At 38.0% G+C, this 288,358-nt stretch overlaps 1 protein-coding gene and 1 long non-coding RNA gene across 3 annotated transcripts; one reads left to right on the top strand and one right to left on the bottom strand.

The window, feature by feature from the left end:
* Positions 1-38,971: 38,971 nt before the first annotated feature.
* Positions 38,972-51,812, bottom strand: LOC127394387 (uncharacterized). Of its 2 annotated transcripts, XR_007891622.1 has the most exons (5): positions 51,309-51,812; positions 50,246-50,503; positions 49,183-49,324; positions 47,794-47,945; positions 38,972-39,460 (listed from the first exon to the last, which is right to left on the bottom strand). It is a non-coding gene; the product is annotated as an uncharacterized LOC127394387 (long non-coding RNA). The 2 variants fall into 2 exon arrangements; XR_007891623.1 differs by lacking the exon at positions 50,246-50,503.
* GBE1 (1,4-alpha-glucan branching enzyme 1) lies at positions 51,007-211,190 on the top strand. Its single transcript, XM_051640281.1, has 16 exons — positions 51,007-51,340; positions 85,292-85,461; positions 97,399-97,514; positions 115,190-115,315; positions 117,243-117,378; positions 120,264-120,354; positions 121,594-121,803; positions 150,995-151,110; positions 151,344-151,471; positions 154,749-154,847; positions 157,473-157,583; positions 161,130-161,301; positions 185,901-186,085; positions 186,972-187,100; positions 199,213-199,332; positions 209,168-211,190. The coding sequence occupies exons 1-16, from the start codon at positions 51,237-51,239 to the stop codon at positions 209,222-209,224; spliced, it is 2,070 nt and encodes a 689-aa protein (XP_051496241.1). The 5' UTR covers positions 51,007-51,236; the 3' UTR covers positions 209,225-211,190.
* Positions 211,191-288,358: the final 77,168 nt, after the last annotated feature.

Below are 288,358 nucleotides of genomic sequence, written 5' to 3' on the forward strand. Positions count from 1 at the left end.
TTGAAATTATTGGAAAAAAAATATTAAAGCAAGTGAAAATATTTTTCACCATTGTGGTGAATGTTGTCACATGTTTCTGTGGATGTTTGCACTCAAATGAGTTCAAAAAGGACAGGTGTGATAAGTGTTAAACTTTGGCATCCAAATGTACCTATTGTCTTAGAAAATTCTATGTGATAGCCTTCCAGATCTGAATAAATGTATCAGCATAGGGATCACACAGATCAATTTAAAATTATCTTGTCTAAACACTTCTTCCTAATCTGTCATTTTACAGTCCCTATCATGATGGATAAGTTTCCAGGGTCTCACTACTCTAACACTAAAGAATTTCTAATCTAAATCTACCCTCTTCCATTTTAAAGCCATTACCCCTTTGTCCTAGCACTACAAGTCCTTGTAAAAAGTCCCTCCCCATCTTTCCAGTAGACCCCTTCAGGTACTAAAAGGTCACTATAAGGCTGCCCCAGAGCCTTCTCTTCTGCAGACTCAACAACCCCAACTCTCTCAGCTTGTCTTCATAGGAGAGGTGCTTGAGCTACTGATCATCTTTTTGGCCCACCTCAGAACTTCTGTCTACTTTGCTGTGGTGCCAGACACCTGTAAGAAATCATGTTGAGAGTCTTGTTGCTCAGCCATCTTCAAAGCAAACAAGTGCCTAAATGTGCCCTTTGGGAACCCAACTTGAGTCACCTATATTTCAGATTCTTGTTCAAAAATGCAACACCCTTTGTAAAAAGTTTCTAGCAACATTTGTTCCTGCTGGCATCTAGCTTGATTTTGACTGGAAAAATGTCAGATTTTGAAAATTCTGAAAATTGAAAGTTTACTTTTTCTGAAAAATCTCACTACTAAAGCTGCCATGTCCTCTTCCCCTCTCTCTTTCTAACTTAGAAACACATTTCCACCTTTAAAGGACAAGTGTGACTACTTTGTGAAAGTGTACTTTCAGTGTTGCATTTCAAAGTTTACATCAAATCATACTGCCAAGATATATCTTTCTGCACCAAATCATTCACATATTCCAACTCATTGCAGAATGCAAAAGCTTTGTCTTATGTCAGTGTAACTTCAGCAGTATTTTCCTGGACTGAGGATTAAGTTAGCTGAAGCAAAAAAATGCCTATCTGTCTGATATATTTCAACAGTATTGCCAGACGTAAAGATGATTCATCAGTGTTCCTTCTCTAATAGTACCTATCTCAAGTGGGCAATAAAGAGTGACCAAACTGACTATCAGATAGGAAAGAGCAGAAGCTGGAAATGGTATTTGCCTTGCTCACTTTGTACTTGACTGTGTGTCCATGCCTTCTTGTCTAGAGTTGCAGGGGTTGCTCAAGCATTTAATTACTTGAATCCCAATGAGCTGAAACTGCTTGGTTCAGGAGACAGTATAATAAAGGTATTCTCCTGAGGTGGCTATATAATTTTTTTAAGCTTTACTGATTAGCTAGATAAAGTTACAGATTTTAAGTGTTGCCAATGATTATATTCAACAGCGTGGAAAACGTGAGCCTACATTTTCTGCTACACCCATGTTCCACTGGGAACAGCAACAGAAGGGAATGTGGGCTTCCCAGGGAGCTGCTTAATTATCTGGCTGACTGCACACCAGCTTTGGCCTTGTCACAGCCACTGTTATAAACTGCACCAGCTGATAAGGTCCCGAAAGCAGACAGTCTGGGACTAATCCCTCCCATCCCTGTATCACTGCATAACTAGGTCAAGAAATGGAAGGACTGGCCTCACATTAACTTGCATATTTCAATGCCTGAAGTACACAGACTGTAGGTGTTTTGCCACTATCAAGGCGGCAAGAAGGATCAGAGTAACCAAGAGACGCAGGAAAGAGGGAAATGTAAAAGAGTTAGGGTTTTAAGCTACAAAAGGGTAGATTTAGGTTGGATATTAGGAAAAAGTTCTTTAATTTGAGGGTGGTGGATCACTGGAACAGGTTGCCTGGAGAGGTGGTGGGGGCCCCATCCCTGGAGTCATTCAAGGTCAGGCTTGATGGGGCTCTGAACAATCAGTTCTATTTGGAGATGTCCCTTAGGGGTCCCTTCCAACCCAAGACATTCTATGGTTCTGTGATTCTATGGTTCTATGATTCTATGATTCTATGATTCTATGAATTCAGATGCTATTGATGTTGCAGATTGCAGAATTCCTAGACAGTTCTTACAACTTATCATGTTATAGGGATTGTTGTGATTGAAATGGCCATTTATAGGTTAAAACATTTTGCAAAGAGTAAAAAGAGTTTTTTGGAATGAATGAATGAATCCCAAAGTATATTTTAGCATGAAGAAAAATGGAAGTACCCATCTGCCAGGATATTAGCTTTATTAGCTCACTTATCTTTTTCAAAGAGGAGTCACTAAAAGAAAGTCTTAAAGTTTTCCAATAAAATTTTGAATACTGCCTGTCTGTGTGTGTATCTATATGCGCAAAATCCACATACTCTGCTGTTTATTCTTAAAAATGTGAGAACTATTCTCTTAAGAGCTTTCTGCAACTTAGAGTTGCACAATGAGTTGCACTGTAAATATTAGTAACTCAACAGCAAATCAGTCCATTAATTAGAGAATCCACATGCTGTTTGCTTCTTATTTCAAAATCAATTATAATCACAAATGTTTTGGTATAGTTATTGGCAATAACTAATGTGTAGGAGGACTAGTTTAAACTTTGAATTCATGTTTTGTAGGCAACCCTGTCTCACAAAACATTTTGCCCCTAATAAGAACATGCATTAATCACAGGCTGGTTGTGTGTTGCTAATGGGATTTTATGAAATAAAACCACAAATAATACCAGCATGTATCAGAAAAAGCCTTCTAGAAGAAACTGTATTACAAAATTACATCACTAAGTATAGCCAAGTTTTATTTTCAACTCTGCCCCAAAATAGATTTGAATAATTATCTGTAGTTTTAAAAGACATTCTCATTTCATTATTTTCTTAATTATCTTCTACTAATTTATTTTTACTCTTGAACAGAACAACATGTTTTCAAAGTACTTGATTTGTAATGATCCCCATCAGTTCTGAACAAAACATTGAATCATAACTTTGATTCTGGAAGGTTATGACTGCTTTGTACTTACTCTTGGCTTACAGCATACAGAGCTGGAGTACCACTAGCAGAGCCTATTCTCTCTTGAATCTACTTTGGCAAAAGAGAGGTTATCACAAAGCATCTTATTCTCACTTGGTATATTCTGTCCAGAGCTGCATTTTCATGTTTAAGTAATTCTTGCTCTCATCTTAAGACATAATGCCAAATTTATCCTGAGTAAAACGCCTATTAGATTTGTTTTACTGTGGATAAACTTATTTGCTTGTATCTCTGTTTCTCATTTCAACATAAAGCAATTGCTTCTGAGAGCCTGATACATGTTTGCAGAAATGTTTCCCTCTTAAAATAATGTCAAACAGGTGTTGTACAACACATACAGTACAATACCTTTAAAGTGTAGTGTCTGTGACTTTTAAATATCAATGGACAGTGGAAGTGATTAATTTAGCTCAAATAATGTAATGCTGTTCTTCATGTCTCTCAGACTCAAAGTACTGAATAACATTTTTTCCATTATTAGCACTATAAACTTTATACTGATGTCTGCAGAAAATGTTCTTATATAATGTTCATCAACCACAGATGATGTAATCTGAGAAATAATAGCATTAACTTGTTTTGGAGAAAAAGGCTACTATTTGGTAAGCTGTGTTCTTTAATATTATTTAAGATCTTGGCATGTTTTTACCCTTTAGGTTTTGTTGTTAAGTTGTTAACACGAGGGGGAAGAAATTAAGAGGACAGGAGGAAGAAAAGATAGAACTTTCTGCACTCATCAAATGGTAGGCTAAGAAAATCTCTCAGATAATTGTTTATGAGATGGACTGGCTGCAGGGTTGTAAACTATTTCGGATATAAATCACACCATGTGACAGGATACTACAAAAATTGTATCTAACCCTTATTACCTGATGCATTCTGCACTACAGATCAAAATTAACATTTAAATTTGGCTTGTTGACTGCCCTACCAAAAGCCCAATTCTGTTTTCAGAATGTTGAAGACTCTTATTAAAACTGGAGGGTTTACCATTATAGTTTTCCTCTTTTGCTTTCTTACCTTTTCATACTTCTCAGAACTTTTTCATTAGGTGCCAATTACAGTTCTTCTGGTTTAGATGGGATGCAGATAGAACCCTAGTATTAAGCATCTATTGATTCTTCATGAATGGCTTTTAACCAGCATATTATCCTATAATTTTTTCAAGTTGTGCATTCCTCTTATAGATCATATATAAGGCAATGAAAGTTGTCCATCATGCACCAAAGTCCATCAGCAGTTAAGTTTGTATACAGACATGACACTGGGATGATCCCTGTCTGAGAAGCTTACCCTTATTTACTAGAAGCTGATACTTGAATCAAGCAGGTGGCATATATGCACATAGCCTGATGCTGCTCTAGCAGGTGACATCCACTGGACAGTTGTGACACAGAAAGAAAGAAGCCAAGTCAGGAAACCCTTATGGAAGATGATATTGAAGTAGGAACAATTAAGTGATAGTGGTCAAAATTATGCTTGGTCATTTCTTCTAAATTACTGGTTGTTAAAACTTGAATACTCAGTGGCAACCGAGATGCCACAGGTATTTTGCCTGGCCTCCACCTGTAGGTTGTAGAGAGTCAGCTTGGAGGGAGTGACGTAGATGAAAATATGAACCATGTTATTACATGTAGGCTGAGAGATGGAGGCGACCCAATCAAAGATGTTTTCCTGGTTGTAAATCTGGTAACAAGGATGGTGGTGTTCCAGTGTTTGACACAAAGGAACCACTCATATTGAAGAGGAGATGGGTCCACCTTCAAAAGACCCAGACTGGCCTTCAGTCTGAGTGATGCCATGTGAGTAACAGTCTGTGTACCTTTAAAATCCCTTAGAAGAGAAGAGTGTACCAAAGGACTATCCTGAGCTTAGGTTTTGTAACACATTAGGGTGGCTAAACTTTTTGAGTTTTTGAACACTTCTGTTTTTCTGAACATTGGAAAAAAGTACTGTGGGACTATTGCCATGTTTTGCTCAGTTCTGACTCTTCAACCCAAATAATCAGGTAATCATTAGAATTTAGATTTGCAGAAATACACCCTAGCAAGGTGTCTGCCTTACCTGTATATATATTAAAAAAAAAAAAAATAGAATTGACATTTTTACTACTTCTTTTAAAGTTTTTTTGAGAGAGGACGAAGTAGTGAAGACACCTTTAAATCAGGTGTGTTTTCAAAAAGTCAATTTAACTCAAAAGTTATACAAGGTACTGCACCTGTAATATGATAATTATGGTAACTTTTTGGTTTGTTACTGATTACTTGAGTAAATAGCCTCCAAAGCCTTGTTGACAATTTCAGATTGCAAAATAAACCATTTTAGTCTGCAGTTATCATTACATGAATTCATTTATACTGTTCCGTAATTAAAAAACTATCATCCTTTATTTGTGGTGTTAGACGTCGGGTTATTTTTAACCTCTGTTCTTGTTCACAATATGAAGGGAGATCAACATTCAGAAGTAAAAATATAATCCACAATACAGTGATCTCTTTTTATCCTCTTTAAATCAGAAATGCATAGAATGCCTTCAGGATGTCTGTCTTTACCTTCTGCTCCCTCAAAATTATCCATCACATGTCACTGTGCATTCTGGGCTTGGATTAATTAAACTTGTGATCCTCCTGGTGATGATGAAGGCTTTTTCCTTACTAGCCTGCCTGTGATTTCAGCAGGCCTCCCTGTTATCTTCTTTTTAAGCTGATGCTGTTGTGGAAATTGCCATCTAATTGTGTTCATGTTTCACATCTGATCTGTTCAGTTTGTTTGCACTCCTTAAACTTCCAGAAGATAGAGTACATACATTCTTTCAAATTTATTTTAAGGATCATCCTGATAAGAACAATGAATTCTAGAAAAGTTCCTCATTGTGCTGTTCCAGCAATATCTCTGAAGAAGAAGAGGAGGTATTGGTTTTGTTGTTATGATGTCAGAGCTGGTTATGCTTCTGTGGTCAAAAATACTTTAAGTTTCTGAAGGATGTTTGTTGTTAAAGGCCATGTTATGCCTGATGTCACTATTACAGCACCTATCACTCTCTAGATAAGTAAAAAGACGATGTTTCTAACAAGATTCGTGGAATATTGAAAGGCATGTTTATTTTGCTTTCTTTAATAAAACCATGTATTTCTGTTGCAGTTTACTATCAGCAAAATGAAGGGCATTCAAATGGGTCTTGCCAGTGAAATATCTAGTTGCCATTTTTTATTATCTTCTTCTTGATTCTGTCAATAAGTAATGCAAACAGTAGCAGGGCATAAAAAAACCTTGTGCTACTCTCTGTCTTCCTCTGTTAATTCTTGGATGCTGATCGTCACCACTGTGTGATCAATATGATCATAAAGAACTTGGAGCATCTTGATTATGTAGTCCTAGAACTTCCTCATATTATTTTTTTCAAAATGTATTTTGGATGGAAAAACCTTCTGTCTTAAGTTTTTTAACACACTACTATAAAGAAATGTAATATGTATCTTTTGGAGGGTTATTCATTCAATCTGCAAAACTCAAATTATTTTGATCTACTGAACAACAATATGCAAATGAATAATCCGCATTTATGTAATTGGAAGGAATATTATATGGATACACAAATACTAGATATTTGTAAAATGAAGAAAAGAGACCTCTACAGTAAGTTGAATTATCACCTTATTAAGTATTAGAGAATACAATTTTCCCTGAAACATCTGCATGTAGACATCTATAATTTCTGTTCTCCAGTCAGTTATGACTGCAGTTGTCAGAGTCACAAAATGCATACAATATCCCCATCAATGTCATACCTCTGGCCTACATGTGCTGCAGTGTTTGACTTGTTATTTTCAGGATACCTGTCATCTACAAAGCAGACAGCCCACAGCTTTCACAATCTGGCCATTTTTGGATCTTGGCAGAACACTGTGAGAGCAACTTATTCACAGGATCTACTTGTCATCGTCACCAATGCTTAAATTTTTGAATTTTAAAGCATTGCAGGTAAGTACAGAATGCATTGCTTGATATTTTGAAATAGATATTAAGATACATTTTTTCTGGAGATGTTTCACACATCTCCTTCTATATCTGGATGCACTGGGAAAAAAAAAGATTCAGCTGACTTCTAGCTCTACTTTCCTCTACATCTTTCCTAGTGTTTCCTAGAGTTTTGCTCTTTAAACCTTAGCTCATGGCTATTCTTCAGAGACAGCTCTTCAAGCTCTATCTATTTATTCTTGTAGAGGGCAAGCCTGTCACCATTAATAGCCACACTCATATCCAGTAACAGTAACAGCACTATAAAATATCTAAAGGTTCTGTGTGTAGCTCTGGCTTCATATAACCATTTCTTTGAGCATGTGAAACCCAAAGTATGTAAAGTATGTGTCAGTTGAAGACAAGTTTTCAGCCTTATCTCAGAGCTGAAATTCTGATTTACATACCTGAAACTCTGTGAACCCAAAATTAGAGTTAGTTAATCACAGGTGGAATTAATGCTGCTTACCACTAACGTATGAAGAGTTTTAACCTCAAAGGTTTTGTACAGAAGATTGTTATGTGTTTTTTAAACCACTAGGTTGTGGATATCCCATTTGTGGGTAAAGTTGTATCATTATTAATACATCTAATACCAGTATAGTTATTTCCCTGTTAGTGTGGCAATAAACTTTACTAATACAGGCTTCTTCATAACAATTCCACAGCAAGAAGAAAGCTAAGAACAATACAGGAGATTTGAAAGGCGTAGCTGTTCCCAAGCATGCTTATGAAAAGAATAACTGTATACAGAAACTGCACTTAGACTTCTATACATCAAATCAGCCATGTACAGATGTCTGAAGAAAGAGTTACTCAGATTTCCAAAGGAATTTAAGCATCTAATGATTCAGATGAACACCAGCTGAGATTTTCAAGGATTTTTAACAAGTTAGGTACTTACATACTATTGGCTTTAACTAAAAAGTCATTTTGTGGAAAAAAAGCACAATACCCAAAACCTAGAAAATTGTTCTGTGCAGATTTAGCTGCTTAGACACTCACTGAAGTATTAGTCTTATTTACAGTTTGTGATTATTATTTGTTTTAAAGACTTCACAAACATATCTATAAAACTGCTGTTAATGACTACACTAATGCAGGATTTTTTTCTAGAAAATTATCTTTCCAAAATAGTAGTAGTAATATAAACTGCAGCTCATAAAAGATTGATTTATATGGTTTAAGGGCCATATTGTAATTATGCGATCATATATGAATTTATTAATTTAACTAATTAAAATATGCTATTAAAAATCCTGTAGAAGGGGTCATAAAAGGTAGGAGCTAGTCTCTGCAACTTGGAGTAAAGTTTTCTACACTATTGAACAAAATACACCAGAATGAATATGATACTTTTATCTGTAGCATATTGACTTTGAAAGTAAAAATGGTTTAGTTCAAACAGCAGTTTAGCTCAGTTAAAAGACCCACAAATTTGTTTCTTGCAGAGTTCTCCTGCAAGCAAAGACTGACAGATGAAACTAGTATTTTCATTTATCTTTCATTACCTGTCATAGTAGTCACTTATACCTGATCATATAAAAACATATCATAATTTTTTATTAAAGCCTATAATTTAATGTCAAGATGTTAACCTTTGCCCATATTATTATTTCCTTCTTTTAGTTTTCTGAGCATATGGTTCTTAACTTTTCCAGCTAAAACTCTCATGTTTCGACTGCAGTTGCCCAAAATAAAATTGACATTTCTCAAAAAGATTACATTCATTTTACCTTTTTGAAAAGCTTCTTGAACTTTAGAACTGCCCTCAGCTTTCTGCAACAGATGATTGGTTTCACCTGTTTTTACACTTTTCATTTCTATGTTTCAAGGTTACAATTAAAAGTCAGTTTGTTTTAGCTTTTTACCAGTCAGAAGCAAACAGGTAACTCATAAAACAGGTGGAGTTGGTCTAGTATATTTATAAACTGTGCAAAAACCTGGTATTTTCATTCTGCAGAGGAAGCTAAAGATTTTGATAGGCAGAAAGAATTATTGATACCCTTTCCTGTTGTTAAGCTTCACTAGAGAGCTATAAATGTTAAAAATAAAGGGAAGGCAAAAATTTGAGACTGTTTTTCAGCATGTTTTGTTTAAATCTGACAAAAATAATTCATGCATACTATATTTGGCTTTCATTTAAAACAGTGAGAATCCAGTCACTACTTTCACATGAAGGCAATGAAGATGAAAAATCTAGGCAAAAGTATGTACTATCTTAAGACCCAATTTGTAAACATCAGACTATCCATTTAGACTCCTTTCTTGTCATTCCTTTTATTTGTAATGTAGTCCTCATTCATACTTTTGGACTATGCTGTATTTTCCACTTTCAATTAACAGAGCTTTCCAATTTAAAAACTTAAACATTCAATTTAACAATTTATTGCAATATATTTTGTTAGATGTAAGAAAAGCTGTGTGCTTGACCAAAAGGCTCCAACTGTCAGGAAAAAAGAACTTGCCAATATTTTATGATACTGGCTACAATTCAAGATCTACTTATATAGAATACAGGCAAGCTTGTTAAATTATACTTTCAGTATTCTTCTTATAATCATGAATGCTATCAGTACATAAGCCTCACCAGGTAGTGGTAGTGATAATCTACTCTAAATAAGGCGAGACAATATCTTAAAATCCACAAAGGTTTGTATTTAACGTTTTTATCCTCCCAAGGCTATACTGAGAACAGAATTAGTGCATGCTCTCAGACAAATTGCATCAAACCAAATGGGATCTTGAATAAAAATAATATTATTTAAGTAATAAAATGTTCTACTTGAAAATGTTTCATCCAAATGACTTATTTTTAGTACTGCCAAGAGCGATATGCAGTATATCTACAACTACATTACTGAATTTCTGTTTAAAGCTGAATAAAAGGCATCTGCGTTACTGTTTGTTCTAGAGATTACATGTATATATGTGAAAAATATGTATGCATATGTATATCTCTATGGTATTCTCATTCCGATGCACAGGATTTAATATGCATAAGAGGCATGAACAAGTAGGACTTGCATTAGCATTTAAGAAGATGAGAATATGCCAGTTATTTACAGCAGAAAGTATCAGACTGGCATGAGAAGTGTGATTGATAGCTAATACATAGGACCTGTGGCATGGAGCATGCCAAATGTGCCAGCCACATGGCACAAGGGGCACTCTCAGAACTACAACATTCACCACACCATGCTTACAATAATAGAGGTATTTCTTAATACTAATACCAGATATGTATTCAATTCTGCAGACACTGTAATGTAGCAAAACTTTTAATAGCTCCCTTGTACAAGTTGAAATACACATTTATGAGTAATAAAATTTTGTTTAACTGATATCTCTTTGGAAACTCAGAAGTTTGGTTAGAAAATGCCAGGGTACACAAACTAAGTACATGTAACAGGAATGACTGCTCTTTCTTAGTGTGTGTAGGAGACTCATCAAAACCAGAGGGCTGGATCTTAAATTCCATTATGCTAAGACTCTCCTATAGTCTATGAAGTGAAGGTACCTTAGCAATAGCCGAGAAAAAAACTGCTGTTCAATAAACTTCTCAGCAAAGTGTATAATTATGGGGTCTCTTTATCTGGGATTCCTCCTCTCCCTCACCTGATGTCCTAGAAAAAATTGAGTGCTACAGTGTTGCTGTTCTCTTTTCCCAAGATAGAAGAGCCAAGGTTCTTCAGAAGCCCAAGAGCTAGGCATGGCATGAAAACTCATATGAAAATGCTCTGATAGAAGTACTACAGAAGTACTATAGAAGATTCTACATGACATGCATAAGAAGTATAGAAATGTTTTGAAGTCAGCTTAAGCTGTTTTTCAGGAGATAAACTGCAAATAAAAATAACTTTGACCGCAGCAGTATTTAAATAAATATATATTTTTTGTTTTTAATTCCCATACTACTGATGTGGGGTTTTCCCAAGATTTTATATGAGATTTTGACTGAAAAATAAAAAATGGGTTTTCTTAGCAATTTCAAAGACTTATTTTCTAGTAAATGGTACTAACAACAGGAGAAATAGCATAGGTACAGAAAATTTAACTTTATTTTAACTGTTTTTTACTTCATTGGTTTTTTTTTACTGTTACGCTATGTACAATGAAAGAACTAAAGCATTGCTTTTGCCTCATTGACATGTATGAACTTTCACAAATATGAAGCAAGACAAGGTTAAGTCAAAGAAGAGTATAAAATGAATTGGAGCAGGGCTACTTCAAGGTTGAAATAAGGTTAGTTCACAAGTTTGACCTGAAGTTATTTGATGGAAATTGCATAATTTTTATGGAGTTGTATACTTCATGAATTGAATATTGTTTCAAAAGTCATCAGTATTGAAGAGCAGTAAAAAGGAAATAATGAAATACAAGAAACTTGCAATAGGTATATTTATTGTATTGCATATAAAGATTCTGTCCTATGCTTCTCCCATCTCTTCCTACTGAATGCATACCAGTGCAGAAAGTGGTACTCTGGTTCCATTTTTTAGGAATCAGAGCCCTGTTTGTATCAGTCTATGTATAGTAAATTTTTTGCAGTGTGTGGCTTTCTCACCTGCCAGGATCCTCACTAACACCTAACAAATGAATATCCAAATATCTTACTCTGAGCTGCTTCATGGAATAACATCAGCATCATTTTTAACTGTGTGTATTACCCAGAATAATTCTGGAAATAGGTGGTGATCACTTGAGAAAGGTATTTTTTAACTGCTAACAATACTAGGGCAATTTCAATGGCTGAATTGCATCAAATGGTACCATAGATTTGCTTCTATGTAATTAATTTTAATTTCTTATCACCAGTCATCTCAGCAATTTTCCAGAAAAAAATATTTTCTTAGATTACATAGTTGAAGCTTCATAAATAATCACAGCAAATACCTGCAACATAAATAACTTAAAGGTTTTAAGTTTTATAAATAGATAAACTTTTTTTCCTTCAATGTACTCATGCTCCATTGTTAGGACATTCAGGTTCATAGATTGGCTCATGCTGTGTTACTTCAGTGTTCATTTTAATTTGATCACTCATTTGAGACAGGATAAAAAATGTGAAGGAAAAGTGGCTATACAACACACTAGATACTTGCTTTCCAGTTTGTCTCTACCTCTTGAAATAATTACGAGGATGTATACACAAAATCTTCACACTGTTTTCCATAACAGAAATTGTACTCAGCAATTGAAATCTTTACTGATTTCTACGGGTTATTGTTTATTTTTCTGATACTGGTTTAACTGATTTAATGCACAAAATGTCCAAGGTGTCAGGATTTTTTGCTTTAAGCAAGCTAGATGTCATAGCAGTATAGGAAAGGATGGGGAACCTTTACATAACAACAAATTACTTGGGCAACACAGATGGCTTGTGTGCTTATTAGGCATTGCCTGACAAGTCAGAGGACAAAATAGAGACAATTTTAAATGAGGATCCTGATTATTTATTCAGATAAATTCAGCAACAACTTCAATATTTTCCTTAAAAGACTGCAAACACATTTTTTTCCACACAAAATCTGAGACGTGTCAACAACAAGTGAAAGTGGAAGTGATTACTGTGACTGGCTAGCAGAATGAAATTTTTTTACTCACAAGAAAAATTACTGTAGAAAATGATATGTTTTTACATTTATTTTACGTAATCAGATAGCCGTTATTTGATGCCTTCCTATTTCAGTTAGAAAAATGAAAAATGTAACACAGATCAGGTGTTTTCTAATATAATTTAGTATCATCTACAAAAATGCCAAGGAAGCTGAACATAGTAGGAGCAAAACTCAGGCTTTTCCATCAAATTGCCTAGTCCAAGAGCACCTCCCTCTCCCTTCCTCTTTCCCTCCCCCTTCCTCTTTCCTGACGCTTTTATACTGCTTGTCTCAGCTTCTGCTCTCCACCTTATTTCTGATTGCTTCATAGAGCTGTTAATGCAGTTGCAGCTATTAGTATGTTGACTTCTGTATTTGCAGACTATCCTAAACTAATTCCTTGGTCCTTACTTCGAAGTTCTAAAAAAAAGCCTCATTGTGGTAGCGTTCTGTTCTTAGAGATACTGTCATAAGAGCTGGAATTACCTAAGCTTGAATAAAAGGGTATAGCATGCTTATTGAATTTAAGTAGATCTGTGATGGAACAAATGTATACCTAGAAGAAAAAATAATAAGAAAAATCTAAATAGTATGGAAACACTCTTGGAATGAACTTGCAATGCAGTTTTGCTTCAAAATTATTACTCTGGTAGCTTGTTTTCCGTTTTTCAAAGTAAATGGTGCTAAAATACGGAATTCATCAATTTCGAAGTAATGAAAAATTTAAATTGAATCATGAGACAGCTTTCTGTATTGAGTAATTTTGAACTTAGAGTGTCAATTTATAAATTATGCCAAATGTCATCTTGTCAGAACTTTTGTCTTTTCCAGTGTTCCACCAATATCCTTTTCTCTTGACAATATGTTGAGAAGTTTTAGTCTTGCATTTTCATCTCTTTCTTTTGGCATGCAAACTTCAAACTAATTCATGACTTAGAATAATTTAATTGCTAAAGAAGGATCTTGTCAAATACCTTTTGAAAAATCTGAATGGATAGAAGATTAAGTAAATTATCTTTACAACAATAATTCTAATAATTCTTTCTTTTTTTCAGGAGCTCCCTTACCTGATCCTACAGATGTCAGTCAGTCTTTGGATTAATGATGTTTCTGTAAATATCTTCACATTCAGAATTCACATAGATCTTCCAGGACTTTACTCAGGATCAATTCTAAAACTTAGTTGTCTGCTTGGGTGAGTTGACCTTGGCTAAGGGCCAAAAACTCACCCAGCCACTCTCTCACTCCTGTTCAACAGGACAAGGACAGAAGATAGGATGGAAAAGCTCATGGGTCAAGATACTGAAAGAGGGATCACTTGCCAATAAGTCACAGGCAAAACAGACTTAATTTGGGGAAAAATTAATTATTTTTTTTTTCCAGAAAAACTGGAGCTGGATAGTGAGAAATAAGGACAGCAACAAAACCACCCCTTCTTCCTAGGCTCAACTTCACTCCTTTGTTTCCTGCTCCTTTACCTCCACCTGAGGAGTAGTAGAGGGCATACAAGGAATGGGGGTTGTGGTCAGTCCATAACAGCTTCTCTGGGCCACTCCTCTATCCTCACACCTTTCCCCTCCTCCAGCGTGGGTCCTTCCCACAGGCAGCTCCAGCACCTGAAGCACTTCTTACCCCTCCTTTTTCTCTCACATTAGTGTTCACAGGGTTGTTTCTCACACTTTTTTTTTTTTCTTTTTCTCTCTGTCCAGCACTTTCTCCCATCCTTAACTATGTTTTCCCAGAGATGCCACCAGTCTGGCTGATGGGTTTAGCTGTGTCCTGTGGTGGGCCCATTTTGCAGCTGGCAGTGTCCAGGACACAGATGCCCCTGAACTCTTCTCACAGAGGCCACCCCTGTAAGCCCTCCTGCTGCCAACAGCTTGGCACAAGCACTCAATACCTCTACAAATTATCTCTATTTTCTTGCAGGACTTTTAAGGATTAAAAAACAGGGCTAACTTCCCCATCTCAACCCTAGTATTTATTTACAATCCATCAATAACTTAATTTAAAATTGATCCTTAGGGATTAAGCTGGAAGTATTCTCTCTGAAGTTTGTATTTGTGGGATGTGTGGGATTTGCTTCCCGTGTGACAAGCTGTATGAGCTGCATAATACTATTTGTTATCTCTGACTGGTAGAGGTACCTCCTTATTGTCCTTACTCTGTAAAAAAAACCAACCCAGACATTTATAAGCCTTATTATGCCCACCACTCTTCATCATTATTGTTAGAGTAATGATGTGGTGCTTTTTTGGTTTTGGTTTGGTTTGTTTTTTTTAATAAACCAAACAACAAATGACTCAAACTCTGATACCCATGAACTCTTACGCTGGACAGACAGGGATGAAAATTACATTGTCTTTGAGGATGCTGTATGTCATGCTCTTCTTAGTGCTTTTGTTCATTATTATTTAATAAGCAGCTAGTGAAAATAAATATTATTTATTTCTCTGTCCTAATCCATCAGGTATTTATCAAAATGAACTGTGTGCTAGGAGTCTTATCTAAGTGGTCTTATCTCATTATTTCTTGTGACTGAGCATTATGCTGCGCTTCCCTGCCGCGTGCCCCAGGGCATCTCCCAGTACAGGCAGCCTCAACTGCCTTCAGCAGTTCCTCAGTGGGTGTGGGACTGGACAGGGAGGGAGGCAGGTTTGGGACACATTAAAATAATATTCCACTGCTGTACACCCCATAAATAAAGCTTAATCAGAATTACAGCGGAGTAATACAACCTCTAGTACAAGCTTCTGGAGAAGAACTTTGACGTGACTTGGGGTTCAGAGCTGCCAACACCACTGAAAGAAAGAGAATGAACACTGTCTCTTAAAGGTGAAGGAAGTGGTGCCTCAGCTTTGCAAAGCATAACATAATGCAAATCTCCATTTTTCAGGTGAGATTTTGAGTCAGAGAGTAACTGATTTGTCCAAAATCACAAAGTCACATAGCCCAAACAAGGAATTGCATCTGTTTTTTTAAAAACTTAAGCCAGAACCTTTTTCTGTGCAAGGCTTTTTTTTTTTCTTCCCCTTTTTTTTTTCTTTTTTTTTTTTTTTTCTTTTTTTCCCCCTTTTAAAAATATGAAAGCATTCGTATTGCAAATGAGGATGGATATTACAAACCCATCCATTTTTGGACTTCAATCCCATGGTTATTAAAATGCCCTAACACAGGCTTAGACAGTCATTAAAATGTATATTTTTATATAATTTTTGTTTAAGTAGGACAAAGTTCAGTAGTGTTTGTTCCCTGAATTCTGACCTGGACTTGTTTCTAATTTACAAACACTAATATTTAAGCAATTTAAAAGCTAATGTTGTTTATATATGTTGAATGCTAATAATTCAGTTATATTGCATAAATATGTATTTACACTGGGAGATCCTTATGAAATGGAAATAAATGCAAATGTAAATATCGGGGTTAATTTCTGCACATTTTCAACCACATATCAGAAGAGAAGAGTAAAATTGGTCATTATGAGTACATAGTGATGAAAAATTGCTAGACACAATAAAGGATAATTTCTTTGGTTTCCAGAGCATAATAGAGTATGAATCATATTTAAAATTAATGGCTGAGAAGACAGATCGTGATTTAAATGTCATCAGTAACTATTTTACTCCTCCCTAGAGCAGCAACAAGCCTTTTATGAGAGATGAGTTCCTGCAAACCAGCCCTTCTAAACAATCTGAAAGCTCCTCATCTATAACAGAGCTTCAGAAAATATTTTTGTTGTGTTTTGTTTTGTTTTTACTTTTGTCAGTGCTTGGAGTAGGTGGAGCAGACTGGGAACACCACGCCACTGTTCAGTAAGTAACATACAGGTATGTGTTTGCAAGTAATTTTCTTAATGTAACTTTCTTGGAGGGGAAAGTTGGCAGTCCATGCCCTCATTTTCAGACGGTGTGGAGTCTTCCTTTATCCTTTTCTACTTCTGAAATAAAATTGAAATCACTTCAGTGACTTTTGGTACTTTCACTTTTTGGCACTGCTGCATCCCAGCCTTCATTTGAAGCACCACACCAACAATGATGCTGAACACCCTGGAAGACTGCTGTCATGTCCCCACTCTTTGCCAAGGTGCTTGTCTGTGTCCATGCTGCCTGCTCTGCAGGGCCCTCTGCCAACCACCCAAATCTGACCTATCTGCAGTGCATATACCCCAAAGCCCCTAATACATTAGGGAATGCATTACAATGACACATGTTCAAAAATGGCACATTTGGCCAGGGTGGCTTCTGCTTGTTAGTGAGAAAAGGAGAGGGAAAAGGCAATCTGCAGTATCTGTCTGTGCAAAAAAATTAAAAATTAAAAAACAATAAATAAAATGGTGCTTGCCCTCACTTTACTCACAAAATAAATGGACCTCAGAGTATATGCCAGTACTCATTTTCATCATGGAAGGAACAGCAGAGTGGATGGGGACATGCTGTTGTTTCTTTTTAAGTGAACATTTAAATTCTGTTATTGTGTACATGTGGTAGGCAGTAAGTAAAGATAACTTGTCAACAGTGAGTCATTTCCCAGAAGAAGGCATCCTGATGTTTTTGATAGTCAAAGACAGCAAGCAGCAATGAAAGAGGAAGATTTGGGGGGCTTTGTAAAGTAACTAATGCTTTTAATTTTCAGCATCAGCAACAGTCCCATGTTGAAAGTTGAAATCAGCTGCTTCAGATCAAACTTTTAATAAAAGAGGAAGTATGCCTTTAGTTTTAAAAGACTGCAGGTAAGACCTTTCCTGACATTCAAACTTGTTTTTACTAAAGCTGTTCTGTACTTTCAGTTAACAGGCTGTCCTTAAGCTGTTGGAGTTACTATAGTGGTGTATTACCTTTTATTCTGCCCACCAAATCTCTCATGTCTCATTTACTGTGCAGGATGATATTTTGTAAGATTGTTTTCATTTTTCAGTAACTTATATCACAGAATACCCCAGATTTAGCCATAACTCTATTTTACTGGCAGGCTCCTCTCTCCTCTTCCTTTTGGAATTGCCTCTTGAACAGATCACTCGTAAAGCACGGCCAGTTAGGATCTTTGTTTAAAGGGCTTGCCAAATTATACTGTTTCAAATTGACAAAAAAGGCAGGATCACAGACTGAAAGGAGGCATTGGAATGGTTCATTCTCACACACAGAGATAGACCAAAAGGGATACTTTCATGTATAATATCTAAAATAATAGTCTGACTTCTGGTTTAGGGGCATAATTCTTCATGCTGCACTGTCCTATTTATAGTCTTGTAAAGTCAGAAAACTACTTTCCATTGTATTTAGGTTCTCTTACTCTTTGGCAATATCTAGAAAGACATAGAAGCTATTCTACTAAAGGTAGCTGAAATTTTGTTGAAAAATGTTTCCCTTCATGTCATTACAGCAGATTGTTTTGCAGGACCTGAAATGGGTGCAGTGAAAAAAGTTAAGAACTCTAATGATCTGTAGCCTGGCAACTGTAATACTGGCCTGTCATCATTTGACTCAGGTTTGACAACAATGCTCTTGATCCCCTCCCCCTCCCACCCAGGTAGGGAAGGAGAGAGAGAAAAAGAGACTTGGCTGGGTTGAAAACTAAACTACACAGCTTTAATTAAACACTAATGATATAAGAAAATATATACAATTATATACAGATATGTCCAGATATCTGCAAAAGCCTCTTGCCTCCCCCCAGCCCCAGCAACTCACACAGCATCTCTTGAGCTGCCAACAGTCCCAAAAATCCCGGAGCTGCTGGAGAAAGCAGAGAGTGATGAGGGTCAGGAGAGCTCGAGCCTGGGGGTTGACGGTGCTGGAAGGACTGAGTCCTCCCCAGATGTCAGCCATGAATGGAAGAGAAGAGAAGAAGAAGCAGGAAGGAAGTTGTCTTCTGTGCTCTCTGACTTTCTTCTGAGCTTACGTAGATGTATGGAACGGAATATCTCTGGCCAATTTTGCTGTCTGTCTAACTCAGCCTCCTATGGGGAGGTCATAGATCTCCCATAGTGTCTGAGCTGGTAAAGATGTGACCTTGAAGACCCAGCAGTTAGAAAAATATTCCACCGTTTGTTATCATTCCTAGCTGGAACACTCTGCTATGAGTTAAAAGAAAGTTTACTGAAGGAAAAAAAATCAGTAAAAGGAAAACTGGCTTCATTCTGGCTCAAACCAGGACATGGCCTAAGATTTGGAAGGAACATACATAGAAGTTCTTGCTCTGGTAAAAATATTCCTGGGGAGATATATATATAGATACATACACAGATACATATCATAGAATCATAGAATCATAGGGGTTGGAAGGGACCTCGAAAGATCATCTAGTCCAATCCCCCCTGCCAGAGCAGGGTCACCTAGAGTACATCACACAGGAACGCATCCAGGTGGGTTTTGAATGTCTCCAGTGAAGGAGACTCCACAACCTCCCTGGGCAGCCTGTTCCAGTGCTCTGTCACTCTTAGAGTAAAAAATTTTTTTCGGATATTCACCTTGAACCTCCTATGCTCCAATTTACACCCATTACCCCTTGTCCTATCACTGGTCATCACTGAGAAGAGCCTAACTCCATCTCCCTGACACTCACCCCTTACATATTGTAAACACTGATGAGGTCACCCCTCAGCCTCCTTTTCTCCAAGCTAAAGAGACCCAGCTCCCTCAACCTTTCCTCATAAGGGAGATGTTCCACTCCCTTAATCATCTTAGTAGTTCTGCGCTGGACTCTTTCAAGCACTTCCCTGTCCTTCTTGAACTGAGGGGCCCAGAACTGGACACAATACTCCAGATGCGGCCTCACCAATGCAGAATAGAGGGGGAGGAGAACCTCTCTTGACCGACTAACCACACCCTTTCTAATGCACCCCAGGATGCCATTGGCCTTCTTGGCCACAAGGGCACATTGCTGGCTCATGGTCATCCTCCTGTCTACCAGGACCCCCAGGTCTCTTTCACCTACACTACTCTCCAGCAGGTCAGCCCCCAACCTATACTGGGACATCGTGTTGTTCTTCCCCAAATGCAAAACTCTACACTTGCCCTTGTTGAATTTCATCATGTTTCTCCCCGCCCAACTCTCCAGCCTGTCTAAGTCTCTCTGAATGGCAGCACAGCCTTCTGGTGTGTCAGCCACTCCTCCCAGCTTGGTGTCATCAGCAAACTTGCTGAGGGTACATTCTATACCCTCATCCAGGTCGTTGGTGAAGATGTTGAACAACACCGGTCCCAGTACCGACCCCTGAGGGACTCCACTAGTCACACACCTCCAACCAGATTCTGCCCCATTGACTACAACTCTCTGACTCCTTCCCTTCAACCAGTTCCTAATCCACCTCACTACTTGATCACCAAACCCATACCTGATCAACTTATCTACAAGGATGCTGTGGGAGACGGTGTCAAATGCCTTACTGAAATCAAGATAAACCACATCTACCGCTCTACCATCATCTATCCACCTAGTAATTTCCTCATAGAAGGCTATGAGGTTAGTCAAACATGATTTACCCTTGATAAAACCATGCTGACTGCTCTTGATGAGCCCCGTGTCCTTGATATGCCTAGAGATAGTGCCAAGAATAAGTTGTTCCATCACCTTTCCAGGGATACATATATGTATACATACATATATGTATGTTGTGTGTGGATCTATGTACATATATATAATACAAATTACAACAACAAAAAACTAAAATTGTCTCTTTGCATGCTACTTTTGTACATCCTAGGACATGGTATCCTGACAACTACATGGCAGGATTCTGTTCCCTTACTGAATATTTACTAAAGCAAAAAAGGAAATATTTGTATACACCACCTTCCCCCCCCCATATTTTGTATAATTTTCTTATTGCAAAGAGACCTTTTAAGCTTATTTCTTAGTTCAGTGTGATAAAATGCTAAATATTAAAACACTGACATTTCAGAAAGGTGGTTTCAGTGTCCTGTCTCAGCTTGAGTGTTGCCCACAGCTACACTGATCTGAGACCCCCTGGTCCCCCTCCCCCAAAGCTTCTGCCAGGCTGTGGCTGTGTCAGTGACAGTCTGGGGAGCATCTGTGCCTGTGAGGAGGAGAGGGTGGGCCAAGTGACCTACATGGACCCATCCCAGTGCTCCTGCCCATGGGCCTCAGGATAAATGGCTCTCCCAAGAGCCCTAACAAGAGAGCCCTCCTTAGACCTCACTAGACGAGGTGGGGTTTGTCCAAATGTCATCTCTCCCTCTGCTACTGGTATTCCTGGATCCTGTTTTCTTGCCAGAGAAGAATGTGTTCACTGAGACAGGTCACCTTTTCCTGCCTCCTTGAATAGGATCAGTGTGGCTGCTCCAAAGCTTTTGTGGCCTGTTGCTGGGATCCTGGACTTAGGTACCTGTGTGTGCTGCCTAGTGCAGTTTGGGACTTTTCTGCTTGGGAAGTAATTACCAACTAAGGAATATGGGTTCTGTATTTGCATATTAATATATATCTTTGAATACCTTTACTTTTTTTGGTATTTTTCATGTAATTCACCATAATTATTATTATTACTACTTATCAATCAATAAAATTATTCTAGGGTTGGGGTTTTTTTCCAGCCTTTAAGTGTCTTTTCCTTATTTTCCTTTTACCTTCTCCTGGGAGGACAGTGGAGACATAACAGAGAGCATCTGTCACCTGATTGTTGGCTGAAACTATGAGAGTCTTTATCAGTTATAAGGGATCATTATACATTTGCTTTACCAGATAGGTTTGTGAACTATGTAGGGTAACTGCTTCTGATGACCACTCAGTTATCAAAGCACATGGACTATGTGAAACTATTTCTCTTTTTCATATATGGAAGATTGGAAGGGATTATAATAGTGGGAATTTCATGGGAACATGAATAATTGGAAGGAACTCCCTGATTTGGGAAAAGAACTAATGCAAGTTACACTGCTACTTCTCAAAATAGCTGTCTCTAGGCATTTCTTTCTGTTTTACTTCTCTTTTTGTAAAAGACATACTGGGTACAGCACTGTGCTATGTACGAGTGGATCAGATGGTTTAAAACTCAAATGAAATATGAACAGCTAGGTTTAGTGCTCATAGAAATACATTAGAAAACACTACACAGAAGCAATAATTTGAGATCCTAAACACGTTTTCTCCCCATTAGCAATATTTTAAAATGCAGAAAGCCCTTCTGTGAAGCATGAAGGATGGTCAGGGTTAGCTAATGAGGCTGATAGGTACAATTGCTGCATGCTTGATCTGTCTTGGATACTAATGCTCATTTGGACATGTCTTATTATTGTGGGGGTGTTAAGTCTGTCCAAGCTTGTAATCAATAGATATATGGTCATTCACACTGTTTATGCCTCTATCTTAGAAAGCTGGAACAAAGTGATCAGGATGTAGTTTGCTAGGTTCATACAGAAAATTTCTCATACAAAATCTGAGCTAACTAATTGCTGGCATTAGCATGGGACTCGTAAGAGCTCTGATAATGATGCAGATAATGAAACCTGCTCCTATGGTCATCACTTTATCACCTACGGGGTCAGCAAATAATTTATTCAACCCTGAGCTGCCTTTTATAATTGGCTATTTGTATCTGGAAAGATTTTGGTTCTGTGTTGTAGCTTCAGCTATCATCCTTTCACTGTAAAAGAACCTAAGTGCATCAAATGAAAGAATGGTGGGGACCAACTGTTAAAGTGTGTTGGAAAACAGAGTCAAAACCCCATAATTTTCAGTTTTAAACACGTGGATCTTTGAGGCTTATAACTAGCTTAGCAGATTTATAAAACTGTATCTCTCAAATGATGATAACATGTTGTGTGAACATACTGAACCAAGTGCAGCACTGCTTTGCTGAACGTAATTCTGTTTTGGTGATGTGACTCCTCAATTTCACAAAAGAGTGGGAATTTCCCACCTTTGATTCTACACTGCGCATCATGATAAATTGCATTAATGAAAGTCTCACTAATAACAAGATGCTAACTAGTCAAGGACTCTTGAATGCTTGAAGGATATTTTTCAGTTATTTGCTAAAGCTGAACTCAACATGAGCCATGGCCACAACTCATTCAGCCTGTGTCTAGGTGCCTAGTTGAGAGCAGTATTTGGGAGCATTTGTAGCATATACAGCAAGAGAGGCACAGCTCATACCTTACATCCTTCCAGAAGGCAGTTCAGTCTCAATTTCTTTTTCTGTTAGCTATAAAAAAAAAACCCAGGGAGAGTATAAATTTAATGTAAGCTGATTTTGCAAAGACTATTTGACTCGGGCTTAGATATTCTGAGTTTATTGTCTCAGACATGTGGGCATAGGTGTCTGCCAGTATCAGTAAATTAAAATTACACCCACAGCAAATAATTTGACAAGCGTCTTCAGTCTCCACTGCAAGTTGTGGCTTCCTCCTTAGTAAGACCCAAGCCCCTGTTCCAAGAAAGAGGAGCAGAAGAGCTCTTATGTAGTTAACTGTGGGCAAGGTGACAAGGTGACAAGGGGTCTTCTCCCCTGCTGTTTCACAGCTGACACTAGAGCCCAGAGACAGGACTGCTAGTTGTCCATTTCTGAAAGTGGATTCCTACAGCCAGTCAACTGTAAAAGAAGGAAAGAAGACACTGATCACCAAGAGGTAACGAGGAAGTGTTTCTTATAGTATACCTTATCTTGTACTTTTTCATGGCTGTCTACCAGCCCAAAGAACTACCAGATTTCCATGAAGGCACTTTGGTAGTTCAGGTTAGATGCTTAGTTATTGGAAAAGTACTTGGAACAGACCTAAGTTTTGATCACCTAGGTCTAAAATGTGATTTCAAATCTCCTGTTCACTGACTGCCTATGGTGACATGGTTTTTATTTGCATAGGTTCAGATATCAATTCTGCCCCTGGCCTTACTCCTATTTGGAGCCACTATGTCAGTAGCTTAGTTAAAATCAGATCAAGATCCAAGTGATGTCCACTCTGGTAAAACACACTGGATGCTCAGCACACACCCGCAAGATTAGATGGCTCTGGTTATCATCTTTGCTGTTTTTCCTGGACACAGGAGAATGAATAGATTTGTCATCTTTCAAGAAATTTCCATAAGGAAAGGACATACCAGTTTACATACAGAAGCAGTAAAACAAATCAGGTTTAAGCTATTCCGAATGTTGTTTCTTCTCTTAATTGAAACAAACAAAAAAAACCCCACAACACCAACGAGCAAAACCAAAACCTAACAAAAAATCCCCAAACAAAACAAACAAACAAAAACAAAGTAAAAAACCAAATCAAACCAAAAAACAAACAAACCAAAACCAAATGGAACATTCAGAAAAACAATAACAGCCTCTCTCTCAAACCTCAACAAATCTTTCAAATTATTTATGACTCAGAAATCCCTTCACAAATAAAACTCAGTGAAGTAGATTTAAGTTTTTCATGTAAATAGTGAAAAGCAGTAGCCACTTTTTTCCCCCAAAACTTCCTGAACCAGAGTTTTCCAACAATTTTTTAACATAACAATTTGTGAAACATTGATTTACTCTGGTTTTAATCTAGCTAGCTAGAACTGAAGGGGTTCACTCAAACTGCACATTTATTTTCTTGTGAAAGCCTCAAGAACATTGTACATTTTTAAATAATTAAGAGAGTTTTGTTTTCTAAGATTTTACAAAACCAAAGAGAAATAAGTTTTTAGAATTTAATGTTGTTTCAAAATACATTCTTGGTAATAAAGCCTCAAGGCAAAAATTGGAGATACAGTTTAACATAGCGGAGAGTAATTTCAGCCATTTCTTATGCCCACAGATGGGTGAATCACATCCAAAGATCTCTATAAAATTTAGTCAAATGGTGGATCTGGGCCATAAATTTTCTAGGACCTTGTCAAAGTATACATGCTGTGTTTTTTAAATTCCTACAGGATGTCCCATACAAAATGCGTTTTTTTATTTTCCCCAGGAGCAGCTGCACCATCCCACTATGGTTCTCAACTAGGAAAACAGCATCCAGCACCTGTGTGCCCTGGCAGAGAGCTGCAGCCCGCTCACTGCCTCCTCCTGGGCAGTTTTTAGGACAATGACATAGCATTGCTATATATGTTGAAGGATTTGCTGTAGCTGGAACTGATATTTCTAGGGGCTGGAACTTAAGTGTAAACTCAATGATCAGGTAATCTTGCAGAAAAAAAAAAGAAAAAAAAAAGGTTGCTGCACGTCTGTCCTACTGTTTGTACACTGTACAGTCAAGAATTTTTTATTAAATTTGCTGCCTGAATTATTGGTAGTAGCTAGAGGGTACAGTGTCAGGCAGTTTTGCAACTGTGCCTGCTGCACTGAAATATTAAAAAGATATTTTTCTGTTTTCCATGTACTTTTGACCTGCAAGATAAGAAACTCCCTGGTCTGAGAATTAACACAGCAATGCTGTTTAGGTTTCAGCTGTGAGAAATGGAGCATTTTTGTTAAGACAATTGGTGGATTAAGTATTTGTTTAAAATCAAAAACAACTCGTGAGTAACACTGACAGCTAAATTGCACCATCTGGAGAAAGAGGCAGATGTAAGCATCTTTATTTAAGAATCAGTTTATAAATAACAATCAAAGATGTGTGGAATTAATTTGCTGCTTTCCTGCAGGTATCAACATTCATGGAAAACAGCTTTCTTAGTTCAGGGTATATCTATGAAGCACATGAAGCTTTGTGTACATCTGGAAGAGAAATTTCTTAATAATTTTAAATAATAAATGCAGCATAACTGCTAATGATTAATAGGCAACATCACTTGAGGACTTCAGACTACTTGACAGCCTGGACAAAGCACAGACAGATGCTTTAGACGGGCTGTAAGGAAGACTGAGAAGGACAAGCAAGGCAGGAAAGTGACCTTTTATTGTGGCAGGGAGTTAGTGTCATCATACACCTCAACACCACACATTGCGCAGGTTAGACTGATCCACTGACTACATCTAGACAACCTTGTTTTCCATCTGGTATTCTGGGCCTTTCAGAAACTGAGGCACATAAAATTATAACTCATCTTCTAAATTTTATAGGGAAAGTGGTATTTTCATAAGAATACACAGAATCACAAAATCTTAGAGGTTAGAAATTACCTCGAAAGACCATCTAGTCCAACCCCCCTGCCAGAGCAGGATCACCTGGAGTACATCACACAGGAATGCGTGACACTTTTTTTTTTTTCACAATACAGATTTATTGTGAATTATTAATGAAATGTCAATAACTTTAATTACTGAAAATTACAGGGCTTAATTCACAAAATTACTTTTCATTCCATGTTTACAGATGGAAGGAAAGGAGCATATGAAAATCAATTTATATGTGATTGTTGAAAACTTTTTAAGCTTCATCTAAGTTCGTTCAAAGTGAATACATAAATATAAAGATAAAATAAGGCAGTAATCTGTGTATATTCAGGCAGAAACAGATGAAGATTTAGAGCCTCTTAGGACAAGAAATAATGAATGAAAAGGACTGCTTAATTAAAACTTTACACTAAGTTGTGCAGTTTTAAAAAGGTCCATCTAGTTCACTGCAATTTATTTCCAGATGGAAAGCATGCATAAGAAAGGTTATACTCACAGAAAAAAGAAAAAAACTTCAGTGAGACCAAGGCAACCATTAGTACAGCAACCATTAGCACAGCAACCATTAGCGCATTATATAGCTTTGATAGGGGAAGATCTATGAAAAGAGAGGGTTTTAAAGATGCTGCCTGCCAATGAAACATAGGAAAGTTCGGATTTTGAATATATAGTTATTTTCTCATGTCAAGAACACTGATATACTTCCAAAGATATTTATCTATACAATTAGAACAGGTGTGCATAAACATAAACGTGCATTATACTGCCTATCCAAAGAAACCTACTAGCTTAGTTCTTGTGGCATGAGCTAACATAATAAGAAAAGACAAAATAATCTGTTCCTCAGTGGATGTTTGTCTCTAGTGAATAGCTAGTCAGCATCAGGAAGTCGGATTTATCACGGAGTCTAAAAGTTAGACCCTGGTAGTTCTGCTTGGTGAAATTTAATTTAAATTTAATTAGAGATGGATTGGAATCAAGATACATGTCTTCAGTAAGCTGATGTTAATATTGAAGGGGTAAAAGTTACCTTTGTTTTATTTGCTCTCCCAGTTGATTGTGACCCATGAAAATTTGCCTTTTGGGTTAGCTGGCTGTGGCCACCATGGGCTCTTAAACCAGCACCTGGAGGAGAATTAGTGATCCTATCAGCAGGGTGACAGGCAGTAGCTTCTGCATGAGAAACAGGATCTGGGGATCTATCACTGCCAACGCTGCTTATAAAAATGCTGTGCTTGGGTTTATTTCTCTCAGGTGGGGAATGAAACTGCAGGCAAATAGCATCCTGCTTGCTCAAAGTCCTGGCACAGCTGTTCTCTTTCCTGGACCAGGTGCTCCCAGAGTCCCCATCACTGTCAGTTTCTGACACTTTCTGGCCATGGTGCCCCCAGCTCAGAGCACTGCCTGGCCACGGTTTCTCTCTGCATCACTCCTGGAACGCCAGAGCTCTGTGTCCTGTAACTGGCTACTTGGGAGTGGACCCCCACATGCTTGTACAGAGGTTTTTAGGTATCAATGACATTTCTACCTTGGACACAAAGTTGTGTGTATACAGAGCTCCTTTCAGGACTGATGTCTCCATCTAACTTTAGGAATTGTAGTATCAGCAGTAGCACTGAGCAGCTAGAACCTGTCCCTCTGCTCCTGTTTCTAAACTTGGTTTGTTATCTAATCCAGCTGCATTTCACATTGATTTGTAATAATTACCTTCACATATCTGAAGACAGAACCTAACTAATCCCTTTTTTTTACTATTGATCACCACTCTTTTATTTTTGTTTTATAATTATGTTTTCAGAATATTTTAACTTTAAAATTAGTATTTTTGAAAACAAAAACTATTCAGTGCACCATATCAGTAATTTGAAACTTCCTTCTCCACTGAAAAAAAAAAAGAAACTAGAAATTTATCTATCCCATATGTGTTAACATAGTATTATCTGGTGATCTGAGAATCCTGTAATGGCACTGAGCTGCTCAGGAGTGACTGAAAAGCACCTCCAAGCCAAACATGTTTTTCCTGTCAGTCAATGATCCTAGGAGTTTTAAAAGGATTGCTCTTGCAATATTGTTTCTTTCAGTGATGTTGTAGAACTTGAATACCTGCAGGTTGCTGGGCGACAGTTGTTTTCTCATTTGTGCTTATACGTTTTTCATTACATTTAAGAGCTTTCCTACAGACAAGTAGCATATGGTATTGGCTTAGGAGATGAGACTCTAATGAGATACAGAACACACTAACGAAATGCATGCTAAATTGCAATGATGTGCTTGTGTTGGTAGCATGTGATATTGTGAAATTAAATTCCTGACAAGACAATACAAACAAATGCACTTCAGCCAGCATGCATGACCAAACTTGTTTGCAAGTTGGTTCAGAAGACAGGACAAGCAGGAGGCTGCTGGAAGGGACATGTGCTGGATTCTTTCCTCATCTGCTACTGTTCTGCTGTGCAACTTCATAAAAGTAATTTCACCTTTTTTCTCTCATTTTGCACATGGACATAATGAGGCATGGTATTACTTAGTTGAAGATGAAGAGATAAAGTACTAAGTTTGACTAGTGGTGCAGAAGGATCTTCTAAAAACCATTGCACTTATCTTATATGCATTGCAATTTCAAACAGATAGCTAAAAAATAAAAATTGCAATGAACAGCACAGACTGTGACTAAGTGATATGTGACTTGCTGTATCCTGGAGCCTTGCCTGCTATTTCATTAGCACCACTGAAAATTTCATGTCAGGGAATACAAGAGCCAGTCTTCTATTCAACTCAAGAAGAGCGGGTTGAGCCTGCAGAAGGAAACTAATAGCAACATTTCTGAGTACCTCTGACACTTCAGCTTTCATGCCTGAACTCCCAAATCACCCATTTTTTGCAAGGAAGAGTAAAAGTAGTAACACTAATAATATTGCTGTGAGTAGTTCACAAGGTTTAGAAGGGTTTGGAAACATTGTTACTCTGCCTTGGGAGAGATTAAAGAAATTAAATGTTAGATTCCAAGGCAAGGAATACAGATCTAACAGATAATAACTTAGATTGCCACCATGTGGAGGATAAAATGAAGCTGAAACTGTTCCAGTAAGACTCCACTTGGGTTATTTTACCACTCTAAGCCTCATCTTGCCCTCTCTAAAGTGCAGAGAAATACATGTCAGAAAAATCAAGTATGTAAACAACTTCTTTTCCTACCATGCTTAAGTAGAAACCGCCAGCTAATTAAACATAGGAGTTTTCATTCACTCAGCTTTCCCAAGGCATCCTGAGTCTTGTGGTGTCACTGTATTTTTAAGGAATAGTTACATTTTATCTCTTTATGAAGAGTTTATTGAACTCTGTTTCACCTTAACAAAGTTTGGAAAGCTAAAAGTAAAAAAAAAAAAATAAAAAATTGTAGCACCAGTTATCAAGAAATTGCATTTTTCAGGTACAAAAGTTTTCTAGGAAGTATGATTAGATTTGAGCTAGAAGGAGTCTCAAGCCAAAAGATTGAACAATCTGTGAGCCTTAAGGAAATCCAGATCTCTCTGTGAACTTTGTGGGTCACCTTTTTATATCTGTGGCAGCATTTAAACTAAAATCTAATCCTGCATGCAATTTTACCTATTTAGAACTAGTGTGAACCAGAGCTGATAATTACAGTCCCAGTTCTACCACACGTGGGCATTGGGGGGGAAGAAAATGTCTGAAGAATAGCAGTCGCATCATCCATAACATACCTCGTAGATACACAAACTGCAAGTGAGTGCAGACGTTCTTAAGATAGCTTTAAAGTAGGTAACTCTGGCAATTTAGCTTCAGAAGCTCAACACTAGCTAGCTCTGGTTATCACAGCAGATGCCAAGCTGTTCTGCACCACACTCATCTTCACAAAACCTTTACCAGTCAGACAGCAGAAGCCACCTGAGGCAACTTAGAGCTATCCTTCATGTGCAACACGGTGGCCACATACATATTTGTGGACAACACTGTGCTTTTTGCTACTGACATACTCTGTTAGCTGTTTTTTAAAAACATAAATCTCTGTTTTGAAGCTAATAGGAGGAAGTACTTTCTTGTACTTTGCAAACCAAAAGGTGTATAATAATGTCTTATTACAGTAGTTGTAGAGCAGAAAGAAAAATCAGTTTAATTTACAGTGAAGATTTTAAGGGTATGCTTTGACTTGATTGATTTTGTTGAGAACTGCAAGCTGGATAAATACAGGTTGGGCAGTTTCTGGCTTCTAAGTTACGTGCACTTACTGAGCTATCCGAGTGCACTTTCCGTGCCAAGGCTCCACTGTGGTTCTGTTGCTGTGGGAAGTCCAGGCAAGAAGTAGTGTAGGTAAGCAGGGCCCCAGAGGCCACTGAATTGAGTTTACCCCAAACCCAGCTCACATTGTCTCTTAGAGAAGGGGTAAGGCCCAGAGAATACCTTTGTTATTTCCTACATGTAAGTAATTATAAGGATTCCTTTGGACTTCCAGTGCCTATGATATGTGTAGTTGCTTTTGGCAGGGAGTTGTTAGGATCAATAAAGATTTGTGGAGACTTTTTCGTATAGTTTTGATGTCAGCCCTGCTGGCACATCTCTTACCTTTAGACAAACATATTGTGCTGTTCTGAGAGATACTTTCCAAAGGTGCTACAGAGTCGCCTTAGGATGATGATTCCTGGTAAAGAGAATCTTTTGTTCTCTTGGCGATGCACAAAGCATCATCTATGTCCACCTAACAGGTTTTTTTCTAGGTAAATGTCTTTTAACAAGCCGAATTAGAATCAAATTACATTCAGCTATTGAGATCTTGCAAAGAAAGAATTAAGATTGTCAGCCTTACGCCTGTATATTTTGCTTTGCTTGAAAAGTCGACTAAAGTACAAATGCTGTACTTTGCCCTCTATTCTCAAGAGTACATAAATGGTATTTATATACATGTACATATATATATCTTAAAATTTATATTGTTATCTATATAACACATACATCCTGTTTGCAGATGTTCCAGTGATATTGAGACACTTAGTAAACTATACAGAAACATGTATTTTCAGTCTACATAGCCACCACATTGCAAGAAGAGAAAGATTTTATACCAAGGTGATTTTTTTCAACAGTGAACAGTAGCTCTTCAGTTACATTCTCACTCTCTTTATCAGGTCTGTTACCATAATTAAAAATCTGGGCATGTTTTTGCAGGATAGGCATTGTGCATCTATACTATGGAAACATGCTTATCCATGAGCATGGAACCAGGACGGCTATGTGCTTAGAAATTCTTTCTGCTTTCTATTATAAAGAAAGAAAAAGAACAAAACTTCCTGAAAGAGTTTCCCTCATTAAATATTTACCATTTCAGCTCCAGAGTGAAGAAAGGTAAGCTCCGAGTCATTACTTTTTATTTTTAGTATCCAATCTACTTGGAAATGAATGGAAGGCAATAACCTTCAAATCCCTTTAGAAGTTCTGAGTGACATGAAATAATTTATTTGAAAAGCACCACGAGATAATGGAGGGGTTGGTTGGGAAGTATAAGACACCTTCCCATGAATGCCCATTTTCTGACTCTACTTTTTCCATATTTAAAATTGGAACTTGAGATAACAATATGAATTGATTTTTTGTAATTGTTTTGTGTTATGTTAATTTAAAATAATCAGCTAACGCAGCAGTAATGACCACAGAGGACTGTTTTTTTTGAACAAAGATAACATATCATTGATCTGGTGCTGCAATCATAAGCTTCAAAATACATCAGAGATTTTTAAGGCCACAAGGAAGTGTTTTCATCAGCTAGCCTGACTTACTGCACATGAGAAGCTAAGACAATTTCACCCATAGTTCCTGCACAAACTGTGTTGCTGGAAAAACACAAATACTTCTGTTTGTAAGGGCTTCTGAAATGGAAAATAAGGCTTTATGCACCAGACTGTATATTCTCCAGGCAATTTTAACTTCATTTGAAAGCACAGCTGAATATTTCACTTAATTATACACTCTGACTTGAGATATTTATTAAAATCATTAGTGGATTCTGGAAGTAAATGAAAGAGATGAGTTATCAGTGAACATTTGAGTAAGAAAACTGAGCAAGAAAACAGTAAAATGCTAAAGTATCATTGACCCAGTGCAGTTTTAAGAAGCTAGGTCTTAGAAATAAATGCAAAGAAAGGCAAAATGGCTAAAGTCTTAATCCAGTGAAAGACTAAAACATGTTTGTGATTTCAAAAACGTGAGAAGTTTCATCCAAGGCAATGAGACTGTTACAAGTTTCAGAAGATGGACTCAGCATACGCCCAAGTCCTTCAGCAGATTGGAATCCAAGTGCCTGGTCAAATTAATTTATTTTAGCATAGAGGTAGTACAGAGTTTATGAGAAGCTCAATAAAATAAATTACAAAACAGAAAGAACTGTAAGAAAACTTTTCAACAGTCATGTTTGTGGTATTACCTAAGGATGAACCACAAATAAGGGTTCCACGGTGCAGTGTAATGCACCTCACAAAACACTAGATACCACTTGCTCTGCAGCACATGCAAGTCAAAGAGAAGAAAACCACATTATTTTCATGGAAACATTCTCTTCCATTATCTTATTGTCTTTCTTTTTACTTCCCCTTTTTTCATTCTTTATTAGATATTCAGTTATGTTGTTGTTTGTGTTTTTTTTTTTTTTTCCCAATGCATGTCTTTAAATTGCACTTATTAGCACCAAAAACTACCACTGAAGACAACAGGGCATACCCCAAATATTGCAGCACTCCTGCAGGTGAGAGGTGAGAGGTACCACAATACCGTTTTAAACACTGAAGTGCTTTTTTTTGAAGAAGCCAGAGTACATAATTGAATGGAATTTCCATCATTAAAACATAATTAAGGTTGTGAAGCCCTTGAGCATCTTAAATTGTGGTGTGATACAATATTTATCAGGCTTCAGAACACATAATCACATCTATGACCATCTAGCCATGTTTTGCTTTTTCACTGGGTGAGATTAACCCTCTATCACAGTTTAATGCAGCTGAACTTACCACTTTTGTGTATGACACTTTAATAATTATGAGGTGAAAGAGTAAGGACTAGAACTGCACAGAAGGCCAAGCCAATGAAGTGCCAAGAAAACACACACACTTAAGCATTCATTTAGAAAGATGCCTTATTTATTTTTTTTTTGCTATTAATGAATAATGGAGCTAATATAAAATTCTGACAGGCATAAACCTATTGAATAATTCTGATACTGCAATTTACAGGTGACTCAGAAGCAATACATTGAATAATGCTTAGTTTTATGGAATAAATAATATTTTACAAGCCAGGAAAAAAACACATCAAACAACAACAAACGCAAATCTATAATTCATATGGCTAATATTTCAGGTATTTTGAAGGTAAGTCCACACATTTCCTGCAAATGTCTATGTGTCTACATGAGCAAGGCTTTTAAAAAAACCAAAAAACAAAAACAGGTACAAATGACCTTCAGTTAAAAACTTGGCAACCACTTCAAATTCTATTAATTCTATTTCTAAATTTAACTTTGTCATGTATACTTATTAAGAAAATAATTCACCGCCTGGGAGTCTACTCTAATCTATCATAAATGCTGAACAATTTTTCAATGTATCTGTTTTCAGACATTGGCACAGTATCAGCTTCAATGACTAGGTCAAATTCAGATTTTGGCAGATGACACTGTAGGCTTTAATGACAGATTTGTGAATCTGCTGATGAACTATACTACTATGGTTCAAAAGATTTATGATTATTTTGATTTTCTGTCACATTTAGAAGTTGAGTCAGAAAGATCTTGTGAACTGTACCCAAATCAGAACAAAAGATTGTCACCCTTAAGTGTGGACGGCCTTCATTAGACATCACAAATCCTGTTCTGAGTTTCTCTGTTTTATTTTTTCAAGGTAGAGAAGACTTATTCTGGAGGGGAAACAAATACAGCCACCACCATGTTATTCCATAGTAATAACTGTCTGTAAACAGAGCAGGCTTTTAACATTAGAAACTAAATATTGTTTAAAAGATTTTTGTGTGCTACGATGTTAGTTCTTATACTTTAATTTGTCATACATATTATATGCATGCAGTAAGGTCTGTGTTGCTCATCAGTCAGTAAGGGAACGAATATAGACACAATCTGTCTGTCTAAACCAGACAATGGAGATAAAAACCAAAATTCCTTCCAAATTTAAAAGCAGGAGCTTTAAAATGGGGCAATTTATCCAACAGCTCAACGTATTGAGGACTAGGGATGCTACATGTTAGAGCTGAAGACTCAGCTTCCAATGTTACCAATGCAACTATCCCAATTTCCTACAGCAGCAATAGAAAACAGAATTGTACCTGTTGTACACAGCCTAAACATGGAAAATTTGCTGGGCTGGACAGGCAAAACCCCCCACCTCTTAAAATGGTGGAAGTTCTTCCTAATCTCTCCCTAATCCTGTCCCTACTGCTTCCTAAAATCATTGCTCATCTTCATGCTGCCCTTCAGAGAGCAGCATTAGCTCCTTTTCCTTCCCTTGTGCTCTGCCTCTAGCTCAGCCACTGATGAGGGAGTTTCACAGGTTCTCCAGGCAGTGCTTTCCAGCCCTTGGATTGAAACTAGGAGGTAGATAGAAAAGCTTCCCATGTTAGAGACATACTGGGAACCATTTTGAGCCATCATCAAGGAACAGCTTAACAGGTGGACAAAGCATGGGGGGTGTGAAGTGGGTAAATGCTACCTAGACTACACATCAGAGAAGTGATTGCTTGTTTTGGGGGTGGGGTGGGTGAAGCTTGTGGACTTGATAACACAGATCAGTTTTTTCTGTGACCGCAATGCAGAAATTTCTGTGCTAATCTTGGCACTGACATTGAAATTGATGTGTGTGGCCTTTAGGCAAAGTCACTTAATCAATGTGCTTGTAAAAGGACGATAACAACACTTATTTGCCTGCCTGAAAAGGATGTGGTAAGGACAGACTAGTTAATGCTGTAAAATACTATTTACTAGTAATCGGAAATAGCATTATACTGCAGACTTAAAACTCTCCTTGACTGGTAATTGGAACAGCTGAAGAACCAAACAGAAGCCTGAAATGTTAAGCTGATAGAGGTTTCAGCTGAAGTGAAGGTGGTTAATCACCTTCCTTTGCATGGCGCTAATTCTGCTTTAACTGAGGCAGTAAATATAAAAAAAAGTCTCAAGCATAATCATGCTCTTACTCAGAAACAGAATGAGGTGACATATTATGGGGTTCACATTTAATTCACTGTGTAATGAGCCACTGATAAGGGGTCAATGTTTTGGGATGCGGGTGCACTCAGGTGTCCTGAGAGCAGCAAGAACACTGCAGATAAGAAAGAATCAGATAGATCATTACCATTTTCAACACAGTTAACATCCTTGCTCTTCCAGATTAAGTAAGGTCTGTAACTTGCCTTTAGATATTGTAGGTTAAAAACATGAGAAGTCCTGAGGGTGGAAGACGAATATAATACTGCAGAGTGGCATGAAGTAGATTAGGAAATGAACTACAGTAAAATGGCTTATCTGTGAGTTGTGCCTCTTTTGAGGCCTCAGCCTGGCACCACTTGTCCCACAGATGTTTCTCTGTGAAGGGGGAACATAAATTGGCTACTTTGGGTGGCTAAATAATCATGTCCTCCAAACCAATTTCCTTTTTGTGATCTGTAGTGCTACCAAGAATTATCCCATTAAAAACAATCGTGTTTAGTTAATGCAGTAACTGAAATAAACAGCCTTAGGTTTCTCTAACAACTGTAGTAAAGGATCATAATTTGATCCTTCCATTGGCAGGGTGAGTCTGTGCCTCTGACTTTATTAGAACTTGGGGGGATATCTGCTTCATGAATATCACATGTATCTCAGTTTAACTGCTTGATATTTTCATTATTAATTTGCTTGAAATTAATCAAATCAAGGAAGCAGGGAACCAGACTTTTATTAGCAATATTTCCGATAATATGTCAAGAGTTATGAAAAAAGAAATGGTGGAATTGTTAACTGAGAAATGACCTAGTTTGCCTATCTTCAGGTTACAGCCCTGCTTTGCAATTTTAAGTTTTACAACCAGAACTCATGGAAAACCAGTCACCATGAAGGAAACGGGTAGCTAGCATCTCCAGAGCAGCAGTGAAAAACACAATGAAGAGTGCCAAGTGGGGGATCCATGAGGCTTGCAATGCTGCTTAGCATGCCAGCAGCAAGTCAACTTACTTCATGTATTGGAGTGGACAAACTTTTCAGCAAGACACAGATGGAGAAGCTTATTGCCATTTGCTGCAAAACAGTTCTAGGAAAAGTTGTGAGTCACTGCTGGCCTACTGCCTAGACAGCAGTGTCATGCAGAGGAAAATCCTTGTCTTACTTTGTTAATAAGGTTAGAAACTTAAGATGATGGCTCTTCGTGGCTCAGATGAAAAGTTGTAGTTGTAGGACATTAAAACTAGAAAGAATCAAATGTATTGAAATCCAGCCATTTAAGGCATTCATGTCCAAGGACATTTAAATGCACGAATAAAGAATACAGGATGCTCAAGGCTCAGCAGGTTTAAAGGAGAGCATCTTGGGGGAGTTCTCCTACCGTAATACACGATCAGAACCCTGTCACTTGTAAGACTGTGCATTGAAGAGATTAAGAGGCAAGGTCCAGCAACTGTTCTTGTCCCACAGGAGACAGTACAATTGGATATAAAGGCACTACTATCTGCCATTCATTGAAAACTTAAAAATATTTCTGGGAATACTTGATTAAATTAGTTAAAGAACTTGCTCAGTAATTTATTGTTACTTTGGGGTTTTGATGATCAGAGAAACAAATAATTTGAAACAGTATTTGAACTAGTCATGCCAAATCATTTAGCACCATCAGTGTGGTAAGTATCCACAGCAAACAGGCATATCATGCAAGTTCAGTCAAAACAAGCCAATGGAACCCAAATATCCAGATATGAATGCTAGTCTCAGATTATCCGTGGATTACCTACAGACCAAAAACAATGCACAGACACGATTCTGAATTCATAGAAAAGATTTTAAACAACTGGAGAAAAAGTTTCTAAAAGAGTGCTTTGCATTTCCCATCAATACCACAATGGGTCACAGTTAAATATTAAAAAAGTCTTATTTTTTGTCGGGTTCTTGTTGAAAAATTGGCCAAGTTTCAGTAAAATAATTGCAAATTTATATTAAAAGCATGAAAATAAAGCACTCTACATTATGGATTATTTTTTCTAAACTCTTCTTCACCGCTGCAACAGCAGTGGTGGCCACTTTCTTTGAGTAACACGCTCCTTAGCTAATATTTTTCTTGCTAATTATACTGAGTTTATTTACCATTTTTTCCACTAGCACTATGTGCTTTGAAGGTATACTGAAATTGTTCTTCTATATTGTGTAATTTTGTGACAATGATGACCTGGAGATGCCCCTTCTATTGGGAAAACTCTGTAGATGGATTGCATTTTTTACGAGGAACAGGAAATGCTTAACTGGATTTTAGACAAGCACTGCCACTATCCAGTGCTTGGTAGCTTCTTGCTTGCCTTGCAACTATAGTAGTTATCCCCAAGTCATGCATTCAGCAGTTCATAAACTCTAGACATCTATCTACATACATTTGAGAAAAAAAAAATAATATCTTATTTCAGCAGCTGAAAGAAAAGTCAAGTAATGCTGCATGTACTACCAATTTCTTAGGGATGTGTTCTACTTGCCGTGTGCTGCACGCTGGGAAGTGAGTCAAAAGAATTATTTTAGCTCAAACAGAAGGCACTGTAGCATACATCTTAACCTGTGATTATGCTGTGATTCTCTCTGTGCTGAGGCAGAGGATACGGGAAAGGGTAAGGGTCCTCCTATGGAAATAGAAAACATAGATGTGGTGATGTATATACTTGCTAGCCCTTCTTCCTTACCAAGAGCTTCCCACGTGTACTGTAGGAGTGTTTTGCCTCTCTGCCTTCAGGCCGCAGATGTCTCTGGCACTGCTCACCTCAAGTTCTAAGGTTCAAGTGTTTTCTAATGTGTTTTCTGCCACCAGTGGCAGTGGTGCAAAGCCAGTAATTCAGCAGAGGGTCATATGAGGTCCAGAACAACAGTGGATCAGATCATCGGAGTTTACTGACTCAGAAGTTCTGTGTTCAATTCAAATCCTCTCTATAAAGAAATAGGTGCTGTTTTGCTTAGAACAGAACCATACGTTTTTTACAAAATCTTGCTTCACTTTCCCTGTTTTTACTTCACTAGACCTAGTTACTCCAGGCAAGTGACAGTGTTAATCAACAAGAAACTCAGTTTTTACTGATATAGCAGCAAGTTATGTCATTCTGCCAGCAAAGATAAATTCACTGAGTGTTATGGTAATTAGTACCTTGGAAATGGAGACTTTCCATTCACCTTTAATTAACTATTCTTAGGACTGAAAGTATTTTCTAATTTGTGACAGGAAAGGGACACTTAACCTTAACTTGTCAAATTTAACAGCTGGATCAAAAGTGTTATAGGAGGGGGAATTCCAAGTCATGTCAATTATACAACACCACATGAAATAATTATATTTGTTTACCCTTTAGAAGGATATGTTCTTGAGGGTTAACTTTTATGTCCTGCTCCTCCAAACATTACTATGTTCTGACTGTGCTGCTTTTGATTTTTAAATAGCTCTCACAGCTACATGTTCTGTGTATTATCTCTAACTATAAATGACACTATTATATTTATATGCAGATAGCACATTCTTGGAAGATTTTTTTCTTAACTAGGTTTACAACGTAAGACAAAAGAAATTAAGGGCTTTGTTAAATCTTCTCTGACATAATGGAAAGTTATCAGAGAAGACTTTATACTTTTTACTAATTGAGCTAATATACAATGTAAAAGACCTTTTGAAAAGAAAAGAATAAGAACAAAACTAATCAAACCTCATTCAGTTAAACTGAAAACTTGCACTTGAAGCAGTACGTAAAATACATTAACCTGAAAGGCACCTGATTCAAATTTATAAAAAGGCTTGTCTTCATGTTTCTGAGTATTGAATAGGTTATAAAATGAATGTAATTTACTACAGAAATACAACAGAACCCACCTCAGTTCCCCACTATTGTGTGTCAGTGTACAGAGAGGTCTTGATGTTAATGAAAAATTAGTCCCCAACATACAAATGAAATAATGTGAACAAGTATTACAGATGCTAAAAGCTGAAATACTTCAGTTTATTCTATAGATGAAAAATTGAGGCAAGACACCCAACTAATGATTTAAGTTCATTTGAAAAACATTTTTAGATTTAAGAAAAACTGTAGACAAAAGGTGAAGGTTTTTCTTCTTGTTTTTTTTTTTTTTTATTTAATAGAGATGTTCATGCTTCATTCTACAGAAAGGAAACTAGAAAAATGGAAAACAACATGTGGCAGTTATTTTTCTGTTGCTCGCAGTGTTGGGTTTTTTTACAGTTGTGAATATCCACGCTTCATTGTACAGAAAAGGAATGACTTATTCTGCAACTCCTTACAAAACCAGAGAAATATTTTGATGACACTTGTATTCCACAGTTATGTTCCTTTACCAACATGCACGGAGAAGCTATAAAGCCTATCTCATCCATCGGCATCAGGCTCAATTTTCTTCTGTGTAACTAAATTCCTTAAGGATAGCAATGCCACATGTCAGACTGTAAAAAAAAAAAAAGGAAAAAAACACATTTAAACAAAACAAGCTAAACAAGTGATAGGGAGAAGATAAATATGCAAGCAAATAAAGCAAGGAAAAATACTAAAAAACAGGGTATTAATCTGGGATATTTGTACAGATATAGTAAAGGCAGTATTTATAAAAACAGAGGTAGCATGAAAATTCCTAAAACATGAAAGAATTGTAGAGGAGAAATTGGCTGACAAATTTTATTTCAAGCAATGTAATACAACTCAAATATAGAGTTATTCAGAAGTCTTCAGGTAAATATTTTTCAGAGCTGCAACTAACCCAGCAATTTGGACACAAAGAGGAAAAATCATAGCGTTAATATATTGTAGCAGTGCCAGAGTGGTTTCAATCTACCACAGTATATATTTTTGACAAGCACAGAGACAAGATAAGAAGAAAGCCTGATTATTTAAAAATACAAAGAATGTGCATGGTATTTTATAGTGCTAAGAGAAGAAATAAATAGTTGGTCTTGCTTCTTCCTCATTTCCAGGAAGCCTAATGTATACCCTCATCAGTCAAACCTTTTAAAATGTTAGGTACATTGGATAACTTAAACCAGATGGATAGTCACTGTAAGCACCTTTTAACGGTATGATTGGAAAAACAATTTTATTGTACAGGAGGTTACGGTCCTTAAGCACTGGAGGTTTCCTGGATGACAGGAAAGTAGTCACAGTTCACAGAAACTAGATGTATGTACAGGAAAAACCAGGGAAGATAACGAGTATATTTTGAAACGACAACTGATTAAAAAATAAAGGAAACAGAACACAGAACTGAGGATAACTAAGTTTTTGGCATTATGTAACACATATGATATGAATACAAAGAAAATTATGGTGGGTACTGCTCAATTATGTGCTTTCAATTAGACACACAATTAATTTAAAGTAAGAAAAGCTAAAACATCTAATGTAGAATCACACAGGTAATACTTGTCCTTAAGTTGTGCAGAGGAAGATTTTGTATTACAAGGATGATGGTCCTGATTTAGAGAATGACAGCTCCCAGGATGGAAACCTTTGTGAGCTTTTCTTGTGCATGTGATGAAACAGACGACAACATAAAGTTACTGAGGAGACAGCTGAAGGAGTGCATAGGTTAAGAAGCAACAGATCATTCCTGAACTGTAAGATCTACTCAGTATTTAACTGTATGCAGCTGAAACAGTGGAAGAAGGAAATAGAACATAATTCTAACATTTTGGACAATGATCTTGTGAATGAAGAAATCTCTTAATTTGCATAATTTAATGCCTTAACTGCAAAAGGTAAACCAGCCAGATAATGACCAACAAAAAAATGTCAGTAGAGTATCTTAGTGTGGTTTTAATGGGGCTAAGAATGAAAGACTTTTGAAAGGATTCCTGCTTTATAGTGTACTAATATGAATGGTATTTGACTATTACCGACCTGATTGACCAGAGACAGTGAACTGTATCACTGATTAAAAAAAATGTTAAAGCTATATAAGGTTGATATTAAGACAGAAATATGTATCTACAACAATAATTTTGCCTAGAACACTGTGTTATGAGAGTCAGTGATGACACAAAATAAATGGCAGATGGGTTCTAGAGACTCAGTATACCCACTGGTCCACACGTAATTTTTCCTGCCACAATTACTCATCTTTCAGGTTCTTTAAGGAAGAGCTGGAATCAAACAAGACATAAAAATATTTGTAATTTTTCACCAGGATAGAACATGTTGAGTACTTAAGGATTTCTACAGTATATTTATCTAAAAACAGTTGGTTAATTTAAGAGAGTAGTGCACAGGCAGCTGATCTGCTCATGGCCCAATAGTCATGGATATAAGGCCTTTCAAAACCTCTTCAAGAATTTTAACTTAAATTTGGCAAATTCTGCAAAACCGGAACAAATAGGAAGAGATACTGGAGTCAGGTTATTTATATCATATATTTACAAACTACTGAATTGCAGGCAGACTCTAAAATAGGCCTTTATACTGCGATGTTATAAAAGCACCACTTACAGGTGCTTTACTCCAGTAGCTAAATGACAAATTTGAACTTAATGATGCAATGACCTCCAGTTCTATACAGCTCTGCTGACTATATATTTCATCAAAACTACTGTGAACTTGAAAAACCAACCACTGCTTTCTGACCTGTCTCCTGGATTCTCCACTAAAGAACTGCAACTTTAGATCGCTGAAACTACTGATTTTAGTAGAGTTAACATTTGTATAATAGAGGAATAAAATTACAGAGGATGGCAGATATCTGCTGAGAGCCCTGGAGTAAAGATTGTGTTCAATACTCAAACTAGCTGGAAATCAATGAGAGAGAAGCAGATGGTGTAAGAAAAAGGTTGAAAAATAAAACCAAACGTACCCAAGACTGAGGAAGTAGAACCCCCCAACATGAAAATTGTTCTCCTGAAGACCTCAGGGGGTGATGACTTGTCATAAAACAAGTCACCTCTGTGAAGTTGTGTGGGGGGGCTAAACTACTGCGACACCAAAGTACAACTTGATCATTGGGGATGGCCTCCCAGCCTGGTGGAACTACAGGACAAATGGGAAATGAAGAGCCTGGATGCTGTCTGAGAAGATAATGTAATGAAAAAAAGATTGAATAGCTGGCATAGGCTGTGATCTATGCAATTTAGAAGGCTATTCTGATTAGGCAGAAGGAGAGGATGTGGTGCTAACTAACAAAGCAACTGAATATTCAAGCAGGAGATGCCAGAACTGCTGTGAGAAGCGTGACTGCTCATGTGTTATGTCTTTCTGCAGGAGCCGATTGCAAAAATGTAAGAAATATCTGCACTGAGTAGCTGGTTAAACTAAAATCAGATTGGGCAGTGCTATCAACCATTCCTTGAGTAAGATTATGTGACTGAATCTAAAATCCAGGGAGAATTTTGAGAGATAAAAAAATAAGGCTCAGAGATTTATCAAAGAAGGGAGTTTGAAACTCAGGAATGCTGACTGAGAGCCATCAGCCCTTAAACTATTCTAATGGAATTGGGATCACATTACCTTGGAAAACCAAAGAGTTATCTGTAGAATACATGATTAATAATAAATTAAGGTGAAAAATTATGGATAATTGTCAAGATTGCTATTTGAATTAAAATACAAATATTTAGCCGTGTCCTGGTTTGAGCCTGGATGTACCCTCCTGACCCTCATCACTCTACACTTTCTCTGGCAGCAGTCTGAATTTTATGGGACTGTTTGCAGCTAAGAAGAGTGCTGTGCGAGTTGCTGGGGGTGGGGGGAGGCGATAGGGGTTCTGTACATTTCCTGAACACATTTGTATGTAATTGCATATATTTTCTTTTATCATTAGTGTTTAATTAAAGCTGTGTAGTTTAGTTTTCAATCCAGCCAAGTAGCCAAGTATCTCTCTTTCTCTCCCTCCTTCCCTACCTGGGAGGGGGAGGGGATGGAGAGCATTGTTGTTGAACCCAAGTCAAATGGTGACAAGCTGTTTGTTACCAAGAAGAGACAGAACCAAAGCAAAACAAAAATAGGTGGAGAATTACTAAACTAATCTAATAATATGAAGCAAATTTTCTTACTATGTAGTAATGAAATAGTTGTTTCATTACTATGTACTTCTTTACAAAGCATTCAGGAAACAGAAATTCAGCTAATTAACCTGGATATCCTAGGAAACTCATATTGAGGGAGGTGCTTTAGCCTGGATAACTAGGATAACTATTAATAATAATATTTTCTTATTTGATCTTCCACAGATAGCATAAGAAGTCCCTTCCAAATGTATGAACCCTGTGAGCTGCATACCGCTGAGTTTTCTTCACTGCGTATTTTTATTATGATACATGCATATAGGAAAAGTTAAAGCCATAGTACTTTTCTTTTTACTCAGTTGCCATGGCTGAGTTTATAAACAAAAGCAAAATATAAACCTAGGTAATGAGACAAAGGATTCAACCTAAGGGATTCATCTCCAGGCAAGAAAAAACCTATTTCTGAGTGAACAGAGATGCACTTCTTACTAATCCATGAATATTTATGTTCCTAACAAAAATATGTGTGTATATGTTTGTCTTGGATGAAGCTTTCTATATTTATAAAATATAGAATTTTAAGTGCTCTCAGAAGAAAAGGTCAATTGCTGAGGTATAAAAATATTTCCTATGGAAAACTGTATTGCAAACAATACAATCAGCTATGGCAACAGATTGCATACCTGTAAGTGTAGCTTTGCATCATTGGGATTGTGAAGACTGCACCTTCATTTATTGTAGTGGTGATATTTTAAGACATGTAGAAAATGGTGGAAATCAGGAGTCCCTATACTTAAGTCTATATTATGTAACTTCGCATGAATATTCAACTAGAGCTAATCAGGTAACTTTAGAGATCCACAGCTACAGCATTTCTGAGATGAAAGATGTGCATTTATGAAGATGGATTATTGAACATGACAGATGTTCTTCATAGTCTTTTTAGACAGATTCCAGAAAAAAACACCTCAATGCATGCATTACGTATATAAGGATATTAGTTTACAAAGGTTTGTCAGTTGCTTAGATCAGAATTTGAGATGTGATTATGAAATTGCTTCAGTCACTGTGCCATTATCTATGTAGGATTCAATTATGTTCATATACATCCAGAAATCACTGTGTGTAAAATGCTCAGTGACAGGCACACAAGCAATGTAAAGATACAAATTACATCATTACCTTAAAAGTAAGACTAGGGTCTGTGACATGCGCAGAAACCTGAACTTAGCTTTATATCCTACAGTTGTAATTTTAGTTTTTATACTAGCTTATATTTATAGTAGCTTTGGTGATTGTACAATGGTTACACGTCATTATACCCTTAGACCCTTAAGTGTTATCATCACACAAGATCCCACAGGAAAAAGTGATCGTTTTCAAGAGCCATCAGTCAGTCCTGTTAAGAAGCTTGAAGTCATAGGACAATTTGCAACATCTCAGCCGGACTCATTAAACTATTAGCCTGTGCTTAGCAGACCATCTATCAAAAAGGGGAACTTTAGTCTGGTGCATGTGATATTTTGCCATTGCCATTGCTTACTGCCTGAGTGACTACTGCTAAACTCTGAGCTTGCTGTCTGTGAGTGCCACTGGGGGAAAGGATCTGACAGCCTCAGGCAGTCCCCGCATGACCAACAGAATCCTTAACATCAACTGCATCTGGGAGAGGCTGTTGTGCAGTTGTCGAAATTCAGCTAGGAACCTTAAAATTGAGGAGGGAGACCCTCACCCCTCCCATGAACAGTGTATATGCCCCCATCTGCCTGATGAAGACTTGAACAGTCAGCCTTAGGACCTAGAGGCATGCTGGGAAGGGGGAGATAATATTAAGAGAAAAAAAACATAGGTGATGGAATGTTTTCTGTATAACAATTTAAACTGCACTACTAATGAGGGTGGGGTTTTTACCATAATAATCAGATAATCTGGACAATTATACTGTTAAAACATTTACTGAACTACCAGTAAAATCTTAGTCCCAAATATGGTGTTTTTTTCTGCCTACAGAAAAATTCTGAGTGTAGCGTGAAGGAACTTGCCCCAGTTCCATCTTTCTGTTCAACCAAAACACAATTGGTCATACCTGAGAATTGATTTGATCAACTGCCACTGACTGCCATTAAAAACTAAAACTCAACTCTTGCTACCAAAATCTAAGACTGTCTGCAGAAAGCATTTTGGACTTCCGAAAGTTCTGCACTCAAAAATCTGCACCAGATTCATCTCCTTTTACTGTGGTTAACTCTGTACACACTTAAATTAATGAGTGCAACTTAGGTATTAGTCTGCTTTTTGAAACCTAAAATAGTTCTACACATACTAAATTTATATTGACAGAGCTGTCAGGGCATTAGCAATATGAATCCCCTCCTTTCTTCTCACCTCACTTGATCTCCCTCAGGATTAGATGTGTTACTCTCTGGCAACCTCACTTTCTTTTCTGAGTAAAAGGCCAGACAGCCTAAATCCCTGTAGTGTTTCAGGAAGGAATGGCAGACTATGCAAGCAGCCTTCAAGAGACCTCCTAGGTAAGATTATTTCTCAGGAGGAAACACCTGGCAATGAACAAGAAAGCAAAATGGCTGCTGAAGCTGTGGTGTTTCATTCTTAATTCTCAGTGTATTGGATTTAAACAATACAATATTTGCTAGTGTTAATAAATTGCTTGTTTAATAGCAATATATTGTTACAGAAGCCCACTGCAATAACAGCAGGAATGTTTCTCTGCAACAACTATCCTGGAGAACTCAAGCTACTTATTTCCTAAGTGTTAGAGATAAACCCACGTTGGTAAGACAGAGGTGACAGTTACCAAGTATTGTGGATATCACATTAAGGAGAGAGTCACAAATGTTTTATATTCTTCCCCCAACAAATAAATACATATGCAAATACTAGGAAATAGCAGTTTTAGCACTTGTAGAAGGTTGTTAATATTGACAGTAATTACTTTTAGAAATACTTATAGAAGGCATAAACACAACAGAATGTATACAACGTCCAAAAATATTACTGAAGTTTTCCTGCATTTTGTATTTGTGAAGTGCTAAGAAATTCTTACTTGAATCTAAAGAGTTTCTGCTAAATTAAGTTCATTTTTAGTGAGACTCATAGGCATTTTCACAACAAATACTGTTCTACATCTGCTGCTATTTTAAAATTGGAATCATACTTTGAAGTGTCTTGATTACTGTGTAAACACCTATGAAAGATATTTACATTTCCTAATACTCTGTTATACAAAATAAGAACACCAAATCATAATAATACTGCAATATTGTGAAAGCAAGAAGCAGACATTATCTAGGACTGTCAGCTTGTTGGAATGTGCTTTCATTTTGCTCTGCATGGTAAGTGCAAATGGCATTCCCATCGCCCACGCTTACTGGAATTAGACAATTTTGAAACTGGCTTTTTGGTATTTCAGGTTGTACATTTGTTTTGATGGCAGAGGTAACACCTTAAAAGATTTGTCTAAATGAAAACTCTACATTTCTTAAAAAATTCAAACACAAAACAAAATCCCCAAGCCTATAAACCAATTAACAGATACACAGATTCTTGGAATGTTTGTTGCAATTTTCATGGATAACATGCTTTGTTCTTCATGTATGATCAAACTGTTGAATCCTTTCTAGAAGTGCACTTTTAATTACGGATCTGTGACATGCTGTTAAAGTATTGTTTTGACAGCAGCTGTGTAACAGTGACCATTTTTCTCCTATGAGCCTCACCTTGGGAGAATTCAAAGATAGTGATAAGTAGCTAGTTTAATCACCATTTTCCACATCTAACCTGTCTGAGAAGACTACTAAGACAAATTATTTTTAAGGGGGTAATTTGTATTGTATTTTGATGACAATTGTGCATTAATTTATTATGGATTCTTGAAAAAATAATAGGGGCAAGTATGGCTGGCCAACGCGGCAAAATAAGCTAGCTTGCTTTCAAATTTTGAATTCCATTTTGTGTTATGTACTGAATGTACAGAAACCCACTCTAATGGGGGAAGCTCTAATGTGCTTAGATGTCTGACATCTCTAGAGCAGACACAAGGAATACTTCAAGAATCTGTTCTTCTGCAATAATGAAATGTTAATCTTTTTGAATGGCTGCCTCTGTCCACAGAAACACTTTTTCTTGATAGTCCCCACTGTGGGATCCAGGGGAGGGAGAGCTGCTGTACTGCTGTGCTTCTCAGTCCTTGGCCACGGACTACTTATATTTAAGACATAAAAAGGTGAGATAGCAATAAAAACACACACACATCTCCTCAAATGCAAGCATGCAAACTGGGCCAACCATGTCTAGATGTAAAAAGGCTTTCAGGAAAAGGAATTAAGAGTTCTGCCCAGACTGAAATCATGAAAAGTTTGGGATATAGCCTTTAAGTATTGAAGATACTTAATCTTCTTAAATTTGATCAACAGCAGAGTTAAACTATATCTTACTGTCTTTGGTACCTACCATCTCTTCTCAAGCAGATTAAACTATGAGTCTACAAACTGCCCACAGCTAAAATGGAGCACAGCTGATCTAACATGCTAATGAATACTTTGTAGTATTTGGGATCACATTGTATCATCCTCATATGGATATCTGCAATGTTTCATTTACGTACATATTGGAAAAAAACTGGGCACACATAATCCTTGGCTATTGTCCTCTTTCTCTCCCTACAGGCTAGAAGATAAAGCCAGGAAACCCTTACTATAATCCTGCTCTGGCAATCTGTGAGAATCAACATGGCAGGAACCACACTGTAACTCATGTATGAGTTGCCTACTTACCTATCTCAAACGTATGGGATTGGGCAGTCTAGAAATTAGTAGTGCATGACAGCTACAGTGCAGAATCCTGCAGCCCAAAGATGACTCTGTCGGGTCTGGAAGTGCCTTACAAAGCCAGGTCAGGACCAGGGATCATGTTTGCTCTGAGCCACCTAGTTCAGAAGCACATGCAAGAGCCAGTCAAGGTCAGAGACCACACAGATCTGCTCTGGTTAAGATACAGACACTATTCATTATAGAGAATTCAAACCACTGCCTTAATGAAAAAAGATTTTTACTTAACTCAGTTCCTACAGTTTAGCATCTCTGTGATCTTCTGCAAAGTAAGTGCAAAGTATTAGTGAATCAAAATTAATGTACTGCATGACAAGGGTAGCCATTATCCTCTTTCTTCAATGCTTTCCAGATCTTGAATGTTAATTCAAAACTTTTACTACTAGTCAAACTTTGCACATTTAAAAAAAAATAATCTAAATTGGTGTTATAATAACCTTAACTATTCAGCATTGCTATGCAATATTTTAAAGTATACATAACTTAAGCATAACCAGCCTTTGAAAGATTAGTTTAATGTGGATTGATAATACTCCAGCCTTGGTGGTAACTGGGTGCCAGAAACATCCCTTAGACACCACTCCTATATGATGCATTGCTGCTCCCCAGAAAGAACAGTTACTACAAACAGTCCTCCTCTTCCCATTCCCACTGGCAGCAACAGTTGCCAGCTTTGTACCAATCTCTGACAAATGCACAAGGACGCTTTCAGCAGTTGGTACAATACTAATTGTTTGAACTGCTATTTTTGCCTCCAGGTAGAGGACTAAATGGAGGTGTCCTGAGGGCCAACCTCAGCCTTTGAGTCCCAGCTAGATTACTGTGTAATAATCATAATAATAATACAAGCCTTAGTATCTTCAAGTTATTTGCGACAAAGCAGGCAGATAAAATTACGCTCAAGTTGTAAACTGCAACATGAGTAGATACAAATGGTATGGTTATCAATTTCCCAGCCCAGAGTGTTAAATATAGCATTTGGGCTTTGTCTATTACAGGGACAGAGGCTATTTGCAGAATTTAACTCCTTGAAGTTCAAGGTTGCTTGGATGTGAGGCTGGATATTGTGTCATTTCTACTTAAAATTTTCCAAATGAAGCTTAAGAAGGGGTGCCTGTCTTCAGGGAGCCCAAAGTCACAGCTATATTCCTACTGTTTACACAATTTGCTAGTGCTTATTTATAAATCTCTCCCTTTCATTTATTCCAAACAGCTAATGAATGCTGTGAATTGCTTGAGCTTCTGACAATAAAGAAAACCAAAGGGACTGTTTCAAGAGTGAAGCTCTTGTTTCCTATGATCATGAATTGAAAGGCTGCAGAACTGCCCTATTACCTCCTGTTCAGGTGATCTCTCCAGGAAGCGCCAAAGCAGCAGCACAGGTAACACTTAACTATTGTAAAAAAACCCCAGACAATTTCCCGGCTCTTGATTATGGACTGGAACTTCTCTCCTTTGAGTTTGCCAAACTAGTTAACTGTGAGAATGACATATTTGCAGAAGAACAGGATGCACACAGTATGATGGAAGAAGCAAGAGTAAGATGGTAAGTTTGGTTTAGCACAGGGTCTAGAATCACTGCCACTCAGAAAGTTTTGAGAAGCATAAGTAATTTTAAAAAGTCTTTAAGTCTTCAGTGACACTGAAAAAATGGTGGACACTGAAGAAAATAAATCCTCACCTATCAGACCTGGGTGTGATACATAGTTCTGCTACAGCAATAACCAAACAAAAACTGCTTGGGTCTCCTGCTGGGGCCACTGCTATAACAAACAGTAGTATTGCCCTATTCATTCTAAGAACAGGGAATACTTGTAAAAAGGACAAAAGTACTTGAATTTTTACATGAGTTATTAGAAAATGCTGCAAGGAAGGAAAAATATGTAGTTAAACATATGCTGTTGATGAACCAAATCATTATGGAAACTTCCATTGTAGTCAGTTTTATGTAAAAATATATAACTCGCTAGTCTTCAGTACACCAGGGTGCTGTTACTTATCTGGCAGACAGGAAGGAGAAGCAGCACTAAAATTCAGAGAAAACCGTGACAAAGGAGATGAGTTACAAACTGAGGCTAACAATTTAAGAGACGGTTGTGGAGACAAGGTAAGGTATCTAGGAGCTGAAAAGTTTATAAAGCCTGGCTGAAAAACATTCAAAAGAGGCCTCTAAATCAACATGCTCACTGCACGTGTAAAAAAAGCAAAATTGCCAGACCTTAAATAAAACTGCTAAAAGCTGGCCTAGAGGCATGGTCGGGCTGGTGATTAGTTGCCTTGGATATTTGGTGGCCCATCAAACTGAGACATGCTAATATTGGGTCACAAACTTCCACAGCAATCTACCTGTGCTATTTGGTGTTCAGAGCTACACTATGATCAGCTGAATTAATCTTACTTTGATTATGATTCTTTGTGTCCAGTAAAGCAACATTTTGCTGTATAGACACAGTGTTTATGAGAACTCATGGATGCCCCCGGAGTCTTGTTTTGCTGAGCTTGTCTGTGAGCACGCCAGCACCCTATCAAACAGTCGAGAAATGTATTCCAACACTCATGATGACACCAAATCTGGTTAGAGGCGGGTGAGGGGGGGGCGTTTGTGTGCGGTTTTTTTGGTGTGTGGGAAAGCAGAGTTCACCCGGCAGCAGACACACTGAAAAAGACATCAAAGAGGCACAAAGAAAACAAACTGGGAATCGCCGAGCGACGGCAGACAGTCCCCTCCTGCCGGCTCTGCCCTGCCCGGCCCTGCCTGGGAAGGTCGGCTCAGACAGTACACTTGTTAAATCTTCTTTACTGACACAGTAAAGAAGTCCTCTCTCCTCAACGCCCAGCAGCGGCAGCCGGGGATGCAGCTGGGCAGCCAGGGCAGCAGCACTTCCCCGCCTCAGGGGTAGCTCCGCCAACGCCGCGACCCAAGCCCGACCCGCTCTTACCCCGCCCCGATCCCCCCGCCCCGTTTTGAAGAGAACGGCTCTTTTTACATCCACCACCCCAGTGCCTCTCCTGCTTCCCGCTAACAGCCCCTGCGGGCGGCGTCCCGGGGCTGCGAAACCAAACCCCTCGCTCGTCTGAGCCACGGGGACGCAGGAACATAGTCCCGTCCCCCTCTCCAACACCCTCCCCTCTCCCCCGAGGCACCCAGAGCCTCGACGCCGCCGCACCGCTGGGGTGTGGAGGGTAAGCGCTGCGCGGCCCAGGCGGCTGGCACGGCGGGCGGGGAGGGGCGGCGGAGGCGGCCGCCTCCCGGCCCCGGCGGGCTGCCCCGGCCGGTGGGCGGCGCCGGGCGGTGAGAAGCAGGGGGCGCCTCGCCCGCCAGCCCCGGCCCCCCTCCCGGGGTGTATATAGCGGCGGCGCGGAGCGGCGCGGATCCCGCGGTGGGCAAGATGGCGGCCGCCGCCAGCACGCAACCCCCAGAGCCGCCGAAGCTGCAGCAGCTGCTGAAGCGGGACCCCTACCTGAGCCCCTTCGAGACGGACTTCAAGCGCAGGTACCGCCCTGCCCCCGCCCGCTTGCTGGCGGCCTAGGCCTCCGGCGCGGGGAGGGGAGCGCCGCCTCGGCAAGGCGAGGGGCGGCTGGCGAGCAGGCGGTGTTCGCCCGCCTCTGGGGGCGCCGGGGCGGGCGGTGTCCCCTCCCCCTCCCTCCTCTCTCCTCCCCGTCGTGGCGGGGGCTGTCCTTCAGCCAACGCCGCGGCTCCGCTTCCAGTCCCGGCGGCGGGGGAAGGGGGGACGGACGGACGGGCCCAGGCCTGGGGGTTTCGTGCCGGCACTCCCGACGCAGGCGCCTCCACCGCGGCCGGAGCCGCTGACGGGTCTCGGCGGGGCCTCCTGAGCCGAGCGGGCAGGCCGCTGCAGGGAGGCCTCCGCCGTGGGCCTCTCCGCTGGCGTGGCCAATGCTGCAGGCAGACAGACCATCCGTCCTGTTCTGCGCCGTCGCCCGCGGCCTTTCCGGCGCTTTAGCCGTCTTCGTGGTCCCCTTTGGGCCCGCCTAAAAGCGGCATCGTTTAGTTATGGTGGGTGGAGAGCGGGAGGGGGAGTGGTTCAGAGGCGAGACTGGCCCTTGGAGCGCGGGCAGGTGCGCCTTGGGCAGCTTGTGAGAGCGGTTCGCCGGGCAGCTGTGGCTAATAAAGACGTTTTTTAGTCCAGCTGTGGTAACCTGTAAATAAACTGCTCCTCTGTCTCCTCTCCCTCGAGAGCTTTACTATAGTGCGTTTTTGGAGACATCCCTGTGAATTGGGTAAACATACCTACTTCATAACCTTACCAGGTTGTGAAGTTTGTTTTCTGCATGCCACCTGGAATCCCCAGCTCAGCTCCTAGTCTCTACAGGAACGGAGTGTGTGTTAGGTTTGTTTCAGGTGGCCGGCCTGAGCATCCCTGTTTTTTTTTTCGTCACTCGGCGGCAACTGCGACAGCACCTCTGGCCGGGACGGGCGGCAGGCCTGGGCGAGAGCCTGCCAGCAGCGGCTCAGGCTGGGGTGACCTGCATCCTGCAGAGCCATCCTGCTGAGGTTTAGCAGACTGCTGAAACCTCACCGGCTGTGTGAAAACAGGAATTAGGAGCTTTTATGGTGCAATTTTGTATGTTGCATTTCGCTAGCAGCCCTCTGATAATCAAAACTGTAGTACTGACCAGTGCCGTGTATCCCAGAAGTCTGGAAAAGTCTGTGTACGTGGGTGGGAAGTTAGAGTGAACTTGTTTTTTTGAAACTGTTTGGCATTTTTCCTTTACTGTATTAAGACATGGTGCTTTGTGCTTAACATTACCAGTTGTCCTGTTTGGCTCTGGTGGAGAATAGTGCTAAGGTTAGATCTTGTAAAATAGGATTAAAGATTTAGTAAACTACTAGGCTGATTCACAGACCACTTTCTCAAACTGTAATCTCTTAATGATAAAATAATGGAGTGTCTAAACAAAGGTTGCTGGCAAGGTTGTAGTAATGTAGGTAGTGCTTGAAAAATACCAAATAGTTTTGATTGGGTACCAGGGTGTATGAAGTAATGAGTGGATGGGTCTAGCTCTTAATAAAGCCATTCATTAAAACATTTGGGCTTCCCAAATATGCCTGCCATCTAAATAGGCACATTGGAGATGGCTGTGTTTGTTTTTCTCAGGACAGTATGGCTGAGCTGAATGTGGTGAGTTTGCAAAACTTTCATGTACTTCTGAGGTTCATCCATCTTGAACAGAGAATTTCAGATGATTCTATCTTGTCCCTTGGCTTCTGAACCTCAAAATGGTCACTAACCATATAAATATTGTGGAAACATGTATGTTAATTAGATTAAAATAATAAAGGGAAGCTTTTGTGACAGCTTGTGATAAACGGAATGTCTTATTCCAAGCCCAAACAGCAAGCCTGTCCTGTCTTTCATCCTGTGGATGGTAGCGAGTGCCAAGGAGGAAGAGTTTAAACAAGGAGAAATGCCTGTTGGTATCTCCATTCAATGCTTATTCTGGTATCAAGAGTGCCCAGGAGAAAGGAATTTTGCAGCTGAATTGCTGCTTGTGTGAAGAACCAGTTCTTTAGGGTGTTTTGAACCTCTGGTATGTTGGTTTCACTTGCTTTCCTTCAGTTCTTGTACTGGAAGAAGAGGTGAACAACCTTGCACAACTGTGTCCATGAAATCCTGGGCAGTGTGGAACTATATAACCTTTGTTACTGGTTGAAGGACCCTGATGGGTTGAACTGATTGTTTTATGAATGTGGTCCACATGTGTGATTCTTTGCTGTTTTTCTGTCTTGGCCCCTTTTGAGATGGGAGTTAGAACTGAAAACAGTCTTTGAGTTGAATACAGTGTGGGTTAATACAGTTAACTAATCATATAGTACTTGCATAACTGATCCTTCAAGTAAAAGTAAAGCAAAATAAACCTTGGGAGCTGTCTAGAAGCACAAATGTATTTAAATGCATTTAACTTTGAAGTTCCAAGGACACATACAAGGTACAGTTGCATATATTAATCTTAAATCCTCCTGGTGGTAAATTGTTACACTTTAGAGACATGGTAATTATTTTAGATGGTGATTTAAATGTTGATAATGTATTTGTGGAGCCTCTCATTAAATAACCCAGTGGATTAGATGTATCCCACACATAGTGTAGAAAAGGCTGTGATGAAGCAACTGGGAGTTGTTTTAATTAAATATATATTCTTAATATATATTTGGTATTAGCAGTTTCTGTACTGTACAAGAATAGGAAAACTGGGTAGAACAAATAACAATCTCTTCATTATTCCTTCTCATATACTGGCTGGCTTTATCTGCCTTTGTTCCTCATACTCCCAGCCAGTGGCATTTTTTTCCAGATTAAGAGTTTAAACAACAAAGATACATGTAGTTTATCAGTTCAGAAGGCTGAGTTATTCCTGATGAAGGGGACATCTTGATGAAGGTGGGTGTTGTGTCTGGTACCCTGTAGCACCAAAAGTTATTTACTTGCTTGGATTAGGAAGCTTTGGAAAAGAACAGAAGTGAAACAGACTTGATCAGATACAGTATGTATGGATACTTCTACTGTAGTAGTCTAAATTTCTTAAAGTGTATAATGATGTTGACTTTAATATTAAACAAAATAATTAATTATGGGAATTCCATAGCATATAACAATCATACTGTGTATTACCTAGAGAAATACTCTTCTGTCAAAAGCCCCGAATTTTAAGGGTACTTGAGAAACAAAGCTTTTAAACATTTGTCCGTGGAGCTCTTTATACTGTGCCTTGTGCAAAAACATTAAAAAATAGTCCTCCCTTTGTCTTGCTTAGTAACAGTCTATTCTTCAGAAGGGAAGGGAAATAAAAGATTTAGGGTCTATTCTTGGTAGTGATATTAGTAAGTTGCTGACTCATCCTTTGGGCTTGAGTCTACTGGCTGTTTTATCCATAGCATTATATTAGTGTAGTCAGATTATTGCTAGTGGAAACTTTTATAACTGCTGTAGGTTGTTCAGCTAATGTGATTTAGGATGGGTTATTCTCGCACTCGAAGCAAGGCCATTTCTGCTGTTGGGTTAGGTTACACAGGACCTTGTTAGGTTTTGCTGAGTCTTTGGAGATGTGTTTCCACAGCCTCTTCAGGCAGCCATTCCCAGTGTTTGGCTACCCTTCTTGTAAAAACTTCTGTTTTAATACTGCAATTCCTTTGTTGTGGCTTGTATTTTTTTTTTTTTTCCTGTGTACCTTGGAGGAGAGCCTGGCTCATTCTTTGCTCAATGCATCCCCCCCTTCACCTGTCCCTTTAGACAGCTTAAGACTGGAAGTGGATATTAGCAACCCACATTAGCTTTTTCATATCTAGTCTGAAGAAACACAGTGCTTTCAGACTGTACCCATGTGCCATAGGTAGTAGTAGGCAAACCAGGAACAAGAAGCCAGCTTTCTACAGAGGCCTCACCTTGTGCTTCATCACCTGTGCTTTGAGCAGATGCATGTCTGTCCTGCTGGAGCTGACATCCACCTTGCCTGATCTGTGCTGTGCCCCTTCACCGCCAGGAGAGTGACTGCATGGCAGCATGCCTAGTACTGAGATATTTGCACAGTCTTCTTTTTTTCTTTTTTCTTTTTTTCCCTTTTTTTTCTGGGGGTGGGGTTGGTGGTGTTGAAGGATAGACAGGTTTTAGTTACGTCAGCCTGGATTCTACAGTATAATATAATTATACTGGTTCCAGATTTGTGATGAAATGAAACATGATTTTGTCTTGGGTTCTGAAAATCTTCCTGTTGGTTTCAAGAATTGTCTCCTCTTGTGAAATTTACCTTCCTGCTTTGGACAGCTGACTTTTTCATGGTGTGGTGTTTTTTTTGTTTGTTTTGTTTTTAATAAAGCTTTGAAAAGCATCGAATGGATGCTTTGATGGGAACAAAGTGTCTCTCTAAATAAGCAATGCCTAAAATGTAATGCTAGGCCCTAGTTAAGTCCTAAGCATGGACTCTGGTCTGTAATAGTGAAATGAGTGAGTAGCAGGAAGAAATTAATTTCTGGTAACATTGCCTCTGCGATACTTTGTCATTCATGGGCATATTGTTGCAAATGCTGCTTGTGGGAAAAATAGAAATCTGATCTGTAATTTTTCCTCTCTCTGCCTGAATTTGATCCTGAGTTAGGGAGTCGGGTATTTTCTTTGGGAAGGGGGGCAGTCCTTTCAGTATATACAATGAACCATTCAGCCTTGACCAAAATGCACACTGTTCAGAGCTTGATACAAGAATCTACTTAAAAACCAAACATAACCCCCAAAGTGATAGTATTTGCATAGGATATCACTGTGCTACATTGTTTGACCATCTGTGATATGTTTTCTCACAGTATTTTGTTAACTCCCAAGTGTTATTTAGGCTAAACACTTTGTATAATTTAGTATGTATTTTCGGTCTTTTCCCTCTTAGAGCATAATTGGTTCAATTAAAACCATTAATGCCTGTGGTGTAATTGCATTTTATGGAGTTACAAACTGGTGTTAGAAAGTGCTGCCCATTAGAATTTTCTGCTATAGCAACATGCATGGCTTAGTATATTTTACCAGCCCCAGCAACTGCCTCTGTAATCTACTGACTACATATTCCTCAATGAAAGCTTTTTTTAGTGGTTCAGTTTACTGAGTGAAGAAGTAAAAATGTACCACTGCGCAACTTCAGTCTTTATATTGATGAAAGTGTCAAACAGAACACTGATTTGTTCAGCTAGACAAAATACCAGAGCCATAGTGCTTGGTCATAGGTATGGGTTGAGAGAGAAGGAAGGTCCCATTTCTGAAGTGCTGGTGAGTTTTTGGTTGAGAAGATGGAAACACTTACTCAGTGGCTTTAGTAGCTGGATCATTTAACAAGATATCTGTCAACTCATTCCTAGGTTTCTAGTAATCTTCTTAGTCTTCTGCACCCTTACTAAAGGGAAATACTTGCTGTTATCCTATTTATATCTATCTAATATCGGATTACTGCTGCTTTGTGATGGTTCTGTCATTTTTTTCTGTTTAAGAAGTGCACAGTGGCGGGTACTGACTGGGGTATTGAAAATGAAAAAGTATTAAGGCAACATGTCAAGTGCAACAAGGTCATGTTTTTGTATTTAAAATGTTTAAAATGCAAGTTTTCTTCTGCTAAAAATAAAGAAATTCTGCTAAAAAAAAAAAAAGTTGTTAGGTATAATATGGCTGCTGCATCCTCAAGTATCTGACAGCTTAGTTGGTAACCTCATGTTACCAAGTTGGAGGCCAGTTATTAGTGTTGATTCCTGGCCATGCTGCAAAGAATAGGCTTCCAAGCTGCTTAGAACAACAAAGTCTGCTTTGCTTCATGTTGCTGTTGGAAGCACCTTAATAATGAATGTTATCTGGATGTTATTTGCATTTAAAGTCTAGTGTAGAACCTTGATCCAATACCTCAGAATAGACACTTGGAAGACCTGTCTAATGACCCAGGTCAACTAGTTCAATTACATGAACAACTTGAAACTCTTCCATTAATTTAGACACTTCTAATGCTAGAATTATTTTAACCTCCTCTTTATGGTTAAACCCCCATCTTACTGACAGTTTTTTTTAACATAAAGCTTGAATTTTATTGACTGATTTTACTTGAAGGTAGTGGTAGCTCTAACCCTTTTTATTTGACACCCTCCTTTATTTTGTGCCCTTGCTCAGGCATAAAGTTCCAGGAAGTGTGGACCTACTCTCCCCAAAGGAGAAATACCAGTGATAGAAGGTTATGCTGAGGTAAAAAAATGTAGCCTAGATCTGAAAAAGAAATTATGTGGTTCACGGAACAGGAAATGTGTGTTTCAGCCCTTGTTACTTGAGCTAGTCTTGCATTCATTGAGCAATTTGTCTCCATTTGTGTGTTCTGCAGTCCTTAGAAAGAGGTTGGGGTTTGGATCTTCCCACTTTCCAGTGAGGCTTTTAAAGGATTATGTCCTTTGTGGTAGGACTAGAAAAGGGAAGAAACCCTGCTGAAATGATACTCTAGGAGGGACTTCAAGTGTTGGTATTTCTTCAATTCCTCCCACTCAAAATGGAAACAAAACCTCACCTTTTTGGTCAAGGAAAGGTTTATAGGAATGTGGATAAGCTAACATACACAGACTTCATTGGTCTTGGAAGTTGTTAAGTATCAGTGCAAAGATGTGCATCTCAAAGAGACTTAGTTTTCTGTTTCTGGGCAGTGTTTAGAGTCTTATCTTCATTTGAACACATGTTCAAGTGAGGAAACTGATGGAAAAGGCTCTTTACGAGACATTGTGTTGGCACAAATGGGAAATAAACTTTTAGTGCTGATCACAAATGGATGTAGGTAGTTTAATACAGTTAGTGTGGGGATTTTTGTTGACAAAACAATGCATTAGATGGTTGTTAAATGCTGTGCCAGCTGTATGTGTATGTGGGGCAGACTTCTGTTTTGAGGGCATTCTCTTTTTTCCTAGCTTGTCCCTGATAAGCAGGCTGTATGCAAGTGCAGGATATGTCTCTAGGCATTCCCCATGGTCACATGTGAATGTGGTGTCATTGTCAGATCTAAGTTTTTGGATGTATAAGCATTTGATAAGATGCTTTGAAGGAAAGGCAGGAGAGCCAGAGGGTATTGTCTGAAAGACTCCTATTAAAATCATGCTGAGTCACTGTATGCTTTTAATGAAAACGTGCTGCATTACCACAACTGTTTGGAAAGTGCCCGTCTAGAATGAGTTCATTGCATAAGCTTAGGAGTCAGCAGCTCATTTTAGCAGCTTTAGGAGCCATACTGATGGTACTGTACCTGGCATTCCAGCAAAAAAAGACACATTTAATAAAAACTGTGTGTGTCTGGCTTAAACAGATACCTTGGACATCCCTGTTTATGTAAGTAAGCCTTAAATATTATCCCAATAGCGGGGTGTGTCACCTGGTGTGCAAGAAGCCAGTCCACACAGAGTTGAGCTTTTTGCTTTTATATCCAATTCTATGCAGAAAAAGGAGCAGGGTGGTGTTCCACAAAGCAAGCTCAGTTTCCTAGAAAGCAAGTGCTACTTTTATACCCCAAAACATAAAAAAGACCTTTATCTCTAACATGATTCTGTGATTTGCACGTGATTGGTTAACTAATTCCTTGCTTCCATTTAAAGGGGCAAGGCTCAAAAATGTCACTGTGCATGCTCAAAGAGTAAGGACCTTGTTAGTAGGGGTCCCTCTAGCCTATGGGTGGATATTTTAGTATGCTAATATATAATTAATATATTAATGATACATTAATATGACAAAAACAATTACTTAGTGTTTTATACCCAGTGTTCAAGGCTGTAACCCAGAGAAGTTGTGGAAAGTTTCAGTGCTGGGCTGTTGACTACTTGGGATGTGTCTTCTGTAATTGGAGTTTAGTTTTGTCCAGTTCTTACTGTTTCACTCTCATGCAGGCTCTCTTTTTTATTCTGCATGTCCCTTTTGTTCTTTTTTATGCATTTTTTTTCTCAAATGTGATTTTTTTGCACCCACCCTCCCAAAAAACAAACAAAACAAAACCAAATAATAATTACTTATTTCAAGTAATAACTGACATGATTGCTATTAACATTAATGTTTGATAGCTATTGGGGTAGATACCCAAAGTTTAAATGTTCCTAGTTTGATGGGTTGGTAAACTGTAAGTTAATGAATGCTTTCTATTCTAAGACTTATGTAGCTCATTCTGAAATTATGAAAATTTGATTGCTTTCTGCAAGATTTATTTTGCCCTGCATAACAGTTCTTCCTGCAAAATGTCACTCCTCTAGGAAATTGTTAAAGGTTAATAGAAATACGAAGTGTTGCATACTGCTTTGGTGTATCAGCTTTTTTGAGAAAATTTGGGCAGCATGTCGGTGTTAAATACTTGCACAGTAGCTTTGTGTTGTTACACAAACAGTAGCAATGACTCCACATAGAAGCACTTGTGAAATGGTAGATGTGGTGGTTTGGGACAGGAGCTGGTGCAGGGCCTCTCCTGCCAGAGGTTAGAGCTAAAATCCACCTTTTGTGAGAAGAAATTACAGAGAACTGAAAGTATCACAATCTGTATACTTTGTACATAAAGGTAAGAACTTGAGGTAAATAAATCTTTTTTGTCAGTTCTCAGGTCCTTCCTCAGTTTGTATTTTGATTGGACTTGTCATTTGATGCTAACTCTTCTCTGTCCCAACCTGCTGCAATTGCCCTTGTCTCCCCCCAGATCCTTAACATCCTTAGAAATACAGGAAAAATGGGGGATGGGAGGGGAGGAAATTCCTCCTTTGTAAGAAAGGAGCGAACAAGGTGGAAAAAAAGGCATGCTTTACAACTTCAGCGTCTTCTTAGACTACAGTTTTTTTCCTATGAGAATGCTAAAGCAGTGAAGAACAAGGTGAATCTTCTGCATGCTGAATGGGCCAGGTGACTCAAATCTACTGTCTGGACAAACAAATCCTCTCTCTCAGTTGAGATGAACTCCCAAGCTTTAACTTAATCTTTGGAAAGCTCATGGATTATCATATCTTTCAAGTTCAATACGTGGATGTTGTTTACACTAAAACATTTCAGTTTTTGAGAGTAGATGGTATGTATCTGTCACAGAGCCAATGGCATGGGCTCTGTGAACATATATGTACGGTTTTCGGGGAAGCATGGTCTGCTGGAAAAGGTTCTTAATTACTCTTTTATTTCAATAGGAATCAGATGTGTTCTGTACATTTTTCATTCACACTTAGGGGGTAATTTAGAAAAGTACAGCTTAAAAAAACAGCCAGTGTAGCAATCATTTTAATTTTTTCATCTTGCAGGTAATACGGTGGCTGTACTATCTTCTCCCTTTGGTCCAGTCTATAGGAGGCTAAATGGTTGGTCCCTACTTGCCCCTGTTTTTTTAAGTTAGGATGCTGCCCTGTTTGCCCCCAGGCTTCTGTCTTTGTTAAGCTCTTTGCTGCTTTCTTGCCATTGGCTAGGAGTTGTTTTGAACAACAGGCACTTGTGTGATGCTGAACTAATTTCAGTTTATATCACCAGTAGAAAAATAATCTTCTCACTGACAAGCTCCAAAGGGATGGGAGAGAGACTGCGACAAAGCATAGCATTTAGGTTGGCTATTTTGGTCTGTATCCATTGTCTAAGCATTTTTTTCCCTCTCTTCAAGAAAGCAGATCAAAATAGGCATTACTGTCTGTTGTGTCAGGCAGTAAGGGAGAAAGCCTAAAGGGATAAAGGCTTTAAAAAAAAAGGAAGAGATTAAGGTATCAGTTTGGTACTGGTGACAATATTCTTAGTCTGCACAAAATGGAAGGCATTAGTAGTTAGTTATATCTTAGCTTTCAGTGGTGTTAAGTTTTTTATTTGGGTGTGAAAGCTAGCTTTTCCTTTGTTTGCTGTACAGCTTCCTTTGTAGCTTTTTAGGACATACATAATACATAAAAGTATTTTTATCAATTGCACTTTATATACGTAATGCAGAAGTGTATACACACAGATCATTTGGAGGCATTTCCAGCTAACATGTATGTATCTAGCCTCCATTGGGGTTCATTGGAAATTTACTGACTTGATCTATGGCATATCTGTGAGTTTTCTAGTGAGTTCTTTAGTGCTTAATTTTATAAACATCTTCTAGGGTTTTTTTTGTGTTTTTTTTTTTTCCCCCCAAATATTACTGTTTTATTTTAATTCTGTTCACAACAATTGGAAGATATTTAAGTAAAAAAAATCAGGCTCCAAACATTCTCCTTTAAATAGCAGCAAACAGATTTGTTTTTTAATAGAAATGCTGTTGCAGTGTAATTTGAATGTGATTACAGTGATTAATTCTTCCAGACAAAAATTGTAAATAATGCTTGTTAGCATTTGATTTATTTGTTGAACTTCTTTGGATTTTCTTTGTATCATCCAAAAATTCAGGACAGAAAATCTCTTTCTAGTTACTTTTTACCTGTTATCCTAAAATAAGGAAATGTATGAATTCATAAATCTATTTGTAACTTCATTTGACCATTGTAAATAATGTAAATAAAAAACCACCTAGAAACTGAAGACTCCCCTCCCTTAACTTCACTCCCTACCCATCCTTCAGTTTTAGATGCCACAGTTGTGGTGGTAAGTATATGTAGAACTTCTGAAAAGTTTGAAGTACTGCTTCTGTTAGCTGATGTGATACAAAGCTGATTTTTTTTTTTTCTCTTTTGAGAAAGAAGCATTGGTTTATAATATCAGTGTATGAGAGTACGGTGTATGAAATGTGTATTTTTTCAAGTTTCAAAGATAGACTCAAGTTTGCAGAAGGAGGGCAAGACTGGGGGAGGTTAGAGATGTAAATTATCAGACAACCTATAGAGTGATAGTGCCAGGTACTGACATTATATAGGAAAATGTAACTGTCATTTGTATGTAAATACCACCTGTCTATCCGTAGAATTTGCTATGAAGTGAATGCTGATTCATAGTGTGAGCTGTCTTTTCTCTGCTTTTAAGATTTTATTTTATTTTTTCCCAGAGGCAAGTGTGAGGATGTTGTAAGGCTGAATATGTCACATAAGCTAATCTCAAATTCACTTTGTCCTCATAGACCAGTTCAGGGCACTCCAGCTGGTTACCAGGCAGTGGCTGACTACTCAAACTAATGTTCAGGCTTCTCAAGCCAAAGTATGAGACCCAACAAAGCCAGTGGGTCCTGTTCAGTGTCACAAGCTCCTCAAATACAATGTCTCCTGCAAGACTTTCAAGAGCTTCCATGCGTGTATTGTTTAAACTTATATTGCTTAACTTTTTTTTCAATTGGATGATAAAAATAAAAATTCTGTCATGTTGGTAAAGTTCTTAATGACAGCAGAAGACTCAACCTACAGATTTGATTGTTCAAAGATACTTTTCTTCTGAGGAGAGCAATCTGCCACTTTTTTCATTAAATGATAACAGGAAGAAAAAGTAGTGTTCTTAGTACAGAAGTTAACCTCGTTCTTAATACCTTTAACTAGTAGAACCTGTCTGTAGCTTCCACAATGGGTAAAATAAAGATGAGCACAGTTAATTAGTGTATTGAGATAGATGCATTTCAGTTACAATTTGAGAATCCTGGGAGTGACTTGAGAGACTTTACTAAAATATTAAGTGCCTAAATGGACGTAATAATTATTCTAACTTTAAAATTTACTGAATTTGGATCTAAATAGTGCTTGAATGTCAACTATGTTAGCACAGCCAGTAAACCAGGAATGTTGTTACTGCACACTAACAATGAGTGGATTAAGGTATCTTTGCCTTCTGAATAGGATCTCTTTTAGACCATGAAGTTATGGACTGAGTATTAGAAGGTGAGTGATGTCTTTGAGTGTGACTATCAGCTATTATGTATTTGACCAAGCTATTTGTTTTTTTGCTTAACATTAAATAATATAAACAATTTTATAAACAAAAACATGCTTTCTTTAATACCAGAGCTGTGGGCCTTTGAGTTGCAGAACAAGAAGTAAGGCATCACCTTCCCTAATATAATAAATAATGTATTGTCATTGAAGTTAGGCATCAGACTGAACTTTCAGCAAGTCATGATTGACTTTGAGTGCTTTACTACTCAAAATGAAGGTAGCTGTAATGGCAGTTGTGTTCATTAAGTGTCACTGTTGAAGACTGGGACCATAATGACTTCTGACAGATACATCTTCCAGGTCCTACAGAGGCAGGAAGTGCCGAGCATCTCAAGATCTAATTTTTTTTTTCTTTTTCAGATACTCTGTTGAACAGCTTGTTCACCCTTTCATAGCAGGGATCAGTGTCATTTACTCCAAAGCCAGTACCTTTTGGTTAATAATCAATTCTAACAGTGTTTTGAAACAAAAATTTTGGAGCTTCCAAATCTCCTTGCTTTCTAACACTCCTCACCAAAGTGGGAGTTGAGGTGTGGCTGGGTAAGGATTCTGAGATCAAGACCCAATAACAACAAACAAGCTGTTATTGAGCAGGCATTCTTTATTGCAGTGCTGGGCAGCACTGGGGATATCTCCACCATGAGTGCTCTGAGTTAGTGAAACACCCCAACTAATATACACCAAAACCATGCATATTTAGTTGCATGTGAGTGAGTTCCCAGAATTCTTTTACATAGTCATTTTATTTCCTGGAATTGGCTTTGTAATTATGCATTCTTGAGGGTCTCCTGTGGGAGTCTTTGTTGATTCTAGTCCTTTGTCGTCTTTGTCCTGGTCTCTCATCCTGGTCCTGTCTCCAGTCTCCCACTGGTAGATTGCCCAGGTGGGTCAGAGTCCACATAACTGTTGTCTGTAGGTGCCACAGGTTCTTAGAAGACTTGATGTTATCACAACCTACAGGATGCTTGGCATAGTTGACTGACAGTTTCACAAAGTGCATTGTTTTAAAAGCAACCCTTTGTATAGCAAATTAATTATTTTAGTAAACTTTTATTAGGCTATATTTCTGTTGAATTTACTAATGAATATCCTATGATATATCAGTTTTCTCAAAAATGTTGAGTCAGTTCTGGGTTGTAGGTTGGCTAATCATTGTCTTACTTGGCAGGGAAACTGAAAAAGGAGGTATTGAAGTAGGTCTGGTTTACAAAAAGACATTGCCAGTATCACATAGAATATTGGAGAAGTGGTTTTGCAGTCAGTTTATAGGTGCAAGAGCATGCTGTTGATAATACAGATTGTTACTGCTGCCGACTCCAATTCAGACGAAGCTTGTAGTGATGAATTGCTTGGTCTAAGTCATCTGTCCTAAGGAATTTTGCAGCAAAAAGGACATTGCTCACCAGTAACATTTGCTAACACAGTAACTAGCACTTCTAATATATACCTGGATTTACAACAATAATCTTCACATTCTGAAAGGTCAGAGACAGCTGCTAGGTGCACTGCGTAAGTCCTTTAGATGTTACTGGGGCTGACTGAAGTACAGATTTTGACACCACATTTGTGCAACTTGTGGACTTTACTAAGAGGAAACAGATTGAAATTAAGGTATTTGACTCTATTAGTTGCTGTAGGTCATCAATTTCAAAGGCTGCTCTTGACATTGTTGACTCTGTCAGCAGCTTACATGGTTGGCTGTTTAAGTGTAAAAATGCTGGTGAGGTTTCTGCACAGATAGGTTTTCTTTAAATAATGAGGTTTGCCTAATACAAGCAACAGCACTTAGTCTATCCCAAGGAAAGCAATGGGACAGTAGTAAAGTTCAGTGATTGCTGCATTCTTTTTTGAAATTTTCTGAACCAAATTTAATTAATCCAGCCCTTGTTCAAACCAATGTTCAAAACAGATGTGCTGATAAAGTTTAGAGAAAGTCTGTTACATGATTATCTTCTGTTTTCTAACTTCCTGGGGAGGTGTGGCTGGAGAGCTGCCTAGCAGAGAGGGACCTGGGGGTGTCAATTGACAGCCAGCTGAACATGAGCCAGCAGTGTGCCCAGGTGACCAAGAAGGTCAACACCATCCTGGCCTGCATCAGAAATAGTGTGACCAGCTGGACCAAAGAAGTAATCCTGCCCCTCTACTTGGCCTTGGTGAGGCCACACCTTGAGTAGTGTGTGCAGTTTTGGGCGCTGCAGTATAGGAAGGACCTTGAGGTGCTGGAGAGGGTGCAGAGAAAGGCAACTAGGCTGATTAGGGCTCTGGAAAACAAGTCTTAGGAGGAGAGACTAAGGGAGCTGGAGCTGTTCGGCCTGGAGAAGAGGAGGCTGAGGGGAGACCTCATGGACCTCTAGAATTGCCAGAAATGAGGTTGTAGTGAGGTAGGTGTTGGCCTCTTCTCCCTAGTGACGAGCAATAGGACGAGATGACATGGAGTCAAATTGTGCCAGGGGAGGTTCAGATTGGGTATTGGGAAAAATTCCTTCACAGTAAGAGTGTTTAGGCATTGGAACAGGCTGCCCAGGGAGGTGGTGGAGGCGCTATTTCTGGAGGTGTTAAAACAATGGGTGGACATGGTGGTTTGGGAGATGCTTTAGTGGTTAGGGATTGTAGGACAGACTGTTGGACTTGGTGACCTTGAAAGTCCTTTCCAACCTTGGTGATTCTATGGTTCTTGGTCACATTTTCCAGACTCTGTGGGTTGTCTGCCTGAACTGTAAGAAATCCAGGGATTTGTCAGAGGTTAGAACACTTCAAGACTCTGAAACCTTTTCCAGCATTCATTCTGTCAATATTGCTGCATGATAGACAACATGGTGTGTACCATAGTGTCTATTACAGTATTTAATACAAACACAATGCATAAATATTGTTGAGTGGAACAAGTATATGCTTTAGCCTTTGGTGTTTCATAAATTAAGTACCATAGTGGTGATGACTATTTGCTGCTGTGTTCTGTTTTCAAGCTATGAACAGAGAGTGTCCAGTGTGGCTGTTGTTGTGGGCAGTGTTTTTTTTTAAATAATGGGTGAAGTGGTTATAAGATCACTGGAACAAACAGGTTGTAATTGCAACCTGTGGTGTTACTTTTCATGGTGGCTACTGCAGTGACATGGTAATTGCAGATCACACAAAATGTCAATAACTTTTGTAGTGGATTATTGCTTCTGCTGGCTCATTCCTTTGTGCTCTGCTGTGATAGTTGATGAGAGAGCTGGTCAAATACGGAGAGCTTATATAATTGCATCATTGTATCATGTATGTGTAAGATGAATATCAATCTTCAAGTTAGAATAATGGCATATTGCAGTATGACTCTACTAATTCTTACTGTTCTGGTATCCTGGCTATATATCCCTAAGAAATTTTATATTAGTAGGTGGAATCATGTAGTTGCTTTTTGTTAAAATCTTGGAAGTAGAGGTAACTGTCAGATCTGAGAATAGTTTCTGCACTACTCATGATGCAACTTGTATTGGTTATGATCATGTCAGTACTCCACTGAATACCATGCATTAAGGGAAATGCTTATACCTTTCAAAAACCTAGCCAAACCAGATAGATGTCATGATAAGTTTCTGACAATAAAAAACCTCTATATTATTGCAAAGGAATCCTGAATTAACTAAATATTATGAAATAAAATATGCCATCTTTTTGTTTTATTTCAGATCTTGGCATTTATTCTGCATTGCATCTTCTATTTGCTGTTTACATTACTTACCTCATTCATACTTTCTTCTGCCACCAGAACAGTTTTTCATCATGCTTTTGTATTTTTTACACAGGGAGCAATTTGGTATATATTGTGAGTGTGCAAGCCAGCACGTAGTCTTCAGGGAGTTCAGGATTCTGAAGCTGCTAATAAATCTGTTTTGCAAAGAAGTGCAGCACTTGGTTAGCTCACCAAGGTACTGGGAGGAAATTCCTTCCCAAGCTTTAATGGTAAAGAAACATTTTAGAAAGGTAGAATTAATAATCAAAGACCTACATTGTTCCTGTAACCTGTAATGTCTGATATATCTGGCTTACATGTTCAAGTACACTTTCAGAACAGAAGTATTTCTGGAGCAAAACTTACCACAATTGTTGATTGTGTGTAATTGTTATAGCTCTTAATATTTCAGTGTAACTAAAATACATTAATCAAAACATGGCTATATACTTTTGAAACTCAGAGTTTTCATGAATGCTGTCAAGATGAGGAAGTAGAGCATGTTGTCAATATGTATGAAGCTGGTGGCATGGGACCAGGCAGCTCACAAATGGAGATTGCAAACAAAAGCTGAAGTTACAAGTGATTGTGTAATAGGGCAGTGTTTGTTCTTCAGTTTTCAGAGTTGCTAGTAAATGAAGTGAATTAGCTATTCAGCTCCTTCCAAGATATGCTATTCATGGATTTGGTAAGGGACCACTGTCCATTTGTATGTGTTTCGTGTGGCTTTTTTTTTTTCCTCTGAACTGTTTGAGCAGTGAGGATTTTCTGTACCCTTGCAGTCAGCAAACTTTGAAGTTCACTGAATGGACTTCAGAATGAGCTGTCCTGGATGCAAGTCAAACTTGCTTCTAGCTTTATTTTGGTTTCTGGGAGAATAACCAAAAAAAGAAAATACAATAATTGACTATGTAAGCTGGGATAGTTTCTGTTGCTTTTTTTGGCTCTTCCCCCCATAATAAATGGAAAGCACTGTGACAAATAATTGTAATTCAGAATTTATTTTTAAAGCAAACTCGGAGGGCACTGGATGCTGAAATGTGATCTAGAAAGTGATAGTTGACCAACTACAGATAAGATGTGGTTTTAAAGTGTAAGCTTTGCATGCTGTTTGTTTTAGTAAAAAGTTGCCATGTCATGTTCTGTACCACTTGTGTTAATGGCATCTGCCTCTGCCGAAATGCTTATTTTGAAACTGCTTACCTGTTTTGCCTGATAACTTAATATGTAAACAATAAACAGATTGAGGAATAGCTTTTCCCTTCATGCTACCTTAAACTTTTAAGAGAATTATTTTCATTAGTTTTCATGTTGTGGTATGGTGTGTGTGTGTGGGTTGTTGTTGGTTTGTGGTGTTGTGTGTGGGTTTTTTTTGTTTGTTTTTTTTTTTTTTTTAATCTTGGCTACGTGTGAGCCTGTGCTGCAGGGGAGCTGAACAAGAGGGCTGATGAAGAAGCCACCTGTGACTAGGTCCTGTATGCTGTTAAAGTTTCTTAATAGAATGGTGTGGTTTCATCTTCCTTTTCCTTACCATGTGCCTCAAAAGAAAAAATAAGTTATCTGGACTCTTAGTAAAAGTTGTCCAGTTGGAGAATTTCAGGTCAGCTTTGTGTGCCTGTGAAACAGCACGTTCCAGTAGTATGCTTTGTGTACTGACCCTCAGTATTCAGCTTTCTGCTCTTGTATATACAGAAAATCTTTTTTGTTATTCTCAAGATCAGCATTATCTTTGTAGCTTGATTTCTGTGAGGGCACAAGCAGAATCTGGGAGAACTGCTTACTCTCTGGTTACAAATCCATGGGCTCCAATGGCATGCACTTAACGTGTGCTGAGGAAGCTGGCACATGTTATTGCTAGGCCATTCTTGAGTATCTTTGAAGGGTCATGGAGAACAGGAGAGGTGCTTGAGGCCTGGAAGAAAGCCAGTGTCACTTCAGTCTTCTCAAAAGTGAGGAGGACCCAGGAAACTACACAAGGCAGTCAGGTAAAGTGGTGGAAAAACTGATTGTGGATGTCATCTGTAAGCATGTGGAGGAAAAGGTTATCAAGAGTAGTCAGCATGAATTCACCAATGGGAAATCATGCTTTACTGATCTGATGGCCTTCTATGATGGCATGACTAACTGGGTACCTGAGTAGAGAGCAGCAAATGTTTACCTTGACTTCAGCAAGGCTTTTGACAGTCTCCTGTGGCATTCTCATAAGGAAGCTTAGGAAGTGTGGGTGAGATAAATGGACAGTGAGGTGGATTAAGAACTGTCTGGATGGCAGAGCTCAGAGTTACCTGTGGCATGGAGTCCAGCTGGAGGCCTGTAGCTCATCATATACCTCAGGGGTCAGTACTAGGTCCTGCTGGAAAGCAGCTCTGCAGAGAAGGACCTGGGAGTCCTAGTGGGTGACAAGTTAACCGCGAGCCAACAATGGTGCCCTTAATGGTCAAGAAGGTCAATGCCATCCTGGGTTCATTAAAGAGTGTGGCCAGCAGGTTGAGGGAGTTTATCCCCAGGTCAAGAAAGACCAACTACTGGAGAGAGTATAGCAAAGGGTTACAAAGATGGTCAGGGGACTGGAACATCTCTATTACGAGAAAAGGTTGGGAGATCTGTTTAACCTGCAGAAGAGAAGACTGAGGGGGTCTTATTAATGCTTATAAATATCTACAGGGTGAGTGTCAGGAGAATGGGGCCAGAGTCTTCTAAGTGGTGCCCACTCACAGAACAAAGAGCAACAAGCACAAACTTCAACACAGTAAGCTCCATCTAAACATGAGGAAGAACTCAATTATTTTGAGGATGACAAAGCACTGGAATAGGCTGGCCAAAGAAGGTTGTGGAGTATCCTCTGTAGATAGTAGAAGCCTGCTTGGATGTGATCCTGTGAACCTGCTTTAGCAGGGGAGTTGGACTAGGTGATCTCCAGAGGTTATTTCCAAAACCAACCAGTCTGTAATGCAGACTGCATACTTTAGGATAAGAGGCTGCCTAAAGGAAGGTAACAATATGATTGGCTTGAGGTGTGATAATACTTAAGACCTCTTTTCCTGTAGAAAGCCCCAGGAAGGGGACTTGTCATGACATTAGGAAGTTGAAATCTGTCTTAGATGTGTTGGAGTATAAATGTGACTCCCCCAAAATTCAAGTGTTATGTAAGTGCAATGCAGTTCTAGGAAAGCTTTAATGCTACAAGAGGGACTAATTACTGGTTTGAGCTCTTTACTATCATTACAATCAGTTTTTGTTCATATGGTTCATTATATTGATGTAACTTTGAAGTTTTTATTTTATTGTGCATTTTTTGCAGTAAGCAATCTGAAAGTTGATACTTTGTTAGGAGTAATTGATAATCATAAGTTTCTCTTGAAGTCACCTGGCAAGCTGAAAATTTGTTTTATTCAGCTGTATGATGCATATAAGGGGCAAAACCAATGTATGTTTGGTTTAGGCCAGAGATGATGATATTGTTCTCTTTCTCACACTTACATGATACAGTGCTTATAACTCACATTCTACGAACCTCGAGCGTACTTCTCTTGCTCCGTAACTCCATGTGGAACATGAAACTTAACTTACCAGCTGTGTGGTATTTTGGGTTTGCAAAAGAGGCTGTGGTTCTAACCTGTGTTTGCATGTCTGACCTGTACTGAAGAACTGGTAGAGGGAAGAGTATTTCAGATTCTCTTATCTGCCCAGTCTGTTGCTGAAAGTTTCTTGTCATAATGGAATGCAAGTGTGTTGTAGAACAAAACTCATTGGGGTGCCACACTGGGCTTTTTGAACGAAGGTATCAGTAAGCTTTGCTGGTGCACCAACTGATGGTCTGTGCCTTAATGTTTAAAAGAAATGGCAGTGGTTCATCCTTAAAAGCACTAAAACACTCAGCTTAGAAGAACATGACAATAACTAAGGTTTTTTTTCTCTGGAGTAAATGAATGAGGGACTATAAGAATCCAGGCTTCCGTCAAGTGCTTTTAAAATTAGGGAGATATACAGCAAGGGGCTATAAGTATGTGAGAAACTAACGTGTGGGCATTAGGCTACTTCTAGCCATTCCTCTGCAGTGAGTCAGGCTGATTCCCTCCCTTGTGATGCAGTGGGAGGCCTGCCAAGGAGAACAGACATATTAAATGCTACTCCCCAAGATACTAACAGGTTCTTCTTCAAAAGCCACAAATAATATTGTCATTGTCTTGAAAATTTAGGTTTAGGTTCTTTTATATCCTGAAGACTGATCTTTGTAAAGGACCTCCCCCGCTTCCCTCCCCTGTTGATTTAGTCAGGATTTTTAAGTTCAACTTTGTAGAATTAGGGCTGATGCAGTTGATTTAAAGTTACTAAAAGCTGACTGAAATGTAGGGTAAGGTCCAAGGTTTTGTAAAACTCATAGTAAAAAAAAAAAAGTCCTAGTCTTGTAAAACGTTATTGCTGGCATAAGTGAGAGTCTGACAGTAGTAGTTTCAGGGGGGTTGCCAGTCAGTAGTTGGAAGGTACATAAGGAAAGATGTGTAGCTTCATGTTCCTGCTGATTTTGGTGAGATAGAAAACAAGGGATCCCTTTCCTGTAGAGAGATACTCCTGTTGAACTACAGTTCTGTGCTTCACTTCAGGAAGAAGACATGGTAGCATTACCTCTCCTGAAGCTTGGTCCCCTCTGCTTCACAATACTCAAAGATGTGGATTGTCTCTTGTTTTAATTAGTTATCCACGACGATGTGTTATTCAGGAAGAAATGCTCAGGAATTGCACGAGTAATACTTAGTTTAAAAGGTTAAGAAGGAAGATTAAAAAAAAATCTATGATATTGGATAATATCCAGTATGAAAAAAATCTTGCATCCATAATCCCCCACCCAAAGTGTTATGTACTTCAGTGCTGAAAACTCTGGAATATCTTGTCAATATTAAATTGGTTTACAATACCAGAATGCTTTGAAATAATACCTTATATATATATGTAAATTTTGTGTGTGTGTATAAATACATTTATGCATTGTATGTACTATGGAATTATGTAACTTGTATAAAAGGAATTGAAATACAAATAGCTAGGTATATCAGTTTCTTCTGAATGTGATTATAATTTTAACACTTTACAGGTAATATAAATGTAAAAGTTTACCTGCACATGTTGATAAATACTTAAGCTGGTTTTAAATTATTTGGCAAAAACTTATATGCTAATAAGGTATTTGAGGAAAAATTGTTGATAGCACAATAATAGCAAAAGTTGTTTCAAGGTAGCAGTTGGGCTGTTTTGTCCAGTTTTCACTTTGTTTTAGAACTGTAGCATTTCCTTTATCTGTGTGCTTAGATACATGCACAATGAAAATTATGCAAGGTGTAGGGAAGGTGTGTTTGCCAGTAATCTACGATATGTTAGAATGCTTTGACTTTTGCAGCACTTGCAGTATTTCTGTCATTATCTGTATTGTTGGTTGTTGGTTTTTTTGTGTTGTTTTTTTTTTTTATCTTGCCATGTTCCTAGTTTTTCTTACACAGAACTGGCTTGTTTCATGAAGTGTAAAGTACTAAATATTCATTGAACAGTCCTGGTTGGAGGAGACTCCTGAATGCCATCTGTGTTCCAGCATCCCACTCAGAACTAGGGCAGGACTGGGTTGTCGGGGATTTGCTTCTCTTGCGTCTCAATCCTACAGGGATTGACATCTGCACTCTCTGTGGGGCCCTAGTCCTAAGGGAGACTACTTTCTCTGGTTGAATTGGCACTTACTCTGTAATTTCTTGCATGTTTCACACTAAGATCTTTCATCTTGTATCAAGTCAGATGACAACTGAAAAAGCATTCTAACTGGCAGTGTGCAAACTGTACATGTTAGGAAGGAAAGAATAGGAGAGCACCTATAGATGCTAATGGATGTGCAACCTTGTAGAAGCTGAAAGTGAGTTCAGCCTCTCCAGAAGAAAAAAGGTTTAAGTATGGAATTTTGGGGGAGTTATATACAATTTACAGCTTATAGATATATTGAGGGAATAATAAATACCCAAGTTACTCTAATGTATTGAATACATGTGGTGAAAGCATACATGTTAATTCTTTGTGTATTTTTTTCTTCCATGATGCCTCACAAATCTTTACCAGCTTTATTCTTGTTGCACAGTTCATAAATGAAGAGGTTAATTTCCTGACAAACTGTGAATAACTGAAGTTGTTGGCTCATGGTTTTCCTCCTTTGTTATTCCCTTGTGCAGCTGCGTAGCAAGTTGACCTCAAATAAGTCTGTGCTGGCTGAAGCTCTGGGACTAACCTGTTGTCCTGCTTGGCTTCATTTTGTAGGCTTTACTTTGGCAGCTCTCCAGGCTGAGAATTGGAGCTAGTAGAGTTTTTCTAGGCATAGTTCCAATAGAAGAGATACTACTTGTATGTTCTGTTATGTGTTTTAGGTGAAAGAGGGGACAATGAAGGGATGATGTATGTGTATACCCCTAATGTAAATACCCAGATTTGTAGATTGCCATATACATATTTATATTTTCTCAGCCAAGAGCATAGTGCACTGCTTTTACTATTTTGTACTTTAAAGATAGATAGGAAGTTTAAAATACAACTTTTCAAGCAGGTTAGCCAGTGTAAAATGTCTTAATTCCTCTATAAAGAGGGAAAACAATACTTAAATTGTCATAGGAATATAGTGGCAGGGATGGAAATTTACCAAAAAAAGGGAAATCCCATCCAACATATAGTTCATTACTATATTGCTTAACATATTGCTGTTTATTCATCTGAATTAAGTCAACACTTATTGATATTAACTTTTTTGTACAAAATGTTCTATATAAAGAAAGCTTACATTAAAAAATACATATATATATATATGAATGACTTTTCTAGCTTTAGTTTTTGTTTGAGAAGGTGCTTAGACATAAGTCTTAAGCAGACAAGATGAATCTGAAATTGTAAAAATAGTTTTCTCCACCCGGTTGACAGCTTGTACATCTTGTATTTCTTAACTCCTAGTATTAGATAAATGTTAATATTCCATGATCTCTGAAGCTTTCCTGGTAGTACTTTCAAAGAGTAAGACTGTGGTTGTACTTGACTGTTCAGCATATCAGGATGAAGAACCCTGGCAACACCAGGCTTTCTAAGTGTGTGGGTTTTTGCTTCCTCCTTCATCTGCACCCTAAGAATTGTTGCAAGAGACTTTCATTATGTCCTAAGTTACCTCATCACTTCAGGTATTTTAAATTCTGATGTTAATGTCATTGTCTTGCTAAGTCCTGAGTCATATGGTATTTGGCTTATGAGCAGTAGTGAAGTATTAGTTATTACTATCCCTTCTCTTTTGTTTACTATTTTCTTTACTTTGTATCACTTCAAAATTTGAGTCACCAGCTCTCTAATATTGTGACAAGTTGAATTGTAGACAGGAGACTAACATGTTATTGGAAGGGGCAAAGTACTGAGAACTTGTATAGTTACTAGGCTGTCCCTGCTAATAAAATACAGCCACAATACCATGAGAAAGCAGGTGTCTTGGAAATTATGTCCTGTGTGCGTATGAACTTCAATAATGTGAAAATGGGTGTATGGTTGGGATGAATCCAACGACTGTTGAGCAATGCTTTTTCTGCAATTAAGTGCTTAATATTTTGACATGCAGCAGTTTAAAGATTGTGTCAAGGAGATATACAGTAATGTTTTAGAACTATGAAATCTGAACTCTTCTACTTTCTAAAGGTGTTTGAATATTCAGTATAATAATTTACAGAATTGGCACTATCTTTTTTAGAAGATGGCGCAAATTAGTTGTTGACAGGTATATTATCTCTGTACTCATTCTTACTTAAGTCTGGAAAAAGAGCAGCTTTTAGGCTGCACCTTGAAAATGCTTGGACACTAAGTAAGCTGCTGTATACAACTATTTACAGCAGCAGTCAACAAGAATACGTGCTTTTTGCTTGCTTATCTTCTGTGGGAATGGACTTGATTGCCTGGGACTAGTTGTTATACATTCCTTAAGTACACAGGTTCTAATTATACTTTTAGTATGTTGCTACTATATTATAAACATTTCAGTAAAGCCAAGTGCTGGGTCCCGCATTTCAGTCACAACAACCCCAGGCAATGCTACAGACCTGGGGGGAACAGTGGCTGGAGAGCTGCCCAGAAGAAAAGAACCTGGGGGCTGTGGTGAACAGACTGCTTAAAACAAGCCAGCAATGTGCCCAGGTGGCCAAGAAGGCCAACAGCATCCCAGCATACATCAGGAGTAGCGTGACCAGAAGTAGAGAGGTGATCATGCCCTTGTACCTCAGCACTTACTGTGTTCAGTTCTGGGCCCTTCACTACAAGAATCACCTTGAGATGATGGAGTGTGTCCAGACAAGAGCCACCAAGCTGGTGAAGGGTCTAGAGAACAAGTCATATGAGGAGTGGCTGATGGAACTAGGGTTGTTTAGCTTGGAGAAGAAGAGGCTGAGGGGACATCTCATTGCTCTCTGTATGAAAGGAGGTTGTAGTGAGGTGGGTGTTGGCCTCTTCTCCCTAGTGAATAATGACAGGACCAGAGGAAATGGCCTGAAGTTGCAGCAGGGGAGGTTTAGATGGGACATTCAGAAGAATTTCTTTACTGAAAGAGTGATCAGGCACTGGAACAGCCTGCCCAGGGCAGTGCTTAAGTCACCATCCTTGGACGTATTCAAGAAACATGTAGATGCAGAACTTCAGGGCATTCTCTAGTGGCTGAGAATGTAGGTTGAGTGTTTGTGGTGGGGTTTTTTTTTGTGTGTGGTTTTTTTTTTTTTTGGTGATGTTCTTGTTTTGGTTTGCTTTGGTTTGGGCTTTTTTTCAACTCTGATCTCTAATCTGTGATTCTGTGATTTTGTGTTGCGTACTGTATGTATGTTTAAGAGTGCTTGGCTTCTCTTGTTGGTCCCATCTGCAGTGAAAGCAGTTAAGAATTGAATTTAGATAAGCTTGTGCAGTGAGGCCAATGCAGTGCTTCTGTTAAGGTGCCTGAAGCTGATGTGGTAGTGTAGAAGGTAAACTAGCTCAGCGGTGTTCCTCTCTCCACCCCTAAATCCCTTCAGATAATATTTTCCACTCACTGAAGGTAACTTTTTCTTCCTTAAAACTGTCTTCTAAAAGGGCTACTTTTCTTCATTGGCGTTACAGGCAAACCAGCTAGCAGACTAGTTGGGGCTTGGTGAGTTGCATGTGTGGTCTATATGAATAGCCTTGTACAGCTACTGAGCCTAAGTAGAAATAACTTATTGATCAAACTGATGAAGACTGATCAAAACTGGCACAGTGGTCAGCAACAAAAGCAAAAGTATGCCTTCCTTCCCATTTAATGTTTAATACTTATCTATCTACTGTTTATATGTAAAAAATCTTCCTTTTTTTTTTTTCCTTCCTAGAGTTCTGTTAAGTTTTCTTTGTCACAATGAAATACAGAGAGGTAATCTAAAAGTGGCTGACAGATATTTAAAGACCAGGAAGAAACCTACATTGAGGGTGTATTTATGTGCATGAGAAAGGGAAACAAAGCATCTTTTTTAAGTGGTGTATGAATACATGCACATCCTAAAACTGAAATTAAATTAACAGGATTTAAAGAGTTATTTAGTTAGGTGGGATACTGTAGGCTTATAGTCACGCTAGATAAGAAGAAAACTGTAACAGAGAGCAAGGTTTGATGCAGAGGTTGAGAAGCCAGGTGCTGATGTGGGGTGCCTTTTCTCTAGCTGTCTTTTTGACAGATATTTGTTAGTATATGCTTAAAGTTTGACAAGGAAACAGTACTTCAATAAGGGGGGATTCTTGATTAGTTTTCAGGGGATAAGGTTTTCATTCAGCTTCCTAACATGACTTTCAAATACTGAAGTGTTTGAGTATGTAAACCATTCATCTGATCCATCAAACCAAGACTTCATTTTTTTAATTTCTGGAACTTATTTTAAAATGAGGTGAAGTAAGACTTATGGAAATGATTAACAAAGTTGTAGATAGAGAGCTGTGCTGTCTTCTGTTAGGAAATACAAATAATTCTTGCTACATAATGTGCCTACTAAAGTGGGTTTGGTGGCTAGGCTATTGAGGAATATCTGGTGTTTTATTTTGAATACAAGTGACTTCTGACTTAAACTTTTTCCTGTTTGGTAGACAACTAAAACTTCTGATTCTTAACTTACTGGGTGTTTGTTTAGAAACCTAAGTATTTCCTAGCATTGTGTTGCGATTCATTTGTGCCGGTTAATGTTACTTGCAGCATTGCTAAGAATGTGGAAGCTAAACTGATGCAGCAGACTTAAAATCCAAATTTGGAAGGAAACAGGTGGCTGTTGATGTTTACTGCTCTGGCAAGTTAGTAAAAAAAAAAACCAAACACACACATACACAAAAAAACCCAAAAACAACAAACCAAACAAACAAACAAACAAAACAACCCCAGAACGTTTAAAATAACTTTATTTAAACAAATAAAATTAAATAGTTACTGAAGTCCAGACTACCTTGTCACTATGTGCAGAACTTTGACAACTTATAAGAGGTGTCTGGACTGGTGCTCACCACAGAAAGAATTGCTTTAGAAATGGTACGGACTGACACTTGAGGTTGTTGAAGACCTCCAAGGGGTAATAAAACTTGCCCACTAAAAGCTGTGCTATAAATCCTTAAACTCTGTTTTTTCCCCTCAGTCTCTTTTGTAGCTACTACTTTTGTGTTTTGATTCCATCTTAGTACTAGTGCTGTGGGAAATCACTGACTCTTTCCCCCAACTAGACTTTAATATCTATTAATATGAAGATAATTTGTTAGAAAAAGTTAGCAGTGGAATCAAATGGGAAATGATATGCTGTTATTTGCAGCTTTGTTAAGAATAATTCTGATAAATAAAACATTTGAGTAAGTTTCCAGTTTAAGGTGTTTTCAAGCATATGTTAATGTGATGAATAGAAACTGTCTTGGAAGGTTCTACTAATAAATGCATTATCATAAGAGGGAAAGTAAACTTCTTTTAATATGGGAAGGACAATCTACCGTATTTTCCAGTTAAATAGTACTGAATAAGAATTTGTGTACTTAAAGTAAAAATGTATTAGTAAACCAGATGAATTAATTTTTTACTGTATTTTGTCCCTATTACAAACAAATTAAAAATTATTTTCCTGTAACTTACCTGGGAATGTAATTGGGGTTCAGTATTATATATTCTAGTGTGTTTTGGCAATGTGAAAACCTGAATATTTCACAATAAGTCAATTTCAAATTAAAATAATAAATCAGAGTTACTGAAGTAAGGCCTGCAGCATGCCACAGTCCTTGATGGGCATTGAGAGAGAGAGAGAAGTATTTTGTCCCACATGCTTTTGGCAGCAAAAGCCTCTTCATCAGCCACTGTCTTTCCAGTCACGCTTGTGTTCATGTCTTTGCTACATGCTCTGCTGATTACCTTGGAAAAGGGCAGTGCTGTAACTGTTCAACTGACCTTTCAGTTTATTTTCTCTTGTGTAATATGAAACATGAGCTAACAGTCTGCTGATTTTGAGGGAGAAATCTGTTTCTACACTTCTGCAGATTTCTGCTTAAATGTGATGGATTTTCTCTGTATTTATGTTAATTTAAAAAGAACTCCATCACGTTGCTTTAGATAGCATCACATCAGAGAAGAAATTTATTCTAGCTAAAAGAGAGTTTTAATGTACGATTCAAATGTCATTAGGACTAGTTAGAAGAGGAATAGTGAGACAAGGGATATTAAATGAAGAAATCTCGTATGTAAAGTGATTATCTGATAAATGTTCAGAAGTGCAAAACAAAACAAATGAAGTATGCTACTGGTAAATTTGTTGCCTTATAAAAAAAAACAAACAACAAAAACAAAAACCCAACAAAAAACCAAAAAACCCAAACAAACAAAACAAACAAACAAAAACAACAAAAAACCCCACACAAACAACAAAGCCAAAACCTGCATTATTTGGTAATGTCTGTCATATTTAGACTGTTCCTTCATGACCAGAAAGCTATCTTGAGTGCTTTGGCAGGTACAGAATATATCTAGTTGAGCTGTTCTGGAAAGTTGTAATGCAGCTTGGTATTATAAGGTTTTTAGGGGTGACTGTTTTTTTTTTTTTGTTTTTGGTTTTTTGTTTGTTTTTTTAAAAGTGGGACTATATGCCTTTTATCTCAAGCCATTTTATTATTGCTAATGTTAGTACTTACGTATACACGCTTCTTTTTCATCTCCTCACTTCCTTGAATTGATGTATCTGAAGTAGTTTGCTAGACTTCTGATGGAAAGAAATTGCCTCTTGCTTCTTCTGAAAACTAGTACTTCGTTACACTTACCCTGTGAGCTGTATCTGTGTGTTTCTAATAAATTGAAGTGGACGATAGATGAACAAACATAAGTGGATGTAGGTAAGAGAGCCTTTAAATATTGTGAGGAATGGTGTTCTTAGAAGTCAGACTGGTTTAGGTAAGTAAGTGGAGCTATTATTACTAAATTATAGTGTTAAGTTTGCATTTGATATATCTTTTAATGACTCCTGCATTTGATTCCAAATTGACCACTGTGTATGTTAGTTCTGAAGCTGATGGCAAAAACATTACAGCTGTCAAATGCTGGTGAAGCCACTAAGTTATCCTAATGTTTAAAGCAGGGAAGAGGCTTTCATGTATTCCTCTGTATTGTGCAGAATGCACAGTGCCAGAACTTAAGTCAGCAAATAATCTTCTTTCTAAAATGTTACTAAACATATTTACCTTTATTAGATTTCATAGCTTGTATGTCTGTTAGCAACTGCTAATAGGTTGAAAAGAAAAACTATAGTATCCCTTTGCTTTCTGCCATTTGTTACATTTTGTCATGCTTCTATGTACTATAATTTGTTCTTAACAGCTTGTGTGTCACTGCACTTTTATTTTGAAAAAAGTTCATGCTGAATTAGTTACTTGTCCTGTATAAGCAACTTTCAATAGAGCAAGTGATTACACATTAATTATCACCAAGCAAATATATTTTACTTCTTAAAATACTGCCCTTAGTTTGAGACAAAGCTGCATTACATTTCCATGTTGAAATCATGGAACATCCAAAGCGGGTTAGGAGTTTACATCTGTTTGCTCACCGTGGAAAGTGCCCAGAAATATTAATTGAGTAGTAAAGTAAGGCATGATGGATGCTATTGTGTGGTTGTTTTGTTTTGTTTTTTCCAGGCTGCATCTGCTTCCATCTCCAGTGTAGCTTCCGATGTTGCAGATATAGTCTAGTTGGAGACAAGTTTTAAGGACACTCCAATTAATGCATTTACTTGAAGGAGCTTTTTCATGTAGCTGTTGAAAAAGCCATTTATGTTCCTGGGATTCAGCAATAACAGATAATACTGAATGTCTTGCCCTCCCTCATTTCATTTGGGTAGATTTTAAAGAAATATCTTGGGTAGACCAGAAAAGCAAAGAGCAGAGCTGTCCTGTCTGTTGGAATGGAAGAAATGAAAAATTGTATATTGTCACTCATTATCTGCAGAGCAGAAAAAAGCTGCTTTTGACATTTTTGCCTTTCTTGCTTTCTGTTTGTTATGAGTCCTCTGTTGGGTAGTCTTTTTAGTACCTAGTAATAAAGCACTTTTTTTTTTGGTAGGAATTGTAACAGAAATGGTTTAACTGTTTAAGCTGTTTAAGTTCTTTATTGGCATAACTGTATTCACAAATTATCAGAATAAGAGTTAACTTTATTACATCTGAATAATACTTTTGTTATTTTACAAGGTGGCCAGAAATGAGTCAGTACCTCAGGTTGCTTGGAAGAAAAAGATCTGACAGTTCTATGTGAAGCCCTAATTTGGCATTCTGGCTTGCCATCAGATTTCTTCAATAGTGTGCCTGAAGTCTTATTTCACTATGGCAGTTGACTTTGGGAATGAAAGGGAGGCTAAACTTTTTTATTCTTATGCTCTGTATTGAAGCTACTAACTGTAACTTGTGCATGAGACTTATAATGGCATCAATAACTGGTAATAGGAACTACAGCATCAGGAGAGTTTTGTACGTCATGGTTACAAAAAGGTATGTTATTTCTTTGGGTAAGAACTGTATTAACTTATCACTGAACTGAAAGATTTCAGGTCAACTTTTTCTCTGGCAACTGTGTACTTTTACTGTGTGTTAGGTCTTTAGGTATCTGTAAGGCAAAACATTTTAGGGTGCTTTAGTGATGAAGTATGAGGAATAAGTGCTTACCTGAAATGTAAAACCTTGGAGTGGCTACTGAGTTAATGTTGTCTTTACTCCTTCACTGTGAAGCTCATTTTATTGGCAAGATTCTTATTTTCTGAGTAGCTATTGTACTAATTCATGTTTGATGTTTTAATTCTGCTTGTATGGAAAGTCAGGCAATTCCTACACTTCTATTATAAGGGTTTAGACAAAGCTGCATATAAAGTGTGGGATTTGAAGCAATACTGTGTTACAAAATATGAATGTAACAATAAGAGAAGACTGTTGTGACCCTGTTTCAAATGATGTTTACTGTTATCAGTATTTCACAGTGAAATAGTGGGAGAGGAGGTGAGAAACATGCTAATGTGAAAGTACTGTTCTATTACCAAATGTCTTGCTTCAAGCTGGACATATGTGTGTGGGGGGTAATGCCAAGATTGTGAAGTCTCTTTTTCCAGTAAGTCTGAAGTATTTTAGTTTTAAAACACATTGGTCATAACAGATACGAAATGAACAGATATAGGAAATGTATTGAAAAGCTTTCTTTTTCATAAGAAGTCCCAAAAGCAAGAAATACACCCTTCTGCTGTCTGCACTTGTAATGTGTGTTTTGTCTTATCTAGCTCTGTGGTAAGGAATATGATGTACAACTTTTTTCCAGTCACTTCAGACCCCTCTGTACTCTTTAACTTCTATGGATCCTATTTTTGCTCTATGTAGTTTTTTGTCCTTAAGGTAACAGGTGTACTTTTCAGGGCTTTCCTGGGTACAGTTTTTATCTTGTAATATTTCTTCAGTGTTAGCTTTCATGCAGGGAAGTAGAAAAACTAAGACTTTACAGTTGCTCCGTAAGTTGTGAAGACCTTAAAAGTATGAAGGCGTAAGTTTGCCTGTTGTCCAGACTTGTAGCTCTGAATGCTGTTGTTGGCTCTCTTCACATGTCCAGAATTTGACAAGGTTGTCTCACCTTTGAAACGTCCAATGTGTCCACTGTCTGTCTGACATATATGTTACAGGAGTATATAGGCGTAACTAAATATGACATAACTTTTCACTGTAAAGAGGAGATGGTGAAATGCAGTCTCGTCAATCTAATGCCTAACTCTTAGCACTTGCATGCTCTTAGTGAACAGTATACATCTTTGGAATTGGTTGAACAAAAACCTTTTCCTGTGACTTTCTGTATCTAATCCGGGGATTTTAGTTTGGAAGATAAAAATGTTTAACAAGCTTCAGTAATATATAAATGAAAGAAAAAATTTTCTGTGAAGGCAAAACAGTAGTTGCCTAAATCTGGATCATGAGCATGCACTTAACAGAATACTTTCCTTTAAAGCAGCAACAGGATACAGAACTATACTTATGCTGTTTTAAAAGACCAGTTGACAGGTAACCTTGTGTGTCCAGTTGTGTTTCATTGCATGAATTGAGTTTTTAGAATAATTCACAGCACAAGCAATTGTTCCATTTCAGAAACTGGTGGGTTTTTCATTAACTTGGGGCAAACCATAGTCCTATGTTTGATAATTTCAGAAGGTGGTTTAAACTGAATTCCTTTCTGGAATATAATCTAATATACATTATGGAGAGCACTAGTTATTTCAATAATCATGACTTCTGCAATGATGGTGCAAAAGTAATATCTGAATTAGCTTGCTTTATTGCAAGCAGACTACTTGTGTACAAATTGAAGGAGCGTTGTTACTCAATGTATATGATGATGTATTCCTTGTTAAATATTTGTCCTGTATGAAAAGCTACTATTGTAATAATAATGTCTTGTTCGCTGATTGACTGGTTTTCTAAAGTGCTTCCTTCTTTGATCGCCATTCTCCAAAATAAATTGTTCAGCGTGTGATCTTGCTCACCATTGCGAAGTGAGCAAAGATTGGTCTTTTGTTATAGTAATACTCACAATCATTTTGGGTATTGTTGTGGTCTCTTTGCCTAAACTTTGAATTTACGAAAAGATAAAAAGTGAAACCTTGGGTAGACTCTTAGTGCTTCTGTACAAGAATCCAGAGCTTACACCACGTGCATTACTATCTGAATTTTCTGAAACACATAAATCATGTAACTGCTTTCTGAAAGTCCATTTTCATCCCTTCCACTCCATAAACCTGCTCTCAGATTCTGATTTTTTGCTGCTTATTTTTGAAGAATGAGATGAATGGGTTTGATTCTTCTCTGCTAGGGAGGACTATTTGAGGAAGAGCAGTAGGTGTTCGACATGGGTGCCGCTGCGTTATGTGGAGTTTATCAGCCTTGTTTTTTTCCTGCACAGAGATTAAGATCCTTCTCTGTGACCTGCTGTTGTTCTCTGCTAATAAATGTATCATCTTCTTTCTCACTGGCTTACAAAGATGTGTATGGCTGGTTTGTGTTTTAAGATTAAGTGTACTGCTTCTTGAATGTCAGGGAAAATAATACATTCCGCCAAAGGTGTTCCTTAAGCTGGGGAAATGTGTTTGTACCAAGTACAGGAGGGAAGTTAATTTTAAGCAGAAATCTATTCTGAAACACCATTTTCATGTTACATATGTCAGATTCATTGCTGCGGTTAGATCTTTTCAATAGACTGTTACCTATAGCATATAGAAAAAGGTTCCTGCTTCAGCTGCGGTGGGGCTAGTTAAAAATGATACATATGACAAGCAGCAATTTTAAAACAACTTGTATATGGCTGAGGAATTGGAATTTGCAAAACTATGTTCTTGTGAATATAACTGACAATTTTAAAGGAAGGTTTACAATTTTAAGTAAAGCTGTACGAATCAATGTACCTTTTTTCAAGGGGAATCATTCAGCAATGGCGTAATTTTGCCTTTACCAGATGTTGTATGTTGAACTTTTGAGGCTGTTTGTAAATTGCTCTTTTTCTGTATTAAAACTTTTTTATATGAATATTTCTGTGATTGTAGTTGGTTAAAACTTAAGTCAGTCAACTATCTTTGTATATATGTGCAATCCACTTCTGCTTGAAAATCTGACAAAACGATCTCCTTCAAGCTCTATAAATGAAATTTATTATCAGAGCAGTAGTAGTTAGTCATGCACTCAAGAGAATTATACCCATGACCAAATTTTAAGAGCGATGCTGATGGATGAGCAGAAAGTTGTATTTGCTGTAGTGTATCCTGAGGCATTTCCCAAGTGCTGCTGTCTTTAAGGTGGATGTATGTCTTCATAATAAAAACTCGCTAGGAGAGTCACTTGGAAAGTAGTCGTAGTACTCAAGATAACACTACTTGTGTATTGAATTAAATTAATATTTTTTTTAATCCTGTCCTTTGAATTAAGGGCCAATTCTAAACCAAAACTTTAAAACAAATTGGATCTGTGTCTTTGCAGACAGGTTGCCTTTTCTTTTCTTTTTTTTTTCCTCAAACTGAAGCTTCTTCACATAATATCTTACATTTTAGAAATCAAAGTTGACCCTCTTGTTTAAATTGTGCACGTGATGTGATTATTTTATTTTATTTTTTTAATTTTATCTTGGAGAAAATGTAGAAAATGTCAAACACCTCCCAGTTGTTACTAGCAAATTTTCTACCTTCGAGGCTTAGGGCATTTCAGGTCTCTGCTGGGTAAGTAAGGTATGGTCCAAATAATTAATGAAGTGGTAATTTTGTTTCCCAAATCACTGCAGTGTCAGGGGACTGCAGAGTCTTACTGATGCTCTCTTCAGAGACATTGCCTAAGGAGCTGCTTTCTTCAGGTGCCAGACTAGTTTCTCCATACTTGCTATATGCTGTACTGCAAGATTTTCAGTATCCTGAGATAGTCAATTGAAACTGGCTGTGAGACCTCTAGGAGACCTATGCAATTCTCCCTAGGAGGCCTGTGTCAGATATTAATAAGATGGAATAAAAAATATAGGCTGTTCAGAGTGTCAAGCTCTCCTGTTGTGTAGTAATACTATGATTTCTTGACAGCCAATCAGGAGTTGTCTTAGATTTGAAGTGCAAACTCTTCCCATAAAGTAGAGAAAATGCAGACAAATTCAAAGATTGCAACTTTGCACTGTGCAACAACTGTTGAAAAACTGTATGGTTTGTATTTGATATGTTTTCTATTTCTATATAGAACAGTGAATCTGATGTAATCTTAGCTAGTGTGTCTGTTTTTTTGATGTTCTTACACTTATTGATGTAAGAGAGGCACGTATTAAACTTTCTAAAAAAACTTTTTTTTATTTTCATTGAAAGGTATTCTCTGTTTTATAACCACTTGAAGAACATTGAGGAAAATGAAGGAGGCCTTGATAAATTTTCAAAAAGTTACAAAACCTTTGGAGTTAACCAGTTGTTGGATGGTGGAATATATTGCAGAGAGTGGGCACCGGGAGCAGAAGCAGTGTTTCTCACAGGTGACTTCAGTAAGTATTTTTAGGAATATTACTTCCCTCCTGTATTGATAACCTCCTCACTTAAAGGCAATTTTGTAGCAATGACAACATTCTGATAGTAAAAATGTGTGTCATGGCTTGCTGGTATAGTGGCATTTTGTAACTTGAACTAATCTTTTACTCCATATTGCAGTAGCCTAAGAACGTGGGTGTTTTTATTGTATGATCAGTATTAGGTGTGTATCAATGTAATTTTTACAATATCCATAAGGTAATGATTTGTCTAAAGGATCTAGCCTGATTACATTTAGCCTAATGCTGCAGTGTATCTAAACTACTTGAATTCTTCCAAAATAGCTGCAGTTAGACTTCTATAAAACTGTATGCAGAGGAGAGAGAATTTCCTTTATCTTTGATCTAATAGCAGTTTTGTCCAAGGATCAAGGCCTTTTAAAATTCCCTTTAAAAATAACGTTGGAAAATGGTAACCTAAAATCAAAGTGCCCTACTTAAAAAAGAGTGGGTGGTGTTCTGTTTCAAGGGGAGGAGAAGGATATTAGCACAAGAAAGTGGCATAATTACATGGAGGAGTTGCGTTGCTTACTGTGAGAACTGGGAAGTTGTCACTTAAAAATATAAATTTGCTTCTCATTTGGAAGGCTAGCTACACTGAAATAATGTTCTGAAAACTCTTAAATGGAAGTTGAATGCTTTTTTACTCTTTAATCCTATAATAATAATTCCACCCTTTTTGTTATGGGTTTTGGGGATTTCTGCTCTAGTTTTCCCTTTCACCTCTTTATCCCTTCTTCCAGGTTAGGTATTAGTCCTTCAGGATACTAGATCTGTGAAATGATTTTATTCATTTAACTGCATTTCAGAAGTATGCTGTGTTATTCATCCAGCTTCATTCTCTGAATTGCCAATTTGAGGAAGTTGACTGCCTCTGCTTAAACTCAGTTAAATGTTGAGTTTTCCTTCTTCCTTACCCCTGTTTGAGGAAAATATTGAAGGGGCAAACTGTATTTGAGGAAAGAAGTCCTGAACTTGAAATCGTATGTGTTTATATAACTTAAAAATTACAAGACTCATCACATATGCTATTAGCTGTAGAATCTGGTGGTGCTTTCTGAAGTACTGTTATGTAGGTTCTGTAAAAGTATGTGCAGCAATTAAGAAATTAATTACCCTGGCGATGTTTTTCAGCTCCATTATTAAGATTTTATTCAATGCTTCATAGCAATGTTTTAGTATTGTTTTCCTGTAGTCTCAAGATCAATACACTTGCAACCTGATCATCTTCTCTGATAAAGTGACCTGCTTAGTGGATGAGGAAAAGGCTGTGGATTTCTACCTAGACTTTAGCAAAGCCCTTGACAGCATTTCCCACAGCATTGTCCTGCAGAAGCTGTCTGCTCATACCTTGGATGGGTCTATGCTTTGCTGGGTAAAGAAATGTCTGGATGGTCCGGCCTGAAGAGTTGTGGTGAATAGAGTTAAATTCATTTGGCAACATCTTACAAGTGGTGTTTGTCAGGGCTCAGTCTTGTGCCCAGTTCTCTTATTTATCTTTATCAGTGATCTGGATGAGGGGATTGAGTGCACCCTCAGTAAGTTTGCAAATTACAATAAGTTGGACCGGAGTGTTGATCTGCCTAGGGTAGGAAGGCTCTACAGAGGGACCTGGAGAGGCTAGATCAATGGGTTGAGGCAAATTGTATGAGGTTCAAAAAGGCCAAGTGCCAGGTCCTGCACTTGGGTCACAACAACCCCGTGCAAAGCTACAGGCTTGGGGAAGAGTGGCTGGAAAGCTGTCTGGCAGAAAAGGACCTGGGGATATGGGTCAACAGCCAGCTGAATATAAGCCAGCAGTGTGCCCAGGTGGCCAAGAATATGGAATCAGAAAATAAATGGAGATACTATATAAGGACAGTACTGTTCTACGTAGTGGTCAATTAGGTCTTCCTCCTACTTTGCCTGATACCCAGTAGCTCAGAAGCAGGTTCATGAAAATAATCTGCTTAACAACAAAGACTGACATAAAACCAGATGTTAGTACTTCTCAGGTAGGATATCTCCCTGGATACTAATAGCAGCTTATACTTTAGTGTACTGCCTTCAGTTGTCTACAGCCACAGAATCATAGCACTATTTGACTTCACTCATGAAATCTAGGCATTTTTCTATAAAAACTTTTGAAGAAAGTAGCAAGAAGTTCAATATTGTAGTAGTACCTAGACTTGATTTACATAAAAGCAGAGTCAGCTCTGGGGAAAAAAAAAATCATCCTAAGATATGAGAAGTTTCCAATCTGTTTTCAGGTATCTAAAGTATGAAGGCTGTGGCTGAAGTTCCCCTTTCTTCACTATGAAGGAAGCCTGTTAGAGTGTAAATAACAAAACTTCCCCCCAAAACCAATCAGCCCACTCTTCCTGCACCCTCCAACCCCAGCAGAAGCCTTCCCCTCTAGTGCAAGATAAAAGGAGAAGCCAAAACAATCACATTCCAGTGTGATCAACATTTTAGATCAAATGTTAGCTGGGAAGGAGGGAGGGGAAAGCAGAGAAAGGAACCAAAGAACAGAAATCACTAATATGACAATGTATTATATAAAAAACTGACTTCCATATTAGCATATACAGTCTTAGCCTTTCAGTTTTCCTAACTTTTTAAATTAAAATATTGTTTACAGACAACACACTTGAGTCTGCATGGCCAAATACAATTCTGAGTGTTCTAATTCCCAAACAAATTCTGTGCATTACTCTGAGAACTTGCAGCTCAGTGACTTTTTTGAAGCAGTTGATTGTAAAGTAGCAATAAATTGCCAGTAGTCACCAAGTTCCTCACCAATACAGCATGCAAATATTTCGGTGTTATCACCAGGAGGTTTTAAGGTGGCTGTAATGTTGATACTGCCTCTAGTATCACAAATTCAGATAACTGAATGCCTCATACACATGATTTACTGTGATGCTAAATATACTATTTGAGAAATCTTAGTCTTTGGATGTTCATTGAATAGTTTTCAGATAGAGTAATGCATCACACTTGAATGCCAAGAGATCATGATATTTTCCTCTCCAATTAGATTTTCAAAGAAGAGACAAAAAGAATGCAAAATAATTTGGATTTTCTTGAATTTTTTTTCATTCTCTAATCCAAATACAGAATTACAGATTTGTGTGCTGTTAGTAGATTCTAGTTTTTTCCAGAATGCACAGTGATATGAAGACTTATTCTATAAATAGCAGCTAAGCCATTCATTGGAGGTGTCTCAGAATGAAGTATACAAATACCGTAATTTGTGCCCAAACACCTTAATATAAAAGTTTTTATTGTGTGATATAACACATAAAGGTCATTTACAAAAAACTTTGCAGGACTGATGCTTCACATATATATATCATTACAGAAATAAAGTATCTTAAGCACAGTTCATATCATCTTAGTTACAAGTTCTGAAAGAAGTTTAGGTTCTCTGTAACACAGTATGCACTTGCAGACAATACCATATTAAGTAAAACACTATGGGAAAACAGTGCTATCCATCTCCAACAACAGAACTAAAAAATAATGGATTGACTCATTTTATGTCATTATATTTCAGTTTAAAACCTAAAGGGCTGCTGTAATTTATGTTCCATTTTTGGTCTTCCAACTTCCCCAAGTGGTTCAGTTACACTTCTCTTGATAAAAAGCTGAGTTTTTATAAAAACATCCTGATTTAAAAATTCTGTCCAATTTAAATACAGTATAATAATAAATTTAGTTTGAGACTTCAACCTGCTTGAAAACTTAAAAAAAGGTTAAAGGGATTCAGGTTTAAACGTATCTGTAGCAAACAATCTAAATATTAAGGTTTTGCAGCCCAATTTCCTATCAGAATGTTATTAAATCTCATCTGAATTGAATGACAGTCTTTCATTCCTCTCAGCTTTCCAAGTACATTATCTTCTCCATTGGGAATGAATACTTTATTATGGCTGATGAATATGATACAAAGTACAAACGTGGTTTTTCCATATTAAAGTGAATTTCTTTTCAGTTTTTTGCCTTCTTACTGCCACATCTCATTAGGATCTAGATACAACTACTCTAATAGCACGCGGCAGCGGTGAGAGCGCAGAGCGGCAGCGGTGAGAGCTGCTCCTTTAATTACTGAGGATTAGAGAAGAGACCGGGCTTCCCGGAGACGGCGAAGCCGGAGCAGAGCGAGGAGACCCGAGTCTGAGCGGGAATCCTGAGAGGAGCAGGAAGGCTGACGTGGCAGGGGGTGTGGCTGAGAACCGCGGCAAGGTTTAAAAGCGGCCATCTCGGCAGCTCCCTCAGAGCACGCGGCAGCGGTGAGAGCGCAGAGCGGCAGCGGTGAGAGCTGCTCCTTTAATTACTGAGGATTAGAGAAGAGACCGGGCTTCCCGGAGACGGCGAAGCCGGAGCAGAGCGAGGAGACCCGAGTCTGAGCGGGAATCCTGAGAGGAGCAGGAAGGCTGACGTGGCAGGGGGTGTGGCTGAGAACCGCGGCAAGGTTTAAAAGCGGCCATCTCGGCAGCTCCCTCAGAGCACGCGGCAGCGGTGAGAGCGCAGAGCGGCAGCGGTGAGAGCTGCTCCTTTAATTACTGAGGATTAGAGAAGAGACCGGGCTTCCCGGAGACGGCGAAGCCGGAGCAGAGCGAGGAGACCCGAGTCTGAGCGGGAATCCTGAGAGGAGCAGGAAGGCTGACGTGGCAGGGGGTGTGGCTGAGAACCGCGGCAAGGTTTAAAAGCGGCCATCTCGGCAGCTCCCTCAGAGCACGCGGCAGCGGTGAGAGCGCAGAGCGGCAGCGGTGAGAGCTGCTCCTTTAATTACTGAGGATTAGAGAAGAGACCGGGCTTCCCGGAGACGGCGAAGCCGGAGCAGAGCGAGGAGACCCGAGTCTGAGCGGGAATCCTGAGAGGAGCAGGAAGGCTGACGTGGCAGGGGGTGTGGCTGAGAACCGCGGCAAGGTTTAAAAGCGGCCATCTCGGCAGCTCCCTCAGAGCACGCGGCAGCGGTGAGAGCGCAGAGCGGCAGCGGCCATCACAGGAAGTGAAGTAGCGCGAGGGCAGGGAGCGCGAGGGCAGGGGGAGAGCGGCGTGAGTGGAGGCAGGAAGCAGAGAACACCAGTAAATTTCTCTAGCATGGTGGCAACACGCCCTAAAACTGTATTGAAGAAGGATATGGGAACTCAGACGGAGGTTCTGAGCAGGCACGCAGCCGTGCAGGTCTCTGGCTGCAGCGAGTGCCTGAGCCTGGCACTGGTGCCAGAGGGAGCTAGTGGCACCGCGTGTGTGCGGTGCGAGCAAATCGATGATCTCCTCAGGCAGGTGGTTAGACTGACAGAGGAGGTTGAAAGACTGAGAATTATCAGAGAATGTGAGAATGAAATAGATTGGTGGAGTCAAACCCTGAGGCAAGGGCAGGAGGAAGAGATGCTAGAACAAGTGATGGATCCCCTCCCCTCCTGTTCTCAGACAGAAGGAGAGAACTTTAGGAACATGGAGGAATGGAGGGAGGTCCGTCCTCGGAGAGGCAAGAAAAAACCCTCCCAACTCCGTCCATCCTCCGAATTGCCCTTGAAGAATAGGTACGAGGTCTTGGAACTTCAGGGAAAGGAAAATGAAGCTGGAGTGACAGATTTGTCTAGTGAACCGCCTATGACTTGTCGCTCAGCTCCACGACTTAGGACTTCTTCAACTAAGAAGGAAAGGAGGGTAGTTGTGGTGGGTGACTCCCTTCTGAGGGGAACAGAGGGGCCCATCTGTAGACCTGACCCATCCCACAGGGAGGTCTGCTGCCTCCCTGGGGCTCGCATTAGAGATGTTAAAAGGAAACTCTCTAGTATGGTAAATCCATCTGATTACTACCCACTGCTGATTTTTCAGGTTGGCAGTGACGAAATTACTACAAGAAATGTAAGGGCAATGAAGAGAGACTTCAGGGCCCTGGGACGGCTAGTTAGGGGGTCTGGAGCACAAGTCGTGTTTGCCTCCATACCTCCTGCAAGAATGGGTGGAGAGATAAGCAGGAAGAGTTTAATGATGAACGAATGGCTAAGAGACTGGTGCCAAAGGCAGGGCTTTGGCTTTTTTGATCATGGGCTGCTCTATGAGACACCTGGCCTGATGGTGGCGGGTGGGATGCACCTGTCCCAGAGGGGGAAAAGGCTTTTGGGGCAGGACTTAGCAGGGCTCATTGAGAGAGCTTTAAACTAGATGTGAAGGGGGAAGGGGAGAAAACTGGGTCTGTTAGGGACAAGCCCAAGAGGAACATACCAGGGCCTGTAGGAGGATGGGCTAAGGAGGATTTAGTCCCACCGATGTGCTCTACTTGCTTCCTGAAATGCCTGTACACCAATGCACGCAGCATGGGGAATAAACAGGAAGAGTTAGAGGTCTGTGTGCGGTCTAAGGGTTATGATCTGGTAGCAATAACAGAGACATGGTGGGACAGCTCACACGACTGGAATGTGGCCATGGATGGCTATGTGCTTTTTAGGAAAGATCGGTCGGTGAAGCGAGGTGGTGGAGTTGCTCTTTATGTGAGAGAGCAACTAGAATGTATTGAGTTTTGTACAGGGGCTGATGAGGGGCGAGTTGAAATTCTGTGGGTAAGAATTAAAGGACAGGGTAGTATGGGTGACACAGTTGTGGGGGTCTACTACAGACCTCCTGATCAAGATGAGGAAGTTGATGAAGCTTTCTACAGGCAGCTGAAAGCAGCCTCACAACTGCAGTCCTTGGTCCTCATGGGAGATTTTAACTATCCCGATATCTGCTGGAAGACTTATACAGCCAGCCTTTCACAGTCTAGGAGGTTCCTCCAATGCATTGATGACAACTTCTTAATGCAAATGGTGGATGAGCCGACTAGAAGAGGAGCACTGCTGGATCTTGTGCTCACCAACAAGGAGGGCCTTATTGAAGCAGTGGTGGTCAATGGCAACCTTGGCTGCAGCGACCATGAGATGGTGGAGTTCAGGATCCTGTGTGGGAGGAACAGAATTTCCAGCAGGACCAGAACCCTGGACTTCTACAGAGCAAACTTCGGCCTCCTCAACCAATTGTTAAGGGAAGTCCCATGGGACAGAGTGCTAGAAGGTAAAGGGGCTCAAGATAGCTGGACAATATTCAAGGACCACTTCTTGCAAGCACAGCATCAGTGTGTCCCAATGGGTAGAAAATCTAGTAAGGGAGCTAGGAGACCAGCGTGGTTAAAAAAGGAACTGCTGGGGAAACTCAAGTGGAAGAGGAAAATCTATAGATCATGGAAGGAGGGACTGGTCACTTGGGAGGAATATAGGAATGTTGTCAGGGAATGTAGGGAGGCAACTAGGAAAGCTAAGGCCTCCTTGGAACTTAACCTTGCAAGTCGGGTTAAGGACAGTAGAAAGGGCTTTTTCAAATACATAGCCAACAAAGCTAATACCAGAGGCAATATAGGCCCACTGCTGAATGAGGTGGGTGCCCTGGTGACAGAGGATATGAAGAAGGCAGAGGTGCTGAATGCCTTCTTTGCCTCTGTCTTTACTCCTGCAGGCTTTTCCCATGAGCCCCAGATTCATATAACCCCAGAAGTAGTCAAGATAGGTGAGGGCATAGTAGATGAGGATTGGGTTAGGGATCAGTTGCATAATCTGGACATCCATAAATCGATGGGTCCGGATGAAATGCATCCAAGGGTGCTGAGGGAGCTGGCGGAGGTCATTGCTAGTCCACTCTCCATCATCTTCGGTAAGTCATGGGTAACTGGAGAGGTGCCTGAGGACTGGAGGATAGCAAATGTCACTCCAGTCTACAAGAAGGGCAAGAAGGAGGACCCGGGTAACTATAGACCGGTCAGCCTCACCTCCATCCCTGGAAAGGTAATGGAACAACTTGTCCTTGGCACTATCTCTAGACATATCAAGGAGATGGGGGTCATCAAGAGCAGTCAACATGGTTTTACCAAGGGTAAGTCATGTTTGACTAACCTCATAGCCTTCTATGAGGAAATTACTAGGTGGATAGATGATGGTAGAGCGGTAGATGTGGTCTATCTTGATTTCAGTAAAGCATTTGACACCGTCTCCCACAGCATCCTTGTAGATAAGTTGATCAAGTATGGGTTTGATGATCAGGCAGTGAGGTGGATCAAGAACTGGTTGAAAGGAAGAAGTCAGAGAGTTGTAGTCAATGGGGCAGAATCTAGTTGGAGGCCTGTGACTAGTGGAGTCCCTCAGGGGTCGGTACTGGGACCGGTGTTGTTCAATATCTTCATCAACGACCTGGATGAGGGCACAGAATGTACCCTCAGCAAGTTTGCTGATGACACCAAGCTGGGAGGAGTGGCTGACACACCAGAAGGCTGTGCTGCCATTCAGAGAGACTTAGACAGGCTGGAGACTTGGGCGGGGAAAAACCTGATGAAGTTTAACAAGAGCAAGTGTAGAGTTTTGCATTTGGGGAAGAAAAACGCCATGCACCAGTACAGGTTGGGGGCTGACCTGCTGGAGAGCAGTGTAGGTGAAAGGGACCTGGGGGTCATGGTAGACAGGAGGATGACCATGAGCCAGCAGTGTGCCCTTGTGGCTAAGAAGGCCAATGGCATCCTGGGGTGTATTAGAAAGGGTGTGGTTAGTAGGTCAAGAGAGGTTCTCCTCCCCCTCTATTCTGCATTGGTGAGGCCACATCTGGAATATTGTGTCCAGTTCTGGGCCCCTCAGTTCAAGAAGGACAGGGAAGTGCTTGAAAGAGTCCAGCGCAGAGCCACAAGGATGATTAAGGGAGTGGAACATCTCCCTTATGAGGAAAGGCTGAGGGAGCTGGGTCTCTTTAGTTTGGAGAAAAGGAGACTGAGGGGTGACCTCATCAATGTTTACAAATATGTAAAGGGTGAGTGTCAAGACGATGGAGTTAAGCTTTTTTCAGTGAAGACCAGTGATAGGACAAGGGGTAATGGATACAAGTTGGAGCATAGGAGGTTTAAGATGAATATCAGGAAAAATTTTTTTACTGTAAGAGTGACAGAGCACTGGAACAGGCTGCCCAGAGAGGTTGTGGAGTCTCCTTCGCTGGAGACATTCAAAACCCGCCTGGATGCCTTCCTGTGTGATGTACTCTAGGTGACCCTGCTCTGGCAGGGGGGTTGGACTAGATGATCTTTCGAGGTCCCTTCCAACCCCTAGGATTCTATGATTCTATGATTCTAATACATTAGTCCTAAATTTCTGCTTAGTATGATTATTACATAAAATGCTTCAAATGAAGCAGAGTTTAGAAGACCATTCCTGTTTTTAGCTACAGTACTCTGGTATATGTGTACTTCCGCCTCTGTCCTGTCCAGCCAATTTACAATTTCTATCCTCTTTAAACTAATGAGTTATTAATTTCATTAGGAGTCTGTTTTAAAAATGGCCTTTTATTAAAATACATACTTCAGCTGTGTTGAGTAACTTAAAGACTGTTAGATATATCACATTAAAACTTTGAGAAATGGGTGGGGTGAGAGGAACATTTTCTATTTATACATATAAAGATGAGCTATTAAAATATCCATATCTAGATGTCTTGAACTCAGCATTACTGCTATCTAGCAATAGGTGTGAACTATACTTGTGATTTATTATTCAGTTTTGAATCAGAGGGACATATCTCATTCCATATTAAAATTCAAGTACTGCACTGATGTTTTATCGATATCTGTTCCACTAAAAAACATGAGTATTTCAAGGAAAGCTACCCTATCTTTCACTAGTTAAGCTATATCAAAGTAGTGTTGCGCTAGCTTTTCTGATTCTCTTCTGCATTAAAACCAGTATTTTGTTTTTAAAGTAATCATTGTCTGTAGACTCAAATTATCACAGTGGATAGTTTACAGAATCATAGAAACATTTGGGTTGGAAAAGACCTCTAAGATCATCAAGTCCAACTGCAACTGTGTACTCTAACACTACCACGTCCCTAAACCATGTCTTTAAAGTACCTTATCTTTTAAATACCTCCGGGGATGGTGACTCAACTACTTCCCTGGGCAGCCTGTGCCAGTGTTTGACAACCATTTTGGTAAAGATATTTTCCCTAATGTCCCATCTAAACCTCCCCTGGCACAACTTGGGGCCGTTTCCTCTTATTCTATCACTTGTTATTAGTGAGAAGAGACCAACCCCCACCTCACTGCAACCTCCCTTTGTGTATTTGTAGAGCACGATAAGGTCTCCCCTCATCCTCCTTTTCCTCAGGCTGAACAACCCCAAGTTCCCCAGGTACTCCTTGTAGGACTTCTGCTCCAAACTCTTCACCAGTTGCTTTGTTCTTCTTTGGATACTCTCTAGCACCTCAATGTCCTTGTTGTAGTGAGGGGCCCAGAACTGAACATGGTATTTGAAGTGTGTCTTTACCAGTGCTGAGCCCTGGTGGCGCGATCGCTTCCCTGGTCCTGCTGGTCATGCTGATTCTGATACATGCTAGGATGCAGTTGGCTTTCCTGGCTACCTGGGCACACTGCTGGCTCAAATTCAGCTGACTGTAGACCAATATCCCCAGGCCCTTTTCAGCTAGGCAGCTTTCCAGCCACTCTTCCCCAAGCTTGTAGCTTTTCATGGGGTTGTTGTGACCCAAGTGCAGGACCTGGTACTTGGCATTATTGAACCTCATACAATTGGCTTCAGCCCATTGACCCAGCCTGTCCAGATCTCCTTGTAGAGCCTTCAGACCCTGAGGCAGATCAACACTCCCACCCTTGTTGTCATTTGCAAACTTACTGAGAGTGCACTCTGTCCCCTCATCCAGATCATTCAGTCTCATTCATATGAAACTAAACCTATGGCTGAAGTTTTTCTCCCCTTTCTCTGAGGTAGACCCCAGTTGGTCCCCAGGAGGCAGGGTTTCCTGAAGTGAGTCCCATGGTCTAAGCAGCTGAATTGTGGCACCACTTCCGTAACCATTTATTGATATTTTTTTTTCCCAATTCAATTCGTGGTCTCTAGACACATCCCTTTTAGCGGGAAGATTGATTAAGAGATTACCTGTGCTCCTAAGCCCTTCAGTGCCCTTTGCAGGCCTCTGTAATACTTCTTGATTGTCTTCAGATTGCTCCTGGCTATATCGCTGGTGCCCATGTGAAACAGCAGCAGCAGATAATAATGGGATATAATGACCAACATTCCATGTCTTCAGTGTTCAGTGAATCAAGAGAGGACAAATACTGTTAAAATATGGAATCTAAGCTTGGTTCAGCATATGTTTTTAAATGAAAAAGGAATATTCTTGAAGACTTAGTTAACTAAAACTGTGGCATTTCAGGCCAGATTTCCTGGCTCTGGTGTCATTGTCTGGTATTCTGTGGTTTATTAGCCCTTGCTAAGAAGTTTGTCTACAGTTTCCCCTTTATTTTTGCTATTTTATATGCTTGGTTTTATTAACGGGACATCAGCTTCTCAAAATAGAGACAGTGAGCAGCATCTGTGTCCAAACCTGGTTTAAGCATTCAATTTATGGAAGTTGGTTTTGGTTGCGTTTGGTCCACTTCCCTTAAGCTATCAACAGCTGCTTAGTGTTTTCCCCATAGTCTTGTAACAAATATTTCTACTGGCTTGTTTAGAATGTGAGATTTTTGGTTTTAAATCTACATTAAGCATTACTTTTCAGCCATTAATTTTCATACCACCATGATTTTGTGATATTAAAATTGGTATTGTTTTTTGGGAGGAGATGGAGGTGATTTTGTTGTTTATCAAGAGAAGGTAAATTAAAAATAAATATAATCATTGTCAAATTAGAATTGGAGTATGGTTTCTTAGTGCAAATCTTATGCATGTTTTTAAACCTGTTTTGAACATGTATAATAGTATTTGTGTCTGCTGTCACTGAATATTATTCTGTAAAATGTGGAACATTTGTTAGTCATTTTGAATTGTAATTGGTCATATTTTAAGATAAATATGCTTGGTATTGTTTGTTATATTTCAGATGACTGGAATCCGTTTTCTCATCCATATAAGAAGTTGGAGTATGGGAAGTGGGAGTTGTTCATTCCACCAGGACAAGATGGTTGTCCTCCTGTGCCCCATGGATCAAAGCTAAAGGTGTTGGTTCTAGACTTCCTCTGTCCACTTCTTGTAATTCTTACTCAATTGTCATTGTTCTTTTTAAAATAAATTTATCTTCTTTTAGTTGTTTTAAGAAGGAAAATCAGTTTATCTGCTTGTATAGAATGGCCTCAGTGAGTGAAACATTAGCATCTAACTCCTTGTGATACTTAGGAACAGACATATGCGGCTGACATGTGGATATGGGGTATTGTATCATGTTACAAGATGAAAATGATGTTTACATAAATAACTTGAAAAATAAGAAGTAATGTATAGATGGTCTTTCTGTATTTGATGCAACAGCTTGAGTTAAGATCCTCTTCGTGTCTCGCTACTTTGGTAGTTTGTGATCCTTTTAACCAAGGTTTTTCAGGTGATCTTTTTGTGTTGCTTAAATGGTACGTGGTCTTGTAAAACTACTGCTTGTCATTCAGGAATTAAGGGCATTGAATAATAGGCTTAGGTTAAATTAAACTAAATACAGACACAGAAAACTTTTTTGTATTTTATCAGTTTTATTTCATGAGTATTCATGAGTAAAAAATCCTTTCTTCCAGAAATTAATGGGAAGTTTCTTTTGAGCTGTCAAATGCCACAGTTGTTATGCTTAGTGCAGCTACACATAATGACAGCTAACTATCAGTAGAGTGGATTATTTCTAGGTGAATATTGTTTTCAGTCAGAGCTGGACTTCTAAGAATTTGAGTTGTTGCTGTTCAGAGTTTGAGTTCCAGAAATATTGGATGCTAACAGGGGACAGTAATGAGTAGTTAAGAAATGTACTGAAATACTCAATAGACTAGGGAAATTAGGAAACTAGAAGCATTTGTATAATACTGCTATATTTTCAGGACTCCCATCAACAAAATTAACACACTGAAAAAATCCTCATTTTTCTGCTGAAAATCAGCTTAGGTAAACTACAAGAAAGACATTGGGTTGTGGGAGCATGTCCAGAGAAGAGCAACCAAGCTGGAGAAGGGTCTAGAGAATAAGTCCTGCGATGAGAGGCTGAGGAAACTGAGGTTGTTTAATTTGGAGGAGGCTGAGGGGAGACCTCATTGTTCTCTACAACTACCTAACAGGAGGTTGTAGTGAGGCAGGTGTTGGCCTTTTCTCTTAAGCAAATAATGGTAGGATTAGAGGAAATGCACCAGAGAAGGTTTAGACGAGATATGAGGAAGAATTTATTTGGCTGAAGGAGTAGTTAGACACTGCAACAGGCTGCTCAGGAAGCTAGTGGAGTCACTGTCCCCTGAGGTATTCAACAGCTATGTAGATGTTGCACTTCAGGACATGCTTTAGTGGGCTTGGTGTTTTTTTTGTGTGGGGTGTGTGTGGTTGTAGGTTTTGGTTTTGTTTGTTTTGGTGGGTTGTGTTTTTCCCCCAGGGATGGTCAGTTGGACTAGGTGATCTTAGAGGTTTTTTCTAAGCACAGTGAATCTTTTATGTAAACAAGTAATCTGCTGAAATAGAGAAAGGCATGAAGATGCTCTGGAAATGCTTACTCAGTACACATACTTATCTCTGTGCTTTTTGTTATGGTGTATGAAATTGTCCCAGTAATAAATATGGATAAATTAATATTTTAGAATAATCATTTAAGGATGAGAAAGCTGTTTTTGTTTTACAGAACAGGAAATAAACCATTTATCTGTAGCTCAGATATGATGATTATGCAGTAATGTATGAGACTGCAGAATTGCTAATTAATAATTGCCATGATTTTGAGGTGTAAGTAGGGTAGATTTTAAAAATTGTTGTTAAGTTTATCTTTTGTATCTACAAAACTACTGAGCTCACCTACTGTAGAGTATTTTATGCTCAGTCTAGGGATAAGAGGTGTGAATGATGAGGAGTGTTGATAATTATTAACTTAATAGCAAACAGGCTATATTCTTAAACATGTTTAGAAAACCTTAAGATTTTTTAAAATCCGTTTACCTGTATAATCACTGTCACTTCTTCTGTTTTTGAAGTATAGGTCTTTATAGCACTTTATCTCTTTCCATTCACCATTTTCTTGGAAATATAAACTCTATGAAGCAGAGATTGTGCTGTGCATAATTTATTTAGTATGCAGAATTTTTTTACTACTGATTACTCTTGGTACTGGTGTACTAGTAAGATTATTTGCTGTATTTCTGTAGTTGCTCTTAATCTTCTGAAAAACTATGACACTCTTGTTGGCAAAGCAGAGTGTGAGTTTGCTTTCTTCTTTTTGATTTATGTTTTTAGCATAGCACTTAATAGTGCTTTTACATGGTCAGTTCTAAACAAATACATAAACATTTGTCACTGACACTCAAAATATGGTTGCCACATAGGCATGTGAACCGGGGCTGTTCTTTCTGCCGGTGAGACACATTTGCTTTTGAGTGTTATCAATTCTTGCCTATGGCTGATGTTTTTATCCTTTCTTGTTAATTCAGAAAACTGCTGGTATTCTGAAAATTTTCTTGAAACTATGTGGTTCTGTTAGATTATGGTTGTTCATAAATGTGTGTATTTTTGGGAATGTGAGGATTTGTGTGGTAGAGCATAGTTTTGCAGTTCTTTGTTCATGTAAAAGCTGAGAATACTGGCTAGTCTGTAGATGGAAATGACTATGCAGATTGCAGAGCTCATTTTTAAATAGACACTGTGCACTAGACTAGACAGTAACATCTATTTCTTTTTAGTAATGAAGGTATTTCCTCTTTAGTAAAGAAGCTTAAGGGTATTACAGGTTCTAAAGATTTTTTTTTACCAATATTATTCTTAAATATTTAAATTAAAATAGTCCATTTTAGACATTTATGGAGTGAATTGATTAATCTGCTAGGGAGGAAAAGTCTCCTCCAGAAGGTCCTTATCTCTTGTTTCTGTCTATGCTGTTTTCATCTTTAGTTCTACACAGGCGAGTGCCAAGTCCTGAAGTGGTGACAAGGTCATTCCCTTTATATAAGTAATTTCTAAACCATAATAGGAAATGGATGGAGTGTAGCTTGTGAAACTAATTTAGATCAGTTCACAAAATATTTTTGTAGGAAAATAAATGTGAGGAGCAGAGGTCAAACATTTGTCTGCTTTTAATAGTAGTAGGGTGTCTACTGTAGAACGTCAGGCAGTCTTCCCGTAAATATAAACATTGAAGAAGGTAAATGATTAAAAAACCTGCTGTATTTTTTTCTGATACATTTCTGTGTGAAGGAATGGATACTTAGAACAACTGAGTGAATCCCTTGTGGCTTATGACATCCATCTAAAAAATAAAGATAACTGCTTGCATGCAAAAGGCACTTTTTTCTTTCTCCCATGCATCAGTGAGGAGCTTAGAGTGTGTTAAGTGAACAAATATAGTTAATGTTGTGTCTGTGTGTGTGGTTTTTTTTTGTTCCACTTTTTTCTTTTATTGTTTGTTTGTAAGTAAGTTTTACAGCTGCTTAAAAATACCTGTAAATTAAGTTTTTACTGTAGTCTGTAAGATTCTAATTTTGAAATAATGTCAGTGGAGTTTAGCAGTGAGGTCTGTGTTGGTAAAAATTGAGATCTTAGTATCTGCAGTGGAAAACTTGTTTAATATTCTTTATAGGAATGCCAAGGAACACCACAGAAGACACAGAACAATTGAAAAACAGAGGCCAAATCCATAGCTAGTGATCAAGTTCTAAAGTATTTTTACAAAGTTAAATAAGAAAAGATGGTAAGATCAGTGCTTCCAGAACACTAGCAGTTGAAGTACGTTATCTGACCATGTGGGATATGCATGAAATTAAGCCACTATGCACCTAAATATCACTTGCATGTTTATGAAAACTAGTTTAACACAAGTGATTCTGGCTTATTTCTCTCAAGTTATGAAGATAAGAATCAGGATAGCTGACATTCCACTGTAATGCAACTTTTACCAAGGTCAAGGTAAAGGTTAGAAAGTTGTCTGTAAATATCAGTGATCAAATTTGCTTGTTACTACATTTTTTAAGCAATAAGAGTTAACTGCACATGGGTAGCATTTTGTAATTGAGGGAGGATAGATAAAAGTAAAAAACTGAAATAAACAAACCAGAAAAATAAAGAAACCCTGTTTTATAGTTAATTTTAATTGGGTTTTAACAGGTCATTTCTTGGCATCACAGCAGCTTTCACAATTTCTCTGTATGCTGACAGAACTAATTCTATACAGCTCAGGGAACAAGTAACGCTCAAACCAGGACACCTGGAAAGGTCACCTGAGAAAACGATAGAAACTTAAAAAAAAAAATCTGTATTCCATTACTTGCTAAATCTACAGCCTTTATTCCTTCACACATTTAGATATGTAGATATGTGTGTATATGTATTTAAATGGAAAACTTCATAGTTTTTTGAGGGAGAGTCTTGTTTTATAATGAGGTGATGTCCCATCCAACTCAGTCAGGTTAGGGTGAGGTTTGGACTGGTTCCACCTGTCGGGTAAAGTTAACCTTTTCTGTCCCTGGGTCAAGGTTAACCTTTTTCTTAATCTCTTAACAACCCAGTTGGTGCGATTAATCTCTATAATTTTCTGTTCAGTATACTAAGGGTAGCAACCACTGCCCAGTAGGTTTATACAAAACATTACTTAAAGTTGAGTATGATCATAAAGCTTGTCAAAAAAACTATACAACAATGTTGCTCTAAGAGCAACGGGGTTACACCTAGCAAAACTTGGCAAAATTGTACGTGGTGTTACCCTTATGTGCCAAGAATAAGGTTAGAAACAGAGAGAGAGAGAGAGATGATGAAATAGGGCATAGAAAACATCACCAACATTGGATCCAGTGACAGTCTTGGTTTGAGGTTGTGATCCTTGGATGGTAGGCATGTCTGCCAAACATCTTTAGTCTACCTCTTTTATGACACCTGACCATGCCTTTCCTGGGTGAGGCTGAGCCCACTTTGTGCAGACGCAGTGTTGGTTTCATGCACGTGTATTTTGCATTTCAGGATGCTACAGGTGACTATGTATCTTGTGCACTCATTAACACAATATTCTCCTGTTGACATTCTGGACTCTTGCATGTTTGATTGGTTTCAGTGATTGCTGAACAGTGGTCATAGGTGCCAAGTTCAATACAAAATTAGGCTGACACGAAGAATAATAGAATCATAAAATTCAGGTTGGAAGGGACCTCAAGGATCATGTGGTCTGACCTTTCTAGGTAGGAGCATGGTTTAGATGAGATGGCCCAGCACCTTTTCAAGCTGTCCAGTGTTGGGGAGTCCACCACTTCCCTGAGAAGATAATTCTAATATCTGACCGTTTTTACTACCTTCTGGTGTCAACGTGGGATCTCCCCAGGAGTTCCTTAGACCTATTACCCCATGACTTTTCCATGTGACTCCTTGTAAAAAGGGAGTCTCCATCTTTTTGGTAGCCACCCACTGGATACTGGAACGTGGTAGTAATGTCTCTACTAAGCTTGCTTTTCTCCAGGCTGAACAAATCCTGTTCTCTCAGGTTTTCTGCATAACAGTCTTCTCAGTCCTTTGATCAATTTTATGGCCTTTCTCTGGGCCCTCTCCAGCCTGTCTGCATCTCTTTTGTATGGTGGAGACCAGAGCTGAACACAGTGTTCCAGGTGTGGCCTGACAAGTACTGAGTAGAGTGGAGTAATGACTTCTGTATCTCTGCTGGTGATGGATGCCTTTGTTGCAACCCAGCATCCTGCGGCTTTCTTTGCAACTGCAACACACAAATGGCAGGTAATTTTTTAATCAGTTTTAACAAAGTATTTTAGAAGTTCACTGCTATTGGTTTTGAGTAGCTTTCCAGTTCAAATATATAACCCTTTTTAATATTAAAGGGTGCAGAGGAGGAAGTACTCTGTATCAGAATAGTAACAGATTGGTTGTGGTTGTAAGTACCTAAAAGTACATTTGTATTCATGAGGTTCTGGGGACAGGAGAGTTAGTTGTAAAGAATATTATTATAACTTCCTCCTTAAAGTTTTTTACCATTGTGTCCCACATTTTGTAGTAGACCTGCATGTTCTGTGTTTAACTTGTAAACCTTGATAGGGAATCAAATATGGTGAGCAGGTAGGTTAATCAGTGTCAGGGGACCACTGTTAGTAAAATTCATCAAGTGTAATTACTGTCACTGATGAAGTAGGTGGTATTGCAGCTGACCCTTACTGATCAGGAAGTCCAGCAGCATAGCATCAGACTGGCTGTGAGTTCAGGTCTCAAGCACTTCAAGCAGTCTGCAGCCAAAATGTGAAGGCATTTTTAATGAGAATGTGAAAACCCAGGAAACTTTTTAATAATGAGATAACAGGCTGGTGGTTAGGATTCTAGGAATAAAAATTTTAAAGATTGGTGGGTTTTCTGTAACATGAAATGTAAATAGGTTATGTGCCATCCAACAGCTTTTACAAAAGGAGCCCTTAATACCCCTACCAGAGGTATGAAACTAGATTTCAATTGGGAGTTTCCTGAGTAAGTGTTCACTGCTTTCTTACATAGAATGGTTAAGTTTGAAAGGGACCTTAAAGATCATCAGGTTCCATCCTGCTATGAGCAGGGACACCTCACACTAGACCAGACTGCACAAGGCCTCATCCAGCCTGGCCTTGAACACCTCCAGGGAGAGGGCTTCCATGACCTCCCTGAGCAATCTGTTCCAGTGCTTTGCTACTTTCATGGTGGAGAATTTCTTCCTGATGTCTAAACTAAATCTGTCTTTTTTCAGCTTAAAGCCATTGTCCTATCACTACCCTCTCTGGTGAAAAACTCCTCCCCAGCTTTTCTGTAGGTCACTTCAGGTGCTGGAAGGCCGCTATAAGGTCTTCCCGGAGCCTTCCCTTTTCTAGGCTGAATAGCCCCAACTCTCTCAGCCTGTCTTCACACCAGAGGTGCTCCAGCACTTTGATCATCTTGGTGGCCCTTCTCTGCATGCTCTCCAACAGCTCCATGTCCTTCCTGTGCTGAGGGCTCCAGAGCTGTATGCAGTATTCCAGGTGTGGCCTCACCAGAGCAGAGAAGGGAAAATCACCTCTCTGGCCCTGCTGGCCACACTTTTGATGCAGCCCAATATGTGGTTGGCTCTCTGGGCTGCGAGTGCATATTGGCAGCTCATGTCAAGCTTCTCATCTAGTACCACCCCCAAGTCCTTTTCCTTGGGACTGCTTTCTAGCCTATATTTGTGCCTGAGGTTGTGCCAACCCAGATGCAGGACCTTTCACTTTGCCTTGTTGAACTTCATGAGGTTGGCATTGACCCACTTCTGAAGCCTATCAAGGTCCCTCTGGATGACATCCCTTCCCTTGAGGGTGTCAGCTACTCCACACAGCTTGGTATCGCCAGCAAACTTGCTGGGGATACGCTCAATCCCACTGTCCATGTCTTCAACAAAGATGTTGAACAGCACTGGTCCCAATACTGACCCCTGAGGAACACCACTCATCACTTGCCTCCACTTGGATACTGAACCATTGTCCACAACTTTCTGAGTGCAGCCAGCCAGCTGTTTACTTATCCACTGAGTGGTTCATCCCTCAAAACCATGTCTTGTCAGTTTGCAGACCAGGATGTCATGTGGGACACTGTCAGATGCCTTTAATAAATCCAGGTAGATGATGTCAGTTGCTCTGCCATTATCTACCATCTCTGTAGCCTTGTTGTAGAAGGTCAGCAAATTGGTCAGGCATGATTTGCCATTAGCAAAGCCATGTTGGCTGAGGCTTATCACCTCCTTATTTTCCATGTGCCTTAGCAGATTTTTCAGGAGGTTTTGTTCCATGATCTTGCCAGGCACAGAGATGAGTCTGACTGGCCTGTAGTTCTCTGGGTCTTCCTTTTCCCCCTTTTTTAAAACAGGGGCTATGTTCCTTTTTTTCCACTTGGTGGAAACCTCGCCAGGCCACCATGACCTCTCAGATATGGACAACTCAGATGGACAACTGCATCCACCAGCTCCCTCAGGACCTGTGGATAGACCCCATCAAATCTTACAGACGTGTGAACCTTCAGGTTCTTTAGATGGTCACTAACCTGTTCTTCTCCTACAGTGCTTTGTTCTCCCAGTCCCTGCTTTCTCCTGCTGTTCACATATACAAACATAAACATGTCTGGTATCTCATTTTCACCTCAGCTGGGGGTGGGGAATATCCTTGCTCATAGTCTGTTAAGTTCCATGTCACTTAAATTTTGTGTCATATATAGTGTGTGGGTTGGAATAAAATAAAAATCACCAGATCTGTAAAGTTTAATGGTAAATAAAACAAGTGTTCTGCAGCATCATGGTATATAACCTATGTGCAAGAAGGAGCTGACATGGTATTCCTGATATTTTGAACTTCAGAGAATAGGACTTAAGTCATCTAGCATATACATTTCTAGACATCAGTGCTGAATGGGAAGTAAAGCATTAGTTAAATCTGTGGCAGTACCCTTCATTTTTCATTGTTTGATTGTGAGCCATGCCCTTTCAGCAAGTTATCATAGAGATCTCTGGGTTACAGATTAGGTTTACTAGCAGGAAGAGTTGTTACCTCACTGAGAAGTAAATGGTCTCTTGACTTTTCCTGTTTGGATGTGGTAAACACTGTGCAACTACTTGTGGACTCAAAGGAGAGCAGCAGCAGTGAAGCATTTTAATGCAGTGGACTGTTGCTCTTTGGAGCCTTTCTTGCAGATTGAGCTCAGCACTTCAGAATATTCTTGTGCAGTTATTTTGGCAAGTTTAGTTCTGCTACTTGAAGATTGTACAATTCTTTGGTAGCAGGTTTTGCTATTTAAAAATGCTTTCCTTTTAGTTTATCCACACGAAAGACTGTTTCAACTGGTATTAGGTGCATGTTAAAGCAAAACGTGTTGCATTTTTTTGGAGGAAGAGGGAGAGAGATTTTAAAGAAGGGGTCTTGAAATGGAACTTCAAGTCTGAGAATCCATATTAAGTATATATAAACATGGCTGTATTTTGGGGAGGATTTTTTTTGTTTTGAAGATAAGGTTGCTTTTTAGTGTGACTTACGGGTATGTACTTCTGATGTTCAGCTGTATTTGTCTATAATGTTAAGAGAGGAGTAAAGGTCAAGGAGAAAGTGGAAGCTGAACTTTGGTATTTTAATAGACTTACTTCATACCTTGGATGCCTGAGTCTTGCCAGTTGGAATCTGTACTGGCAACACAGCAAACACCAGAGCTCTTTGAGGAGGGCTTCTCTGAGGCATTAGGATAAAGTATTCAAGGTATGCTACTTCAGAATATCAGAAAGCGTTTAAGTTAATGCACCTAACAATGTGTGGAGAGGGTAGGATAGTCTCATTCATGTTGGATAACCTCAGAACAGAGGGAACACTTTTGCACTTTTTGGTTATCCACCAGAGATAGTGTGACCGAAGGTATTAGGTTCTCTGGAGTTTTTGGTCAGGGAGACAACAGAAGGGGGAGGAAAGTGGAAGGACCATGTAGGGATGTAGACTATGCGAGTGTTTGAACATGACCTACCTCATCTTCAAAAGATGTTTTGCTGTAAGTTTTGAACAACCATGAAAGGGAGCATCAAAAAGTAAGCATGCTATGCCACAACGACCTACCCGCACCATGCATTATGCAGCAGTTGTCCTTTATATAAATGCCTTATAGTTGAGGATAAATACTACTTAATGCTTGAGTGCCCTTATTACATACTTCAGCAGCTTCTTTTCTACTTGACATGGCTTGAAACAACTCTAATAAGTTACACTTATTGTGTGTAATGTGCTTTATTATGGCTGCTTTTAAAAAATGTGCTTTCCTTACTTCTTGGTTACATAATACATATATGAATGCATTTATATTTTGCATACAATTCTTTATAGTTTTTGAGCTACATCACATGTTATAGTAACTTGATTCTGTTTGTCATAATGTGGGGATAAATTATTTTTTAAACAGTGTATTTTAGATATTCTAGTTCTCTTTGACTTTTGTTAATTGGGTTATGATAGAGGTTTTGAAAATCTGGCGTTCTAGACTGCAAGAAAAGCTTGAATACTGTCCTGCAGCATAGATACAAGTGGTGTTTTCCTTTTAAAAACAAACAACTGGTTGTCCATCAATAATGCCACTTTTGTGTAGCAAGCAGTTAAGCCTATTGTTTCTCCCTGTAGGAAGCCATGTACTTTTAGGATAGTTCATAATGATTAAGTGAAGGATCTTATCTACACTTGTGCCTGTTGATATCTATTGAGAATGTTTCCACATGATACTGCTTTTGTTAGCAACTCTCCTGTGGTTTCCTAGAGTTTAACAGTTACTTTTACCTGTCTGCATGAGTATTCTCATGTCTTTTTATTTTTAAATTTTTTATATTCAAATAGAGAATATATTTTTTTCTGTATTTTTTGTTAGTATTTACTAATTTCTCTTAATTACCTAAGAGAAGCATGGAAATGAAAAAGAGAGAGAGCTTTTGGTTTTAATCTGTTCTAGTAAACTAGTTAAACATGTTCTTAGGTTCTTCACTACAATTGAAGTGCTTAATTCACAAATGGAGCTATGTCTCCCTCTTTTGGAAAATCAAGGCATGACTTTGAGGTTTGGTTTTTGCTTCTTGCACATATCTTGATTTTCCCTTTTTAATTTATTGTGTTTCCCCAGGGAAAAGGGAAGGGGAAAGAAGGGAGAATTGTGAACAAATATTCAATATCTTTAATACATTTAGATTCTAATAGCTGATGTGATTATATATTTACAGAAAAATAATCTGCACAGCAGATAGACCCCTCTCCCAATGGCTTCTGAACCACACAGACTCCTCTGTAGAACTTGATTAACCGTATAAACCACCTGAGAATTGTTACTGTGTGTTGGATAGCGGAGTGTTGTTTTTTTTTTTTCAATATTTGATTTTAATGCTTAACCCCTTAGCAGATTTATTTGCCAGAAAATTACTTGGAAGAAAACAAACAAACAACAAAGCAGACAGTTTTGTCTCAGGTGACTGAATTTACCGACAGTAGTCTTAAATCAATGAGGCAAAAAAAGTTGGAGAAAGGGAGATGTGGTCTAGTGTTCTATTACTTTTATTTCCTGTGTAACCATCTGCATTTTAGGGAGGAAAATGGGCTGGCAGAAGCAATATACTGTCCATTCTTTCTAGAACTTTTTTTCAAAGTTTAAACTCCATTTGCTTGTTAGGAGGTAACTTCAGTGGCTACAGATACACATGATTTCTTGGTTATTTGAAGAGACAGGAATAGACTAAGTGTTTCAGTGGAAGGTGAGTTCGGGAAACATATGCTGTTTTCCATGCTTTCTTTCTCACCAATTTGTTTGGAGGGTCCTTTTGGGAAGGTACTCCTGTCTAGGGGAAGCTGAATTGTTGAACAGCTTCTGATCCATTTTCGTCCTTACTGCCTCTCCTGAGCTTTGTTGGACAGGGGTATGCAATAGCAAAAAGAGTAAGACACTAGTGAAGAAGCTGTGTTTGCTTCTTCATTCCTTGCCTTCTTTTTCTGAGGCTATTAAAGAGGGAAATGTTCTATCTGGTACCTAAAATCTGTCAAGTTGAATGAGGCAAGTCCAGAATAAAGCTCTTAACTGTGTTCTATCTCAAATGTTTGTCAAGCTTTTTTATTTTTATTTAAATCTTTGAAGCAAACTGTGAGGCAAGGAGCTCTTGAATTCTGATCCTGGGCTCTGCAGCAGGTTGCATTACCTTACAGGAAAGTGTTCTGCTCTGGTCCCATGTATTAAACATACAAAAACATTGGCTCTGTACTTTAGTGCTTCACTCACAAATTGGTATGATCTGTAGAAAGGGAATTGTAATAGTTGCCCCATGGTTTCCTCTGTGTGTGGAGGAAAGGGGTGGTGATGTGATTTCATATACTTTGTAAGTGGGCTCAATTTATATAATTGACTGGTGAAACAGCATGAGAACCATGTATTCTCTCTTGGGTACTAACCTCAGGATTGGATGTGATTTGTGGGGAAAACAAGTGTATAGCTAATGTGTGTGGATCTTTTCAACAGGTAGGAAGACCTCACTTTTCTATTTCTGTAGCAACTTGAAAGGGTTGAGGAAGGGTGAACAAAAAAAATTCAGAGAAATACAATCTTATAGTAGGATTGTATCTGTGATATGAATGTCGGAACTGTCTTTGAAACTGAACTGCATTTATGAAATAAAATATAAGACCAGGTTTTCTTACAGCAGCAATATATCGTAAGTATAAACTTTTGGAGAGGTTAATTTTGATAGGTTCAGATTCTTTTCTATTTGTGTAAACTTGTAGTGCTTTCTCTCAGTGTACTCTGTTTTTGCAAAAGTAAAAATGAGAACTTTGTCTACTAAATAAAGTAGTTTTTATCCTTCCCCATGCACTCTTGGAACAACTGAGTGGGCGAAATACCTTGATGTTTAATTTCTAATAAAATTTATGTAGAGAAAAAACAAAAACAAAGACAAACTCTGATGTTATTCCAGGAGTTACCAAACTTCCTAGAGAGTATTTATAGACCTGATCCTGTCATGCTTTTAGGTTTTAGGTTGAACTTACTTTCAAATTAGGCACATGTTATTGAGATGGCTTTTTCATCTGTGTTCTGGTAGCTTTTACATTTGGGTAATCTTGTCCCAGAAATGAATAAATATGAAGCTAATAGAAATGCTGTAAGTTGTAAAATATTGAAATAATAGCTTACTGCCCTTATATAAAAATCAAGTCACTGACATTTCCATACTTATAATAAAGCTAGTCCATTCTCTCATGTTAGCTATTTTTGGTTTGGTCAATTTAATTTCATTGTTGTATTAAAAGCTGCATATACCAACAATCATTGCAAGTGCTTTCAAGCTATTAAAGTAACAAAATAATAATACAGTGTTTCAGAGCAGTTTATTGGCTTGCATATATTTGTCAGTTATCTAGTTATCGCCTGCTCGTTTTCTGTTCCTCAACTCGAGTATAAATTAAAAGCCACTGTAAAAGAAATTTCCTGAACTGCATATATCAGTATTAATTCTTTGTTCTTTAAAACAAAAAGTTCAACAGGTGCTAGTTTTAAATGTAAATTAATATAAAAAAAATAAGGAATTATCAAGACAGCATGACTTATTTTTATTTCTAATGTTTGACTCTGCCATCATCAGTGGAAACAGGCAGATGACTTATGGGAACACAATAGTTGAATGCAATGCTCATGCATGGAATGAAAGTCTGCTTTAAATGCAGGAACTGAAAGCTGAAGGAGTGGATGCTGGGCAAAGAAATTTTCTGATCTTGTATGTAACTGTCACTTGAATTATTCTTCCACACTGTTCTGAAGATCTGTGTGTGTGTATGCTGGAAGATGAGGTAGCCAAATGAAGCTGATGTGAAGAGAAGATGAAGGTAGGCAAATCCACAAAGAAAGGGAATATTCATAAACATACAAATTTTAAATGTGGTGTTTTGTGGTTTGTTACTGCACAGTTTCATCTGTCATAAAAATAGCACAACCACATAGAACTACATTTAACTCATGGGTTTACATTTTAACTAAATTTGTGTTTGTGACTAAACTTTTAAAGTTGTTAGACTTGCAAAACCTACAGAGTTTGTATCCTTATAGGTAATTTAAGAAAAAAATATGTGGCTTCTGTCCATAAAAAGCCAGCAAACTTCACTGAGTCACAGTAAGTTGAAAGTTGTCTGCATGTAACTGCTGAGTTTTCCTTTAAATGCCTTGAGACATCCCAAACAGGTTGGCAGATGTGTTGTAGGTGATATGGAAGATCCAGGAAATTTCTGAAAGACAGAATAGTGGGATACCCAAGAGTCTCAAAAATTGTCAGTGTCTCAGAAAACTGAGGCCCTGAATCTTGCTTATCCTGCATTGGAAGCACCATTACATTAAATGAAACCTGTTTCAGCTTCTGAATTTCTGTAATGCGTTACTGCTTTTTCCATATGACACTAGACTGCCCTCAGAGTGATGGTTTCTCCTTGGCTGTAATAAACTGATTTTGAGAGGTTTAAACATCATCGGAACAGACCTGTAAACACTACTCTTCGTTTTATCCTGCAGATTACTCCCCATGTCACAAATCCCTCATACTCTATTAGGACAGATACTGAACACACTGTAATACTAATGTTTTTGTGAGATTTAGGTCCTGCATTGTCTTCCAGCAGTCCAGCTTCTTGAAAATAGGAATGAACCTTTGCACACCAGCTTATACATACCTTCAAAGCTAGCCATTGTTGGCTCTGTTTGCTCTTATTACAGGTGTACATGTCAGTTTTTCTTGTGTTTTTTATTAATATTGGAAAGTTCTTCAAAATTAATTACTTCAGCAAGATTCATACCTTAAATCTTGGGTTATCGGGACACCTGTGTGTACTCATCTGTGTAATCCACTGCACTAATAACAGTGGTCTTGGATGCTAAACAAGTATGCTGAACATTTCAGACAAATGCTGAAAGTACATCTGACATCCCTATGATGGAAATGCAAACAAAATAGACATTTTTAACCTTTAGATAGAAAAGATAAGCAGGTTAAGCTCTTCACTTTTTATTATTTTATAATTGCACTTACATGAATTGTGTATTTGTGCCATGTCCGTTTTAGAGTAAACTAACTTGTTAATGCCAAATTTTGAAGGATGTTTTCATTCTGTCTTTCTCTGACAGTTGTATATATGTGTGAGAGCATTTATTTACATTTATACTAATGTTTTGCTTGGAAGGCTTACACATTTGTCATGAAAGGTCATCAAGGATTTTGAGAGTTTATGTATTATCATGTGAATGTCTTTACCCAGAACTGTTCAGGTAAACTATATCTAGTACTGATGCAGGCAAATTATGCGTGAATAGCTTGGAATTTTTCAGAATCTTGTGTTACAAATTTCTGATGGGTAAGCCAACTTGGAAACCATGGGGAAGTAGGCAAAGAAGATTGTTTTAGTACAGAGTTCTAAACAGGTTAGCTATTGTAAAAGACTTCCCCCTCTACATTTAAAAAACCCAAATGGTCATGTTGCTCATGTATGACACAGTGTGATAGTAAAATACTATTCTGTGTTATGTTTCAGACAGATGTTTAGTGTAGATGGTGGCAAAGTAGTCTTAATCTGATTTTTCTTTTTGTGCGTCTTTCCTTCTAAATGTAGGCAGCATAAATGTAACTCTTGATGTGTAGATTTCTTTCCTCTTAATTTAGCTTTAGCTATTTCTTAACATTTTAAACACAAACACTGAAGAAGATACATTATTTTGCCTAGGAAACTTTTATTTCCTTCCCCCTGTCCCAGCACTGGTCTTCTTACTGAAGGGTTGTCTTTCATGACAAGCATTGCTTCTCCTCTGTGGCAATTTTACATAGCTTGTATTGGTAAGCATCTAAAAGGTAACTTAAATTACAAAGCTGAAGAAGGCCAAGGGTAAGCTGTGATGAGGTCACATAACTGTGAGATGAAAACATTAATGACAAAGGGCTGATTGGTATGTATTGTATATTAAATGCCTACCTCAGAGCTTCTGTGTACCATGCCTGATATTTTATTACATTTGACAACTAAATTTGACTATGATTTTTTTAGCAATTTGATCTGGAGTCTCTATTACACTGTTAAAAAGCCAGCAAGATGTATGTTCTATGTCTTAAAAGCCAGCAAAAGTGAAAAAACCTGATAACAGAATCAGAAGTACAGTGACTTTTTACTTAGGATTTGCTTAAATAAGTGTAAACCAAACAAGTTAGTTAGGATTAGAGGCTAAACTTCTGCCAGTTTGCTTAATCCACTTGTCAAATGCTTTTCTTGCTATAGCAACATGTGTTTTTAAAGCTTTATTTAATGGAGGCCTGTAGTCTTTAAATCAAATTGTATTATGTGCTTCCTTATATACCTAATACAGAACCAGGGACATAGCTCTTACAAATGAAGTGGTAAATGCAAAGCCAGTTTGAAGAAGACCATTTAATTAACATAATAATTTTATATATTTTTTTATCAAGATTGTTGAGTTAATTGAAAAATGTAAATGCAAATATAAAATGTTGATGAATTAAGTGATACCTAGCTTCGGTTATGCATCGTAAGCTTTAAGAATTAGTTTGAAATTAGTAAAACACAAAAGCTAATTTAGAGTAAAAGTACAGTACCTGCTAAATAGACTTAGAGGTTCTTTGTCAAAAGGCCTGTGTAATTACTATATTCAGTATTCTTTATGCATATATAACCTGTAGCAGCAGGTGCAGAGTATACATGGCAGCTACTTCTTGTATCTGAACACTTCAGAGAAGAGACCACAAGTAATAATTTGGGATGAGTGGAGCAAGATTTATTTAACTGTGTTTTAAATGTTTTTTATTACTCTTTATTATAACTTTTTGCTTTGTCATCAATTGTTTCAAGAAATGCCAAAGCAAATATGGGAATGAAAGCTGTTGGACTTTATCCACTAGTTATTTTTGTGTCTTGGGATGAATTACTGTTTGTTTTGGGGTACCATTCTACTGTTTTTCAATTTATTTTGCTCATGGCTCAGCTAAACATGGTGGTGTGGGAGTTCTGTCTCAAGAAACTTTATAAAATGTTATTTGAAGTCTTTCTACTTGTAACTTACTAATCAACTTTCTATAATAGCAGGAGAGAGGAATAAGAAGTTCATTGAGTATAGAGCTCATTAATTAGGGAAAGGAAAGATTCAGGTAAATAGGGTTCACATAAAATTAAGAAAAAGGTTAAGCAAGCATAGGAAATGAGAATTGAAATTGTTAGGGATCACTTAATTGATGTCTAAGGAAACTATGTTGATTATGCTCTTAGAAACCAGTGAAGAAAGGGATTCAACTTCACCAGCTTTAGTGATGTAATGATTCCTTTTCTGGGTTAACTGTGTTCCTCTGGACTATGCTTACTCTGTTCACAGCTCATGATAAAAAAAAAAAATGACAACACATGGGGAAAATTGAGGCTTCTGTTATTATGGTGAGGTTCAACCAGATACAATCATGGCTGGATATATTTGAAAAAATATTCTGTGTTTTAAGAAGGCCTATACTGTGAAGAAGGCAACAAATTTCTGAATACTTGTTTGAAATAAGTGCCCTCTCTGCTGTTTAAGAGATTTTTCTGATATTTGCATGGTTAAATTTTGAGTTCTTTTGTTGAATAACTGTATCTTTTTTTTAGAACACAGGAGGACAAACCCAGCAATTTAAATTTTACTCTTTTTGCTCTTCTTGGCCTGAAAACTGTCCTGTGTTTATTCTATTGATCAGTGATTCTGGTCTATATGGTATCAGTCAGGACTCACAGAGCATAAAAAAGAGAGGGAATTAAGATCCTAAAATGGTCTTATTAGATTTGTTTGCCAAGTAAACAACAGTTCTCATTGATGGTATTATGCTGCATGTCTCTTTAGATTTTTATGAAACCTAACAGAATTCCATTTGGTAAGGCTCCTTCTCTTATTACTTTTATGACTCTTACAAATATATCCTTGCCTTCCAGCTCCTGCTCATGAACATCCCTCCTGTGTCTCACATCCCTATTTTAATATCACTTTGCAAATCATTGAACAGGGTCATTTTTCCTTGTCTTGACTTGCTTGCATTGTGTGTTTGTGTGTGCTTTAAATTAAATTCCTGTGTAGCTTACTATTTCATTCTTTGCTATGGTTTACAGAGGAGGTGGTCTCTGAATTACATATGACTGCATGCATATGTTGTGGTTATTTTATAGGTGGTGATTCGTGCTCAAAATAGCGATCTCCTCTATCGTATTTCACCTTGGGCCAGATATGTAGTCCGTGATGAAGACAAAGTGAATTATGATTGGGTCCACTGGAGTCCACCACAGTCATATATAGTAAGGCTTAAATATTATGCTCAAAAAGTGTACAAAACCATGCACTGTTTTTGAATCCTTGCTTGGAAGGCGGGGGGGAAGAAGAGTTCCAAAAAAAAAAAAAAAAAAAAAAAAGGGTAGCAGACTAGTTTAAGTACTTATCTGAGAAGTGAAAGGTTTTTATTCATGGCTTTGACAGAAGCAAGTGACTTTAATGATGGATGGTTTGGGGCTATTTTTCCACCTCCTGTAGAGTATACAAAAAATAGAAAACCTTTTAAAGTGGTATTTTAAACTTGGTTTCCCACATGCAAAGCAAGCTCTATAACTACTGCAGGGCTAAGTAGTCCTGCTTAGGACAGAGGAGGGTAGAGGATTATCAATTAATTTTAAGAATTTGTTAGCTGCACATACAAGTGCACCAGTACTCCAGTAGTAAGTCAATACCCTTTGAAGTCAGAAAAAACTTTCAAAAGTAAGATGCTCACACTCCAGTCAAATCCTAATTTCTTTGTATCCGGAAAATCCATTTTTACTTAAAGCTATCTTCTGATGCACTGCTGTATGGGAGGAACTCTTCACATGATATATGAAAAATATCTTAGGAAATAATTCAGAAATTTCAGACTGTCCAGTATTACTTCATATTCTTATACTTCTGTTTTCACTAAAAAATGATATGTAGTATTCTGTATTAGAGGTGCTGCATCCTCTGTTTTTGGGTTAAATTTTGGCACCCACCTAAAATTATGAAGCATCTGCTTGGCAGAGAAAGGGTAACTCAAATAGAAAATCTCTTTAAAAAATATTACAGAATCTACAGTAACTTTCTTACTTAGGTGTATCATTTTTGTATTAATTTATTGACCTATGTTGTATCTATATACCGTGTGACATCTAGATTCCTTATAGGAAAATGACTGGGGATGTTGAAAATGCAGTGATCTGTATGACCTAGAGTGAAAAGGAAGTGGGAACATTTAGGATGCAGACAAGGCATTACTTGCCTTTGTTAAGTGAAAAAAAAAATAAAAAAAAATTGGTTCCTTTTATGAATAGGAGAGGTGTCTGAAGGATTTAAAATACAGAGAGCAAAACTCAAAAAAAAGAACTTCTTAATCCTTATGGTCTCCCTTTAATTTCAGTTCACTGTTCACATATGTGTGTGTTTTTACTGGTTTTGTTCAAACTTTTGAAAACTTCACTTTAATATTGAACTAAAAAATAGAATATAAAATCTTGTAAATATTTTTCAATTGGGAGAGGGAGAAAAAGAAAAAAATTGGAGGGGAAGAATAAGCTTAAGTGGTAGTTTTCCAAAGTTTTTTGAAACAAGACTTCTGTTTTAAAAAATTAAAATCCCAATCAAGTATAAGCTCTTTAAGTGTAAGAAGGAGGTTTTGTGTTGGACTTCAGCTGTCACTACTTAAAATATTTTCAACTGTCTAGAAATACTGTGTACTCACCTACAAATTTAGGATTAAAAAAAAAAAAATCCCTAGTAATTTGGAATATAGATGAATCTGTGCTGTGGAACTGTTCCTCAGGGCTAAAATATTTATACATTTTTGTTTAGAGAAGGCAGAGCAACTTCAAATACCTGCAGAAAAAGCAGGTATGCTTAAAAAATCCCCTTCTTTCTGTTATTACCTTTTATTTTCAAGCAAGTTTCATAGTAGTTACGAAGAACTTTATGGTATAATGGCTGCTACAAGTTTGTACGCTTCAGTGTAATTTAAAAGGGTATAAGCAAAGTGTTGAATCGTGGATGTCCAGGTTCTTGTTCATGTAGAATTTGCTTTAACAGTTAATTACTTCTGAGATGTTCATGCTTTTAGAGGAAAACCGAAGCAAACCTTAAATTGTTTTTCATCTTGCGCAAATTATGAGATGGTGACAACACATCCAAGCTGTAGTACACTAATGACAACTGTTTTTTTCCTTCTAGCATAAGCATCCTTCCCCCAAGAGATTAAAAAGCCTAAGAATCTATGAATCTCACGTGGGAATTGCTTCCCCAGAAGGAAAAGTAGCTTCTTATAAAAACTTCACATACAATGTACTACCTAGAATAAAGGATCTTGGTAAGTAGTAACAGAGATACTTCCAGAGATAAATTTTTAATTTGGTGCTCATGTAAGAAAGTATAATTATCAAGGGTCTATAATTTTTTCTTACATTTTCAGATTACATGTACAATAAAAACAGATTCTTAGGGTAGCAAGAATTGCAAACAAGTCAAAAGTGTGGAGAAGAAACAAAGACTGAAATAAGATATGTGAATCAAAATCCATCGCACAGGTTTTTAAGTAAAATATGATTGCAAAAGCCTACATAAATACTTCAAGACAGTTTGGTTTTCGCATGGTTTGCTTTTAACTTCAAAAAGGACCCATTTTTGTGAGGTAGTTCTTTATTGGTTCTATTAATGTCAATCTTGATTCTAAGGAAAGACAAAGCAATACCTGGATAGAAAGGATTGTCCTTTCTGTTTACCAGAATAAGTATACTGTGTTTTTTATCTGAGAACGCCTGCTAAGAGTCATCTGAACATGGCAACTATGAATGTGAGAAATTCTCTTTTAGAAAAAAAAAAATGTTGGAGCTGGGGGGAAAAACCTTTTGAAGGGGATGTATGAAACAACTGGCAGGATTGTCTGTGAGGAAGTATAGTAAAACTGTTCACCTCAATTTCTATTTTATGATTATTTTTTTCCCTGTGATGTCTTTGCACTTTGTCTATAATGGACAGTAGTAGAACTTGTTGGCTTTTACTGCCCTCTAATGAAATATGCTTTGTTACAGTCAACTGAAAAATGTTCATGACATCTATGGCTGAGACCTCAGTGGATGGTGGCTGTGCTTACATGTTGTTTGATTTTAGTATTTTTTTTATTATTATTATTTCTTACCAGTGTGCCTGAAGAAGCCCATATGTTTTTCTTATAGGTTTACTTGTTGAGTCAGTGTTTCACAGAATGTGGCTTTTGCCTTTCATAAAGTTGAGCTTGCAGGTGAGATAAGGGATTTTGCACATCTGGAGGCCCTCAACAAAAAGTAAAATTGGATTCCACATTGCTTATCTCTGATGCTTTACTTACTTTCCAAGAATTTCCATTGTTCCAGGAGGTTAATATATTTACCAAAATTATCAAAGCTTTCAGTTTTACCTACAGGTTTTTCTTTGAGGAGGAGAAATGTAATAAAAGGGCTGATATACCATAAAATAAAGACAATATTAAGTAGGATATACAGAAATGATGTATCGTGTCTGTTCTTGTTTACATAAGCACAGGGAATTAAATATTTAAAAATGGGGGTATTAGATTTAGTTTTGACATGTCTTATTAGGATAAAATTAAAGATGTATTTAAGAATTGAAGATGTTAATAGTTTGTAGAAATACATGCATGACAACTAGCAAAATAAATAGTAAGCAAAGAGAATGAGATTAATTTGATGTTATGTTCCTATTTATTGATAAAAATTCTATAAGGAAGAGTAAGTGCAATGCATCTGAGTTACATAACATCAATGAATCTGACAACTATCTTTTACTAGCTCTTACAGCTGTGAAATCTAAAAAAAAAAGAAACCAATATCTTGTCTAAACTAAGGAATTAATTTAATATTTTGGTTAAACTAGTGAAGTGAAATGGTATAGGTGGTGGGAGTCTTAAGAGACTGTAGAATAAAGCTGAAAGTTGGATTTTGCTTATAGTCCTCACTTGCTAGCTATCTGTTGCCACTTACTCACTGATGCTAAGGATAGTTTTAGTTAAGATGTGTGGCAAGTATTGTGTCTTCACCATTAGTATGTTGTTTTCTATCCAGGTTTCCCTTAATATTGCACTGAACTCTCTCAGAAAAAAACACATTATTTTTGTGTTTTCTGTTGCTTTGAAAGACTCATGTTGAGGGTGAATGTAATAATTAAAGTTGGAAAAAAGTGGTTTTTGGAGTAATAAAAAAAGATTCAGTAGGGCATAGGATGTAGTACCTGTAGCCAGTAACTAGTGCACACACCCTGACTGCAAGTGTCAAAAGTGGTGCGAAGTTCAGGGCATGCAGATTGACCTAGTTAATATTCTGAAGGTAAATCAAGATTATATTTGCACACGGATGCATAGAGTCATAGAATGATTTGGGTTGTAAGTGACCTTTAAAGGTCATGTAGTCCAACCCCTTTGCAGTAAGCAAACCTGACCTTGAATGTTTCCAGGGATGGGGCATCTACCACCTCTCTAGGCAACCTGTTCCAGTGTCTCACCACCCTCACTGTAAAAAACTTCTTCCTTGTCTAAATGTACTGTCTTTTAGTTTAAAACCATTATCCCTTGTCCTGTAGCTACAGGCCCTGATAAAAAGTCTGTCCCCATCTTATATGCTCCCTTTAAGTATTGAAAGGGTGCAATAAGGTTATCCTTGAGCCTTCTCTTCTCCAGTCTGAACAACCCCAAGTCTCTCAGCCTGTCTTCATACCAGAGGTGCTTCAGCCCTCTGATCATCTTTGTGTCCCTCCTCTGGACTCGCTCCAACAGCTCCATGCGCTTCCTGTGTTGGGGACTCTAGAACTGGACACAATACCAAATGGTGGGGTCTCACATGAGTGGAGGGGGAAAATCAGCTCCTTTGAACTGCTGGCCATGCTTCTTTTGATGCAGCCCAGATATCACTTACTGCTTTCTAAATCTGAGAGATTCAGTACACCTAGTTGTATGTAGATTGCTTGACAAATCAACTTCCATTTTTAATGGAAGACTATGTAAATATAAACTATTAGATAGAATCACTTATTGAAAGAGTCTGCATCTTTAGTTATTGATTATTACAGTTAGTTATTAAGTGTTACAGAGTTAGATGCAGCTATAATGACAGAATACTGGAATGAGTATGTTAAGGAATTGAATTCTCTTTTAACTATCCTTAAGGAAGGGGTTTGTTTGTTTTATTTCTTCTGTTTTTGTAGGATATAACTGTGTCCAGCTGATGGCTATTATGGAACATGCATACTATGCCAGTTTTGGTTATCAGGTCACAAGTTTCTTTGCAGCGTCAAGGTAGGTTTAAATACTTAAGCATTTTCTCTGTTTGTTTACCTTACACCCCATGCATTGAAAACAGCGTGCCTGTAACTGTATGTTCATAAGGAAGTGTTCAATGGAAGGATAAAGTAATGGCTTAGTTATTTGCTCTAACTTCCTCTTAAATCTGAAGTCAATTGGACTTAGTGATCAGCTCTTCTGCAAAACATTTTTTACAGGATACAAACAAGGTTTTAAGTGACTTCAGCTGTCATAGCATATTTCAGCTAATCCAGCTGAATTGGGGAAATAAGGGTTAATACTTTTAGCAGACAACAGGTCAGAATGTACTGCATATCTTAGATAAGGAAAGTAGGAGTCCCTTATTTCCCCAATTCACAGCCTTAGCAGTCTTTATGCATGGGTTTTGTGTTGTGGAATTCTTGGCAGTAACAAAGACTGTGTTATTCTTTTATGATAAACAGAACTATACATTACTTGTTCATAAGAAACTTGATTAAAATCGTGGCTCTCTTTGTTGTGGGAACTTTTTCCTATAATTGTAACTGACTGTACTTAGATTGGCGGTCTAGGGCAAAAATCAATGGGAAATGTACTTGGGTAATTATTAAGAAAATTATTATAAACCTGAATGTTGTATTTTTGTTTCTGACTTGGTGAAGCTCAAGGGACAACCAGGCTAAATTTAGATATATAGGGAATTTTAACTGGCTTAATTAGTTGAAAGAAATATGTCAAACACAGGAGACAAAAATCTTTCTTTAAAAACAACTTGGGAAGTAGTGTAGTACTTAAAACACATAACTAAGCAGGACAGCAGAAGATGTTGTGTTTAGTGGACTTTCATGAATGTACATTTAATTTTGTAATCATTATGGATTACTTCACATCAGCAATATAAATGTATTCTCCTTTCTTACAAAGTAAGGAAGCATTCAATGTTAAATAGAAGCTTTAAGTTGTGTCAGTTAACTTTTGAACTGAATTTGATGTATTAACAGATTAAAAGGGAAGAATATAACTTTGAAACTATTTCTGCAAAATGTTGCATACGCACATGTTGTGATTTTAATAACTGCCAGTTTGTTACCAATGGCTGCTACTTAGGAGGCTGAAGAAGTAACCTGTGTACAACTGGAAACTGGATGCTGAAGTACTACTGACATTGGTGTATTTTTTATGCGTATTATTCAGTATTGTCAGCTTAAGTTCAGATTGTACCACCCATAACACATTACGTTTTCATGCTGATAGCCGCTATGGAACTCCAGATGACCTGAAAGAAATGATTGACGTTGCTCACTCAATGGGGATCACTGTTCTGCTGGATGTTGTGCACAGCCATGCATCAAAAAACTGTGAAGATGGTCTCAACAACTTTGACGGTACAGATTCTTGTTTCTTCCATTCTGGTCCTAAAGGAACTCATCAGCTTTGGGACAGCAGGCTCTTTGACTATGCAAAGTAAGTGTAAAATGTCACTTCAAGTGTATTTGTGGTGTATTTCCTTTCCGTTTTAATAAACTAAGTTGTTTATCAAACTGGAAAAGTCATTTGAGTTGTTCAAGAGTTATGATATGCTGAGTTAAATTCCTTTACTTAACACTTAAGATCTAAGACTAAATAATAGTATTTAGGATTTATTTTTCTGTCATCTATGCATATGCACATATATGCTATGTGCATTGTATGTATTATGTAATTACATTATGTACTTAGGTGTTAGATTTATTTTTATTTTAAAATAGATTCAAATATTTTAATATATAACACCTATTTAAATATTTTATGAATATGTATTACATATAGTTGAGTAGTTATATTTCATAATATACCGTATATTTTTATATTCTATATAGGAAATATTTCTTTATATAAATAAATAAGAAAAGCTGAAGAAAAACTTGCAAGCTTTGGAAATTTCTTGTCAAACTGCCAGATTGTTGAAATGTAGCAAAGGTTTTGCCCCGGGACAGCTGACTGCCATTCCGAAGAGCTTTCAGAGTTTTAATACAGAGCAGGGGTCATTTTCAGTAAGCAGTTTTAGGGACCCAGTTTGAGCACACTTAATTAACTAGTAAAAATAGTGGGTGTCAAATCATCACCTGGCATTAACACATAGTTTGTGTTTAATATTGTTTACTTCGTATTTTCCAACGTATGGGGTGGGGGAATTTATCATGTATGCAGAATATTTCAGTGACTGAAATGGAGAAAAATACATGTGTAGTCTCTTTCTTGCATTTTTTCCATGTTTGTTGATCCCTGAACCACCTTAATTTCTCCTTTTTCTTGTCTTTGATTCTTCTCCAAATGTCACTCACCTCATATACAATGATAAACTTGTTTTTTTCACCCTTGAGATGCATCTTGTTAGTCCTTTTTATGAATTATAAAGTTCTGATTTAAACTTTTCAAGGTTACACTTGAGTGTTTACTTCAGTGGCTCATCACTCAGTGACTGGGGAGTTCTGGTCTCTTGTTAATCTATTAGTTGTTAGGATTTATGTACTTCAAGTTCAATTTAATGTGGTTTTTTTTCCCCACACTTGTATTAAGTTGTCGTTAACTGTAAATGGTATATTGCAGATGTCCTTAAACCTCAGATCAGAATTACGTATGTTCAGTTACTTGCCAAAAAAGATTTTTCTTCTTCTGTTTGTGCTCTACACTCTTGAGGCTGACAATTTCATAGCTAATGAAGGTTGTAACTGTTTAAAAAGGTCACTATTACAGAAATGTTACATAGCGTAGGTCAACTGTTTAATGGAAGCTCTTACACTGTAACTCACAATTTCAATTAAACCAATTTACCAGCGTAGCAAGTGACTTACACACTATATTACTTAATAGGATGAGCTGTTCTTTATTTACTTTTTATTTGGGACAGCTTAAGTGATTAATTCAGTGGTCCTTTTTGAATTATTGTTTTAATTATTAAAACAGATACATTTTACTATGTACAATCATAATAATTTCCTGTTTGAGTTGCTTCTTAACAATCCTTAAATTAATATTAAAATACATTATGTTTCAGATAAAGCTTTAGTATCAATACAATGATATTTCACATCTTGTTTCACATTTTATGCTTATGTGTAGTCAACAAGTGTATGATACCAACTTCTCTAGTGAAAAAGTAAATTTAATGCGATTATGGATCTTTCTCTGTTCCACAAAGGCAGGTTCTTCCTATTGGGAAATAAAGTGGTGCAGAGTGTTTTGGAGTATTTGTAAATTAACGAAACAGCAGGCTGCTTTCTAGGTAGCACTTGTTATAATGTTAAGCATTTATTCATATCTGAAGAACTTCCTAAACAAGTCTCTTCGGTCAGTGATACGTGCTGTAGTTGCTGGGGAGGGACACTGCCTGCATAGTTACTTTTCCTGTGTAATTGGAATATATGCCAGGAAGGGGGAGGTAAAAGAGCTTTGAGGTGGGGAGAAGAAATTAGAAAATAACAGAGACCAGAGAAATTGAATCTGTGCTCCACCAGTGAGTAAAAGTAATACCCTGGATTACTGAGGGTCCCTCCTGTGTCATTCCCCATCTTCTGCCCTCTAGTGAAGTGCAACAACAAATACAGATAGCCTTTTAAAAACTTTTAGGGAATTATCTCCTTTCCCTTCAAGAACAGCAAGCTCTGCAGTGAACTGTTTTAGTCATTAAGAGCTTCTTTAGTCCTAACACCTGAAACATTAAATACTGTAAGTATATTTATAGTCAAATTTTAAGGCTTAAAAGATATAACAGTCATGTTTGTTTCAAGTTGCTTAGAACTGAATAAAAAATGGTTTGGGTTTTTTTCCTCTCTCTTTGTATATGTATAAAACTGGGAAAGTGTCAGAACTGACATCTTATAAAAATGTTATTTTTTTCCATTGAGACTTTTTTGACATGCCTGCTAATTTCCATACCAGTAAATGAGCAGCTGTAGTCTGAAAGAGGAAATTATAAAAATCCATGAGAGGGACTCCAGTTGCTTGCAGATGGTCAAAGTATGCTGAAAATAAATGACACCAAGCACAATCTATTGACAGATGAACAGAAAAAGTTACTTTGAGACAAGTCTCTTCAGCTAGTACATCTTTCCCTCCTGTACAGTGCTTGTACTAAATCCCTTTTCTATAATGGGAAAAACTGTTTAATCTACAAGTACGTAAACATCAAATACGAAGAATGCTCTATTTACTTTGAAATCTTTACTTTGGAATTGAGAGAAACTAATGCTCTGCCATGAAAGAGATTAAGAAACAGTTGCTTTATCAGTTTAGTCTCTCTACATTTTCTTTGTAAGCCGAAACAGAAGTAAATTTGTCTCTCAGCATTTGCAAGGTTATTCAGTTATCTGGGAATGGAACTGTGAATACTTGCTATAACAGAAGGTGGCAAAAGATTTATAGACATGCAAAAAAAAAAAAAGGACTATATCCATGATGTATTTTAAATACTATTTTTTTTAGTGATATTTATGTAGAGCTCCAAGGAAAGTAGTAGTAAAACTTTTCAAAGGACAACCTCGCTGTTGCATCTCTAGCACCGTAGTGCAACTTAAGTAGATAAAAACATGTGTTGCATTGTGGACTTTGAGATTACACTTACTGAGCAGCAAAATTGTATTTTTTTTAATCCATGTTAATACAAGTGTTATACAAACAGTGAACTTTCTGATAATCGTAAACAGCATCTTAAAAATTTTGCTGTTTAAGATGTTGTCACATGAAAAAATAAATCTCCATTTCAGTAAAATGAGAATTTGGAGATGAAATAATGGGATAAGTAAATTCATATTTTATTTTTATTTCAAAAAAATATATAAATATTGCTTTAAAAAAAAAAAAAATCTGTTTCAAGAAATAAACTTCCACTTTCAGAATTTTGGCATATTTTCGTAGGTTTTCTAACCTGGGCAGTTTCTTCTTTAAAAGTATTAATCTGGTGAATTTCCATCTCCATACCTTCATGGTCATCCCCATATCTGTGTGTCTTCCCCTCCCCCCCCTCATCTGCAAACCCCAAAAGAACCACTAAGTCTGAGTGAAGATTGTAGTTTATTTTAACAGTTGTTCTCACAATCAAACTTTTACATCCTTTGTTTGAGTTCTTACTGAAAATGTGGCTTTTGTATCCCTGAATTAATGAATGAGAGATGCTGAAACGTAAAAAAGATGCCACAAGCTCTGGATCTGTAGCCTAGCTGCCACTGTCTATTTAATTTTGTGGCAACTTAAGTTCCTTGTGTCTACTGTGAACCTGTTTAAGATACCTGCCTCGAAATACATAAAAACACCCTCCAATCTTAAGTAAGGATTTTGCTTGCAATTATTTTAGCAAAAGCCAAGTGTATCAGTTTTTCCTTCCTGAAATCACATTTGAAGATTATTCAGCTGCCAAGTTCATTAGAAGTGATGCTTTAGACTCGAGACCAAGTGGGATCACAACTGGAGTGGTTGATTGTATTTTGATTTAAATTCATTTCTTCATATGTGTCTAAAATACTAATCAGGCAAAACAATTTTAAAAGAATTGAGAACATGATATTACCTAGCAAAGATATGTTGTCAGGGTTTTTAAGCACTGCATAATTAAAATTTGTGAATGCTGCTGCCTTTCAAGGCTTATTAAGTTCTGTGAGCATTGTTTTGATTTTTAAGGCTCTGTATTCCTTCCTCTTCTCTCATTAGGCTTTAAGAGTATGCTCTTAATCCAATTCTAAGGGACAGTAGGTATACTGATACATTTCTCTGAGCCCTTGGGAATAATGGTAGAAGTCAAACTGAACAGAAATTGTGTAATGCCATAAGTTTTGTGTTTGGTTTGTCTTGTTTTTGTTTTGATACTGTGACCCTTTTCATCTAGGCATTTTTGTTAAAATTTTAAATACTTGCTCAATCTAGGTGAAGAACTTGGCACAGAAGTCAGAGATTGAACTACATTCTGATTTTAGTTATTGAGTACTGCTTTCTTGAATATAGCAGTATGATCAGGAAGAAGGGATATTAGTTACAAGGTTCTGTGGCTAGTAGACATCACTGGCATGTCTTTTGAGGCTTTTTATTTTAGGGGCCTGTTTTCAATGCTTGTTTTTGTTGTTGTTGGTTTTTTGTTTGTTTTTTTTTGTTAGACTTGTGTCCATGCTTTGGTTCTTCTGCGAAGGCACTAAATCATAACTAGTGGGTATCCTTTGGCCTGTCCACCTACAGATTTTGTCTTGTTTGTTTTTTTGATGCTACTCTGTTTTGGGAATTAAGGCCTGCAAGTGCTATAGAGGAAGTTTGCTTAAACAAGCCATGTAATGGGAGAAATCTCTTCTTTAATCTTTTCTTCCTCCTTCAATTTTAAGAAGTCTCAAGTGACATCCATGCCAAATGTGCGTTGAAATGGTAGGGTTCAAAGTATAAAGGCTGTGTCCCACAAGCCACAGTTTACATCAGGGCAACAGATGACATGCTCGTCCCCTGTTGCCTAACCAGATGTTCTCGCCAGCTCAGTCTTCTGAACTGTTGGTGGAGCAGCTGACCATAGCTCAGTGTGCTACCCTTTTTTTTAGTTTTTCTTAGTGATTTATAAACTACTGTAGTTCAGAAACCTCTTTTATCCCTGCTGTCAGTGTGGCAGAGATAGGGCAGCTGTTAGGTGCCAGAGCATGTGGTTTAGTTCTGGTTTAGATGACCTGTTCTCCAGCTGCCCCTCCAGACTGGTGTGGGTCATCTGAAGCTTCTCTCCCCTCTTCTGTGGTCCAACTTCATTGTGGCTATCTCGAGTGCTGTCTTGCATTGAAAATGGCACAGTACACCTATGTTTGGCTGCTGAAGGTGATGGCCTTTTCTGCCACCCAGTGTTTAAATTCTGCATAGACTTCTTGCTGTATTTTATGCATAAAGAAGGTTCACTGATGTCAATGGGTAGTAATTTACTTCACTTTAGGATGCAACTCCTCAAAGGCATGTTCATCACCTAACATCTTCAGCAGCTTCTGTTAAGATTGGTATTTTTTTTCCTTAAATACATGTTCTTTACCTGAATTTTTTCCTTTTTTTTTTTTTCTGCTTGCCAACTTTTCCTATCTTTAGCTGCTCCTGCTGTCTGTTGTAATAATATTAGTATGTGGGATTAATTGGGAAATATATTTCCCAGTGGTTATTGGGGGATTCCTGTCTGGGCTCATAATTTTTGTAACATAGCTGTCCAGATAAATTTTTCACACTTAAATAGCCTACAATTCAATTTTGAGCTCTAAATATCTTTGAAAGTGAAAACTTGTTGCCTTATGTGCAAGCATCACCAAGGTTTGTGACAGTTTACAGGGAGAGATGAATGTACTGCTGCGCTCTTAACACTTTCACATTTAGCATTTTAAATTTATGTAAGCTGATGCTTTATACAGTACTATGGTATTAAATATGATGGTTCCTTGCCTAATGCACTTAGGAAAAGTTGGCATATCAGGATCATTTAGAAAATGCAGACGGACAGTTCTCACTGTCCATCTCATGGTTGCTTGATTCACACATTTTACGAAGTGCAAAGAGATTTACTGTTAATTGACTATTGCTTATTAGTTAACATGCACAAAGGATAAATAGGATTTAAAATCTGCTAATACACTCATAACTTCAAATAAGACACCTGAAGTGTATCTGCTGCCTGCTGAAGCAGGCCTCAGTCCGATGGGAGAAAGGAGGCTGCCACTAACTTTAACAGGCCCTTGATGATGCTGGGTTATCCTCTTCAGACAAATACTCTTCCATGTATTTTTCTTCTACAGTTTTAAAGCTTTCCATGTTCTTCCTTTTGAATCTTTGAGCTACAAACAAGCATGTCTTTGTCTGTACCATTGTGTGTCTTACCTTGTGTAGTTCTAATCTAAAGACCTTTTCACAGCTTTCTTTGAACTAAACAATATTCTTAGAAGTATAAGCTGTACAGGTTTTTGAGACACAGTTGGACCCCTCTGTCAGAAGGGAGGAGAGAGGGGAAGGCAGGAGGGGAAAGTTACTGAAGAATTAAATACTTGTATATGAAAGAGTTGATTTTTCAGAATGCAGGTGTAGTCACTGAAGTGTTCTGCAGCTTCTGGGGATTTATTCAGGTATAAGTGACATTCTTCCAGCTGCATTTATGCAGTAGTAATGGCATGCAGTGGCAAGTCATGTTTGTCATAAAAATTTATTCACTGGGGAGATATCTCAGCCATACTTCCAGTCAGATTAAAGGTAATGCAGTGATAGTTGTCAATGAGCTAGATTGTCAGTCATTTGATGGTTTTTTTTTGGTAATTATTGGTTGTAGGGTAATTATAGTAGGAACAGGGATATAAGCTATGTTTCATGATGAAAAACCTTCAGTTATGCTGATTGTAATTTGTTTCCTGCCAGTCTTACTTCACTCAATTAGTTCAGGAAAGCTCAGTACTTAGAGATCCCCATAATATGCATAGGAATTAGATTTGGCTAGCAAAGATTGTTTTTTAATGACTGTTTTAAGAAAGCACTGCTCATAATGTAATAGTGAGGGGTTTTTTATTTTTTTTTTTCCCCTGGAGCTCATAAATGTAATTATTTTGGTCACAGATTGACTTAAAAAACCCTGCCTGCATGTGTCCGTAGCAGTCTGCTTCTAATAGACTGGAATTTGAGGGTGACTGTAAAGCTACAAAAATATTTTGTAAAACTTAAAGCCTGAAGTTTAGAACCTTTAATGCCTTTGAAAATCCTTATTTCTTTTTGTTTTCTCTGCCATTTAGAAACCATTGTGAATGTTAGTAAGTAAGCAATTTCAAGTATGGGGACATAACAGTTAATAGATTGCCTTTCTTGAACGGAATGAGTACTGGAAGCATTGGTGGAAGGGATGGTACGTTGGAACTTTGTCCAGTATAATTGGAATGATTAAAAAAATAGCACCAAAGAAAAAAGTTCCAGCCATGAGAATATGAGTTAGAGAATATGGATTCTAGACCTGCAGTACAATGGCTATATTTTTTAATTAAACATTCATCTAGAAGGTTAATTGTTTCACTGCACTGTGCTTAGATTGATATAACAGACTAGGAGGCTGTAAATCTACAGATGCTCTGAAACTCAGAGCTTCATGTAAGAATATGTGTAACTTTCTTTGAAGTGTCCAGTTTCCCGTATGAACCTCCAGCATAACATTGACAGCTTTGTCTGAAGTTCCTAAAATGTAGCTGCACAAAAAGTGGTATAGTAATATACGTGAAGAAAAGATGTACTGAAAAATTGCAGCCAATTGTTCTAAATTTTGTCAGGTTGCATATTTCGAAATACACATATCACCACTTACAGGCAATTAAATTCAGTCAGTTCTCAAATAGACTCAGTCACTGTTACCTGAAGCTGATCATGGTATTTCAATAAAGATCTAAAATTAGATGAGATTCAGCACACTGCAGAGAATCATTCCTTGTCAGTCTAAATGCTGTAATGATCTTGTGTTTAGTAATCCATACTTCAGTTGACAACTTCTACAGCATTCTTACGTGTTTACTGCAGCAGGTGATATGAAGAGTATCTGTTGAGAATAGAAGATTGTGCTAGGGAGAAGGGTGATGGGGTTGTATAAATTTAAGGTAAAGGAGATGTTTCAAAGAAAGACTTCAAACAAAAAGGGAGGTGTTTGCTTTGTTATAATATGGTTTCATTCAAAGAAGTTCTGGGTTGGGGGAATATTGGGCATGATACTGCTCATGGCAGGGAAAGACGATGGGCTGTAATTTTTTTTATTCTATTGTGTATATGTTGTATATCATACAGATCCACTTGAAATCCTTTTTTGGAAAGCTCAATGGTGAGACAAAGAAAATTGATAATGGGGACAAAACAATGAACAACTAGATCTACAAAGTAGAAAACAATAAGCTATCAAAATTCTGTACACATTTCCAGAAGTCAGTAGTGTATTTACGGCCAACAGATAAGAAATTATCTGCAAATAATCATGTAAATCTATTATATTAGTTTCAGTTTTTAAAGAGATGCCTTATTTTCTTGAGGAATGCCATTTCATGGACTAGCATGAAGACTTAAGTTACTGTCCCTAAAAGTTGATTGAAACTGAAGGTGGAGGTCAATGCATCCAACTGAGCTGGCCAGCCTGCTGCTAACTCTTCACTCAGTATTTTTATATATAAGTATGTTACAATCCTTTTTAATCTCTTGAAAATGGGTATAAAGTTATTTAGAAACTAATTAATCGCTATGGAGATGACCATTATTAGTTTAGATAGCTGACACAGAAGTTTTTGTAAGTTATTTTACTACAATTAACAGGCGAGGGATGTAAGTATACAAGATGTAAGTATATAAGGAATACTATGTAGACCTTACTCCTTGTCACTCTTTAACTCAGTTTGACAACAGTGCTCTCGATCCCCTCCCACCCAGGTAGGGAAGGAGAGAGAGAATGAAGAGAGAGATGCTCTGGATTGAAAACTAAACTAACTACACAGCTTTAATTAAACACCACTGATAAAAGAAAATATATACAATTATATACAAATGTGTTCAGGAAATGTACAGAACCCCTGTTGCCTCCCCCCACCCCCAGCAACTCACACAGCACTCTTCTTAGCTGCCAACAGTCCTGAAAAGTCCCAGAGCTGCCAGAGAGAGCACAGAGTGATGAGGGTCAGGAGAGCTTGAGCCTGGGGGTCAACAGTGCTGGATGGATGGAGTCCTACCTGGATGCTGGCAATGGACGGAAGAGAAGGGAAGAAGAAGCAGGAAGGAAGTTGTCTTCTGTGATCTCTGACCTTCCTCTGAGCTTACGTAGATATACGGAATGGAATCGCTCTGGCCAGTTTTGCTGTCTGTCTAATTCAGCCTCCTGCAAGGGGGTCATAGATCTCCCTGTAATGTCTGAGCTGGCAGAGTAAAGGTGTGACCTTGAAGCCCCAGCAGTTAGAAAAACATTCCAGCTGTTACCAGCCCAAGCTGGGAAAATTTGCTACTAGTTAAAAGAAAGCTTACTGAAGGAAAAAAAAACCACAGTAAAAGGAAAATTAGCTTCATCCTTGCTCAAACCAGGACACTCCACTTGATTTCCTCCATCTAATTATTGTATATGAATAAATAAACACAGGAATGAAAAGGCACATTCATGTAAGTCGTTTCTATATGGTCTAGTAATTTTCTTCTAGTAGGAGATGTCTCAATCTATTGAAGAACTAAAAACTAAGTTCTCTGGAAAATATAAAAATATAGGGGCTTTTATGTCTCTTTAGTCATTGCATTTAGATTATTTAAGTGGATGTATATACCAGAGGGCTTCACTATGAAGAGGACAGTGTTCCTTGCTGTCTTTGCTCTTATTCTGTCTTCATTTTTCTTTAAGATATGTGGAGAAAGTAATGACTTTTGTAATTTTCCTGATAAAATAAGCATATTAGATCACCTTTTCTTGGGTGCAGGGATTTATGTAAACACTGTAGAATTTGTCACTTCATGACATGGAATGAAGCCATATTTCTTTCACACTGTCAAAATAAGCATCCAGCACAGCTAGACCCAAGGGGCCTGTATTTTTAACCCACAAAGCTTCAGAAACTGGCAATATCATATACTGTTCAGTGCTTTACATTGTTTGACTTTTTCCTTTCACTGTTTTTTATACATTATGTTATTGTTAACACTGTAGCACATATTTGATTAGGGCATGAGATTTTAGAACACATTTTATCATGGGTTTATTATTATTTCTATGCCTGTGTTTTATAGAACAGTTTTCTAATACAGTAAGTAAAAGAGAAATTGGTGCATTTCAAGGAAATAATCCATTCAGTAATAAACCACAATTGGAAGTAGTTATTCCTATGAGGACTGTTCAGTTGACGTATTTGGTTTGGTCAGTGTTATATTTCCATACTCTGACCTTTTGCAAGCAGGTGGAGGCAGTGCTGAGTTCCCCCTTGCCTTCCTTTCTCTTCCTCCTTTTCCTCTTCTTCCTTAAAGAAAAAATAAAAAAGGAAAAAATAATTTTGTTTTATTTATTATGACACCACATTAGTCAGAATGGTAAATAATTAGAATTGTAAATAATAATAAATAGACCTGTTCACTCGAACACTTTTACATGTGTCCCAAGGTTGTCTAAAAGAATGACCTTTTGCAGTCCTTCAAATTTGGCTCATAGCTGAGACTAAACACTTTTTATTATGTAACTTAGAATTTGTTTTTCTTTTTAGATATATTTAGTTTGCAATAGTTGAAGATTGAACATTCAGAAACAAGTATTTAAAGTTGATTTTTAAATTAAGGAAACATAGCATAAGTTTTCAAATTGCTAAACATACAGTTGGTCTTATGGACAAGAAGGATAAGTGAAATTTCCTTTTTGTTGTTGAAATTTAGCTCTTGGCATTAGATTCCCTAGATACTTTGTGTTCAAAGAACTGGTGAAACTGAGTAATCGAACAGTCAGCTGAAGACTAGAGAAAAAGAAAAAAAATCCCAAAAGACTTCCACTGCTTTTTCTTGTTTGAGTGTTTAGTGTTTATTACTGCAGTTTTTTAGGCTTTTGTCACAACCTTGTAATACGAAATTCTGTGGGATTTTGTTGTTGTGTTGGTTGGTTTTACAAAATGGAAACGAAAACCAAATTTAAATTTAAACCAAAGCCTAAGTAGTACCTGGGGGCTTATGACCATTCTGAGATTGATGCTTAAACCCCAAAGGTTATTGATAAAGTGAATCCTTTTTGGAGAAGAAAAAAAAAAGACAACTACAGAACTCTAAAATTTTACATTGCCAGTGTTATCAGGCTTCCTTCACCACCACCTTCTTGGATAAGGGCATTGGAAAAGATGAAAATCTACTTTGACTATGTTAAAAGAAAGTCCAAGGTAATTACTTTGTCACTGAGTTAAGTGGGGAAGAAACTGGAAATGGATAAATGGAAATAACTTTAATCTGGGTGTTCTTTCTAATGCTTATCCAACTCTGGTGAACGAAGCTAGCGACTTAAAGAAATTAGTATGAAATAGCATTCTTAACAAATAACTAATGTTGTAATGAAAAGAATGAATATTTTGCAGGTTGTATCTACAGTTGCTCTTAGCACAGCACTGTTACAATGCAAATTGGGAAAAACAAAAGATTTTATTAGAAAGAAGGTATGAGCAGCTTGCTTGCTTGTTACGTTGACCTGTCAGTGTAGGCAAGGGCAAACTTGTTTTAAATATTTCAGAGAACCTTAGCTTTAGTCTTCTTTTTATTTTATCCTGGCCTAGAACAAATTTTTTTCACCACAAGGTTATGAATTCCATTTCAGACTTATATTTTAAGCAAAAGGTGCTATTATTCTGCTACCTCTTAAGTCAGGATCAGTAGTAGTTGCACTGAAAACAATGCAGTGGAAAACTCACGTTGTTAAAAATATATGCTCGTTTCCAGTATTTTAGTATACTAGTAGATTAATATGTCCAGATGGAAATCAGTAAGAAGTGTCACTGAGGGCCTTGTATTGGGACCAGTATCATTTAATGTCTTTATTAATGACATACACAGTGGGATTGAGTGCACCCTCCACAAGTTTGTGGATGATGCCAGACTGACTGGTGCAGTTGATTTGTTAGGAGGAAGGGATGCCATCTAGAGGGACCTTGGCAGGCTGTTGGGAGTGGTGCTGTCTGGACTCATGGAGTTCAACAAAGTCAAGTGCAAGGTCCTGCACCTGGGTTGGGGTGGTGTCAGTATCAATAGAGGCTGAAGGATGAATGGATTTAGAGCAGCACTGCCAAGAAGGACTTGGGGACACTGGATGAGAAATTAGACGTGAACTGGCAATGTGCACTTGTAGCCCAGAAAGCCAACCATATCCTGAGCTGCATAAAAAGAAATATGGCTAGCAGGTCGAGGGACGTGCTTACCTCCATCTACTTCTCTCTGGTGAGAGTTCACCTGGAATACTGTGTCCAGTTCTGGGCTCCATAGCACAAGACAGACATTGACTTGTTGGAGTGTGTCCCCAGGAGGGCCACAAAAATAATCAGAGGGCTGGAGCAAATCTATGAGTAAAGGCTGAGAGAGCTGGGATTGTTCTACCTGGAGAATGTTCTGGGGAAACCTTGTTGTGACCTTTAAATACTTAAACGGGGCTGATAAGAAAGATGGGGAAGACTTTTTAGCAAGGCCGGTGGTGACAGGACAAGGGGCAACAGTTTTTAACTGAAAAAGAGTAGATTTAGATTCAGCATAAGAAAGAAACTTATGATGACAATGCTGAGACACTGGAACAGGTTGTCCAGGGAAGCTGTGGATGGCCCCCTCTCTGGAAGAGTTCAAAGGTAGGTTCAATGGGGCCTTGAGCAACCTTGTCTATTGGGAGGTGTTCCTGTCCATGGCAGGGGATTTGGACCTGGATGATCTTTCAGGTGCCTTCCAGCCTATACCATTTTGTGATTAATGCATAAGTTCTGGTGTACTAGTGAGACATCTTTCAGCAATACTAAGTTGACTTTAAAACTACCAAAATATGCTGTTGTCTTGCTGTGTTGACTTGAACACATATATACAGTACTTGAAGCTTTTTGGGATGAAGAGGAATGTGTCGTGTTTAAGCGAATTTCCAAACATGGTGTAGACAGTAATAAATGCTTTTTGAAATTTATATATAAGACAGTGATTATTCTAACTTTGAATATTTTCAAGATACTATCTGAGGTTTCCATTGTCATAGTTGAATATCAGTGGATAAGTAGAAGTACAACTGAATACATTTTTGGCACAGTCTTTCCCACATCTCTGGTGGAACTTGAAGGTTTTGTAGCTATAGAAAGATACATTAAAACTTAATTTTGAATCATGAAAGTTTTTCAATTAGGTGCCTAATTCTTAAAAAATAGAATCATAGATAACACAAAGTATTTTGGATCAATACAGAAATTCCATCGTAGCTAATTTTGCCAGAGGCAGTTCAAATAATAATCTTGCTGCATATTGTATACTAAACAAAGTTACTGTAACAATCTGTTATGAATGTGCTTACTGTTCTATTAATCTTCATGAAGTACACATTATATAGCTGAAATGATAGTATCCAGTAAGAAATTGAGATAAAAACTAAGTGTCTTTGAATATAAAACTGTTTTTCTGTTTCTTACATGAGAAAGTATTTATGAAGCATACAGGAAACAGTACCTTTGCAAGTTCTCAACTCTATCAGCACAGCATATGATGAGCTAATATCTTTCTTTAATTACATTCCTGAAGAATGTAACTTTAAAAAGTGCAGCAAATTGAGAAGTTATACACTGTTCTTTAAGAATGGATTTTTATTTACTATTAATACTGTATTTCTGATCTGTGCTGTTCTGTGCAAGTGCATCAGCTTTGCGATTTATGCTTGCTGTAAGATAATAGGGACTGATGCATGCATGAATCAGTTTTGCCAGATGGCTGTGTACCTCTGGAGCAATTTTCTGACTCTCATACTAGGGATGATATGCAATCTTACAGCTTTCTAAGCCTTCCACTAGAAATCTCCTTTTTTGTGAAGGTAATGACTCACTGTACAAACTTTTCTGCCTTTCATGCCGAAGTCTGTCAGATAACTAAACAGTCTTGTCCCATGGTGCTGAAAAGAACACTTTGAACTGTATCCAGAGCAATTGTTTGTGCTGATGATAACAATCTGGAAGTGTGAGAAGAGTTAATCTAAGCTTTGTGTTACCTAATATTAGTATAAAGAGTCAACTTTCCTTACCCTTTGCTTCCCCAGGGGAAGAAATGAGTAAATTAACATTTGGGACATGGAGTCAATACCTCAGAAACTTCCTGTAATACCTGTGCTGGATGATGACTCATAATTAACGCTGCTACCCATCTTAAAATTTTTTTCTCCTTTTATAGCTTTGGCATTATTACCAAATGTCTAGTTGGGAGGAATGGAAGGATAGACTTCTGGTCAATAAAACACAGACAGGCAACTGAGACTTACGGAGTCCAGTATGCTAGTCTCTTGAGAGACTAAAGTAAAAGAGTTTCTAGATAATACTGTCTTCTAAGTAGAAGTCCTAGGATGATAAAATACTGGATTTACCCCCTTTTCACACTTCTATATGTGTTAATAATTATTCCTTAGAGGTTGGTTTTGCTATGTTAAAAATAACACTTGAAAAATCTGACACTATTCATTGCTTCAGGATTAGTGTTTTGATTTTAGTTTTTAAAGGTAGCTATTTTTCAGAAAGGTAACCTGTAATAGCATATGGATGCTAAACGGTAGATAAGGTTTTACTAGTGTTCCTGGTATATATGAACTTGAGACTTTCTGTTACTGCTGTAGCTACTATGGTCCACTGTCATCTGCACACAGAAAAGACTTACCAGTGTGCTTAACTTTCAGAAAACCCAATATTTGATGATACATTTATGTTAATACTGGAATTTTCTCAAGTGTAGAGGAGCTCTGCCTTTCTTGCTTGAGCATCTTCAATGCTTTTCCTTGGGATTTTTCAAAATACTCTTTTTCATGAAGAACTTTGTTTCTTTGCTTCTTAAATTCCTTTTGCTATTTATTAGCATTACAAAACCCAAATCTTCCACCTGACTCCAATTGAAAATAGTCTGCATTTTCATCTGGAGTGTACAGGTATGATGCTAATGCTTTAAGTATTTTGTGCGTGTGTGTGCGCGTGCTTGTTTTTAAGCTGGCATTCTTATACTTTGTGTTTATCACAAGCAAAGCAACAGGCTAGTGCTTTGTCAGCTATAGCTTTGGTTTCTCTGAGAGAGGGATTGTGTTCAAAAGGGTACTTTGACTTGGGTGGAGGTCACAGCAGTACTTCCTACCTGTGGCTAAACTGCATGGTTGCAGTAGACAACCAGGTTTCTGTTCGGTTCTTCAGACATAAGGCTGAGAGCAGCTGTTCAGGTAGGGAATACCAAGGTAAAGGCAGTGAACCAGACACTTCTTGAAAGGGACACTGAAGTTGCTTGCTTGAGTCGCAGTTTGGGACTCAGTATTTTGAAGTAATAAATTACATTAGGTTTATAGAAAATAGTGCTTCAGGCTTTTAATAAGATGGTTTTGAGAAAGTAGAGATTAAAGTTTCTAACAGTTTGCCAGGTAGCTAATATTTTGTCACTAGTGGTAAAATGAATTGATAGAGAGGATAATTGTTTTCTATTCTTATACACATGTGTAATAGCATGCTATTTTAAGGGAGAAAAAACACCTCAACAATGGAATTAAATATAAATTAGTTTGATTCTTTACCAGTCTCCTCTGGTAAAGTTCAGGATAATAGACCTTTTAAGGAGTCACCTGTTGTGTAATAGTTTGTTGGCTTTTTCTATGCTACTGGGTCCACTTAATTTGAAAGTGGACCCAGTGTTGAACAGTAAACTACAATTAAATGTTTGAGATCTCAGTTCAGTTACGGAAGTTGAGAATTGTATTAAATTATATGCAAAATTCTGAGGTACATTTAAAAAAAAAGTTGCAATTTAGTAGCATGTTGCAGAACAACAAATTTTATTAGTTTGCAGGATTGATTAAATTACTAACAATTTTAATATTTTCTAAGAAATTCATTCTAAAAGAAAATTTGAAATTTTCTCAAAGACTTTTATTTTGTTAGTGTAGAATTGGGTAGAACAAGAGTGGTACAAGTGCTAATGTTGTCCAAATCATAGCTTAAATCCATGTAGGCTTTATCATCACTTCAAAGGGTTTTGTAATTTTATTTTTGAGACATTCTTTGTTTTTAAATGTGTGCCCTGGAGGCTGTGTTAAAACTGCAAGTAATTGTCTTTAGTACTTTTTTGTCTTCTATTTACTTAAGGAAACCCCCTGAACAAAAAGCGTCAAGAATATGAAGTTTCATTACAATAAGTATATATCTGCATTGCCTCCAAGGCTGTTTTTATATTCACATTTTACAGGATATAACCTTTACTGAGTAATACTTGAGTTATTGCTTCAATTTTTATGGCAAATAACTGAATGCTTTATTTGATACTATTTAGTTTACTCTTACCAGGTATAGCTAGGACTAGCCTGAAAAAATTAACTCTAGGCCACTATACTGCTTATATGTATATATACTCCATCATTCCTTTGAGGAGAAAATTTGTCTTTTTGTGGAAATGGAATTTCAGTAAACTCATGTGAATTTATTCATAAACATGTTTAATTCATTGGGAAAATACAATAGAGAGAATTAATGAGGAATCAGCTTGCTAAATTAAAATGATAGATCTTTCCACAACATTAATCAAACTTCTAAGCACTTGAAAATTAGGAAATTCAGAGAAAAAAAATTACTTCCTAACCCTTGCATCAGAATCCTGCTTTTGCTGGCTTGAGTCCTGATCTGTCACCAAAGAAAACTTGCCTTTTGGGGTGCAGAGCTTCCTAGTAGTTTTCAGAGAGCAGTAAGTTATTCTTGGTGTGTGCGTGTGTCTGCGTGTACAGCAGGTACAGCTTTTCTGCTCTGGAATTAGATGGACAGATGATCAGTGTTCAGATGTACTAACCATCACTCTTTACCTAGCATATGTTCCGGTTCCCCTAATTTGACTGTGTATTGTATTACCTGTGCTGGTAGCTCTTGAAGGACCTTATGGTATAGTGCTGCTTTGTGCCAACAGATGAAGAAGAATTTTGAGGGGAAAAAAATATTTTAGGGCTTCAGAACTACAGCTGGCGTTTGAATACAGGATGTGCCTATTTCTAAGATCATTTTCCCTAAGTAATTTCTGAATATGAGTCAAGTCTAAGAAATGCATGTTGCTGTTCTGTTTACAGCATAGGAAATTAAAGTGCTTTCTCCCTGCATAACACTGGACTTATGTGGATCAGAATTAAGGCTTCCAGAAGGGTTATTGTCTGATGTGGCACTATAGAATTCCAATTTTAACTAAAATGGAAAATCCTTAGCATCTTGAAAACTGCTGTTCATTCTTAAAAGAAAAAATAAAGAACTGTAGTTAAATATTTTAAAATATAATTAAAGCAGAACTATTTTTAAATTTTTATTTCCTAGTATTAAATAATTCAGTATTTTATATTTATTCACTTTTTATTCTCAGAATATCAAGTTACAGCTTGTTTATTGGATGTCAAAAATACATTGTATAGTCAGTGTTCCTGCTTATTAGAATCTTTAACTAGATAAGTATAAATGTTCTGCTTATTAGAGTCTTTAACTAGATAAGTATAAATATATATACATATTTGTAAGTGGCTTCTATAGAATGGATGTTTTTTCCCATGAAAAGGGCAGGATAGGAATAATTATGCAATCCCATATGCAATTAATTTACCAGTATTCACTTTTATGTTGCCTGATAGAAACTTAAATGATTTAGTTTGTAAATGGACTTCAGGCCTTCACTGAACAAATGCTTCCAAATTTGAAAATAATTCTTCTTTCACTTCAACTTCTCATGACTTTTTCATAATTCTACTTAAATAATTAAGGACTGCTTTCCTGAAGACTGGTGTTGAAATTCTGAAATACTTTCCCATTTTAATTAAGGGAATGGGATGTTAATGGTTAAGCAAAGATGTCTTCTGCGGCAAGTACTGATAAAAGTATCCGTTATTTTTAACTGTTACAAGAAACATTTAGTCTTCCAGTGACTTGACATAGTCTTGTAATAATGTATAAGCATTGGCTTTCTAAGTATGATGGCATAAATAAATCCTCAGTTTTTGTGGCTGAGAATAAAACCTTTTTACTGGATCCGGATGTGCTCAGGTTGTGTTTGCTGTTAATTTAATCTTATAAATGCAACATTCCAGTGTTTCTCCAGATTTCTAAATGGATGGTCTCAACCATCTCTTATTTCTTACGGCTTATGGTGGTGAGGCACTAGTCATCTGTTGGGTTTTGGTTTGGCGTTTTTACCGCTTAAAAAGTCCATCTTAATGGAAAAGTGTCCTGTAAAAATATAAAAAGCATTGTTTTCCTATCAGCCCTTTTCAAACACCTGTATCCTTTTGCAAAAATACTCTAAACAGCTGAGAGCAAGTGGTTGTGATGAAAGGTCTTTTATACCCACAGTCATGCATCTGATTTTAATTTGGTATGATTCTTCCTATGAGTGAGAGGCATTTGGAAGTTGTTAAAAGTACATACTTGAAAACTCTTGTGCTCAAGATGGCCAAGTACCATCCTGGAATACGGGAAGATAGAATCTTGACTTTCTTAAATACATGATTGGTTTACCCACATCTTATAATGTTTGCATCTACCTTCTCCTGCCTTTTTCTATTTCTTAGAAAGCTGTGAGATTTTTTACCCTAATCTCAAGACTTCTGGAAAATGCACTTTTCTGGGAATCTGGGATTCTGGGAATCTGGGATTCTGGGAATCTGGGATTCTGGGAATCTGGGATTCTGGGAATCTGGGATTCTGGGAATGAGTTTAGTGGCAACTGCTGTAGTCAGGAAAGCTGCTCAAGCAGTTCATCAGAAGTTCAGCTCCTACTGGGAGAACTGGTATCAGTGACCATTACTGGCTTTAAGCACCCTTTTTGTTGAAAACAAAGGCAAAACAAAAAGCCCTGACCTTTTGCCTTGCTGTGCAGAGGGATCTGTATTTCCCAGTAGAAACTGCTGTCTGGCTTAGTGATGCCAATCACTCACTACATGTCTAAAGGTTTCATAGACAGTGATCTGAACAAATTCTGAATTTTTCTGCCACCACAGCTCTTTGCACAGCTGGTAGACTTAATTTTGAGATTGTTACTTTAAGTGACCAGAAACAGACAGAGGGATTGTTAACAGGTCAAATCCACTTTATGTGACATTTTGTCACCTCACTGTGACAAGATAAATTAGGAACGGCATGTCTTCCTGTAGGTCTTTGCTTTAATTCCATGAGGTCTGGTTAGCTTTTTTCATTGTCTCTTTGGGTAGCAATGTTCCTGAGGGCTAGCGTATTGGCTGTCAGTACAGGAAAATTCTATACTGAAGTTTTTCACATTCATACTGAAACCCCATTCTAAATACTCGTCTAATGTTTCGGACTTTCCTAATAAGGACTGCATCCCCTTCTGGCCTCAGGATAGACTGTATACTTTAAACCGGTTTAAAACACTTGCTGTGTTAAGGTGCAGATCTCTGCTCTTCTTTGAGCTCTGCTTTTCAGTAGGAGGGTTATTATTGAGGACTGACACAAATGGGTTAATGTTTGGCAAGTCAGGTAAGCTAGCACTGCTTCAGAGAGGTATGTTGTCTCTGTACCTCCTGAGGTTAAGATCTTGTATATTTCAAATACCTGCCTTTTACCACTCAGCTTTTCTTTTCTGATTTTAGATGTGCAGCATTCTTCTTAATTCCTTTACTTCTTTATAGTGCAGATTTTTTCATGTGTCCTTCGTATAAATCTTTCTTCCCTTAGTGATGTCAGAGTACTGTTTACTTATGCATGAACCTGAGTCGGCAAATAATGTTAAATGTCTAAACCTTTCATCTGCTTGCAGTGACCTATGTGCATTCTTCCTCAGTTCTTAGTCCTTTTTGTTCCATGCTTAGGTTCCAAGAGCTTTCAATGTCAATCAAGATTGCCTAAGTGAGGACTGTGGAGGGTTGGCCATGAAATTTTTTGACTAAGCTAGCTAATTGGCAGTTGAAACTTGTTTAATATTTTCAGTGTCGTATTGGACCTTGAGGAAAGATAAAACTAAGATCTGTAATGCAGACATAACATTACTAGTTACTTAATGCTCTTTATTTGAAATGTCATTTAAAAGATAAAGCTGTTTTGTAGAGCAAAGATCAAAGGTTACAAGTCTTTCATTTGGCACTGTCAATACCTTTGCTGCACCTCGGTATATAAATTTTCTGCTTTGGGTATTATGAATTCTATCCATGTAGTAAAGCAAGCATAATCTAATCAAGTGAAACAGAAAGGTGATGTTATGGATCCATTTCTTAAAATGAATAAAAGCTTACAATGCAGAGAACAGAGGCAAAGAGATAAACAATTGACTGTAAGCAGTAAGTGGGGAAGGAAAAGACAGTGGGGTAGTAATTAAGATATTTGATAAATGTAATAAAAAAGTTTGGGGAGCTTGATTTAAAGCTAGTATTTATTTTAAATTCAGAGGCTTCAGGGTGAAAAAAAGTGGCTCTCTTCATCATTGATATGGCTGAAAGAGATACAGATAAATCTTCTTTAATGATCTGAACTCTGTTGTTGTGATTTAAGCTGACAGGCAGCTAAAACGACCACACAGCCATTTGTTCACTCCCTTCCTGCAATGGTATGGGGGAGAGACTGGGAAGAAGAAAAAAGTAAAATTCATGGGCTGAGATAAAGACAATTTAATAGGACAGAAAAGAAAGAGAAATGAACAATAATAATAATAATGAAAAAAAAATATACAAAACAGGCACAATTGCTAGCCACCTGCTGACCAGTGTCCAGTTAGTTCTTGAGCCATGGGGCCCCCCAGCTAACTGCACCCCAATTTATATATGGTATATATTATATAAGGTATGGAATGGTACCCTTTGTCTAGTGTGGGTCAGCTGTCCCAGCTGTGCTCCCTCCCAGCATCTCGCTGGCAGGGCACAAGAAGCTGAGAAGACCTTAACTAGTGTAAGCACTACTTAGCAACAGCTAAAACAGTATTATGAACTTTGTTCTCATACTAAGTCCAAAACACAGCACTATGCCAGCTACTGGTAATAAAATTAACTATATTCCAGCCAAAACTAGGACACCTCTGCAGGGAATCTTGGGCCAGTAGCAGTGGGAGACTTAAAAAGAATTGGGAACCATCCTCAGTTGCTTGCCCAAGAAAGTGCATTTATAATCCATGCAGTATGAGTAACATCTTTACAAGCTTTGCATGAGTAAAAATCTGCTATTGAAAGTGTTAATTTCATGCCTCATCTATGTACAAGATTATGATGGACAAGAAGTAGACACCTTCCAACATATCAGTCTAACTTGTAGATTCTCTCTTGGCCCCCAGATCACCTTCACAGTACAGTGGCTTGAGCTGCTTAATCAAAGGGATCGTGACCACATTGATTTTCTTTTAGTTGATTGCTTATGGTGGGGATGTTAAAAAAGTCTGTCATCATACTAATTTTTTTTTTTATAAGAAAAAATACTGTGGCACTGTGAGGAATAATTCAATAATATTATGAGAATATTTGAGTCATTCTGAAAACTTCTACCAGCTAAGTTCTCCTGCAGCTGGAAGCCAGCTGTCCTCAGAATTTTTGTCAGTTGTCTTTTGTTTATTTCAAAATAATGTTAAAAGTTCAAGGTGTATTAAACTGGAAGCTTTAGTCTCCTGTAATTTCTAACAAAAAAAAAAAAAGTGTTGATATCATTAACCCATCTGAAGTGCGTCTGTACCAACATGCAGCATGGGCAACAATCAAGGGGAGCTGGAAGCCATTATGCAGCAGGAAAACTATGACATAGTGGCTATACAGAAACGTGGTGGGATACCTCACATGACTGCAGTGCCACAGTTGATGGCTACCAGCTCTTCAGGAGAGACAGACAAGGAAGAAGAGGCAGTGGGATGGCCCTGTATATTAGGAATTGTTTGAGTGACTAGAATTAGACTATAATGATGACAAGATTGAATGTGTTTGGATCATGATTAAGGGCAAGGCTAACAAGGCTGATGTTGCTGTGGGAGTCTGGTATAGACCTCCCAGCCAGAGCAGTGAGGTGGATGAACTGTTCTATATGTACCTGGGTCAGATCTCACAATTGTTTGCCCTTGTTCTTGTAGGGGACTTCAGCTTCCATGATGTCTGCTGGAACTACAACACAGCAGAAAGGGAACAGTCCCAGATGTTCCTGGAGTGTGTCGAAGATAACTTCTTGACACAGCTGGTGAATGAACCAACCAGGCAAAGTGCCCTGCTAGACCTGCTCTTTGTGAACAGGGAAGGGCTGGTAGATGTGTTGGCTGGAGGCTGTCATGGGCACAGCAACCATGAATTGTTAAGAGTTCTCTATTCTTAGAGATGCCAGGAGGGGGGGTGGAGCAAAACTGCCACCCTGGACTTCTGAAGGGCAAACTAACTTTTTTCAGTAGCCTGATTGTCTGAATCCCTTGGGAATGTGTTCTGAAGGGTATAGGAGTCCAGGCAGGTTCTTCAAGAAGGAGGTCGTGAAGGCACAGTAGCAGACCATCCCCATGTGCTATAAAGTGAGTCAGTGGTATAGAAGACCAGCCTGGCTGAACAGGGAGCTTTTCCTGGTGCTCAGGGAGAAAAAGAGAATCTACGGCCTTTTGGAGGAATAGGCAGGCCACTGACGATTACAAAAGTTCTATGAGGATATGCAGGGAGGGAATTGGAAGGTCCAGAGCTAGAAATTAATCTGGCCTCCATGGTAAAGGACAACAAGAAAAGCTTCTCTAAATATATTAACAACAAAAGAAAGACCAGGGAGACGCTCCATCCCCTATTAGATGCAGGAGGAAACATGGTGACGAATGATGAGGAAAAGGCTGAGGTGCCTAATGACTTATTTTCCTTAGTGTTTAGTAACAGGGCCAGTCATGTTAAGGGAATCGAACTCCCTAAGCTAGGGGATAGAGACCAGGAGCAGAACGATCCCCCCGCAATCCAGGAGTTACCTGCTGCACCACACAGATGTACACAAATCTATGGGACCGATGGAATGCAGCCAAGAGAAAGAGCTGGCAGGGGTGCTCAACAAGCCACTTTCCAGGTACCAGCAAATTGGAAATCGGTCAGTGTAACCCCCATATATAAGAAAGGATGGAAGGATGATCTGGGAAATTACAGGCCTGCTAGTGATTTCAGTACCAGGGAAGCTCATGGAGCAGATCATCCTCAGTGCCATTATGCAGTACATGCAGAATAACCAGGTGATCAGGCCCAGTCAGCATGGGTTCATGAAATGCAAGTCCTGTTTAACTAACCTTATCTCCTATGACAGGGTGACCTGCTTATCAGATGAGGGAAGGCCTGTGGGTGTTAACTTCAGCAAGGTCTTTGACAAGTTTTCCCACAGCATTCTCCTGGAGAAGCTGGCTGTTCGTGGCTTGGATGTGCACACGTTTTGCTGGATAAAAAATTGGTTAGATGGCCGGGTCCAATTGTGTTCAGTAGAGTTAAATCCAGTTGGTGACCGGTCATGAGTGGTGTTCCCCAGGACTCAGTGCTGGTGCTGCTCCTGTTTAACATCTTTATTAATTATTTGGGTGAGGGGATAGAGTGCACCCTCAGTAAGTCTGCAGATGACACTAAGTTGGGTGGGAGTGACAATCTGCTTGAGGGTAGGAAGGTTTGTAGAGGGATCTGGACAGGCTTGATCAATGGGCCAAGGCCAATTGTATGATTTTTCAATAAGGCCAAATGTCAGGTCCTGCAGTTTGGCCACAACCCCCAGCAGTACTACAGGCATGGGGAGGTGTGGCTGGAGAGCTGGCCAGCAGAGAGGGACCTGGGCGTGCTGACTGACAGCCAGCTGAACATGAGCCAGCAGTGTGCCCAGGTGGCCAAGAAGGTCGACACCATCCTGGCTTGCATCAGAAATAGTGTGACCAGCTGGACCAAATAAATGATCTTTCCCCTCTACTTGGCCTTGGTGAGGCTGCATCTCGAGTACTGTGTGCAGTTTTGAGTCTCACAGTATAAGAAGGACATCAAGGTGCTGGAGAGAGTGCAGAGAAGGGCAACTAGGCTGATTAAGGCTCTGGAGAACTGGCCTTATGAGGAGAGGCTGAGGGAGCTGGAGCTGTTCAGCCTGAAGAAGAGGAGGCTGAGGGGAGACCTCATTGCTCTCTGCAACTCCCTGAATGGAGGTTGTATGGAGGTGGGTGTTGGCCTCTCCTCCGTGCTGACTAGCAGTAGGACAAGAGGAAATGGGGTCAAGTTGTTCCAGGGGAGGTTCAGATTGGGTATTAGGAAAAATTTCTTCACAGAAGGATTGTTGAGGCATTGGAACAGGCTGCCCAGGGAGGTGGTAGAGGCACCGTTCCTGGACATGTTAAAACAATGGGTGGACATAGTGTTTTGGGCGATGGTTTAGACTTCTCTGTCTCTTCTTGGGATGGATAAAAACAAAATGATACGTTGCTGCTTACTCCTGCTCACAGATTTATTTATATACCTGAGGAGGTTATCTCTCATATTTGTTGTTTCCACAGTTTTTCAGAGGCATAATGCTTCTTGAATCAGCAAGTGAAAGTTCTTTTGCTCTGTTAACAACTGGATCACTTTCTGTTGAATGATAGGGATGTGTATGCTCCCGTAGAATGGTGGTTAGTATAACTTGGAGTCAAGGTATCAAAAGCAGTGTGGCTCCCTGAATCAGGATTGTGCCTTGGCTAAAAAGTGGGCACCTGCTGCACTGCTTTAACTTCTCAATCCCTTGTGGCTAGAGAAGACTTGGAGTCTTGGCAACAATATTAATTAACAGACAGCAAGGAATAACTTCTGCATGTAAATTAAGAAGGTTGAAATACAGAGAGTTTATTCTATGTGTTGTTTCCCAAATAGGATAAGAGTGGTTAACCTTTTATATCACTCTGGAGTACCTCTAAGTAATAGGCAAACTGATGTATGCTGGTAAAAGTGTGTGGGGAAAAAGAACATCTCTGTTTCAAACTTCGATGTACTCTATGTGCTTAGTTCATAAAATAACTGTAAGGTTCACTGAAAGTTAGCATTATCAGACTGAGTACCAGTTTCTTATTATTATTTATATTATTAGTATCCCTGTCCTGTGAATACAGGCAGAGAGAGTTGGGATTGCTCAACCTGAAGAAGGGAGACCTTCTAGCAGTCTTCCAGTACCTGAAGGGGGTCTACAGGAAAGCTGGGGAGGGACTTCTTATAAGGGCTTGTAGCAATAAGACAAGGGATAATGGCCTTAAGCTGTAAGAGGGCGGATTTAGGTTAGACATTAGGAAGAAACTGACTGTTAAACGTGGTCACTGAGAGGAGCTGTGGATGCCCCCTCATCCACAAGTGTTCAAGGAGAGATTGGACGGGGCTTTGAGCAATGTGGTCTGATGTGAGGTGTCCCTGCCTATGCAGGGGGGTTGGAACTAGATGATCTTTAAGGTCCCTTCCAACTCAAACCATTCTGTGATTCTGTTACCATGTTTAGCAGTCCGTTGATGGAATTTTAAGCCAAATAGCTGTTGAAATGTTTGGGGGAAAGTAGAATTTTAGCGATTTAGTGCTACCATGTGTTAAGTTAGTTAAACACTGAGAACTGAAAATAGGTAAATAATCATGAAAGTCTAAATTCTTATAAGGTCAGCAGTTTCGCACATTTTCTATAATACATAATAATAAATGCAGTTTCTGAATGTCAACATTAATGTAGTTCCAAGAATTGCAGCTTCAAACTGTTAGATACAGCCATTGTTATTTTCTTGTCCATAGTGTCAAAATTAACTGGTTTAAATGCATTACTAGCTTGCATCTAATATTTCATGTTTGTCATGGATTGCAATGTAGCATTCTTATGATGAATCATTATTTTTCTTTTTTATTAGTACAGGTGGAAAAAATGTAAATAATGACTGTGACTTGCAAGTAGGTTTTCTGCTGACCTAGAATAGGAAAGTTGTTAAATTTCTCATCACCTTGTGAAACCGGGTCATCTAGCTAGATATGCTAATTTTACTACTTCAACTGAGAAATGTTTTTAATGTTAGAGCTATTGGCCCCAAAGGGGAAAAAAAACCCAGCAAGACCTCTCTGCAAAGACCTTCTTTGTTTTGAATGATGTCTGAGTGAATTCTTGAATTATTTAAATTTCTTGAAGTATAAATCATTCTGTTCCTTAATGATATATTTTCATCTCTTTAGATCATGCATGCAATGAAAGAACCTTCCATTTTATGGTATGCAAAACTGTGAGAGACTGCTAGGATATAATTTAAGATACGGCTTCTGCCCAAAAGAAATTACATTCTTAATGAATGCTATCCTGTTTCTTAATGAATGCTACCCTGTAAAATTATGAGAATCTACTTATTTTAGAAACGTTCCTGAGTTATTGCTTGTGTGGTGGATGTATTTCAATTATGCTATGATTTTGACCTCTACAGGCATTCTGCAAAGTTATTTGGTAGTTCTGTCAACTTCTAATTCTGCTGCTCCCATAAACAAATAGACTTGGATGAAGTCATGAACCTCTATGTTTTGTGTGATTGCATATTTCAAAAAAACTGTTGTTCTGGCTTGTGTTTGGGAGCTGTGTAGTCAATATGGCTGCTAGTATTTGACATCTTTCTTAGAAATTAACCAAAAAAGGAATTTTTCCAAGTTTAGACTAGAAGCAGAGCTAGTATGATTGGTTTTTTATTTATTTACAGTCTTCTCTCCCATATGCAATCAGATGATTGGGAAACATCTGCTGCTCCTACTCAGGTTTTGAATCTCAGCAATTTGCTAACGAAACTTTTTGACAAATTCATCTTTGTTTGTTCTTATTTATAGTCACATTTTCATGTACAAGTCATTGCAAGTTATTTTCATATTGTTTCTCCATCTTTTTCTAAAGATCGAGATTCAGTGCCAACCATGGTGGAAAAAAACCACATTTATTATCTGTTTTGAGATATCTGTGTATGTTTTACAGATGTTCAAATAGTTTTTACCATCTTAAGAATTTTAAGGTTATGAAGTCAAGCAGTCTGTAATGAGTGGAGATAACTTAAGTCTGGCTGGTGCTTGTAGCAATTAATCTACTCTTTGTACATGCATTATCTTAATTCTGTGTAAGATAATATTTTTATTGCATTACAGTTACTTCTTTGACTTTACTCTCAATGCTTATCTTACAGCAAATAGTTTTCTGCAAATTTGATGCTGTGTGAGAAAAAGATACAGTGAGCATTTGCACAGTTGTATTTTTATGTGAGCAGCTTGCCACTTCAAAGGACTTTTGATACCTTTCTATTGATTGCAGTATCAGAGCATTCTTTCTGTCATTCATTCATTGCAAATAATCTCACCTGAAAAATAATAGATATATAAAAGGTTCAGTAGGGAAGCTGCTGAGGATCTTCCTTGTGTGTTATCTTGTCAACTGCATGATTTGGGGTGGGGAAGGGGGCACATAGGGAAGGAACAAAAACTCTTGCCTTGTAATGCATGCCCAAAAATGTATTGAACTGAGGCAATACACTGGTTTGCATTTGCTAAATTTGGAGGCTTTGATTTGGTAATATTAGTCTTCATATGCACAGGTGTGTATTTGCATGCCTAGTACATGCAAAGTATGAGAAGTATTGTGATCCTATAGGCGTAGATAAGAATTGGCTATTTGGTGAGGTCAGGATTTTACCAGCTTTATAGTATGTCCATATCTCCCCATCTTTTCATGTAATACCACCCTTCATGTGAGGAAGTATTTTGGAGGAAGAAAAGCGGGGATGTGTTTTGTTAAAATGGAATTTACTCCTTGTGCCATAATTGCCTCATGAGTCTCGCCTCTGACATCAGTTAAGTGAAGTGAAATCTAGGAAAGGTCTCCTTCATTGCCCTATGCCAACTATGGGCTTAGGTTAACTGTGACAGTGATACTGACTGGTGTGCTTTTTGCTAGGTGTACCTTGTCTTTCTCACCCATCAGAGGGTGGTGGGTGAGACCCTGCATGCTGCTGAGTAGCTTGCACTCTTCTCTGAACAGAAACTCAGTAGTAAGCGGGGTTGTAGTTGTGCTATGTTGGGAAATGGATTAGAGGGAAATCTAGCAATGGCAAGTGTTGAAGACATGGGCAAAAAAAGTTTCACTAGTTTGTGTAGTTGTCTGATTGAGATGGGTGAGTTCTTTGGAGCCATAGCTTGCAAGAGATGCAGCTGAGGCAACCTGTGCTGAGGATGGCAGAGAGGATAGTGGTACAGAGAATGAACAGTAGAAACAAGATTTGAGGGTCTTTGAAGCTACTGAGACCAATGTCCTGGCAGAAGAGGTGATGAATAGTAAGAAAATGGTTTTGGAAACTATTTTGTTCTTTTGTACAAATTTTGTTTGGAAATGCCTCCATGTGCTTGCTTACTTTGGAACCTCTTCTATATTTTTGATTTTGTGTCTGTGCTTTGTATGTTTGTTATACCCCATTCCCATTGTTTTCAAATTAAAAGAACTGTATCCTCAACTTCCATAAGTTTATTTACTCTTTAAATGTGGAAATTTGCAACCCAGTAGGTGATTTGTAATCTACTGGTGATATGTGATTTGCACATAATTGGGAGGGGCATGAAGGGTGAGACATAAGGGACAACAGCTTTTTGACTTTTATTATGCCTAGAAATTGTTGTAAATCTGTGAAATCTTGGGGATGAAATCTTATCTATTATAACTTTATTTTAATTTCTGTAAGACCTTTTCCTAGAGAGTGTTACAATCTTTAGACATGCAAAGGAAATGTACGGTGGCCAGTATGGGTATGAAAATGTATGTGTTTAAGCACACAACTATTTAGATGGCAATTTTTCCTAAACTCCTGTCAGCAATCTTAAAGTTATGTGCAGTTAAGAGAAAAAGATTAAGGTAAGACAAACTTTTTAGAACAAGACTAATGAAAAATGAGGAGAAATTATAAAACATCAAGTGCAAGTGTCATGTATGCAAGCAGAGAATGTGGTATAAGGACCTCTAGCTGATCTGAAGGTTTCTAAAACTTGCAAAATATATTAATGTTATTTCAGCTGGGAAGTTTTGAGATTCCTTTTGTCTAATTTGAGAATGTGGATTGAAGACTATGGCTTTGATGGCTTCCGATTTGATGGTGTTACATCTATGCTGTATCACCATCATGGGATTGGTAAGTAATTTAATCAACTCTAATCTGAGCAGCTCTGTTGTTGTGGAAATAGTGTTATAAAAATTCACTGAATACTCAAAAAATTCCAGATTTGCTGATATTTTGTTGTATTGCTACATAGATCTGAAATTATGAATACATTTTGTGCTTATGAAATAGCAAATTGAGAAGTCTCTGAGGTTTTGTTTTATTAAAATAGCAACCATGATCTTTTTACTTACCTGTCTTTTTAGGCACAGGATTCAGTGGAGGTTACCATGAATATTTTGGTCTACATGTGGATGAGGATGCTTTGTGTTACTTAATGCTGGCCAACCACATGATTAATTCCTTGCATCCGGAATGCATAACCATAGCAGAAGTAAGATCAGAATTTTCCATCCTTAATGACATTAATATTAATTAGTTTGCTTTGGGTTGTGAATTTCCTGTTAATTATCAAGTCACACTTCTGCTACTTGAGGAGTGACAGGAGCTGAAAATATTCATTAGTGGACTGGCTGCCTTGTGGGGGAAAAACAACTGGAATGTACACTTTGGGAATTTTTTCTGCATTAATGTGTTGTTAATTAATGTGGGCTTTTTTTTCCTTCTTCTTGAACTTGTAATGAGATTTGGTTTTATTAACTTATTGGTTTTACATGATTGCCATTTGTCAGTAGTGATTCATAGTACTGCAGATTAACAGTTCTAGAGTGGTTTTGCATATTTTGAATTATATTGGCATAATTGACAATTTCCCTTCAAAATAAATACAATAAATTTATAAATGTTATAATGTGTATGCCAATTTAAATTTAGTATTGAGTTTCTCTGGGTTTCTGAGGGAGTAAATAGACAATATTACTTGAGTTTATTGAGATCAATTAACTTTTTGAATGAAAGATGTTGTTGTCACGTGGAGTTTTTGATATTATGAAACACCCAGAGCATTAAAGTTCTGGGAGTGGGTAAGTTTTCACTGATATTTCTTCTTTAGCTAAAAAGAAATATCCTGTAAACCTTGAGGGCTTTTCAGTTATTATGTTTAAATATTTTTTTCATTTAAAACAAATTGCTTCATCTATTTCATATTGTTAGGAACTGTACTAATAAAACTTCTTGTATTGCTTAAGAGTTCCCTAATTATCTCCAGAAAACAAAATACTGCTTACCCTAATATCTTACTTATGATAAAGTTTTATGTTCTAGACAACTACTGCTAAAATCTTAATTACAAGCTATCGAAAACAGCATCTGCTGAGCAATTACTAGTAAACTTGAGATGGCTTCATTGAGTTGTAGACTTATTTGAAATGAAATTTTTTTGTGTTCTAGGTAGTCTTAGAATAATTAGCATTCCTACCAATGAAATTCTGAGTTCAGTCTGCTTGTATTACCTGTCCTAAGAGTTATTTTTTTATTAATTTGTCTTCAGTTTCTCTTCCTTGAGTTGAAATCTGCTTCTGTTGCAATACTTCCATTTTTCTACCGAGGGGAGTTGCCACACGAAATACAGAATTGATCAATGTGCTGCATGGTTAAAGAATTCCAGAAGGAGAAACTATTGGCATAATTGAAAATTACAAAAAGCATTGAAGAATGTCTGCTTGCATATAATGATAGGAATGAGTGCCACATGAGAAAATTGTTTTTGTCTAGCCATAACTAATTATAATATATTCCTTAATTATATAACTGATACATTTCACAGCTTTTTAATATTCTTTATATTCATTGTCTTAGTAACGTCTAAGTTTTTAGGTGTAACTGACTGTAGGCTTACTTTTCATTTTGTTTTTCTAAATCTGTGATTGAAGTTTTGTATAATGAGAAGAAAAAATATTAGGTCAAATTGCATTGTGCCTGAAGAATTATAAAAACAAATAAGCAAAAAATCCCTATTCATGTGATTTTCTTATTTATTTTTTTTAACAGGTAGGTCTGAAAAAAAGTAGGCATTGGCATTTTTCATTTGGTGCAAAATGTACTGAACAACCTAACACTTTATTTTATATTTTTGAGTGTTCTGGTAAAATCTGTAGATATGGATATAAGTAGTATTACATTTAGAATTCTACTTCTCAAAAATGTGGCTTTCAAATTTGTCACCAAAGTAGATAGGAGCTACTTAAATCTCAGACTCAGACCTTGTTTAGGTCGGCATCATAGCATCACAGAGAAAGACTTTTGTTTGTTTTTATCCTTTCTGGCCGATTTGAGAGCTATTGGACTTCCTTTTATAACATCCAAAAGATTGGAAAGAATTTCTGCTTCGTTGTTTTGTATTTACAGCATGTGGAATGTGGATGCATTTTTCAGTGTGGTCTAATGACTGCTGAGTAAAAGGGGAAAATCCCCTCCATTGATCTGGGGGCTTTGCTGTTCATACAGCCCAGGATGCTGCTGGCCATCTCTGCTGCCTGGGCCAGGCTGCTGGCTCGTGTTCAGCTTGCTGCTGGCTCAGAGCCCCAGGGCCTTTCCATCAGAGCTCTTCCCTAGCCTGGCATTTCCCAGCCTGTGTGGATGTGTGGGTCACTACATCCCAGGGGCAGGACTTGACAACTGCCCTTGCTGAATTTCTTGACCTTGCTGTTGTTTGATTTTTGTTCTGCTGGTCAGGGGCCCTGTGGATGGCAGCCCTGCCTTCCATCCCCCAAGATGCCATCTGTGAACCTTGATGGTGTGAACTGTCTTCTTTTATGTCAGTATGAGAGGAAGTGTGGAGGTGTATAACTTCAAGTGAGAATATGTTTTTTTCACTATTCAAATGCAGCAATTGGATTGAAAGCTGGATTGAATCTGGAAGATCAGAATGAGCTTCTTCATTAAGCCCTGGTTCTAGTCAGAATTTAATTCCATAAATTATTTTGTGTAGACAGAAGAGGTGTGTGTTAATCCATAGCCATTGTGGCAAAATGGCTTATCACTGACATAAGCTAATCAAATTCTAGCACTGATAGATATTTTGCAGTTTTTGGAGATTTACATTTTTCTGTGCAGATAAGATAGCTTAAAAAAATAATATTATGTGACATAACTACCTAATAAAATGGAAAAATAAATATTTATTTTTAAAACTTTTAATTAAAAAATTATGGACTCTCAGCCCCCTTCAATATGAAACTGGAAAATTGCACAGTAAGGACATGTAATTTTCCAGGGCTAGTGGATTCAATAGTTTCGTGTTTGTGCATTTAGGAAAAGAGTAGAGATTACATTTTTTCTTCCTTTCTGTATGTTATATTCAGCTTTTTATTTTTATGCTGTTCTTTATGCAAAATACCAGTTAAAAAATGAAGGTTTAATTTGTCTTTCATTGACTACTTTCTGTTGATTACTTGGAACTCAACAGAGCTAATTATTTCAAATTCTGCATCTACTGAGGTCTCTTCTCCCTCAAATACCTACTTTGGCGAAGTATTCTGTAGTTGAGTATTTAATTAAAAAAGTCATAATGCTCTCCTTGTAACTCTTGCATTCAAACAACAAATCTCACTGTATGAATGATTTTTTTTCTCCCAGGTCAATCAGTGAAGCTGTTTTATAGTTTACAGAGCATTTCTATGGAAGTAATACTGTATGGTAGAAAGTCTGAACTAATAATTGCAATGCTTTGTAAATTATATTGTGGGTTGTTTGTTTGTTTTTAATTTAAGGATGTTTCTGGAATGCCAGCTCTTTGTCGTCCTGTTGAAGAGGGAGGAGGAGGTTTTGATTATCGACTAGCAATGGCTATTCCCGATAAGTGGATACAGGTGAGAACTTTTTAAAAAAATATTTTTTTGCTCTTCAAAGTGGGATGTTTATCTGTACAAACACAAAAATGCTTCTGAATCCTACTGACAGATTTTAATCTCTCTTCAGTTAATGTCCTATCAAAATAAATTCTGACAGGCTTGAGCACAAATATTTGTGGCTGTAATGAGAGCTGTCAGGGATGTAGGTTTCAGAAGATGAGTAAGTTTAGGGGCTATTCTTTGCTTTCTATCTGATACTTGTTTTCTTCATACTATACATAAGTCTAATTTGATTTTAAAGAGCCTGTATCTTGCAACAGTTGTAGAACATATAATCTATATTGAATGTAAGCAGGCAGATAGTAAGTTAACCATAATCATATAAATCTAAAAAAAAACCCAAAACATAGAACAAATTATCCTGGAATTTGACATAGTAATAGACATTGAACATAATGTTGAAAGTTTAACCAAAGTAAATGGAAGTGCTTTATGTTAACACCAGCAATCTGTGCAGTGGTGTTACTAGATGAATAATGGAAGTCTTCATATGCTCTTCAAGAACTGTAATGTCCTAATAAACACTGGCTATGATAAGGATTTAAATCACCTTTTCCTTAATACAAAGAGTAGCAAGAAAAGGAATAAAATGCTGAATAATCTTGAAAGGCTTCTACCGATGTTTTAGAGAATGTTTTTCAGTTAGAAGATTACATTCAAATCCCTCAGGCTGTCAGAATGATCTAAAAACAGTATATGTTTTATATGAGCATTAATGCTTCAATAAATATCTTGAGTAGCTTAAAATAAAAAGCAAATTAACTCACTTTTAGCATCTTTCATGTTTGTAACTAGAAGGTGAAGGACTGATTGAAAAACAGTTTTCAAACCTCTTCATATGGAAGACAAACCTGTCAGCTTTTCCACCAGGGACAGCATCATTAAATTTTAGAGTGTGTAATTTAGATCCTGGAATGTAGTGAGGACTTATATTTTTGTAATAACAAGAAGCACCTTGTTGTGATGGCTTTTTTTATTATTATTTTTTTTCATTGTGCATTCAACTTCCTTACCACACTTTAGGACAGGCAAAGATGAGGAATTTCCTCAATAGGCAAAATGTGCCTGGCAAAGTTCATATTACAAAGAAAAAAAAGACTGTAAAATTTTACAAGGTCAGAAGATGTATAATCTAATTTGGCAATCTCTGGTAAGGTCTGCATATTTTAATTTGCGATACTCTTGAGAGGAAACTCACCTATTCTGTGGTATTTTTATTCTTTAACTGGACAAAAAAAATCATCTTGCAGCCTAAGAGTATACTTAACATTGAGCAGCAGGTGGATGCTTAGCATGCTGATGGGTTGTTGGGCATAAATTGAGCTGTGAGAATCTAGGTTGCTTAGAAGCAGATTCCAGTTATTTAGGATTGTAGAGCGTAGGGTGATGCAGGCAGGAAGCTTCTAGCTAAGAAAACTGCAAATAAACAACTGGAACAGAAGACTCTACATTAGAGAAAGAGGTGATGCACATAGTTTGTTGACACATTTCCTGAGGGAAAAGTAAATCTGAAATTATTGGAAGAGAAAGGCTTAGAAACGAAGTCTATCAACTGTTACCAAAGTATGCTAGAATGCTTGCTTTCATTTCTCTCCAGCTTTTAAGTAAGTACCTATAGATAACAAGTTTTCTAGGCAATTTCCTAAAATCACTTAGAAACCTGAAGGATCTCCAGGGTTCTATGAGCCAATTCTGAGGGATCTGTAAAGGTAAGTAAAGCAGACTGTTTGCTGTAGCACTAGCTGTACTAGTTCAGATTAAAGGTAAATGTAGTACGCAATATGATGCTGCACAGGGACCTGAACATGTTCAGAGCCAGAATTTATAAAGTGAAAAAAAAGAAAAAAGCTACTTAGGAGGACATGGACAGTTAATGATCAGAACGTTGAATTTTATGGCTTTCTATTGGCCATCTTGGTATTACTGCCTTTTTATCACATTTATTTTTAGGTCTATATATTTACGTGTGTGTATTTAAGTTGTAGTGATTAATGGAGATCTAGAAAGTACTTCAGAAAAAAGAAAGGACTGACACTGTAACTGGACTAGATTTAGAAGGAGGAGGAAATAGTCATATGAGGCAGAAAAGTCATGTTGATCGGGTTTAATTTAAATTGCTAAAAATCAGGAGCTAGAATGGCAAAAAATGTTGAGCTTGTTTTATATAACAAAGCTTTGGCATTGAAACTGTGGTTTGGAACTGACCAGGAATTCACAAATCAGGGGAATGTGCAAGTCCCTGCTCTAAGCACCTTTTCATGTTATTGTGTACTTCATGGCAATTGCGTAGTGCACATTGCCTACTGTATCAGAGGTTTCATGATAAATGGCAAGTCCTGTTATCAATACTTGAAAAGTACAAGAGAGAAAAAATAGTCTATTTTATTTATGCAGTGGAAGTAAAAAGAAAAAATAACTTTGTATTATTAGAGAAAGCTCATTGCTTCAAAACTTGGGAATAGGAAAAGTTAAAGCAATACTGTTCATAACCCACTGAAAATTTCTGTGAATGAAGAAAGGTGGCAGTGTGCTTTTAGTTCAAACAGCAATAACTTCTTGATGATGTTTCCTGTATTTCTTCAGATAATTAAGGAGCTGAAAGATGAAGACTGGAATATGGGCAACATTGTCCATACACTAACAAATAGACGGTATGAAGAAAAATACATTGCATATGCAGAGAGTCATGACCAGGTATTTTATCTGTTTGTTTGTTTGTTTATGCATAAGCAAGTAAAATAAGAGGTTTAGAGATTTGGTGGGTTTTGTTTCTTAAGTGAGAGATAGATAGATCTGTGGAGTACTGCATGGTTTTTTACTTGGGTTTTCATGTGGGAGTTTTTTTATTTCATCCTTTCTTTTTTAATAACGGAATCCTGCTTGGAGTGGGTGGGTGGTGTTATTTCCAATTTTTTTATTTGTATTTAATAAATTAATCATAGCTTCTTGTTTTGCCTGCCTGTCATAGGACATGTGCTCTTGTAGCTGAGAAGGCTAATGGCAGCCTGGGGTGTATTAGAAACGGTGTGGTTAGTAGGTCAAGAGAGGTTCTCCTCTCCCTCTATTCTGCCTTGGTGAGGTTGCATCTGGAGTATTGTGTCCAGTTCTGGGCCCCTCAGTTCAAGAAGGACAGGGAACTGCTTGAGAGAGTCCAGCGTGGAGCCACAAAGATGATGGAGTGGAACATCTCCCTTATGAGGAAAGGCTGAGGGAGCTGGCTCTCTTTAGTTTGGAGAAAAGGAGACTGGGGGGTGATGTCATCAATGTTTATAAATACGTTAAGGGTGAGTGTCAGGAGAACAGAGCCAAGACTTTTTTCAGTGATGTCTAGTGATAGGGCAAGGGCAGTGGGTACAAACTGGAACTTAGGAGGTTCCATGTAAACATCAGAAAAACCTTCTTTACTGTGAGAGTGACAGAGCACTGGAACAGGCTGCCCAGAGAGGTTGTGGTGTCTCCTTCACTGGAGACATTCAAAACCTGCCTGGACACGTTCCTGTGTGATGTGCTCTAGGTGATTCTGCTCTGGCAGGGGATTGGACTAGATGATCTTTCAAGGTCCCTTCCAAGCCCTAAGATTCTTTGTGATTCTGTGTGTGTGTGACATAAGAAGGAATATAATCCATATTTTTGAAAATTTGGTTTCCATGAAGTAAGTTGGAGCACTATTTATGATAAGCATAAACAATATCACAATTTAGCTTGTGTTCACTGAATCGGTGTTTGTGACTGTTGTATTCTTTTCAAGAAAATGTTTCGTCTCTGCAAGTTTTGCAGACGTCCTCTTTTGGAGATCTAAATGAAATACTCTTTAACAGCTTCATTCAAAACACAGCAATTGTAATGATTCTGTATTTGGAAAAATTAAAAATTACTAATGAATTTGTGTAACACCTATCTCCCACAATCTTTGTAATGGTTGTTTGTGAAGAATCGGAAAATATGTTAGTTTGAGAATTCTAAAATTAAGAACTTACAAATTTTCTAAAAGGTTTAAGTATCCTGCCTTCAACTCTTGCCTCTACATAATAGAGGATGATATTTTATTTCTTATCCTTCTATAATAAAATTAAACAGAAGTATCCAAAACAAGACCTATATTTTATTTTAAAAAGAGAATCTTGAGGTTATCAACTTAATTTTGTGTACCAATTTACATTCTTATCTCAGAGACTGTTACACAGTATTCATTTAAGGCATGAAAGAAGAGTCCTAGTCATGGTAAAGAAGTTCAGGTATTACTTGGAACTGCATATTATTCTGTGATTATTTGCTTTTATAAAAGCTGTTTCTTCATGCTAAGGTGTGACAAGTGACATTACTGTTGTTGTTCTTTTATTTCATGCTGGATTTTATCAATTGAGTTATTTTCCATATCACTGTGTATTTTTGTTTTAGAATCTCATGCTTGGGAAGAAGATCTATTTATTTTGATTTTTAAAGAAAGTATTGCAGATATACATCAGAGTGATATGTGAAAAGTAGGATAGAGAAAAAACAAATGGGAGTGTAGATAAAATTCAGTCTGGAGTTACTTGAAGTGATGTACAAGGGAGTGTGAAACAATTCTAGTTTCTTATATGCTATAATGGGCTATTGCCCATCAGAATACAGAGCCTTTATGGTTATATTAAATGTGTGAAAATAGCAACTCAATGCTTATAGCTGTCAAAAAAAGCAGATATAGTACCGGAATTATTATAAATGGAATGGAGAGTGAAGAGCAAAACCAATATGCCACTGTTGTCTTTCATGGTTTTTGTGCATCTTAAACTTTGGAGGCAGATTTGGTCCTGTATCTCAAAGGATATATAGCATAACTGGGAAAAATGTTCTGAGAGCATTGGGAAGAATAATGGCAGATGTGGATTTTTTTTTAATAAGAAGGAAACTAAATAGACTAGAACTCTTGAGGGTATAAAAGAGATCACTGAAGGTTTAAAAAAATCATGTCTAGCATAGAAAACATAACTAGGAAACACCTTCTTTTCTAATGAAATATTAGGGGATGTTAAATGACACATATAAATGCCACATTCTGAGTCCACAGAAGAGTTGTTCCTTTCAGTTGTTCGTTGCTTTCTTCAGTGTTGCCATTGTTCCATAGGAAGTTATTTTTTTTAAAGGTTATTTTGTTTACTTGAGACAATCATCTAGATATGCTGTTACATTGTTTGTTAGAAACTAAACGATGGTGGTACTTTTCAGCTAGACCTGAACGATCAGCTCATCTGTCGCTCTGGAATGTAGTGAGTTTTCATGGTATAAAATGAGAATTGGGCTAATTCAACAAAAATTAGCAATATACGTATAAATGTTCCAAAATGTTTTCAGCATTGTGTACTAATATATCAGAATAGTTCTTGTTACATAGCATTTGTGTGGCCTTTCTCAAGTAACAGTAAACATTAGCAGGTTAGTAATTCAGTCACTGTTTTTAGACAGAATTCAAGTTTTTCTCATGTGAAATCACAGAAAACTAATCACATTCTTGTTCATATATAAATGGAAAGTTTTATATTGATTTTCCATATCTAAATCAAGAGTGTTAATAGCTCATTATTTGTACATTCCAAGAACTTTACTTTAGATGTTTGCTTTCTTATTTTCTGGATTTTCTGTAAAAATTCCGAAATGGTGGGTCATTTGTGTTTATTGATTTGATACTAACATTTCGTATTTGATATCTATAGGCAAAAGTGTTCTCAGAAGTAATAGTACAGTTCAGTCCCATCAGCTGCAAAGTAGGACCACAATATGGGTTAGGCAGCTGTTAGTTTATTGATCATATGATCAATAATACTCCACAATATTACTCATGTCAATTGGTTCAGGGATCCCCAGTATCCATGTGGAGGGTTGCAAGGGGAAAGGGGACAGCTTGGTCAGGCACCTAGTCAAGCCTCAGCTCAGATAAACCCCTGTCTCAATTTACATATATTCTCTTTTTGGCAGCAAATTTTTTACATATTGTACCCATGTGATTACACATCACACAGTACAAAGTTGCAGTAATGAGAAGTGAGAATCACTGGGACCTGAAGATCATTGGCAGTGGCAGGATGTTTTCTTTGTATACCGGGACTAATTTGTACACAGTGAGCCATGTCCTTGACTCCTCACCAATCTTCCAAGTCCTCCTCTTATGATATAAAGTGCCTGCTTTAAAAAAGTAGGTTAGAAACACTTCTAATAAACCCAAGGGTTTTCTTCACTTTATTTTTTTTTAAACTATTGTAGGCACTTGTTGGTGATAAGACACTGGCGTTTCGACTGATGGATGCAGAGATGTATACAAACATGAGTGTGCTCTCGCCTCTTACTCCAGTTATTGATCGTGGAATACAGCTTCATAAAATGATTCGTCTCATTACTCATGCACTTGGAGGAGAGAGTTATCTGAATTTCATGGGTAAGTGGTCTTAGGAAAAAGTATTTCGTTTTCTCATCTGTAGAATGCGTGGCAGGGAAATTAAATTATCTGACATAGTCTTACATGCACAGTATGTATCACAGTGCTGAAGTTAGGGGCATAAATGTTTTCATAAAGATTTAGTACAAAAGGTAATATTAATTATTTTGCTATCTGTAAGGTATAAGACAAGTAAATAAAGTCAATATGGCTCCCAATTGTAATAGAAGTAACTTTTAAAAATGTGGTAAGCTTTTTATTCAGGTTATTCTGATGTAAAATTCAGACTAGTGTATTAATTATTGTTATGCAAGTTTGTCAGGTGGTGAGCCTTGTCTTGCAGGACTTGGTTGTCTTTTGGCTCTGTTCTTCTCTCCTAAACTTTTTAGGTAACAGTGAATTTACTAAAGATAGCTCTGTACTTATTTCAGCTATCAATTGTTAGGACATAATCTGGAATCGGTTGATTTATATTTCATTGCCGCTTAGGGAAGAGAGCTTAATAAGTTAAGCAAGGACACAGCATAGAGATAGGATGCACATCCTGCTACAGCTGTTGCATTGATTTCTAAGCACTATGGCTACAAAAAACATCCAGTAGTTAATTTCATTTAATTAGCAAGTTACACTTCTGTGTAGTTGTCTTTAAAGTTGAATGTTGTTCTTAGATTTATACAAAATGCTGGAGCTATTTATGCTTGATGTCAAGAGTGAGGAAGAGGAGCCTCCTGTGGGGTGGGGAGAGGAGTGGAAATCTCCTTTAACAACACCTGGAGAAGGCATTCCAGGTGCCTCTCTGCTTCCCTAGGTCCTTCCATAAGTGTCTTACACATTCTTTTTCTGAAAACAAAGACACCAAAGCAACATGCAGCTTTCTCAATGCTTTGCTTGCCTTAAGGAAAACCAAACCACTTCTAGAAAGTGTTGTATCAGGAGTGGAAATCTGTATTCTATAATTTATCCTAAAATTTACCTTTGAAGATCTGGAACATTTAATTACACGTGTTGGAGTATCGTTTGTACTCCATACATGCAAACTGATTCTTCTTGCAAGAAGTGTATGCCCATTGAACAACCAAATTTGCCCATGTAGCATTCTCATATTTCTCACTTTTCACACTGAAGATTCTCTGTCCTACTTGCAGGTATCTGTATAAGACACTACTGCAAAAATCCTGGAAGTTGTTGTGCTTATTTTTCATGTTTCTGGATTTTTAATTTTGCCTGAAGACTTATTTTCCTTCCAAACTCCTGTACCCCAGTACAATCAATGGGGCATGCAAATTTAAATGTGACTAGGAATGTTGTCATTTCAGTAAATTGGCTACCTTGTAGCACAAACTGTTGGGAGCATTGTTTCTTCTGGTCTGTACTTCAGTTTTCTCTGCAGCTTTGCAAGTAATCTCGGGGGTTTCATGTGCCCATCTGGCATGGAAGACTTAACCTAGAAAGATAGAAACTCCATATGCTTGGCTGAGAATGAGCATGACAATGATAAACATCCTGCTTTAGTGAAAGAACAAACACTCTGGAAGACCAGTTTGTTTAACAATAACAGTAAAAAAAAGCAATTGTTTTGAAACTTACCCTGCATCTAAATGCTCTCTTTTCAAAGCAGGTAGGCAGCAACAATCCTAACGTAGCTGTAGTTTGTTCAACTCAACTTCTGGTTTAGACAGATATTTTAATACTGAGACTGTCCAATACTGATCAGAAGATGCCATATAACTTCAGAAAATCACCAAAATTTAGGGTGCACAGGTGATGCTGCTTTAAGGGTTTCCTTCTCCCCAGCTAAGCTTCCAGGAACATGTTGACATAGATAATAAACATTCGATTTTTGAAACTTAATAATTAAAGAGAAATTCCCAAGCATTCACAGTGTGTCTATATTAAATAATCAAAGTAATTATATTATCTGAAAATATACGAAAAAAAACGCTCTATTAATACTCAAACATTTTTATAGTGATATTGAAATAAAAAGTGCATTTGTTACTAACTTAATTAAAACCAGAAAATTTTTTGGAAAATATTTTGAGACATAGATCTTTGCCCTCTCTAATATGAGGATTTGAAAACTAATTAAAAATAAAAGCCCTGTATCTGACTGAAATTCTTTATTGTCTATTTAAACCCCTACAAAATAAGAAAAAATATTAAGATTTAGTCTGCTTCCTCAACTGCTAAACAAGCAGTAGCAGAAGTTGTTGTAAGACTTACAAAATACTAGAATCTTCTGTTCTCACCTTGAAAATAATGCAACCACTGTGGTTACCCCCTAGACAATGTTGGACTTAGAAGTACACCACTGTTCTGTCTTCATTTTCCTTTGGCTTCATTTTCCATCCTGTCCCCGGAGAAAAGCTGTAGACAACTGTAATTGTTCCTTTCCTTTAAATTTTCTTTTTCTCTTCTCTTGCTCATCATCTGTGCCCTGCACTTAGGGAAACCCTACAGGGCATGTGAAAGATCTGTGCCAATTCTTCAGTGAACTTGGCTCTGTGTTCTGTCCTTACCTTGAGAGTTGCATCTGTTTGTCTGTCTGTATTTAGCCAAGTAAAGACAGCTGCTTTTTTTTGCCTAGAGTAGATGTAAAATCCAGCCCAAGGTGCCTTAAATAGCATTTTAAGTCCTTGAGGTCCTTCATAGCACAAATATTTACTGGTTTATGACATGGTAGGATCTTGCTTTTCAGCTTCCTAGCAATCTTTTTTGTGCTTCCTTCTTGATTTAAAATTGGCTTAAACTCAAATCTATGGATGTAAAGGCAGATTAGTTCCTACATTAACCTCTTGGACTATTTTTCATGAGTTTTCTTTACTGAAAAAACTCTTAATTAGGATTCCAGAGACAAAGATTCTCCCTGCAAAACAGCTTTTTTTAAAAATAGAAATAGAGAGAAGCGAGAAAATAATTTGCAGTAACTAGGACACTTTTTACAATCATGAGCATAGACTGATGGTGTTACTGTTTGGGTTGACATCTACCTTTTTTCCACTAATATAAGATTTAGCTGTAAAGCTTCTGTTTCCCACTTGTTAGCTCATTTACACCACAGTTTATGTACTTTCTCTATGCTTAGGGTTTTTTTGGATGCACTTTATCAGTTTCTTTTCTAATGGTGTGGTGTGATGAGACCTTGTTCTCTGTTTGGCCTTAAAAAATAAAATAAGATGCTATGCACAATCTATTCCTTTGAGTCTTTTGGAGGAAGAAATTTAGTTTTATTTTTTCTTCTTATTTATTTATTTTTCAACTAAGAGATTTTGTAGCATGAGGCTTTTGAACATTTTGAAAATTCTTGACAAGCTAGAAAAGGAATGCTGCAAAAACTGAATTGGTAGCACCAATATCAGGGTGGGAAATGTGCGTACTGTTTACTTAAGGAAGATTAGAAATTTGACATAAAAATGGTGTAATATAGCTTGCAATAAAATTCGAATGTTACTCAAAACAGAATCTGAAATACTACTTTTATTGCTACCTATCTAGATAAAAAAGAAATTGTCAAGAACAAGGATATTCAGCTTAAACTTAAAGGTGTTTTGTTTTCTTAGACATGTTGCATACAAATAACTGAACTTTTACACTTTTTTTTTTCAGTGCACTTTCCTATGATTATTAGTCCTGGGCACTGTAGACCATGACATAAAAAAATTGCCTTTGCAAGAGCAAGTACTCTTTAAACTAGCTCACTTCAGTCTACTCTTTCTGATAAACAGCCTTGAAGTGCTCAGTTGGTAAAGGCTAAAGATTAGGATACGTACTTTGAAGTAATCCTTTGTAATATGCTTACCTGTTATACCTGGCAAATGTGCTTTCTGTGCTGCCAGTTCTGCCAGATGCTTTAATTTCATGCAGTTTGACAGAAACAATTTTCTTTATTTTAAGTCTAAAACAAGAAGGGTGTAATCTGAAATCTTGCCTACAGTTTGTAGTAGACTTCTTGCCCTGTAATGACAGACCAACTACCATTTCATTGCATAGTACTCCATATGCCCCCAGTCACAACTTCAGGTGACAGTGACAGGGGGAAGAATCCAAATATATAGATTAGGCTTCATGAACTGCTTTGAGAGTCTATGGAAGATCTAGAGGTGCAAACTGTTAGTATTTGTTGTTCCTGCAGAGTCAATTGAAACAAACTTAATTTCTACACTCAAAACACATTAGAGCGACTGAGGGAAAAGCAATTAATGAGAAATACAATTTCATAATGTAAAAGAAGCCATAAACACGTAAACCTGTCTAATTTTCCCTCCATCCCACCTTCCCTTCACAAATTAAGTATATCCAAATACTAGAAAACTGTTATGGGAGTTGATAATACTTCCTTCCTGAGAGGACAGGGAAGAAAGTGCTATACAGACGTGTATATAATTTAAATATATAAATAAAATAGTTACTAGGAGCAGTCTATATATGTGATGTTGCATGAGTGTGCACACTACAGCTTCTCATGTCAGGAACCTTGAAACAGAGGCCTTTCACAGTTGACAGCATCCTTAGGACTGCTCAAGAATAATCAGCTGCTCCAGCTGTGTTCATGAATTGAAACCCAGGTAGAATTTTCCAGGATGAGAGAATTGTCTAAAAAGGGATAATTGTACACGGTGCTCCTTTTTTCTCTCAGAGTAATGCTGATGTTTCCCTAGTTTGTTCCTTAGTCTTGAATCGGCAGGGTATCAGTTGTTCCAATATTAACAGTGGATTTGTAGTATATTAAGCCATATTGACATTTTATTTCAGTTAAAAGTTGTTTGGGTGTTGTTTTTTTTAAAGGTTACGTAGTTTTCTAGTTGTTTTTCTCTGTTACTGGTATAAAGAGACTGGATTTTTAAGCCTTAGTTATTTTGGAAACTCAGATTTATTTTTTTATTGTGCTTAGTAGCATCATTTAACCATGGTGACACAGTTATTTAGACTTCTGCTAACATCACAATCTTTGTTCTTAATACTCCATCTGTTACCTTCTATCTTGTTTATATGATTTGTACACTCACAGTTCAGTCTTGTAACTCTGTTGCCATGTAAGAGTGCGTACAGACTGGTCTATTGATACAATAGTTTGTGATGTGAGGACTTGCTAAAGAACAATATATGAAGTTGTAAAATATGTTGAAGCTATATTAGAACAAAGAGTCTGATTTCTGTTTGTATGACAGCCTTCACTTTTGCTTTGTTGTTGTTTTGAAGAACAATCATACTAATGCCTTTATTGTAACTGGAGACTATGCATTATAATTAATACTTTTAGCACAGTTTGGAGGATTTCCTCTTTTCAAACATTCAAAATAAGAATTTATTACAGAAATTACTACAATTGTAGTGTTACGAGAACCTTTTTTCACATTATCTGGATTTACGACTCTTCAAGGCATGGCTATTTTTCTGTCCTTTTATAATTGTTTTGTTTTTTTTCATCCATAGCTACATAGTTCAGAAACTCTTTCAGGAAACTGTAATTGAGCTATATCTAGGTGGCATTGCTTAGTTTTACTTAGCTTTCTTTTAGTAAAAAACACCACTCAATAGTTAAAGATAAATCTAAAGACTATTATACTCTGACTAAATTATATTTTGTTTTCAGTTTCTTCTCCTTGAATTCAAATAAAATTAAAATCAATAGGTTTACTTCACTTTCAGAATGCTTTGCTGTTTAGAATCAAATGTAAGCATTGTATTAGAGGCTCTGCCTTAAAAATATATCTCAAATTTATTGGGAGTTGTACACATAAATACACATATTTGTACATAACAAAGTGTTTGGATTAGTCTTCAGATGTTGTCCAAAATTAAGATATTTGTAGAAGATTAAATATTCTTGCCTGTTAGTATAGAATCATTGAATACTGGGGTGGAAGGGACCTCAAAGGTCATCTGGTCCAACCTTTCTAGGTAGAAATATGGTTTAGATGAGATGGCCCAGCACCTTGTCAAGCTGAGTCTTAAAAGTGTGTCCAGTGTTGGGTGATAGTATAGAAGTGTGATATTTTTTGTAAATTTTAAGATATATTGAAAAATTGTTTATATATATATATGTATGCATACATATATATGAAGGTTTATTTGCTCATTGATTCCTTGAGAAAGCAGTTAAGTGTAGTCATCATACACTTTTTATGCTGTGTTTAACTTGGACTCAAAATACAATGGATGTTTTATATTTATGTAGTCTTGAAGTGCTTTAAAGTGTTACATATTGTAGTTATTCTAAGAGATGTATAAAGCTTGGTTCATCCTATGAGCTTGTTGTTAACCATTACAGCTTTCGGAAGAGCCTTGGTGATGTAAATTATGTAGAAATGCCTTTGTGTGATTTTGTTCATAACACTTTTTCAAAGAAGAAACTAACCTAGCTTGTTCTCTCTTCTGAGTAGAGAGCACTTTTGGACAGTTGTGTTTTTCTTAGGGTCACATCAATATTTGGTCCATGACTACATGTATTAATAGAATCATAGAATGGTTAAGGTTGGAAGGGACCTTAAAGATCATCAGGTTCCAACCTCCCTCCTTATGAGCAGGGGCACCTGCCATTACCAGGAGTAATGTTTAATTTGTAATACAGCAACATCACAAAAAAATAAAAAGCCACTAATTTCCTGCATGCCTGATGTCTAGAGAAACGGTTCACCTGATAAAAATAAATCTGTAAAAGAACTTTGTGTAAGAGCAGGGGAAAAGGGTAAGCATGCCTCATACAAACAGGTCTAAGTATGTTGTTTATGTTAAAGCCTTTGTCTTTTCTCTCCCTAGTGTTCACTGTACTTCATACAGTTTTCATGCTGATAATTTATCAGTACTGCTTTGAAGGTACTTATTTCTGAAATGCCCAATGCTGAAAAGAAGCTACAGCAGCCTGTTATGACACTTGGCTGTGGTTTACTTCTACTTTTGGCAGTCTGTCTGTACTCACTAATCTGGAAAGGGCTTAGCAATTGCATGGCTGAGAGAAAAATAGTTCTTTCTTGTCCAAAAACATATCGAAAAGTCCAAAAATTTCTTCCTGATTATACTTTGTAGGCTGACTTTAAAAGAGAGAGAGAGAGAGAGGTGACACAAACTGACCCATTTTCCTTTACATCCAAACCAAGTAATTCAGCAGCACGAAGCTGTAGTGATCTGGTTTAAGACGCATAAGAATCTGGTAACCAGCCCTATGTTTGGCAATGCGTTGTTCTTTCTCAGACTGGTTTCAGGCAATGCAGAGCCAAATAGTATTAAACCTCACATGTTATTCAATAAGGAATTATTTTGAGAGATGACTGAGCAGGTGACATTTTGTATTAGTAAAGTCTGAATAATAGATCCTTAGGCGTACTTTTCAATTTGGATTTTAATGTGTGCAGTTGTGGTAATTTGAAATGAATTCATCTCAGTAGTGTCATTAATCCCCCAAATCAATGTAGTTTAAACTGAGATAACACTTTGTGATGACACTGGAATAAAAAAAAAAAGTCTTCATGAGTTCAAGAACTTATTTTCATAAGCCCTATTTATTAGTTTAAAATCTGCTTATTGTCTTAATTTTCTGAGGCCATCAATGCAGCACTCACTCAGACATATACTAGAATATTAATTTAAACAACACTGTAGTTGAATTTGCATTGGTCTTCAAGAGGCAAGGTATTTTGAATACACATTGTCATAAGAAGTGGTAAAGTCTGCAAAGTAAAGCATATTAAAGCATCCTTCATAAGTGTTGACCTTTCTTAGAGGCCTTTTGATATCTTCAGTTTGAAATTAAAACTATGCAGGCTTCAAATGTCAGTCACTGCAAGCATAGGCTTACATGCTTTTATTTAGAATATGTTTCTGTTGTAATTAATTCAAACCTTATTGAGGTTTACAAAAAGAAAATCTGAAAGCACACAACCCATTTGGTGTGCTTCCATATGTCAAGATATTTAATGGAAAAATGCTTTTATATGGTAGCAGTCATAGAGGGTTAGCTAGGTGTTGATGTTGGAGGATGGATGCGCTTGCCACGTAGAAAGCAGACCAGGAGAACGTGAAGAAGATACACAATCAGGTTGGCATTGGAATGGAGCTGTAGGCTTCATTAACCAAGGACAACGACTGTCTTTCCTGCTAAAAAGATGCATTCCCATGCATAATTTGGGGTAAATTATTTCTGTGAGCTCACAGAAATTGATAAAAATGCAGTGAAAACGAGGTACTTTAGTTTTACTTCATAGTTAAGTGCTATAAGAGTAATCTTGTGTATGAATATAGAGCTGATTTTAGTAAGTTCTCGGGAAAGCAGAGGAGGACTTTACAGTGGAGTAAATTAGAAAGGGAGCTTGGGAAGAGGATCTTATTTCAAAACATTAATGCAAACAAAAGAGATCTGAAAGAAAATGTTAATCTGTTAGATCAGCAGCACACTTTCCACCATTTATCTTGTGTTCCCTAAATTTGTGAAAAGTACGAACTTTGGGATTGTATGTCTTACTAATTGATGAAATCTGAAGTAAACCCACCCTTTTCTTCCCCTCTTGCTGTAGACTTCTGTATAGGTGTCTTTTGTGCATGTATTCACTTTAGGACTGGGGAAGTATGTGTATATGACCTTCTAAAAACAAAAATCTTGATTCACTCTGAGCTTTTTTTCTTATGTTTGTTTATTTTTGTGATTGGTTTTTTATTTTAGTTCATAATGTCTGCCACCATCTTAAAAAGCAAGAATTGTATGTAATATTGCTTGAAGAGAGATGTTCACATGTCTAAACATGGGTAGACTTACGTAACTTGAATTTTTTCTTTCATCTACATTACCATAGTAAGTGATAGCTATTTATAGATATGAAAATACTGTATAAATGTATATTTTATTTTCAATAAGTATTCTCTTGTGCTTTTTTCCCCTCTTTGTGTTCTATTTAGCTGTACTTAGGCAGCGTTTAGACAGACCGTTTTTTATTGTGAATAGTTTATTCTTTAAAGCCCTCTATTTTTTAAATATGTAATTTTAAATCTCATTTCGCTTGTCATCCCTTTCCTGATTTTTTTTTTTTTTTTTTAGGAAAAAAATACAACTTAGCAAGTACTACTGAAACTCTTCTACATGACAATAGAATGTTTGAAATACTAGGTTACTGTACTTCTAAATTTTATCCCAATGTTAGCCTTCCATGCACTCTCTTACTTCGATACGTCATCCTTACAAGCATCTTGGTTCTAAAACACTGATTTACACTGTTCAGAGAAATAAAGATGATCTAGAGCAATGTAATGGAGGTGTTAGTTGGGGTAAGACTGCCTGCAGTTCTGCCTGCAGCTGCTTTTAAATGAGAAATCGGAATCTTAGCCAGATCAATCGCTTCAGCTGAAGTGTGTGTTGTTGGTTTAAGTTCCATTTCATTTTTGGCTTTGTCATGAGAGTTGCTACCCTCCTCACCCTCCACTTCAATCCTGAGGTTTAGAATCTATGCTAAAGCTGTGCTGTGCATTTTCATATCAAATGTAAGGATTATTCAAAGCCTGTAAGTTGATTAAATAAGCCACAATATTGATGTATTAATTTCAGTAGATGTAAAAAAATCTTGGCTTATTTGTGAAGGCTTCTCCAGTATGAGAAATTTGTTGTTCTGATTGGATGGGGGTGGGGAGGGGGAAAGAAAAAAGAAAATCAATAATGTCTTTTTAGGGTGCTGGCTGTGACTGGTCTTAGAAATACAGTAAGCTGTTTATTTATATTCTGCCTTTCTACTTTATAGGAAGGGAGTGTCTCAATTAGTCTCTTAGTTGAAAATAGGCTTCATTTTTCTGCAAATAAACCTAGACTTACCTGAAGTTTTCATAAAAATTATTAAATTCCCTGTTTGTATTTACTAGTTGCATTTATACCAGTAGACCAGAAGGACAGAGTTAAGCAGGGAGAAACTTGATGAAATTCAAAAAGGGCAAGCATCAAAAAGTCTTGCATCTGGGGAAGAACAGCCCCATGTACCACCGGTTGGGGGCTGACCTGCTGGAGAGCAGTGTAGGAGAAAGGGACCTGGGGGTCCTGGTGGACAGGAGGATGACCATGAGCCAGCAATGTGCCCTGGTAACCAAGAAGGCCAATGGCATCCTAGGGTTTATTAGAAAGGGTGTGGTTAGTAGGTCAAGAGAAGTTCTCCTCCCCCTCTATTCTGCATTGTTGAGGCCACATCTGGAATATTGTGGCCAGTTCTGGGCCCCTCAGTTAAAGAAGGACAGGGAACTGCTTGAGAGAGTCAAGCGCAGAGCCACGGAGATGATTAAGGGAGTGGAACATCTCCCTTATGCGGAAAGGTTGAGAGAGCTGGGTCTCTTTAGCTTGGAGAAGAGGAGACTGAGGGGCAGGGTGACCTCATCAGTGTTTACAAATATGTCAAGGGCGAGTGTCAGGAGGACAAAGCCAGGCTTTTTTCAGTGATGTCTAGTGATAGGACAAGGGGCAATGGGTGCAAACTGGAACACAGGAGGTTCCATGTAAACATCAGAAAAACCTTCTTTACTGTGAGAGTGACAGAGCACTGGAACAGGCTGCCTAGAGAGGCTGTGGAGTCTCCTTCAGTGGAGACATTCAAAACCCGCCTGGACGCGTTCCTGTGTGATGTACTCTAGGTGACCCTGCTCTGGCAGGGAGGTTGGACTAGATGATCTTTCAAGGTCCCTTCCAATCCCTAAGATTCTGTGACTGTATTTTTAATTATTCACTTTGTACATGGAAGATTGTTGCTTGCTTTGAACTATAGTACTTTGAATGCCTGCATATTTCAGTGAAATGGAGTGCTATTTTTTGAAAGAATGTTTTTAAAATAATACATGCATATAAAATAAATTCTAGCAATTGCATGAAACTATGGGGTAGGGAAAGGAGCAGTACATGTTAAAATGTTCTTTTACTAAAAAATTGCTCAAGGAAAAGAAGTTGGAGGTGCCTACTTAAATGCGATTGCTTATTTTATACAGCTAGTTCAGAAGTATTTGTTTCAAAACCTGATAAAATTTTATCACGTTTTAAGGAGGTGTAATGTAATCTAGAAATAATTTCTGCTCCGATTTTTATTAGTCTAAATTTGTTTTGTATCTCTTGGTGTCACAAAGAACATACTAAAATTGTTAGTTAGGTAGTTGAAAGTCTCCCATCTTATTCCTTCAGCTGATTCAGGTCTTAGGGTTAATTTAAATGTGTTTCAAGTATAAGATGAGTCATATTTGCATCTGTGTATACAGCAAGTTGTTGAATTTCAGAACCAGAAGGGGTTACTGTAGTCTGCAAATGAGGGACAATATAATGGAATCAAGAGAGGGTATAGCTCACAATCAGTCTATATTTCTTGGAAATTAAATCTCATGTTCACAGAGCTAGACCATTCATTTTGTCACGGTTTGACTCAGGATCAGCAATTAAAGCAGAGACAACAATGCTCTCAATCCCCTCCCCCTCCCACCGCTGTAGGGAAGGAGAGAGAGAATAAGGGGAGAGACTCTCTGGATTGAAAACTAAACTACACAGCTTTAATTAAACACTAATGACAAAAGAAAATGTATACAATTATATACAAATGTGTTCGGGGAACGTGCAAAAGCCTCTTGCTTCCCCATACCCCCAGCAACCTCCACTCCAACTCCTTAGCTGTCAACAGTCCCAAAAAGTCCCAGACTGCTGCTGGAGAGAGCACAGAGTGATGAGGGTCAGGAGAGCTCGAGCCTAAGGGTCGATGGTGATGGATGGACAGAATCCTCCCTGGATGCCAGCCATGGATGGAAGAGGAGGGAAGAAGAAGCAGAAAGGAAGTTGTCTTCTGTGATCTCTGACCTTCTTTTGAGCTTACGTAGATATTACGGAATGGAATCTCTCTGGCCAATTTTGATGTCCATCTAATTCAGCCTTCTGTGGGGGTGTCATTGATCTCCCAGTAGAGTCTGAGACGGCAGAGCAAAAATGTGACCTTGGAGTCCTGGCAGCTACATAAACTTTCCAGTATTACCAGTCCAGTAGCTGGAACACTTGCTGCTAGTTAAAAGAGAGCTTACTGAAGGAAAAAAAAACAGTCAGTGAAAGGAAAATTGGCTTCATCCTGGCTTAAACCAGGACAATTTACAACTATTTACTTGTTTCCTAACTTCCTTTGAAAAACCACAAATATTTAGGTAGATAACCCGTCTTGCATTATCATACCTTCCTTTCTTACGGAGATGACTTTAGACAAAAGTTAGCAGTCCAGTCCATGAATACACTTGCTGATGGATCCCTTCCAGTTTCCATAAGCATGCACTGTCCAAAATGCAACTATGCTTCCACCTGCACAATCAGGCCAATAAGAGCAAGCACTAGGTTGGTTTCTAGCAAAGCCCCCCAGAGGATTTGGTTAGACTTCTTTTTAATATTATAAAATACTCTATTTGATTTTTTTTCTCAAAATCTGGAAGTTAACTGGTGGTGTAAAAAAAAAAAATCAATGCTTACTTTTCTGTTACATCAAGCACATGCCAGTCATTTCAGGCAGGTCACTTTTTCTCACTCTTGGTGTCTCAACTGCTAACCTAACTATATACTCTGAGATTATCTTCCCATCAGTATCATCAGTCATAGAATTAAGGTTGGAAAAAACTTTCAAGATCATCAAGTCCAACTGTCTGCCCTACAACCCCTAACCACTAAATCATCTCCTGCAACACCACGTCCACCCGTTTTTTGGACACCTCCACGGATGGTGCCTCCACCACCTCCCTAGGCAGCCTGTTCTAATAATGCAGCTAGAGATACTAGAATACATATCTGCTGTGTTCCTGTTGGGTTTGGATGAGGAATAACATTCTCAATTGTGGGAGCTGTGTCTTCCTTCATAAAAGCTGGTGATGTGAAACAGTGTGGTGAATTCAACAAGTTATAGAAAGTTCTTAGACTTTTTTTAGGCTCTTCTGAGGCTTTTTCTAAATAAAAAACCACGAACCATCCACCAGTAGTTTGAAGTCTAGTAGGTGTACTCTGCTTCTGTTTGTGAACCCATGCTCAGCTTAGGTATATATACCTCATACATGTATGGGTTGATATGTATCTGGACTTATGTGATATGTTGGTCATCAGGAAGTGTTGGGAGTGAAGCAGTGAGGCTTGGATTTCCTAGTTATCTGAACAACTTTTGGTACTAAAAACTGAAAATCGGCAGGTGATACACAAAATTGGCAGAAGCTCTGCCTGATGACACTGAATACCTCTTAAAAGCTCTTTATCAAAAGACGTTACTGGGGAGAAAATTGGCAAAATCTCTTCTCTAGTCTTTCTGCCTGTAGTGAGAGTGATTACCTGAAGGAAGGGGAATGTAATAATGTCAGTTAAGCCGGTGCATCTTGTGGATCTTCTGATGTCTCTTAAAGCTGGTCCTTTAAGGCATGCCTTATTCAGAAGTACAAGGGGAGGAGAATATGAAAGATTAGCTAAACATTTCTGCTATGACAGATTTTGCAAAGAATGTTGTAAAATTCAGTTACAGTATTTTGTTTCCTTGTTATTAAAGTTCAGCAAACATCTTGTTTTAAGCCTGTTCTCCCAATATTGCAAGATTTTCTTATTTTTCCCCGTCTCCCCACATGCAAACAAAAAATGCTATGAAGGCCTCACTGGACAATTGTTTTCTAATTGTACAGATTTTGGAGGTGATTTTATAAATCACTTGCTGCTTTTAGCAAAGGTGCTATCAGGACCAATTTTCTAAGTCGTCTTTTAATCTAAGGAGTGATGTTTTCCTTCAGCTGCCAAAGCTATTGCCTGTTGGGCTTTTGTCTAAACCTGCTAAATGGCTTTTCTTACCTCTGTTTTCTCTCTTCCTGTTTTTGTTTTTTTTTTTTCTTCACCCATTTTTAAGTAGTTTTCACACTGGTTTAATGTACAGGTGAATCAAGAGTATCTTTAAATTAGAATCGTAGAATGCTTTGGGTTGGAAGGGACCTCAAAGACCACCTAGTTCTGAGGGGGGATCTAATTAATTGTCTATAAATACATGAGGGCTGGGCGCCGAGAAGGCAGGGACATCTTCTTTTCGCTTGAGCCCTGTGATAGGACCCAGATGCAGGACCTTGCCCTTGGCCTTGTTGAACTTCATGAGGTTGGTATGGGCCCACCTCTCAAGCCTGTCAGTGTCTCTCTGCATGGCCACCTCTCCAGCCTGTTGACCGCACTGTACAGCTTGGATTCATCAGCAGACTTGGTGCACTAAATTCCACTGTCCCTAACCCTGCCAAAATATTAAACATTAAACAACACGAGTCTCAGTACCAACCCCTGAGGAAGCCCACTCATCACTGATCTCCACTCGTACAAGTTGCACTTGTACATGCCCCTTTTGTGTCATGGCAATGTACGAGAAACTCTGATAATTGAGCTCTAACTGTTCTTTCTGAAAAATAACCCAGATGTGCAAGCTTCAATAGTCATTTCCACATAGAAAAAAAAAAAACAACACAAAACCAAATTACAAAAAAAACCCAGAACAAACAAACAAAAAAGTGCAGTACAAATAATCTTGTCTTATGCCTCCTGGTTATGATTGACTCTAATGAGCAGAGATCTTTCAACATATTATACAGTAACCATACGATTATTATGCTAGTGCTTTGGAGATATGCTAAAACTAAAATTCCTTTCAAGTGTCTGGTTAGAGTCATAGATAAACCAGTCACAGTCTTCTATTTCTTAAAAAAACCAAACAAACCCAAGAACAAAACCAAAAGTCCACCACAAATCAAAACAAAAACCACAACTCTAAAGGTAACAATGAATATGTTGAAAGGGGAGAAACAACACTGAAACAATGAACACACAAAGTAGGTGAATTGATGGGGAACATTCTTCTGTTATACACTCTAATTAGGTTTATACCAACGTCAATATTTATGAACCACTGAGGATACTGCTTGTGAAACATACCCTGCAAAGCAGCAGTTTCTTTCTTTGATGTATTAGTATATTTCAAATCTAGTTTTCTTTCCAAATTAAGATGAAAAGTCAAATTTTTGTGAGATGAAAGATTGGGAAATTATTTCCACTTGATAGAATTTAAACTGTTTATAGTATTTATCTATTTATTTACTAATAAACAGAAGAAAAACAAATCAAAATGTAAATGTACTGTTTAATTTGGCATGGTGCAAATGAGAACCTTATACTCTTGATGCTTCCCCTTTTCTCCTCAGGTTGCTCAAAATAGAATTCCACAAGAAGGTTATGACAGGCTTGTATTTTCCTAGCTTAAATAGTGTGTTTTGACTTTGGTTAGTGTTATTCTTCTTTAACCACTTACATATGTTTTCTGATTAATGAAAATCCCTGTCTGAACTACTGCTAGATGTTTTTGGTTTTTTTTGAACAGCAACATCTTTAACCTTCAGTTATTAGATAAAAAATATTTCTAAACCTCCAGCAAGTAATAGTGAAAGACTGTGTTGGTTTCAGTGGAAATGCCAGAAAAGTTATGCGTAATACTATGATGTGTTCTGATTTGGAATTGGTGCTTTTGCTCTGTCTTTAAACAGAGCTAAAAAATACTGAACCAACACCTCTCTTAGCAACTAGACATAAATCTTGTCACCCTTTCCCAAGATGTCTTACAGAGAGTTGCTCTGCTTGAAGTGGGACTATGGCCTACAAATGAAAGCAACATCACTCTTTTCTGTGGCTTGTTGCAGTTTTGTGGATCAACAGCTATGCTTGGAGGACTCACAGCAGTTTCTGCTGATTGCTTCAGATAGTTCAAGTGGGTTAGGCTGGGTCCTTGAGGAGTTCCTTACTTCCCTATGAAGCAGCATGGGGCAGTTAATAAGCAGTGTCCTAAACTGTAGGAAGTAGTGGCTACTGACTTAGAGCTTCAACTCCATTTTCACCTTTCAGTCCCTGTGACCAGTAGGGTAGTACAATTTCAGCTAGCCCTAAACTCAGCAAGAGCCTCCTCATGCAGCATCTTGGCTTTTTTATAAAGATTTTTTTCCTTTCTTCAAACTCTGCTGTTGGGTTAAATAACTTCAGTCACGCAAACTAGCCATCAACTAGTATACACAAGCATATGTAGATGGGATATATTTTGGGCCCTGTACCTCTTAGAACAAGCACAGTGTATTTCTTTCTGAAAATGGTTTAGTATGAGCTTTTTAAAAGTGGCAGCAGGAGGTGTTCAGTTTGACTTGTTGCCCACACTTGCAGTCCTTCATCTACATGTACAATTATTTTCATGAATCATCTTATCTCCTGTGTCCCATTTACTTCAATAACGTTATGGAAAAGCAGATTGGTTAAATGATACATCCTAGCTCAGGATTGTTTTAAACTATTAGAACAGTATATGATTCTCAAAACATGGGGTTTTTATTTTTCTTTCCTCAGAAAGTTTAAATTTTACAGATGGCTAATATTAATCCCTCAGCAGTAGCCCTAAAGCAAAGAGGATAGCCACTTTTTCAGTATCAGTATAATTTCTTTTCAGATTAGAATATTGACTTTTATTTTCTGTGCTTTTTTTGCATGTATTTTTAATTCTTTTGTTGTTGTCCAAGGACTCATAGAAGGTCTTTGAGCATTACAGTTTATCTCAGAGACTAAACTATGTCCAGACCAAATTATACAGCAATTGCATTCACTCTCAGCAGATCAGTTAATTATTCATTCTACAAATCTGAGTTGGATTGTAAAATCTGGGATATTTAAGTATATAAACTTCATAAACCAGTCAGCATGCCACCATGACATCTGCTGGCATCTATCAGAAGTACATGAGATTTATCCCTTGTTCGTTACTCAGGAGCTTGACACAACTTTCACATTTGTTCTTTGTCTCAGAGCAAAATGTAGTGCTCTGACATGTCATGTAACACATGTCTAAAAGACCTGCTAAGGCCTGTGCTCACAAACAGGCTTACCTGACTCCAGGTAATTTCATAAGTGAAGCAGATCTTTGTAGGAATTACATATCGATGGAATGCAGAGAATGCAAAATAAGCTCCTTGAATAAGGGATGTCACAACACTGTTGTGTTTGAAGTGCAAGCTGTGTTTTCCACTTGGTTACCCTCGTATAAATCTAGAAAACATATATTTGAAAACAGCAATGATAATCTACCAATGTGAACTACTATATTTTATGTATTTTTACGGAAGTTGAAGAACAAGTAGACTGACAGCACATCCAGAATGGTGAGTGCACTGCTGAAAGACACATGGATAGCATGGTCACTGTTGCAGTGGAGTTATCCACAGGGAGAATGTTACTAACTGGAGATGTTTCAGAATAGGATTATCTCACATGCAATACACGTAGCTCTGTAGCTGTTGATTTTACTGTTTTTCTGTTTGTTCTGACTAATTCTTAGGCAAATAACCTTGCATATATAAACTATGGCTTGAGTTAGATATCAGTTACACCAAAGATTTCAGCTGTTGTGTAGAATTGCTTAGAAAGAAATAAACTATTAGATTACATTTTTTTGGTAAATGTATATTATATTTTTAATATATATTATGCTCATGTGTATGTATGTAAGCTCTCAGTGATAAGACATTATTGTAATATGTTGCTTTGAAACAACGTAAAGTTCTGTAAACAGAATATTGCCTTTACCTTCAAAATTTACAGTCTCTGTAACATGCAGAATACAAATAACACAACTTACTTAATTACACTGAAATGTCTCCAGTATGTGAGCTTGGAAATACTTTTGATTTTTTTTTTTTACATCAGAGGAGTTTTAACATTGGCAGCCACAGCCTTGAGACTGAGCACAGCAGAGTTAAGCCTCTTGATTCTTTACACAATGCTGAGGTACTATTAGCTTCAGCTGCTGTACTGGCCTTTTGGGGTTTTCCATCTTTTTGAGGAAAAGGTGGTGTAGCTAGCAGTATGATGCTGTACCTTTTCAAAAGCTTTTACAGTAACCACATAATTCTGGTTTTGAAAATGCCTTAGTGCTCAGGTCCACTGAAAACATTGGCAAATGAGAGTTGTTTAAAATTGTGAAGGTCTTGAGGAGATGGTTTTTAAAATAAATGTTTTTTAGGAAGCTTATAAATAACATCCTCATCCTGACAAGGCTGAGCCAAACTTAGGTGGAGGGAAGGAGGCAGTTGACAGATAGACTTAAAGCAGTGTTATATGATTCTAGGAGGAATCTCAGGAATGTACTACTACTTTGAGGACATTAGGTAAGCAGAGGTTTAGAGCTGCAATGAGAAATATTCTCTGATAGCTAGTTTGTACTGTTTCAACAAAGCAAGACACAGTATTTTTTTCTTCATTGAAATAAGAATGACCAGACTGATTTGTGGACGGTGGAGCGAGTTCCCAATCAGTGCCTCACCTGCATTTTTGTTTTCTTGTTGCATGAGTTCTGCCTATAGAATATATATTATGTATTTTCATGTAAATGAAAAGAAAGAAGCCATTTTCCCAGAACAGATGATAAGTCAGTTGCAGGTGGACTGTGTGTGCATTTGAGTTTTCTGAAGACAAGAGAGCTGATGTTTTGCCTTTCTGAGGATTGCGTGACTAGGCCATCTGCAGTCAGGTTAGTAGGGATAAGATGGATATCTGTGCATATGTGAAAACAATAACCTTACAATTAAAACTACTAAGTATATTTTTTTATATGACTTATCCCTGATGCAAGCATACTTTGCTACTTCCAGTTCTTTCCCCCATCCCAGACAAGACCATTTAATTTAAATTTTCTAATTCTGGTGCTCTGCTTTATCTTTTGCTGCTTCCCATTTTTCCAAGCAAGCTCCTCAGCCATCCTGCCTTTCCTAATACAGGTATACAGAATTGGTGCTTCTGAGTAGAATTGTTCATTTTCTTGTTACTTGTTTTGTTGTTGTTGTTTGTTTTTTTTCTGTAAATGATCTGACAAGAGGGAGGTATAGCTTTGAAATGTGAGAACTAAACAGTGCTGTTTACTACATTTGGAACTTTTGTTGGAATAACTGGAAAATTACCTCCTTGAAGAACCTGGAACTGTTTTATCAACACTATAATGCATTGCAATAGCTGCAATATTTTAAAATCAGTAGGAGATGAGGGAAGACAGGCTAACTGAGATAGGAAAGGGAAATTAAAGAGAAGCAAGTAATTTGTTGCTATACCACAACCCAGGACATTATATTTAATTTGGAACATTTTTTGAAGAGAAAGTGGTGCTTAAATTTTATCAAAATTTATTATCTTTAAATTTTTAAGTAACTTAACATTTCTATTATATGCATCTGCCAAAGTCCCCAGTGCATTTTTATGGTTCTCATTCATTTTGTCAAGGTGCAGAGAAAAAAAAGACTAAAAAGGTAAGAATACAAAGCGAAAGTTACAGTGTAAGCTCTTAGGACGTAAAACGTACTTCAGTGCAACATGCTGCATTGAGGCAAGGTCAGTTTCCCAGTTTCTGCAGATGACTTGATCATGCTTCAGTGCAGCCAGTTAGACTCAAAGTTGCAGGTGCAGCATCCCTTCTTCGGTCCTTTTCTAGGCACCTGCTTTTGGCCACTCTTTGAAACAGGCAACTAAATGCACATTTTTAAGGCTGATTCAATAGGGTTTACTGGTATATTAAGAAACAGGACTGGAATGTCATACCTGAATAGTGTTAAAGCTGTACTTCCAAACAGTTTGCTATCGTAACAGTTGAGATTGAGAAATATTAAAGAAGAGAGGCTGTAAAAGAAGAAAAAGTCATTGTATCAAAAGCCTACATTTAGTACTATAATTAAAACAATGTTATTCTGGTGGAAAAACAAGAAACTTCATTTCTAGATAAACTGAAAGATTTCTTCTTGGAGCATGTCCTGGTTTGAGCAAGGGTGAAGCCACTTTTACTGATTTTTACAGTCAAACTGTGACAGAGCAACAAGTCTGACATCACAGGGAATTCCTCAGAATTCCATTCTGTAGCTGGCCTAATTTTTCTAGGCAGCTTCTGTGGATAGAGTACTGTATCCCTGGTGTGGCCTAGAGTAACCATTTTAAGGACTCAGTACTTTGCTATGCCTTTGACACATTAGAGACATGCTTGTTTTTTTCATTGCTGTATCACAGCAGAGGAGATGCATTCTTTGAACCTTTAATAAAGGCAAGGTTAAGGATCCCCTTTCCTTCCTTTTCCCCTAGGAGGTGTGGAAGATCTGAGTTGCAAAACAAAAACAACGTTTAACCTGATTTTTGACTTATTATAGACTGGAAACAGAAAATATCTGGTATTTTCAGAAAATGGGAGAAAAATACTTTTCTCACAAATTATTTTTTCAACACCTCTCTTTTTACCATTTTTTTATCATATGCGACATTTTCTCTAGCCACTGTTTTATGCAGGAATTAAATTATGATTGTTTGTCCATTACTAAATGTTAGTGCTACAGAGATTTAAAAAATATTAAGGTATTCAAGTCACCTAACCCAAGTGTTTCAACAGGACTCTATTTAGAACTTCACTTTATTATATCGTTGCATGGATGACAAGATTAAATGAATGCTTGTAATCAAGCTCATTCATGATTTGAAGGCATTATGGATTTTCTCATTTGCTTTTGATAGTATGAATACTAAGTTTCATTACTTAAGGGGATGAAGAAGATTCAATACAAAGCATCAGAACTGCTTAATATCCCAGGGCTTCACAACAAGGGCAAATGAGAATTTGTTGGAAATGTTGGGTTTTTTTGAAATAATGATGAATATTGTAAAATATCTAGATCTGATTTACATTGTTTCTGCTTACAATTTGCAAATTGACACATTGTATTCATTGTTCACAAAGGCAGTGCCATTAAATGCAAGTCAGTTACAACTGCTAAATGAGCTGGTCATCTGGATCGTGTAAATTGGCGTGACTTCACTTACTTTGATAGAAATACCTTAAGGTTGACCTGTTGAAATTCTGTCCCAGTGTGTCTTGTCCCCAGCTCATCAACTTTAAATAGGATCTTTTTATTGTATTTTATATTGTTTAAAAACATGTACAATCTTATACACCTAATTAAACTTCTTACCTTTGTATCAAATAAACTACTTGCTTTAGCTGCTTTTAAATTATTTTATTTCATATGTAATTCAAAATAGAAACAAGCCAAAATAACGGGCATCTTTTGACACTGCCTGCTGCAAATAAGCCTTCAGTTCTGCTTAGTGTGATTCTTTGAGAGAGACTTGCTAATAAAGATGTCTAAAGAAGAGAGATCAAGAAAACTTTCATGACCTATAGGGTGGAGCTTCAAAGCAGTCATCAGCAGGATAACTACTTTCTGATATAAATGCATTTCTAGCCTAATAAACAAGTATGATGTAAATTTCCATTATAGTAGTGGAAGGTTAGTTTATTTGTTGGAATTGTGGTCTTGAAACCTTGTACACAGTAAAATTGTCCAATATGCACAATATGTAGGAAGTAACAAACTTCAATTAATTCACAGGTAAAATAACTGTGCATTACACTTCAATAATTTGTTTTGTTTCTCTAATTAAAAAAATCAGTTAATTTCACCATTGTTCTCCAGCTTCCCCACAGTAATTCCATTGCCTTGATTTGCATCACTTCTAGCATCTGCCTTCTTGTCAGTCTGTAGCTTGGACCTTTATATCAAACTGCAAATTAATTGTAGAAAAATAAATCTCCATAGTACTTCTATGCTTAGAGGCTTTCATAATTATCAAGAAGTGAATGTTGCTGATTCTTGTCAGAAATAAGAAGTGGAACACAGGGAAGGGGGTATGCTTTTACAGGTACCATTAGTTATCCCAGGAAGTTTGTGTCAGTGAGTTACCTTTACCTTCCATTTTCTAGAACCTCCCCTTGTTTTTATTTAAAACCAAAATAGGAAAAAAATAGCAATTAAAGGAAAAAAAAGCTAGTGAGATGTATACTTTTGTTTTATATGCATAGCCTTAGTGTATCTCAAGTGCAAAAGCACACTCTGGAGTTTATTGGAGGGCCTACATGCACCCTAGTTCCTTTTCCCCTGTACCACATCTTAAAAACATAAATAAAAATGCCTACTTGAATTTATTCTGTAATTACTTATGAACTTATATTTTTTTCTTAAAAGATAGATCAAGGGAGCCTCTTAAAGTAAAGCAGCGTATAGAAAAGGCTCATGGGTGTGTTGTCCTGACAGTGCCTATAAAAGCATGTTTAAAGTATGAGCACTATTTAGACCCTCAACATGCTTTTCAGACATCAGCAAGTAATTTAATCTTCTATCAAGTTGCAACACTATGTTAAATTTCTTTCATTCCTAATGACCATTAATAATGGCTAGAACAATAACATTGCTTTTGTATTTTGCTGAACTTCTATTGTTATATTGTTTTGGGCTTTTTTAAGGTAAGAACAACAACAAAATGGAGTTTTCAAAAAACTGGTGGGGAAACAGGCAAAGCAAGTAAAGGCAGAGGAGTTGATATATGTGTAAACATAAAGGAGACATGCTCTACTTAGAGTGAAATACTCTTTAAATGATGGGCTAGTTTGGTCTAACTTACTTGCTGTCTTCTATTGCTTATTTCCCTTGTTTTTATGTTTTTCTTGAACAAATAGGTACTATTTCCTTGGCTATCTTTTCAAGATATATAATCTCTGACTTTCTGGTGGTTTTTTGCTATCTTTAACTGAGCTATCTCATGTAGTCTTCTTTTCAATAGCAGGCAGATCACAAAAGAAGGTAATACCTTGTCCAGCTCTTGAGGAGATATTGAATTTGGTTAGATATAGTGTCTGCTTTGTAGCAATATCTTTCTTCATTTTCGATACCATATTGTTAGCACAGTTTAAGAGCTCAGTCCAGCTTTATTCCAAGGTCATTTTCAAAGTCCTGCTGTGATTCCAATTCTTTTATATTTGTCTTTGGTTTTGAGCTGAATATGAAATCTAATGGTTTTGCTTTTGAATGGGAAATGTAATTTGCGAATTGTCAAATCGTTTACAAAACAGACATCACTGTGAAGGATTCTCCTAAATACATATATGCAGCCTTTCTCTTTTGTTGTCTGTTCATTTCTTTGTTCCCATGAAGAGTGGAAGTACACAAAAATAACTGAAAATCTAAATTCATAGCTGTCACTGCTGACCGAATCCTTTAGGCCTTCCAGGCGCAGTGCAGGCTGTGCTAGAGAGCAGATGGTGGCTGCACATGCAGGGTATCCATCCAGGAATAAACACTTGTCTTCTCTAAGCATCCCTGCTCTTCGTCTGTCCAAAAAACTTCCAGTTTATTGACAAAACTTGAGGAACTTCTTGTAGAAATGTTAGGAGGTTTTTTGGTTGTGGGTGGGGTTTTTTATTGTTTTGGTTTTTTGCTTATTTTATTTTTTTCATTGTTGTTGTTTGTTTTTGTTGTTTTTTTTATTTTAAATTTGACCATATTACTTCCCATACTAATTTCCAGGTACACCATTTGTTGTCTCTGTTTCATGGCAAGTAGGTGTTACCTGCAATATCTGAAATGTTTGTGATGAATCAGCTATCATAGACATGGAAATGTGTGTTTAACTTTCAAGGTACTTAACCCTTTTTAATCCTGTGTAAAATGAGTAGTCCAAAATGGCAGTGTTTGTTAGGCAGTGGGTTATAGCGCACACTAGAACCATTAAGTCTGTTTGCATTTGTCTCAAATTGTAATAATGACAGTATATAAACCAAAATAATTTTGCATACATGAAAGTAATTAAAAATACTGAGTCCCAAATGAGGTGTTGTTGGAAATCTTTAGCTTTGACAGTTGAGATTTCCTTTGGAGATGCCACATAGGAGAATCGAAGTTTTTTCTTTATTAAATTACAACTTTTTTCCTCTTTTAATGGAGTGTGCTCTAATAAACCTATTCCTTATGTTAAAGGGAAGGCCATTAAGTATTTGTGTAGGCTAGACAGTGAGGGTGAGACCGCCTAACTTGTGGTGCTTTACTGCTGAAAAAAAACAAATTGAAATACAATGGCATTTACACATGTGCAAAAGGACATGAACCAGTGGGCACACAGCAGAACCCAGTGCTCAAACATGCTTTATTGCAGCCTGAAATGTGTCCTTTGGTACTCATGACATTGCTTGTTATGATTGGAAAAGGAACTCTTGTTTGCAAGGTTGCTGAATCAACACAGACTGTTAGATCCCCGAGTTGTCACACCCCTTAAGTCTGGTCTTTTGGTTGTTTGAAGCTTTATTGATAAAAAGGGAGACTTCTGTCTCTGCTGTTATGTGGATGGTTGTGCAGATTTCTGTAAAGTGCTCTAAAACAATGGATTTCTTTGTTAAACTAATGATTTTAGGTTTAATGGTGATTCTAAAATTTGTATCCTGATTTACTGAATTTCTGTTGCCCTTAGTAAGGGATGGGAATTAAAAAAAAAAAGCATGGCATGATAGCATAGAGGTCCATGAATAATTTGCTCCAGTGACTTTATTGGCCAAACAAACCTGATAACAAGTACAAAAGTTCTCAGCAGCATTTTTATAGTAAAATGACCAATTTACGTATGAAGAATTATTCTTAAGAATTTAAAACTTGTAGAAAAGAAATATATTTCAATGTATTTTGCTTCTGCAGTTTTATTGTATTTTTAGCTTGTGATTTCACGGATACTTTAATATTTTTAAATACAGGTAATGAATTTGGACATCCAGAATGGCTCGACTTCCCCAGAATAGGGAATAACGAGAGCTACCACTATGCCAGAAGACAGTTTAATCTTACTGAAGATCATCTTCTTCGCTATAGATTCCTAAATTCATTTGATAGAGATATGAATAAATTGGAAGAAAGATTTGGCTGGCTTGCATCTCCCCCGGTAAGCTGTACATACTAAATGACACGTTTTAGTCACCAGTTGGGTACATATTCAGAATAACAACAGTACCAAATTTGCATGCAGGAATTTTAAGCAGCACTTTATTATGTACTGCGTAATGCCCCACCATGTATTTCAAGTTGTCAAAACATGTCACTGAAATATCTTCCACAGATAATGGAAATCTGAAACAGTCTCCTTTTAGCTTCATAACAAGCTCTTTTCATATCATTTTTGCTATTTTTATTTAGTAACTGCAGATTGGATAAAGCAGCCTATTAAACTTTCTGTAATCCAATCCGTGGATTGCTTTGGGAAAGTGTAAAATGTTCTGACTATTTATATAAGTAATTACTCTGATACTGGGAAGGCAGTTCCAGTAAAGTGTAGTGTAAGTTAGTCTCCTGATCTGCTACCTGTCATTTGTATTTGCCTTTTTTACCCAAATATTGCACTGCGCTTTTTATCAAAGCAACTCACTTATAATTTCTCAGTGTTTAATTATTTCATACTAGTCGTAATCCACTTTAAGGAATTGTTTTCAATTGACATCTAGTTATTTGTTAGTGGCTTTAGTAAGTAGAACAAAGATGCTATGCTTAATGTGGCTTATCAAAGATACTAATCAAATATCTCTCACAGTTCTCTTTAATTTTACATTGCCTTCTAAAAAGTAAGATACAGTTTAGTAATCAAAAATGTTATATCACACTGCATAGGTAAACAATTTCAGTTTGCATGTTAATATCCTTATCTGTTTTCCTTGAATCTTTTACTGTTTTGATTTAAATGAAGTATAGAAGCAGGGAGGTGTTGGGTTTTTTTGTTAATTCAGCTAGAAGTGAAATATTTTCTAGTACTGGATATTTATTTTTTTCTTTTCTAGGCCTATGTGAGTGAAAAGCATGAATCAAATAAGGTCATAGCATTTGAGAGAGCAGGTCTTGTTTTTATTTTCAACTTCCATCCGTATCAAAGTTACGTGGACTACAGAGTGGGTATTGAAACTCCAGGAAAATATCCTTTTTTTGACTGTTTTGCTTGTACAGAAAAGCTTTAGAAGTTGAAAATAATTTTATTTCTGTTTTTAATATGAATGCAAACTGTAGTTAAAAGGTAAGAAAACACTTATTTGTCATCAGTTTAATCTTCCTCTAATTCTTAGTGTACAGAAAAAGATAATTAAAAAAACTGCCTTCACAGGAAATAATTTCATAGAAACCAAAAGTAAATATCATAGTTAAAAGACTAGATGTTAGTTTCCTTGTGATGCCTTGTTACTTGGAATTAGCTGAGGTGTGAAAAAGCAACTCCAACTTCCTAAATAAACTAAAGAAAGTGACCACAGTAAGTCATCAGTGCACAGAAAAATGCTTTAGCTTAAACCTTCATCAGGAAGGTTGTAGAATTCCTGGTTTATAGTTGAGTGCACTGAGGATGTGCTCTCAGATTACGTTAAATGATTACTCTTTAGCAATTGGCCGGTTTTGTATTTGTGTCCAAATTCTCAGCACTGAGGCAGATGAAGACTGCCTCACACCGGATTTCTACTACAATTTATTGTCCTGTTCTACCTTTGCAAGGAGTTCCAGTAGCAGCACAGAGATTCCAAAAGGAAGCACTGAAGTTGGGGGGTTTAACTTGATGTTTCTTAACCAGAATCCTGCTAAATTCCTAAGATCCTGTAGGTCAGTTCAGCAGTGCACAGGAGTTACAGTAATACACTGAACTACACACAACTAAAATATAGCAGTAGTTTCCTCAAATTGCTGATAAACAAAAAGAGAGTAGGCCAGAACTGAGACTGCAGTACTTTTAAGTGATGCAGCAAGATTCACTAGGCAGTATTTGTCAAAGGACTTGAAACAAACTTAACTTGAGCAAACCAAATTCCTCCAGCAAGTTAGCATTAATTATCTTCAAAACCTTTTGATTTGGTTCATAAGCATTTTTTTTTGCCTTTCTCCTAATTAAACTAGACATGCCTAATACTTTGACATTAGAATGGAGAAGATGCAGACAGTCACTGTAACACATCTTTGAAACCAAGCTTAAAAGCAGAATCATGTTACAGCAGGTTCTTAGGCAATCTTTTACTTACCTGAGTACTGGTAGTGAACTGAATGCATGGTCTTAGGTGACAGCACATTTGAGGTATTGCAGCATGTGCTGTAAGATTAACTAAAATTGCCTCACTTCTCACAGGTGAGGACTTGATGTGTAATATTTGTGATCCTGTTTGTAGCAGCACACCCTAAAAATTCTGTATTCTATTCGTATCTCTTCTGGTTGCAAGGGCAAAAGGCAAAAGTGAGCATGTGGATGACAGTGCTGTCAGATTTGGATCTACTTATTTTCTGTGCCATTAGTAACTACATAAGCCGTTAGCAGTAAACAGGGGCTAATTTACACACTATTCCTGTAATATTTCTGAGATTGGTAAAAGTGAGACTGTGCAAAAGAAAAGGATAGCATAATTTCCAGAGCATGGAGACTAAGGCTTGTTTTGGTGCTTCAAGCAGTATTTGGATTTACTTTTAGAACTGAAATTACCAGTTTTTAAATGGAACATTATTCCAAAGTTAACAACCACTATTGCCCTCCTTGCTTTCAGCATCCTTTCTTCTTCCCTGTCAATATCCAGCAGGCTGCATGTTAGTATCTATTTTCTTTAAATACGTTGTCGTGTATTAATGTTGACTGGCTTTCTTTCTAACACATGTTCTGCTATTAGAGCCATTAATTTTAGGTATAACTTTGTAATGGAACCTTATAACCTGAGTTGTGGTTGGTTGTGTTTTGTTGGTTGTTTTTTTTTTTAAAGTGTCCTATAACTAGGTAATATGGTTGCGTGTGACCTTAAATCTTCAGAACAGCTTCTCCACTTAAAAAAAATTATTCCCTACAATCCTTTGGGAAATTAAACATGAAGTAGAGGTACTTAAAAATAAGAGGTTTTTATTCCTCTGTTGGAATTTTTATATTCGTGGGCTTTTAGTTTGACCCTCTGAGGCAGCTACTGAATAAGCCTGAAGAGCAAATTGCTATAATCACTGGTTAAATTCCTTTTTATGAAAAAGTTTATCTGAATTATATTGGGAATTGTCAGCAGTGTGTCATGATCCTTTCACTGCCTATATTTAAGTTTGTTAGTACGTTGAATTAGTCAAATTAGTGCATGTAACACTTGTCATTAAATTTGCTTTTATTCAGAGGATGAATTTGGCATATCAGCTTTTTGTAGTAGTATATATCACTATGGTGTTGTCATATATAGCTTCTCAGAAATGTTACAAAGTATGTTAAAAGATACAGAGCTTCCTTCCTCTCTGGCCTATGTTTTTGTAGGCAGTCCTCTGTTCTGCTATCATTGAAAGTGTCATTCTTCTTTCAGCTCTTCTTTATTTGTAGGCTGTTGGCACAGCACAGCTTACTGTACTTTTATAAGACGTAGTAGTCTGTAGATCATAGAATGATAGAATCATTAAGGTTGGAAAAGACCTCTAAGATCATCAGGTCCAACCCTCAACCCAGCACCACTATACCCACAAAACCATGGCCCTAAGTACCACATCTACGTGAGATTTGTAGTCCTCTGGGGATGGTGACTCCACCACTTCCCTGGGCAGCCTGTTCCAATGCTTGACCACTTTTACAGTAAAGAAATTTTTCCTAATATCCCATCTAAACCTCCCCTGGCACAACTTGAGGCCATTTCCTCTCATCCTAGATGTTACAGTACTTATGATCCCAGTTGGTTTGGAAAGTCTTTTATCTGAACAATCAGCCACTCAATAACTATCTGAAGAGTGAGAGCTGGCTTGGAATCAGCTTTTTCATCCCCTTTTATACTACAGTCTTTTCTCTTGACTTATTTTTCTTGGGGCTGGGATGCTCCATTCTACATCTTGTTCCACTTCAATGGGGTACCCTAGCGTGAGGCATTCAAAGATGGAGACCTTCATTTTGTATAGTCAGCATGGAAGTCCGTAAATGTTGTTGAACAATATGAATAACTTCTAGCTTATCTCTGCTTGAATCTTGGATATTTCATGTTGTCATATGCTGTTAAAGTGCAAGGAGAAAAAAAATGTCATGGGAAAAAATGGTTACTTCATTGCAAATACTGCCACTTCTACATAAATATCAAAGCATTGTAATGCTAGAGTGAATGAATACCAGAGTAGTACACTTATTTTTTTTACCTGAATTTAGGGTGCATAAAGACATTTGAAGTCAGAGTTGTCTGTCCATAAGCAAATAGCTAGATGAGACCTGAGGAACCCCAAATCTTGTCATCAAAATGCTGCAAAAAGTATACTTAAAAAAAATAAATTAAAAAAAATAAATCAGGCTCTCTGACATTTGCAACATTCACCTAGAGCTATTAATGAGGAAATAAGGTCACTTGAATGTGTCACTGACATGTGTTTCCTGAAGGCAAAGGCACTGCTTTGCAGGTGGCTTTTAAGTGCAGTTATCTAACTGTCCCTGCCTGTTAGAATTCAGGGGGTGTCCAGCATGCAGAGACAAAGGACTTAATTTGGGATCAGCCAAATGCCAAACTCTATCAAGGTAGTTTATTTGTTAAGGTTAATAGGTGTGAATGAGAAATACAGCATACCAATGTGGGAATGCATCTTTGATCTGCATAGGAAAAGATGGAGGTTTCCAGCTCTGAGTCTGAGTAACTTCTAGAGCTGCAAGTGCTATTGCCCAATTTCTGTTTCAATATGTGACAGAAAAAGGAAAACATTTCTATGCTCATGCTGGAATTTTACTTCATAAATTACGGTATTTCAGAAACCTTTTCATGAGAAACAGGCAGCTCGAGCTAAGAAATTATTTCTGCTTAATTTGCTTCAATAATAAACATGTAGGACAGCTGTCTCAAGTTCTCTGGTTGTAGATGAAATTCTGAGTATTAACAGGAAAACCATTCATAAGTTTCCAATTTACTCTTTCTATGGGGTAGTGGTTGATTCTGAGTCCTGTCTGCAGTAAAAATGCAATGCAAAAATCTTCTTTCCTGTTTTCAAAAGGAATATGGTTGAAAGAAGGGAGAAAGAACAGGAAAGGAGCTTAAAGATAGGAGAAATAACTCCTTTCCCTTCCATAAGATCCCACACTGATTTTTGTTAAATGATATTTCTGCAGTGTTGGAAGTAGCATTAAAATTAATCTATATGTATATATTTTATACCTCCCTTTTTCTTTTTTTTTTTTTTAATATGGCTTGTTATCTTGGCACAAAAGTAAATCAGCTTTAATCAGCTTTAAATTTACATTTAGTTTAGGCAAAAACATCCATACTTGGTTGAAGCAGAGGTATAGTGCTCCCCCCACTACTGTGCCATGAGTTGAGTGCTAAATGCTTTCAACTATTTTCTGAATTTCCTGAGATGAACCTGGTCAAGCCAAGGTGGCCGGAAATTCAGAAATTTATCCAAATTGTATCTTGCTTTTTCTGAATTGTAGATTAACCCTTTAGTCTTGTCCAAAATTAGGAATGTGTGGAGAGGAAGAACAGAGGTACTCTTCATCTTTAAATTAATTGTGCTATTTTTTTTCAATGAAATTCAAAAATTATTAAATACTAAAGTGCCTAACTGCTTCAGGCTCTTTGTATTCCTCATTGCAGCTGTTATTTTCTACACCTTCTGTGTTTATGATGGAGATAGACTGATTTCTTGTTTTCCTTAATGTTTCTTAATAACATTTTGTCCCTTCAGCTTCTGAATTACTGTCTTTATATTCTTCTATGCCTGTCTTGAAAATCTAGTTTCCACTTCCTTTAGGTTTCTTTCTAGGGTATGAGGTGAATTAAAAGTTCATTAATTAGAATTATTGATCCATGGCTGTATTCTTATTCTGTGTGCATATTAATAATTAATAACTTATGCTTGTGCCCATACCTTGTTTTTTTTTCGAAATTGATTTATCCTAGAAATTGCTGGTCTTCCTTTCAGTCTTCCCATTTGCTCCATCCATCTTGAGAATAACGATTGGATGCAACAGTTGTCAGTTCTACAGCTGTTGGTGTGTCTGGCTTTTCTTCTTGTTTTGTTTCTTGTCGGCACTTGTTGCCTGGATCTCTAATTTTACAAGTCTTATTTTGGCAATGAAATTTGCTACCAGGACAACTTATCTGTTCTTGCTTTCTAAATATATTCCAATGACCCTGGCTCATTCATTTTGAAAAACAGGCGATGAATAGCATTGACTATCAGGTATCTTTTGCTGTTGGAAAAATGTAGATAACAGTGCCAGAAAACCCAGTCTAAAATTTGGAGCATCCAGTAAAATTGAGATAGAGATTATTGCAATCTTGGTACTGCTTTCCTAGCTGCAGGTCTAATAGCAGGTATCTTGCCCTTCCGAAGAGAAACTTGTCCACAGTGCTGATGTTAAGCAGGTGTTACCCCAGAGAGGTTGTGCAGGCTTAATCTTTGGATGTTTTCAGGAGCTTACTGGATAAAAACCTAAGCTTTGTGGTCTGACCCTGTAGCTGACTTCCAGAGGTCCCTTTCTAGCCTAACTCATTGGTGCTCTCATCCCTGTGATCCCACCCTATGACTTGTGATCCTTGTCTTTTCTCCTTCAGACTTGCTTATGATACTGTGCCATACCCCGCTGTGGGTAAACTCCTGTGGTAAGTGAAGGTCACCTTTGTTGCCTAGGTGAGCTCTCTTCTCTCATTAACTTGTAACTTTGAGCAGTGGCTTTCCTAAATAGCAGTTTTTCACAGCTTTTTATGTTATTTCTATTAGAAAAGTTCTTAAGGATAAGTAAATGTTAAAGCGAAACAAACAAACAAACCAACCAAAAAAAACCACCCAAACCCACAACATCCCCACATCTCCCCCCCAAAAAACCCCCTCCACACGCACAAAAAACTATCTCTGAACCATGAACCAAAGTATGGTAAGCATTGATGAGATTTACTCCAAAAATGTACTCCCAAGCTCATCTTAAATATTAAGGGAGATACACCTTTTGATTCTTCTAGTTCTCCCATTGTACATGAGAATCCAGCGAACACGTGCAGTACAGGGAGGTTCATTATGTGCTTTCTTTCTGTCTGGCAGCTGCATCACTGTGGGTAAGCATCAATTCCATGACTCTGACTGTCCACTCCCAGTTCAATATGTATATCTAATTATGCAAGAGGTAAGTCACGTATGGTCAAGAAAATGGCACATTTAAAACATTGCACTTGACTTTTTCATACGTTGCATCTCTTAATTCGGTGTGCAGTTTCAATTTTCAAAAAAGAGATGGTGAATTAACTCATACTATGAACTACCCTGATTTTAATTAATTAGATGTCATTTTTTTTCTTAGAATAATGCTCTGTTGCATTTTCAAAGCAAACAGAGAGCTGCATATAGATCGATTTCTATAGAGCCCTACCTAGGAAATATAGTAAGATTTCCTTGGTCTCCCTTTGAGGATTTACTTTCGTCTCCTGAAACAGATTAACCTATAGAAAATTAGCATGATATTTTATCTGAATCTCTTGTTGTACCTAAAAAAAGAGAAAAATGTGCCTAAGTAAAGAAAAAAATGTTATTTTTGATAACATTTGTTCCACTGGTCTATTTAAGGACACTTGCATTTCTGATAGTGGTTTGATAACTGTGAAAGCTTCCATTAAAATATGAAAGCTACATCTATAAACTTCATATTTTGCCTTATGTAGTTTCTAATTTGGAATTGTTGAAGTGCTGGAAAAAAAACACAAACAGGAGAAGTTGTATTTAATTTTCTAATTCAGAATAGTACAAGGAAATCTTTGTGCGTTAATGGTAGGTTTCTCATCCACACTTCATAAGGGTTGATCCTTAGTAATCTATAGTTTTCTACTTTGTTGACTTAAAATGACTTTTTTGAATTACAGAATGCTGGTGTGAGTTACTCTGTGTCGATTTGCCAGTTTATTCAACCTGACCTCTAAGAATCCATTTATTATAATACTGAAGATCACTCTGATGTTGGCTGCTTGGATGCTAGTGGCTAAAACGAGGCTAAGGAGAAATGCTAGTATGCTATTTCAAAGCAGGCCTTTGCTTTTCATCTGAGTTGTGCAAAAAATATTATCCAAGAGTTTGAGAGCTGGATTTGTCAAAATACATCCAAACACATCAAAGACTTTATGTAGAAGTTCTTATCTCATGCCATAGCTTTCTATGTAGCTAATAAAGTAACAATGCTAAGAAGCTGTTCAACACTTGGCATCAGATGGAGTCAGCCTTGGTTTGGCCAATACTTTAACATAAAAAATGTTATTGGTTGCCCCACCATTTTATTTGTACATTCTACTGTCACCACTGCTGCATAATGTTTTGGCAAGGGGTAAAATCTGAAAACTTGCTGCTTTCACTAGGATATATATAGATAGATAGATAGATATTTATTTTTTTTTAACTTCTAGAGGAAGATATATTGAATAGCTAGGCAGACATAATGTCCTGGTTTGAGCCAGGATGAAGCCGCTTTTCCTGATATTTTTTTTTTTTTTTTTTTTTTTTTTTACTTCAGTAAGCTAAGACTGATGATGCTGGAATGTTTTTGTTATGCTGGGGAAAAAAGAATCTAGGACATGTGTGGGTTTAAAAATTTTTTAGTTCATTTCTATGTGGAATTTTTTCTGCTTTTGGGTGTTTATTTTTCAATTCATGCTTGAACTGTTTTAATTCAGTGTCTTGTTTCAGTAATGATTGAAATTTTCAGCACTTCGGTGTTGCACAGCAGTGCTGATGATTGAAAAAATATATTTTGGTCTACTATTTTATAACTCGTATATGAAAGAATAAAGCCTTCCTGTAATACCTGTTTTATAGAATAGAGTGCTGGGTCAAAATTGGTATGACTACTTTTAAACTTCTCCTCTGAGAAATTTTATTTCCTTTCTCCATTTCTACGTGTTTAAGAAGCTCACTTCTTCCATAACTTGTAGTCTAAGATCTCTGGTGGAGGATGAAAAATTACTGTTGTTCCAGGAATTCTGGAACCTCTTTTTCTTCTAAACTCCATGACAAAAAACACCCAAAGCTTTTTCTGCACACCCTAAACAAAGCATCCAGGGTTACCTGTAGCCATTGCTTTTGTGACTAAATTTAATCCATGTAGGTGTAATGAGAATGAATACATTTAATTTTGTCATATGTTTATAATGACTTAGGTATGCCATCAGGGCAGTGTTACTATCATTTCAACTAGAACTGATTCAGGACAGCTGCTGATCCCAAGACTGCTTAAAGGTCCCAAAGTTTTTCAAAAGTGTTCCCATGTCTTTTGTTGTCCATACACTTCTTTATTCCTAGCTTAAATTCACTTTCTGAAAGTTTACTATATAAAGACAGAAATTGTTTCAGCACACTTGTTGATCTTTTTTTGGTTTGTACTTTTATCTTTGTCCCATCTGTATTGCCAGAACCATATCCTCTTGCTTTTAGCCAGAAACTGTAGCAAGGCATAAAAATGAAATCATTATTAGGTATTCTTCTGTATATTGAGAAGTGCAGTGAGAAAATGAGAGCTGATTTACATATGAGTTAAAAAGAAACTAAATATTTACATGAACACCCGTGTTCTAATTGCATGCCTAGAAAGCACCAGAGAACCAGAAATACGGATGCTTAAACATTTTGTTCAAAGCTGTAAAATCCTACAAAGCAGATTATGAAAGCATGGAGATAAAACCATCAGGATCAACTGTAATGGTTTTGTTTCATTACCTTTTCTACTCATCCAGCCTTGCTCTGTTGTGTCCAGGCTTTCTAAATTGATGGGTAGCCTATCACAGGGATAGGCTGAAATAGGTCTGTCAAAAATAATGCAGAGGACCCAATATACTTAATGTTACTCGAATGTATTTGATTTCTCATAGATGTTTATGTGAGTTGGACCAGCTCATAAAAAAAAAAAGAGTAGTTTCTTTATAAATACTCAGTAAGCCTTACACCATTTTACAGCTGGTCAGTAGAGTTCTTTCTTGTCTGCTCTTCTGCAAAGCTTTTAATTTTGCTGGGCCATCACCCCCACAAGTAGCGCTTGGATTCTTTTATCAATAGTAATAGTTGAGGAACAAGAATACAAATTATCCAGTTGTATGATTTGCATTTACTTAGTGGTGGTTTGTGTTGTTAAACATGCATAAAATTAAATAAATTTTAAAAAGTGTTCAAATACATATTTCAAAACATCATAAAAGCATAGTGATTCAGTAATTATGTGGTAGATAATGACAGCCTTTCCATTTCCAGCTCTATCTATACAAGAGTTAATTGCTTTTGCTACTCTCCTCCTTTTCAGTCAGAGTGCATGTCAGTATTTCCAGTGCTCTGTCGCTGAAACAAAAGAGACCCCACTGCAAAAGAGAATAATTCTGTTATGTGTTTAATTAAAATGCACAACTGTTATTTAATGTCCTTGTGAAAATAGTCTTCAAAAACCTAGATGCTTGTAAAATTCTCACATGTGAAAGCAGCTTTTCTGTGAGGTTGAAGTTGGAAGGCAAATGGGCATGTTTACTAAACTAGGGGGTTTTTCTCACTGAGAAGTATCAAATTTGTGAAGATATTAAAATATTTTTTGACCTTGTTATTCAGTTTCTAGTTAACAGTGTTTACTATAAATATGCTATGTTGTGAGGCGTGGAGAGGCAGTGATATTAACTTTGTATTTCTAAAGAATGCTGCTAGGCATGCTTTTAAAGCCTGGATTAAGGAAATGGGATAAATTGTTTTAAAATTAGCACAGCCATAACAATTGTATTTGTTGTAAATAATGGCAGGTCTTTCAGCAACATTGATAAAATATTAAATGTAATGTATAGTGTAGATCATGAGCAAACAGTTAAATGTTTGAGGGAGACATTCCCCTGCCATTTAAATATACAGGGGAATCGCAGCCATTGCTGATGCTGGGTTTGAAAGGGCATGGGAGAGAGTTAACTAGAAGTTGTAGTTCATAATTTTGCATGTTATACATGATAACGAATGGTAATTTGAACGTGTTCATAAAATACAGATGGGGGTGAAGTGTGCATGGATTGTACATATAAGGCATTGAGGACTAAAGCTGTCAAAGTATAATTTTCCTAACTTGGTTTGTTGTTCTGGTGGGGTTTTTTTTAAGAAAAGGTAACAAACAATTTTGCCAGAGAGTGTGGTGATCTGCTGTTTGTCCCTTTGGGCACCTGCCCTCTAGAAATCACTAACTTGACAATTCTGGACTTTTCTTTAATTTTGCTGCAAAATTCTTGAGGGGAAGAGTTTACGTAACATCAGTGATTTAGTAGTTAATTGACAGCTTTGTTACATTCCTCATGTGCATCTGTTTTTCTTTCTCTTTGCCTCAAGTCAGCGAAAGCTGTACAATCTTCTAAACTGAAATATCTTGGAGTAAATTTCCTGTCACCTTTAATTTAGGCTACTTTTTGTGTTATGTCATACTTCAGTCTTTCTTGTTGATTTAAATCAGTAAGAGTGGTGTTTGGGAAATTTCCTAACTCATCTGATAAAAAGTCGTGTAAGAAGACTTAAAAAAAGCTCTGTTGATATCGAAATCCTTAGATTTTTGAGCAGGCCTATTTTCAAAAGGAAGACCAAAAGCAGTTTAAGGACAACAGACTTGGAAGAGTGTTGCTTCACCCTTCCCTAATCCTATTAAATGCAAGCTCTAGCAAAGTCAGATTCTTTCATGGTTTAAAATTAAGACAGCAGACTGTGGGTTATAGAGCACTGTTATTTCCCTCTGTGTATGTTTTTGGCAGTGGAGAGTGGAGATGTTTTAATTATGTCCAAACAAGAAATTAAAAGGTACTGAAATAATAATAAAATTAAAACACTATATTTGTTGTTGTCCCAAGTAAGAAGAAATTTACATTCAAATATGTTTTAGCTATTTATTTCACCATTTATTTACTTACATTGTCTGATTTTCTTCTTTCAACTTTTTTCTTATTACTATTTTCTAAATCTGTTTAAATCCTTTAAAGTATCTGTTCAGGAATTCCAATTTACTATTAAACTTCCTTCAATAACTCAATCCATTTCAACAAATGCAGACAGAATCATGTAGGAGTTTGGATTAGAAGGGACCCTAAAGATCATCTAGTTCCAACCCCCCTGCCATGGGCAGGGACATCTCCCAATAGACCAGCTTGCTTAAGGTCCAATCCATTCTCTCCTTGAACACTTCCAGAGATCAGGCATCCACAACTTCCCTGGATGGCTGGTTCCAGTGTCTCACCACCTGCACAGTTTTGTTTTTTTTTTCCTAAGATCTAATGTAAATCTCCCCTCTTCTACTTTTAAGCTGTTACCCCTTGTCCTGTCACTACAAAATTGTAAAAAGTCCCTCCCCAGCATTCCTGTAGGCCCCCTTCAGGTACTGGAAGGGCTACTGTAAGGTCTCCCTAGAGACTTCTGTAGGTTAAACAATGCCAACTTTATCAGCCTGTCTTTGTAGGAGAGGTTCTTTGGCCCTTTGATCATCTTTGTGGCCATCCTCTGGACTCACTCCAACAGCTCCATGTCATCCTTATGTTGGGGGCTCCAGAACTAGACACAGTATTCTAGGTGGGGTCTCACAAGAGCAGAGCAGAAGGGAAGAATCGCCTCCATTGACCTGCTGACTACACTCCTTTTGATGCAGCTCAGGACGTGGTTGTATTTCTGGGCTGCAAGTGCATGTGCTGGCTCATGTTGAGTTTCTCATCAACTATAATACCCCAAGTCCTTTTCCTCAGGGCTGTTCTCAATCCATTCTCCACCCAACCTGTATTTGTGCTTGGGATTGCCCTGACCCAGTTGCAGGATCTTGCACTTGGCCTTATTGAACTTCTTCAGATTGGCATGGGCTCACCTCTTAAGCCTGTCAAGGTCTGGATGACCTCCCTTCCTTCTAGTCACTATGCTAAGATGAAATTTTCAAGACAAAATGTCATACAACATCTGGATGTTCTCTATGTGTTTCCCTCTTTAAGTTCTCTTTATTTTTATTATTTTTGTTATATTGAGTATATTTGAATTATTTATGTTTCAGTAGTTCTTACAATTTTATTGCTTTGGTTTATTTCCCATTTGACAATTTGGCATAGTTCCTTAACAGTAAATTTTAAGTATAAAATCCTTCTTGAGTCTGATGCTGCAGAATATGGAGGTCATCAAAGGCTGGACCACGGCACGGAGTACTTCTCTGAAGAATATCCCCACAATTATCGACCTTATTCACTTATGGTAAGTAATATATATATTTTTTTTTCATTCTAGTTTCATCTGAAAATTATTTGATCTGAAGTTATTTGGACAAATATTAAGTCTATTCTAGGATTATTTTGGGGATTGGTGTTTGTTGTTGTTTTTTTTTTTTTAATTTAGTTTCTCAAAATAACCTTTATGTGAATACAGTAGAGATGACAATGTTATGATTTGTTTACAACCTGTAATGTTAACTGATTTTTTCTATTTTGAATTTTTTCTATTTTGACATTACATTTAAATTTGCATGCACTCTTGTAGGGTCTGGCACACAATTTTCCTTGCCAACATGCATGAAAACCTTCTAATGTGTTTTTGAATTGTCATTTTTTATTATTATTTGCTTTATTTTCATGTCTTAGAAACTCCGTCTTCATGCTTGCTTTGTAATGTAAAGCTCTGTAGAAATGGATTCTTATGTTGCTTTCTGGAGATCATTTGGTTAAATCCACAAGCTGACTAAGAGCAAATAATGTGTTTGCCAAATGGCTTTGACCTCCTCAATTTACAGAAAAACTTTGCAAAATGGAACAGAAATGGGAGGCATATCTTTGTGTACAATTTCTGTTAGCTGGGATGCTGTCTAATAAAAGCTCTACATTTCTTAATTACTCTTAAAATGTAATTCTTCCCATTATTTATATGTGTAGATGAATGCATATACACATTTCTCATTCTTTATGTATGTCGTCACGAATGTATATGTGGGTATATGTTCACAAGCACAAAATAATAAGATTCAAAAAGGCCATGAATTAAGGTGGAGTTTGCTGAAAAAATTCTGAGAATGCTTATATTGCTGACTAAATTTTCATATCTAAAACATATGCACAGGTATATTTATACACACAAAAACCTGTAAATAAGTGACACTTGTAATCTTAAAAGGTTAGAGAAATGGAGTATCTGCACTGATTTATGTGGGCCTTTCCTCTTCTGTGTCAGAACTGAGACATCAATTTCTAGTGCCGCATGTTCACATCTCTCATAGGATCTAAACTCCTGGGGATTGCTGTAACTTAATCTCTCTCCCACTCTCACCTACCTGTTTAATTGTATTCAGGGTGTTGTAATTTTACTCATTTGCTTGTTTTAAAATAGTTTCATTAAATGAAAGAATTCTTGTACTTTCATTGTTCCTTGTATAAAGGGTCTTGGGAACTTGCCTTCTTGTTTTAGTTTTGTTTTTTTTTAAAGTATGTCTATGTACCTATGCTCATTTGCACGTGAAGAAACTAAGGCACAAAGATTTCCTTCCTGAAAGTAGTAAATCAGAGCCTCAAGAATGATTCCTTTGTGTCTCCAGTTCAAATACCTTGCTTAGGTGATTAGAGGGCATCTTAATTATCTACACTTAACTTTTTCAAGCCAAGTAACTGTAATTTGCAATGTATGTTTCACATTTAGGCTCTCAAGACAGTGAGTGGAAGTCATTTGAGTCGGAAAAAAATGTGAAAAATTGTGAAAGGGTGGTGAAACACTGGAACATGCTTCTTGGAGATGTTGTGGGGGCTCTGTCCCTGGCGGTGTTCAAGGGCAGGTTGGATGGGGCTCTGAGCAGCCTGTTCTAGTGGAAGGTGCAGGGGAGTTGGAACTCGATGGAGGCTTTAAGGTCCCTTCCAACTCCAAAAATTCTGTGATTCTGTGAAGATGCAATTTGCTAGAAGCATGTGGAAGATAAGGCATGTAACAAGCAAAGCAGCAGATGCACTTTTGCAGTATATTCTGTGGCATGGCAGTGGCACTTCTGGGTCAGAAAGAAACCCAGCAGCGTGGGTCACATTATCTTTCTTCTATGTCCTTCAGCAACCCAATTCACAGACCACCTTCAGCCAACACCCCAGAAGATGCCACAAGCACCACATAGAAGTAAAACGGTAGTAAAAGGGCACCGTGTAAAAGTACTTGGAGAAAAAAATCTGAAAACCTGACTAAATTCAGCAAGATAGAACTCAAAATGAAAAGAGCAAAAGCTACAGTAAACACCTCCAGCTGCTATTTTACAATAAAACAGCAATGTTTTATTTTAAATAGCAGTTTACATCCTAGTTTTTGGGTAGTCAGTCATCATTGGGAGTCACTTCAGTCTTAGCTGCAGTTTCTAAAATCCAAATAGAAGTCTTCCCTTAAAATTTCTTTTCAAAAAAGGTATGATGCCACATCAATAAACTCATAAAGGATTTTTCCTGCTCTTTAACAATTATCTTATTTTCATTAGGTAATGCATGAGACTTAAATTTCTTGTTTCAAAAATTTTAGTTACTTCTCCTCCTTTAGTTACAGAAATTTCAAATAAATATTTAATGACAGAAGCACCTTCCTTAAGTTTTGTAAGTAAACATCGTCAGCAAGACTTACCCAGAGGGCTATGACAAAATGAAATCTCATGCAATAATTCTGCTGCTCAAGTCAAGCTTAAATAGCACATAAATGTGTTACAAAAATAGAAGATTAGATATGACATGATTCATTCTAGAAACATCTCCTAATAAAAGAAATATTCAAAGTGACATTGCAAAATGAGGGAGATAAGAAATTCCTAGAGTAAAGAACAGTGGAAGAGGAAGCTTTGTAAGCACTGCTAGGCATTTCATTGTGAAGTGTTGTTGATTAACAGATTCATTAACAGATACAGGTTTGATAAGTAGTGCTGTAGAGGGCCAGATTTCAGAATCGTAAGACACACCTTTAAAACTCCATAGAGAAATGCACAAAAATGGTGTCTCTAATATGACTGATGGTTGTGGTTTTGGGCCCAACACGACAACAAAGGAATAGCCCCATGGCTGCTCCCCACCCCCCCAAACACACACTCTGGGTTGAGGAGGACAAAGCTGATGGGTTGAGACAAAGGACAAGGAGGGTTCTTCACTGATTAAGGTCTCCAGCAAAACAGACTCAACTTGGGGAAAAAAAAAAATTAATTTCACACTAATTGAACACCCACCTGCACTGATCTCCTTCAGTGCTCTTCCCCTGCAGCACAGCTCTTCCCTCGCTCCTTCTCTGCTCAGGTGTTTTATCGGTTCTTTCGTATGTTCATCGCAGAGGCGCATCTTTTGTCCCTCTAATGGCTCCTTGGCTGGGTTTGGAGCAGGGGCAACTTCTCACTTCTTCCCCACTCCTGGGGCCCTTCCCCCACTACCAAAAAACCCACCCAATTTAGAACACTGATTTAAATAATTATTATAATCTAAATTTTCCATTTCACTGCATGTTGTGTTCTGTATTGTTAACAAATACATGAAACTTATATAACTTCTCACTTACCCAAATTTCTAATAGCAAGCTGTTAGCACTGTTTTATTTCTGTTTACATCTCCACTGTAGCATTCGCCTAACACTTTTTTTTCAGGAATGTTTTATAAAAATTGTGGGCATTTTTCCAGTGCTTCTGTAAACTTTCGTTTATGGCTTCTCAGCTCTTTACAAGATGTAAATTAAGTGTTGCACGCATCTCAACTCCTTTCACATCCTAGTGCCCCTTTATGTATGAAGTCATTTGTCGATACCATACTTGGTTGTTGAAATTGTATGTAAAACTTAGATTTGGAGCGGGAGAGGAAGAAAAATAATTACTTTTAATAACACTCATTATTTAAAATGTTTTTTTCAGCCTTTTCTAAGCATTTGACTTGATTGAATTTTACTGTAAAATGAAACTAGATACCACTATGTGTCCTAGTAATTTTAATTTTTTTTTGTACCACACCAAAAATTGGGATTTATATGAAAAAAGTGGGGTTTGTATTTTGGTACTTCATGCACTAACAGAACTGATTAATAAGCAGGCTAAATGGAATATTGCAGAGTATGTTGTGTCATTGGAAAAGCTGCATGCAGTTTATTGAGAAAAATAGTTGTTCAACGTATTTTAGCTTTTTTTTTTTCCTGTAGTACTTGCCAGTCAGTTAAAAAAAATGAAGTCAAAGTATTCCGTTCCCCCTGACCCCAATACTGCTTTTTTCTAATTCTCTGGTTTTGTATCCAGTGATACAATAATTTCACATTAAATGAAACAGAAATTATATTGTTTATTTTAAGAATATCCTTATTGCTGGCTTAGGTTTTTAACCTTGACCTTAATGTATACTATTCAATGACAGAATGCAACTTCCTGCTTCTTTGAGTCTATTGACAAATCAAAATACTCAAATAGACTGAAATGATGTAAAAGCTTTTAGTGACTTTAGCTTTGAATATACTCATTTGAATAGCTTTCATTATAAGGATTTATGTATTGAATTTTAAGTGCCTGATGTAGTCTTTAACTGTTTTCTCCCCTGACATGCAGAGATACGTATATTATATGAAAGAACATTTGTAGTTAGAAAATTAACTGCTTTAATTAGGGAAATCAGGAAGACTTCAATACTAGTAAGGTATTTTTTTATTTTTACCTTTTCACAACTAAGATATAAATTCATTTGCTCATGTTCATTGCAAGCAAGTGTAATGATTCCAAAGTTATTCTGTTACTAATTTTCTTTATTTTTTTAATTTATTTTTGTTTTCTTATTTTTTAGTCATTTGTTTCCCAAGGGTTTTCACTGTCTTTTTAAACTGTGCTTTCTTAACTTGAAGAGCGCAGAAATTAGCAGAGGAGAAATTCTGAGATACAATGTGTGCAATACTACTTTTAGTATAAATTAAGCAAAATGATCTGAGAAATTTTTTTCTGGTTATTCATGCTGTATGGCTGTAAATTGAAAAACAAACTGGGAGGCTGTCTGAGTCTCTAAGCAGCCTTAAGACCTTTTACTCCTGTCTGTGACAGAGGCAGAACTTCACAGTGTTTTAAAACATACTTTCCTTGTCAAATGTGCTATCTAGCAAAATGAAAACCGAAATGTCTGATGTTTCTTATAACAAATTATAGTCAGAAAGCAAAAGCTATGATGTATTTTACTCATTGATGGTTAATTACATTCTCAGAATAGTGTCAGTGTCTGACCATCAGTAGTGATACAGTGACATAAGATCATCCAAAGCCCTCATTTATTTGAAAGTTTGGGACAGTCTTGGCTCAGGCTCTTGTGACATTGCCTTCTGCATCTACCAGCTGCAATATACATTATCAAATACTTGTCTGCAGTGCCTGATCTAGCTCAGCATTCTAATAACTCTCCCATCTGTTGCAAAATGACCTGGAAATAATTTTTAGGGCTCAGTGTTTCCCATCCCTGAGTGTGGGATGAAGAGTAGTTCTTTGCAGTTCCAGGCAATTTCAGTCATGCTTGCACCTGGTACTGAATCTAGTCTGTCAGATCTAAAAGTAGCAGTTGTCTTTTGCAGAATGTCTTGCTTGTGGGTTTTTAGATATGTTTGGAGATTGCTGTGTATTGTAGGCCTCTCCCAAAGTATGTAAGGTGAGATTTATACTTACAGCTAATGTTGTTCACAAGTGCTTCCTGTATTTGGTGTTCCTGTATTCTTCTTAGGCTTTCTAATATCTCACTTTTTGAAATTATCTTGATATTTACAGAAAAGAAGTGCAAGGAGTAAGTATTTGTGTGGCTGAGAAGGGTCTTGTGTTCCTTGCAAGCAGTAGAGTACCAGTTGTTGTTTTTTTTCCCTGTTTCTGAGATACTGTACATGAATTAACTATGATCTTGAGAGAACACCATCTATATTGGTAGAAAACAGGTTGATTGTTATCAGTGGGTTTTTTTTCTCTGTGGTAGTGTGGCTATACTCTTTTAGTGCCAGAAGCCTTGATTTGTAATGGGATTAGCCTAGTTTCAGAAAGTGTATCTGTCTCATAGTTTAAACGAACATGCAGTATAAAAAGGTCAGGGGTGATAACAAAAAAAAAGGTTAACTTATAAACAACATTCCTGTCCTCCATCATTCTCTCTGTTAGCACATCTGCCTGTGAGGTCAACTGCAATTATTCCATTTCATTCCTTCTGAATACTGCATTGAGAATAAAAAGACTCTCAATGGTAGTTTGATGACTAAACGCTTCAGTGTTAGCTTTGTCAAAACCAGCTGAGTCATCCTAACTCTGTTCCAAAACAGATCTGATGTTCTCCCCTCCCCATATTCCACTCCTCTGTCAGAAGAGGCCCCATGAGCCTTCCTTTATGTGGTTTTAGATGTCTTCTTGGTTCCCCAAAATAGTGGTGGTTTTGTGACACCTTAGAGGACCTGAGGTAATAAGTAAGTAATTGGTGTAGAAAACAGAGGGCAAATTCATTGAGATCTCTAAAGCCCTGAGTAACCTGGTCTGACCTCAGGGCTGACCCTGCTTTCAGCAGGGATTTTGGCCCCCCTATGAGGCCCTTTCCAAAATGGATGAGCCTGGTGGGGAGGAAGAAGCTGGAAGGGGCATTTAAGATGAACATGCTTGAAACAGAGGAGAGATTCAGAGAATGATTTGACTGAATGGTAGTCAATATGTTGATTAGCTGCAAATGTATTCTCTGTAGTATTCTGTCCTTTGGGTTTTCACTTCTATGTTCTTCAAGTGAGCCTTGTGAAATGGTGAAGGAGACATGAATGAGGTGAAATAAAACTTGCGACCAGAAAGAAGCAGGTTAGAAAAACGAAGATGAACAGAACTGAAGCTGGTAATTGGAAGTAAATAATTCAGCAACAGTATATGAAATAGAAAAGAGAAGACAAGAATAAACTTCTGCGACGCTCCTAGGGTACTGAAAAACATATTCCTAATTTCTTTTACTAATGAATACCTAGGTTTTCTATGACGGTCTTAATCAGAACACCTCTCTATACTTTTACTATACTTACCTATCTGCTGAGAGATATATAACTCAGGCCATGTACTGCAAGTATAAAAACTAGGGAATGAATAGTGGCAAGAAGGTGATTCTGTGAGTATACTAATAGGAAATGCAGCCTAAGAAGAAATGCAAGTCCCTTAATGAAGGGTGGAGTCAAACCTGTGATGGACACTATGGACAGTATGGGAGTATTCAGTGCCTTTTTTTTACCTCAGACTCCAAGGGCAAAGCCTGCTTTCACACCCTTTATGTGCTAGTACACTTTTGAAAAGAAAGCAGCAGAGCAGTAGGTTAGGGACATCTCAAAGATGCTGTAAATAAATGGAATAAACCCAGGGGTTTGGAAATTTTCAGTGATATGATTGCAAGGCTGCTGACTATTGTCTGTGAAAAATCATAGTGGTCAGGGAAAATTTCTGGTAACTAAACAAAGGCTTTAGTAGAAATGAAAAGGAAGGCTGAGGATCTGTAGATCAGTCAGCTGTTCCCTTCAGAAGTCAAGATCCACCGTCTCTTGGAATCCATATCCAAACAAGTAGGGTATATGATGAGAAAGCCAACGTGGTTTTAGCAAAGGTGAAACATGCATGATCAGCCTGATTGCTTTCTGTGAGGAAATTACTGTTTGTGCATGAAGTTGCTACAATCAATGCAGTGACGCTTTTAGCTTTGTCTCCTGCTGCATTCTAGGCTGAGGAATTACAGGCTGGATATGTGGGTTAAAAACTGGGTGGGCTGCTGCAGTTTTAGTAAACAGAGGCTCAGTGTCCAGCTGTCGACCAGTATTGAGGAAGGTGTCCTAGGAATTGCTGCTAGGGCTGATGTTTGGAGTCTTCAGCAGTGAGTGGAATTATGAGACAGCATACCCTCAGCAGGTTTGTAGATGACACTGAATTAGAGTGAATGGTTGATAAATTGAATGTTAGAGGTCCAATCCAGATACATCTTGATAAATTTGAGCATTTAGCCAACAGAAACTTCATAAAAATTAATGAAGAAAAGTTCTGCAGAGGAATCTCATACATCAGTAAAGATTAAAAACTAGCTTGCTGAGTAGCAGGCTGACTGAAAAGGACTGGGATTATGCTGGATACTAAATTGAATGGAAGGAATTTTGTCACAGGCAGGTGTATCATAATGTGTCAGAATAGATATCTTCATTAATGCCTTTCAGTGTGTTGAAATTCTCTTTAAAACTCTTTGTTACAGTTTGGACCTAAATAACTTAGAGATAGCAAAAGGATAAGGGGGAAAAAAACCTCACAAACATCCATGGTACTTTATCTAGGAAATACAAAAGAACTATGGTTCCCACTTTTTTCAGCATTATGGAAGACAACAGAGTAATACCATGGCTGCTTCAGTGTTTGAGGATGAAAGCCTTTTAGTGTATGCGATTGCACATTTATTTCTAGAATATTAAGTACTGTATGTATGTTATGATGCCTATCAAAATGCAATGGATTATTATTGCATGAAAACAGAGTTCTTAATCTAAATCAGATAGAGCTATCAATTAAAATATGTCTAATATTACTAATTAACTAAGGATTATCCTTATTTTTATACATTTGAAAGTGTCTAGACTCAAACATACGATAAGATGCTTGCATTTCAACTTATCCTGTCAGTAATGCATTCCAACAGAAAACCTGTCATCAGTCTAAATACAGTAATTTGCACAAGTTCCGAAATTGTGCTTAAAACTGGTTTTAAAATTCTGAATGGCAATGAAGTAATAGGAGAAGATGCTTCCACACTGTTCTCAGACTTTCAGGTAATGTAAATTGACTTTAAAGGAACTGAACTAATTTACTCCTCCTAGGATCTGACATATTATTGACCAGAATATAATTGAGAATTCCTGTGTCCTGTATTAATGTTAATTTTTGTTTTCTTACCTGAAGTAACTTTTTGAACATTCCTTCTTAGAAAAAATGTTTTGTTTGTTCCTTCTCCCTTCTTGTTTCATCATACAAGCCCAGAGCACTGATTTTCTCAATACACAGCTTTAAATCTCTCCTGCATCTATATGTTCTGAACTAGCTGACTTCATTAAGTATTTCCATTCCTGCACAGACTTGTATAAGCTATTTATCACCAAAACCTTAGGGGAAATGATTGTTCGCTGGCTTTCAAGAAGCATGGAACATAGCTCCATCTGGCTTAATGAAGATCAGCTCTTCTTTTCCTTTTTCTCTTTTTCCTAAAGCTTTTTGCCTTTATTCCATTTTGAAAACTATGAAAGTCTTTCATGCCATCAGGCTCTAGTTAGCAGGTAATGTAGGTGAAATTGCAGAATATTAGACATTCTACAGGGATGAAGGGTAGTCTGAAAGAGGATGTTGTCAGAATGGAGCTGATAATCTTCAGTCTTGTGTTACCTTTTATAATTGCATTTTTATTGACTTGTTCAGCAAACACATTCATACACTTGACAATTGATGGAGTATCATACATCAAGGTAATTGGTAGGTAGTACATATCGGTCTTGTTTTCAGATTGTGACTCTACTCTGCTTGGAAGGAATGTCGTGTAAAATATATTGCCACAAGTTCTTTTGTGATCTATGAGGAGTCTTGATTATATATGGTGGGGTTTTTTCATTGTAATCAGGAAAAAGGGTAAGAAAAATTACAGTCATTTAATGGCTAATTTTGAATCTGTCTTGTTGAGGTTTTTTTGGGGGGGGTTTATTGCTCAGATGCTGAAACTCCATAGATGCAAAGAGTGAGAAGAATACATGGCTGTGTCATATTGCTGATATTTACCTGTATGAAATTAAATTATAGACCCTGGGGCAACTTTAATTCACAGCACAAGAGGCTTGCATTTATTGTTGTATAGTCTATTAACCTAGATGTCCTCGGGTTTTTAAAACTGGTAATTTTAAGTCATATGAGGCCCTCTACTGGTAGCCATTTTAAAATGGATCAAGTTAAGATTTTTTTTTAAAAGAGAAAGGAGAGATGACAATGAAGCTGTCTTTTAAAGTTGTATTTAGAAATTGTATACTGTGAGGTTGATGGTTTTTTCAGCTATTCTTGCTTTTGTCATATTTTTACCAGGTGTACATTCCGAGCAGAGTGGCTCTTGTGCTTCAGAATATGGATATCCCAAAATGAAGTTGTCTGTAACTGTCGCTGAAGAAGCAAGTCATAGAAGAAGTGCTGATACGCTGTACTAGTACTAAGTATAACAAAACTTGCTCTAAGGAAGCTTTCTGAAACTGAGTATAGTAATATTAGGTCTTTAAAACTTAAGATTATATTCACATATAATTGCAGAGCTCTTGACTTGCTAGAGCCTCTTTTGAGGAAACTTTACAAAAGAGGCAGAAAGGAAAATGTTGGTTTTGTAGTTCTAGTAGTACAAAATTACACTTAAGATATTGCAAAGCAGCAGGTATTCTCAATTAAATTGTTGTTTACAGAATTCTATCATGAATAACAAGAGTGATTCTGCTCCAAAGTTTGTAATTTCTTATAATCCTCTCTTTGATAGTGAATTCAAATGTTCACGATATATTAATGCTTCTTACTAAAAGTAAGTAGTTTGCTTAGATAAAACAGAAGTTTTTGGCTAAAAGGCAGCCTTAACGGTTTGTGGGACCTGATTTGAGGCTCCTCTTCTTCAGTGAAGTCCAACACAGAATTAAAAATAGATATCGAAATGTATGAGAAGGTCCTCTGAGACTATTGTATGTTGCCAATTCTTATTTAATTAAAATTGCACAAAAATGCTGAAAAGCAAAATCAGCAGGCCAATTGACTGGTGATCTGCTGATGCTATTGTGTGTTGCTTATTTGCTCCCGCTCAAATTGCTTAGTCTGTGCATCTCACTTGCTACAGCTGCAACAAAGGACACAACTATTTTATTTAACTGACTAAAATGTTCAGTGAGAAGTGTTTTTTGTTCTTACTGCAATGATACCACACTAGAAGATGTTCTTAAAATGTAATTCTTTCCACTGCATTTATTTCACAAATGTCAGGACCTTGCAGTACTGATTCCTCTATTTCCAGGAGCTGCCTTTCAGCTTGGAACATGATAATGTTCTTGCACTTTTGTAACTTTTGAAACATTGCTTCTCATGAAGAAGCAGTCTCAAAATACAGTGATCAAACTAAGGTGGTTTTTTTTCCATAAAATCAAGGTAGTTAATTATTGGAGTGCTGCTAAGATTATTCAAGTGAGTTCTTTCATGAGCTACAACCTTTTTGTAAAGAGTAAGATTTTGTATATTTGAAAATGTATTGCAGAGTGTTCTGGAAAAATAATACCAAAATTAACGAGACATGCTTTATTTTGTTCCATTTATTTAAAAACATATTTGAATTGGTTCTGAAATGAATGTCTTTTGTACAAATCTGATTTTCTAACTTTTAAAGTAGCCAAAGAGGAAGATGTCCGTGACCATTTCCAAGTCATAATTTTACCCAGTATCTTCGTGAACCATTGTGTAAATTACTGAAGAGTTGTGCCAACACTGAAAATCTATTCACGGTTCTTGGAATGCTTGCTTGTGCTTACTTCTTAAGCAAAATAAGGGATATGATGGAATAATGCAGCATGACGGAAAACAGTCTTTAGCAGAGTTCACGCTGAAAGGACTTTTATGAAGATCCCCAGTCTGCTATGTTCTGTGTGACAGAATTTTATATGGCAGTTGAGTATCATAATACTGTTTAGGATCATGCTTCATTTTCCTCTACACCGGGTTTGATCATTGTTTGGTAGTGGGCTAATAAAAGCATTCCCATTACACTAAGACTTTAAAGAAAATACACTGAACTGTTTTAGCAACTGGAACTCATTATCTTCTTTTTTTTTTTTTTCCCAGATTGTTTTCCTTGTAGTGAAATAACGAGCAACTTCTAATACATGTTACATTTACATTGTATTGATCTAATATGTTTTATAGGGTGGTTCGTTTTTTTACTGGCACCAGTTCCAGGTTTCAAAATGTAATAATGCAAGGCAAGTGTCTGTGTCAAAACTTTTTTTCAAGAGGAGGAATAAATGTATGATGTGAAGTATAAACTATGTAAAATTACATGCAAAATAAACTCTGAGGAGGATAAAACAAATGCATATATGGTTTCATTGCTTGTAGTGTAAAAGGATTGTGTAGTAGTCTTAACACTGGAGGAGGGATTTTGCTGTGTCTTGAAATCAGGAACTTGTCTTGGTCAGAAACAGTCTAATGAGATTGGTAGAATATTTGTCCTGCGCACATTTCTTCTTCAGGTTCTTCAATATGAGGGTGGTGGATCACTGGAACAGGTTGCCTAGAGAGGTGGTGGGGGCCCCATCCCTAGAGATATTCAAGGTCAGGCTGATGAGGCTCTGAGCAATCTGTTCTAGTTGGAAATGTCCCTGCTTTTATTGTAGGGGGGTTGGACTAGATGACCTTTAGAGGTCCCTTCCAACCCAAGACATTCTATTATTCTGTGATTTATTTTTTTCTTTTATGTAGTAATAGATTAATAAAAGCAGGCTACCAGATTTGCAAGATTAACATGGAAATATAGGAGGCTTTTTTTTTTTTTGAGTCCATCTCTACATTTTGACGATGAGTGTGCTTGTCTGTATTGCAAGGCTGGAAAATTTTCCATTACAATACCTATGGAAAGACAATTTCTTCCTCCTGCACTTTGTATTCTGATGGATTATGAAGAATTCAGCTACTGCTGGTTTACCTTCTGTCTAGTGTCACGCACAAATTGCAAGACTTCAACTAAAGTCCCTCCTTACCATTACAGAGTGACTTGTTGAAGCCTCAGACACATTCCAAGAAGTTTATGATCTCCAGAGCTTTTTTTTCATGTGTGCATATCAAATCAGTGCTGTTCAGTCAAATATGATAATTTACCTGTCACAGAAGTAAACTAAGTGGTCCATAGTGATGTATACCTGAACACAAAGCTCTCCACAGAGACTTAAACACCATGGAAGAACTCTCTTTAAAGATAAACTTTCTAAATGTGAAGGACTGATGAAGATTGATATTTTTACACTTATATATATTTCCCTGTGACCTGAAAGAGTGTTGGTAATTCTTGGTAGCCCAGAAATTGTTGCTCCATGGTGTTTCTAACAGTCAGTGAGAACTCAAGGTCATCCTTACATGCTGGTTTATCTGATGATTCAGGCTGACCTTCCTTCCATCTTGCATTGGGTGTGCTGAATGTTACATTGTACTCAATAATTCAAGTTCTTCTCCTGACCAGGTTATTCTTACAATAAAAGGCAGGCATCCACTAGACTCGCATATTCTGTGGGCGGTAAGTTTTTATTTCCTTGCTATTTTTTCTTCCTCCCACAATTCAAGCCTTACTGTGGTTTATTTTGAAGATAAAGAATTAAGTGGTTATTTCAGCTTGAGTACTTCAGGAAAACAGACTTTAACAGAAAAACTGATCTCTGATTCATTATTTTTTTTTTATTTTGGCCTATGAAATTTGTCTTGCTTGTTATATTCACTGTAGTAAAGAGGTTGTTAGCCATGTGCTCTGAAAGACATGAGTGTGGTGTAGCTAATCCTCTGACAAAGGAAGACCAGCTGTATGAACAGTAAGATACCAGACTAGGTAAGCAATTGTATGGTACTCAGACATAATGCAAGGTGGTAATTTTCCATATTCATCTGTCAGTCACAATTCTGTTTCCAAATTATGTTTTAAGCAGCTTGAAGATTTAGTTCCCCATTTTTTCCATGACTCCAGGCTCTTAACGGCCAATTAATGGTTACAGGAAGAACTTCCTGTTTATTTAAAAGTTTCATTTCTCAGAGCTCAAAAATAACTAGTTAAGTAGTGAAGGGTGAGGGTTAACTACATGAACAGTATAAATTGTTTCCTTTGACATAAATAGATGTTCTGAATATTTTGAGGTCTATGATCCATCCTTCTGCTCTGTAATTTAACTGAGAAGTTTTAAAAGTCAGTATTTAAGAGATTTAACGGGGTTTTAATTTTTTTATTATTAGTATTTTTTTCCAAGGAAGACTCTGCACATTATGTGTGTTTTCTCACCTCATAGTATTTGGTGCAAGTGTTTTGAAGGGCTTGTGGGTGTGGGTTATTTGCTGTAATGGAGAGCTGTCTCTTGTGCCAAACATGTTTTAACTCTCATTAGATCTTTATAAATCATCTTTCCATATTATTTAGAGTTGTATTCAAATTATTGAAGAGAGAAATGGCATCTGAAAGCTTAATGAGCATTTAAAAAGAAAGAAAAAAAAAAACCAGAAAATACAGAAGTTTTCTTGTTTGCCTTTATTTATAGAGAGATACTTTTTGTTCAAGCAGTGATTGCTTTATGTGGGCTTTTTCATTTTTGTTTTCTCTGAAAATAAGTTGTAGTAATAGTGATAGACTGACATATGACTGGTGTTATTAATAAGAGCTATATAAATCGTTGACTAAAAATAACTCCTGTTGAATATATTAAAAGTATTCTGCTTATGGAAAGGTAAAAACAAAAGCTAATGATGACTTATTAGAGGAGACAAATTATATTTTTCATGCCTGTGAGTACAATATGTACCCTGTAAATATAATTAACTCTTGGATATTCATGGTAAATTAAAGTCTAAAATTAATTGGGAGAAAATATTATAACTTGTGGGCATTGAAGAAATAGGTCTCTGCTTTGTTGATAGTTTTGCATATATACAAAGCTACTGTCAACCCTGAAAAAAGACATAAGTGTTTAATTGAACTAGTTCTGAAAACTATTTTCCAAAGTTAAGATGAAGACAATAGTTTCTCAGAATATTAGGAGAGGATTAAAATTGATTCAGCTTTAATCACCCATGCCATTCGACTCCAAGATAATCTTCAGCATTGTTAAAAGCTAGGAGGAAACTCCCTCTAAACTTGGTTGTTTCTTCTGACTGTGCCTCACAAATCACAATTTAAAAGTATAGAACATGGACAGCCTCTCATAGGGTGATGTAAATTTAATACACTGAATATTCAGTCTTCACTCAGGTTATGAGGTTTATGACAAAACGGATACAGGGCTTTTAGGAATAAAGGTATGTCTGCAAACACTGAATAAACTAAGCTGCAAATGCAGTCATACTGTAGTGTTTTCCCCACAGTAATTTTTTTTTTCCTCTTATGCTTGACTCTTTTGTAGCAAAGGAGCCAACTCTGGTCTCTTTTCTGTTCTCTTCACTGGAGGGAGAGGTTGTGAGAAGGAAGCTATCCTGCTGTATTGGCACTAGGTGGGATGGTGTTAATGTTCTTCATAGCAACCCTATGGCACTGTGTTGTGAGCTTGTGCCTAAAATGGTGTTGATAAAATATCAATGTTTTGGCTATTTCTGAATAGTACTTGCACAGTGTGAAGTCTTCTTGTTTCCTACTCTGCCCCCCACTTGCTGCTAGGAAGTGTCTGGACATCTGCCTGCTGCTGAGAAGTCACGGATAGGTTCCTATTTCTGCTTTGCTTGCACATGCAGCTTTTGTTTTCCCTGTTAAAGTATTAACTCAATCCTCAAGTCTTCTCACCTTTCTTCTATTTCCTCCCCATCTCAGAGGAGAGGGGACTGAGCGAGCAGCTTGTGAGGGTGCTTTGCTGTTTGCTGGGATCAACACATGACCTCCACCAAAAACAGTGAGCTGGCCACCTCAGAATGAAATTGGCTAGCAAGATGAAAGTAGGTGAAGTCATGAAGTCATTTGAAGGAAAAGTAGGGTGTAAGTCCCAACCTTGCTTAGTTGTTTATCACAAAATACTGAGTATATCTTGTGTTTACTTGGGTTGTAAAGTGAATGAGTTATCCTGCTGTTAAAAGTGTCACCTGTGTGAATGATCAAAGTCTATGTATTCAGTCTATTTCATAATAAAAATTCTTGGACCTGCTCTTTTGCAATAGTAGAACATGATTATCCCTGTAGAAAAGTGTAAAAATACTTCTCTACTTCAAAATATAAGTAATTTTTAATGTTAATTCCTTCATAAAAAATTATTCACTATTGGGGGGGGAAATCTGTCAAAAGACTACCCTCTGGTACAATAAAGATATGGAAAAATAAATGAAAACTTGATCTTTAGAATGTATGAAATTTTAACTTTTGTACAAAGCTCCTATCGTGTTGATCGACAGTTCTGCTGAGATTTTTTTTTCTTTGTTCATTGCAGTGGTTTTAGACTAAATGCAACACTTCCTTTGAGTCTTTCTGTAACCTGTGTGAATACTAGTTATAAATGTTTAAGACAGTTTTCAGTCTCCAATAATAAGCTGATGTTAGCTTTAGTTTGGGGGTTTCCAGGGTAGGGATAAGAGAGAAAGATTTAGATGCTTGGTGGTTTTGCTATATTTCACTTACACTCCTGCCTTTGAGATTCCATTAATTATTTTAAATCTTTGCAGCATTTTTTTGTCAGACAAGAGCAAACCTTGTCTGGCAGCAAAAAAAGCATGTCTTTAGACTAGAGAAAGCTAATTATGTAAACACATCATGCCCAAAAAAATGAAATGTACATTTCTATCCAGGATTGTTTATCTGAAGGAACTAGTGTTGATTGCTTTGTGAAACTGAGCAGAAGGTCTGTATAGCATATAGAGAATAGGGGTTTTTTTATGCAGCAAGCTATTCTTCTCAAAGCAAAAAATATTCAGCAATTTCAAATATGGGATTTTTTTTCCATTAAAAATACTGGATTATGACAAGTGAGCATTTTTATAAAAATATATTTGTCAAAAACCCATCCAGAACAGTTTTGTAGAAGTAAGACTAATGCTTGCATTACATGCAAAGTGTATACACTAACAGCTCTTAGCATTGTAAGCAGCTACGTAGAGGGGGCTCTCATTACATTTGTTGTGTAACTGAATCCCTGTACCATTCTTCTGAAAATAAGAAACTTTTTTAGTGAGCATGTAAAGTGAAACAGTTTTCCATAGGTCTCCTTTGGCTTCTGAAATTCAAATCAGCTGCGTAACTTCTGCCTGGCACTTTTTGGGGAGGGTTGGCAGGCGGTGATTTGGCCAGGCTGCTGGCCCCAGCCTTTTCTTTCCCAGATGGGTCAAGCTGTCCCTGTGGTAGTCCTTGCACAAATGGTGGCAATGCCACATGATGAACTGGACTGGAAAACTGATTTGGCAGGAATATAACTCCTGGCATAACTTAATGGCTTGAGGCCGCCAAAATTTGTAACCTGAGCTGTCAGATGGGCTCTTTACAATTGATAGGCACCTTTCTTTTTCTGCAGCTTGTCAGTGTGGGTGACAATGCTGCATCCAACACCTCTGTGTTTTTTCTAGTTGTGCTGAGTAACAGCCTGCTATTACACAGAACTAGCTCTTCCTTCTAGTTTTCAGTAACATCTTGGATCTACCAGGCCCTGTTCCGCAAGCTTGGACAAGTGTAATGCAATACATCAAACACTTGGATTAACACAATGGTTACATGCCCTTCATGACAATGACCTGTTTTATAAAAATCCCCATGGAATCATTCAGTAATGTAATTAAGTATTTTAAAACAAGTTGAACATGGTTTGCCTAACTGGGGATAGCTGGTGGGGAGTATCCGGTAATGAAAAAATTGGGTATGTGTAATTCAATTTTAGCTATTTTTTTCTTTTTTTTGCCCCTCGCCCGGCCTTTTCCTGTGGATGCAGTAAGCACAAGGTATCACTGGTGGTTAATGCATCCCTAGAAATGCTATCATCAGGTGCGTGCACACACATTAAAAGCAACATAAAATTATAGTGACATATAGCTCGAAATCAACCAGAGACAGCTATTCTCATATCTGCACATACAAAAAAAATTAATCTAATTATTCAGTTCTCAGTAGGGTTTAAGTACTGATGGATTGAAGGGAGGCTAGTCCTACTCTTTCTCAGAAATCTTCATGTTAGTTCTGGTACAAAACATGAAAGGAGCAAATATCTCAGAGATATGCATCTGCTGCTGCTATAGAAGCTCTTGTCAGGAAATTCTTGCCTTGCAGTGCGTACGTATTATAGTGGTTGATTGTAATAGTCCCATTTAAACTTGAGTGGTGATACACACCTTGTTATGTAAAACACTGTGCAAGATTGTTTAAACATGAACGATAATTGCTTATGTTTAATTGGCAGTATCTCCTAGATAGACATTCCTATGACTAATTAAATACACTGACCTTTAATGTTAGCAGCCTTGATGGGTTTCAAGCCATGATAAGCTTTGATGCTAGGCATAGCTTTCAGCCTGTCTTGTCCTTTTGTGCTTTTCTCTGAAGAGAAGATGTGAATCTTCCTGGGTTTTTTGGACAATATAGACAGGTATCTAGTGTGCTTGAACTCCCTACAGAGTCCTGCCACCTCACAGGACTGTTCCATGCTTAGCCCTGCATGACTAGCTATTTTCTGTCTATTGCATCAAACCATACAGACCTTCTGAGCAGCCCTTGTGTTCTTATCCCTTCCTATTTCTCTGTCTCCCACCACCCAGCAAGGTGGGTATGTTGATGCAGGTGTTTGCAAGGGGTTTGGCCTTTCAAAAGATCTGTTAGGGCCAAATCTCTCAGATGCTCGGAGACAGAGGTGACCTAAGCACAAATAAGTATGTTGGCCCGTGTTTTATTTTATCCTTAAAGGTCATCCAACTTCTGACCCCTAACTTCCACAGATTTTACAGATTCTGTCACTCTGATTTGGTAGCTTCTTTTCAAGACTGTCTTTGGCCTGAAGGGATTGGTAGCAATGTTTCAGCTGTTCTTTCACAGCAATTACTAGAACAGTGCAGATTCAAGTTGCAATCAGAGATGTGCAAATGAACCATCTTCAGCTTCTTAAATTTATCCCTTCATGTCATCTGCTGAGCAATGCTTGCATGTTACTGTTTGTGAATTTTCCCTATGAGGAAAAATTGTAAGTCTGTTCATGTCCTTGCACATATTGCAAAGTCTGTTTCTTTTGTGCCCCACATACCTCTACTCTGAAAAGCTGAAATGTGGCACATGACTTGCCAGGATTTGAGAGAATCACTCCACAACACACTAGGTATGGGTTTCTGCACTGCGGGAAGTGAAACAAAGTATGAAGATACGAAGGGCTTGTGAAGACACATCACCTGCTGAGGTTGTTTTGGTGCCCAGCAACCTGCTGGATTGGTATAATCAAATCTACCCTCTTCCCATCTCTTTCGGGGAAGTCATATCCATACCAGTGTGCAGGTACTGCATGTGCTTCAGGGATTACAATTCCATTTCACAAACTAATAGAATGACTAAGGTAAGCAAGGGTATGAAACCTTAAAGACCTAACATATACAAACACACAGTTCTTTCTGGAATTGATCAGGTGCTCATCCTGCCTTTCACAGTGACCACTGCTGGCAGAAAATGCAAGCAGCCAGCAGCAGGTATTTATCTGATAAACCTGCTTATGGGGAAGGCAGGTTTATTTGGGGATGGACTGCACGTGATTGAGCAATCTGCGTGGAGCAGGGACAAAATAGGTATCCAGATAAATCTGGTAGGTATCTACAGTGAAGCTGTTTCTTGCTTTTAAATCTTCTGTTGATGTATCTCTCGGTCACAGAAACTTGGGTAACTGGGCTTTATTTTTTAAGCACACATTGTTCAATATTTTATTTCTTTTCTGCATCTCTTAAGTTGCATCCTTAGTGACAGCTACCTACTGCAGCACAATATTTATGCAAATTATACTGCTTAATTATCCAAGTGATGTGTAACAACATACATGACATTTTTCTAGAAGTGTTACGTAAAAGACCTGAACTTCGAAGAAGCGATAGCAAAAAAGCAATAGTAGAGTTCAGAAAAAGTATGCTGCAAATGGTTTGGTATCTCTGCAAGTCTGCATCTACAATTACTCATATCAGGGAAGTAATAGGTGGTTTTCAAGCGAGTCCCCTGATGGTCTCCATTTACCATGTGCTAAATTAGTTCCCAAAGTGGTTTTGGGACAGAAAAGTAGATTCTTTAGAGGTGGAACTGAACAACAGTGTCTCCTCCAAAAGCACTCCAAATATTCCTTGGTGTATAATTTGTTTAGACCCAATTTTTTCCATGCATGGTCTCCACTCACTGCAAGGACTTGCCACCGCATCTAATAGATCTCCCTATTGGAAAGCTGCAAATTAGATGTTGAGGTTAGACACTTCAGCATAGAAGGTAAGACTGCATTTAATCCACAGTATAATGCCTAAACCACATGAAATAGCAGCGTGAGGAGCTCAGCAGTAGCCACGTTGATCTATTCCTAAAATATTTCCTAACATAGACACAGTGTAATGTGCCAGTATTATTATTTCCAAATTCGCAAGACTTTATGATTGTCAATCTATGTTGCTTGGCTTAAGCCCTTTTCTTTATGTAACACTGCAAACCAAACTAAAGATACAGAAATATTTCTGAAAAGGTTTACACAGAACTGATGTTGTGAATCTACAGTTATTTTTGCAGTTATGTTAATGTAGCTGTTGTGGCATAATAACAGCCTTTAGTCATTGTTCTTCTGCCTATTAAGGCAAATAATGTGCTTGTCTAATATAACAGAAACTGCAGTCAGTAGCAAAATCTTAAAGTTTAGCAAATTGGATATTAATTTTCCACTTTTTCATCTGAAGTGCAGTTAGAAATTGAAGTAGTATATGTAACATCTCAGTGCACAAAATCATTACCAACATGATATTTGGATCGCAGTTGTAGTTTGGTTTGGGAGGTTTTTTAAGCTGAAACTAATTTGTCTTCATGTGCCAGAAGATATTTAAAAGTTAACAAGTTTTATGTTGGGTTTTTTTGTGTGTGGTGTTTGTTTTTTTTAAAATTTATTTAGCAGCACCTAGTGAAGCAACAGTTACCTGACCCCCTCACTAAAGACTCCTTTTCATTTCCCATCTGCTCTCCCTGAGAGCTGCCATTCACTGTGGTAAAACCGTAAGTTCAAAATCAGGACTTGGTTCTCAGACTTTGTCAAATTTGGTGTTTCCTTGTGCCACAAACGTTATGTTCACATATAGGATGATTTGTGTCCCTGACAGAATCTGTCACATAGAGAATATATTTCAGGATATATGTTACAGTACTTTGCTGATACAACAATTCACTGCTTCCAGATCTTGCCATGTGTTTCTCTTACTAAATTCTGCCTTGTTTAATAGCAGCTAGGAAGAGCCCACCTGTGAGTTAGATGGGTTGAATACCACCCTTGACGCCCTTCGTGTATTTTATTTTCATTATTTCCTGGTGTATTTATAATCACACTGTAATTTTGCATGCTCTAGCAAGTGGAGGGGGGGGTGTCAGACATATATCATACCTTCAGGTACATCAAATGTATAAGAGGGGTCATCCTGTGTTGTCCATCACGTCAGCCCTCTTTGCAACTCTGCAGCACCTCCCCAGTTGGAACTTCAGAGACAGTCTGTTCTTGCCTGGCCATCAGTGCACAGCTACTCCTAGATCCAGACATGGGCAAAACTGTATTTCTGGAGTAGGTAAATGAGACCTTCTAGTGCTCCACGTACCTGGTCACTGGAAGCATACATTGCCCAGGTGCCAGGTGACTTTGGAGTGAGGATTATCCCAGAAGCCACATGGGAGACCCATTGTGGAGTCATGGGAAAAATTAACATTCTCCCTCGCCCTTGCTGGCAACTGGCAGGGGAGAGGAAAAAAATGAGGGTATATTTTCTTGTATTGCAATATTTTGCCAGTTTTAAGTGCCTGGGAAAAGAATACAGTCCTGGCACAAGGAGGTCGTCAAGGCTGCACTAGGCACTGTTGCCCCAGCCTGTCGCAGGTGAATGCAGCACAGGTGGGTGATGGCAAGAGACAGCCCAGGATATTTCCAAGGCACTGCAACATTTCTGCCTTCTCCTCCCTTGCCTTGCCTTGGCACAGCTTAAACTGATGCAGGGGCAACAGGTTGGTCTGCTACATGGCCAGCACATGTGACCTTCGGTAACTGCAGGGAAGTTGCTATGTATGCTTCTATGTAAATAGGCTAAATATGCCTACTGTGGATATCTATGCATTGTTTTGAAACCAAATATACCTTCATGTCGAAATATCACTTAACTTATATAAATATAATAAATAAATTAAACCATCAAGGTTATCCAAATGTCTTAATCCAAAGCCTGTGTAAATGGTTGTAGCCCTGTGCCAGGCACTAGAATCATGATTATGGAAGGGCCTGTGGGTGGAAAAGTTAGTATTATTTTTCCTCTGAAAACTTCACACAGAGGTCAGTACTGTGACAGTGGTTCCATGAATCTGATGTTTATGGAGGCACATCGGCTGAACAACAGAAGTTCAGTAATTCCTGTGTATGGTTGTTGTAAGGAATCTCAGAAACTTCTGAAGCACAGTGTCAGTTTCAAAGATTTGCCAAGTATAGATTGCAACATAGTAGTTAGGAAATACTGACTTCAAATATATTTGTTGCTTATAGACTAATCCCTGTTCATGTATGCAGTTGATACCACAAAAAGCAAAAATTATTTATAAATACAGTTTCACTTCCATTAAAGCTTGAAAAATTTTATCTTGAAAAGATTTTGAGAGGGCTAAGTAAAAGTATTAAAGCTGTTATTCCAGTCCTCCAGGAGAAGTCATCCTTCAGTTTTCATTAAAAAACAGCAATAACTAAAATGGATTTATCTAAGTAGAGCTCAGAGCCTCTTCTCTTGGTGAAGAACTGTATTGGATTATTCCACACGCTGATAATGTACAGATATTTAAGGTTCATATTAGCAGTTTTTTGTTTCCAAAATAAAGCACTATGTTTTGTCATACTTGAAACACTCTGACCTAAAATAATAATATTAATTTTGAAACAGCTGAAGAACATAATAGAACTGATGGACTAGTTTTTCCAAGGATCCAGTTGTGGTTTTTAGAAGTTTTGGTGTTAATGGGATATGGACCCTCTTACAGAGCAGTGCTGAGGTTGGTGTGAAATACCCAATTGCTTCTTGATTCAGAACGACATTGTGATTCTATGCCCTAGTAATCAGTACACCCGTGGGGGAGGTGAGATATCTGGGGTGAGATTTCTAGTCCCCCCAAAATTGTTGGTCACATGTGCCAACAAAGCAGCACTTAAAGCAACAGGGCAGCCAGTGCACTTGGGACATCTCTCCTTCTGTGGTCCAGGGCACTAATTGGAGAGGTGAGCAGCCAAGATGTTACCTCAGATGCGAAGCCAGATGGAAGCTGGGCTCCTTGCTCTCTGATGGTCTCAGCCACCCATTTGGCTTCCAGGTGACACGGCTTGGCTTGCATGTGTAGTTAGTGTCCTGGTTTGAGCCTGGATGAAGCCAATTTTCCTTTTTACTGTTTGTTTGTGTTTGTTGTTGTGGTTTTTTTTTCCTTTGGTAAGCTTTCTTTTAACTAGCAACATCAGTAAAAAGGAAAATTGGCTTCACCCTGGTTCAAACCAGGACAGATAGCTAGTTCACATCTGTGACTCAGCAATGACCCAAAGTACAAGTGATACTAAAGCAGCAGCTTTGTCCTGTGATCTGTGGTACCTGCCCTGCTTTGTTTGCATCCCCAGTCCTGTAGCTCACCTGCACGACCATGCTGTCTCGAAGGGGTGCCTGGTGTGGTGCATGCAATCTTTCTGTGGTATTAGTTTGGCTGAGCAGTAAAATGGTGCCATAATCCTTGCCTTTTTTTTTTTTTTTCCCCTAGGCAAGGTGTTCTCCACAAGAAAGTGTATGTTTCTAAGTGTATGTATTGTGTATGTACATGAACACAAATATATATCTCTAATTCTATTTGAGTTCAAGAAGACTGATAAATATTTATTAAATTCCTTCCAAGCTATTTAGCAAGAACAGACCTAACACAAAGATGTTCTGATTTACTTATGAAACTCCTAGGGATTTCTGCAAAATAAAGAATTAAAATTTTAATAACGTGAACAATCAGTTTATTTACAAAGATTTTTTTTCAGAATCAGAATGAAAAAGCTTATTTTTCTGTTGGGGAATTCTACTAATGAGCCTTTTATATAGACCCTGCAACTGATTAAGAAGAATACACAGACAGGAAAGTACCACATGGTTGTATCTTTCACATTAAGTATATTTATTTAAATATTAAGTGAAATTGTTGTCATGACAACTTCCTAAAGCAGGCTTTGAGTCTGTGTAATCTTGAATGCTCTAGCTCAAGTAGTTTCAAAGCTGTTTGCTTGTTCAGTACTTTCTTTTGAATCTTTCATTGAACTAGCTTCCTTTAAGTAAATGAATGTAGTCCATCAGGAAAGTTCTGGGATCACAAATTCTAGGTAACTGGGATTACTGTATTTCCTCCTTCAGCCTGTGGTTCTCTCTTTGTAATACAGAGTTATAATTACCATAGCTCTGATGCCTTAGGAGCAGAATTACATGAAGTAGAAGGCAGACTCCGTATACTGTATAAAGTGTTTTAACGTTGTAAAATAATGCTAAAATCCTGCCTACCTCATCAAACTGCACATACATTATTAAACAATTTGGGTTCCTACAGATCCTGATAAATATATCAGTAAAATAATGATAATCTAATAAGAGCTGATAATGATTAGCAAATTAATACATCTTTTTTTATTACTGCTTTCTTAGTATTTTGTTGTATCACCAATCTCCTGTGTTGTTTTTTTTAGCTAGTTATTTTATTGCAAGCTCTCTCAACAAGCTCTCTGCACAGAAGTCACTGGAAGTGTTGTGCCTGTTACCTTGTAATGTTTGATAACCTCTACAGCTAACTTCCTTGAGTCTGTGTTGTGCTGTGTTTTGGCTGTGAGATCTCTGTGCACTCAAGATATGTGCTTCCAGGCCTGGGACATTCCTTTTAGCACAATGCAGCCTTTGCTTAAGGAGCTTTTCCTTGCTATCTCATTTGGTAATTACTTCAAGAGAGGGAAGAGGAGAGAGATGCAGAGCATCGTGCTGAAGTGAATAAGCAAAATTAAGAAGTCTATATGCAGTGTAAGCCACTGCAAAATTAATCACATTTTATACACTGCATGACAATGAGGTGCTGCCATGCCTCATGACTTCACTTTGGCCAGTCTAGAAAGCAATTAAAGCATTTGCTTAACCGAGGGATGCCAAAGAGATAAAAGCCTTAAAGTTGAGTATATGTTTTATGCTTTTTGCTGTTTTCCTTTTTAATCAGGACTAGAAAGTTCAGTATCATATAGAACTGAAGTACAGAAATTAAATAAATCACTCTTCCTGACTTAAATTAACTGGACCTCATACACCCTGTATTTTTTAAGAAACTAGAATTAATCTGTAGGAGTCGCCCCAAATCTCACTTAAGGTCAATGAAAGCAGTCGGTACTGTCACTGATTGCAAAATCCAACCCACACCATTTATTTTCTGGCTCCATTTTGCTTACAGTTTGTCAATTACAACTAAATTTTTCTCCTTCATTATTATCAAGTGCAGACCCTTTCAGGATCTCCTGATTTATATTTTTAAATTAAATTTTGAAGGACTTCAGTACTTAAGAGTGAAACATTCTAGATCTTAATAAGCCTATTTTTGTCTTATGCTGCTTGAACTACAGGCATGCTAAGGAATAGGGTGGGGTGGGATAAAATTAATGCATTTCTCTTGAAGTAGAAAAAATTACTCATTTTTTATAAAAGATCTTTTGATAATTACTCTTGACTTCGCTACTTGATTTATCTCATCTTCCCACATTAATTTGTTTTTATTTTTTTTTCCCCCTTGTCTTCTAAGATTCTCTAGCTTCAGTAACAACTCTGAGTTGTTTGGATTGATGGATTACATAATTTAGTATTTTTTAACTAAAAAAAAGATCTTAAACACTTGAGCTGGGAATATTTTTTATCAAACTGTGGACTGCACTTAAGACTGAGAGGGGGATATTTTCTGAATTGGTTGACCAAGGTGTTAAGTCAGAAATTAATTATAAAAAACTCCTCTCATATTGTTTGTCAACATTTAAAAAAAAAAATAAATGTTGAGACCAGGGAGGAGAGTTAGATAGACTTTGGCATATCAGTTGTTATTACTGAAAGAGGGAAAGATTGTAACTCCATGCCCTGGAGAACTTCCTGCTACTTGTCTCACTGCCTGTCCTGTTCTTTTGTCTGTTATTTTCCTCTATCCTGTTCCCTTCTTCTGCATGCAGGTTTCTCTGTTTCCACCTATGTCTGAGCCCAAACTTCCTTGATTTTGCACCAAAACAAAAGGAGATAATGGCCAAACAGCACTAATAGGTGTCAAGAGTATCCACCAAGGCACCAAAACTGCCGAGACTGACCAGGTGATAGTCAAGACCAGATGGTTGCAAGAAGCAGCTCTAGCTGAGACACAGAAATTGTGCTTGCATGGATGACAGGTCACATTTAATCCTGAGATATATAAAAAAGCACTTTCCTCTTTACTAATCTGTTGTGTTTGTCTGTGTTGGCTGCAACGTAGCACAGATCAATTGAGATTCAATAAGAACGCTGTTTCTTTCTTCTTTACTAAGAAAGATTACTTGATGTTCAAGAATACTGAATGTCCACTCTCTAGCAACATAAATCTGACAGGTTTTAATAAATTTATCTTGTGCAAGTGTTGAATGTCAAAGTCAAGCTGTTGTGCTATTATTTTATTGTTTTCTCTGGTGTATTTTAGTTCTTTTTCTCTGATGCGTTCTAATTAATGAGTTATTAAACTTTTGTTAAGGACTGCCTGATGAAATAATGTATTACCTAGTCTTTATTCTGGAAGTTTACATGGCTGTTAAATGTTGTACAATACTGTTAAGGTAATTGTGTACTCAGAAAAATATGTGTCCAAGCTGTACCCTTGAAAAGATCCTTATGTTCAGCAGCTTGGAAGTGGTTGGGCAAAAGGACTTTTCAGGTCACATATATGGCATATCCACTTTTAACATTTTATTGGTTTAATAGCATGAATGTCAAATTAATTTTGAACAATTATTATTTAATATAAAATCCAGCTTACTTTAAGTTCTTCTTTTCTATAATCTGGTGCCTAAATTCTTGGTGTTTAAACATAAATATTTTAAAGTTCTGCTACACAAAAACAAACTGGATTTTTGTTTAAGAACGATCTCTGAATTTGTGTAACTTTTTGTTCAAGGCAGTCTGAGAAAGTAAAACTTTATCTCCTTCCTAGATGCTTAACGCCTTCAAAGGTTGACTGGTCCATTAACACACACACACTCTCTTTTCCTCACCTTGGGTTTTAGTCAATTCTTGGCCCAATAGCACACTTTCAGTCATTTTTATCCTTCCTAGTTAATTAGTTCCTGAGCAATTACTGAGGATGTTCCAATTTTCTGAGATATTTAGTTGGTTGGAGTTATGCATGGCATTTAAAGCACCTGTCCTAGATTCCAGGCTTTTCTGGTATACTCTGTGATTCAAGTAATGAATATAAATGCAACAGAGAAAAAAACCAGCCTGTTCCCTATCATAGCTTTTTTAGTCTCAGCTCTTGCCTTTTAAGTAATTTGCCATTTTCACGACCCAGAGGAAGAGATGAGCTTTGCAGCTTACTTTGGAAGGTCAGTGGTCTGAGGCTGCTCTGGGGAATGTAGGGAATGAGCCCAGCACTGTGCCTGCCCATGTGGCAAACCCTGCTCACAGCTATCCCCCTGTTCAGAAGGTTCCCATGCCTTTGGCCACAGCTGGAGTTGAGGGGTTTCATAGATCACAACAAACAGCTTTGGCAGGGTAACTTTCCCTGTAAGCCTCCAGGCAGTAATTGCATCTCCTGGAAGGCTGGTGTCATTTTCACAGGGAAAAGAAAAATAAAAAATACCACAGTGGAGTGTCCTTCTGCATTATTTTAATAATTCAATGTATTGTTTTGCAAGGGCTTTTTTTTCTGTTGAAATTGGCTCAACCTTAGATTGAAGTACCAATTGTGTATAACACCAGCAGAAGTGGTCCTTGCCCCAGGGATCAGTACTGGGCCCAGTCCTATTCAACATCTTTATTCATGACCTGGATGTGGGGATTGAGTCCACCCTCAGTAAGTTTGCAGATGGCACCAAACTAGGGGGGAGTGTCAATCTTCTGGAGGGTAGGAAGAAGCTGCAGGAGGACCTGGACAGGCTGGATCAATGGGCCAAGGCCAATGGCATGAAATTCAACAAGACCAAGTGCAGGGGCCTGCACTTTGGCCACAATAACCCCAGGCAGTGCTACAAACTGGGGGAAGAGTGGCTGGAGAGCAGTCTGGCAGAGAGAGACATGGGAGTACTGGTTGACAACCAGTTGAACATGAGCCAACAGTGTGCCCAGGTGGCTCAGAAGGCCAATGGCATCCTGGCTTGTATCAGGAATAGTGTGAGCAGCAGGAGTAGGGATGTAATTCTCCCCCTGTACACAGCACTGGTGAGGCCTCACCTTGAGTACTGTGTCCAGTTCTGGGCCCCTCACTTCAAGAAGGATATTGAGGTGCTGGAGCAGGTCCTAGAGAAGAGCAATGAGGCTGGTGAGGGGACTAGAGGGAAAGTCTTGTAGGGATAGGCTGAGGGAGCTGGGGTTGTTTAGCGTGGAGAAGAGGAGACTCAGGAGGGACCTTGTCACTCTCTTCAACTACCTGAAGGGAAGTTGTAGTCAGGTGAGGGCTGAGCTCGTTTTCCAGGCAACTAGCAACAAGACAAGAGGGCACGTCCTGAAGCTGTTCCAGGGGAGGTTTAGGTTGGATATTAGGAAGTACTTCATCACAGACAGGGTGATCAGACATTGGAATGGACTTCCCAGGGAAGTGGTGGAGGCACCGACCCTGGATGTGTTCAAGGAAGGGCTGGATGTGGCACTTAGTGCCATGGTCTAGCCAATGTGGTGGTGCTGGTAAAAGGCTGGACTCGATGATCTTAAAGGTCTTTTCCAATCTTGGTAATTCTGTGATCATCTTCCGTCTTGCCTGAGCCATTGCTACGTTGTTGTATTTTTGCTTCCAATTTCATGCCCTGGTGTAGCTATGCCTAAAAATGAGTACTTTAAGTAATCTTTAACAGTGCAGTAGAGAGGACTGCCAGATAAAGTTTGAATCTGTTTGGCTGTTATCTTCCCATAAATTGTAAGATTTTAAAGAACTGTTCAGAAGAAATGTAGTTGTAGGCAAATATCAGCTCCCTTGGCTCAGATGTTCATTTTTGTCTGCTCAGCTAGTGTCTTTTGACAGCTCTCTAGACACTGCCAGTATATTGTCGGCAGGAGTGCTGAGGGGACTGTTTAGATCAGTAAAACTGTGTTAACTCAATCTATACTTTACTGAAGTTTTGGCAGACCCTTAAAACCTTTACAGTGTTATGCTATCTATTATGTCCACTCAGTGAAATCTATTCTAATTGATGAAATGGATGGTAAACTCCTTGGAAATAGGTTTTAGCTTGCTTGCTCTACTTACTGTAAATCTCCATAGGCTAGTGATGGAGAGAAGCAGTTCTATTGCCGATTGAACTGATAGGGAAGGAATCAACACTTAGTTAAGCTTCAGACAGTATTGGTAGAGAAATAATTTGAAGTGAGTTGTAGCATGAAGGGAAGAAGGGAGGTATCACAAAGATGTATGTGTTTTGGAATAGCATGACTTTCTTTTTTTCTTCTCCAATGGCTTCATTTTCCAGGTGATGCTGTCTGCTTCACAGAGAGACTGCCCAGTTCCCATATATAAGTACAACTGAATAATCAACAAGTCATATTCATCTGCCATCATTTTGCTTTTGTAAAGTGTATTATATATCCAGGCTTAATAATAGAGTATAATGCATTTCAAAAGATTTTTTTTTCTTTTAGGCAAGCAAAGCAATTTCAGAGAATTTTCTGTTTGTACAGTATGCTAGCAGGGATGGTATTTGAGCTTAATGTCAGAAGTCTAGCTGAGTGAAAATAGTGGAATTGTAAATAAAATAAAATAGTCAAATACCAGATGAAAAGGGTGTGTCAAAAGGGTATGAATTGGCTAGATTTAGATCTAGATGAAAAGCATATTGAATTTTTCAAATGTTTCTCTCATACATTTTTAATGAGCACAAGAAATCAGAATGATTTTCAATCACAGTGCAAGGTTATGAACACCATGCTTTACTTAAATAGGTGTACTGGCTTAAAAAAAATGTTGTATGCAAGAAATTCCCTGTAAGTTATAAAAGAAGTGAGCATGGACTCAAGAGGTAGACTTGATCTTGCCCACTGAAAACTAAAGACTGAACAGGTAACCTTCCCACCCTCAGTTCAGTTTGGCCTTTCTTTTAGAAAGCCTAGAGAAAAAGACATCCATTTTCAGAATGGAAAATAGTTGCATTGTAAAGATTGCAGCAATTTTGTTAAAGTGTTAGGATAATCTCTCTGTCTCTTTTTTTTCTTTTTAATCTTCTTATTCTCTTTTTCTACTATTCATTTTGTACTTTCATGCAGTTTTAATTCTAGGGAGAATTATATAAGCTATGTTTTAAGGTTTGGTGTTGTTTTTCTTCTATATGTTTGCAGGGTTTCATCTTTGCTTTCTAAGAGGTAGTGGTGGTTAGGGTTTCTTTTTACTTAATTACCACTGGGGAAAGTGGCATCTGGAAAGTCAGAATAGTATTTGTTTCCTGTGTGATCATCTGTTCCTGTTGTTTATGCTTCACCTGGATACCTAATCCTTTTACTAGTGCAGAAGATTATGAAACTTCAGACAAGAGATTACAGCTCCAGGTGAGGGATAAGCAGCTGATCAAATGAATGAAGGAGAAAAAGAGATGGTTTCAATGCAAATATCCCCTACTAATTAGGGATAGGGAGAAGAACTGAAAAGAAATATTATTAGGATTCTCTTTGTCTCTCTCAATAGTTTTATTATGGGTTGTTTGTTTGTTTTTTCCCCAAGGAGACTGCCTTGAGGTTGCCATAAGGGATTAAAGCCGCTTTTAAAATACAAATCCTCAGTAGACTGGTATATTGGTACAGTTAATATCACACTCTTGTGCCAGATTTTTGGGTTATTTTCTTCTCATTTGTTATATATGTTTGCTGTAATCTTCCTTTCTATCAGAATTTCACAGGTTCAAGAGCTAAAAATAAGGAGGGACAATCTGTCAAGGGTGTATGGTCAATGTTTTCCATGGCTTTGCTTGCAGAAATAGACATCCCCGGTTCATTTTGCAGCTAACATTACATGTATTTGTCCTGGTAAACACTATGTGAGGTAACAATGCAGCAGAAATCTTCCTCACTGCAGTGTCGCCCTTCTCAGACATAAATATATTGGATACCACAGTAGCAGCTGGTACCGTCAGGTCCTTAGTATGTTTAACATTTTACTCTTAGGATAATCTGTGGTCTGACCTCTTATGGTTTCATGGGGGTTTTTGGTACCAGGAGTTGCTCCGGTAAGAACCTGAGAAGTTTCCCCTGCTCCAAAGCCAGCCAAGGATCCATTAGAGGCACAATAGATGTGCCTCTGTGATTAACATACGAAAGAATTGATACAAGACCTGAGCAGAGAAGGACTGGGGAGGAGAGCAGGGCTAGTGGTTGGTGAGGAAGAAGGGCGAGAAGGTGCCCAAGCAGAAGTTTCCCTGCAACCCATTGCAAGATCACAGAATCATAGAATCCTAGGGGTTGGAAGGGACCTCGAAAGATCATCTAGTCCAACCCCCCTGCCAGAGCAGGGTCACCTAGAGTACATCACACAGGAAGGCGTCCAGGCGGCTTTTGAATGTCTCCAGTGAAGAAGACTCCACAACCTCTCTGGGCAGCCTGTTCCAGTGTCACTCTAACAGTAAAAAAAAAAATTCTGATATTCACCTTAAACCTCCTATGCTCCAATTTGTATCCATTACTCCTTGTCCTATCACTGGATATCACTGAAAAAAGCCTGGCTTTGTCCTCCTGACACTCGCCCTTAACACATTTGTAAACATTGATGAGGTCACCCCACCCCTCAGTCTCCTCTTCTCCAAGCTAAAGAGACCCAGCTCCCTCAGCCTTTCCTCATAAGGGAGATGTTCCACTCCCTTCATCATCTTTGTGGCTCTGCGCTGGACTCTTTCAAGCAGTTCCCTGTCCTTCTTGAACTGAGGGGCCCAGAACTGGACACAATACTCCAGATGCGGCCTCACCAGGGCAGAATAGAGGGGGAGGAGAACCTCTCTTGACCGACTAACCACCCCATTTCTAATCCACCCCAGGATGCCATTGGCCTTCTTAGCCACAAGGGCACATTGCTGGCTCATGGTCATCCTCCTGTCTACCAGGACCCCCAGGTCCCTTTCTCCTACACTGCTCTCAAGCAGGTCAGCCCCCAGCCTGTACTGGTACATGGTGTTTTTCTTCCCCAAATGCAAAACTCTACACTTGCCCTTGTTAAACTGCATCAGGTTTTTCCCCGCCCAAGTCTCCAGCCTGTCTAGGTCTCTCTGAATGGCAGCACAGCCTTCTGGTGTCAGCCACTCCTCCCAGCTTGGTGTCATCAGCAAACTTGCTGAGGGTACATTCTGTACCCTCATCCAGGTTGTTGATGAAGAGGTTGAACAACACTGGTCCCAGTACTGACCCCTGAGGGACTCCACTACTGACTCCTTCCTTTCAACCAGTTCTTGATCCACCTCACTGCCTGATCATCAAACCCATACTTGATCAACTTATCTACAAGGATGCTGTGGGAGACAGTGTCAAATGCTTTACTGAAATCAAGATAGACCACATCTACCGCTCTACCATCATCTATCCACCTAGTAATTTCCTCATAGAAGGCTATAAGTTTAGTCAAACATGACTTACCCTTGGTAAAACCATGTTGACTGCTCTTGATGACCCCCATCTCCTTGATATGTCTAGAGATAGTGCCAAGGACAAGTTGTTCCATCACCTTTCCAGGGATGGAGGTGAGGCTGACCGGTCTATAGTTACCTGGGTCCTCCTTCTTGCCCTTCTTGTAGACTGGAGTGACATTTGCTATCCTCCAGTCCTCAGGCACCTCTCCTGTTACCCATGACTTACCGAAGATGATGGAGAGTGGCCTAGCAATGACCTCCGCCAGCTCCCTCAGCACCCTTGGATGCATTTCATCCGGACCCATCGATTTATGGATGTCCAGACTACTCAACTGATCCCTAACCCAATCCTCATCTACCTTGGCAAACTCCTCCTTTATCCTGACTTCTTCTGGGGCTATTTGAAAGTGGGCCTCATGGGGAAAGCCTGCAGGAGTAAAGACAGAGGCAAAGAAGGCATTCAGCACTTCTGCCTTCTTTAAATCCTCTGTCACCAGGGCACCCACCTCATTCAGCAGTGGGCCTATATTGCCTCTGGTATTAGTTTTGTTGGCTATGTATTTGAAAAAGCCCTTTCTATTATCCTTAACCCAACTTGCAAGGTTAAGTTCCAAGGAGGCCTTAGCTTTCCTAGTTGCCTCCCTACATTCTCTGACAACAGTCCTATATTCCTCCCAAGTGACCAGCCCCTCCTTCCATGATCTATAGATTTTCCTTTTCCACTTGAGTTTGCCCAGCAGTTCCTTTTTTAACCATGCAAGATGGCAGCTGTCCCCCTGCACTCATGGAGGAATGTGGTGGAGCATTCCCTGAAGGCGCCAGGAGGGGTGAACTTGGCCAGTGGACTTGGATTTTGTGGCCAGTGGATTTGCTGCCAGTAGACTCTGATTGCACAGCTTTGGAAGACCCTGGCGCCAGGGGAGGTGGCTGTTCCCAAAGCAGCCCTTGACTCTGTGGGAAGCCCAGGCTGGAGCAGCTCCAGGCCTCGTGGGAAGGACTCATGAAGGAGAGGTTCATGGAGGACTCTCTCCTGTGGGAGGGACCCCGTGGGGAAGCAGGGAAGAATTGTAAGGAATCTTTCTTCCTGAGGAGGAAGGAGCAGCAGGAACCACCAGGCTGTGAATTGACTCTAATCCTGAACCCCTGTCCCCCTGTGCCGCTGGGGGGAAGGAAGGAGAGAAAACAGGAACAAAGGGATTTGAGCCCGGGAAGGAGGGAGGGGTGGGGTAACATATGCAAGCCCTGCTCTTTGTGTTGTCTGTGTCCTGTGTGTGTTTGATCAGTGTGAAATTAATTATTTTTTCCGCAAGTTGAGTCTATTTTGCCTAGGACCTTAATTGGTGAAGAACCCTCTTTGTCCTTTGTTTTGACCCATGAGCTTTGTCCTCCTCAACCCAGAGTGTGTGTGGGTGAGGGGGGGAGTTGAGTGAGTGGCCGTGTGGCTGTTCCTTTGTTGTCATATTGGGCCCAAAACCACAACACTTGTCAAGAAAAAAAAAAACAACAAAACCTTTTTTGTCTTGTATAAAACAAAGACCCAACTAAGATACTAATCAGCTAAATAATATGAGAGATACTCCTTTCCCCCCCTCCTATCCTGTCTACTGGGAGCATCATATCAGAACAGAGACAGTTTTCTGCTGATCTTTCCTGGGACCTCTGGGTGCTGCTGCAATTCAAATATTTGCATTTTTTCTCAAGCATCTAGTCATCTGTATTCCTTTCCCATTCTCTTTGCAGGAAGTTGTGACCACGGTTGGAAATCCATGGATTTTACTGTAGTTAAACTTATCTGCAAATAGAAGCAAACTAGAAAATGCATGCTTAATTTTATCTTAGCATGAGTTGGTCTTTGTCTTCTTCAAAACATTCACCTGCTGTTTTATTCCTATATGACAGCTTTTGGTTTTCCACTTCTCAGAAAACTGTAACAGAAATGTGGAAGTACTTGTTTCCACATAATGCAAATGCCAGACAGAGGGTGGCATGGCTTGTCTGGTCTCCTACTGTTTAACTGGTACAGCTGAGAAGAAAATCCAGCTATCCTGTTCTGCCCACATGCTCTAAACCCTCGCTCATGCTGCTTTCTCTGGAACCAGAAGACTGTAACTCTGTACTTTTCATTTTTATTGAAAATTCAATAAAAACACCCAACAAACCATGGCTCAGAGACATTAGATAGGGCAAGTAAATAGAGAAAGGAACAATTTATTGTGAGCTATGCTGTAGACTCAGTAAATCTCACAAGTTGTTTCCCAACGTGTATGTGCAAGACTCAATTAAATGCAGGTAATTAAAAGCTCTTTCACAAAACTGACTGAAAAACTTCCCTACTTGTGGAGACATTCCTTCTGAAAAAGACTTACTGTTTCCTGAATGTGCTTGGGATTAAGCATTTTCATAATATGTTTTAAGAGGAGTATTCTGTTGATTCACTTGTGACAGGCACGGTATTTTACCATCTTTTTTTCCTGTTCAAGCTAACAATAAAATCCCATTATGTTCCACAGGAAATAACAGAAAAGTGAGAAAAAGAACTTCAAAAGATTGTTTTCCTTAATGAATTATTTATATTTATATTTTTGACACCTAGCACTGTCTGTAAAAGTGTAAAAATATGAACTCCATATACACTTTACACTATAGCTGAGAAAATAGTAATTTGCAATATAATTATATAATTAGGTGGCCTGAACATGCTAATATATTTATCCCTGAAAAAAGATATGTGGATGCTAACACATTTCAGTATTTCAATCGGAGAGTTATTCTATTCATAATTGAATTAATTAACAAAGGTATCTGCAGTATGTGTCTAATTAATTGACTGTTGCACAATACTAGTCTTTTCCAGCTTTTGAAGTCAGCCAATATTTATGGCAAATAAGTCCTGCTAGGGACTTTTAAGTTGTAATTAATAATTATTACATCTCGTAATTTAAAAGGCATGTCCCATCAATATGTTGCTTCAGTTTATTTCTCAGGAGTCCTGCAATAATTAAAAGTAAAATAGTGGAAAGTAAATTAAATTCTACATCACAGAGATATTACTGGGGAACAGATATGTTTTGTATGATTAACAACAAAGAACTCAAGTGTTTATTTAAAAATAAGAGCTATGTTTCTATAGAGATAAGTGAAAGGCAAGATAGAGTTTTAAATCAAAATTGCATCAATCAGATTAATTATGAAAGATAGCAGGTTACAATAATTTGGAGGTTTCAGCACTAGTACATAAGCAGCAGCTCAAGATGTGTTATGGGTGGGAAAGCAAAGGAGCAAAGTAAAGAAGTGTGTTTCCAAGGTCACGGCTGATGTCAATGCTGCAAATAGATGACTAAAATCAGGCCCTTTTTTGAAGAAAAAGGCACCTGTGCTTTCATCTCTCTCATCCGCTGATGCTGACTACTGGCATGTCTCTATACTTCCCGTGTCAAGCACATGTAAGCCAATCCATTTCTCATGACTTTAACCAGCGTGGTAGCATAGCTAGTTGCAACCTTTGCTATTTCAAAGTACAAGATTTGGGAAGAACACCTTTACTGAGATACCTTTGGTATGATCAGTGAAGCTGTACTAATTTTTCCACCAGCTGAGACTTAGACCACGAAGCTGTTAATTGGATGAGAGAGGTTTTCCTGCCTTTGGGTAGGAGCTCAGGCTAGTCACTCTGCTGATGGCATTCCTCTGTGCCCAGGTGCTCCTGACCCCTCCAATAAACAGCAGCTGCAAAGCCTCACTCTGTTCATCTGCTCCTCAGCCTGGAGGTGGACAGTCCTTTTTTATATGAAACTGTCTCTCTAGTTAGATTAATCGAAGTTATCTTAATGCCATTACTGTTGGGAGAAAACCATTATGCTTCAGGAGGTGGAAAACAGGTCACTCTGCCTGCGTGGTAGCTCCTCCTGGTGAGATGGTATTTCCTCAGTAATACTGAACAGTTCATGTGATAATTTCATGTTTCACTTTTGTCCTTCTAAGCCCTAAATTATGTGAGTACTAATAATCCTAGATGCTAATTTTTCTTCACAAGCTTCCTAATGGTAATTTTGTTTGCTGTACCACTTGGTTATCACTCTCCCAGGCACAGCCAAAGAAAAAACCAACAGCAAAGTTCTTTGAGACAGATGTGTCTTTAGAAGACCAGAGTACCTGCTCATTAAAGGTAGTCAGAGACATTTTTCCTCCAAAATATTTTGTGCCTTGATTTTGTTTACATGTTTTTCAATATTTTATTTCTCTAACCTCAGAGGAGTACTAGAGAGGCTACAGAGACCTTTGGCATGCAGCCTCAAAGCCCAGCATCCTGTCCATTCACTGTTTTTTTCTATTATTTTGGTCACTTTAGAGCATGACATACGGAGTCCACCATCTTCTGGTAAACAACTAATTAAAGAGAAAATAAATATTGGTAATCTCTCCACATATTTCTTTTCACTCTGTCTCCTGGGTTTTTACATAAGCATGAGTAGTTTGCATAAGATGGCTGAGAAAGTTACTGCTCTCAGCTGCGGAGTGTAAAGAACTTGTGAATTAGCACCTAGTTCCATTTACACTGCAGTTCTGCTCTGTAAGCTGTGGTGGTTCAAAATCTCCTTGGTCATCAGCTAAAACATCTTTGCTGCTACTGCAGGACAAAATTTAATTTTGTGAACTGTCTAAAACTAAAGCATCCTGCTTGTAATTAAACCTCCTTGTGTTACTGTTACATTATATTCTTTATTGAATGAATCACAGAATCTCAGAATGTCAGGTTGAAAGGGACCTCAGGGATCACCTGGGTGAAACTTTCAAGGTGAGAACACAGTTTAGATGAGACAGTCCAGTACCTTGTCAATCTGAGTCTTAAAAGTTTAAAGAGTTGGGGAATTCATCACTTCCCTGGCAGATTTATTCCAATGTCCAGCTCTTTTCATAGTGAATTTTTTTTTTCTGGTGTCCACTTGGGATCTCCCTGGGAGTAACTTGCACCATTACCCCATATGTATTCTATGTGACTCTTTGAAAAAAAGGAGTCTACGTGTTATGGGTAGCCACACTTTAAATACTGGAACATGGTGATAAGGTCTCTCCTGAGCCTGCTTTTCTTCAGGCTGAACCAAATTCTTTCAGCCTTCCTTGTACTGCAGGCTTCCCAGTCCTTTGATCATCTTTGTGGCCCTTCTCTGGACCCTCTCCAGCTTGTCTGCACCTTTTTTAGTGGGGACCAGAGCTGAACACAATGTTCTGGATGTGATCTGACAAACATTGAGTAGAGCAGGATGATGAGTTTATCTCTGCTGGTGATGCCCTTGTTGATGCAGCCCAGCATCCAGTTGACTTTCTTTGCCTCTGCAGCACACTGTTCACTCATATTGAGCTTGTTGTCCACCAGGACCCCCAGGTCCCTTTCCACAGAGCTACTGCTCAGCCAGGTGGATCCCAGCCTATGCTGCACTCCTGGGTTATGTTTTCCCAGGTGCAAGACCTTACACTTGTCCCTGTTGAACTTCCTAAGATTCTTCCAGCCTATCCAGGTCATCCTGAAGGATGGCTTTCCCTTCTGAAGTGTCCACTTCCCCTCTTTGTTTGCTGCATCAGGGTGCATGTGATCCCAAACTCCAGATCACTAATGAAGGTATTAAACAGTGTAGGGCCCAACATCAATCCCTAGGGGACCCTGCTTGTGACCAGTTGCCAGTTTGAAAAAGAACTGCTTACCACCACCCTCTGGGTGCAGCCTGTCAGCCAGCTGTCCACCCACCACACATCCCATGTATCTAGAAGCATCAGCTTCCTTTGGAGGAGGCTGTGGGGGACTGTACTGAAAGCCTGGAATCCAGGTAGACAATGTCCACTGTGTTTGCCCTGCATCAACAGAGCAGGTTAATTTGTGACAGAAGGCAGTCGGGTTTTTCAAGCACACTTTGCTCCTGGTGAATGTGTGCTGGTTTCTCCTAATCACGTGCTTCATTTGATTTGTGAAAGTCCCCAGAAGGATTCATTCTATAACTTTCCCAGGAACTGAAGTAAGGCTAATGGGTCTATAATTACTTGAGTCCTTCTTTGAACCCTTTTTTTTGTAGATGGGGGTGACATTAGCCTTCTTCCAGTCACCTGGGACTTTCTCCAAACTCCATGATTTCTCAAACATTATGGAATCTGCATTACTTTCTGTCCTTGGTGCCACATTCATCACAAAATTACTGTGGTTATTTGAGGAGCAACATCTGAGATAGACTTCTGGAATGGTTGGACACAGGCAGAATATGGCATGAGTTTTCTGTCCAACAACACTGAGTGTTGTGATGAAGCAGGCATTAATGTTACTTCTTGTTGCTGGCTGTCATGCTGTGTATGTCTGGCATCTAAGAGCAATTGCCTTGGATTAGAGATAGCACTGAGCATGTGAAGGAAAATAATATACTTAAACATATAGTGAGAAAACACCTCACGGCAGCCCTTTGAACCACTTCATTTGTTCTAGTCACTGGCTGTGAGTAATATGACTTTATCTGGTACATGCAGGCATTAAAAAGAAAAAAGAAAGAAAAAAGCCTATTTATGCTCAAGGTTGTGCAGGCTTTGTCTGTGGGCCAGTTTTCCAATGTCCAAATTATATTATTAACATTTGTTTGTCCATGTGGTTATCTGGTCACCCATGTGCTCGCTCTAGTACCCAGATATCATGGACACTTTTTGTATAAACCTAGACAGTAACTGCACAGTTGTTTTAGTCATCTGTAATGTGCTTTATTTTTGTTTTGTTTCTCTAAGCGGCCTGGGGCACACAGAGTAGCTTAAGCTTCCATTATTTGTGAATAACAGCAGTTATTTATATAAACAAAATAATTGTTTTTGTCTTATTGGCAGCAGAGTGGGTAGAAAATGCGATGGCCTAGTTTGCTGGAGCATTTTGGCATTCAATTTCAGCATCATGAGGCTTGGATCATCCATTAGTTTTTACTAGTTAGTACTATCAGTATTAATTCTGGTGCTTAAATATCTCTTAGGAAATACCAGATAAAGCCAACAGGATCATTTGAGAGTTCTGATTTTTATTATTATTATTATTATTATTTTAGAAGAAGAAGAAACAAACTGATAGCTGAATTTTACAGCTTGTAACTTGTAGTTAATTGGCAAAATCCTCTCAGCTGTTTGAGTGAGCTGATGGCAAAAAAGTCATTATGGATTATTAAAGGTTAAGTAGGATTTTTAGTTTCTACAGAACGGACAAAATTTACTTGTATATTATGCATCTAATTTTTCTTCTTTGATAAATAGCAGCATAATTATCCATTTTCCCCCTATGTACATATGAACACTTATACAGTAGGTAGCTTTTATCCACTTAATAAATGACATATGGAGATTTAGATGTATTTCTGCTCTGTACTACCAAAACAATTCAGGTTTAAGAGTTTTCTTATTTGCATTTTACCTTTTACCTGTGAACAACAAATAATGAATAGAACACTTTATGTGAACCATGGATGTAATTCATTTTGCAGAGAAAATTTCCTAATTTTTTTCTTTCTTTTTTGTTTGTTCTGTATTTTTCTGAAGGTGCCTACATGAATCTGGAACCTTTTCTTTGTGATCCTGTTTGCTACAGGTGTGTTAAGTCATCTAGTTCTTCCTTGCTATGCTTATGAAGAGGTAACAGGCACTAAGTGGATATTCTCCAGACCTTGCAGGGAAAAGAATATGAATAAATTATAGATGATGTGCTTCTTCAGGAATTATTCCATTATATATATATATATATTTTATATTAAAAAAAAGCTTTTTCAGTGACATCTTTACTTTTGAAATATTCATATTGCGCTGATACAGTATGACTGTATGTAGGGCTGTCTTTCATTAACCATTCTTACCTGAATTGTCCACAGCTTCTGTGTTCCATGGTTGGCTTCAGATCAGAAATTATATTTCTGAGAGTAAAGAAAATTTAGTCAACTTTGGATATCTTCATATATTCTGAATCAGGAGAGCCGTCAATGTGCCATTTAATGGATGATGTAGGATTTGACTTTTAGATCTTAAGAAAAGGCAAGAAAGATGTGAACCTAGTACATTTTGTAGGTTTAAGTTCTGAAGATGATTGTTTTTTACTTGTTTTCTTTGTTAATTAAGGCAAATCTGCTGGCATTTTTCATATTGTGAAATGGATCTACAAATGGATTAGAGAGGTATTTCTCTTAGGAGAGATTTAGACATCTAGTCTCATCTAGATCTCTACCCTCAACTGAAATCAATCATACTCTGAATAAACCTACATTTCTGTGCTGACTATAATGAAGGTCTAGTTGACTAGCTCTCACATATCCATCTACATTATCAATGTCTGCAGGCAGTCAGTTGACTCTTAATCTGACTTCAGGGAAGTGAAATGCTGAAACCTCCTTCACTTTGTCAGTGTGCAGAAAAAGTAATCTATTAATTTTAACTCACGTTTAGAAAACACTTCAGGGGACACTAATGGTGTATATATGCATGCATGTATATCAATCTATATGTGTGTATGTATATATGATAGAAATTTGGGCCCAGATTGTTTTTTAAAAATTTGATTTTAGGAATATATTTTTTTAATTACTTCAAAAATGACCGTGCATTTGTTTCACAGTAACCATGTTTAGAGTCAAAATGCATATTCTAATGTTTTAGTCGACCTCAGCCTCCAATATATTGATCATGAGTTGCACTTCATGAGTCCAGACTAGTTCACAATTTTGATTAAGTGAAATGGGTCTTAAGTTTCAGAAATCAGCCATGAAAGAATCAGAAAATTAAATAAGTGTACCCGATTTTACCTTTGATTAGATATTTTGCCTACGTGTTGGCAGAAGGAAGAAGCTCTTCATAATAACCTAGATGTAGCAGAGAGAATAATATACTTTCAATAGTATTAAGTCCCTTGGTACTAATCCTTTAAGCATCCAACAGCAGATTGGGAAGTTGATCTATCCTTTGCTGACAGTACCTATCAGCCAACCTTGCACTCTGGAAATGAATGAGCTGAGCAGGGATAGTGTTGCAAACTTAGTATTTATTGGAAATTCTTGCAGTATGTGGTCTCTTACCCCAGCTTCACAGTTGTACTTTGGTATTGAAGAATCTGTTTTTACATTTGTTTGGGTGGGGTATTTTTGTGGGGGTGTTTTTTTTTTATTATTATTATTTAACTCTATAGTCTTTGCATTTAAAATGGTAAAACTTAAAAATATATTTTTCCCCCCCTGCTTCCAAACTGTTTTTTAAGCTTATTATTTCAAACCAAGCTCTTGAATTTTTGTATGACTCAGAGTTATAAGAACTAGAGGAAATCTGGATCTCTGTTGTGATCCTCCCCAGATTTAAAGATCCCTTTCTTCACAGTCTAAGAAATGGTCTGAAATTAGAGGAGAGAGAGACTGAAATGCAGCAATGGAAGTCTGGGCATTTGTCCTCAACATTTACTGCATAGTCAAAAAAGATGTTCTTTAACCTTATTGTGACAGAAGAAGTTGCTGCTATTTTGCATACCCCAAAATGTGTGTTACAGGTTGTCAGGAGTTCTGTACCTCCTCCAGCTCTGACGAAACTTGGAGACATGAACTATAAAACACAGAAGCATGTAAAGTGCGTCACATGTACAAGATTGCAATGCACAGAATAGCTGTCTTAGAAATTAAAGGCCTCTGAATCCATGTGGACTATTTAAGGTAGCTAGAGGGTTAGTTTTTTTTATGAGTGTGGCCTAAGACTGTATCTTCATACAATGGTATTTAGTCGTCTAGGCTTGATTCATCTTCCCTTGCATGAGAAATGTGGCTGGAGGAAGAGAAAGAAGCACTGAGACGGCTCCCCAGACCTGGTAAATACCCCTTGCATTATGATGGGAAGGTCAAAGTTTTAACTGAACCTCTGCCTGAGGAGTGCAGAACCTTGCCTGTCCTTTCCCATGAAGTTTGCTGATGACACCAGAAGGCTGTGCTGCCATTCAGCAAGACACAGACAGGCTAGAGAGTTGGGTGGGGAAAAATCTGATGAAATTCAACAAGGGCAAGTGTAGAGTCTTGCATCTGGGGAAGAACAGCCCCATGTACCAGTACAAGTTGGGGGCTGACCTGCTGGAGAGCAGTGTAGGAGAAAGGGACCTGGGGGTCCTGGTGGACAGGAGGATGACCATGAGCCAGCAATGTGCCCTTGTAGCCAAGAAGGCCAATGGCATCCTGGGGTGCATTAGAAAGGGTGTGGTTAGTAGGTCAAGAGGGGTCTCCTGCCTCTCTGTTCTGCCTTGGTGAGGCCACATCTGGAATATTGTGTCCAGTTCTGGGCCCCTCAGTTCAGGAAGGACAGGGAACTGCTTGAGAGAGTCCAGCACAGAGCCACAGAGATGATGAAGGGAGTGGAACATCTCCCTTATGAGGAAAGGCTGAGGGAGCTGGGTCTCTTTAGCTTGGAGAAGAGGAGACTGAGGGGTGGGGTGACCTCATCAATGTTTACAAATGTGTTAAGGGCGAGTGTCAGGAGGACAAAGCCAGGCTTTTTTCAGTGATATCCAGTGATAGGACAAGGGGCAATGGGTGCAAATTGGAACACAGGAGGTTCCATGTAAATATCAGAAAAACATTCTTTACTGTGAGAGCGACAGAGCACTGGAACAGGCTGCCCAGAGTGGTCGTGGCGTCTCCTTCGCTGGAGACATTCAAAACCTGCCTGGACACGTTCCTGTGTGATGTGCTCTAGGTGATCCTGCTCTGGCAGGGGATTGGACTAGATGATCTTTCAAGATCCCTTCCAACTCCTAAGATTCTGTGTGATTCTGTGACAGTATCAGAATTGTAAAGCTGGAGCTAGACTTGCCAGTCTTTAAAAAGAGTGAATGATTGTCTCTGCAGTCCTCTGATAAGGGCATTCTCGAGGAAAGGGAGGACTGAAGATTGATTCCTGCTTCCCAAATCAAGTGCAAAGCCCAGTTGCAATCCTAATTACTGCACTGCTATGACACATTTATCATTATTCTTCCTATCCACTGTCTCTGCTTACTGTTTTGCAAGACAGGAAGCAAGCTGAGAATGCCAGCCCTGTCACCAAAACCCTGATCTAGAGAGGGACGAAGGGATGGTGATGCTTATTTATTTTGTCCATGAAGAGAAGGCACTGCTTCTAGGCTGTTATAAAAAGAAAAGAAAAATAGTGGCACAAGTTCTATGTCTAGCTGTTTTTAAGAGGAAAAGTGTAAGTTGCCTGCATGTGATCAAAAGGTTTCCAAGTCCTGCAAGGACTGTGGATCCTGACTTCATAAAGACAACCAACACAGATCACAGACATGCCTGAGAAGGAGGAGATTTTAGGCACTTCTCTCTTCCACATTTCCTTCTAGCTAGTTTAGATGACCTTTGAATTATATGGAAACTGAGTGCTTAAAATAAAGCTTCTGTAAATTCTGTGGAGGGATGTAGGTGTCAAAAAGCCAACCATCAGCATGTTTTAGTCCTGTCTAGGTTTGGATTGCAGTGACAATGCTGGCATTCTCAGCTTGCTTTTTGTCTTGTGAATTATTGTAGTATAGCCAGTAGATAAGAATGAGTAATTATGGAGGTATCATAGCAGCGCCATAATTAGGATTGCACTGAGCTTAGCAGTTAAATTTTATGCCTAATGCTCCCCTGCTGTCCCCTATCAGTGCACCTCATTTGAAGTACAGCTACAATTAAACCATCATAAAACAGTGTACACAAGTAGACAAAATGATTAAAAGGAACCTGAATCCATGTGGTGTTAGAGAGAAGTGACTTTCTTATGACATTGGTTGTTCTTGCTATAGGTTGTAGATTTCCAGGCACTTCAGTTTGGTAATTTACCCCTCTGCCCCTCTATTAATATTATAGTATGTGTCACCTTGGGCCCTATTATTTGTCCGATTGCAACATAGCCTCATCCAATGTGACACAAAGGATCTATAAATAATCTTGGCTCTATTTATGCTTGAATAGTTTAACATGCCTGAGATGCCTAGGCACAGTTTGTGACTCAGCTATATAATAATCTATGGGATATAAAGCCAGTTCTCTTTTTGAAATATATATTGGGGCTTGTTTTCTTTAGCTTGGATATTCACATCAGTGCTGTTTTTCCAGGAAGCAGGCAGAACATGAATGAAAATGTCTCACTGTGCTGTTGAAACCCAGAACACCTGCAAAAATCTGCTGGAGTTTGCAAATAACCCCAGGGAATTTTTTGGCTTCTTCTTGTTTTATATAACATTTGTCCATTTCCCTTTTCCTATGCTATTCTGAATAAAGCATGCAGAAGTATCCACCTGCTAGAATAAAAACAGAGGGTATATGTGGCTTAATTGGGCAGTTAAAAAGCTAAACAAAACACTTATGTACTTACTGAATCAAACCAGTGATTCAGTCTTTTGGGATAGGTTTTAAAATCTACTCATATTTGGTCTGCATTCCTAAAGAAAGCACATAGAGTTGCAGATGCAATTATTATTAGGCAGCTTTGTGTGGGTCAGGATCTATAATCTAGCTAAATATCTCAGAGATGCCTGGGAGGGAGGTGGAAAGGCTTTCTCTGTTGTCTTTTTCTAAGCATTTAGGACTTGGGAGGAAGGGAGGAGCCCAGAGCTGAGAGCTGGGAGCACAAGGGGTGACTGAGGAGGCACTTTAAGTCAAGTAGAGGTGAGAAAGCAGCATGTGTATGCAGAGAAGACAAGTCATGTAGTGATGATGTGGGAAAAGTCAGCACGTAGTGATTATGTGGGAAAAGTCAGCACATGGTTGCATGCAGCCCTCAGTCCACCTGCACAGCTGAGGGCTTGGGAGCAGGGCAAGCATGAGAGGACCAGCCACAACCTTGCACTGCTCAGTAGGAAAGCTGAGTGGGCATAAGATGACTCCATGTCCTAGAGAGTCTATATTAGCATTGATCTTTTGTGACTCAGATAGCCATGATCTTGACTAAAAGCTAGATGAACCATGCAGTAATCACATTGTTTGGGTCAAGTTCTCGTGTGCTGAATTGGCACAGAAAAGTCTCAGTTCGTTTGCATATACGTATGTATATGGTTAGATATTATCACCTTGTTTGTTGGCAGTGACAGTCGGCATCTCTTTGATTTGCCCTTTTCCAGACAGATTGCTTTACTGCTAGGATCTACTTCTGTAAATTGCACAGCATTGAAAGATATAGCCAAATGCAAGTTATTTGGCTGCATGCAGCAGTAACAGAGAGCCTGTGTTATACAGACATCTGTATTTGCTGATCTAATTATAGTGACATTTGGAGGTCTACTACAAATTAATGGAGTATTCTGATGTAATGGTAAGCAGGGATCCTAGAAGCAAGTTTTAATTTTGTTCACTAGATGTTCTGCTGGTAAAATAGTTCAGAGTTCCCTACAGGATAGACTGTTCAAACCTAGTGAAGTTCTTATTTACAAAGACCTTACTGACTTCAGGAGGAAGACAGGTTACTATAATTTTTTTGCAGGCACGTGTCCTGTTACTGCTTGAAAATACTGTTGCTTTTATTTTCCCTTGAGCTTGCAATGCTGTTCAGATAGAGAAATATATTTTATTCTAGGAACCTTTGTAATAAATTAAATGTTATTTATTCTATTTTTTGCTACATTTTACACTACAAAAGCATTAATATCTTCTAATAACTCATTAAACTGACAGTCATTACCGTAGAGTCATTAAAAAACATTAGTGAAAACACTGTAAACTGCGCAGAGGCCAAAATGTGTGCAATCATAAAAGATTACTAAAGTATGCCATCTAGAGGTCTTTGACAGAGTAGAAATGGCACTTCAAAGTCTTCAGAGAAGCATCACAATGGTATCTCTGTAAGTATTTTATATTAACCCAGGTTAAAACTCAACTTTCTGTATGAAACTGTGGGCACATGTACATGTTCTGATTGGTGACAGGGAATAAATTAAAGTTAGTTTCATCATTTTTCTGATTAAAAAAAATAATAATTTGAATTTTTACCTTGCATGTATATTGCAAGACTTTAAGTTTTCATTCACTTCATCTTTTTGATGTAGAACATAAAAAAGACATTTCAAATGGTGCTGCATAATAAATATTTGTATCATGGTTAAAGAAAAATAAATGAATCAGGGCCACAGGTAAATGTCCTCTTGTGAATGCAGATGATTGAAACTGTCTAAAACATGAGGAACTGAGTACACAGTAATGATTTTTATTTCCAGGGCCTGCTTTTATCTTAACAGATGAAACAAAGATTTATAATTTTGAAAACAAAGAAACTTCTGCTTGAAAAGAGAAAAAAGTTAAATTAAATGGAGTAGCAGTAATAGTGTTAATGAAGTTATGTATTATGTAGAAAGGAATTCTGTAACAATCCCACAAGACACTAAAAAACGTCTTATTCCATCCACCCTTTTTTACTCCATTAAAAAGATCTACAATCCTTAGTTTGCTTTTACATCAATTAAACATGTTGTTCTTGTCAGGATTGCAATGGTCATTTTGTTTATGCGGCAGAGCTGTAGTAATATCATTTTAAAACTTTGGTGAGTGAGCTTTAGAAGGCATTTTTTGTGACTGAATACAGCAGAAGTGCCAAGCATACATTACCTTTTGTAATTTGAATTGAGTAATGATTGTGATCCAGGGCTTTTTTAGTACAAAGATAATCCTGAACTGTGGGTGATGATGAGGAAAAGTACTATTATAATGTGTCCTCTTCTGTCTTCCATAATTATCTGCTGGAATGCCTTTTAGTGTGCAGTTTTCTTATCTCAATTTCCTTGGCAGAATTTGACTTTATACCCCATAACTCCTGTTGGTGCATTTCTGAGGGCAAGAGAGAGAGAAAGAATGGGCAGTAGAAGCAGGTGGCCTCTGGTCTTGTTCTGAATGGACAGAGGATTCAAAATATCACATATATGTGTGTCTCTGAATTTCCTTTGTATGTTTAAAAGACAGGAAGGTATGAGTTTGGTCCATTTGCATCTTTATTTTCAGCGTAGAATGGAAGTGAAGTCCCAGCAGGAGCCTCCCCATTTGAACAGACAGAGGTGGTGCAGGGACAATATAGAGATATGTCACAGGCAACTCTGAGCTTTGATTCAAGTTATAGATGTGACTGACTATGTTAACTGCTTTTAGATTTTCCTGAAGAAAAAAATGGAGGAAAGGTTGCTAGTGAAAGGTTTTTCTTCATTTCCTCTTTTTTTCTCACTTCAAATTAACTAGAAAGGATGGACTTCAGTATGTTTGTTACTGAGAAAGGACTGCATCCTGATAATAAATGTATAGTAGAGTCTGCAATGGAAATCCTAGGTGAGATAAAGAAAGATTTCTCAGTGTGGCTCTAGAAAAAAAAAAATAAATCTTTGACACTTTCTGGACAATCAGAAATAGGCAGCAGGGAAGAAATTGTGGCAGTTGTTTAAGTCTAGATTTCCCTCAGGAAAAAAATCAGTCTGAGAGACTCTAAGGAATAAAGCAAAGAGAAGCTTGGGTTTCCAGCAAGCTCTGTGGCTTTCTGAGAGTGGCAGTTGTATTTGGCCCTTTCTAACTGAAGAAAGGAGCTGGTTTGCTTTATTTGTATTGTTATGAAGCATAAGATTATATGAGATTACCTATGTGTACAGGCTTTTTTTTAATGAAGGGTTCTCTAATATCTTGCTTCATTTATTACTGCAGCAGAGCAGTATTGCAGAAGCTGCTGGTCACAGGTTCCTGAAAGCAGCTGGCACAGAGGTAATTTTGGAGAGGCAGGGAGCGGTGTTCAGCTTCCAGTGGAATTGCACTTCTGAATGTGTGCTTGAACAGCCTGGGAAGGAGCAGAGCTGCAATCAGCTCCACAACCTATACAGCAATACTACCAAGTAATTAAAACTTGATTCCCTCCTCTGTCTTACCCTGCACTGTTCCTCACCTACCTTTAAAAATAACCTAAAAAAACGGTTATGAATATTAACCTTTCCGTTGCTACAGAGAAACGCAACATGTGGTGGTGGATTAATAATTAAAATCAGGAAATAAGAGCACAAGCACTCGAGGGAGTCAGCAGCAATAATGTTATTGAAACAGCCAATTTAAGAGTCAGAATTTCTGAAATAATTTAAATGTTAACTTCTAAGATGACCTATAAGAGATCAAATAACATATAAATCATCAGCAACTACACCAACTTTTTTTGCATAATTGGAAGTTTATAATCAGTCTGTGTCTTTGACTCTCTGTGTTTGGAGAAACAGCAAAGTCTCATAAACTCAGAAACCTTAAAATTGAAGTACACAAAGAAATTAAATTTGAGCCCTTCAAGTAATGTATACATTGCAGTCACAGAAGAAGAGGTGAGGGGAAAAAGATAAGTGATTAGATGCTGAGCTCTGTGCAGCCACAGTTAGGTTATTATCAGGCCTGCCTAGTATAAGGGTAGTCTGAGTGTCTTTGTGTTATATAATAGGCAATGGTATACTTGAACAAAACCCATCTAGGTTGTGTAGGTACTTCTGAGAATTGCTAGCCTTGATCTAAAACCATGGTTTGTTTATATTTTAACCCCCTCTTCTTTTTTCTTTTTTTAGCTTTCATTTTCCTTGTCTCTTAACTATTAAGAGACTTTTTAGTCTGGTTCCTCCTGGCATTCCCCCATAACAAATTGTTTTCCAAGACCCTTCCTGCCTTTGCTCTTGGACCAGGCACCAAGGCCCTTTAGAATTTTGGAAAGTCTCCTGTGAGACGTGTGTCACACAGTGGGTTCTCAACGAAGCAAATTAGTCCATGCAAGAAGTTGTTTTAATCTTACTGCATGCTTCTGGCTTAAGCCAGTAAACGTGGAAGTCTGAGACAGGCTTTTCTTCTCTTCTAGCTGCATCCACGGCATTTCCTGGTGACTGAGCTGGTTTTGGTTTTCTTTCTTTTTCTTTTTTCCTTTTGTTTTTGTTTTAATCCTGATATGTAGGTCATAATCAAAATAATATTTTCTCCTCTCTTCAATTTTCCAGCTGCTGCCTCTTTGAATACCTATTTGCATTGAAGGGCTACTAGATGTGCTTCAGGGGAGGCCTGCCAAAATTTCAGAATGCTGCTGCTTCTCAGTTGACAGACCATGGTCTCAGATACTGATCTCAGTAATAAAGAGTTGCTATCATTAATAGTGACTAAAAATGGGAAAGGAATTAAATCTTGGGAATCTAAAACTAAAAAGATGAGGAGTAAAAAGCTTTAATGCAGTGAATTGTTATTCCACTTATGTTAAATAAGGAATTCTTGTACCTTGTCCTGCAAGTGTCTTTTTCTGGGTACCAGCAAAAAACAAGAACCAGGGGAGCTAGGGTTTCACGATAAAGCTCTGAAGTGTTTATGAATGTTAAGAAAAAATGTAGCAATCTTTGCCTTCTCTAGAAGTGCAGAAAATTGCTTATTCATCAGTTAAAAGGTATCTGTTTTGCCTTTTCCCCTGTCCAAATGGTCTTGCTATTGTCATATTGATTAAAAGCAAATAACCATTTTCTTACCTGAGGGAAGTCCCTATTATTAGAGAAATGTGAGGTAACAGCGTGCCATGTTTTGTCTGGAGCTTTTCTAATTGGGATTCTGCCTATTTGCTAGAGGTTCTCTTGATTTTCAGCACTACAGAAAGCAAGCTTTATTCAAATCATAACCTTGGAACTTAAATGTGTATGTGCATGGGAAAATATTTTTTTTTTTAAGTACTTTGGGTTTTGTAAGAATTTCTAATGGAAAATAAAACCTTGAAAGTTTGCATTTTGTTTTCCCTTTTCATCATTTGTGTGGTTAGTCTGTTTTTAAAAGTGTGAAGGCTCCAAACTCTAGACTTTCAAAGTTAAAACATGTTGTCTTTTCCACTGCCACGGCATGCTTGTTAATTCTGTATGTTGCAGCAGCATTCAGAAGCTAGTATCATGATCAAAACCGTGTAATGCAGTTTGCTGTACAGAGAAACAGAAAAACACATTTTTTCTACTCTCCAAAGTCCCTGTCCTTTGCTATCTTTTGGAGGTAACTTAATATATGCTCTACAATATTAACTATTAAGCTATGTTCATATATCGCTTGTCATCCATCTCCCCTTCAATCACCCGTCATTAACTGTTTGAACTCCTATGGTTATGAGAGCAAATATCAGCTTTCAGGAACTGCTTAAATGAATAAAATAGCACAGTGTGAGAAAGAGAGAGAAATGCGAATTTCTGAAGCTTAATTGATGGTAGTTTTAAGAGAGTATTGAATTCTCTCCACTACCTCCATCCTACTTCTAGGTGCCACTGATTGCCCTGCCTTCACCTCTGTCCTCTTCTTTTCCTGCACTGTGCAGTTTCTTCTCACCCTGCTAGTCTGCTATACCCTCATTTGTATACAGAGTATTTCCCCTCCATTTCCAGCACTAGGTATGTTTCTTCCCCTTGAGCACTTTCATTTCCCTCTCCATTGCTCCCCCCACTTGCCTGAGATTTTCAATCATCATTTCATAGCAGCAGTCTCTGAACCTCCCTCTGCTCACAATGCACCTGCCACGGAAAAAGAAACACATTACTTGATTCGTTTTAGAAATGATTTTACAATATGTCAAGATAAAAAGGCCTGGGGATATAAAAAAGCTCAGAAATATTTTGAGATCAGGTAGACATAATTAGAACACAGGCTGTTGATTAGATTGTTTCATTTTGTAACAATGCAAGTTTAATCATGTTGGAAATTGGTTACGGGATTTCTTGTGGACATTAGATATTTATATCACGTTTTAGTCTCCTTTAATTACACAAATAAATACTGGCTGTTTACTTTTTTGGCTTACTTTTTTTCCTGCCAGCATGCAGATGGCAACCAGGTCTGTTGCTCAGCAGCCATATTCAGTGCAACCAGCCTCCTTAAGGCACCAGCTGGAAGAGGAGAGGTTGGTGCCCTTTTTCTTTGGTGAGAGGATTACTCGGTAACTTGCATCCTGATTCTTCCCTCTCCCTGATCAAAGCTCATTCCCTTCCATTTGAAGTTCCAGATGCCAAAGTAAAAGTTCCTGCTTCCCATTCAAGGTATACAAAAGTGCTCTTCTTGAGCAAAAATGCAAAAATAAATAGAATATCTCAATGCCTGAATTTACAAGGGTAAATACAGGGTACTGCTGCAGTGCCATGCACCCAAGTGTGTCAGAGCTGAGCCTGGGTCTCACAGCACATCCTTCCAGAGCACGATGGTAGTCTGTAGATATGTCCCAGGCATTGTGTTGTCATTAGAGTACCATGATGGCACCTGAGTTTACAAGGCCTTTCCAGCACTGTGGAGTGCTGTTGGGGCAGAGCTGGTCCCCAGCTCTTCTGCACCTGGCAATGCTTACACCTGTTCTCCTGTGCAACTGCCCCACACAGATGCCCCATGCTTCTTTGTTTATGCATATAGACATATGCGTAGTGCTAGCCTGGCAAAAATATGTAAATTCCTTCCACATGGAAACCAGGAGAAACATCTCAGTGTTTTTCCTTCCCTTGACCTTCAAGGCTGCAGCCTTGCTGAAATAAAAGAAGTTTCCTTCTTTCTGAGGAGTGTGCATTAGTTCCCCACTGGTTTCTGTGTCACCTCTGCTATTTGAGACACTGCTGATTCCCGGGGCGCTGGGGGGCAGTGGGTAGCAGAGCTGTCTGTCCCTTGCCTTTGCTGTTGCAGAACAGCATACGTGGGAAGGGGAGATGATCAGTTTGTGAAGAGAGACCTAGACAGCTGCAGGTCAGGTTTTATACTACAGACATATCAAGGCTGAACTACTTGAGATGTGAATGTTTCTCCTAGGCTTCTGCATGCAGTGTGAGACTTTGTTGTCCTTCAGTATGACAGGAAATATATGGGATTCCAAGAGACTGAATGCACCAAACCTGGGCTGATAATCTTATGGGAAAACAAATTCATCATTTTCCCATGAGATTCCGACCTTTTGAGCCTCTTGGATCAGCTTCCCACACTGACCTAGTCAGATTATTCACATGCTGCCTGGACTACCACCCTTGTGCAGTTTTGATTGCATACAATCCAACCATCCGATACCAATTATATGGTTTCAGTAATGTATTATATAACACATTATAACTATTCTCCCACTATCATTTCATGATTACAGATTTTTGTGGGTTTTTTAAAATTTTTTTGTGGTTTTTTGTTTGTTTGTTTGTTTTTTCTTCTCCCTAGCTCCACCCTGATGTGTCAAATAAACATGGTGGTGATGCAAGCCTGCAAGAAGTCTGCTTTGAAAATTGCAGGTATAGTGTGTTTTGTGGGCAGGTGGTCTAATTTCCAACATTAATATTTCCATAAAATTAAGAAATGGATAGCCATGTGCACGGTTCCTTATTATTGAGGTCTAGGAACTGCATTTGCCTGCAAAACTTCATTCTATAAAGTAAACTTTGTTTTTAACAGAACTTTTTTCCTGCAACAAAAGTCTGTTAAACTTTGCTTGTAATGACCAATCTCTCTGGATGTCATCCAGCATTGCATGTAAAGATGTAGGACATGTTAAAAGCTAGCAGCTCTGTGTATTTTTATCCAGAAAGCAATATTATCATCTTGAACTTTTGTTTTGCAGGGAAGGGAGAGTAGTATGACAGTGTTAAAGGCTTTTGTGTCTGTTTCCCTGTGGATTGACCTTGAAAACTTAATTCTAATGTGTATTCTGCTGGATTAATATTCTGAGAATAAGACAATCTCTTCTTAAAAATAGGTCAATACAGTGAGGAAACAAAGGAAAAATATTGAGTAGCAAACAGAAAAATAAGTTGTGTGATACCAAGAAGGCAATAGTTTTGAGAAGCCTGAAGAAAGAGATGGCAGTAGAAAGATAAGGAGAGTATTCAAATATGCAGATTCGAAACATATAAAGACCTGTAGAGCCAACCAGAGGAGGTTTTAATAATTAATTTTTTTTATGAGTTACTTCAAGACAGGAAAGGAGAACATGGTCCTGATAAGGACTGTTCTATCACTTTTTCTATTACACAGTGAATGTTCAGTCTTGCTTCCTCACTTTTTTTTTTTTTTTTTTTTTTAATTGGAGGTTTTCTGTGGCAATACTGTGTTCTTTTCAACCAAACCACTGTTCCCTTGTTCACATATAGATCCAGAAACATAATCAAAACTTTCTGTAGCTCAAAAGCCTGTCTCCTACAAGTAGAGTTCATTCTCAGAAAGAGGGGTCTTAAATTCCTGGAAGAAATGTTTCATCTGGTCAAATGGGTCTTGTGAACAAAATAAAATAATGTGAAGTTCACACAATCTCTAACTTAACAAAGTTCTCCCCACTCCTAGTTCACCTGGGATTTGGAGAAACAAGTTGGGCAAAGCAGTTCAAATCTGATGCTGGATAAACTAAAAATGTAACACGGAAAGGAGAAGCATTTCTCTGACTTAATTTAAGTGTGATAAACCAGTTTTTATAATAAGTTTCAAAATTATCTCTTTGCATAACACCTAGGAATTCTGTGACAGTTTAATCCATAAAGGCAAAATATTACATAAAAATGCTCTAGTCAGAGAGTTGAATACAGGTCATAGGTTTCGTTTTGAAATCCATGCTGTACCATGAGAGGAAGTATGTTCAGATACCAAGGGAAGACAATTCTGTCCATCCACAAAGGTCAGGGTATCTCACCATCTTTGCAGTTTTGAAACTAAATTCTCACCAGTCTGAGTGATGATTCGCCTAGGCCAAAATCAGCAGAATACAGACATTCAGGGTGTCTGGGTTTCGTGTGTTTTTATTAACATGTCCATGATTTGGTTAAAACCAGTGAGAGAAGTTCTTGTATAGTAAGTTGTTTTCTTCTCAAGATCTTAGTTACCTTAAACCCATTTCTTTATGAGTTGAGTCTGGGTCTTGGAGGTGACAATGAGTGGCCAGGTACCACCAGCTGTTCAGCTTCTCCCTCCAGCAGTCTCTGGTCACAGAGCAATGGTGTTGTCCCGGGACAAAAGTTTGAAGCGTGAGTCAACAGGAAGGATGAGTTGTAGCCTGAAAGAAGTTCCTTAGAAACAAAGAAGGCCACTGTGACCAGAGTGTTGTTAGAGGCTTTTACATAACCCATTTGGATGAAGCACACTGTCTAGTGATTGCCTACTGGTCCTCTGTTCGGACAGGTGGTTGTACTTTCTCAGCAGGAGTCAGGAAGCTAAAGAAACTCATAAGTAGTATTCAACATTGTTAAACAGTAATAACAATGTTCCACAGTTCCACATCTTTTTCTGTCCAGCAGTATCAAAATGCATGACTATCATTAATGAGAGCACACAACGTGAGACTGAAAATCGGTATTCTTATTTCAGTGTTGCAGATGATGAAGCAGAACGTGATAGTGTATCTGTCAGGATAAAAGCAGTAGGACTGTGGCAATGGCAGAAACATTACCAGGATTTTTTTTTGTTGTAATCAAAAGATGGCATTTCCAGCAGGCCAAGAACTAGCCTGTAGGCTGACAGTGGATCTGGGAGGAAAGATGTAGCATGATTATACTGATTCCTTCTCCCCTGCCATAAGCTTAATGTTATTTAATGATTGTTTTACAGTGGTGCCCCAGGGCTCTACTCTGCTAAGCTCCTTGCATGCAATTAAAAAAAAAGGTAATCATTATCCAAAAGCAGAGGTTATAGACTGAACTTCATCTCTTGTAATTTTAAAATAACCAAGATTTGCCTGGGGGCGGGGGGAAGAAATCACAGAAAACTAATCTGATTGTCTGTATTTCAGCCAGAGCACTGCAATGGGATTGTTTCCAGTGCTCTCCAAGAGAAAGAATATGCAATATACTATATGTACCATTTACTAAATAAGCAACATAAAGAAATATAAGAAAGTAGACTAATTATTTTTGTCGGATCATCAGTCTGTTCCAATCTTGTCTGCAACACAAACTTTAAAGAAAAGAGAAGGTGAAGTTGATGTGGTTTTTTTATTTTGTTTGTTTTTTTTTTAACTTTTTTTTTTTTTTTTCACATCTGGAGTAAATGTGCTAAACAGTAAATCCCAACCTGACAGATTTCATCAGGTCTCTGTATAACAAGCACTCTCTTTCAATCTTAAAATGTCACCACTGCATAAACCTTTTCAATGTTCCCTGCTGTTCTCTAAACCCGTTATAAACCCATTATGATTTAAAATAGAAATTAAAAAAAAATTCTTACAGATCCTACAAAGAGGAGGTAAAACCAATTTCTTCACTTCCAGGGTGTTGTAACCTGAGGTAATTTCCAGAGTAGTTGAATTGAAACTGTAATGAAGAATATACACCCATTTTTCCCCTTAAAGCAAAAAATGTGAAACTATACATGGCATAACTTGATAGAGTAAAAAAAATGCCCACAAATATGGTTGTGTTACTTTAAATATGTGAAGTATGCTAAAAGTAAATAACACTAGAAATTTCACTGCAGCAGCCAACACCTGGCTAGCTTTAAATCTTAGTGGAAACAACATTTCTGGATGCTCAGAGCCTCCACTGTTCTATTTCAGCTAAAGGCAAGATTAGTTGAGCCATATTATATCCTCCATCTCATTTTCAGCTCTATTGCACCAATTATGCATCCTGGAGGCTTATAGAGGCTTATATTGAGTTTCAGATAAATATAAGGAAGTACTCTATATTCTCTGTGATAAAAATAGGCATTAATTACTGAGACTTGTAAACCGCTTAGCATCCTTCTTAATATGTTACATGAGGCACTTTACTGCATTCTATAGCTAATCACCAAAAAAGAGAGGAGAAAAATACTTCGTGAAGAATATGATCGTTCTTAGTTGAAATTGAATGCTAGAGTGAGAGGGATCTACAGAAAAGGCTTAGCCACTTCAGTGTGAATTTGCTTTGCAAGGGCTTCATTGTGTCTATAAAATTGATTAAGTGCTGATGATGAAGGCAGACCCTCATGTGGGGTTCACCAATATAATCAAATGCCTTCCCTAATCTGCACAGTGGTATGATTGCATAGAAACAAAGAAGCCTTATCTAACCGGAGAAGATTTTCAACTAGCAGAGTGCTGGAGTGAACTAACAAAAGCCATTTTAGACTCCTTAAAAAGACAAGAACATCAGCAAAGGCTTGTTAAATTTTATACATGTGTGAGTAATGCACCAATCAGTCCAAATACAAAATTACTAATTATCATTCATCTGTTTGTGGGCTTTCATACAATGGAAGACAACTGATCAACAATAATTTAAAACCCCTTCATAATCGAAGCCAGCCAGAATAGACCAAGTAAATATTAAGTGAATAAACTCAGCTTTTTTTTTTTTGCTTTTTTTTTTTTTTTAAGAAGAAAGTTTTCAGGCTTTGTTTTTAAAAACTTATTAACTGCTTAATTTAATGTGTTGGTTTTTGTTTTTTTTTCAAAAGTGTCCCTTTGCAGTTTTATTTCTTGATTCCCCTGAGATGGATGATTTAATTACAGAAGCAGCTGGTTTTGGATCTTTTATGCACTATGTTAATGAAAGCCATAAATGCCTCTCTGTGCATAATTCACCCACATAAACAATTGTTTACCCAACTGGGAAACAGTACTTATTCAACTCAGTCTGGAAACTGATATACAAGGAAACTGTAGATTTATCTACAAGGTGGCATCAAGAAATCCTGTGTTCCTGAGTTACGTCTCAGCCAAACACAAGCCTATCTAAGAGTGAGAATTTGGCATGAGGCTTCCCACACCCCATGTGTTTTTGTGGTGATGAAGCCAGGTGAGGTTATGGCACTGGTGGGCAGCGGGAGATCTCCAGCCAGGGGATCCCCTGCCAGGGCAGTGGCTGGAGGGTGGAGGACACTGGGAATATGAACTGTACCACAGCATACAGCTGCCTCGCAGTTTAAGGCAGGAAGAAGCACATGTATGTTGCATTCAGCTAAAATTGGTATTTCTAAGTGGTAGCCTATGGTACTTCTGTACAAAATCTAGGAAAAAAAAATTATGTGATTTTTTCCCAGAGGAAAATCCCCCAATTTTACACTATGAAGGAGAAGCACCAAACTGTTAATCCTAATCAAGCACTGGTTTCTCTACGGATAAATGGTAATGGTGGAAATAATGGTATATCGATTAATATTGGTTCAATAAAAGTTCACATCAGTCCTAAAACCTTCATTTTGCTTGCATCCTTAAATCACTATAGCTGGAAAAACACTATCAGAAGGTAAGTTCTTACAATGAAATTGGTTGATGTGGATTCACTGGCAGTCTATTGTACTGAATAAATGTAGAACCAGATTCCAAACCAAACTAGTAGTTAAAACAATAATATGTTTAGGAAGTATTAACTGAATCACAGCAGAGGTTTCACATGCCCCAGAGCCACAAGAGACTTCAGTCATGGAGAATTATTAGCAGATCATCATTCAGTGCTCACTGCAAGGTCCTTCAGGAGTAAAATGAAAAAAAAAATCTAAAACTTATCTGAGATACAAACTCCAGGCAACTGAATTTAGGGATAATTCCTTTGGTCGCCTTGATGGAACTAAGTGTGTATTTTATCCAACAACTCCTAAGAGTCCAGTTGTGAAACTGTGAACTTTAGAACATGAACACACACCTCACAGCTTCCAAAATAATCATAGAATCACAGAATGGTTTGAGTTGGAAGAAATCTTAAAGATCATCTAGTTCCAACCCCCCTGCATGGGCAGGGACACCTTCCACTCGACCAGGTTTCTCAAAGCCACATCCAACTTGGCCTTACAACCCTTCCAGAAATGGGGCATCCACAACTCCTCTGGGTGACCTTTTCCACTGTCTCACCACCCTCACACTAAAGAATTTCTTCCTGATATCTAACATGACTCTACCTTCTTCAGCTCGAAACTGTTCCCTCTCATCCTACCATTCCATGCCCTTATGAAAAAGTCCCTCCCCAGCTTTCCTGTTGGCCCCCTTCAGGTACTGGAGGGCTGCTATAAGGTCTCCCCAGAGCCTTCTCTTCTCCAGGCTGAACAGCCCCAACACTCTCAGCCTGTCTTTGTAGCAGAGGTGCTCCAGCCCTCTGATCATCTTTGTGGCCTTCCTCTGGACATGCTCAAGGAGTTCTTTGTCCTTCTTATGTTGGGGACTCCGGAACTGGACACAGTACTCCAGGTGGGGTCTTGCAAGAATGAAGTAGAGGGGCAGAATCACCTCCCTTGACCTCCTGACCACGTTTCTTTTGATGCAGCCTAGGATACAGTTGGCCTTCTGGGCTGCTAATAATCCTGTTCCATCATTGACAAAAGCTCGCCTATATTTTTGCAATTGACTAATATTAGAAAAAGTGCAAATATGTAATCTCAGCCTGCTTTTCTAAAATTTTCTTCTCACTTTCACCCTCTTAACAATAATGACAAGAACAAATATGGCCGTAGTAATTTCTTTATGTGTTTTTCTATGTCTCTTTAGGTTTCTACCTCTAGTATGATAGAGATGATGGAGTGTCCAAGCACTGCATATGGATCCTGAGCTTTTTTGAGCAGGGAGAAGTAGATGAATCCAGCCTGGCAGGCTAAACACTTTGAAAAGTGTCATAAACACCGCGGAGCTAGAAAGAGGTAAGGTGTTTCAAAAGATTTATAATTTATTTATTTTTTTAGTGTACAGCATCATATATCATAGAATGGTTTGAGTTGGAAGGGACTTTAAAGAGTACACGTAGCACTTTAAAGATGGAAAGAAAACCGTATGCTAACTGAGAATATCTGCATGAATAGCAATGTTTTTATTTCCTCTCAGTATGTGTTGTCATCTTTTTAGTTTTATCAAGTGTTTTTCTTGACTTCTGTATATTTTTTGCAAGCAAACAACCACTATTCATGGCATTTTCCATCAGATTTTTAGCTGTTATGTATTGGTCCTAAAATTACAGGTCTCCTCCATTTTTTTTATTTTTTTTTTCCTTGACACCAGCAGTATTAGAAATTATGCCATGATTGTGCACTGGAAGTGCAATGCTGTGGAAAGGAGAAATAGGCTTGTAAAAAAATCACATCCTTATTTAATTCTTCCATAGTGTTCCATTATTTAATTTTAATAGAAAATGGGACAACCTACAATGCAGATTTTATAGCTTTTATACACTAATTTACTCTTTTTTTTTTTTTTTTTGTCCCCCCAGTTTACTGCAACAAGATGATTGTACCGACTGTGTTATGGTAAGTAAAAAAAGATGAGGGTATGTAGCATTTCGATGTTTTTGACAGTCTGATGTATTGCAACTTGAAATGTACAAGTCCTTTCAATGTTATTCTCTCTTGCTCATTAAAACTGAGAACAAGGTTTAGGAATCTGACACTCCTTTTCTTGACTGCTTTGAAGGAAGAATAGAAATAAGATGTTTGCACTGCTGAGACACATCCCACTCATATGTTCCTACTTGTGAGCTAATGGCTAACTTCCTCTTTCAGTTTAATTCTTGTTTTTAATCTGGGGCTGAAGGAAAGCAAGGTGGAAATAGCCATGTGGTCCCTCCAATATCTGTGAAATCAGGTGACTTTAGTATTCTCTGCTGAATACCAAGTCAGGGCAGTACCTGTCTCTGAAACAATTATTTCTGTGAGATGGTAGCCTAGGAGGAATTATCTGTCTTCATGTCTGGTGGAGAGAAGACCAAATCTAACAGTTTTTGTCCAGTATGACCTTTGAGTGCATTCCGCAGTGCAACCTGACCTTGCTGTCACCAGCTCAGCTGCTACATGGCTCTTGTATGATTTGCAAGATATCTTTTCTGTAGAAACAGGAGGGCTAAGGAGAGAAAGGGGTTGCTGTATATCTGGTTTCTTTCCTCAGAGGAGGATCTGGATGTTGTGGACTGCATGCTTCTATTTGGGGCCACAGAAGTCCCTTTAGAGTTAGCCATGAGAACACAATGAAACAGCATCCTTGATGGGGTTTCTGCTAACAGGTCAAGTCCTGCACAAATGCTAAAAAACAGGTAACTTGTTTCATAGCAACTGCTTTTTTCCTGTTTGTGTAAGTTTATCTTGGATTTTTGTGGAATTTAGATCATCTTCTGCCTTCTTCCTCATAATTCACCATGGATAATAGAGCAGAAAACTTCATACTGGGGAGAAAAATGGGTCTCACAGCATAAAAGTCAATCATGGAAAGAAAAGAATATTCCTGTTTAAACACTATATGCACTTTTAGTTCCCCAATGGGGAAAAATAAGTGATAATAACTATCATGCACCTTAGGATCTCCAGGGTTGACACTTGTCTTGTGTTACTTAGATACCTTCATAGTCATAAAGATATGATTAGGAGTGTGGTAGTTCAGTAGAGCAGAGTGGAAAGTGGATTATCATTCCAGTAGATAAATGTCTCAATAAGTCAATCTGACTTTTGTACTTGAAGCTTAATATCTACTGTATACCAGCCAAACCAACCTTTTAGATTTAATAGGACAGCCTCTTGACTTTGTGAAAGTTGCAGTTCATTGGGCATTTTTCCAAAAGTCATCAATTTCCAGCACTGAAATGAATTTCAGGATCAAACCATGCTTTGCATCTCTGGTTTTCAGGAAGATTACACTGAATCCATTACCCTAATCAAAACTAAAAGTAGAACTGGCTTTTCTCTCTCATTTAACCATCACTGTTAAGAGCTGCAGATATAAGGACAGTGCCCAGTGGCAGATTTTCATGTTATGGAGTACTGTGAGAACTGTCTGAGCCTGACATAGGAGATGTTAAATAAAATGTCCTTTGAAGAAACAAAGTTGTGCATCCACTGTTTCAGCTTAATACCCAAAAGACATATTAAGCTGTCTTTAAAATGTTATGTCTTTTAATGAAAGTGCAGTATTTGGAGTCTAGTAAGGGATTATGCTGCTCAACAAACTAAATGGTAAAAACTTCTTTGTGAAGTAGACAGAGCATTACAGTAGCCTATCAGGAATGGAAATCCTTTGTGTTTTCCTCTAATGACTGTGGTTAGGCTATAAGTTCAACTTAAAGCGGGTAAATAAAAGGAAAAATTAAATCACAAATATTCAGGATGATTTGGAAGTGAAAAAGTTGGCTGTCTTCTTGCTTTATAAGTCCATCTCTTAAAAAATATTTGTATTAGTGAGAGTGAAATTTTATTTGTACAAAAGGTTATGAGAAATAGAATTTTAGGTTGGAAGCAGAAATCTGTTTCACTGTACACCAAATCCATTTCAGTGAATGTGAAAAATGAAAGTAACAGATTTTTGGTTTTCCAATTAAATTTGTCAGAAGACACTTTACTCTCTCTTCCCTGCTCCCTCTCTCTTCCCTAGGTGGAACTCAGAGTAGGAATGGGCCATATTAAGTCATTAATGGGTTTCGGAAAGGAAGATCCTGTCTGACCAATCTCATCTCCTCCTATGACTGGGTGGCCTGCCTAGTGGATAAGGAGAAGGCTGTGGATGTGGTCTACCTCGACTTCAGCAAGGCCTTTGACACACTCTCCCACAGCATCCTCCTGGAGAAGCTAGCCATGAAGCTGTGGTGTTTAGGGACATGGTTTAGTGGTGGACTTGGCAGTCAGTGTTTGGTTAACTTCATTATCTTAAGTCTTTTCCAACCTAAATAATTCTATGAAAGCCAGTTTCTTGCTGTCCCAACTACCACTGTTACATACTTTCATATAGAAATCCAGTACTCCATATAGCAGTTAAATATCTCCAACAGTGACACATCTGTAGTATTTTGCTTTTTAGAGTAATTATAGAAAACTCTGTCTAGATCTGATATTTAACAGTCCTGTTGTAAAATTTACTTTATCTCCTTTCTGAGGATGACTGATCTATTTTGATTGTGTTTTTTCTACACTATCTCTATTTCTTTCTGTCTATCCATTATACACTTCTCAATCAGAACTATCTTGATGGGCTGCGAAGGACATGGTATTGATAACAATTTGAAGCTTGTCCTTGAAAATCTATACAAGACCTAGGAGGACTAGTTTAAAGAAATTTTCTCTCTCTTCCTGCACATCCTCCTGCCTTTGCTGTTTTCTGTCACTTGCACGCAGGTGATATCTGCCAATGAATTAAAGAAGATATACCAAGAGACAGAGTCTTTGAACCAAGCAAATCTTCAGTCCTCCCTGAGAAACTCTTCCAGAAGTTCAGCAAGAAGATATTAGTCTTGTAATTCCTATGGGTACTACTTCCCTTTAGTTTCTCAGGGAGGACTGGGCACACTAGCCAGCTAGTGCTAGTGAACAGTGGTGAACAACAGGACTCTGAAGACCAAAATATTCATGCACACTGCACCATGCTGACAGAGGAGTCTGTGAGGAGGGGGATTTTGCCCTCAGGCTTTCTCCTGGGTCAAGCAGCTCGCTGAGCCACAGCAGTGAGCAAGCATAGGCTCCCCTTGGACAGGGTGTTAGATCTCATCTCAACAGCTACTTCTATTAAAATTTTATTTACACTGCTGAGAGTCATGATGGGGCCAGGAATGTGAGGCTGGACCAAGAGTTGCCAAAGGCATCACTGTATCATACTGAAAGGTAGGTCTGGGTGGACCAGGAGCCCCATTGCACAGCTCCGCATCATCTGAAGCAGAAGCCTTTGAAGGAGGTGGGACTTAAGTGGCACAGCCACATAGCCTTGCAGTGCAAGTCTAAACATTAAGGACTGCAGCTAACTTTCATTGAATAATCCAAAACATCTGGCCAGAGGTATTTCAAAGGGCCCAGAAAGACAGTTTTTTAATATCTTAGAAAGAAAAATTCAAACCCCTTAAACTTTTTAATCCATTAACCTTCCCTTAATCACCTTTGCTTCAGTCTTTGTCCTCTGTGAATGTGCTTAAATATAATGAAGTGTATCATCAAGAAAGGGAAGAGTGGAAATATATCCCAAGGTGACCTGCTACAAACAGCAATATTAATTCTCTGAACACAATTTTCAAGCATGGCATAAGCCTAATGTTGCTGACATAAGATCTCCAAATAATTATAGGCTGCAGTCGCATTCACAAAAATAAAAGTATGTTTGTGGACAATTAATTTACATAGTTTTTTGCTGTATATAGCCTGTATATGGGACAACGAGCAGTAGCAAATGTATATAGTTCATGTGTGAATGGTCTCTTTCAGTAATAATGAGAATAGCTTGACTGGTGATAATCATGAGAAGACAGTGTGGACAAATCAACGGTGAGAACAGGTTTCATAAATACAGTAGTATAGAACCTATTATAATATTGGTATTTGGCTGACTTCTTTACTTGGCTAATATTCAGACAGATAATTCTAAGAGCAATCAGGTCACTTCACAGTCCTCCAGTATTTTCATGTGGTTGTAATTTCTTCATTCTCTTATTTCATCTGGCTGTCTAACAAGCACTGTGTTCTCTTGAAGGGAAGCAACATTGTAAGAAAAGATGTGGTATTTTTGTATACATGCAGACCTTTAACTCATCCACTCATCCACTTCTGGGGGTTGGACTCGATGATCTTCAGAGGTCCCTTCCAAGCCCTATGATTCTATGAAATTCCTGTCTTAACTACCTATAGTTTATTCAGATTAAGTATGGCTATTTGAAACTAATATTCAATATGCACATCTGGAAAACCAAAGCAGGTCTAGTAAAATTGATTGCAAATATAATATTCCTTTAGACAGCACAGCCTCAAGCTAAAAGCAGTCTGCTAGAACCAGACAGGTGTTCTGCTTCCTCCAGTATATCCAGCTCTGTGTTATAAAATACTGAACTGCATTTTCAAATGCTTTGCCCAAAAAAAAAAACCCAAACAAAAAACACAACCCCTGGAAAAAACAACAACAACAACAACAACAACACACCAAAAAAAGCAATCAGTGTTGTGCTATTTAAAAAGCAAGGGAATAATCCTATTAATATTTCAACTGAAAACTTCTCGGGAAGTGTTGGGCAGTTCCTTGGGTGAGGACCTTTCTCAATCTTCATTCTACAACTGCACCTAAGTCCAGCGGTGCACAAACCCTTAGAAAGCTTTCCTTGATGAAGTTTGTAATTGACCTTGCTAATTCTAGCTGGCAAACAGCAAATGGGGTGTTTCCATTCTTTATTTTGAACATTGCTTTTGACTGTCTGCCATGTTGCTAACTGCAGCAGAATGCACTAGCAGACAATGAGTGCTGAGAGGTTTCAAGTGTCTTAGAGGTTAAGATGCAAAATCTTCACCTAGATAATGAAAATTGTGCTGTTGATGGGGATCACACCTTTGAGCATTGACCTTTTGTCATCCAAGTCAGTTTAAGATGCAGTTGTGTAAAAGACTGCTTGAAACATAACTCCATACTACCTGTGAAGGGTTGTTTTTTTTGGTTACTGAAAAATGAGGAGGAGGATAAGCATAATGAAACTGTAATATTTTACCAATGTTTTTATGCATAATAAGTGCTGGTTCAGCTTGTTCGTTGTTTCATTTTCTATTCTTTCCTGAGGCAGCTTCTCAACTAGCTCAAAGTTATGTTTGCATTCTTAGACAGGAAATAATTGGGATTACATCTTTTCCAGAACTAATGGTGGGGGATAGAGTGGGGTATGTAAAACAGTAAGGTAACATTGTCTACAAGGGAAAAAGGATTGTGATTGTTTACTAGCAGTTAACAAGAAGAAAGACTAAAATATTTGCACAGTAACATGACTGGTCTGTTGTTGTTTTTTACACCAGGACTCTAGGAGTTAAGTATGTAGCTTCTGATGAAAGCCTCTTGGGTTAGGTACCCTTAAGTCTTAGCCTTCATTGTATATCTTGGAATTAGAAAATTGATGTGTATAGCAGATATTTCCATCCCACTTTGCCTCATTGTAATTCCTGCAATTCTTGGTTCCTTATCTTTAACCCATTTCTGAAATCGATGGTGTCAAGCATCTCTAGCATCACATAATCTAATATGTTTTAAAAAATGATTTCTCTTGCCATCTTATTCTTTCCGCTTCACTTCTGCATCTTCCATCGACTTTAATTAAGCTTTCCTTGGGCTTCTGACCTTGGTGAGCTTTTAAAAATAAAGTGAACTGACTTGCAAGGTGATTTTTCCCAATCTTTTTGTAGCCCTGCTGGAAATTTACTTTGTATAGTGTTTGAAAATATAAGCTGTTCATTTGGGATCATCATGTGTGCACAGAGTGGCAACAAGGAGAAACCTCAGCCTTCTAATTACTACTTTGTAGTAAACAGTTTATTTCTCTATCATTTATTCTTTGGCTTTGCTACCCCTTTAGGACCTAACTATACACTGTTGTTTTTTAAAGAGAGATAGAAAAGATTTTTTCTTTCAGGCAGGCAGTATTGAAAGAAAACCTTTAAAGAAGAAAAAAGAAAAAAAAAAAGAGTGCAGAGTAAAAGATGTGTAGAAATGCCTAACAGAAATTCTCAGCGTGCTTGTTATCTTCCTTACCACTTTTTTCCCCGTAAAATCTCAGAATAGATGGGTAGATGTAGATGACTCTTCCTAATTCCATTTATAATTACATTTGGCTGGCTTCTGTCAAAGGTCTGAATAGTAGCTCTTGTCCTGATTTTCTCTGCTATGGAATCTACACGTAAATCACTGCACACTGTCATACTCTAGAAGACTGAACTGAAAATGCCCCTAAAGCTGACATTACAGATACTCTACAGAGAGTAGAGATCTACATAGAGAATGATTAAATGGGGCTAAAACTTGAAAGGATTATTTTGTTTGTTAGCTTGGTCTATTCCTTCTTCATTGGAATAATTATTTTTGTTAGCTTCTGTGAGTTATGGATAGTAAGGAGTGTACAGCCCTTTATAGAGCTTTATGCAGCTTTATAATTACTTGCCTTTGCAGAGGCTTCTCTTCCTGCATTCATCAGGGAGCTGCAGGTGCCAGCAGAGTGTGTGTGACCTGCCCAGTCCTGACCTGCTGGTAAAAATCACATTATGCTGGAGCACCCTCTTGGGTCAAGTAATGAAGGCAGTATTGGATGTGACTGCATACACAAAGCAAACTCACTGTAGAAAAGAAAAAAACTTTTATAGGCATTACATAATGTAGTAAATAACACAAGAGAAATCTTAATAAAGGCTGGCATTTAGTATTAGGTTGAGGTAAACATTACAGTGAAGACCACAATGTGTCTTGACCTAGTGTCCCAGGGTTGTAGAAGTCCTCATTTGTCTTTGCTAGAAATATATTTTGGGTTATTTGCTACTTGTTAAGACAGTAAGAGAATTTATTTTGAAAAAAGCAATCTCTTCAAATAGATTATGCTCAATGTTTCATTGTTAGCAAAAACTAAACCTTGAATTAACCATGACCATCTGACATACTGCTAAATTTAGCAATCATTCTTGATATGGTGCATTTAAAAGTTTCCTAATTCCTAGTATTCCTCAAGCCATATTATAGCACAAAGTAGTTTTCCATTGCAGTCAAGGCCTTTCAATGAGCTTGTGAACATCAGATTTTTCTTTAGGTGCCCTAGCATATAGCCCAGCAAACTGCACCAGATCCCTGCAATAGGGGATATCTTCAATATTCTGTTTTTAGAACCAGAATCAGTTTAGTGAAGTGTGATACCCTCCTAACACAGCTGCAATGCTTTTTAAATCCAAGAGCTCTGCATAGCTGTATCCTCCGCTTGGAATGAACTTGGGTGTCTAATGTACTGCTGCAGTGGTCTTTTATGACATAGCCTCACTGAATAAGAGGGGATGACTCACTGCTGTGAAATTAGGCGTGTGACTTCATATGGTACTAGATCAAGGCATTACCCAGATTTTTTAAAGAGCATGGATTTAGTAATTTAGGTCAAATTTAATGTAAGGTATTAATAATGTCATAAAATTATTACCAGCAATTCCTTGCCATCTATGAAAAGTGAATGTTTCAAACAGCTATGACATTAAAGTCATACCAGCTTGCTTTCTTTTCTCTTTTTAATCCTCTAGAGCCAGTCTATTGTTGCTATTGTGTTTTAGAGAAAAGTGAGAAATATAATGCTGAGAGCAGACAGGTTGTGAATTATTTTTCATGTGCATTTTTCTCCCCATGAAGCACATCTTAGTATTTTAGAATGCATTTTAATGTTTTCCTGCTCCACTTTCACAACCTCCACTAAGACTTTTAAATAGACTTGTAATTAAAGGTATGAGATGATGAAGGAATAGGAGAGCCTGGACCCTTAGACAATACAGATACTGCCTTTAGAACTGGAGTGGCACTCTACGCAGCAGTGTGGAGAATCTTTTTTGCCTGACATTTTTCCTACAATGATACCACAGCTGTCAGAGTCTCTGTTGCATTCTTTACAGACATTCTGTTCTAAAGAAACAAATATAGTTTTCTTTTTTTTTCATAAGGTTTGAATTAATTCATAGACCCTTTTTGCAGATAGCTGGTGTTTGGGGGTGGTGGAATTCTTTGTCTGTGCTAAGAGACATAGAAATGCAAATGTTTTCATAGACTTTCTGAAGATGAATGAAAAGACCTTAAACATCTGAGCATAGATCAATGTTCGATTTAATAACTCTGGTAGATAAGGGTGAGGCTTTTTTTGACATAATCTGGAATAAGTGCAGTATCAGCAAGGAACTCTCAGACAGTTTTATTTTGATATGTGAAACTCAGAATCTCTTAACTGACTTAGAGATAAATTACCACCTTTTACACTCCATTTTGGACTCCATATTTAGTCAACAACACTAAGGATTCAGTTTCAAAGAATTCATTGCGCCCTGTCCTCTTGGTACCAGCTAGCATCCTTGCAGAACAGATTTATCAGCCTGATTTTTCCAACTGTATTTGTAGGGATGTTTTGGAAATTTTCTTTTCTCTTACAGTTAGATTGAGAACAATCAATAGGATCTCTGCTTCCAATGCCACAAGTTCATTCCACATTAGAGTGAGTGGCTGCTCAAGGTATACTATAGTAGAATGTCAGATCCATTCTAGACTTATCTGGTAAGTTTTAAATCAGATGTATACAATGTAAAAAATATAGACTTTTAATAAGCAGATCTTGGGTTAGGGTAGATCCCCTGAATATGGTGCTGCTTTATGGCCAGCACCCTAAATCTGGCAAAACTGATGATCAACTGTACTGTCCGCTTTGATTCGAGAGCAGTGGAATTGAGTGCCCCCTCAGCAAGTTTGCTGATGACACCAAACTGTGTGGTGAAGTCAACACGTTGGAGGGAAGGGATGTCATCCAGAGGGACCTTGACAGGCTTGAAAAGTGGGCTCATGCAAACTGCATGAAGTTCAACAAGGCCAAGTGCAAGGTCTTGCACCTAGGTTGAGGCAATCCCATGCATGAATACAGGTTAGGAGGAGTAAGGATTGTAGACAGCCCAGAGGAGAAGGACTTGGGGGTAGTGGTGGACCAGAAATTTAACATGAGCCATCACTGTGCACTTGCAGACCAGAAAGCCAACTATATCCTGGGCTGCATCAAAAGAAGCGTAGCCAGGAGGTCAAGGGAGGTGATTCTGCCCCTCTACTTCATTCTTGCAAGACCCCACCTGGAGTACTGTGTCCAGTTCCGGAGTCCCCAACATAAGAAGGACATAGAACTCCTTGAGCATGTCCAGAGGAGAGCCACGAAGATGATCAGAGGGCTGGACCACCTCCCTCATGAAGACAGGCTGAGGAAGTTGGGGTTGTTCAGGCTAGAGAAGAGGAAGCTTCATGGTGATCTTATAGCAACTTTCCAAAATCTGAAGTGCGCCTACAAGAAAGCTGGGGTAGGGCTTTTTACACAGGTGTATAGTGAGAGGAAAAGGGACAATGGTCTGAAGCTTAAAGAGGGGAGATTCAGGTTGGACATTATGAAAAAGTTCTTTCGTGTGAGGGTGGTGAGATGCTGGAACAGGTTGCCCAGGGATGTTGTGGATGCCCCCTCCCTAGAGGTCTTCAAGACCAGGTTGGTTGGGGCCTTGAGCAACTTGATCTAGCGGGAGGGTCCCTGCCCATGCAGGGGGGTTGGAAGTAGATGATCTTTAAGGTCCCTTCCAACCCGAATCATTCAAGACCAAGACCCATTGAGAAGCATGAATGAAAAGGGTCAACATAATCTCCTGTGTTGGTTGTCTTACAGCAGGTCTTAGTTTGACTGCTCTGATACTTATTATATAGTACATTTACTACCCAGATTTGCATAGACTCAAATATATATTAAACCAAATTTTGACATTTTAGGTATTGCAAGTTGAATTATAAGTTAATTCTGAAATTCCTAAGGATAATTGTATAAATGGTGATGATGATGTCAGGTGACATTTCTCTAGATTTTTAGACCTCTAATATGGAAATGACCTGTATTCTCAGGTATAATTAATAATAATGACATGCTTATCTCAGGGTGATGTGTGAATAATTTAATCTTTATATGTTACAATAAAATAACTTGACTTTTCAATATATAAAAAGTTTCATGTTAATAGTTGGTGAATTGCCTTTTAGCTTCAAATACGAACTGAGCCATTTTTTCTTGTTGCACTGTTTATTCCTTAGATCAAAACTTTATCTTGCTTTCACTAATATTTCATATCACCTGGCCAGTGATGTTAAGAACTATGAGAAAGGTTTCTACAGGTATGTCAGCAATAAGAGGAAGACAAGGGGAAATCTGGACCCACTTCAGAAAGAAACTGGAGACCTAGACATATAGGACATAGAGAAGGCTGAGGTAATCAGTGACTACTTTGCCTCAGTCTTCACTGGCAAAGGCTCTGGTCACACCATCCAAGTTAGAGAATGCAGAGGCATGGACTGTGAGAAGAAAGATCTCCTCACTGTAGGATAAGAGCAGGTTCATGACCATCTGAAGGACCTCAAGGTGCACAAGTCCATGGGACCTGACAGGATCCACAGCTCCTGAAGGAACTGGCTGATGAAGTTGCAAAGACGCTGTCTATCATATTTGAAACATCTTGGCAATTTGGCAATGTTCCCACTGACTCAAAAAAGGGAAATATAACCCCCACGTTCAAAAAGGGAAAAAGGAAGACTGGGGGAACTATAGACCAGTTAGTCTCACCTCTGTGCACAGCAAGATCATGGAGCAGATCCTCCTGAAGGCTCTGCTAAGGAATGTGGAAAACAAAGGGGGGTTTTGTGACAGCTAATATGGCTTCACCAATGGCAAACCCTGCCTGACTAATTTGGTGGCCTTCTACAATGGGGTCATGGCATCAGTGGACAAAGGAAGAGCAGCTGATGTAATCTACCTGGACCTGTGCAAAGCTTTTAACACTGTCCTGCATACATCCTGGTACCGAAACTGGAACTATATGGATTAAATGGATGAACCACTCATTGGGTAAGGAACTGGCAGGATAGTCACACTCCAAGAGTGGAGATCAACAGCTCAATGTCCAGACTTTGACAGATGGTGTTCCCCAGTGGTCAGTACTTGGATTGGTGCTATTTAACATAGTTGTGGGCAACATGGACAGTGGCATTGAGTGCACCCTCAGCAAGTTTGCCAACAACATCAAAGTGTGTGGTGAAGTTGACACACTGGAGGTAAGGGAGGCCATCCAGAGGGACCTTGAAAAGCTTAAGAAGTGGGCTCATGCAAACTGCATGAAGTTCAGCAAGACCAAATGCAAGGTTCTGTACATGGGTCAGGACAATTCCAAGCACAAATACAGGCTGGGTAGAGAATGGATTTAAAACAGTCTGGAGGAGAAGAACTTGGGAGTGATGGTGGATGAGAAACTCAACGTGAGCTGGCAATGTACATTAGCAGCCCAGAAAGCCAACTGTATCCTGCGCTGCATCAAAAGAAGCACGGCCAGGAGGTCAAGGGAGGTGATTCTGCCCCTCTACTTCACTCTTGAAAGACCCCACCTGGAGTACTGTGTCCAGTTCTGGAGCCCACAACTTAAGAAGGACATGGAGCTCCTGGAGAAAGTCCGGAGGAATGCCACAAAGCTGATCAGAGGGCTGGAACACCTCTGCTACAAAGACAGGCTGAGAGTGTTGGGGCTGTTCAGCCTGGAGAAGGGAAGGCTCCGGGGAGACCTTATAGCAGCCCTCCAGTACCTGAAGGGGGCCAACAGGAAAGCTGGGGAGGGACTTTTTATAAGGGCATGGAATGGTAGGATGAGAGGGAACAGTTTCAAGCTGAAAGAAGGTAGATTCATATTAGATATCAGGAAGAAATTCTTAAGTGTGAGGGTGGTGAGACAGTGGAACAGGGAAGTTGTGGAAACCCTATCCTTGGAGGTGTTCAAGGACAGGTTGGATGGGGCTCTGAGAAATCTAATCTAGTGGGACATGTCTCTGCTTATGCAGGGGGGTTGGAACCAGATGATTGTTGAGGTTCCTTCCAACTCAAACCATTCTGTGATTCTTAAACCTTTGTCTCACTGAAATGTGATCACAATTTGGTGCATACATAATGCATTTGAAAAATAGTCCCAGCAAAACTTGACAATGAATCTTCCCATCTGGAGTATAGTTGCTTTTAAGAATCATAGAATAATAGAATCGCTTTGGCTGGAAAAAAACCCAACACATTAATATCATGAAGTCTGACTGTTAACCAAACACTGATTGCCAAGTCCACCACTAAACCATGTCCCTAAGCACCACATCTTCATGTCTTTTAAATACCTTCTGAGTTGGTGATTAAACCACTTCCATGGGCAGCATGTTCCAGTGCCTGACAACCCTTTAGGTGAAGATATGTGTTGCAGAATGGCTTGAGCAGCAGGGCCATGGGCCCCTGCTATCTCCTTGAGAGGCCTTGAGAGTGTAACACAAATAGCAGCTGTACAAGCAATCTCTTTTTTTAGCCTAACACAAGTATAAACAATCTCTCTGTTAGCTTAAACTAACGCAAGGACAAGGTAGAGAAGTAGAATAATAGAAAACAAGGAAGAACCCTGGAACTCGGTGTGTATGTTACTATCCAGTAAAATCACTGCAAGTAGTTACCATCCAATGAAATCACTACAAGTAGTTACTATCCAATAAATTCACTACAAGTAGGTTTGGAAAAGGGTATAAAAGTAACACTGTGTATTCAATAAATCGAAGCTTGCTTTATCAATCACATTGATTCTGGACTGCTTGCTTCCCTCGCTGCCGGCAGGTGCACTCGATCCCCTCATCCAGATCACTGATAAAGATATTAAATGGAACTGGCTCCAAAACTGAGCCCTGAGGAGCACCACTTTTGACTGGCTGCCGGCTGGATTTAACTCCAGAAAACTATTTGGGTATTTGCAGAATATGTGGAATTTCTGAATTTTAATAAATCACCTCTCACCAAAATATCTGAGAAGCCCCCTACTGCTGGACTATCTTGTTTTATGTGTTCCTAAACCTCTCCTGGATAAAAGATTTAGTGGCTTGAAAGCAACTAACTCAGAAGACCAAGATGAGACTTAAAGCAAAGAGAGATGGACTCAAGAAAGAGAAGGCTGAGGTCCAGTGCTGATGAACATGGAGATTCAGAAACACTACAGCTGTAGCAATCACATCCAACTCCTGCAGCATGGTCTGTCAGGTGTTGTTATTTGTATTTGGATGGTGACAGAAGGCCTAGAAAATTACAAGTTTGGATACAGTAGTTGTTGGATAGTGCAAGAAGATTTTAGCCATTTCTGATCAACCTATGAACTAAACAATACTTTTGAATTATCCCATTTTATAATAATTGTTAGGAAGTAAATGCTTAAATAGATTTCTGGATCTGCTTCAGTATGCCTGCCAAGGTCAGGTGTCTGCGGGCCATGAAGATCTGAGGCCTCAGTTTATTATCCCATTTTGATCTTCCAGGTAGGCAGCAATGAAGTAGTGAGAAGCAGTCCAAGAGCAATAAAGAAAGATTTTAGAGCCTTGGGACAACTGGGATTGAGAGCATAAGTTGTGTTTTCCTCTATCCCTCCAGTTGTGGGGAATTACGAGGTGGTAAACAGAAAGGCCCAACAGATCAATGACTGGCTCCAAGCCTGGTGCTTCCAGCAGGACTTTGGCTTCTTTAACCACAGCTTGATTTACAAGAAACCTGACTTGCTGGCAATGGATGGGAAAAATTTATCTCACAGAGGGAAAAGGGTTCTAGGGCAAGAGTTAGGGAGGCTCACTGAGTGAGCTTTAAACTACTTTCAAAAGGAGATGGGGATGTAGCTGGGCTTGCTAGAGAGATGCCTGGGTGTAGTAGCTCAGCGCTCATGGGGCAGCATGCTAGAATTTCTCCCTCTCTGAAATGCTTATATACTAATGCATACAGCATGGGGAATAAACAGGAAGATAACTGGAGATCTGATTTCCGTCACAGGGCCATGATCTCATTGCAATTACTGAGACATGGTGGGATAGCTCACATGACTGGAATGCTGTCATGGATGTCTGTGCTTTATAGGAAAGAAAGGCCAGAAAGGCAAGGTGGTGGAGTTGCTCTCTATATGAGAGAGCGACTGGAATGCATCAAACTCTCCCTGGGAGTGGTTGAAGAGTGAGTTAAGTGATTGTGGGTAAGGATTAAAGGGCAGGCTAATATGAGACCTCCCTGCTTTAGCAGGGAGGGTTGGATTAGATATTCTCCAGAGGTCCCTTCCAACCCTAATGACTGTGACTGTGACTCTCTGAGTCTGCTGACCCCTGCCAATTGCCTAGTGACTGATTTGTCCACTGGAGTGCAGGCATCACCTCAACTGCTCCCTTTCCTGGAAGAGTGTGAAAAGGAAAGGATGAGTTTCATTCTGGCTAACGTTTTAAGCAGTACATTATGTCTTTGTTACATGAAGGAACAGAGTACAGGAATCACTTCACCACTGCTTAGGAACAGGGAATGACAAGCAGGAAACTTTCTGCCCAGTAATGCTTCTTAATGATTTTTGATCGTTTGACATGCTATAGAGAGACATATTCAGCTTTGACTACAGTCAATAACACTGTCTTCCACTTTGAGTGGGTAGGATTGTAACCTGTCGATTTGCTGACAAACTGTCTGTTGTGACTAAGGATCAGCTATTGTCCATTATGGTATTCTCATGCATTTAAAAGATACAAGAGAAATAAAAATGGTTCAATGTGACAAAAATAAGACTGTAGGAAAAATTCAAGACATTGAAATATCATTGAAATTCAACTATCAGCCATGACAATGGGGCAGAGAAATTCTAGGAGGAACAGTATACACAGAAGCAAATTTATCTTGGAGCCTTAAAATATTACCAATGAGAATAATTCAAAGGTCTAAAAAAATATGTTAAACCTTCTTAGATTTCTCCCTGACCCTTCTGTACATGTTCACAGGCATCTTGTATTTTAGTAGAAGTACAGATGCTATGACTCTCTCACATGTAAAAACTGTTCATAGAAAAAATTATTATGAATAAACTAAAAATGGAAACATAGGAAGGAGAGCTCAGAGTGATTCAAAGCAACATGTGTGTAGCCTTGATACTGGCAATGTTCATTTTTTGTCTATTTGTTTAAATTTTGTTTGCTTTCCATCCCTGTCAGTGATGGAAATTTCTGTCTTCTTAATATGAATCAGGAATTGTAAAGTGCAAAATTTTATGTTTGTTGTTTTGTTTTGTTTTGTTTTGTTTTAAGTGACTTTTTCTATTTATATCTATCGTTGTTCTAAAAAACCTGTATCAAATACAAGGTGTAATTAAGGGCAAAGACTGTCTCCTCAGAGGATCTTAAGGCAAATTTATCTTGTGTTATGGGAAGTTAGGCAGCTCTGGCAAAAGTATTGCTTATGACAAAAATTGCCCTGTTCTAGTAATGTATTTAAATTAAACATCTCTGCTGCTATCTTTGTTCTTATAAGTATCACCATAATTGTATTAGAGTCAGTGGGTTGGTGTACTCTGCACTCTCTCTCATAAAACCTGCTGCAGATAAATAAGAATTTGGACCAGTGTATGTCCCTGACTTACTTCAGCCCTATTCAAAATATGGAGCCCATTTTTTCTGAGCTCAAGTTGTCTTGGTAAAGAAGAAATCCTTGCTCACATGGTTGTTTTTTTATTACTGGGAACAGGTGTATTGGATCAGGAAATATTCTTATTTCAGAACTGAAAGAAAGCTCCAGCTGTCAAAATGCAGTTGAAATGTGAGACAGGCAGTCTTCTCATATAAGAGGGAGTTGAGCTGCACTGACTGATAGCATCCAAACAGGCAGTGTATACTGCTTAACACTTTTGAAGGCTGACCATTTGTGATCTGTCCTTCAAGGCTGCCTTTTTGCTCCTGCTCCAATTATACTTGCTTAAGAGAGAGAGAGAGAGAGAGAGAGAGAGGAGGGGAAAAAAAGGCAAAACAAATGGCCCAGGTTTCTGGATGGTAGCATGAATTCAGGGGAGTTTGTTATAGTGAACAGATATTACTTTACAATACCTCTGCAATAAAATTTTGCTGTTGGCAAGTAACCATATTTTTACTGAAAAATAAACCAAGATTTAGCCAGATATATTACAATAAGCCTTGGAGCGTGACTGGGGAAGAACACATGACTAGTAAAGGAAAAAATCTGTAAGTTAAATGTACTAATCGCCAGTTGATACAATGCAGGTTTATATGTATTGCATCAACTTAAATGTCTAATGAAAAAAGAAAGCACTTGAAAACAGATAACTTTAAAAAATAAGAGAGAGAGAGAAAAAGGAGGGAGAAATTATTAAAATATCTGCTAGTAAGTTGAGATCTGCTTTGCTGGAGGCAAGTTTAGAGTTGGAAAACAACCAGAAGAACAAGATTAAAATTTTACAGTAATAACCGAGTTATGCAGTTAATGTCCATTTCCACAGTTGCAGAAAAATAAAAAGTATGATCACTGCTTAAGGAGTTCTGTTTTAAACTGACTGATACAGTAGGTTTCCTACTAAATATGAAACCCTGAGATAAAATTAATTTGTCACAAGTTTTAAGATTGGGGAATTTTTTACATACCTATAAAAAAATTCCTATATAAACCATCTAACAGTGCCAAGCAGCACAACATTCAATTAATTTGTTAATTAATTATTTTCCCTTTCTTCTAGAATAATATAAATGTAAGTATTTCCTATTTAAGTGCAAGAGTTTTTTGCCTTTCTAAAATTCTGACAACTTTCTGCATCATTAGAGAGCATCAAGGCAGTGTGATGCATCAAGTGCCTGTGGTGAGGGTTTTTTTGCAATGCTGTCTTCTCTGTCTTCACTGAAGTGCTCTAAATTTGCATGAAAATGGTTAGTAGAATAGAAAGCTTTGAAGATTATTGATATGAGCATGACAGCAATGCGGGTTCCTGTAACCATGCAGTGGGTTAATGAAGGACAAGTCAGTGAGTTACAGAAACCCTGTGCCTTGTTTTTTCATCTTAAGGATAATACAAATACTTATTGGTTCCAAAAATATACTGTGCGGCTTCATTAAACAAATACTCTGTTTTAGAGGAATACAGGTAATTCTTATCAATTAAGCATGTTGTCACCGTTTGACTCAGGTCCGACAACAACGTTCTCTATCCCCTCCCCCTCCCACCCAGGTAGGGAAGGAGAGAGAGAAAAAGAGAGAGACTTGGCTGGATTGAAAACTAAACTACACAGCTTTAATTAAACACTAATGATATAAGAAAATATATACAATAATATACAAATATGCTCAGATATCTGCAAAAGCCTCTCACCTCCCCCCACCCCCAGCAACTCCCACAGCAGTCCCCTCAGCTGGAGCAGTCCCAAAGAATCTCAGAGCTGCTGCTGGAGAAAGCGGAGAGTGATGAGGGTCCGGAGAGCTCGAGCTTAAGGGTCGACGGTGCTGGATGGACGGAGTCCTCCCCAGATGCTGGCCATGGACGGAAGAGAAGGGAAGAAGAAGAAGGAAGGAAGTTGTCTTTTGTGATCTCTGACCTTCCTCTGAGCTTACGTAGATATATGGAATGGAATATCTGTGGCCAATTTTGCTGTCTGTCTAACTCAGTCTCCTATGGTGGGGTCATAGATCTCCCTGTAATGTCTGAGCTGGCAGAGTAAAGGTGTGACCTTGAAGACCCAGCAGTTAAGAAAACATTCCATTCTTATCAGTCTTAGTTGGAACGCTCTGGTGCTAGTTAAAAGAAAGCTTAGTGAAGGGAAAAAAAAAATCAGCAAAAGGAAAATTGGCTTAATCCTGGCTCAAACCAGGACATTCCACCCCTTATTCCATACCATATATTACATATAGGCTCTATATTTTACCAGCTGTCAAATTAAGGATTCTCCCCTAGAGTCAGATTACTTTGAGGTACACATTGTACTTCACCATCCTTCATCATCCCTCACCAGTTATGTCCAGGTCACTGAGCAAAAGCAACACCCTTGACAGCTTTACCTTTGCCTGAAGCAGGATAGACTCAAACACTTTTACCCAGCAGGTTTCTTTCACATACCACAGGGACTTTATCCCCATCTGCAGTATGTAGAAAGTCTGACTGAGCATGACCAGCCTGATTAATGGATCCCCTGGTATTAACTAACCAGGTGGCCTTTGCCAAATTTTTGTCCCAGTTTTTGAAAGTTCCACCACCCATTGCCTTCAGGGTAGCTTTTAACAGACCTTTCAACTTTCCCTGAGGCTTGTGCATAGTACGGGATATGGTAGATCCACTTGATACCATGCTCTTTAGCCCAGTCAGTCACAAGACTGTTTTTGAAATGAGTCCCATTGTCTGACTCAATTCTTTCTGGAGTACCATGTCTCCACAAGATTTGCTTCTCAAGGCCCAGGATAGTATTCCTGGCTGTGGCATGAGGCACAAGATATGTTTCCAACCATCCTGTACTTGTTTCCACCATTGTAAGCACACAGCGCTTACCCTGGCAGCTCTGAGGCAGTGTGATACAGTCAATTTGCCAGGCCTCTCCATCCTGTACTTTGACCACCTCCCCTCATACCACAACTGTTTCACCTGCTTAATTGCAGCGCACGTCTCACAGTTGTGAGATCACCTGTGCAATAGTGTCAATGGTTAAGTCCATCCCTCTGTCACGAGCCCATTTATATATTGCATCTCTGCCCTGATGACCTGAAGTGTCATGGGCCCATAAAGCCAGAAAGAGCTCACCCTTATGTTCCCAGTCTAAGTCTATTTGGAACATTTGAGCAGCCTCATCTGCTCATTGGTTGTGTCGATGTTCCTCAGTGGCTCGACTCTGAGGCACGTGTTCTAATGTGCCAGGCCACTGAATTCACACAGTCCAGTCCCTCTCCTCCCCCTGGCTTGGGGGAGCATTAGACGTTGAAGCACCATCCTGGGTGGAGACTGGTGCAGCTTTCTTCTTGGAAGAACCATCTCCTGCCTTTGTTCTGTTTAGTAGCTCTTGCACGCGTATCTAGAGAATATCAGTGGGTTTATTGTCCCAGACTCTCATGTCCTCTTTATAATAATTTTTCAAGAGAGACCACAGGTGGCGTTGCGGTGGGTCCTGTCTCTCTCACTGCTGTCTCATAGCAGGATGTCTCTTCTTAATGGCTGCAACACATGACCAGTAGTCTCTAAGGAGATTCTGGGGTTTACCTCCCCATCTGTTTGGCATCTTATTCTTTCTGTCAGTCATTTGTTCAATGGCTGAGGTGTGGAACTGATGGGAATCAGAGATTATGTCTCCATACTGTCGTGCTTTGAAAGCCACTTCATGCACAGCTGGTCTTGTGTCATCCTCAAAGCATCCCATGAAGGAGAATATATGGGCATGTGCTGCTGGTACAGCCTGAGCAAACCTCCAGAACACTTGTGTGTCACACAGAACATCATCAAGATTTGTAAGTCCATCTTTGTCATAGATCACCTCTCGCACAGCTGTTTCTATCAAATACGTGATGGCTTTCTCAAGAGTGGGTGTTCTGCTTCGGCACCATTTGGTGTCACCTTTGTGGGGGTATCTCCCTCTCACAGCTGAAAGAAGTCGGTCCCACAGGTTGGTAGTTCCCATCTTACTACTAAGTGTTCTATCAATACCAGTTGGGCCAGGGATCCCAACTGCTTGGCTTCTCTCTCATCCACATTGTAGGTTTCAGCACCACTATCAAAGCACTGGAGCAACCAAAGAAGAATTCCTTCACCATCAGTGCAGGTGAAGTCCTTTCTCATGAGGCGTAGTTCCGTCATAGAGAAAGGCTGGACAAGGTCATCGTTGTCATCTGATTGAGGAGGGCCTGCTGTTCTATCTGCTTGAGAAGGGCCTGTTTTTTTTATCTGTTTGAGAGGTACCTATCTAAAAGCTAGATGTTGATTTGAAGTCAATAGTGACAGACCATTTTATTGAAGGGGTTCTTGATATAATTTAGTAAAAAGCCGAGGTTTTTCTTTATTACTATTTTGTAAGTTCATAAACGTTGAGTCTAAGGTACTTACAGAACTGTAAATTACTGCTATTTATTACCCATTCTACTTCCTGCCTGTAACTTCTGGCAGTTCATCAAAACCAGCAGAAACACTATAAGACGCAAAAGACATTCCTGTAGCTTAATGATCTTATATGGGAGCAATCTTCAATGAAATGGTCAGCATTTTTGTTTGGTTTGCGTTTGAAGGATAGACAATCTACAGTTGGCTTGATGTCTGGTGATAAGTTACAGTGGCAAGTGAAAGGTAAATCTGTCAATTGAGAGCAGATAACTATCCTGCATTGATCTAGTTGAGGAACTAGCTTAAACAGCACTGTACCGTGGGTGCTGCCACAAATGAAGTGAAAGATGCCAGCAACTATGGTGTTCCCATTAATTGTCCTGGTAACGATACAGGAAATGACAATCCTCATCATGGAAGTGATTAGCCTACATTCCAGAGGTCAGAAAATTATGATCCTGATCATGGAAGTGATTAGCCTACATTCCAGAGGTCTGCACCTGCTTTTATTGAGTTCAGAGGCAGCTCTGAAAGGGGTTAAAGTTAGCTGCTAATAGTGTATTTGCAGTACAACTTTTATCCAACCGCTTCCTGATTTTTTAACTGCAATTAATTTCAGCAATTACTCTTCCTCCTTTCTGGTTTATTGCTTGGATACCTCAAGACCACCTTTGCACCACTATTACAATAGTAGTGTCAGTGTAATTGGAATCTTACTGCACAGCTCCCACAAACCATACCAATTACCGACATGGGAGGCACTACTGGAGCATGAATGATATAGGGAGATAGAAGGGGGAGAGAATTTTAAGACGGAGCTGCCAAAAGGAGTATTTCTGAAGCCATCTCAAGATGCAGTTCCCAGTGAGCAGAACTGACTCACAAGTAGGCTACAAATATGCAGCCTGTGTATAACCTGAGCATCATTTTCAGTGAGTTATTATTCCTGTGACAGAGGCAGTCATGCATCTGTTCAGCCCACACTTGGGAGTTGATCAGTTGGGATCTGGAAGCTTCATAAGTGCATGAATTAAGGGATGACCCTGCCATAAGATGGATGAGAAATACTGCATTTCAATTTGGGTTGAACTCCACACCACTGTGGCTTCCAAACGAGAGCTGTTTTATTTCCTGTTGATTTGGACGACAACCCACTAGAATTAGTACCCATGGGAAGTTAGTTCTGCTGACTGATTTCCCTGGTAAGAGTAAAGTGGGGATAGCATTATGCAGTGTGTGAAGATACAAAGCAATTAGAAAGACAATGTGTCTTCAATAAAAAGCAACAACAGAAATAATTTCTTTTGTAATTTGTCATATAATCCAGTATGCTGTAACTGAAAGAATATTTACATTTGATGTTGCATGAAATAAAAGGAGTTTTACTTATTTATTTTAATTCAATTTTAATTAATTTTTTATTTTAAAATGACTGGGATAGGCAGTGGTAAAAAACATAATCTTGCTTAAAATGTTTGGAGAAACATTTTAAAATTTTCATTCTGAACAGTATGCAGTGTGGAGAAAATAGACACTTACAAGTATTTTCACATTGTTCAAAAGGGTTTTAAGGTCAGAATAGATTATTCTGATCAGAACTTGACCTCCTGTCTGCATCTGCATGTGCCACAAAACTTAAATTGTCAAAGGAGTTTTTGTTTTCTTCTTGCTGCCTTTTGCTCACCTTGACTAGCTGGCATTGACTATGCAAGATATGACTGGCTGCAAGGAAAATACACTGGAATTTAGAACACATCCCCATCAAATCAAATGGATAGATAGTCAGAGTTTAATATAATATTTTCAGGGGAATCTTCTTCCTCGTACTTACATCCTGAGAGATTACACGCTTACCAAGAATGGCTTACCTTCTCATAGACCTTACTGACCTAAATACTGCAGGGGATGACTTCACCTTTCTGAAGATGTGTTTTTGTATACATATTTTTTTCACATCAGATGGAAACATATGTAGCAAGAATTAGTCAGTTACCATCACCACCTTCCGTTTTTGTTGGGGTTTTTTTGATGTTTTGTTGGTTTTTTTTTTTTAAAAAAAAGACTTCCCTAGTTTCCTGAATAAAATAACCCAAGTGATACTGATTTTACAGATAGCACAGATACAGTATATTAACTAGGCAAATAATTGTCACTGAGGTACTTTTACTGCACCAGTTTCTGAAGCCACCTCTATTCACCATTAGTTCTTTTATAATGTTGTTTATATCATATTTTAGAACTTCCCATCACAAAAGGTTTTGGGGAATATATGAGAAGACATACTGTATTAAGTTAGATTAGGTAAAAAGACACTCCTTCCTTCTCACTTATTTACCACTCATTTTGGTCTTGTTGTTGGTGGGGGAATCATTTGGGCAGGCCTTTTTTATGTATTCAGGCTGACTTCAGGGACTTGTCTGTAATGGAACATGACATAAAAGTGAAATGCAACAAGCACTCCCAGCCAAAAGCTGTGACATAGACACAAGTAGCTGAGTTACCTCTTGACCAGGCCCAATTATGCTGACATCTGAGGAAAAGTGACAAGATTATCAGGCTAGCTTTGACAGCATTAGCATGGATAGAAGGCTTTTATGTCTACTTAGGGCCTGCAGTAGAGATGACCCAGTTAAGAGGAGTGCCCAAGTTGAAATGATACTAGCACGTCACACATCTATGTGAGAAAAACAAGTAAATCTTTTTAGCTAATCATGTTAGTGCTGCTGACAGCCTTTGCCGTACCTCGAAGATTTTCCAGCTTTGTGGCTGTGCTGGTGGGGTTGCATGTGGGGGCTGGTGATAACATGCGCATCAGGCGCTCCTTTGGCTTGTTGAGAGGGTGGTGGATTACTATCATAATTTCAGGTTTTGGCTGCACTTGCGAAGAATTTTTCCAACAGCTATAGCTGATGTTTCTAAGCAGCCAAAAGAAACTGATTTATATGTCAGTGCAGGAGAATGTGCTTTGCAAAGCAGTAAGCTATGTATCTGGGTCACACACTGTATGGTGTGAGGTAACTATGTGCAGTCAGGAATTAGACAGCTATCAAATGTTGTTTTTTCGGAGGAAGGAAAAAAGAATCCTCAAACAGCGGGGAAGGAATCTTTGGGATAAAAATCACCATATGCTAAACTCCTTTTTGGCCACAAGCTAGACAGCCGAACTTGAAAGAATGTCTGAGGAATAAAGTAGATAAATCTTATTATTCCATAATTTTTAATGAAAAAGGAAAAGCGAGCACATTCTCATTGGTGGAAGCTTTGTTCTGGATATCAATAAAAGGAACAGGTACTGATAAGCCTCTTTTTAAACTATCCTAGCCTTCATGTATTATTATTGTAATTTTAAAAGCACTTGGGCAGGGATGGTGGGGAGAGGGTATCTTCCTTATAAAAGCAGCCTAGCCTAGCATTCTTCAGGGTAAGAGAGGGACAGAAAAGCAGTCTTTACCTCTCCTGTGGGAGGCTGAGATGAGCAGGCTTGTTAGCTCCACCACTGATCTCGAATAGCTTCACTGGAAAATGAATTTCACTAAACTCTGGCAGTACCAGCCCACGAAGGGGAGGGTCATGTCCCTCAGCTTTCACAAGGCTCCCACCACAAAAGCAGCTGCTATGAATACTACAGCTCAGGTAGCTGTGGAGGCTGCAGGCTCTTCTGGAGCGCAGAATGAGGCTGAGCTGTATGAAGAGCAGTGGTGAGGGAAGATTGGCAAGTTGAGGAAAGCACAAGCAATTTCAGCCCAGGAACCCACTGAGAAGTTAGAATCTATGTGCTGCCTAAGACTATGGTTTTAGGCTTGAACCTGCCTGTTGGAGAAGGTAGCAAGGCTTAATTTCTACTCCTTTGACAAAATAATCCTTCTCTGGGGAGAAAAAAAATATTTCTTTCACATAACTATGAAATCCAGGCAAATCAGAAATGGGCCTGGATCAGGATCACTCAATACTGCTGAATCCTTCTTAAAGCAGCTTCAGGTAACATGCATTCCTAAATTAAATTTTAGGTTAGTGACTTTTAAATGACAGAAGGAAGTGCATCCTTTCTCTTTGGTTTGCTGAGCATCTGTTGATTAGGGATTTGTTGATATGGATTTTACCAGGGTTAGATGATGAAGTAGAGCTGGTAGAGCTTTGGTGGCAAGTAAGTCATCCATGTTGAGTCATCCACAGCAGAAGCAGAGGGAGCTCATGGCTTTACCTTTCAGGATCTTGCTACAGTGTGGCAGTAATTGCAGCATTGACATGGTCAGAGCCCGACTATCTGTCTGAAGACAGAAGGACAAAACAGGGAACACTAAACTCCAGAAGCTGATGATGTCCCATCATCATGCCATCTTTGCCTGGCATGGCCAGGTCTGGCAGACCTCAAACACCACACACCTGGGAGAAATATGTGGGTTGTGACAGCAGCTCTCCAGTAAAACAGAACAGGGCATGAGAAAAAAAGTATAACAACCTTTGCCTTAAGAAGAATAAAAAATTTCCATGGGTTGCTGCATGATACTGTTACCCTATTTTTCTTCCTAATTTTTTTGTACAGCAGATTACACAGTTTGTACACATCTTGTATGGTAACCTAATATAAAATCTTTGAATACAAAATAAATATTATTTGGATCGTGGCTGTTTGGATCTTTGCTTCCTTTAGTGTTTTTGAGTTAATGTATCCAATTGACTGGGATAGAAGTGAGTTAGAAAAGGTAGGAGTTTCATTTATTGTTTCATAATGCTCATCAGACTGGATTGCTGCTACAAAGCCCACAAAACCATGAACCATGACAAGTTCAGCATAATTATTTTCAGGAACTCATTTTAACTATTTTCTCTTATGACAGTGAAATGGCAGTGAACTAAATTTAGTATCTGCAAACTGAAAGCTGTATTTCCTGTATTTAAGGCAGGTACACAATAGCAATGTCTCTCTTTTGAATGCTTTATTAGGAAATGGCTCTTCACTTCCCTTCTTCCCCTTTTCCCCTTCTCCTCTGGTTCCTGGTCAATCTAGTCCCTGACAAGGTCCCTAAAATGTAATGTTGTGTCAAGCCTGTTGGTTCTGAAGAGACTCATGAGCTACCTCTCTCTTCCCCCAAACACACTCACAACTTGTACTTTATTATGCTCTTAATGAGGTATTCAGCAGAACTGAAGATCCCTTTTTTCCAGGGTCTAGATTTCTGATTATAATCCAAGGCTCATTAACATTATTTAATTCTGTAGGGGGCTTTAATCTAGTCAAGGGCAAAACAGATTAAGTCAAATTGATGTCTACCTCACGTCACACAAAAGTGTACCTACTGAGGTACCCATTATATTCTTACACGTTTTCCAAGATTAAATATAGGTATCTAATTTAAAGGATACAACCTTGGTTTGCTACTCCAAATTCACAGTTGAGGACCGTTTAAATGGGTAGCAAGATATGCCCACTGGATTGAGAAGACAGTATCTAATTTGTGTGGTTTTGAATAGGAGCCAATTTTATAGGTTTGCATAGCTCTATTTCTGAGTTTACTGTGCCAGGAGAATTAAGATGGTAACTTAAAGATGATTCTACTCCATGTATCTGTCATGAAATACATGAAATACATGAAATACTGTATGTCACTTGTTTGTATTTTGGTAATTTGATATTACTGAATGTAGGAAGAAGGAGATCACAGCATATATATAACTGTCAGAGACCTAGGACCAGTGCTAAGTATGAAAAGAGATATTTAACATACTAAAGAAGACGTACAAATTTTCAAGCTGCAAAACCTTTCCTTGGATTCTTAAGACTTTTGTCAGCATGTAGCACTTCAACTCATATACTCTGTTCATAATCCAGCTAAATGTCCTCATAATGTTCAAGAAAGTAAGGATTTATGCCCCATTTTTCTGAGAGTGAAACTTTATACCTCTGGCATATTACAGGGCTCCAAAATAACTTAGGCTTCCTTTAAGGAATTCAAGCACCTCATGTTCATAACCTCTTGCATTCACCTCAGTAAAACTTCATGCTGGAGTTAGGATGTGGAACAGCATGGACAAGTTCACATCTTTCCAGTGCTTTTATGCAAAAAATCTCCATCTGGCAGTATGCATTGATACCTACTGGCCAGTTCCATTGCTGACAATTTAAAAGCTATAGCTATGGTTAACCAGTACATTTTAAATATCATATGGAGATTCTGAAGATCATACAATGTAAAATATTGTTTCACTTATGTACTTTTTGCATTCAGATTGTATGTGAGGTAGAAATTGAAGGTCTTTGCTGAACTTGGACTTAAATGTGATTTTTTATAAAGGTTGGTACATTATCGGGGAATTACATCAATCTGGAGTCAACTCTTAAAGCTGCCTTGGAGGAATATTATAAATCATTCCTGTTGATAACAGCCATGATTTTTATTTTTAAAATAATAATAGCATAATGTCTACTCTGCAAAAGTGTAATGACTTTAAGCAGTTATCTGAAAGCTTCTGTAGTATTCTAGCAAAATTAGTTATTGAATTTGAATAACATACATGTAGAAAGGGATTGCAGGGTAGAGGATCCACTTGCGTCGAGTGTTCCTATGACAGAATTAATAAAAGCTACTGTAGCTTTAGCTCAATGTTCTCTGATGTCATATGTTATGGGAAACCTTGTGAAGTTACATTGAACTTGTAATTTTCTTTCTTCCTCTTTTTTGGTGATGTCTAGTGCATACAGACTTCCACTTGGAATAGTGCTCATATATTAACTGGTCATAGACCACTATTATAAACAGTGGACACATTTATAGATTATGGGCAGTTAGGGTGACAAATCCAAAATAGTAGTTTGAATAGCCAAAATAGTCAACCCTCAAATAACACCAGATGAAAAATCCATTATATGTATCTGTGTCTACTTTCAAATTGCATGTAAAGTTTCTATATTCAGCAAAATTAAGTGTTCAAAATTTCTTCCACTCAAATTGATTTTGTCCTTGAATCCTACAACATAAAAGGAAGGATTGGCCAAAGTTTTGGACATCATATTGTAAAAATTTGTATTTCTTATTTTCTTGTTCAATCTGCTATTTAAAATATGCTTTACATATCAAACACGGAAAATGAGCTCAACAAGGAAAGATGCTTCAGCTATCAGCAAAAAAATAAAGATATTAACTCCACCAAAGAATCTTACTTTCAGCTTAAAGCTAGACCATGAAGAAAGGTGGTTGGACATGCAATTAAAGCTCTCATGTGGAGTTCCCTATAGTAGGCATTTTGCTTAGTAGGTTTAGCCAAAATTTTTATTTCTCTAATTGTTCCTAGATGTAGGACACCTGGTAATTATTGCATTCTGGTCTCAGTGCTTCACAGAGACAGCGAGTTATGTGGGTTTTACTTCTAAAAATTATGAAGGTGTTTGGGATAAAATGTTCTAAATACAAGTAAAAAAAGCATTGTGCTTTTCACAGCCTCTCCAAAGAAGGAGTTAACAGTTTTCTGTCCCTTCGAAAATCAAAATTTTGCTAAGCAAAGTTACCATATATTACAACATATAACTACATACCCCGTATTGATTCTGTCCTGACAATTACTGTACTTTTAAAAAATCAATCTGTCTGGTTATGTAAGAGAATGGAGTAACACTATCCATGTATTTTCAGAATTCATTTAAAAAGTCAAAGGAACAATATGGACTTACGGAACGTTAGAACATGTTCTATCTTGAGCTTATCAGAAGCATGTCTTGAAGTCTCTGCTTCAAATCATACTGGCAGATGTGGCTGTGGGGTTCGCAGAAAGCTTTAGTGAATGTTTTTCAAAGTGGCAGGACAACTGGCTACTGGAGAAGCAGTCACACCAATACAGACTTAACCTCTCTAGAACTCAGATTATTGGAGCACATGAGATCATTCCATTAGTGGACAGAGAATTTGTTTCTTTTCAGTGAGCTCTTGCAGACTCACAATATCCACTGATAACTGATGGCTTTATCTGCAGCACAAAGGCAGACCTCAAGGAAGGCTCCAGAGCTCGTCTGTGAGGTCCTTCTGTGTCCAGTTTAATGCTGCTCAGGGCCCATGTAACTGCCAGACTTTCCAGAAAACTGCCAAGGGTGAAGAATCTGTGAGTGAAGGTGAAGGCTCTGAAAGAGGAGTAAGCCTTGCCCTTACTTTAAGCAGAGAGAAGCCAGGCTCATTTTTGATACTGTGGCACTCGTGGATCCTCTTGAATACTGGACAGGTCTACTCTGCCATTCGCATCCTGAACCAAGCAATAAGATTTTCTCCCAGAGGCCTCATTACTGTGAAAAGGATTATCTAAAGGTCTTTCCTTGGAGAAACTAGTCTGAGGCTGGGGGAGTTATTTAGGGAAATTATTTATGACTGTTAATATATCTAACACTTAAGTGTTAAAATTTTATGCCTTTCAAGTCTACCGCCTTCCTAAAATGGAAATATATTTTAAGTGAGTAATCAGATTTCTTTTCAGGGGTGATTTTGCCACAACAATTCTAGAAAGTTGGTATTTGAAAATGAAGGCAGAGATCTTTCTCAAAGCAGTGCTGAGTAACTGCAGTCTTCCTGGTGTTCATATAATGCTCTGAACTTCATTTTATGACCCAATGTATCTTTCCTTCTTCCAATTATCTTCAAATAATTCCCATGTTTGATCCTTAGAGCAGAGTTTCAGAGTTATAGGGCTGGCATTACACAGCCCATCCTATTGGCTTGCAAAGTATTTCTTGTAGCATGCAGGGAAAACAAATGGACTAGCAACTTTAGTCTCTTGAAGAGCAGAAATACCTCCAGGGATCTACTGATGTTAGCTTATTGTTTCAAATCAAAGAGAGATTTTCGAGTCAAAAGGATTCTTTTCTGATACAGTCATGACCTTACTTGATTTAAAAGCCAGCCTGTTTGTGGAATCTTTATTTAAATTCAGATTTGAGGCTGACAAAAAATGTGTAATTTAGAAATGATGTAACCAAGCACTCCAATTCTGGGCAATATTTTTATTTTCAAAAGAAGAACTGTTACTAAAGACTTGGGATAATTTTGGGCACCTCTAAGTGGCAAAAATAAACACTGAACTAATGAGATCAGTGTCATAATCTTTTTTAAAGTATTGTTTTATTACTGTAGATTAGTTTGCTACTCTGCAGCCCTGCCAATAACTGGGGAACATCTTCATCAGTGCTTCACCAGTAGCTATCCTACCTCTATATAATAATTACTAGTCTTGTGGGGTGGATCTACTCCATAGGTGCTTTCTTTATCAGCTTTACTTACTAGAGCTGTTCT

The sequence above is a fragment of the Apus apus genome, chromosome 1, assembly GCF_020740795.1.
Source record: "Apus apus isolate bApuApu2 chromosome 1, bApuApu2.pri.cur, whole genome shotgun sequence".
NCBI lineage: Eukaryota > Metazoa > Chordata > Aves > Apodiformes > Apodidae > Apus > Apus apus.

Bases quoted from the DNA above. Each gene is read 5' to 3' on its own strand.
- GBE1 (XM_051640281.1), top strand. From the start codon at position 51,237: ATGGCGGCCGCCGCCAGCACGCAACCCCCAGAGCCGCCGAAGCTGCAG. The intron at 51,341-85,291 runs GTACCGCCCTGC...TTTCATTGAAAG, and splicing joins GAGACGGACTTCAAGCGCAG to GTATTCTCTGTTTTATAACC. The intron at 157,584-161,129 runs GTATTTTATCTG...AAACTATTGTAG, and splicing joins ATGCAGAGAGTCATGACCAG to GCACTTGTTGGTGATAAGAC.